Source organism: Amphiura filiformis, chromosome 4 (genome assembly GCF_039555335.1).
Source record: "Amphiura filiformis chromosome 4, Afil_fr2py, whole genome shotgun sequence".
Lineage (NCBI taxonomy): Eukaryota > Metazoa > Echinodermata > Ophiuroidea > Amphilepidida > Amphiuridae > Amphiura > Amphiura filiformis.
The window spans coordinates 50,991,022-51,234,814 of NC_092631.1; the positions used below are offsets into that span (position 1 = coordinate 50,991,022).

Below are 243,793 nucleotides of genomic sequence, written 5' to 3' on the forward strand. Positions count from 1 at the left end.
CCCAGTAAATACCCCAACTGAAAGGCTAGACAATTGGTTATTGTTTAAATATATGTCCTTTAACTCTTTAGTTTCATCAAAAATACCACTTGGAAGAGACACCAGGTAATTATCATTAAGGTGAACATATTCTAACTCTTTAGTTTCATTAAAAATACCACTTGAAAGAGAGACCAGATAATAAACCATTAAGGTGAACATATTTTAACCGAAAAAGTCCACTAAATACACCATCCGTCAAAGTAATTAATTCATTATATTTGAGGTACAGCGTTTTTGTCTGACCAAGTCCTTCAAACACTCCACCCAGAATATTTTGCAATTTATTCTGACGGAGATCTATCGTAATTAAGTTTGCTAATCCACGAAATACAGTCACCGGTAGAAAGGTTAATTTGTTTCTAGCGAAAGAAAGTATAAGTACATTTGAGAAAGTTCAAACGTAGGATCCTGAGTGCTGTTGGTTTAATGTTACTTATCCCTATATCCTGCAACGTCATTTTCGTAATACCGGGTTCATATATCAAAAAAATAACAAATCCTTCATCATACTTTGATGTACACGACCAGATTTGTTCACCAAGCGTACATGTACAAAGTGCAGGACACTTAAGAGCAAAGGATGACGTCCCATATTTTGTTTGCACTTTTTCAACACCATCATATTCATCAAAGTTGCACCTTGGGTTCTGAAAGTTTGCGTCTACTTTTCGTAAGCTACCGTTGCTTAATTCCTGCATACTCAAGTCATAAACTTGCATATTCACAAAACGCAATTTGAAATCATGGACCTTAAAATTAACACAACACATATCGGACTTAAACGAGTAGAGAGACTTGTGTAATACACGAGATAAATTGACTTACCGTTGAATTAACAGTAATGGTGACAGAATTAACTGTAATGTTAAAGTATGGTGTATTGCAAACATCTTGCAATGGCGAAAAAGGTTCCGATATGGAATAGCTATTCCCAGGACCACAAATATTTGAATGGATATGAAATTCATAGTCAATTTATCCCATAGTTTGAAAAGCAAAAAAAAAAAAGACAATTTTTAGTTTATTTTGTCTAGTCTTAACTGGTGCCCAGCACCCACAGTAAAGTGAGTGATTTTTAATAGAAGTTACAAAATGTCAACTTAGCTATTTTACTTGACTGATTGTAGTTTTAAGAGCTTTGCTAATCAGGTTTTTTGGAGAATATTATACCGTTTCCAGTTTTAAATTAAATAAATAATACCTTACACTTAAAGTTCATTGCATTTATTACAAAAAAATGGTATTTCATATTTCCTGGCCTCAAGCATATCAAGAAGCCGATCAGTTGTATTTTTCTGAAAAAACAAACAAGAAGAAGAAAAAAAACCCATAAGAATTGATGTTCACTCTCATCGGGATAATGAAGTACAGACCAGTAGACTGTAACAATAACAATTATACAATTGCAATTTCGCCTTGTAGAAAAGAATAAAAGAGATTATGGCAACAATGGAATTAGCAACATTATCCATTTCACTCATGTGTGACTTCTAACAAAAGGCGCTGGTTCCCGTAGTATTCCTCATTCAAACCAATTCAATGCATGACCTCGGAGTTACCTGCGTGACTTTGGCGGGTTATTTTGAAACAGTCATGGTTGCACATGCAGGTACTTCTTTTGAAAGTCCTAAACAAGGTATAACAGTCGTTGATAGGATATGCAGCTTATAGAACACGGATAACCTCTATTGGCTAACATAATTTGTTTAAATTGTTTTTTTACTAGTTCGGGCTCAAACGCTATGCTCAATTAACTAAATCGTCCAAAAAAACGATTTGGGCCACTTTTAACATTTTTCCGCATATCAAGTTTGCATCGCGTAAAATTGACTTTCATGATTAGTAATTGAATTTTTAGCTTTTCAGAAAAATATAAAAGTAGTCATGGCGTAAATGTGATATGCAGTAGAATAGTAATATCTCACTGTCGATGCGCACATGGTAACTGCGCAGACTAACAAGGATTCTCGAGTCCTAATGAATTACAAGCGTATTGGTTTAAATGACTGTGTACTGACAGATGAGTATATATGTTTCAGATTCTGGTAAACATAATGAGATTTGCAGACATGCTTACCCAAGGTATTTATTTGTGATGCGATCAAGCAAAATCAGCCAAACAAAGGGAATATTTCCTTTTGTTTCCTATTGTTTTGGAAAATCTTTAATTGCTCATATCTTTGGAACTGGTTGTTAAATTTCAATGGGGTTTTCTGCAAAATGCAGCTTGGTAAATGATTTTTACTATCCTATAAGAAACTTAAAATTTATTATTTCCGAGTTCCGACTGATTTTGCTTGATCGCATCACATTTATATTTTGTCACTTGCCATTCATATTATGTCTCTATTGAGAAAATTGAATAGGGTGTTGCTGTAACCATGGTAAACGAGACCACAGAAAAATAATACCAGGACTCAAAACAACACAAACCATGTGAGGTACATGTATTATTTCCAGCAATAATATATATTAACTAGACCCAAACTGTGGTCAAAGTCCACAAACCTAGCCGTGTTGTGCTGGTGTTTTACCCCGAGTTAAAGGCCGATCGGTGTAACTTTAAATTTGACCTGACCTCGGTTGACCTTTGCGGTTTCATACTCCTCAAGGGTCAGGGATCATTTTCCGCAAGTTACATCCCGACCGTAGTAGCTTTAAATTGGACCTGACCTTTGACCTCGGATGACCTTTTTGCGGTTTCACCAAGTGTCGGTGATCATTTTCCCCGAGTTACAGGCCGATCGGAGCAACTTAAAATTTGACCTGACCTTTGACCTCAGATGACCTTTGTGGTTTCATACTCCCAAGTGTCAGGGATCATTATCCCCGAGTTACAGCCCGATCGGAGCAACTTTAAATTTGGGAGCACGGTGGCCTAGCGGAACGGGCACTGACGCATAATCGAAAGGTTGCGGGTTCGAGCCCCGGTGATGCCATCGTGGTGTGCCCTTGAGTAAGGTACTTTATCCCGTTTACTCCTCTCCACCCAGGTGTTTAAATGGGTACCGGCATTCTTAAATGCTGGGAAGGTAACATACTCGCTGTAGAGGAGGTGTAGCGATCCCCCTATTGCAACATTACATGGATGAGTCTGGCCCAATCGCCAATGAAAGAGAGATGGGCACTCCGATCACTGTTTATACAGGATCGTCTCCTTTACCTTTACCTTTATTATAACCAGTGTTCTTGTCTTTGCCGAAAACTCAAATACAGACACGAACAAAAGTATGGAAATTGTTCACCTTAAAAAAAAAACTCCATTATTTTGTCTAAAAGACGTCTTTATCACGACATGTCATACCAAACGGGATCCCCTCTTAACGCATAAAGACCACTTTATTTTGCAGAGCAACCATTCAAAAATTACCTCTCGGGTATAAATACTCGGGATTGTTATCCTAAGGAAAAAGCAGCGTTAACAGCATTAAGAGCAACATACACTCTATGGCTTGCACGCAACAACAGACACTTTGGAAACTGGGAATTGGTGAATCGTCCGTATGTGCCACCACTCGACCTACCTGAAGTTGAATAAATGACCAAGCTTTACTTTCCTACATAGGACCAGGATCCCGTGACCAGCCTAACCTCTAATGGAACTTGCACACATCAAGATGTTCCAGCAGTGCAAGTCCTGCCCTGCAGATCCATGACAAAGGTGATGGCTTGGCACGTTGGTTTCAACACCTTATACCAACAGTTCCTGGTCTGCAAGAAGGGAGTAGCCACAACTGTAATGTGATTCCCTGATGTCAACAGTTGCTGCACTGGAGATGGAGGGTTCCCGGGAACAAAGAGCTCACCGTCCGTCCCAAGTCGGGGGCAGTGCAGCAGAATGTTAGATTGCTAGAACGGGATTCATAATGTCTACCTGGGCTTAATACAGCAAACAACAACTTGCTTCACCCTTAAAAACGTCGATTGCATATCAAGCCAGGAAGCAGCCACTCCACGGCTATGGAATTTCACTCAAAAGGTTAAAAAAATAAAATAATACATGACATAGTTTTTATTACAATCCTGAAATAAAAAGATACAAGCAAATTTCAACAAGCACATGCAAATTATTAACAATCAAATACTTAATTTTAAAGAAATTACAAAGCGTTTGATTTAAACTTTGGTAGCAAGGATAACATGTGATAAGGAAGTTTGTTCCATTGTTTTATGAGATAAAATTACGACTGGTAAATCTCGGAATACTAATGTGGCCAAGATTAAAAACCAAGATTAAACAATAATAATAATAATAATGAATATAAAATTTTATGAAACTGAGTTTTGAATGTATAATAGTAGCCTTGAATGTTCTTTAACTATTAAAACCAAAATGAACTGTTTTGGGGCCAAAAGTCGTTGTAATTATCAAAAGCATAATAAAAAATTATAATAATTAAAAATGCATAGTTAAAAAAGTAAATGAGATATTTCAATTTTTCGATTTTGAAAGCATTAGGAAAATGATTTTTGATGTATAATAGTAGCCTTGAAAGTTCTTTAACTATTAAAACCAAAGGAACTGTTTGGGGCCAAAAGTCGTTGTAATTAATAAAAGCTGTAGCTTCGGAAATGCTCAAAAATGTCATTTTGCCGGATTTAATTAAAAATTCATAATAAATATTAAAAAAGTAAATGAGATAATTTTTAGATTTTGAAAGCATTAGTCAAGTTACGTAAAGTAGTGCAAACAAATGGGCTCAAATTTGATGCAATGGTGATTTCTAGAAAAGGGTAAATTTATATTGTTGCAAAAGCCCTTACATCCACAAAAGGCGCGATATAAAAGAAATAATAAAATTAATAGGAAGGCTTGGAAATTGTACAAAACCTGTTCTTTTAGTTTCTATTCATCAACACTTTATCTAAACCCAAATTGAATCAAATCGAACAAGTAATACTTGCACAATTAAAAAAACTGTTTTTCTCAAAAAGTAAAAAAGTGGATGTAAGGGCTTTTGCAACAAAGCTCTTCATTATCATGATTATATATAAAAAAGAAAACCTTTGGAAAGCAGTACCACCTTGCCTTGTCCTGAGTTTGTGTATGCAGTTGGTTATATCAGGGATATGAGAATTTTACATGGCGCTATTACAATATTGTATGAATTATAAAAGATTGTTTGAAAAAAATGACTTAAAGCTGTAACGCTCCAGGCTACTGTCTTTATGTCACAACTTTGATATAGATTGCCAAGATAAAAATAAGCTTTTAGAGGAAGCTAAAATTTTATAAATACACATTTTGTTTCTGAGCAAAAGAAAAAAAACCTGTGGGTTTTTCATTTTTATTGGATTGATTTCAACATATCAAAATAGCAACAGAATAACAATATTAGTATACACAATAAAAGTTCCATACATTAAAAATTATGAAATGTATATAACATGTTAAATACAAAACACACAAGCATCAAAAAACAAAAAAATACATTACATACAACCCTGAAATAAAAAGATGCAAGCAAATTTCAACCAGCCCATGCAAATTATATACAGTCAAATACTTAATTTGAAAGAAATTTGGTACAGTTGGTATTTTGTGGTGAGGGTAACATAACATGTGATCAACAAGTTATACAAAAATAGTATTTAAACAAGCAAAACAAGCAATCACAAAACATATTCACAGACATATATACATATTAACACACATTCACAAAAACGTGCATTTTCACGATAATGAAATTCAAATTCAATTCAAAACGGACCCTTTCTAATGGACAAATGACATTCAAAACCCACTCATATTATTTCTTGGTCAAAATACTATAAAATGGGTGAGAAATAGCTAATTAAATTCTGCCTCCTAGAGAGTTATAATCGAGACTCGAAATTTAGACCCAATTTCGAGTCTCGTCATTTTACAGAAAACGGACCCTTTCTAATGGACAAATGACATTCAAAACCCACGCATATTATTTCTTGGCCAAAATACTATAAAGTGGGTAAGAAATGGCTAATTAAATTCTGCCTCCTAGAGACTTTTCTAGACCTTTTCTAATGAACAAATGACATTCAAAACCCACTCATAATATTTCTTGGTCACAATACTATAAAATTGGTGAGAAATTGCTAATTAAATTTTACCTCCTAGAGAGTTATAACCGAGACTCGAAATTTAGACCCAATTTCGAGTCTCGTCATTTTACAGAAAACGGACCCTTTCTAATGGACAAATGACATTAAAAACCCACTCATATTTTTTCTTGGTCAAAATACTATGAAAGTGGGTGAGGAAAAGCTAATTAAATTCTGCCTCCTAGACTCTTATAATCAAGACTCGAAATTTAGACCCAATTTCGAATCTCGTCATTTTACAGATATCTGACCTTTTTTATTGGACAAATGACATTCAAAACCCAGTCATATTTTATTTATTGGCCAAAATATTATAAGGCACCAGAAACAAATATGTTCGATCTTTGGATCGACCGTCGCTGCTGCTTCAATGCTTGTTATTAAAGTCTTATTCAGATTTCATTTGACAGCTTAACCATCGCGTATACGCGCGCGACGTCAAGCGTGTGCATTGGACCTTGCCCAGACAAACAAGAACCTAGACCTATGACTTTGGTTCGCGTAGTGAAGCCGACACTGCTTAGCAACGAATTTGACAAGGACGCATACCCGGACGCAAACAAGCAGACATGTTCGCGTCTATGGAACATGTTGCATTTGACGCGCCGATAACGGCGCAGTAATCACGCAAACGAGCGCGTCAAACATGTATGCGATATTTCTCCGCGCCTAGTAACCCCGTCAATCCGTCAATATCACCTTGGATACGGGGCTTCACCTCCCGCTGTGTTAAAGGATGGGCAGTAATAGGTCTAGGTGGTATGTCTATGGGACCTTGTGCAAATAATACGCGCTGGACGGCTAGCAGTACGCTTAATTTGTAAAATGGAATCTGAATAAGACTTTAATGAACTGACAACTAATTAATCAGAATTAATGCTAAATTTTATATAGGTCAATATCAATACAGGCAAAGATTCATAAGTTATCAAAATAAACAATAGTCAAGTCAATTAATTGATTTCATAAATAATCGACTAACCATCGATGGTCGATCCAAAGATCGAACTAATTTGTTTCCATTGCCTAAAGTGGGCGAGAAATAGCTAATTAAACTTTGCCTCCAGAGAGTTATAATCGAGACTCGAAATTTAGACCCAATTTCGAGTGTCGAAGAAAACTGACCTTTTCTGTTGAACACTTAAGACAACTCTAGGCAGTACATTCGGCTCCCTTTTCCTCCTAAAATATCATTTTAGAGCTGACAAAATCAACAGCAATGACAACTGCAAGCGTCTATCTGCATAATAATGTCGCATGAGCTCGTGTGAGGCCTAAATTTATATCACGTCACGTGTCAGATCAGAACAGCATGTAGGCCTAGTACTAAAAGCGCCTTCGGCAACCTTTTCTCTGTCCAAAAATAGGGCCTATGCCTACTATAGCCTTTTATTTAAAATCGAAACTTTAATAGTCCTATAAGCTTTAGAGCGGTAAATGGGTATAGGAATATAACTATACATCTGAGGTAAAATAATGCCTCTAGTATTTTGATCAAGAAATAATAATTATGAGTGGTTTTAAATGTCATTTAGAAAAGGTCCGTTTTTTTTAAATGACAAGACTCAAAATTGGGTCTAAATTTCGTGTCTCGATTATAACCTTCTAGGGGCAAATTTATTTAGTTTTTTCTTTTCCCATTTAATATCATTTTGGCCTAGAAAAAATATGAGTGGCTTTTGAATGTCATCTGTCCATTAGAAAAGGTCCGTTTTCTTTAAAATGACGAGACTCGAAATCGGGTCTAAATTTCGAGTCTCGATTATAACTCTCTAGGAGGCAAAGTCTAAATAGTTTTTTTTCTCTCCCAATTTATAGTACTTTGACCAAGAAATAATATGAGTGGCTTTTGAATGTCATTTGTCCATTAGAAAAGGTCAGTTTTCTTTAGAATAACGAGACTCGAAATTGGGTCAAAATTTCGAGTCTCGATTATAACTCTCTCTAGGAGGCAGAATTTAATTAGCTATTTCTCGCCCACTTAATAATATTTTGGCCTAGAAATAATATGAGTGGCTTTTGAATGTCATTTGTTCATTAGAAAAGGTCAGTTTTCTTTAAAATGACGAGACTCGAAATTGGGTCTAAATTTCGAGTCTCGGTTATAACTCTCTAGGAGGTAAAATTTAATTAGCAATTTCTCACCAATTTTATAGTATTGTGACCAAGAAATATTATGAGTGGGTTTTGAATGTCATTTGTTCATTAGAAAAGGTCAGTTTTCTGTAAAATGACGAGACTCGAAATTGGATCTAAATTTCGAGTCTCAATTATAACTCTCTAGGAGGCAGAATTTAATTAGCTATTTCTCACCCATTTTATAGTATTTTGGCCAAGAAAAAATATGAGTGGCTTTTGAATGTCATTTGTCCATTAGAAAAGGTCAGTTTTCTTTAAAATAACGAGACTCGAAATTGGGTCAAAATTTCGAGTCTCGATTATAACTCTCTAGGAGGCAGAATTTAATTAGCTATTTCTCGCCCACTTAATAATATTTTGGCCTAGAAATAATATGAGTGGCTTTTGAATGTCATTTGTTCATTAGAAAAGGTCAGTTTTCTGTAAAATGACGAGACTCGAAATTGGGTCTAAATTTCGAGTCTCGGTTATAACTCTCTAGGAGGTAAAATTTAATTAGCAATTTCTCACCAATTTTATAGTATTGTGACCAAGAAATATTATGAGTGGGTTTTGAATGTCATTTGTTCATTAGAAAAGGTCAGTTTTCTGTAAAATGACGAGACTCGAAATTGGATCTAAATTTCGAGTCTCAATTATAACTCTCTAGGAGGCAGAATTTAATTAGCTATTTCTCACCCATTTTATTGTATTTTGGCCAAGAAAAAATATGAGTGGGTTTTTAATGTCATTTGTCTATTAGAAATGGTCCGTTTTCTTTAAAACGACGAGACTCGAAATTGGGTCTAAATTTCGAGTCTCGATTATAACTCTCTAGGAGGCAAAGTCGTAATAGTTTTTTCTCGCCCAATTTATAGTACTTCGACCAAGAAATAATATGAGTGGCTGTTGAATGTCATTTGTCCATTAGAAAAGGTCAGTTTTCTTTAAAATAACGAGACTCGAAATTGGGTCTAAATTTTGAGTCTCGATTAAATAATTTAATAATAATGTATACATAACATAGCAAGTATACCTGGTTGAAAGATATCACAATAAAATCAGTTCATAAAATTTGCAAACTGAAATAGTAAAGCCAAGTTTTGATTTACATTGTTTTACTGACATTCAATAATCCAATCACAAAAATATCAATCAGAATTAATTTTACATTTTTGAACCAGATAATGTTGAAAACTAAATCAAGTTGTAAACGTAAACTACTTAAAGTGTTCTTACCTCTTACTGATTGTGTACTCTGAAAGATATATCAGATCCTCAAATTTTGACGATAGTATCTGGATGAAAGCCGAGCAGATCGAACTTTAAATACATTGTAATGAGCCTTTTTTTTTTTAAATGTAATTAAAATTAGCAGCCAATCAGAAAAGTGATTAGAAAATACGCTTATTATGTTTAGTCGCTTTCCTTTTTTCGCTGATACATAATAGGAGTCACATAAGTTACAAGGCTTCGTAGTCTGCGCAGAGTAGGGTGACGTCACACAAACTTAAACTATATTTAGGGTTTGTATTTAGAGTCTGCGGAGACAACATTTAGGACCTGTAGGCTTATCAAAATGACTTATATATAGCAGGTACCTGTCGACAATGTGTAGCGGACCTGAAGCTCAAATCAATATAACGCGCTTCACAACATGAAACAGACATCTTGAATACTAAATTTAAATAATAAAACGATACATGAAGGGGTCGGTCTCCCACCTTTGCATAGTATTATTGGTGGGAACTGAGAGCACATCAGCTCATATTGATAAGTACAATCTTGGTGAAGAATACCAGTCGGCCTATCGCTCTCTGCATAGTACAGAGACAGCGCTTCTCCACGTCAAGACTAACATCATGCAGTACCTTTACAACCAGCAAGCTGTGTTTTTGGTATTACTAGATCTGTCAACTGCATTTGACATGGTAGAGCATAGTGTTTTGGTTCATCGTATGGCTAACGAAATCGGCCTAAGCGGAACTGCACTAGACTGGTACAAGTCATATTTTACTAACAGAACCACCAGAGTTTGTATCAATGATACTTTTTCTGATCTTCATTAGATGTACTATGGCCTTCCACAGGGTTCCATCGTTGGTCCAGCATCTTTCAGAATTTACATCATCCCGGTTGGTCGTATTATCAGGAAGCATCAAATCCATTACCATATGTACGCCGACGACATTCAGCTGTTTTTGAATTTCAATCCTTCTGATCCGAATTCCATTCAAAGTGCTCTGTCAAGACTCTCAACCTGCATTAGCGAAATAAAACTGGATGACTAACAACATGTTGATGCTGAACGATAACAAAACGGAGTTTTTTTTATCGCTGTTTCACCACACAATAGGCACAAGTTACCATCTAATATCCGTCTTCAAATTGATAACAGTGTTATCATTCCCCTGACACTGTTCGCAATCTGGGTGTCCTGTTTGATGGTCAGCTTTCCATGTCAACCTACGTTACCTAAGCTTGTATAGTAATGTCACTTACCATCTTCGTAACATAACACGTATACGCTGGTTCTTAGACAGATGCCACCACATTGTTAGGTCATTAATTCTTTCTCGTCTCGACTATGCCAATGCAGTTCTACTTGGAGCAAACACAACTGACATCGCGAGACTTCAGAGACTGCAAAATTGGGCGGCAAAACTAATTTTCTGTGCAAAGAATCGTGATCATGTAACACCATTCATCAAAGAGCTCCACTGGCTTACTATCAAGAACAGAATAACATTCAAAATCCTTGTCATTTTTTTCAAGTGCCTAAATGGCTTTGCTCCATCATACCTTGCCTGCAACTTGTCTCTGTACACACCTGCACGAACTGGCTTACGATCTTCAACTGACACTACCAGACTCACTGAACAAACTTTCACACCTCGCGCTCTTCAATATGCTGCCGACAGATCATTCACATATGTTGCTCCCCGGTTGTGGAACACTTTACCACCTGCTCTGCGTGATCCTCGGCAAATTGTTGATATGGGAATGAAAGTTGAAACATTTTGAACTTGACATCAAGGCTCAAAAATCAGCTCTTTTGTACGAATGTAGATCAGGCAACAATTGGTATAAGCGTGGTCAAGCTGATCAAACCATCATCAATTTGCAAGGTAACCCAGTGGAAAAATATCAACGTGATAAGTCATATGAGTACCTTGGTTATTCAATCAATATGACGGGTGATTGGACTCATCAAGTGTCAGAATTGTTCCAAAAATTCAAACATTTATTGCAAAAACTCGACATTGCTCCGCTTGCAATCTGCTTTAAACTTGAAGCAATCAATACATTATGCATTCCAACAGTTGAAGGATTTTTCAGCATTCTGCCTGTACCATTTAAAACTTTGACGGCAATGGAGGATTTAACAATCCAGTATGCCAGATCATGGTTAGGCCAACATACTAATTCTAACCGCAAGTATGTTTTTGTCCCAAAATCATCTGGAGGCCTTGGAATCCGAAAACCACCTAGTATTCATTTCGCTAAAAAGGTGTCGTCATATGTACAGATGTTGAATTCAGATGATGAAAAGTCCCTGAAACTGCACATGCAAAAAAGAAAAGTTAAAGAAACTAATGATGAAGGTAAAAACTTTACTGGGTATGAAACTGGTGAAAATGGTATCATCACAAAAAATATTCAGACTTGCTTGAGCAAGTCAGCCTGGGTTGAGTTAAACGAGATCTGCTCAAAACTAGCCATCGATTTGGTTAAATCAAACAACGAAAACTTTGCGTATGCCATAAAGGCAGGTGAAACTATAATGGTTTGTCACAAAGTAATTTATCATTTTATCATAGAGAAACTGAGTGAAACTGAACTAAGCAACTGGAAAAATCTTGAATCACAGGGAAGACGTGCGGACCTCGAGAAAGCAGATTATGCATGTTCGATGGAGCATTTAAAAAATGGTGATTTAAGTGTCGACCTGATTAAGTTTATCACCAAAGCTAGACTCCAAATCGCTGAATCAAATTCATTGCTCCATGTAATGTTTCCTCAGGTCAGCAAGTCGTGCCCTCTTTGCAGAAATCCATATGATACAATCTAGCTTTTCCGTCATCAATTTTTTTTTGTCCGTAATGGAAAATCGAAATAAAGAGTGTATGTTTCGCTCAAATTATTTTGCCCTTTGCAATCAATGCCACTATTTTGCAAAAACAATTTTCTTTGTAACTTGTCATTTTCGCCTATACTTTTGCGTGTGGAATTTGTGTACATCCGGGTACCTTACATCGTTGAACACGGTATGGCGACTTGTAGATGTCACGTGCGCATTTATAAAAGCGCATTTATATATATACCCGAAGTCCACTGATAAGTGAAGATCCTGCCGGAATTGGAGCATTTTTGACCATTTTCCAGCCGGAATATTAAGAAATATGAATGTCTTCTATACGCACATCATGGCCTTTCACAATCCCCAATCTTGTTTTTTGTTAATTTTAGCAGCCGGAATTTCACCTAATCTCAATGTTTTCCATACCCTCCAGCCGGAATCTGTGTTTAAAATGACTGCTAGAATTCTAGACACATCTCAATAATTCCAGCTGGCATTGCATAATACAGTACACATAACTTAAGGGATTGGGTATGAACGTTTGGACAGTATTTATTGTGGGACATTAGAGCACATCAGACAGATCGAATTGCATTCTGAATACGAAAAATGTCCTTCTGATATCAAATAATTTTGATTTTTGAAATTCGCAATGTAATACACATTTTATGGCAAATCATTAAAAATTGATATTTTTGATATTTAACAGTACTCGAAGTAAACTTTATAAATCAAAACAACAAAAAAAATCAGGTCTTTATGGGAAAAAAACCATATCTTCAATATGAAAGGTCAAAATTTTCAATTGATCGTCGGCTTTTCCTCCCTGCCATCAAGAGATTTATAAAATTTACTTCGAGGACTGTTATATATCAGAAACGTGAAAAATATCAAAATTTAATAATTTGTCATAAAATTTGTATTATATCGTGAATTTCAAAAAATTAAAATTATTTGATATCAGAAAGGTATTCTTCGTATTCAGAATGCAATTTGATATGTCTGATGTGCTCTCATGTCCCACAAAAAATACTGTCGAAACGCTTAAAACGCTCATTCCAGATCCCTTAAGATGAATAAAATCACTATATATGTATTTAACTCCTCTATAGTCGTGATGAACAGCAACTGAATGTTTACAATTCTTTTATTATTATTATTATTATTATCAGTTTATCAACAAAATTATCATTTTGACTATCCAATTGGCGTACATGTAATTTACTACTCATCCGGTCACCGTTTTGATTAAAGATATCGTATGTTTGCACATGCAGCATTTCGTAAAGGTCGCCAACGTAACCTTCAACAAATTATATTTCAACGGAAATAAAGCGTAAAGACATGCAAAATTACAAATGACAAATGAACTAAAGGTAGAAAGTAGAATACCTTTTGAAGCATAAAGTAAAATTTTGAGTCAAATTAACTTTTATAAATCGAATTCCTCAATCAAAAATGTCTTGAATTCATTGTATTCATGGACTGATAATATTATGAAAAGCAACCGAAGTGATTTTATTGAATCAAGCTATGTTTACATTAAATACATTTGAACAAAAGTAGCACATTAAACAAATTTGGTATTTTAATTTCATTAAATTTAGTGACGTGCTAATAGAAACGCAAAATTTAATTTAAAAAACAATATTTTCATCGCGTCGTTAAAGCTAATTGCACTCTCTGTTCTTTGTGGCTAAAACTGACAAACATCGTTTCACTGACTTTAAAAACCGTACGACTGGTAGTATGAAATTTTGCACAGCATAAGAAAATAACATTTGATATAATTTACGACGGATAATAATTTGCATTCACATCATTTAAGAATCAAAATAAGGATCAAACACTCCACAAATAGTTTTGCTTTTAAATTTAATTTCAACATCACTAGATAAATTGATTCCATATATTGATTCCAGTTTGTTTATATTTGCAGTTGGCTCAGTTTTCAAATTGTTGGACGAACTTCTCTGCTCTTATTGAGCAATGTTAACCACATTCCATTGATACACATTGTATAGCATTTGTACATCGAAACAAGAATGTCACCAAGCACCAGCTGGTTCCAGTGAATTAATGATATTGACAATACAGGTACACTGATTTTATTAGAAGTCTAGTTTGAAAGATATGGAATACACCCTACCTGCGTCGAAGAAAGCCATTAAGGATATTTCATCGTCAACAACTTCAAGTGATATTCATTTATGTATATATATTGTATTGACTATACATATTATCGAACGTTTATAAATTGAACACTCGTTTTAATGACTTACTGCTACAAGCATCAATTTGTTTCACCAATTGATTTGTTTTTCATTTGTTTCACCAATTGAGCCAACCGATTGGCTTAGCCAAACTAAATTCGTGATTTGTCGCTGATATTTACTGCAATTAACTCTACTACAAGTATACTGTTTGGTTGTGATTCGGATCATTTATAGACTGCTGCATGCTGCTGAATGGAATATGTTGATAACAGCATAGCAAACACATACCTGAGTACTGTTTGCTAGAATCTGAGTGTCATTACAATGAAACATTTTGAAACTACTCTCTGCAACTAGCTGGAAACAAAATCATTCGTCGACAAGATACAATTACATTATACACATCATGACAACGCAATCGATTGAATCTTTTTTTCTCGGGGATATAATAAATACTACTGCAAATGACTCTTCGTTGACATTAGGAGACGTAGTGGCAGATCCTGGTACACTTGCCAAGGCAATCATCTCCATCGTTGGCCTGGCTTTGATTGTCACCATTCTGGGAGGAAACGGTTTGACACTTTTACTCCTCCTCAGATTCCGTCGGTTAAGAACCACTACAAATTACTTCATACTAGGAATGGCAAGTGCTGATTTTACAGTAGGAATTATACTAATCGCATCGCTTATTATCAGGTTGAATCCTCAGATAACCATTACGTCATTTGAATGTCTCCTGTTTTGGTGCAGCACCGTGTTTGCTGCATGCACTAGTTGTTTATCGTTATTATGCGTCAGTTTTGATCGCTATTTTAAAGTACTATTACCACTACGGTATGAAATATTCATGTCTAACACCAAAGCTATATCAATCGTTGTTTGTATATTTATTTATTCGTTTTTTATAACTTTTGGCTTACCAGTTGCTGGTTTTAATCAAACTGACAAAGAATTTAACATGCCGTGCTTTTTTCCAATTATCAAAAGTATTCACACCCGGTTATATGCAATTTATAATCTACTTCAACATAATGCTACCAATTTTGCTGATAATCGTTATGTATGCACATCTCTTTCGCGTAGTGATGGAAAAATTACGCGAGGAGAGAACCCCAGGTAACCCTGCAGCCGTCGGCATGAAATGTTCCCGTTTGTCTTGGCTGAAGAGAGAAATCAAAACTATCAAGACGCTCATCATGTTGCTCGGTTTATGCATCTGTGGCTGGATACCTGTAACCAGTGTTGTTCTTGCTGAAATATACAACCCAGAATACCAAGCTGGTCTTGGTGTACGCACCATCGTAGGATATCTTACATTCTTAAACAGCGCAGTAAATCCCGTTTTTTACAGTTTACGGAGTGAACAATTCAGGAAGTCGGCTAGAAGGATGATTTGTGGTGAAGAAGCTTTTAAGAGATATAAACAAAAAAAACGACAAACAGTTGCTGCTGTGTATCCCATGACTACAGTTTCCATCGATCCGGCAACAATTAAGTTGTCGGATATAGCAGCATAGAAAATACCAAATGATATGAGGTTCATAAATATAAATGAAATAAAGAAGACATTTCACGGTGCTTTTGTTCTGGTATAATATTATTGAAAAATATCGTTTCGCCATGACGTTCACTTCTACGTTTTCATATATTCAACGTTTTGGACTGTAGGGTCTATTGAATAAAATGAAACCACTGTTTGAGCTGGCATCAATCAGTGACTTCAGCATTTGCTATCAATAGAAAGACACGACCGAATCGTCTTCATTATAATTATGTTACCACAAATATACTTCTGATATTACTAACATTGGTTGTGTGGCACCGTTGTACCATAGATCAATTCCTGGATTCGGCAGCAGCTCATTAGCATGTGACCCATTGTTATGTAAATAGCGTATTGTTATTTAAATTTGCACCCTGACTTATAGAGGGCGAAAATCATGTTATGCAGATGGAGACTGGCTCGATGCGCCGGCCATGTCAAATTGCCGCGGTGAATGTGTATAATCCCCTTTCTGTATAGGTATATTTCGTATAACATTTCGTTATTTAAAAAAATGGGTATGGTATTATAATATTATGTACTAGGTGTATATTAACTTTGAAATTTACGTGACTTTGAAGTACAGAGCTCTCCGAAATCTAGCTAAGTTGGTGGTGTAAAATTCTGCTGCGTGACCACCTCTGGGTGTCAGAATTATGTCCATATTAACATTGAATTCTAACGGATCATGTGTAGCAAACCCCGATTTATCAGCATTTAAAAGATGTGTTAATTAACAAAGATAAAAAATCGAGAATACTAATGACAAGTTAACTATGTTAACAAGCCTTAAATCTTAAAATGTTGCCATGTGATTTCCCGTAACACGTGGTATGTGAACATGTGTCCATCAGACGAATACGGCGCCATGATGGAAGGTCAGGTGAGGTGTCAAAGGTTGTCGTGACTTGAAATATACTTGATGATTTCATACCTTGCATCTGTCAAGCATTTCCTTCGTGTTATTGACAACAAGTCCTAATTTCAACATTTTTGTTGCAAAAAGTCATTCCTATATCAAATTAGTAGACTTTCTTTGAAAAACATATCACTGGTGCCTGATGGGAAATACCCGTTCGCCATTTTCATAAACCGGATCGTTTGCGCTCAATTTGCGCCCTGATGTATTGAGGGCGCTCTATACTCTCATTGAACAGGAAAAGTTCGCAAAACTAACGGCGTTGTTATTTGCCAACCTTAATCAACATGATCAGGGGGTCGAATATGAATTATTCATCACAGATCGATAACTGGCCTCATTTTCTAGCTAGCAAACCAGCGGGAATTGTCATTCGGTTTGCGTGCTTCATAGAACAACCGTGAATTTAGTGTTGTTTGTACTTTTAAAGCTTCATTCACTAGTCCAATTAAAGCTTAAGATGCCTTATATGCACTCAATCCTAGGCTCTCCTCACTCCGTCAGTCAAAATAAGAAGTCGGTAAAATATATCTAATAATGATGCATTTTCATTTGGCAAATTGTGCTCACAGATGACTCGCGATAGCTCCAACTTCAAACGAGCACCATCGTGTGATTGGTTTGATCAATTTTCGCCATAGAAGCTGTAAATAAACTTCAATTCTTTCCCTCTATGGTCATTTAAAAATGATTACAATGCGATTTTGGGAAGATTGTTGTCGAGCCCTCCCAAATATGGAGTTCTGACTGCCCGATAGGGAGCTAAAAATGGAAAAACTTTTTCCAAACCGTGTTAAGTCTAAAATCACATGTTTCTCATTTACTTGTGTGATACGATCACAATAACTGTGACAAGTTTGACATGAGTTGTACCATCAACATGGCTGGATAACAATAAGCAGACTATTGTTCTCATTTCGGAAACAAAGGCCACGCTCACTATTGTTACTGTTCGTTTGCTTTGTAATGGTGCATCCAACTGAAATTATAATACCTATTTCATCACAGCACATTGAAATATCGCACAGGTAAATCAGAAACATATGCTTATGGATTTAACCAGGGCTATGAGACACATCCCTGATTTAACATAGTTGAGCTGTTTTCAATGAGGTTTATCTTGGTTTATTGGGGTTTAAGTCCTGCAAAGGTCGTGGTGAATTCTGCTGTGGTCATGACTGCATAATGTTTTTTCGTCATTTTTGATCGGTATTTTAAAGTACTCTTGCCAAGATATGACGTATTCATGTCTAATTCTAAAGCCATATCAATCGTTGTTTCTACTTTTATTTATTCTTTTTTTTATAATGTTTGGCTTACCAGTTGCTGGTTTTAATCAAATTGATAAAGAATTCAATATCCCATGCTTTTTCCAATTATCAAAAGCATTCACACCCGATTATTTGCAATAATAGCCAATAAAACAACCGCGATATCAATGAAATTGCATCGTTCGTTTCAATGTCAAAAGGCAATTACTTCTCTTCAACGGTTGAAATAAACTTACTTAAGTTTGGATTTGGGAAATGTAAATCAAAAAGGTAACGAAAAGTGGCACGAGCGCGTAAAATTCTCCATGCCTGGAACTTTCGCGTAAACATGAACTCTCTTATGTTGGAGGTAGCGTCAGGGCCCTGACACTCATTTCAGAAGTATGTTACTGCGTGGAAGCGGCCATTGACCCTGTAATCGCGTATCCAGGAACTACCGGCCGCGTAGGCGCACTTGAAAGCACCCTATACTCGTTATTATTATTATTATTATTATTATTATTATTATTATTATTATTATTATTATTATTATTATTATTATTATTATTATTATTATTATTATTATTATTATTATTATTATTATTATTATTATTATTATTATTATTATTATCGGTATTTTATTAAATCACATATTGTGGCCAATGGCCAAATTACATGTACAATTACAAAGCAATTATACATATTAAAACATTAAAAAGATTGAACACTTAAAGAATTTTAAAAGGCATCAAAAACAAATTGCAAACAAAATATTAACTTTTACCAAATATTGCACATCTTTTGGAAAACATCAAAATATACTTAATTTCAAACAATTATAATAAATATTGACATTAAAGAATTGCAAATATTATAACAGCTGCACCAGACCATAAAAGCAGCATTCATGGCACTGAAGAATAATCCTAAGAGGAGATTATTGATTTAAAAGATCAACAAAATATGGGATGGGACTCAGCCGAAAGCGCTCGGTCCTGGCACGGAATTTGGAAAAATTGTGGGAATTACGCAAATTGCGACCATGGCTCTGAAGTCTGGTAGGAGAGATTAACGACTGTGTTCGTTCATTGTTAGGCAGACCTTCAGCAAACCTACGACAGTGTTGCACTCTCCTATCAGACAGGGAGTCAAGTTTACATGTGAGCAGCGCATCATGATATGAACTGTAATCTCCTCCCAGAATTGTTCTACAGGCTCTTTTTTGAATAGACTCAAGGTCTTTGGATTGTTTAATTGAAATACTAGAATGCCACACAACACTGGCGTACTCGAGAATCGGTCTAACATAACCACTGTAAACGACACTCAGCTCTTTCTGTAAATTCCTGATCCTATTAGCATGGTAAGACTCCTTGGCCTTTTTTTTATTTCACGTTGAACCTGATTTCTCAGTTTACGCCTCAGCTCATGGTTACCTGATGCAAATGCATCTTGTCGTTGAGAAATCAAGCTTTTAATGCGGCTTGTAAGCCATGGCTTATCATTAGAGTGCATTTGTGACTCCTCGCCACAACTGAGCCCGGATGTCGCCAGTGCCACTATTGAGATATGCTCCATCGAACTTAACAATAAACAATAGGAAAGAAAGGATTTATTGACTGTTTTATTGATTTTCACTACTTAAATGTCAAGTACTATAGACATGATATACATCATTTTAAAGCTAATTTCAAGCAGAATATTTTGTTTGAATATCTCATAAATGATGATTGGCGACATCCGGGCTCAGTTGTGGCGAGGAGTCACATTTTAGATTTAACAAGAGGAAAACACAAGTCAATAGCCTGTTCAAGCATTTCATAAAACACATTGCATTTTTCTTGAGTATCACTAGATTGTAAGATTTCATGCCAATCCTGATCTTGAACGCACACCCCAAATGCTCGTAAACCAGACTCACGTAATGGACGAGAAACACGGATCTCGTTTTTGTGATTCAACCTGTTGTGAACACACAGATGGTCACTCTTGCCAATTGGTAACAAAGGAACAGGTTTTTTGTAGTGAGTCTTGAGCATGTGGTTTGTGAGTAAAAGGTCAAGGATTGCATCTCCTCTAGTTGGAAAGTCAATAAGCTGATATAAGTTATTGCCATTAACAATTTGCTGTATATTCATTCTGTTAAAGTCACCTAAGATAACTATACCAATATCAGGATACTTTGTTCTTAAATAGTCAACAGTCTTTAACAGATGCATCTTAAGTAAATCCTGATAGGGGGAGTCAGTTACAATATAAACTGCACAAATTGCTAAAGAAGATTTTCCACGGGGCATGTCTATTAGGGCGAATGTTGACCCAGAGGCATTCAAGTTCATTAGGAACAGGAACATCAATCTCTTTGGCAGGTAACTCATTTCTCACGTAGATAGCAACTCCGCCGCCACGTCTTCTGTCCCGGCATTGTGAGAACAATTTGTAACCACTTATGCTCAGCTGTTCATCAGGAATGTTTGGAGAAAACCACGATTCAGTTACAACACCAATGTCCACCTCTTGTTGATCAAAGATTATTTCTGCTTCCTCAATGACTGTGCATTTGTTAAAAAGATGGATGGGGGTAATGTTTTGTGTTCAGATGTGACCAGTTGGGATTGGGATTGATTGAGTGTACAGGGTATATGAACAAGTGATGATGGGCGAGTTTCTTCACAACCATAAGCATTATGAGCTAGAAGTGGGGGATGACGATTTCCGCAATCATGTTTCACCGTTGTTCATCACCGATTAACAACTCGCGTCCGGCGCGCCTGTGCGCCTGTTTGCTTTGCTCAACAGTTGAGCTGTGTACCTTTTTAACTCAATAGGGTGGTAAAACCTTACTCAATCCACACGTTGCTCTGTATTTGAGTAAACGTTTTGCTCAACTGTTGAGCAACATGTATTTGATTCAACTGATATATTGAGTAGACTGTTTGCACAACTGTTGAGCAACATAGAGTTGACTCAACTGATTTAGACAAAAATGTTTACTCATCATATAGCTGCAGGTTACGCCTTCTAAAGAATGCAAGATGTAATTGTGCTGTTGTTACCATTTAATTCACATAAAATAACACAACATCTACAAGAACAGAATTTTGCAAACAACACACAATTCTTTTCGTTTCCTAGTTTGTCGAAGAATCCAAGTGATACCACATGTTCAAAAATCAGAAGTCCTCTAATGTCGCTGTCACAGTATAGTTATTATCAAGGGTAGAAAATAAATTGCTCCAAAACTGTCTTACAAATGGCTACAAATTCTTCATCTATATCAGAATTAAACTGCTCAAGAAAAGTGTATTATTAAGTTACCAGAATATTGAGTGACAGTTAACGCAGCGTTGAGCTAGACTTCCTATCACCTTTACTCAACATGATTTTGACGGCTTTGCTCGGGCGAGGGGTTATACGGAAGTTCGTGTTTTGCACTTTGTTGATTAAATCTTTACTCATACTACTTAACACGCTTTACACCCAGCACTGGGTAAAATAATTTTTAAAGTGTATGACTCAGTATGTTGATGAATTGATCGGTTTGTTTATTCTCCTTCTTACACTTTGGATTCAAGAAGTCACTATGGTTACTGTTAAAATCCTGCGACCGGAAATAAGTAGTAGTAAGAGTATGAGCGGCGTACGCCGCGAATATTCTTACAAACTAGTAGCACCCACCAAAATGCTCTTATAAGTAGGAGGTGTGCTCTTATAACCAACTGTCCTGGTCTCAAACTTGTCATCAACTCCAATTTGTTTATAAACCTGTCACCAATTCCAATTCCTTCACCTTTGACAAGAGTTGATCTATATGTAGGGACAAGGCAGATAATTGGGGAAATCATTTCATGGGTCTGAAGGAGCAAGGTAGATGGTCATTGTATGTGTCTGGATTTATAGACTGGTTTTGACATTTGTTAATGTGTGATAGCCTTGATTTCTTCCTATACATTCATTTCCCATTTTTGCCTGCTTTCTTGCCTTCTTCCTTTGTCCTTTCTTCATTATTTTCTTTCATATCTTTCTTTCTTTCTTTCTTTCTTTCTTTCTTTCTTTCTTTCTTTCTTTCTTTCTTTCTTTCTTTCTTTCTTTCTTTCTTTCTTTTTCTTTCCTCAGCTTTAACCATAGCATAGGCCTTCATATTGTGATGTTTCAAACATAAGTCGAATATGGTATATGTCTGTTGTCACTACTATTACGGTAATTGAAAGGTGGTCTCTTAACAAGAATGATCTGGTTTAGTTTTGTATGTGAGGTGAATATTGGGTATTGGTTTTACACCCACCTAGATGTTTACAATATCAATCTGTCTCATAAATCTGTTATCGGTCAAGTATGTCACATATCTGTTATCACTTACTACTATTTAATTGAAAGTGTTCTCCTATAGAAAGTTCTCTTCCAAAAAGACAATGCACAGTTCATATTGCATTGTACAATTTTAATATGGGAAATTATAGCACTGCTGGAAAAGGGTACGGTGTGCTACTATACTTTACGTAGACCACTTAAACATCACATGTCTATATAAAAACCACCGAGAAGGTCTTGTTTGCTTTTTTACTGTTTATGGAAAAGAACATTTTGGCAAATATTCACTCATTAAGCAAATCATTTTTAATTTAGTTAAAAATTGCTCTGTTGTGAATTTTAAAAAGCTCTTCATGGTTCCAATGTCCACACTACAGAATCCGTTTAGGGCAAAATACTTATTTTGACGGGGGGCACTCAACTGAAATTTTGGTAGGGGTGTGCGGCGCGGAGCGCCGAACTTTGGGAACTAAGAACTGATTTTGGAAAAAATAGGTGCTTGATGAATTTATAGGCTTTGGAGCTAAAAAAAAAAGAGCTACAATTGCCAGAGTTTGAGGCTCAAAGAACTGGAGCATGATCCAAATGTGGGCCTTAAGGAACTGCCGGGGAGCCTGAAAAAGGGACCCTTGACCGCCGCACATACCCATACCCCATTTACATGTGAGTACCCCCTCCGGGATTTTGGCCTAAATTGCTTCTAAACACGATGATTAGTTTAGATATTGAGTCTTCTAAATTCCGATACAATTTTTTTAATTGTATTCAGAATAATGTTAAGGGTCGGTCACCCACCTTTGCACATATTTTTTGTGGAACCTGGGAGCACATCAGACACACCAAATTGTATTCTGCATACGAGGAATTCGATATAATACAAATTTCATGGCAAATTATTAAAATATTGACATTTAACTAGTCCTCGAAGTAAACTTTATAAATCTAATGATATGTACTTAAAGTGTATGTAGCTGGGATGAAAAGCCGACCATCAATTGAAAATTTCAACTTTCGTATTGAAGATTTTACAATTCTCAATGAGAAACATAACAACAACAACAAATCGACTTTTATATATAAAAGTGACCTCAGCGCTTTACAAAAATATATCAATGACTTGAATTCATTTTAGTCATGGACTGATAATATTTTTAAAAGCAATCGAAGTGATTTTATTGAATCAAGCTATGTTTACACTAAATACATTTTAATAACAGTCGCACATAAACAAATTTGGTGTCGTTTTAATGTTACATTAAACATGTTAAAGTCAGCAACGTGCTAATACAAACACAAAATGTAATTTCAAATTCAATATTTTCATTTGGACTCCACGTCGTTAAACCAATTCTCGGTATTCGCAATAAGGGCGCCGCCAGCGGTTTGCGATGTAATCGTGATGTATCATGGGAAAAGGTCGACATCCAAGTCCGCGTAATACGAATATTACCATGCTATTACATAGGAACACGTGACAATATTTTTTAGTTTGTCAATATAACGGTGTTACACGCGAATCGATACTCAATAATACTTAATAATGTGATTTGAAATGTGCACAATTAATTTTTTCTCTATCGATTTGCGTGTAATACCGTTATATTGGCAAACTAAAAATATTATCACGTGTTCCTATGTAATAGCATGGTAATATTCGTATTGCGCGGACTTGGATGTCGACCTTTTCCCATGATACATCACGAATACATCGCAAACCGCTGGCGGCGCCCTTATTGCGAATACCGAGAATTGCACTGTATATTCTTTGTGGCTGAAACAGACAAAAATCTATACACTGTCTTATGCCGGCTGGTAGTATGTAATTTTGCACAACGATAAGAAAATAAAATTGGATATTATTTTGGACCGATAATAAGTTGCATCCACAGCATTCAGTTATAGCAGCTTGTAGGCAGTAAGTCTCGAAGTGACTTTCTACATAGCCCGGTAGTCTTCCTATACATTTGAATGCAAAGGCGGTACAACATGAGATTACAGGTACTTTGCAGCAAAATTGCCCATTTTGTTCAAACACTCCAGAAATAGTTTGGCTTTCAATTTAATTTAGAAGATTTCAACATCACTATATTAATGCCAGTTTGTTTATAATTATGTATGATATATTTGCTGTTTGCTTTGTTGTATCATCATTAAATTCTTGTACGAACCTCTGCTCTTATTGAGCAATGTTAATCACCTCCAACACACTATGTAGCCTACATCGAAACAAGAATGTCACAAAGCACCAGCTGGTGCAAACATTAAAGATGTTGACATTTCAGGCATTCTGAAAATATGGAATACACCCGACCTGCGTTGATGAAAGCAATTAAGGATAGTTGATCGTCAACAACTTATTAGGTGATATTTATTTGTGTATTGGATTGACTTCCCTTTCTATATCGAACGCTATACTATAAATTGATCACTTATTACGTTAAACATATATCTATCCCCGCATTCTCCTGTCCTTTTTTAAGTGACGCACTGCCAGAAGCATCAATTTGTTCCACCAATCAAAATTCGAGTGATGTTGACAACTACAATTTGTGATTTGTCGCTGATTGAATTGTTACTGTGATTAACTGCTCCTACAAGTATATGGTTTATTTGTTATTCGGCTACTGTGATTACTACTACAACAAGTATACTGCTTGGTTGTTATTTGGTTTTGCTACATATAGTCTAGCTAGGGACAAAAGTATTCGTCTCTCATATACAATTACATATATACATGATGACAACGCAATCAACTGGTACCTTCTTTCTGGAGGACATAATAGATACTATTGCAAATGACTCTTCTTTGGTATCAGGAGACATAGTGGTAGGTCCTGGAGCACTTGCTAAAGCAATCATTTCCATCACTGGCCTGGCTTTGATTGTCACCATTCTGGGAGGAAACGGTTTGGTACTTTTACTCCTCATCAGGTTCCGTCGGTTACGAACCACTACAAATTACTTCATACTAGGAATGGCAAGTGCTGATTTTACAGTAGGAATTATTGTAATCGCATCTGTCATTATTAGATTGAATCCTCAGATAACCATTACGCCATTTGAATGTCTCCTGTTTTGGTGCAGCACCGTATTTGCTGCATGCACTAGTTGTTTATCGTTATTGTGCGTCAGTTTTGATCGCTATTTTAAAGTGCTATTACCACTACGATATGAAATATTCATGTCTAACACCAAAGCTATGTCAATCGTTGTTTGTACATATATTTATTCGTTTTTTATAATGTTTGGCTTACCAGTTGCTGGTTTTAACCAAACTGACAAAGAATTCGGCATCCCATGCTTTTTCCAATTATCAAAAGTATTTACACCCGGTTATACGCAATTCATAATCTACTTCAACGTAATGCTACCAATTTTGCTGATAATCTTAATGTATGGACATCTCTCTCAGGTAGTGAGGGCAAAATTACGCAAGGAGAGAACCCAAGGTAACCCGGCAGCCGTCGGTATGAAGTGTTCTCGTTTGTCTTGGCTGAAGAGAGAAACCAAAACTATCAAGACGCTCATCATGTTACTCGGTTTATGCATCTGTGGCTGGATACCTGTAACTAGTGTTGTTCTTGCTGAAATATACAACCCCGAATACCAAGCTGGTCTTGGTGTACGCACCATCGTAGGATATCTCACATTCTTAAACAGCGCAGTAAATCCAATTTTATATAGTTTACGGAGTGAACAATTCAGGAAGTCGGCTAGAACGATGCTTTGTGGTGAAGAAGCTTTGAAGAGGTATAAACGTCAAAAACGACAAGCAGTTGCTACTGTTTATCCCATGACCACATTTGCCATCGATCCGATAACAATCAAGTTGTCAGATACAGCAACATAGAAAATACCAAATGATACGAGGTTAATGATATAAATGAAAGGAAGAATATATTTCACGGTGCTTTTGTTCTGGTATCGCTTCGTCATGATATTCACACTACGTTTACATATTCAATGTTTTGGAATAAAGTGGAAACTTAACCACTGTTTGAGCTGGCATCAATCAGTGACGTAAGCATATGCTAGCAATAGAAGCAGTTAGAGGAATTTTATGTTACTGCAAAATTTCTGTTACGTATACATGGTATACTTCTGTGTGTGGCACCGTTAAAGGATCGTTTGCACAGTATTTGTGGGACATGAGAGCACATCAGACACGTCAAATTCTGAGTACGAGGAATGTCCTTCTGATATCAAATAATTTGGATTTGTTGAAAGTCGAAATAATTCAAATTTTATGGCAAATTATTAAAAATTGATACTTTTTGCATTTGTGATGCAATCAAATTTCTTATAGGATAATAATAAGTTCCGAGTTCCGACTGATTTTGCTTGATCGCATCACATTTAACAGTCCCCGAAGTAAACTTTATAAATCTAATGATATGTAAACATCTCAAAAAAAGTAACTAACCCCCCTTGAATAATGGCCATTATTCAAAAAGGGCTATTATATTACAAATCTGTAAAATGCGTTGGAAGCAGAATTTATTTCTGCGCATTTTGACACCTCATTTGATACGATAGCCCAGAAAACAATAAAACACCGGTTAATTTAATGTAGTGAGGTCCAGATTTGAAAGTTGCACTTACATACAAATTTTAACAATACAAAACCACTCAGATATCAATACACAGATTTCCTTCCATTACACTGAATACAAAATCAATACAATTTACTGTAACTTTCAAATCTTGGGTTACATTGATTTAAATGTGATTTAAATGTACGCTGTGACGTCAATATTTAGTCAATTGCTGCAAATGAGGTGTCAAAATGTGCAGAAATAAATTCTGCTTCCAACGCATTTTACAGATTTGTAATACAATCACCCATTTGTGAATAATGGTCATTATTTAAGGGGGGCGTAGTTACTTTTTTCGAGATGTTTATTTAAAGTGTATGTAGCTGCATGGAAGAAAAAGCTGTCCATCATTTGAAAATTTTGACAGTTCGTATTGATTTTTTTTTTCAAAAAGACCAAAAAATTAAGTCTTTTTTGGAAAAAAATGTACTATCTTCAATACGAAAGGTCAAAAATTTTAAATGATAACTTTCAAAGCTTATTTTTAAAAAACTTAATATCAGTGCATACACAATTCTACATATGCACAGAAAACGAAATTATAATTATAGAATATTCTAATGTAATAGTAACTGAAAACCGTTTCAAACATGTTCAGGGTATTGCTTTAAATGGGGAAGTTGATATGATATTGCAATGCATCTTGCGATGATGAATAAAACAATGTTAATTCACGTTAGAAACAATTTAATGTTGTTCATTCGTTTAACTTATGTTGTAATGATGGACAGATTGGTAATTGGATTTTTCCCGCCAAAGGTAACGATTTTTGTTATTTTCCATTTTAATTGTGCTGGTTTGGAGAAATTCTTGTACTCATCAGTGGCCCTGGAAATCAAAGGGGGCGCTCCTTATGAACTGCTCCAAATGCATCGAATATGGAATATTTTGGAAATATGTTCCACATAAGCAGTGGACTTCGGGTATATATATAAATGCGCATTTATAAATGTGCACGTGACATCTACAAGTCGCCATACCGTGTTCAACGATGTAAGGTACCCGAATGTGCACAAATTCCACACGCAAAAGTATAGGCGAAAATGACAGGTTACAAGGAAAATTGTTTTTGCAAAATAGTGGCATTGATTGCAAAGGGCAAAATAATTTGACCCGAAACGTAAACTCTTTATTTGGATTTTCCATTACGGACAAAAAAAATTAATGACGGAAAAGCTAGATATAGCTGATTTAAAAACTTATATTTCATTATTTCCGTGCTAAATGGGCGTGGCAATTGGCCATATTGATGACGAAATGTGATTCTTACTGGCATTAAGGTCAGAACTGAGTAGCTGCCGATGATGTTATTTGATAATTTTTGCGCGTGATGATAGGGAACTTAGGGGGCTGTCATTTTCTTCGGAAGGAATGGGTCATGGATTTATTTATTTGGGAGTCACGATAAATATTTCCCCTCTACCTCCCCCACCCCCACCCCGTAGTGCTGCCACTGAACAATAAATAACACTGACCCTAATTTTAACTCTAATTTTAACGTAAATTGACGAAACTATAACTTTAGCCCTTTTCGGAATAATAATAATGACCCTCTCGAACTAATAAGCTAGATGTCCCCGCCCGACCTCCTCAACCCTAACTTACTCATTCGCTCGCTCACAGATGCTCACTCACATTCAACATTAAGTATAAAAAAGTGACAAAAAAACAAATTCAAAATGTGTTTTTAAGCACCTTTTTGTGTCCCCCATGCTAAATCGGTGATCTGTACACCCTTTGACGTACAATCACGTATTTGTGGTTTATTCAGCTAGTAGGCTATATTAGATCTCGTCATACACATTATTGTCATGGTATTATATTGTAATTGTATACGTCAATTTTGTTCAGTTTGGTTCAAACGGCTTATAAAGTTTTAATTTACACGGAATAGGAAACTTAGCAAAAATACCATGATATTATGAGTGTAAAATGGGGGAGGGTGGTTTGTTTTGCCTAGCCGAAAGGGGGGAACAAATAATATTTATAAAATTATAAGTAAGGCGAGAAAAAAAGAAACCCTGTTCTACGGGCGGACGGACCTTTCAAGTAGGGTCGGTCGGTCGGTCGGTTTGTTTTTTAATTTTTGAAATAACCCAAAAAATCACCAAAATCTGTAAATAAATTTTGAGAAAATACAACAAAAAAATTGTCCTGAAATTTCCGAAATTTGGGTCGGCATTCATTTGTACAGGAACAATTTGTTTCCCAATGTGTTCAAAATAGAACAGGGTTTTCTTTTTTCGTCGTTTAAGGGATCTAAAATGAGCGTTTATTGCGTTTCGACAGGATTTTTTGTGGGACATGAGAGCACCTCAGACCTATCGAATTGCATTCTGAATACGAAGCATGTCTTTCTGATATCAATTAATTTTCATTTTTGAAAATCACAATATAATACAAATTTTATGACAAATTATAAAAATTGATATTTTTCAAATTTTTGATATATAACAGTCCTCGAAGTAAATTATACAAATCTAATGATATATTCTGAAAGTGTATGTAGCAGGGAGGAAAAGCCTATTTTTTTGGTGTTTTATAAAGTTTACTTCAAGTACTGTTAAATATCAAAAATATCAATTTTTAATGATTTGCCATAAAATGTGTATTACATTGCGAATTTCAAAAAATCAAATTATTTGACATCAGAATGACATTCTTCGTATTCAGAATGCAATTCGATATGTCTGATGTGCTCTAATGTCCCAAAATAAATACTGTCCAAACGTTCATACCCCACCCTTAAATAAATAAATAAATAAATAAATAAATAAATAAATAAATAAATAAATAAATAAATAAATAAATAAATAAATAAATAAATAAATAAATATTAGTTATGTTTGTACATTATAGCATCGAACCTCCAGCCAATGTTCCTTGCCAGTGCTAGCCACGAAACAAGGTCACAACTGTAGCCACTCCCTCAATGGTCGCCATTTCAGTGATTGACAGTGATGTAATGCAAATATGGCACTGGCCATCTGGTCACGTGCGCATTTATAAAAGCGCATTTATATATACAACCGAAGTCTACTGATGAGGGGTATGTTTTTCAAATGTAATTGGTCAGGGTTAATCATTTTGAAACTCATGCTCCCTTGTATTATGGCTTTACCGTTAACTAGAGTGAGTATTCCGAATCGAAGCTACACAATTGTCTACTCTATTTGAAACTCATACTCCCTCCGTGGTAGACTTATCTAAATCTTCCACAGGGGTAGTGTAGATTTTAAATGGAATTTTATTGATATCGTTACAATTTCAATTTCCCTCAAAGCTGCCTTATTGACTAGTATTTTGTTGACCAACGCTTGGCAATTTTCTTCTATGATAAATAAATAGCCATTGGGTCAAGAAGTCTTTCACTAGTCAGTGTACTTCGCTTTTATTTATAAATGCGCTTTTATAAATACGCACGTGACCACTTCCGCGCTGCCATAACAACTTGAAGGCAGTACGTCTCGAAGTGATTTTCTACATAGCCCGGGTGGTCTTTCTATACATTTGAATGCAAAGGCGGAATAACACGAGATTACTGTGCAGCAAAATTGTCTATTTTGTTCAACTTTGTGATTTTATTGTTAACGTTTCCGTCGTTGATTTTTTTCCATCATCAAATACATTCAAAATGTTATTTTTGATAACATATTATCCCCCTATATGTGTAATGATATTTATCTACAGAGTTCCTATCCTTTTCTGTATAGTGGTCAATGCATGAGGATTTGGTCATGCTTGCTGGTCTTGGTATGTCGTGCCCATGAATCACGTGCGTATTTATAAAAGCGCATTTATGAATATAAATGAAGTACACTGCTAGTTAGGCTTCATATCGAAATAGTGGAAATTGGGAATTCAAATTGCACCGCATCAACGACAATGGTTCGACCTTCCTTCATGCAGAGAAACGCTTTGCTTTGCTGTTGTTACATCAATTCATAACTGAATATGAATGAAGTAATCAAACTAAACATGTTCAAGTGTACTTTCGAAGCATTATACAATGTATTTATTTTTGCTTATAATTTACAAATACAATAAATGTACTTATCATACTGAGAAATTATGGGCTTTTTTCTTTCTATTATTATACTTAAACGTTGATATCAATACGGTTTTGCACTTTTGTTCAAATGATTTCTAAAATAAATACTGAAAAGAGCCAATTTTCTAGAAGGGAAAGAAGATATATATAATATTACAAAAGCAGCATAAAATTACTTTCAATGGTTGAGAAATTTAAATCAAAAATGAAACACAAATTTGAAAAATACACCAGAATATACAAGCAAGCAGAACGCACCAGGAACACACCATTATTCATATGAATAATTATAAATTAATATTGATTTATAATTGATTATTAATTAATAATTATTAAGTAGCTAATTAATTAATTAATTAATTAATTAATTAATTAATTAATTAATTTATTTATTTATTTATTTATTTATTTATTTATTTATTTATTTATTTATTTATTTATTTATTTATTTATTTAATTATTTATTTTTTTACGTATTTGTTGATTTATTTATTTACATATTTATTTATTTATTTATTTATTTATTCGTTTATTTATTTTAGAAAGAGGGCTGAAACAACAACACTTTTGTAAAACGTACATAATTTTTGTTTGACGTGAGAATAGCGTTAAAATACCTCAAAATAAGTTTCTAGTAATGGTTGAGGCATTTTCTGTTGACGTTGAAACACGTTTCCAGGTGGATTAATACAGCAGTCCCAGCAAACGCAAAATGTTTTTAAAAAGTTTTAAACGGCTATATTTTGAGTTTTGGTTTTAGTAAAATAATTTTAATAACATTAAATATCGGATTCTATAAAGGTCATATTTTAGTACTTTAGTATTAAATAATTGCATTTACATAACTAAACAATCTGAGCGTATCGCGAATAAAATGCTAATAGCATAAATAATAGAATAGAAATCAATAAAGTAGACAGATTGTGCATTGTGTGATGAATGCTGACAAGCAATAGCCTTCCGGAAACTCTCTTGGAATATAATCAACTTAAGGTTATTAACTATTTTAAACGTTGTGATTTGGTCGTTCACAGCATCTTGCGAATGGTAGTGAGCTTTGGCAAAATTGCATTGCTCATTTCATAGCGAACGTGTAGAAAAATTCAAATATTACAGATATATTTGATAGGTCCTGTGGTTCTTGAGTTATGTTGTAAACAGGGCTGAAACAACAACACTTTTGTAAAACGCAAATAACTCATTAACAACAATAAATTAAGCAAGTTGTCAAGGTACAGGATTTGTAGAATGAAGTTTTGCAAAACATCAAGGCGTTATTTTTCAATAATATATGGATCTAGATAATGAAATTTGATTTTTTTGGTTGCTTCGACCAACAATACCTCGTCTACCCTTAATGCATTATCGACATCCACACTCCAAGCATCGCAAAAAAAATAAAAATAAATAAAGAATCGAAATGGAAAACCTACAGTTACTGGCATTACTTTGTTATTGTTGTGCTGTTGTTGTTGTTGTTGCAAAGTAATATACCCTAGTTGACTGACACGACGTATGTAGGGAACCGTTGGCATTTACGTACTAAATGACTTGTTGACTTGCTTATCAAAAGGATTCATTGAATAAAGGAAAACGTCGGGTTTTTGTTTTTTTTTTGCGATAAAAAATACCTCAAAATAAGTCTTTAGTACTGAGAGAGGCATTTTCTTTTAACATGGAAGCACGTCTTTCGGACAAGCTTTTGCAACATTTTACGAAATAATAGTTCCATGTCACTAGAAGATCATAACATTTTTCATTCACCTCGATGAGAATTACTCACTATTACTCACTATTCCAGAAGTGAAACATAGCTACCCAGCAAACACAAAACGTTTTCGACATTATTCACAAAAGGTTATAAAAGGTTGTCAGAAAACGTTTAAATGTCGGGTTATATAAAGGGTACATAAAACGGTTTAATAACATTCCAAAAACATTTTTGTAAACTTGATATAAAAACTTCTGAACATGTTCTTTTGAGGTTGAAAAAATATTTTGTGAAAAATGTTTTGCCCAAAACATTTCCAATAACGTTTTAAAAACGTTGCCATAACCTTAATATAACCCGACATTTAAATGTTATTAAAACGTTTTGAAAAAAAAACATTTTAAGAACATTTCTGTGCTTGCTGGATGCAACTATTTTCACATAATGATATTTAAGTGTTGACAAAATATTTGGCAAAAAATGTTTGCAAAAATAGTTTACAACAGCATTTTGAACACATTTTAAAAATATTGTTGTAGTGTCTTTTCATACAAAACGTTTTAAAAGGTCTTCATGACCTTTATATAACCCGCGCCGACATTTTAATATTATTAAAACGTTTTTACCTAAACCAAAAGCCAAAATATAACTTATTTAAAACGTTTTAAAAACATTTTTGTGTTTGCTGGGATGGTACCAGAAGATCATAACATTTTTCATTCACCTCGATGAGAATTACTCACTATTACTCACTATTCCAGAAGTGAAACATAGCTAAATCCTAATCCTTCAGTTAGTTCTAACTGGCAGAAAAAGCCAATTGTTATTACAATTTGAGGTAAAATAGGTAAACAATATGCTATTTTGCATGTTTTCTTATTGTAGTCACAAAATTCTAAGACTTGGCAAACGTCTAAGCAGTACAGGCTAAGCGTTAATTCATAATGTTAATACTTGTACGTTATCTAACGTGGCTGGACTCCCATCTGCCGATGGCAGAAAGTATTTGGACATTACATGTCTTCGGGCTTGATTGTCACAGCATAACGCCCTAAAACGATACATGTCATGATATAGGACAGAAAAAAATCGGCTTTGATGAAAAAAAAAACACTTTTGAGTGTAAAGTAACCATATTCGAAAAATTGGAGGAGAATAATTGTGTAAATCAGCAGTTGAAATGAGGAAGTCTAGCAAAATGCAATCACTCATGAAGTTTTTGAAGATGATAATTGTGGGAATCAGCAGTTGGATTTTGGAAGAGGATAATTATGGGAATCAGCAGTTGAAATGAGGAAGTGTAGGAAAATGCAATCAGCCATGAAATTATCGACACTGTTCCCGATTTTCAACACCGTTACTATATTGACAAATTAGAAGTAGCTTTTTCAAAATTTACACTTTTCCATGTTTTCTACAATTTTTTGTTTGCATATTACATTTGTAACTTCAAAATCGACACTTTTCCCGATTTCAACACTTTTACTATATCCACACATTAGAATAAGATTATTCAAATTCGACACTTTTCCATGTTTTCAACACTTTTACTATTCCATACAGTTAGAATATATTACATCGCATATCATATACACATATGCATATCACATTTGTAACTTCAAAATCGACACTTTTCCCGATTTTCAACACTGTTAGTATATCCACACATTAGAATAAGATTCTTCAAATTCGACACTTTTCCATGCTTTCAACACTTTTACTATTCCATACAGTTAGAATATATTACATCGCATATCATATGCACATATGCATGTCACATTTGTAACTTCAAAATCGACACTTTTCCCGATTTTCAACACTTTTACTATATCCACACATTAGAATAAGATTCTTCAAATTCGACACTTTTCCATGTTTTCAACACTTTTACTATTCCATACAGTTAGAATATATTACATCGCATATCATATGCACATATGCATATAACATTTGTAACTTCAAAATCGACACTTTTCCCGATTTTCAACACTATTACTATATCCACACATTAGAATAAGATTCTTCAAATTCGACACTTTTCCATGTTTTCAACACTTCTACTATTCCATACAGTTAGAATATATTACATCGCATATCATATGCACATATGCATATCACATTTGTAACTTCAAAATCGACACTTTTCCCGATTTTCAACACTTTTACTATATCCACACATTAGAATAAGATTCTTCAAATTCGACACTTTTCCATGCTTTCAACACTTTTACTATTCCATACAGTTAGAATATATTACATCGCATATCATATGCACATATGGTCGAATCCAACGAAAAGTGTACACGGCATGTTCAGGGCCATAACTTAAAAGTATTAATCAATTGGCATTCATTTTTGTATTGTGTTTATTCGCCTTGATCATACGCTTCGCGCCATATATAATAAGACCCCTTCTGTGAAAAACTTAGACACAGAGACCCCAAAACATGCTATTTTTACCCATTTTTTCAAAATATTTCTTAAAGTATTTTTAAAAACGTCTAAATCAGTTATGAAAAGAAGTCATTGGATTGAATCTAAATTGATTTCCTGAAAGGCGTGTATTCAAAGATTGCCTGTTCAATTTTTCACATATTTGTACATAATTATGAATTTTTTGTGATCATTTTTTTTGAGTGGTATTGTTTTACATTACCTACGAATACAATTTTTCATAGCACTAGATATATCTTTAAAAAATGGAAATCACTAATAAATGCGCAATTGATACAAGCTTTGATATATCCAATACTGAAATTCATTGCATTCGGGCATCTTTATTATTGTGTTTAGCTGCCAGAAATTCTAAATGGCACAAAGGTAGGTTTGGTAAAAATATGCATTACCTCCGAATACATGTTAAAAGCTGTGTCATTTCCACAAAGTGAGAGAATAGTAAACAATAGTTAAGCAATAGGTGCAGGATAATACACTCTTTATTTCTACCAAGTTTCAATAGCCTGCGTTTAAATATTTCTGAGATGTCAACAATAAAAGCAAGTATTCGTAGGTAAATTTCGGTAACCGAATGTTACCTACGAATACAATTTGACATCATGACAGTATTGTGAAACACCGCCATTCATGCCAATGCCCATATTGGTACATAACGAAGGCCTGTATGTTTGCTATCAAATCATATGTCAATGAAAGTTGCGAATTCACATACATGCCCACCATGCAAAACTGAATACGGCTTAATTGTTGAAAAATATGTACTGAAATAGACGACGGTCTGCTCATTTGAAAGAAAAATCAGATTCAAAGAAGATTAGAATTGGATAAATACTTGGATTTGTCAACTGTCATGTGTGCTTCATTTTAAATGTTTACCGACCTTCTGGTGTCTGAGTAATTTGTGTCCAAATTGATTTATTCGAAGGTAACTTTTGACGTTTTCGCTAAGGTTACCTACGAATACCATGGAAAAACGACTGTTCTCATTGTCTCATGATCTAGACAACATAATGATGGACCCTGGTATAAAGCTAATTGTAGTTGCCCTCAAACGAAAGGCCACAAGACGTAACTGACTCCAAGATGGACTTCACAAGTCTGCAATAACGGTTTTAAGCGAGTTGTGTGCAATTAAGCAAATTAAAGTCACTTTAGTGCCTTTGTTTCTTACTTCAATACTCTTTCAACCGCTGTGAACCGACATTATTAATACATGATAGGGTCTAAAGTATCAATAAACGCACATAAAGAAAATGATACATTCAAAGTGCTTTATAAAATGAAGTTTTGATTGGGATATCCACCAAAAGTCTAATTCTTACCTACAAATACTGAAATGTTACTTACGAATACAGCATAATACATGACATGTGTAATGAAGTGTCGCTACCAATGGAAATTAATTGTCAAAAACTTTAAGCGGTACCCCAGAACACTATTATTACCCATATACGGATTCATTCAACAATTATTTATTATGTAAAATTGCTGAATAACTACATGTATATCAAAATGAAGTGGTCAAAATCTTGCTAAAAGCATCAAAACAATTTTGATCTAAGGTAATAGCATTTATTCATTTGGACGTACCATCTGAAAGAGATCTAAAAACTACCATTTTATTAATTCATTACCATAATAGCAAACTTTAAACCTCTAAACTCAATATAGATATTGTTAAATCGCTCATGTTACCTACGAATACCCGGGTTTGTTCACCTTTTCATTGTATAAAGCGTTAGGTGTATGCTTATAATTCCTAATATTCTTGAAAACACATATCCTACTCGTTCTTATACAATGTGTAAATTGATTCATACTCATTTGATAAATAAAATACAGAAACTGACCTAAACTTCATTTTCAAAAATAAACTAGCATAAATTGACTAAGATCATATTGATCGCGTTATAAAATAAAAACAAATATTTTCTGGTTGAGCTAGCATTTTCCTGACACCCTGTGGTTTACATTACACGAAAAAAAGCGTTAATGGGAATATTCCATTTGTTTTAGGTTGATTAGTATTGCGATAGTGAAAGCATCTTAGTGGTATTCGTAGGTAACATTGGGTTTTGATATCACATTTACTATCACACGTCCTGGATTTATTTTTCAAGATTAGTAATGGCACTTTTGGTTCCTATAAGGCCAATATGTCATCAATCAATGGGCAAAAGGAAAAAATTGTGGAGACATTTTTATTTCGGACTTTTATTTTTGGCCCGTGGACACTTTTGGTTGGATTCGACCATATGCATATTACATTTGCAACTTCAAAATCGACACTTTTCCCGATTTTCAACACTTTTACTATATCCACACATTAGAATAAGATTCTTCAAATTCGACACTTTTCCATGCTTTCAACACTTTTACTATTCCATACAGTTAGAATATATTACATCGCATATCATATGCACATATGCAATATAACATTTTGTAACTTCAAAATCGAAACTTGTCGAATTTGAACAATCTTTTCTATATCCACACATTAGAAAAGATTCTTCAAATTGGACACTTTCCATTTTTCAACACTTTCAAATTCCATACAGTTATGCATATATTATGCGATGTAATATATTCTAACTGTATGGAATAGTAACATTTGTAAAAAATCGAAACTTGTCGAATTTCAAGAATCTTATTCTATATCCACATATAGAAAAGATTCTTCAAAATTCGACACTTTCGATTTTGAAGCACTTGTGATATTCATACAGTTAGAATATGATTGCATCAATATATATGCTAACTGTATGGAATAGTAAAAGTGTTGAAAACATGGAAAAGTGTCGAATTTGAAGAATCTTATTCTAATGTGTGGATATAGTAAAAGTGTTGAAAATCGAAAAGTGTCGATTTTGAAGTTACAAATGTGATATGCATATGTGCATATGATATGCGATGTAATATATTCTAACTGTATGGAATAGTAAAAGTGTTGAAAACATGGAAAAGTGTCGAATTTGAAGAATCTTATTCTAATGTGTGGATATAGTAAAAGTGTTGAAAATCGGGAAAAGTGTCGATTTTGAAGTTGCAAATGTAATATGCGATATGCATGTGTGCATATGATATGCGATGTAATATATACTAATTGTATGGAATAGTAAAAGTGTTGAGAACGTGGAAAAGTGTCGAATTTGAAGAATCCTATTCTAATGTGTGGATATAGTAAAAGTGTTGGAAATTGGGAAAAGTGTAGATTTTGAAGTTGCAAATGTAATATGCGATATGCATATATGATATGCGATGTAATATATTCTAACTGTATGGAATAGTAAAAGTGTTGAAAACATGGAAAAGTGTCGAATTTGAAGAATCTTATTCTAATGTGTGGATATAGTAAAAGTGTTGAAAATCGGGAAAAGTGTCGATTTTGAAGTTACAAATGTGATATGCGATATGCATGTGTGCAAATGATATGCGATGGAATATATTCTAACTGTATGGAATAGTAAAAGTGGTGAAAACATGGAAAAGTGTCGAATTTGAAGAAGGTTATTCTAATGTGTGGATATAGTGAAAGTGTTGAAAGTCGGGGTAATTTAGCTTGAATTGTATTTTTACCCAACACTCTCTGTTCTTACTATGGATATGCTGAGAAGATAGTGGGCGGGATTAGCATCGGGAGAGTTAAATTTATATTGGAAGCAAGTGTCGGTAGTGCGCGCTTTTGGGGTGACCAGCGTTTGGGAATTGAAGCAGTGGAATTTGTATATTTTGGGTTGTGAATTTTTTTAGTTCTAATTTGAAGATTTGGTTGTGTATGTTTTTGTTTGACGCGGGTTTGGAATTGAAGCACGTGAATCTGTATATTTCGATTTTTGAATTTTTTGGGTTCTAATTTTAAAGTTGTGGTTTTTGTATTAAGTAAGTCTAAATTTGTCTGTCCTAAATCGTGACATATATGCCTAAAACGCATGTTTTGGCCCTGTTTCAAAATATTTACCAGATATTAAAATTTGACTTTCTTTGCCAGTTAGATCTAACAAAAGGACTAGGAATTAGCTACAGGGTGTCCCAGAAAAAAATACCGGGCGATTGTATCTGGACATAAGTCGAGTAATACACATTGGAATCAAAAAATTTAAAATATGTAGCGTGTAGCTTATTTGTTCGTGCATCATATTCGCAAATTTTATTTGATTTTGATCCCTGGCTGCGAAGAAATAAGAAATTAGCGATTTTATAATGCGCGTATCACTGCAGTTCATTCCAAGTTTGATAAAGAGGCGCTTTTTTTCATACTCGCTCACCCCTTCCTAAAGTTTGTATATCTCATTAAGGGGGTACTACACCCCTCGATAAATTTGTGTCTATTTTTGCATTTTTCTCAAAAACTAATAACACAGTGGTAACAAAAGTTATACATATTATAGGGGCAAGGAATCCAATTACTACACTGGAATTGCAGTGACCCAAGACAAGCGGTTCGTTATTTATGATAAGAAATAAGGTACCGCTAGGATGTACCTCATTTCCTATCATATATACTGAACCGCTTGTCTTGATTCACTGAAATTTCAGTGTAGTAATTGGATTCCTTGCCCCAATAATATACATAACTTTTTTTTACCAGTGTGTTATTATTTTTTGAGAAAAATGCAAAAGTAGTCACAAATTTACCACAGGGGTGTAGTACCCCCTTAAATTTAGTCCCCATTATCTATTTTATATTCCGACGGTGTTATGTTATTCATGCATTCACTGAAGATGAACAACAGTTTGTCCGAGAAAACTTTGATTCCTGCAATTGTAAGCTTCCCAGCTTTTATTCTTTATGTTGTGCAAACATGTTATATTATAACCTTCCAAAGAACATAAGAATGACATTGACAATGATCAAGTGCTTTCAGCTTTACGTGTGAATTTTGATGTAATGAATTATGACATTGAAGTTTTAAAAGATTTTAACTTTGTATTACAATTTCTTGAAATACAGTATTCCAAAAACATTTTGGAAATGTGTGTGAGAAAACTTTTTAACAAGCTGTAATTCTTTATGCGAGAACGCTTTATGCAATAATTATATCAACATAAACAAGTATCATCTTACCGAGCATCATCTTACATGCAAGCTTTCATTTTCAATATCGTGCAGTTTTGAAAATTTATGCAAAACCTAATTTTTTAATTTGCAAGAAACAGCTGGTTAAAAAAAATACTTGTGCGTATTGTGTTGGTTGAATGATCTTTCTTTCAAACTTGGAATGAAATGAATTGATGCATGCGTTAGGTAATCGGTCATTTCTTCGCAATCCATGCGCGTATTTTCTTGGGGGGTTTTGGGGGCGCCAGCCCCCGGGGTAAAAGCAGGGGGCGGCCAAAATGAAGGGGCGGCGGAAACAGGGGCGGCAAAAACGAAGGGGCGGCAAAAAAGTTTAGTAAATAAAAAAGGGCGGAAAAATTTGATAAAGCATAAAAATTGTTCACTTTTTCAAACGACCGAGAAAAATGTTTTGGGTCAACCTTTTCGGGCTGTTGAGGAAGGGGCAGCAAAATTGAATTTTCTTCAGCCCCGGGCGGGTTGGGGCGGCCACGGTACGCCACTGCAATCAGTAACCCGATTCAAGTACAATTAGCGTATAATACATTTTTAGATTCTGATGCCTATTTCTCGACTTATGTCCAAATTAATAGGACACCCTGTATGTTTCCCTTAGCGAAACAGGATAATGTTCATTTAATTACCCCCCCCCCCCCAAAAAAAATAGTGCTGTATTTTTCTGGAATTGTGAATAAGACTTGAACCTTGTTGTGTGGACAACTCTTCAAATATGATGTAAACAATGACATTTCTGTTATAATTCGTCGTTTATTATCATGATCATAAACCTCCTTATTTTGTGAAATTCACTTGACCCTTATTACTAACTTGCGATGCGTGTTGCTTGTTACAATCTATTTCGTCCTAAAATGGTTGATATGTAATGGTGTTAAAACCAATGAACATTGTATCTATTCACCATAAAAAGAAAGATTTTGGAGCTTCACCGTATATCAGGCGGAGTCCACCTGATATAAAAACTATCAAGACGCTCATCATGTTGCTCGGTTTATGCATCTGTGGCTGGATACCTGTAACCAGTGTTGTTCTTGCTGAAGTCAGAGGATGATTTAAGCACTTCCCAGCAAGTCTTGCGGTTAGCACAGCTGTGTGCGTAAACATGATACCACTGCCCGCCCACTGCATACACACGTGCATGGTTAAATTTGAATTTGGACAGATATATTTACAATAAATACACCTTCAAATAGTTGGTCGATTTCACATTTTATGTTATCTACAGAAGGTGTGAATTATCATTCATGCATACATCACTTTAGATCTGAAATCGACCAAATAATGACGACACACGGGCAATTCTAAAACAACATCTTTTGCACAGAGTTCAATGGGATTTGAAAAGTAAAGTGGCAGTTGAAACTCTAGTGATAACACATTTACAATGCATTATGGGGCTTCCTTAAATCATCCTCTGTGCTGAAGTATACGACCTTGAATACCAAGCAGATCTTGGTGTACGCACCATCGTTGGACATCTGACATTCTTGCTGTTGTTACATCAATTCATAACTGGATATGAAAGAAATAATCAAACTAAACACGTTTAAATATCCCTTCGAAGCATTATACAAAGACAGTGTATTTATTTTTACTTATAACTTACAAATACAATATATGTACTTATCATATTGAGAAATTGTGGACTTTCTTTCTATTATTATACTTAAACGTTTATATTGCATGTAGTACGGTTTTGTTCTTTTTTTTTCAAAATGATTTCTAAAATAAATACTGAAAAGAGCTAATTTTCTAGATACAATATTACAAAAGCAGCATAAATTACTTCAATGGTTAAAATAATCTGACTAAAGTGTGGGTTTGAGAAATTTGAATCAAAAATGAAACACAAATTCGAAATATTGCTGGAATCTTCTCCCGGACAAAATATACTACTTTTTTTAAGGCAAAATCTGAAATAAAGGGACAAGATATATAGTGTAATTCTCTTAGATTTCTTACAAATAATTAACGAACAGTTTAAAGTAACACCCATAAACAGCTTCTTTAACAAACCAGTAAGCCAACTTGTTTTACTATTCAAAAGCCTTAGCTTTGATTCGTGTGTAATTATTGTAATACACTAGATATAGGCCTATAGGTTCCCGTATTGTTGGAACTCCAAAATAATACCTACAGAATAGATCCGTTGGGTGCGATTATTGAAATACACTAGGTTACATATCAGAATGGAATAACATTTCCATTTAAGGTTAGCAACTATTTTAAACTGTTGCGATTTGGTAGTTCACAGCATCTTGCGAATGGTAGTGAGCTTTGGCAAAAATTGCATTGGTCATTTCATCGCGAGTGTAGAAGTATTCAAATATCGCAGATATACTTTTGTAAGTCCTGTGGTTCTTGACTTATGTTGTAAATAGGACTGAAACAACAACACTTTTGTAAAACGTACATAAGTCATTAACAACAATAAATCAAGCAAGTTTCAAAGTATATGATTTGTAGAATGAACTTTTGCAAAAAGGCACAAAAAAACAAAAAACATTTTTTTTAAATTAATTTTTAAAAACTAGATAAAAATATCTAGTAGCCGTTTTTTTATTTTTTTGAATTTTGACCAACTTCACCAAAAATATCTGAAATTTAAGCGAAAATCGGGCTTTTTTATTATATTTTTGAAAATTCAGCATTTTTGACCATTTTTGGTGCAAATTTCTCGAAGTTGGTCGAAATTTAAAAAAATGAAAAATGGGTCCTAGATATTTTATCTAGTTTTTAAAATTAATAAAAAACAATTTGGCCCAAGAATGTTTTTTTTTACGTTGCACGAAAAGAAAGTGGGCCAAAAAACCTTTTTTTTTTGGGGGGGGGCCAAAAATGAGCATTTTGAGCAATTTGACCTCACAGATGAACTTATCAAGTCTTTGCCATTCTAAATATGTATACTTTTATATCGTCATCATCATCAGTCGGCTGCGGAGCAGGCGACTACAAGCTTTCTCCAACTAATGCGATCTTGGGCAAGCGAAACAATTTTGTTTGGCTGCAGCATCCCTTCAGTATCTCCCAGGAGGTGCTGGACATACTGTAAGTACAGTGTGCGTGGCCGTCCCGGTTTCCTCTTCCTATATGGTGGAATATAAAGCGCATATTCTTTCACAGGCTCGCCATCTTCAAGACGCCCCAGTATATGTCCGAGAAATTTGAGTTGATGAATCTTGACTCTGGCAACCAGTGGAGTGGTGTTGGTCATGTTGTAGATGGTTTCATTTGGAATCCGATCCACACGCTTGATGTTTAACATGACTCTGTAGCAAGATGTTGCAAATGCATTGATCTTGTTTTCCATGTCCTTGGTAAATACCCATGACTCGCACCCGTACAGAAATACAGTAACACACGTTGTCTGAAACAGCTTGATTGGCAAGAACGGGCTTCTCCAAAGGCGTTCCAGTTTCCAGAAAGCTGCCCAGGCTAGTGCTTTTCTTCTTTTTAGGTCTCCAATACTTTTATATACTTTAGACCAACAATTTAGCAGTTATGAGGCCCGAAAGTTTCCATAATTCCTGGGTTCAGACCAACCTTAAGACTCCAACTTAAATTATAAAAGCTCTTCACTGATAATCTACCTTTACAAAACACTTTCTATTATAAGTCTATATTAACCGTAAACATCGTGTGTAAAATAGACTTAACGACTAGAACTAACTTAATAATCTTAGAATATGCTGTACTCTTTACGATCCATTTCGACCTAAATAGTCTATATATAATGGTATTAAAACCAATCTATATACTCTATTCACAATTACTTGGCTATTAGTGATAATCAAAAGTGACGTAAACTGATTCATTGCGGCTGAAATGGGTTTTCAACAAATACTAATCTATTTTTATGAAAATATTACAATATGGCTTTAAGGAAAAACAATAGTTGCACAAGTACGAGTATGTCACCAAGCATTTGATTTTGAATTTGAATTTGGCAGTGAATTAATGATACTGACAATGCACGCATTCTGGATCATAGGTACCTGAATATTTGAAAAAGGTGGAGAAACACAGAATTAAGCAAATACATTCTTCGCTAACGACTACGGTGACGTTTATAAGTATATTTGATTGATGTATCTTTTGACTCAAAGAAAATCTTATCACAATATACATAACATGAAATATTTATATACATTTATGATATGTTACGTTAAAATCAGCCTATTCCTCCAGTGCAATGCCCCAATACTGCATTTAGAAGCAACAATTTATTTGACCAATCAAACTCAAGTTGTGTGTCTCGTTTCAACTTGAGTTTAGAGTAACGTCATGTTGGATTTCGCAGTGGGGAATTCTAGTCAGTGCGTTTACGGTCAAATCTCCCTTCTACGCGTGTGTTTGGATAAGTACGCGTGATTCGGATCTGCCACTGCGAAATCTAACATGGAGTCACTCTCAACTTGAGGCGAGACACACTACAGTTTTCAGGTCGTAACTAAATGTTCTAGTCTGCAAATACATTGATTTACATTCATCTGTCTGCTCGTGACTTTATGCTTTACTTCACTCTTGACTTGATTATGTTGAAAACATTACCTTGTAGATACATGTGCAATTATTGGGAGAAATTCATTCGCCTCCTAGCTACAAATTAGACGGAATCTGAGATAACAATATCACTTATTCTGGCGTGTATGTTGCTTGCACTACTTGTTGTTTAACATTAATACTCGTCAATTTGTATCGCAATTTTAGAGTACTATTACTAAAGGGTTCACAAAAAATAGCTCTCCCTTTTAAAATTTCAAAACATTTCTTAGCATAACATGACATACGTTTCGTTGATTTGAAAAAAATTAAAAACCTGTGAATAAATTAATCATTTTCCTACCCTCCCAAAGTTCTTTAAAAAAATCTTTTTGTTTTGGCCAAAAATAATCACATTTTTCAAAAATGATGATTTCAGAAAAAGTTGCACTTTTACACATCCTATACTTGTAATGTACAAAAACATTCTCGATATCAATGTTTTGATTGATTTAATGGTGTTTTTGTTTTCTTTAATTTGTTATGTATATGATAACCCAGCCACCCATGCAATCATCTTGCAGTATAAAACAATGATTCATTGACATGTACGGGCTATTTCTAGAAGGTTTTATTGAGCCGCTGTTTCAAAAATGATAAACATAATTTGACATTCGTCTTGTTGATTTGAAACATTTAAAAACCTACGAATAAAAGCATTTTTTTGCTACCCTACCAAAGTTATCCCTTGTCCAAATCTTTTTGTTTTGGTAAAAAAAATAATCACATTTTTCAAGAATGATGTTTTAAATAAAATGCACTTTTCAACATCCCACATATGTAATGTACAAATCTTTCTCGATATCAATGTTATGATTGATTTAATTGTTTTGTGTTCCTTCACCTTTCTGTCTCTGATCCCTTAGTCACCCTTGTAACCATCAAGTAGTGCAAAATAATGATTCGTTGAAGCTAATTTTGACATAAATTTTGGCACCTTTTTCTGAAAGCATCATTTTTGGAAAATGTGAATATTTTTGACCAAAACAAAAAGATTTTTAGAAGAAAGAACTTTGGGAGGGTTATTTTTGTGTGAACCCTTTACTATGGTCTGAGATATTTATGACTAACAGTAAAGCTATACTTCGTTGTTTGCATCTATTAGCTTTTCAGAATAATTATTTGGTTCATCAGTTGCTGTCTATCAACTCATATGAATTCAAGATCCCATTTTCCGCTTGTATTTCAACACATTGCATCGCTTTCACTGATACTAAAGTAATCTTGATGACATTTCTTTCGCGTAGCGATGGCAAAATTACGTGAGGAGACAACGCAAGGTAGCACTGCATTTACAACTATATATGAACACTTCTGCTTCATTAGACGTAGTGGAAAGTCAATGTTATGTCCAGGGACAGGCGATTTGCGCGGAACTTTTTTTCCGCGCAATTCCGCGCAATTTTCTATTTTTTTCCTATGGGCAGGGATACATGATTTGCACTGAAAAAAGAGTTCCGCGCAATTCCGCGCAATTTGCTATCTTTTTCCGCGCAAATCGCCTGTCCCTGGTTATGTCTGATAACATTAAATGTCGGATTTTATGAAGGTCATGAAAACGTTTTCAAAATTATATTGTTAAATATGTTTTTCAAACATTTTTTGTCAAAATATTTGTCAACACTTAAGTAACATTATGTTATAATATTTTTCAAAAAATGTGTTTGAATGTTTTGAAAATTTTTATAGCCGTTATATAACCCGATATGTACACGTGTTCTGGAAACCTTTTCTAACCTTTTGCGAATAATAGAGAGATTGCGAAATTTACGTGAAACGTGATACGGGAACGGCAACCGCATGCTATACTAGTCGAAAATAAGTTAGTATGCCCTCCGTTATATAACCCGATATGTACACGTGTTCTGGAAACCTTTTCTAACCTTTTGCGAATAATAGAGAGATTGCGAAATTTACGTGAAACGTGATACGGGAACGGCAACCGCATGCTATACTAGTCGAAAATAAGTTAGTATGCCCTCCGTTATATAACCCGGTATGTACACGTGTTCTGGAAACCTTTTCTAACCTTTTGCGAATAATAGAGAGATTGCGAAATTTACGTGAAACGTGATACGGGAACGGCAACCGCATGCTATACTAGTCGAAAATAAGTAAGTATGCCCTCTAGAGGGTGAAAGCCATTGTGAATTGGTCAATCATAGAATTCCCGTAAGGCGATCACGTTGAGGTTGGTAGCAAATAATGACATTCCAAAATGACAAAAAAAAAGCATGACAAAATGCAGATAAATGTTATGTTTGTCATGTTTTGAAACAATTCAAAGTATTCAAATTGAACAAGTAGAGTCCGATATGTAATAAAGTCCATTTTGGGGTTACAATTTGACCTAGTATAGATGAGAAGAAGTGAATAGGTTTAGACATTTTTCGACGCGAATTCGACCGGGGAGATTTCCTAATCATTTGTGTCAGAGGAGGCTTAAAGGCATTCCTACAATGCACTTTGATTGGGAAATTTGATCAATATAACCTAATCTTAAAGGCAAAGTCCCCATTATCACACAGACAAAATGGTAATTTTAAAATTGCAACCAACGAGCTACTAGTTGAGACTTATCAAATTAAATTGGATTTTCTTATAGAAAACATTCTTTTAATCCCACTGCATTGATTTTATTCATAAGTCTCAATGTTTTGAATGTTAAATAAAAGGATGAAAACACCAGATATTTACACACAATCCCAATGCAAGGTATGGTCAGCTATGCCACATGTGTACAAAAGCCAGACATACCAAGGTCAGAAACCTCATTGGGTTATGGGAATATCTTTATACATCCTCTGCATTTGTGTGTGGAGAAGGCCGTCCAAAGAACATCTTGCGAAAAGAAGATTTACCGTGTCGTGTATTTTATGTTTGCTGGGGTCTTATAAGGAGGTCCCTAATTGCTAGAACTGCAGTTCTATGTCACCAGAAGATAATTACATTTTCTACTCACCTCGATTCAAGAATTATCACTATTACTCACTATTCCAGAAGTGAAATATAGTTAAATCCTATTAATGTAAATCCTAACTTGCAAAAAAGCTAATTTTTATTGCAATTTGAGGTAAAATAGGTCAAAAACATAAATCACTGCTGTATTTTTCTGGAATTGGGAGTAAGACTTGAACCTAGTTGTAACAACTCTTCACAAGCTTTCACATATGATATAAACAATGACATTTCTGTTATAAATCTCCGTTTATCATCATGATCAAATACATGTGGCCATTATTACTAGCACACGATGCGTTTTGATTCTTACAATCCATTTCGTCCCAAATAGCTCAAAATGGTCGACCTGTGTAATGGTGTTAAAACCAATAAACAATGTACCAACTCACCATATATTGCTATTACTTCTCAGAAAAAGCGACGTTATTGATCAATTGCGGTTGAAAATATGGTTTCAAGGACTTTATATTTATAATGTTTACCCACAAAATCAAGCACAGTGGTTATTTTTAAATATATTCCACGCCATTTAATCTCTCTTGCCGAATGTAACTCTGTTTCAGGGGCGTTGCCAAGGAGTGTTTGGATGTTCAAACACCATTCCTCTGGCTTGATAGGAATCCCCTCTCAGGTTGATTCAAGAACATCTCAGCCAAATTTATTAATATGTTGGGAATTCCCACTTGACTCATGTCATCATAGTATTGCAACAGAATGACCTGTTCTTAGAATGTTTTTTTTCTTCACTTGTACCACTTTGATATAAACGAGAGAAGTGAGTGAGAGCTTCTCGTGGCAGATATGAGTTCGAAAGTTGTTGTACTAGTGTGTGACCTGGGGTTGGGAGGTACCACTTGGGGGGGCAAGGCTGCACTTTTACCATAGGTAGTTGACATTATGGGCTATATTAAAAAAAAGCCTGAAAGCAATTGAACCGGGGTAGCTTTTGGCGGGAAAAGGTCATTGAACTTTACACAGGGTCGAATTTCAAACTTGCTCAAATTTTGTTTAAAACCATTCCAATGTATTCCTCTAGTCACAAGGATTCAGAAAATTAATTTCTTGAGTTATGACCGAAAAAGTCATAGGTCACGTTTTTGGCTTTATGGGGGTCAAAACATCAAAGTGCTCCGATTTTCCCCAAATATTTTTAATAAAGCAATTCAATGAAACAGCACATCTCTTCACTTGTACCACTTTGATATAAACGAGAGAAGTGAGTGAGAGCTTCTCGTGGCAGATATGAGTTCGAAAGTTGTTGTACTAGTGTGTGACCTGGGGTTGGGAGGTACCACTTGGGGGGGGCAAGGCTGCACTTTTACCATAGGTAGTTGACATTATGGGCTATATTAAAAAAGCCTGAAAGCAATTGAACCGGGGTAGCTTTTGGCGGGAAAAGGTCATTGAACTTTACACAGGGTCGAATTTCAAACTTGCTCAAATTTTGTTTAAAACCATTCCAATGTATTCCTCTAGTCACAAGGATTCAGAAAATTAATTTCTTGAGTTATGACCGAAAAAGTCATAGGTCACGTTTTTGGCTTTATGGGGGTCAAAACATCAAAGTGCTCCGATTTTCCCCAAATATTTTTAATAAAGCAATTCAATGAAACAGCACATCTCTCAATGAGTAGGTGAAAAAACCTGTTTCCTACAGGAAGCTAATGATTGGAAAATGTCATCTGTGCAAAGATTTGTACGCAAAGGATATATAAATTCAGGTCTTCAGTAGACTTCGCTTAACAGTGGTCTTCGCTGGACATGTTTGAATCACGGTAAAATGTGTACTTCAGATTTCACAGCACCAAATAGAATTATATGGTTGTGCGCCCTGAATTTTGCTTTTCAGAAAAACCCATGGATTCTCAATTTAAGCATTAAAATGAGCAGAAATTTGCATAATTTTTGCCAAATTTGGATTGGTCATGATTAGTAATATTAATTCCTGCAAGTGTACGTACCACAGATGGGAGAGATCGAATAACTTTTAATGATTTTATGCAGCCTTTTCTTTACAGAAACACTGGCATGGTTTTGCCTGTAAAATAGGCAATTCCTGGACATCGTAGACTTCGAGGTCCAGTCGTAAAAAATAATGACGGTCAACTTATATTTTTTCCCAGCCAGATCAGGCAAGGGCTGATTTCAACCATCATAGCTGTCGCTTAAAACTGAGTCGCTCCTGTGAAAAAAAAAAAATGACGTTTTTAAGGCAAATTTAGCACATATCTCTATGAGACTCTGATTTGGTGGTGTGAGATCATCAGTCGTCCGGAACACTGAGTGCAACAGACCTTTGTAATCAACAATCAGTAGTAATTATTGTTGTGATTATAAAGTATATATTACATTTATGTTTTAACTTAAACAAACAGTGTGTTTTGTTGTGCATTCTGATGTGAAATTGGGCAAATAGATCGTTATTAAATTTTAAGCCTACATTTTCCACTAAAAGATAATTATTTCCAAGGCCATTGCAAGGTCATCAGAGGTCATTTCAACTTCACGGCTAGACTTCGTAGCCTTATGAGGCTGCAATATATCTAGTTTCATTTGATTTTAGGTAAAGGCTAACTTTCAGACCATTTTGGTCTTCCAGCCTTTTCTTCCATACGGTATGTTTGTATATATTATTTATTTATGATGTAAATGCCTCTGATTTTTATGGAAAATAAATATGTAATATGAAAAATATGAAATATGAAACTGCATTTTTACACGGCTCACAAAAATAACCACTGAGTCCTTATTAATGATCACACGCCAGTGATTTTACAGTTGTGGGAGGACAAGATGTTGATTCAGCTAGTAACTAAATACTCGTATGTTGACGAAATACCTCATACTTTTAATAAAGTGGCATTTTTCAAACGTTAACTTTTGATACACCCTGCATAAGTGGCATTACAATAATACGACCAATCGCTTATTAAGGTTATACGATGTATTGTTGGTCGAAGCAGCAGAAAAAAGTAGTTCACAGCATTTTGCGAATGGTAGTGAGCTTTAGCAAAATTGCATTGCTCAATTTATAGCGAGCGTGTAGAAGAATTCAAATATCACACATATACTTTTGTAGGTCCTGTGGTTCTTGAGTTATGTTGTAAAGAGGGCTGAAACAGCAACACTTTTGTAAAACGTATGTAACTCATTAACAACAATAAATTAAGCAAGTTTTCAAAGTATATGACTTGTAGAATGAACTTTTGCAAAACACCAAAGTATTATTTTTCAATAATATATTGATCTAGATAATGAAAATCGATTTTTAGGTTGCTTCGACTAACAATACATCGTCTACCCGTAAGCGTCTGAGCATAAAGTCACCTTTACATTGTACTTGGTATAACAATTACGAAAAATCGCTTATTGTGAGCGACTGAACAATGAAATCACCTGATATATAGTCAATATCACGAGGAAGTTCACTTATTATACTACTTGTAACACGTAACAATAACCAAGTACAGTTCACTGCTTTCGATCCTACTCCTCTTTTCGCCAAACGACAAGTGTTTCTGGAATGCTGCTAAAATAAGAAAACTTTTAATGCTAATTTATTGCACATTCTAGGGAAGCGTAGTTACCTTTTTTAAATAGCCGAGTGAGAGGGTTTTCAATGAAATATTTTTGGTGTCAAAATTGAAGCATCCTATGTATAAAAGAATATATGAATATTTACTGCACATCATATATAACGATTCGTGATACCTAATTGTGGCACATTTGATGTCGTTTAAGAAGCAGAGAATTTTATTTCAATTTTATATACGCCAAAATATCTGTATGTAGAACACGTAGTTAACAACAATTGAGCGATATTAATACACATTAATGTTTTTAAGCAAATAAAATTCCAAAATATGGTACATTTTCTGCCTTTGCTTGTCACGTGGTAGACCTATGTTGAAGTTGCGATTATATGTTCAGATAAGTTTCAAATGGGTACCAACAAGATAAGTGGCCGAGCGGTCTAAGGCGCTAGGCTCATAGAGTATTCAAAGCAGTATCTGCCAAACTCAATTTTACTTTTTTTTAAATTTCATATTGGGGAAATGTGACTGGGAGAATGTATGTATGGCGTGGAGTGGTGTGTTTCGATCCATAGTAACATGCGATATATTTTATGATATTCAGGGGATACATACTGTTTACGCTTTATACTCAGTCAGCTTTGTAAGAAACAATACAATGTCAAGGACGTTTAAAAAAAACGATAAAATAAACAACTCATGGTAACCTCTTGTGTTTTGAGATTGAATTTCACAACCAAAGTATGCTTTTATGATCAAAAATAACTTTGAATCAAAACTGAATGAAATATGGCATAACCAGATTTATACAGAGTGACAATAGCACAGTTGTTGTGTATTTGTAACCAGTGTGCTATTTACCGTAACCAGGTAAGATTGTTAGTTATTTTTAGTGTATGAAATATTGTTAGATTAAAATAGTCCCAAACGTACGGATGTCCCTTCAGAGCTTCCGTATAAACGTACTGATATTAAACTGTAGGAGTTTCAGTGGAGTTTACACCAACACAGTACAGTTTTAATTGTCATTGAATTAAAAGTTATTCAGGGTACATTGTATAACAAAGTTTTTAAATGTAAGCGACCTTTATCGTATTGGATTGGTATAGCCCCGGGGTATGGCCTCCAACGCGCGCTAAAATAACGTATGGGGAAGTGAAATTAGGGAATGGTCTATGTCTAAAAGGTCCCAAATGGCCAATAATCATAATTATTCACTGTTATTGTTATAATCTGTTTTGTTTTAATCATATGGTTCTTGTTTCTATAATTATGGCAAATGTAATCAATAGTTATACTTCCTCGAGACTCGACATGCTGACGTAGACCAAGTCGCAATCGGGGTTGGCTCCAAAAAAATAGCCACTGAGTCCTTATTAATGGTCACACGCCACTACGCCAGTGATTTCACAGTTGTGTGGTGCTTTTGTCATATCGTCACCCTCATAACGAAAGTGCCTGCATAAGTCATTATTACATGTTCTTCGGGGTTGCTTTATAAATTTTTACATTATGAACTCGCTATAGTTCCAAATAGCTTTGTACTGACCATGGAGGTAGTCTACTTCCATGTACTGACTAGGCTACCCAGACCACTGAATTTCCTCCTCTGTACTGCCTCCGCTAGTATCTTATACAAATACGAGACCCATAGTCAAGGTATAGCCCTTTTAAGCAAAGTTCATCAACTATCTGTAAAGGGACTTGGATATTCAAATATAGATAGATAACTTCTATAAATAAATATAAACTGTTGAACTTTGTTTCTTTTCTGTGACTAGGCTGTCACGAGATACAATAGAACGGTTTTCATCACGAGTGACACCGAAGGAGGTGCCTACATGAGGCATTAGGATTAGTTTTCTGTCCAAAAGCCTTTCTCTGTGACGTCCTCCCACTTTCAAATCATCATGAAGGGTTTACTTGTACCATGCGCCATCTTGGTTAGTCTCTGTGCAGTCGTTGTTATTTCGACTCCTCTGGACGACTACGTCAACATGCCGGACACACATTACAGCTACACCGTGTTGAAGAATCAAACAATGCGAATTGCTGGCTCTTATACGGCTTACACGATCAATATGACGTCACAGCAATGGCTGACGGGTATGTTTGTACTTTCGAGATTTGTCAGTTGTATCTGGACAGCACAAGAGCCCATGACACTATTATATATGTCAGGGGAAATAGATCATGTCTATCAATATAGATCCATTATAATCGACTTCAAAATCAGCTGTAAAATATATACAATCACATTTTAGGTATATGAATTAGATTAGTAAGATTATGACGTTATATATACCTATCGTCCATGGGCAGGAAAAACCTCCTATGTGTCTTTAGCCCTTGAACATGCTTAAAACAAAACTGCGAAAAGGCTTACATTGGAGGTTTTGCTTTAAACATGTTCAGGGCCAAAGACTCATAGGAGATTTTTCCTGTCCATGGACGCTATGTTGATATGAATGGAGAGCGGATACCCACATATACGCCTTGTATTGATACCAAAAAGGCATAGGTCAGTCACTTTGGAAAAAGTAGTAAACAATTCCGGGGTAATCCTAGGTAAACCCTTGCAGTAAACCGTGTAGCAGAAATAGTTTTGGTAGGCAATGGTTAAACTAATTTTTTGTTGTTAAACTTATTACTGTATTTATTTCCTTACATACAGAGAATGATTCTGACAGATCAATTTGGTGGCATTATCTAGTCATCACAATCCCTGATGTAATTACACATCCAGACGTATCTTTTATGTGGATCACAGGAGGCAGTAACCATGATGGGTAAATACACAGGTTATTTGTCGCAATGCGCGTATTTGTACACGTGGGATGATATTGGCACACAGGCTTGTTTTGGTTTAGATAAAATGGAAAAGAATTGAAAAAAAAAGTAGCCCACAGAATTAACGGAAATCTCTGGTCCTAGTTTCATTATTACGCATGGTACGCCTGAACCATTATTATGTTATATAAGAAATAACATGGCCCTTAAGTTACAACTTAATGTACATTACTTTGCATTGTGGTACCCACGGATCCGTTTAGTTTGCCAAGTTTACCTTAATGTACCTTTACATCGTGATATTTATATAGGATAGCCTGTTATAGCGGGTTCGCCGTCAGACAAGTTTAGAACTGTCAGCAAAATTGTTCGACAGCAAACACACTAAAAACTTACCAAATACCTTTACATTGTGGCACCCTGAATCCGTCACGATTACCTTAATAATACCTTTGCATTGATGCACCCCTGGATACGTTAAGTTTACTCAACTCTAATGTACCTTCGCATTATGGTACCCCTGGATCCGTTAAGTTAACTCAACTCTAATGTACCTTTACATTATGGCAACCATGGATCCGTTAAGTTAACCCTAATGTACCTTCGCATTGTGGTACCCTTGGATCCGTTAAGTTTACCTTATTAATGTGCCTTTACATTGTGGTACACATGGATCCGTTAAGTTTAACTTGACGGTACATTTGCATTGTGGCGACCGTGGATCCGTCCAATTTGCCCCGGGAATTTTGGCGGAAAGAAGTCAATTTCTAAATATTTTTGTCTTTACTTCCTTGGATAGGTGTTTAATGAATTATTATTTTAAAAGGCTCTTACTGATTAGCAATGTTAATATCAAATTGATCTGTCATAAGTCCTAGGAGTATATATATACTTACCATGTAGATGAAGGGATGAGACAATTACCGATGCCGAAACAAAAACTGATAAATATCTGACGACATGCTACGTATACACCAATCCGAGAAGCGTTTACTGTATTTGGCCCTCTATTGACGGCAACACAGATGTACCAGAGCGGGAGATTTAATTCGTAATTCAATACTCATGATTGTGTATTGAATATCACTGTTGTGTACAATTCCGGGTACAATTCTGTATAGCACACAATAAATAATGGATGGAACCCCCGACCTCGGGACACCGCAGTTTTACATCGGGGACACCGCAGTAATGGCGAAGTCGGATAGGTGTATAAGTAAGAAATTAACAAGAAGCATACTCTTGGATGAAATTGCTATCTTGCATGAAAAGTTATTAACGGCAATTAACTTCTTGTATTAGGCGTACTGTACTTTTGACATGATGTATATTTTAAGTATTAGACTTCATTGTGATAAGAGTGATATTATTCTTTGGAATTACACTTTTTTCTTTAAATCGCTGACTCCCAGCAAGTTAAACAAGAATAATTTGTTAAATGCAATGGAACATTAATGCTTATTAATATTATATCATTACTATTTATTATTATACTAGGCGTACAAAAATAATACATTTTATTTAATATACCCAACCATGCCGACCTTGGGTCGGGCTGAAAAGTGTCATGATAAAATTGAACCCTTTATTTGCTACCTATTTTCGAGTTTGTGTTCTAAATGAGTCAATAATACAGCCATTATATTCAAACAGATGCCATTTCGATAACCGTATAACATGGATTGCGTAGACATGAAATCGAAGGTTTACGGTGTTCAATCAGAGGATGATTTAAGTACTACCCAACACCCAATGCACTGGGCATGTATAGCAGTGAGTAACATGACACCACTGCTGTGCTGCATAGAAGTGCATGATTAAATTTGAATTTGTACAGTTATATTTACATTAAAAACGCTATGAACATGCTAGTCGATTTCACATTTTATGTTATCTACAGAAGGTGTGAATTATCCTTTTCCACAGTATTCAATGGGATTTGAAAAAGTAAAGTGGCAGTTGAAACTCTAGTGATAACACTTTTGCAGTGCATGATGGGGGCTTCCTTAAATCATCATCTGGTGTTCAATCATGGTTTCTTATGTTACTCTTTCTAATCACTTTTAACCCTTGTCGTGTGTCATGCCCTTCCAGACCACCAGATCCACTTGGGGACACAGAAGTCTTGTTTACCTCTCTTGCCGCCGCAAGTACCGGGATGTAAGTAAAACCAACCTGCAGCCAGTTCCAATCCCCAATCACCGCAAGCCATTCAATTTCTTTAGCTATTCCGAAAGATTATTAAGACTAGGGGTCTGTTACCGTCAAGCAAAATTTTAAATATGTGGACAAACTCAAAAAAATAGAAATCCTTGATTCTTTTAGCATGGAAAGGGTTTAGGGGGGACATTTTAAAAATGACATTTAAAAAGTTGCATTTGGCCTGTTGGCATGGTAACAGACAAAACAAATTTTAGTCGAAAATGACCAAAATTTACAATTTTCATATTTGAAAAAGGGCAAAGTTTAGTCGAATGCCACAAATATATAAGATGTGATGTAATTTTTTATTTTTTTTCTTCAGATAAGGGCATGCTTTCGTAGTCCTTGCAAATGAAGAAAGAGCTTGTCACTCTTTTAAAAGATCCTTTAATTTTAAGTAGAAAAACACATTTTTGGGCAAAATTGTAAATGTCATTTTACCCCAACATTGAAGGGGTGTAACTGTAAAGAAGAAGTTGATATTTTGTAATTGTATAGTGGCATAGCTAGAGTGAACCCTTGCTGACAGATATATAGTTTCAAAAATTGGGGTCTCAACTTCTAAAGAAGTTCTGGCTTTTTAAAAGTACCAAGGTTTTGAAAAAAATGTGTATTTTTAAGGGGAATTTATGGCAAAAAAGACAAATTTCGCTTAAAAGGATTGTGTTTAAATAACCGTAATGAAATAATTATTGAATATATTTCTATTGATGAAAAGATTAAGTGACTTCTTAAATTTTAGTCTCAGTTTTAAATGGTGCAAACAAGCTATATTATACATACAAGCCTTATAAGCATGTTAAGCAGATGAGACAGATCGCAGCGCTATTCAAATACAGATAGAGGGCAGCGCTTGGAAGACAGGTCGCTTTTAGCAACCCGGTACAAACAACAGAGTTCACCAACTTTACGAGAACACCAATCAGGGGCTGTGCAACAATGATAAGCCCTGTAGGAAGGGTAAATATGGGGGGGGAGGAGGTGTCCAAGAATCTTTGGTAACTCCCAAAAAGGGGAGAGCAGTTATTGGCAGGTCAAAGGGGTGAAGGGTCTAGTACATGAACCTATACCATGGTTCCTAGGCGTCGCAGAGGAGCTCATAGGGTAGTGTCAATATACCGGTAAACGACATATCTGATTTGCCCAGGTTTTTGTAAGTTTGCCACTGCTTTTAGCATCAGACAGTTAGATACCCGGTACAAACAACAGAGTTCACCAACTCTACGAGAACACCAATCAGGGGCTGTGCAAGAATGATAAGCCCTGTAGGAAGGGTAAATATGGGGGGGTCCAAGAATGTTTGGCAACCCCCCAAAAGGGGGGAGCAATTTTGAAAGGTCAAAGGGGTGAGGGGTCTAGTACATGAACCTATACCATGGATCCTCGCCGTCGCAAAGGAGCTCATAGGGTACTGACAATATACCGGTAAACGACACATCTGATTTGCCCAGGTTTTTGTTTGCCACTGCAAGCTAGGTGGTGGCAATGGATATTGGAGCACATTTACGGGGCAGACTATACTACAGACACGCTCTGATAAGGGCTTAGAAAAACAGTGCAGAAATGTTCAAATATGCAAAATTCTTTGCTCACTACGCTTGCATTATACAAGTACATCTAGACCATTATTATAAGGTTTGCAAATTGGGAACTCAAACATATGTCATGTGCGGGGGGGGGGGGGCCAAGATTTGTTGGCAGGCCGGAAGGGGCAGGCAATTCTTTTTGGCACGCCGTTTGGAAGGTTTAAGCCTAGCCTTCAACATTAGGAAGCATGTAAAGTTTCATCTCCAGCAGATGGATCTTCAGGGAATTCAACATCAGAAAATGTAAACCAAGAAACATTTGAAAATCATCAACATCATGACAACATGTGCTGCTTTTAACATCAGGCAGCTACTAGTACTAACCCAGTACAATCAACAGTGTTCACCAATTCTACGAGAATAGGAAGTATGTGAAACTTTATCTTCAGTAGATGAATCTACTAGCTACGGTGGATTCAAGAGGTATTGCAAACGCTATTCAGTTACCCAAGGAAACATGTACATCGACATACATAAAGCATTGAAGCATTGACGCTAGTAGCTCACATTCAGTCAGGAAAATATGACAAAATTACAAACATCAAAATTAAAAAGCCTTCTAGCCAAGATAAGAGGAAATACAAGCGGACAGCAATGCATTCTTTCTGAATCAGAGATATGATTAGGTCATGAATTGGCCCTAAAGGTTATATACCACTAATAGGCCTGGGCGATACATGGAAATACGACGAGTAACTATTTGTTTGCATGGCATCTGAAAAGACTGCTTTAAAATCGCTGAAATTGACCAAGTAATATAGCCAAAAAAGTACTTTTTAGGGTTTGATATTATATGACATTTTTGTTGTAATAGTACCAAAATTCATACGCACGGGTACGGTTTTTAGTAAATATTCGCCCTACCATATTGTAACTTTCAGCTTCGAGTGCGCACTGCCATTTTGAGATGTTTACGGTTCAGTGCGTTAAGGTTATTAATTATTTTAAACTGTTGTGATTTGGTAGTTCACAGCATCTTACGAATGGTAGTGAGCTTTGGCAAAAACTGCATTGCTCAATTCATAGCGAGCTTGTAGAAGAATTAAAATATCACAGATATAATTTTATAGGTGCTGCGGTTCTTGAGTTACGTTGTAAAGAGGGCTGAAACAACAACACTTTTGTAAAACGTACATAACTCATTAACAACAATAAATTAAGCAAGTTTTCAAAGTATACGATTTGTAGAATTAACTGTTGCAAAACATCAAGGTGTTAATTTTCAATAATATATTGATCTAGATAATGAAAATCGATTTTTAGGTTGCTTCGACCAACAATACCTCGTCTACCCTTAAAACAAGAAAAGTCTCAAGTCAACCTATGTTAAGTTTTTGATCATTTGGCATCTAAATCATATAGTTTCACCTGATATTAGTGGCATTTAACTGTGAGAGTTCTGAATATGAGAAACGTCCACCCGAAATTAGCCATTTTGCCATTGAAACCGTGTAATACATAATTAGTGGTATTTAACCTATAGTCAGCAAGAAACAAACAAACCCAATTTCCAAGAAGCAGAAAGAATTTATTATTGATGGGTATGAGCATGGAGAGGTCACTGGTAATCCGGGCCGGGAATAGAGAGACCCTTCTGCTGTTGCTAAGCAAATGCGTTTTTTGGCGAATGTAAAATAGCAACAAGAGGGCATTTAGCATGTTTAGCAGGCCTACATCTGAGACGAGTATCTGACCCCACAACACACAAGTAGTTTTTTCCGAGAGATCAATAATAAACTTGCAGATCTGCAAATACAATGGTATATCAAGAGTGCCTAAAGCAAGCGGTGCAGAAACTAGAACTATCATCCAATTACTCCTATTACTTTGGAGACAAATAGATTATTGGCGCCCTCTACGGAGGCGCCAAAATATAGGCATGACTTTGTGATTCTTTGTGAAAAGCTTCTAATTTCACTCTTGCTAGATTGACTTCGCAATTGTTTTGCTAAAATTATGCCCAGCTCAGAAATAAAACCACAATTTGCTTGGATTTTATTTTATTATTGTTTTCTGATATGCACAGGATAAAATGGTGAGCGTATATTCTTTGTTTAAAATACAAAATTAGGATTTATAAAAACACCAAATAAATCCTGACCTTTGTATGGGTTCAACCAGTTTACCGTGTGCCTTAGAAACCCGATAGACGGTGACATTTGACCATACACTAGGATCCACAACATGCTCATCTATCATGGGAACAGTTCTTAAGCCCTAATACATTTGTAGGCCTACTTTCATCCTTTGAAAATTTGGGTACACAAACTCATACTCTGCAACTTGAGGCCAAATTTTGCACTATGATTATGTAATTGAGGTTATTGGACTATGCCATTGGGATGAGACTATTGTGGTCCATAGTGATAAGATCAATTAACGAGGACTCTACTGATGGCTTTTGTTTGCTAATTACCATAGAATCTATATAGCGGTTATTGCCAAAGTTGCAATATGGTGGCACAATTGGGCGGAAAACTGTATGCAAACAACACGGCATATTAATTATACATGTTCTACATTGTTGTATTTTAAAACACTGAAGACCAAAATTGACGTTATTGCCATGATTGGATCATGGAGGTAGTAAGCCTACTACAACTCTGGCGGAAATTCGTTGCCACACCAGGGCCACACCAGCACGTTCTGGTGTTAAAAGCACGCAATCGAAGCTAAATATGGGATAGTTCCGTACTATTTTGTATAATAGTTGCAAATGCACATTCAGATTACACTTGCCCCTTCCCCACCCCCCACCCCCCATTTTCCAATGTTGGGAGACTGTAATGTAGAAATGATGACGATTTTGTCCAAATCAACATTGCAATAGGGGAGCGGGGAAGGATGTTGGCCAATTAACGCTCAGGTGTGGCAACATTTTTCACCAAGGTTGTAGCTATACTACCTCCATGATTGGATTAAGTAAATAACTAAATCCTGTTATCTGCCCAGCAATGTTTGCTTATCATAATAATTGTAACAAACTGTAGACAGAAAAGGCAAACAGACAGAACTTGTTATGGATATGATTGGTGTAAGAACGAAAAAGTTGAATGTCAGATCAAAGTCATCCGAGGTAAATTAAGTAATGTCAACCACAAATTGTTACAGGTCATTTGAGGTGGACTAAGTTTATATTTGGATTGTCAGAACACCTTCCCCAATCAGACACATTTCTCTTGTTTGGCTTGACTTTGCAAAGAGCGTCTAATTTCGGTCTTGCTAGATTTACTTCGCAACTGTTTTGCTTAAAAGTATGCCCAGCTTAGAAATAAAACCACAATTTGCTTGGATTTTATTTTATTATTGTTTTCTGATATGTTCGGGATAAAATGTTGTGCGTATATTCTTTGTTTAAAATACAAAATTAATGGACTTCTTTCTATGCTAATATTACATTATTGTTTTAAAGAGCGAAAAAGTATCCAAACAGTTGGGCGCCCATTCCTTTTTTAAAGGAATTTTTATTTAGAGTACAAGATGACAAACTTAGCAGTGTCAGCATCAAAACCCTCACAGACATCTGTCAGGCACTGTTCATGATCTCATTAGAAAATCCCACACATGAGCGACTCCGTTTATAATGCTAACAATCTACACAAAGTAAAGACTTGAGCATCACTTTATTATGGGTTGGCAATGGCTTCACCATGTCCACATTTAACTTTAAAAAAAAAAAAAACAAACAAACAAACAAAAAACTGTGACATAGCATTTTAAAAACAATAATTCAAGTGCATTGTCCATTCCCCCATGTTTTTATAAACATTTTCTATTGTTTTGTACAATGTTTGTTTGATCTTTCTTACATTTGAGATTTGTTTTCAGTATCATGCAGTCTTAGAACTAAATTTATAGATAACATTGTATGAAACAATTGTATAAAAGAAAAATGTTACTTGGTATGTCAGTTGCTGTTGTTGCTATAAACCCCAGATAAGGTAGAAACAACTGGTAAAAAGGACTTTATTCAGGAATGCAAAATACAAAATATAAGCAATGCAAGAATACAAGGAGGAACAAAAACCCAGGACAACATCTGGACAAGATGCCCAAATTAATGCAGGGTGACATATTATAAATCCACGAAATTATCACATTCTCATTATGTTTAAACCATATTTAGATTATTGGTGAGGTATTTCAGATAAAGTCAATCAATGAGTCCATTAGTGAATATAGGCCTAAATAAGAAGTAGAAATGATTATTATACATGGAAAACCCCTAGCCTACTCCAGAGTAGTGACCAACTGAAATATAATGTGTTTTATTTGGTTTCAATAGTTATAATCGATTTATCCATTCTTTAGGAAGAGTAGCGATTGTAAAAGACAGATAACCACCACCAAGAAATTAATGCCCATGGTAACCATTTTGCGCCCAACTTTGCACATTTTTCATGCATTAAATCATATGGCTGGGGAGGGGTCACTGGCAGTTTACTAAGTGAAAATTACTTAAATAAATGATAACCAATGGTTATGATTGGTCAATGAACTATTCTGGGTATGTTATTTGCAAATCACAAGCCAATAAAGGATTTTTTATACTGTGAAAGTTCTATGTAATTAGCTAATTTTTATCGAAAATAGCGAACTTTCTTCAAAGTAAAACTTCGTTATGGGGTAAAGACCCCAATTCTTTTATTGGTTGGTTGATCATCCCCATTCATAGTCATTCTCATCCAACCCCTGACTTTAATCAGCAAACTTCTTCTTGAGAGTTATTGAATTTCAAAGTTATACCACTTTTACTAATGAAAAAAATTGCAAAAAAGAGGGATTTTGAATTGCATATTACACAATATTCTAGGTGGGTGAGAAAACTGGCAATACTATTTTTGTAACGTCTAATACATTTTAGGTATTTATCAGCAGCAATTTAAATTGTTCCATACTTTTTGCAATTTCATTAGTGCTAGCTAGAAAAATGTGTCTTTTTCGAACTGTAAAATTGAAAAAAATGTACTTTCCCTGTGGCAATCTTCAAAGAACCGTTACCATGGCAACAAGGGATTTTCGAATTTTTGATCAAGTTACAAAATCATTAGACCCAAATACCTTTCCTATCACAAGATTTAGGCAAATTCCATGAACCTTTATTTTTGGCTTTGTCCGCACATTGCTGAATTGATCCAGACCCCCAGTCTTAAATTGTCAGAATTTAATATGTATAGTGATGCTCACCAGAATTTCAAATTTGTGTGTAAAACTCAATTAAAACACGCTTTGTATCCGTATTATTCATATATGCTTTGCAACAAGCTTACTGTCAAGTTTATCTCGTGGGAATGTTGAACAAAATGATCAGAAAGTTAGCTCCAGAGCTGCCATATTATCTTTGTAATTTAAAGTTATAAATCAAATATTTATGAAATATTAACATCGACACAGTTCAGAGCCCGACACTTCGCAATTGTTTTTAACGAAACAAATTAAAGATTCCTTCATCCATTGAAGGAGAGTTAAAGCTATGTCCCATGTACAAAGAGCCACACTAAAGAGTAGGGAGTGAACACCACCTGGTGGCCGTCGTTATCCGACCCGGTGCTGTTAAAATATTCACATACCCGAGTAGCCTATACATTAATTTCGCCAAGCTTGCTATCGTGGAGGAAATTATTCTGCCGTCAGTGCACTATTAAATAGACAACAGCCGTATTCAGATTCAGCGCTACACGAATAACATAAATAAGAAATTAAATGATATAGGCAATTTCTATGTAAATTACTTAAGGCCGCTTTAGAACAGGTACGAATTTCTTTTTCAGGCTTTCTTGACAAATTGATTGTATGTTTACAACATGTTTATACTTGATTATTAATTAACTTTCTGATAACCACATTAAGCGTTTACAATATATCTACTTGATTATTAACTTTCAGATAACCACATTAAGCATTTACAATATATCTACTTGATTATTAACTTTCAGATAACCACATTAAGCATTTACAATATATTTACTTGATTATTACCTTTTCGATAACCACATTAAGCATTTACATTATATTTACTTGGTTATTAACCTTACGATAATGATGACTAAAAGAGTTTTAATTTACTCGAATCATTGCAGTAGTTGAGATCCGTATATATGACAGTTCTTAGAAGCCTGTGAGCAATTACTGGTTATATAAAAGGTTCTTGTATAATATAAGTTTACCAAAAATACTTTTTGCTATTTTTATAGGGTGACTGCATGCTTAAAACAAATTCCAAACCAGCCTATTGTATTTAAGGTAAGAATATGTCACTTAAAATTTCATTTTATATCCCAGTGATTTTATATTCTTAAAGGTAGTTGACTGTATACCCTGACCCTATCTACCACAGAGACATCCACAGTGTTGCATGCAACATTGCTGAAAAAAAAGAGTTTGAACTGTTAGTTGAACATTGATCAAATATCCATCTTATCGATTTCACATGACATATGGAAATGTTCTTTGCATGAAATAAGATATAGCCCCCCTCCTCCGTGGACGAATTCTGGAATATCTTCCAGAACATTTTTATTTGAACCATTTTTATTTGAACTCATCCTCCCTCTATGTGAGATTCATGTTTAAAATTCAAATGGAGATGTCTAATGTGTTCATCCAATAGAGGTTATGCGTGTTCTATAAGCTGCATTTCCTATCAACGACTGCTATACCTTGTTTAGAACTTTCAAAAGAAGTACCTGCATGTATAACCATGACTGTTTCAAAATAGCCCGCCAAGAGTCATGCAGGTAACTCCGAGGTCATGAATTGAATTGGTTTGAATAAGGAATACTACGGGAATCAGCGCCTTTTGTTAGAAGTCACACATGAGTAAAGTGGATAACCTCTATTTGAAATCCATGCTAACCCCTGTGGACGATATTTCCAAATTTTACACAGGGGAATGTGGATTTCACCTGGAATCATTCTCTCTTCCCAAGAAATAGCATACGCTGGCGAAGTGATGTAATAATCGGATTAACTATCATAGCAATAGGTGAAAACAATTTTTGAATACATCGCGCTGTGCTGCAAGCAGATTACACTCATCACCTGTGTATGTCTGCAACAAGGAGTTTATATAGGAAGGAGAAGAAATATATTATGTAACGCTTATTGTTCCTTTGTGCCAATTGGAGTTCCCGACACGCTATTCATCGAGAGGTACCTTTTGTTCGAGACAAAGGGCTTCCGCCATTAAATCGGTAACTGACCTGACCAGCGTATTAACGCTATAATAGGTAGGCTACTGTCAATAAGTGATGAAACGAAAGTCACGTAAAAGCGCCTATACGAACGAGAGGTACCTTTTGTACTAGTCCATCCCAAGGGTGTACGTGAGTTGTCGCATGCACACAAAACAGAGGTTCACCTACAATACAAACCTATTGCAGCGCCCAAATTGGTTTGGGCGCTCATTTGATTATACTCAGTGAACACGCTTTGCTGTACCATTTCGCTACGGACAGTTCAGCAGCATAGGCAAAGTGTGCGCTCTGTGTGGCGGATATAAGAATCTACACAAGTAAGTTGTCTACATTGTTTGCCAATAGGTGTACATAAGGATTTGAAGTAATTATGATATCACTCCTACTGTAGTATTTTTAAGGACATTAGCCGCGGTCCACGTCGTGTTTTATTATGTATATGCCTACCATAGTATTTTACATGAGCATCGCGTATATAGGAGTCTACCCTGGGCCTCAAATGTGATATATTTGCTGATAACTCGAGAAGCATATAGCCATACTATTTCTGAATCAATCAATAAAGCAAAGCAAAGCATGCTTGTAGGCCTATAATACTATATTAAATATAATTGCGGACCAACCGATACAGCTCGATACGCCCAATGTATGAATAAAAGCACCTAACAATAAAGTCGCCCAATTGAACAGTTGTAGGTGTCGATCGCACGACTTCATTAATATTGATTGGCAACATTTTCCAATATGTCAGCGCTCAAATCGGACACAATAGAACAATAGACTCTTCAGTGCGTTGGTCTGCAATCATAGATTGAATACAATACCTGATTTTTCAAAGATACTAATATTACAGGTGCGAGTGATCAGCATGATTATGGTTCAATACAGAGGTACCGCGTGAACGTACCAGTGCAACGCGGTATATTAAAAAAAATGTTTTCGCCTATTGCTATGGTAGTTAAGCCGATTATTACATCACTTCGCCAGCGTGTTTGTTTTCCTATTACAACGAGATACTGTCTTTTAAGTCGTGTTCACACAGTTGGATTTAAGTCACTTAATACCGGTAATAAGTCACTAATACCGGTTATAAGTCGCTTATTACCGGTAATAACTCACTTACATCTGACTGTGTGAACACGACTTTAATGAGTGAAGATTGGTTCAACGAACTCACCATGCTGATTCTCAAATAACAAACAATAAAAACACAGTATCTGATTAGGTATTTATTAAATATCCCGAAATCCTTTTCGATTGGACTTTCGATCGCTAACGATGAGTGCATCTACGTGACGTATAACCGGGGCCAACCGCAACGGGTTTCGGGACATACCGTTAATGGTATTATCTGTGACTAATGGATTTTGCTTGAAGCATTGCAGATAAAAAATCATATAAAACAAATAAAGTAAAAGTAATGCAAATGCTTATTGCGAATAACTATACAGTTGATTCTGTTTGAATCATTCGAGAGCATTTCGTATTTGGTAGAAATAAAAGGTCAAATAAAACAAATAAAGAAAAGTAATTCAATATGCTTCTTGTGAATAACTGATAGATTCTGCTTATATTTTGTAGAAAAAATGTCAAATAAAACAAATAAAGAAAAAGTAATGTAATATGTAAAAATTCCTACTCCTCAATGGCTGCCAAAGTTGGGTCCCCGTCGGCTCCATCTCACCTAAAATGTGAAATGATGCGCCCTTGGAGGGTATTTTAAACTGCATTCTATCACCTGTGTTACGCGTAGACAAAAGAATAATGACAGCACAACACAAAAGAATCAAACATCGAATTTTAAGCGGCTTTAATCCACCCAATTGGGCAGTCACAACACCTGTTTGGTGCATGCGGGGGACCCGTCATGGCCGACCAAATCCTGACCATGACTTGGCTCGTTGGATTAGTCTATATAACGCGCACTACTTCTGTACAACTGTCATTTTAACAAAATGTAAAACCATTGTCCGTAAATGGGATTTTGTGATTTATTTTTAAAAGTATGTGTGCAACCGCTTATGGCACGTTTTATATCCCATAATAAAGGTAATTTTGGCCCATTTTAGCAATAATGTATGGGAGTCCAAGTCATTCTGCATCTGGCTCTGGGAGCTAGCGGGACGAATTTAGACTAATTAAAGAATTGGCTATTATAGAAATTACGTGCACACCCCTATAGAGGAGTAACTTTTCAATAAAAGAAATGTATGGATATAAAATCCAAGTTTGCTTTCTGAAAACGACTGCAATTCTAGTTGCCAATGTTACTTGAAATTGAGCTTTAAAATTGAGGATTTCTGATTTTAAACTATTTTTCTGCTGGATATGTTTTCGCTTTTGGACACTTTAAAAGTCTGGATTTTCACCAATCACAACTGGATAAAAACTCCGGAAATCCAACTCTATAGGGGGTCTGCATCTATTTACTGGATATCCCAATGATTTTCTATGAATCACCAATCATACATCCATCATTAGAAAATCATTTTTGCGACTTTAGTCATAAACCTTTGCTAATTTCACGCCAAACATTCAGTTTACAAACACCTTTAAGGTAAAGCCAAGAATTTTCCGCGTTGCGGAAATTCCGCGAAAATCGCGGAATTCGGAGGTAAAGCGGAAAACGCATTTCTGAGAAAAAAATAAAAAAAATAAGCAAAAATGACCTAGAAAAAGGAAAAATACAATTGAAAATAAATAAATAATATAATAAATGAAATGGGTCTTCCAAATTCATCAAAATAAAGTAAAATCCGTCATAGATTTACCGTACAACGCCTGTCCTACCTCCCATTGCAGCCATACCCAATCACCCATCCCAACTTTGCAAATCGCAATGATCGTCACAAGATTCTTGTGAAATTTTATTATGTCAGAAATGTGCTAAAATTACAAAGCGGAGAAAAGCGGAATTTAGCATTTGTAAAGCAGAAAATTCTTGGCTTTACTTTAAGGGATCTGGAATGAGCGTTTTGAGGGTTTCGACAGTATTTTTTGTGGGACATGAGAGCACCTCAGACGTATCGAATTGCATTCTAAATACGAAGCATGTCTTTCTGATATCAAATAATTTACATTTTTTGAAATTCACGATATAATACAAATTTTATGACAAATTATTAAAATTTGATATTTGTCAAATTTTTGATATATAACTGTCCTCGAAGTATATTTTATAAATCTAATGATATATTCTTAAAGTGTATGTAGCTGGGAGGAAAAGCCGACGATCAATTGAAAATTTTGACCTTTCATATTGATGATATGGATTTTTTTCCCAAAAAGACCTAAAGTGGTTTCGGGAATCCTATCTTCAATACGAAAGGTCAAAATTTTCAATTGATCGTCGGCTTTTCATACCACCTACATACATTTTAAGTATAAATTATCAGATTTATAAAGTTTACTTCAAGTACTGGTAAATATCAAAAATATCAATTTTTAATGATTTGCCATAAAATGTGTATTACGTTGCGAATTTCAAAAAATCTAAATTACTTGATATCAGAAGGACATTCTTCGTATTCAGAATGCAATTCGATATGTCTGATGTGCTCTCATGTCCCACAATAAATACTGTCCAAACGTTCATACCCTTCCCTTAACTTTTGATTTAAACTTAATATATACAGGGTGTCCCAAAAAAGAGGCCCCTCATTGCGCCCTCTTTTTGCCTATTTCTGAAAAGTTGATCAAATAATTATATTTTGATATGTAAAGAAACCTTTAATTGTTAGCTTTAATAAACCAAAACAATTATTTCAATCGGTTCACAACTTTTGAAGATATGCCCCTTTAAAGACAAGTACAAGTTTTTCACTCTGTCCACGGATAGCAAACAGAGTGGTTGGGATGGGTCATGCTGTGGAGTGGCATGCAAGATCACCAGACCTCACACCACTTGATTTCTTCATTTGTGGCAAAATCTTAGATCTTTGCAAACGTATTACTGCTATATTCGCAAGTATCCGGCGCACAAGGTTGGTAGGCCTACGCAACGCAGTTGATGCAATGAAGTCTAGGGCTGAAACCTGTATTCGTCAAGGAGGCAACCAGGTAGAGGGCAGAGCAGCAGAGTAAACTCACTTCAAAAGAACCAAAGACAAACTAAACAGCGCTTTTCAGGGCTACATTTTATTCCAATAAAAGGAATGACTTATGTTGTCAATAAAAAGAAAGCAAGAAACAATAAAGTAAGAAACATTAATAAAACAAAAAATGCATAAAATAACCGAGAAAAACATAAGTAATTGCAAGTATAGCAAAAGAAGTCCATCCCACATCAATTTCGCCCAAATTAACAAAATCCATAACCCATAAACCCATAAAGCCCATTCCCTAAAATAAAGTTGTTATTTTATAAATTTATCATCGAGTAATGTTTTATATTCATGCATGGCATATGCACTCTTCAATCTTTGAAGTAGCCAAACCTCCTCCGTGGACAGAGTGAAAAACGGATACATTTCTTTAAAAGGGCATATCTTCAAAAGTTATGAGCCGATTGAAATAATTGTTGCGGTTTATTAAAGCTAACGGGTAAAGGCTTCTTTACATACCAACATATACTTCATCAACTTTTCGGAAATAGGAGAAAAAGAGGGCGCAATGAGGGGCCTCTGTTTTGGGACACCCTGTAGAAGCAACTTTCAAACTCTCTCGATTAGGAGGATCCGCAACATAAGAGCCGTTCAGAAGGTTCTATAACAGCTTACACGTGGAATCACTTCATACAAAATGGTACTGATAAGCCTAATTGGATTTCCTATCTGCCGATGACCAAGGTATTTGCATCAATATTTTTGTCAGTCGTCATCATGGTTTATTGTTTTTTATTCCATTTTAAACTCGTGAATCAGGCGGATCCGAAGCAGAAAAGCAGAACTGAAGACGCGGTCATTGCTTTCACATGGAAACATTTTATTGAAAATGGCACCGATGAACCCTACTGGCTTCTGCGCATGCCTATGACAAAGGTAGATCAAAAACAATTATATTTAGAACATTCTCAGTAAGATCCTACTTTTTCTCTTCGCGTATTGCCAATAAGTCCAGCACAATTTTCTTATAGACCACTTGTGTTCACAAATAATTGGCACAACCTTATTTGCCTGTTTGCACCGGCCCAGGACTAAAAAGATCCTACTTTTTCCCATCGCGTATTGCCAATAAGTCCAGCACAATTTTCTTATAGGCCATGTGTGTTCACAGATAATTGGCACAACCTTATTTGCCTGTTTGCACCGGCCCAGGACTAAAAAGATCCTACTTTTTCCCTTCGCGTATTGCCAATAAGTCCAGCACAATTTTCTTATAGACCATGTGTGTTCACAGATAATTGGCACAACCTTATTTGCCTGTTTGCACCGGCCCAGGACTAAAAAGATCCTACTTTTTCCCTTCGCGTATTGCCAATAAGTCCAGCACAATTTTCTTATAGACCATGTGTGTTCACAGATAATTGGCACAACCTTATTTGCCTGTTTGCACCGGTCCAGGACTAAAAGTAAGCCAGTTTTTAGGTGCCTCATGTAGATGTGAATGGTGAGAGAAATACCGTAAAACCTCGTCTACAAGCATATACGGTGCTTTTGTGAAAGCTAAATTAATCCAGGCGCCATCCATCGACTATAACACTTTTTAGAAAATAAATTACAGATACAAGTATATACAAACAACTTGAACAAGTACTATTGTAAGACCAAGCTACTGTATTGGGATATTTACAGCTGTTTCATATTAATTAATCTTTTATCAAAAATACTCTTTAGACGAAGTTTTACGGTACTTTATTCACTTTATCCTCATTTTGTTTATTGCAGTATATACTTACTTTACTCACAACAACTGGCTCTCCTGATAAATGTAAAATATGTTTCGAATCATTTAAATAAATTTCATTTTATGATCAGTGTATGTTTGTTTAATTCCAGGCAGCCGTTCGTGCTCTGGATACCATCACAGATATGACACATTCAGTCCGTCCAGATGTTAATATAAGTAAATTCATGGTTGCTGGTGCCTCTAAGGTGTGTTTTGTCCACATCATTCTTTTTTATTTGAAAATCTATTTATTACCGCACAGTTAGTTATTGCATAATGTAGACATTCTTTAACAGCTAATAAAAAGTATCCGTTAGCAACAAGAAAAGAACTCATGATACCAATATAGCTCTCGTCATCAGATTAATTAAGTATAACAATAATAACGGATATTTCCCTTATATATATATAATATTCTCCTTAGCGAGGATGGACAACCTGGACCACTGGTGCTGTTGACAAACGTGTCATTGGTATTGCTCCTGTCGTATTAGATGTTTTAAATATGGTTAAGGTATGTATCAAAAGCGTTACTCATTTGATACAAAGTTGTTGTTTTTTCAATCATGTAGCCATCTCGTAATTTTGCAGTAGTTTTTAGTACCATACTGTCAGAGAGAAGCAATTTTGTTTTCAAATATCAACTGCCTTTTTTGATAAAGCTAGCTTCAGTAACATATTAGGGATGCTACGTCATACACCAGGCACAAAAAGAAACTCGTCAGTTACAGTTATCCTTGCTATTCAACAACCTGCTAATTTTGGATTATTCTGAAATATACATTTTGTTAATCGAACGTTGCCTCCTCATTTGACCCATTGTTGGTGAAAATCGAACAAGAATTGACCAGTATATGCGCATCCAAACCCCCAAACCCCAAAATCAAAAGTTGCAATTTCAACTTTTTTCAATGGGAACGCATCGTTGTATTGCACACAAGCACAAGGGACCAATCAATTTAAAGCACACAATTATGTAACAGGCACAATTGAATCGTTAAAATTGCAACTTTTGATTTTGGGGTTTGGGGGTTTGGAGGCGCATATATTGGTCAATTCTTGCTCGATCTTTATGAAGAGGGCATCAAGTGAGAAATCAAAGTCCATTTAACAAAATGCATATTTCAGAATAATCCAAACTTATCAGGTTGTTGAAGAGAAAGGCTGACTATGATAATTGACGAGTTTCTTTTTGTGCCTGGTGTTTATCTTATAACTATTCGGGACTATTCTGCATTATAATCGTAAGTTCGTAACCCTAGTAACCCTGTAATGGCAAGCTGATTCCAACTACAAGATGTGTTAATTTACACCACTAATTCTTTAAAGACACTCAAGGACTCCCGAACATAATAGTCCAAATCGATCAACCTTATCATGAGTTTGGTCAAATCTATGTAATTTCCATGTGTTTTACGAAATTTTACAGAATCTTCATCACTTTTATCGATCGTTGGGTGGTTGGACATTTGCTTTTAGTGATTATTGGGAGGAAAATGTAACCAGAAATTTGGACAATCCTAATACACAGAAAATGGCTGATATCATAGATCCTTTAGGTGAGTACCAATAACATACATAGGTGATAACATCGAACACTTATTCAGGTTTTCTTTTTGTAACTATGATTCATTGAAGCAACTACTACCAATATCCAAACAGTTAGGTATTATATCGGGTATCATATCAAGACAAGATGATATTAATTCTTAAATCTCACTTTCTCGGGAAATGCAAGTACACTGTTCCTTGCTAAATCCCGGCGCCAAATGCAAAACTTATTCAGTAAAGAGTCTCAAACCAATTAAATAATAAGTTCTATAGTCAGTCCGGTCCGACTGCCTGATCAGGAAGTACTGCCGAATCAGGCAGTATGTTGCCGAGTCAGGCAGTATGGTATCCCACAATGCAATGCTCTATTTCAAATAGAGCATCTTTTGATATGCCATTATTTCTTGGTTTAGAGTAAAGAAGTGGGTAAAATGTATAACATTATCAATGAATGTACAATTAGTAGTAATTTTTCATCAATTTTAGTTAAAATAAAGTTAATTTGCATATTTAAATCAAATTTTTTTTAAACCGTTAGAAATTGTTTTTTTATTTACATTATTTTTCTCCCGGTGGAATTGTTTTTCGCCCGGTGAAAAATTGTCAACTTACATGTAGCTCATGTGTGTCAAAGTAAAATTTCCCCCGATCTTTTATAAAATCACTATGAACAATTTAGTCCTTAGTCTGTCGAATTCTGAAGGGTTACCAAAGCCTGTGTTGCCTAACTCGGCAACATGCTGCCTGATTCGGCAGTACTTCCTGATCAGGCAGTCGGACCGGACTGATAGTAGGAATTGAATTCCAATTGAATGAACGCAGCTTTCAACAACTGTATTCCATCCAACAGCGATCGTATATCGCGTATTTCAAACTGCAACGCGAATGCACGACCTTGGATACAATGCTAACCAATCACGAGTACGTTGGCATGGTTGGATTCACTTCCGCGTTACTCACGCACAGTCGCACACGCTGGCGTACATCGCGCAGTGTACGCAAAGAAACGTCACGCTATTGAAAGCTGCGTTCATTCAATTGGCATTCCTACTATACAGTTTGTCTACTCTGAAGTATAAAGTGACAACGCGCGCGTATACAGCGCGTTAACAGTGCTGCGTCTCTGCTGCAGGTATGCGTGCCTTCAAAGTCGGCACAATGTGTGCGTCCGCGTCGGTACTTTGTACTTCAGAGTAGACTGACTATAGTGCAGTCATATCTGTAGATATTCGTCAACATCTGCTTGCAATTTCAGAAAGATGATTTTATGAATTAAACATAATTTCCATCATACCCATTCTCGTTCCAGCATACAAAGACAGGCTTACTATGCCCAAGTATATCATAACTACCTCTGGAGATGAGTTTTTCTTACCTGACGATTCTCACTATTACTTCGATCAAATGAAAGGAAAAACATACATGAGGTAAATCGATTTGCTCAATTGGTGCGTATATTACCGCCATGTTTACTTCCCGTCAACATAGTACGTTTTGTGCATTCACATTATAGATGAGAGAACTTCTCATATCTTCTCTGCTTATATTTAGAAGCGTCGTGCGATATTATCGATCACCCCGTAGCTTTTATAAAAAAACCAAGTGAGAGTAATGTCCTTTTTTGAGCAGTCGGGGATGAGTTTCGTAACTCATTAACTAAACAATGCTTTTAACAGCTATAATCTTCTTATACAAATGTTATAGTAATGGTTTGTTTTTATATAAACGAGAAAAAAAAGACACCCTGTTCAACGGACCCGACCTGCCCAAATTTTTAAAACTTGGCAACAACCTTTTGTCCTGCTCAACTGAATACAGACTCAAATATCTTAATATTTTGAAAACGTTTGATTTTAAGTATCTGATTATTTGGCTCTGTGATTCATACTCATACTTGTTAATAGTGATGTAATTCTCAATTCTTAACCAACTTATAACACGAATAAAGTAATATAACATTAATATTAACCCCAACTCCCTCTCTGCTCTTTGCCTAAGTGGAAGGAAAGAAGGAAGGAAGGGAGAAAGAAGATTAAGACAAAAGTTGTTTTCCCCGCCCGGTACTTGGCCAACCGACCCTTACCAGTAGAACGGGTATAGCAAGCCACGTGTGTGACCGTGGCCCGGATAACAGTCTCGTGCCTATATGTGACCGTCCACGGCGAATGAGCCGTAAATTCCTCCACCGGTCAATTTTGTTTTATTTCGTGTTTAAAAATAAACATCATAAACTTAAAATGGTATATCATTTGACTTCAAACGATATCCAGAAGCGGAGTTATGGTTAGTTAAACTTTGCTCCTTCAACAAAATTATAGCTTTTTCCGTTTCTATGTGTGTCTTTTTTTCCACATTGCTGGCAATAAATATCAAACAGTCATAATTGGCGGTCATTTCAAATCATCCCCAAGTCAACGAGGTTTAAGAAGGTTATCTCATTGTTAATTGTTGGTTATGCATACCTATACAAATAACCCACCACTTGAAAAGGATTTAGCAAAAGCAAACAAAGACCAGAGCTATTAAAAGTTCTATAGCCATCTAAGGTAGAAGCTTATTATCCACTTCAATAATAGGATTATTGATTGGTGTTGTGACTATCAAAATAAGACAGATGTCGCGGCAGCTTAAGTGACCGATGAATACGACCTTCGTACACATTTTACACCATAACTCAGAATACAATTTAGGGAATTTACGGCTCGTTTGTGCTGCCGGGTCACATATGTAGTTTGGCATGATTACGCGATCGAATCACGTCGGATGGATGGTCTTGCAGTCGCTTCGTGCTGTATAGTTTTGTATGATCTACAGTAGTAGAGTTAAGGTTAATATGAGGCATACACACACTAAACGAAGAGAGTAACATGTCGTGGAGTAACATGCCGTGAAGTAACAAAACACAGTTTTTGCCACAACTCATCACCAGAGTAAATTTGACCCAACGAAATATAGTAACTAGAATGTATTTCCGAATAAAATTTAATCAACTATTGCGTGGTTAGTTTTACGTAAATAGGTGACTTGGAACAAATGTTATCAATGGATTGACAAGTAAATTAATGTAAAAATACATTTTAAAAGCTGTATTCCATAACAGGTTTTGAATTATTTTCAACATGTTCAAAGTCTACTACATCTCTTGATTTCTTGAATTATCTTGCTATACTCAATTATAGGCTATTATAGCATAAAATCGAGCCATTCAATTTAATCATATTTTTTCCATTGTGGGTCAGTGACACATTTAATGGCAAAAGACGTCAATTTTAGAGTTACGTTTTGTCCTTGTAGTTTGTCACGTAGTGTCAATGCTGATTTAATGAAGGCCACTAGACAGTAGAAAATATATAATTTTAATAAAGCTACCAGACATATAGTAAACAGGAAACGACGTGGACAGAGTGCACCCCCACCCCCGACTAAAAATGAAAGTGAAAATCGGAAAGGCAAAGGAAAGAAAAGAGGCAAGTAGCCCGTTTCTACCAAAAATTCACCCCGATCATGGGCCAAAATTTTGCGCGCTTGCACACTTTGTACCAATAAAGCCCATTCACCCCAATCATGGGCCAAAATTTTTGCGCGCTCGCGCACATTTGCCCAATAAAGCCTTTTTTGGAAGCTCGAAGACTTTTACAGTCGCTCTCTAAAGGTATTGTATATGTATCCCACCGATGATAGCGGTGCAAAATGATGCAACCGGCAAATTTATTTTCGTCTTTGCATCCAATTTTTTTTTTTGCTCCACCCTACCAAGAAAGCTGGCCACGACCCTGAAACTTGTAATACCTTTTGAAACCAGACCGATCTTAATTTAGACGCGTCTATGTTTCAGATATGACAAGCCCGGGGGGGCACTTGACTTTAGAAGTGACGGGTATGTGCCTACCGGCGTCGCGAAGTAGGGGCATATCGGTAACAAAGCATTATTTTTAAAAAGGAGATCATTGGGAACAAACAAAATAAAAAAGGGGTCATTGGGTATAATAGTTTGAAAAAAGGGGTCATTGAGTTTAAGATTTCAAAAAAGGGTCATCGGGTAGAAAATTTGGAAAGTTTCGGCATAATTTTGAAAAAATGGAGCAAAATTTGAAAGTTTCGGCATTATTTTGGTACATTTTGATGATGCTATTCTAGGAAATCTAGAAAAAAGGGGGTCATTGGGTAGCTGCAACCAAAAAAAGGGGGTCATTGGGTAGCAGCAACTAAAAAAAAAAAGGGGGTCATCGGTAGAGTCGACTTCAAAAGAGGGGCCTATTGACAGGCACATACCGTCACTTCCAAAGGTTGAGTGCCCACCCCGGGATGACAAGAGGAATCAGAATTTAATGTGTCACAGAGGAAAACGCCCTTTCTTCAAATTCGTTGCCAGTATTTTGGATGATGACTCAAAATTTCATCGAATTTATTTTCTATTGCGTCTTAATTTAATGATATTATTATTTCAGAATTACACAAAATGCCGAACATTCATTGACTGGTCATCAAACTGACATTTTCTTGAATATACGCGGGTTTATGCTAGCTGTAGTTGAGGTAAGATGACTTCATCAATTGCAAGTATTCGCAAATATTAATGCTCTGCGTGCTAGCCATGCGCTTCAACGGAAAAAAGTTGAAGTTTTGAAATATTTTCTCAAAATATCAAGAGCTATTTTAAGAACTACTGAACCAATAATAGGCTTGTTTGTACTCATTTTAATGCATCTTTCATACTGATTCCAAATATGATCATGAAAGTTTACATTTATGAAATTTGTGAATTTAAAAAAAAAATTGAAACATGTCGTCTGCAGTCGACACCCGCGTGAAGAGAATTAAAGTTCATCACGATTGTCAGTAAAATATATTGTTCAAAATTCTTCAAAACAAATCCAAATTTTTTGTTACATACCTCGATTAATGACAGTGCCAACACTTAGCACTTTCAATTTGAGAAAGTGCTAAATACGACACTGATCGAGGTATGTAACATCAAGTATGGATTTGTAAGAAGAATTTTGAACTTTATAAACTGCTAGTATTTTGTTTATTGAAGCATAGCCTATATTTCAAGCAGCTACCAATATTAAAATTTCGCAATTTTCGAAAATTATTTTATTAAGTTTAATTATATTTATTTGTTTCAGGTCACTGTAGTTGTTCAGCAATTGAAATATATTGGAAACCGCTTTTTACTGTAAATATCGTTAATTAATCTACGCTCGTGCATTTATTTTTCAGGGTTGGAACTGGCCTGAAATGTCGTGGACCCGTTCAGAGGTAAATTAATTCGTATGTTTAGTTTTTCTACATATTATCATGAAACTATCATATTAAGATTCTTGTTAAGCCTTAGCCACTGGGAAATATATATGTAGTATGTAAATATTCAAGCTTTTTCTTGACATGATGATGTTCTATGCAATATCATATGTTATTGGTTCATACGGATCTGTTTTAACGCAGAACGTGTATTTCCACGAAAACTATATAAATGAAGCATGTGCTATTGATTATTATCATGATCATAATAGTAGATAATTAAATTGACCACAATACACAAATTTATTTGTCGAGCCATGAGTTTTTAAAATATTGGGCGAGGCGACACGACGTCGAGTCGAGCGCAATTAGAATTTTGTATTTTCCATGCAATTTTATATTGTGTTTTCAGACTACACTGTTAAAATACTGTTTAAAATCCTGCTGTTTAAAAAGACGTTGCTTAAAGTGTTGTTGTTTAAAGTATAGTGTTAAACAACATTGTTCAGTTTTTTGTTATAACATGTTGTCTTAAACAAGGTTGAACAAGTTTTAAACAATGTTGTTTATAAGTTTTAACAACTTGCACGATTTTAAGCAACCACTGTTTAAAAGTAAAATTAAACAATTTGTTTGAAAACTTTACAAATGTTACTTGAACTTTTAAACAAGTTGTTTCAAACAAGTTGTTGAATTTTTTAAACAAGGTTGAATGATACACCCGGTAAACAGCGGTTGTTTAAAATGTCAACAACTTGTTTAGTTTTGTTCTAAAAGTGTAGCCTTCTTAAGTATGTGAATAATGATACTGTCCAACTTATTGGTCAGCTGGACAGCTAGGAGATATTAAAAGGTATAGGATACAAGATTCGGAAAACATAATAAAAAATCATAATCGGCCGGCTGCGGTCGCAAGCTGCCTCCAATGACATCTGTCACTAGCTGAATTTCGAATCTTGATTTTCTAAGCTACTCATGTTGATCGTTCAAAAGAGTATCAATTTTGCAATGATTAACGTTTCTCTGTAGAATGGCACACACGGTAGCATTGAATTCCACACAAACGTTAAACCTGAAATTATAAACACATGGATGGCGCAGACTTTGGAGAGTGATGGACGGCGTGATTTCAGATTGGTTGTCGCCAAAGAAAGAGGATCATCAGAACCTGCGCCCCATGCCGTCATTTATGAAGCCTATCAAGTTGAAAATCCAGTAAGTTACCGATAAAAGGTCCCTTATTCATCTTTATGTGTAGTGAATAGTGATATGTTCTTGCTTACTTGCTCATTGTTGAAATGGTAAGAGCCCGCCTAATATCACTTTCACTTTGAATACGTTAAGTAGTAGTCAATAACTCACATATGATGCTATGGAAAAGATTAAAATAACCACCAATTTCCTCAGGAAGTGAAAGTACATAGTGCACTATAGGAGTAATAAGACTGCATAGAATATTAATGATTGTCTTATTCTAATGTATTGGCAGTATAGTCATTATTTACTTCAGCGAATCTTATATCTTCGTTTTGATTATTCCGCCGCTTTATAGATTTTTTTCCACCGCATTCAGCGTATCTTCCATACTTAAATCACATTCATATAAAATGTTATCCGCTACTTGCACATTTTTCGATTTTATTTCATTACATGGTAGCAGAAACTTTCATTTCCTGTTTTCCGTTTCGATGTACACATGTATAATAATTGTTTCTTCATGTTTGTATTATCTAGTCACCGGGTGTATATATTGCAACATTTGAACGACCTAGGGAAGGATGGCTCGGTTTCTTTATAAGAGTAAGTATTAACGGTAAACATCCTGTACCCAAACAGAACACGCAATTCTTGATAGTAGACCATTTAAGTGTTAGGAAAAAATAAAGTTTAAGTTTAAAGTTAAAGAAAAGATAAGGTTTTGAGCTAATTTAGGGTTCGTCTTAGAGTCTAAAATATTTGGGCATTATTTAATGACCTCACCCATCCCCACCCATCTCTACCCCAACTACCAATTTCTTGTGTGAACTGTGGAATGTTTATTGAAATGTTATAAATATTTACATTGGTTCTTTGCATATTCTTCTCCTCTTTCTTTTTTTTTTTTTTTTTTAAGTTTGTGTAATTGTATGTTGTAACTTTAGTAGGGCAGTGTAAGGGGGTGCTCGCTTCAGGCCTTTTGAGCATCTCCTCATTCACATTTTGTGTCTTTTATATATAGTTTGTATGTTGATTTGAATGAAAATAAAATGAGTAAAAAAGAAAGGGGAAAGGGATTCACACTTTTGTATACAGCTTTAAGGGAACCGGAATGAGCGTTTTGAGGGTTTCGACAGCATTTTTTGTGGGACATGAGAGCACATCAGACCTATCGAATTGCATTCTGAATACGAAGAATATCTTTCTGGTATCAAATAATTTTCATTTTATGAAATTCACGATATAATACAAATTTTATGACAAATTATTAAAATTTGATATTTTTCACATTTTGAGATATAACAGTCCTCGAAGTAAATTTTATAAATTTAATGATATAGTCTTAAAGTGTATGTAGCTGGGAGGAAAAGCCGACGATCAATTGAAAATTTTGACCTTTCATATTGAAGATATGGATTTTTTCCCAAAAAGACCTAATTTATTTTGGTGTTTTGATCGTCGGCTTTTCATCCCACCTACATACACTTTAGGTAGAAATCATCAGATTTATAAAGTTTACTTCGAGTACTGTTAAATATCAAAATTATCAATTTTTAATGATTTGCCATAAAATGTGTATTACATTGCGAATTTCAAAAATCAAAATTATTTGATATCCGAAGGCCATTCTTCGTATTCAGAATGCAATTCGATATGTCTGATGTACTCTAATGTCCCACAATAAATACTGTCCAAACGTTCATACCCCTTCCCTTAAGCTGATGCGGGCATTCCCTGGGTAAAGATAACTGAACTGTTCAATAATAATCAACCACTGTCAGGGGGCATTAAGCCTATTTTAGTCATGAATGCATACAACAGTTACAACTAATCTTAAATTTTACTTATCCAGCATTCTTCTTCTTGTTGTTGATTATAAAGTTCTGTTGAATGATCAAATTAAATTACTCAGGACAAGACGAACATGTTTTAGCAGATCCAAAATCTGCTCCCTATTTTGACATGCCGAAAGCCCAATTTCCCAATTCAGTCTGCTAAATAATTGTATTTTATAATAATACTCGTACTCTTCTTGACTTTTGTAGGCTACTTACGCTGGACCAAGAGACAATACATTCCTAGAGTTTACAACAGAAGCTAACATTATACCTGACGGGGTATTTCCAGTACCAGATTGCCACGGAGAAGACTGTTTTGGGACACTAGTCTAAAATATATTTGCAGAAATGCAAATGTTGCAAAATGATTGTGAGACTTTGAAAGGACATTAATCTGTTGAATTAGAGCGGACGTTACTGTAGCCTATAGCTATACTTTAAAGACCGAATTAAAGAGACTAGTTTGCGTCTGACGTCAGGGCCAAGGCGCGGCGTGATTGGTTGCTGACCTGCGCAGTACAGCATTATTTGGTCTAGTTGACAGTACGTCATACGCAAACTAGTCTTTTTTAATTCGGACTTCAATATTATGAGCGGGTCAAATTAGATAAAATTAATGATGTCACAAACCGTGCAATTAAATACATGAAACGAAAGTGATACAAGTGGCAATTTAAATTGCTAAATTGTTATATAACATTTTACCAAAGATGTTTTGTAGTTTTCATTGTTTTGTGGCCTTTTGAAATTAATAATACCGTTGCATATAATACGTTTTCTACATGCAATGAAAACTTATATGACCGCAGGTTATTCTTGGGATATACATTGCAGAATCGATTTGTTATCTACATGAATGTATAAACGAATCCAACGAGCCAAGTGGTGGTCAGAATTCGCCCATTTCCGCACTTAAAGGCCCATTCAGTGATTTGCTCATCCAGACGATCGTAAAAATCATCAAAATTCAGATTTTGGTACCTTTGTATTTGTTTTAGATGTGCTAACATAGCCTGCTAGTGGTTCGGTCGAAAGCCGTGTATTTTAAACAAAATAAAGCATTTACATGAATCTGGACTTTTGATACTGACAGTACAAAAAGTCTGACTCGAGATCGAAAGAAGCTCACTCTCCACCATACCAACACGCGTTGTGTATTGTTTCTACTACTTATTACATCAGTAGCTACTATTTTAAACAAAATACACAATTTTAACTGTTTTTCATATTTGAATTGACCGTTAGTTTGCCTCGGTGACGTTTAATTGCTTATTTTGTTTTCTACTACAAAATTAAGCGTCTGTTACTCTGTTTTAAATCAATTTAGACTCTACTTCCCCCGTGTTAGAAACACTGGACTAGAAAGTTTTTCCAGTCGATTGGTGGCGCACTGTACGAAAATCTCGATTTTCTCGAGTCGATCTGAGTTGAAGTAGAAAACCTTTCTAAAACTTCTGTTTTTGACTAATTTGTCGATGTATTCAGGGAAAAGTGGTTTAATGAAATTCTGTAGACTTATTCTTTATTTCTAAGCAACTCTGACAAATTTCCATTTTTTAAATATTCCTGTGAAATCACTGAAAGGGCCTTTAACTGGTGGATAAAATCCAGTTACAATCAATCTTATATATAGAGGTTATCCACTTTACTCATGCGTGAAAGGCGCTGGTACGAAGTTCCCGTAGTATTCCTCATTTAAACCAATTCAATGCACGACCTCGGAGTTACCTGCATGACTTTGGCGGTCTATTTTGAAACAGTCATGGTTGCACATGCAGGTACAAATGTACTTCTTTTGAAAGTCCTAAACAAGGTATAGGCAGCTTATAGAACACGGATAACCTCTATTGTAATGTGTTTTAAACTTTCATCATTCTTTTGTCTACGTGTACATGGTGTAACACGGGTGATGTAGTTTAAAATCCCCGCCAAAGCTGCATCATTTCACGTTTCAGTATGATGGAACCCAGCAATGTCTGCCATTGAGTTGTAGGAATGAGTGAAACTGGATTCGTCTATAGAGGAATCCAATTTCACGCATTCCTACACCTCAATGGCAGCCATATTTGGGTCCCCGTCGGTTCCATCTCACCTAAAATGTGAAATGATGCGGCCTTGGAGGGTATTTTAAACTGCATTCTATTACCCGTGTTACACGTAGACAAAAGCATGATGACAGTTTACGACACAAAAGAATCTAACATCGAATTTTAAGCGGCTTTAATCCACCCAATTAGGCAGTCATGGCCTACAAAATCCTGACCATGACTTGGCTAGTTATCTGAGGGACCATTTAAAGAAGTAACGTAAATTTCAATTTATAGACGTTGAATCGTCACGGTGTTATTCTAGTGGAGATTTTTATCCTTTTGTAAAACGTTGAAAATAAATTTGATCATATTTTTATTCGTCTAAAAGTGTAAAATGTCATTCTTTTTGGAGTGGTCATACAAATCACTTCAAAATTTCCACTCTTTTTACATTAAGAGAATAGTGTTTATACCACATGTGGCTTTTAACTCAACGAAATGGTCCCTCAGATCACTCCAAAACAATAAAACAAATTTTACATTATTTTATAAAATTGTGTTTATACCACCTTTGTCTCACTCAACATATAAAGTACTATTGATGTTTTCTATCTTGAACTTGTAGAGTGCAATTATATTATATAATTATGTGCCATAATATACACGAATGGATATACCATTTTTAGTTTCGATCTCAGGTATCCTGACTTCAGGTCACCCGGTGCCTTTAATGCAGTAACTAATCCGGGCAAAATGATAATCACATTGTTACCATGGCTACAGTATATGTAATTTTCAATCAAATTAAGAGGAAATGCAGTTTTGCTTGTGGATATTTGAAAACGTAAAAATATAAGATATTTCGAGGGAATGGTAGATTGTTACCGATGCTGATTTTTTTCTTTTTCTTTTATACAAATTGATGTTTAAAAATGCATCAGCATTTAAAAAAGGTGAAATATGGATGGCTGATATCGGATATCTAAACTTAGACAAAATCATCCAATTCATATTTTCCATTTAAGTTTGTGAGTGTGTTAAATACTATTAAAGCTAGTAGTAAAACCGAGAGCGATCTAATAAGGATTACATTTACATCTGACATTTTCGTCACGGTTCTGTCCGTACGGACTAGGAACACGCATTATTAAATGCAGCTTACATAACAAATAGCTAATGAGAATGTTTTAGCCTTTTTCGTCACATTAAAAAATATTTCTACAGATTCCAAAGAATATTTACGGTTTCATGTGGATCCCTAATAACGCCTTCAAATGAAATAAAACAATATTGCATTTTTAGATATGACGTTACTGTCACTCGCTTCATAATTAGTGAAATCGGCCACGAAAATCTCTTGCTTTTCTCTTTAAATCCTCAGCTATTTAAAGCGCATTCTGGCACATTCACTTTAATCATTATAGCCACATGGATTTTCCATTTAACATGATGCAACACAATGATGACACTGAGTCATGTGAGAATCCCTGCGATATTAATAAATCTGACTGAGGGGAGATATAATACAACGGAGATTTAGCAGCCCGTAATTGCCTCGTCGGCGAAAACCTAGGTGTCAAGATTGCTGATTTTGGCCTTGCATTGGACATGTATAGCACCGGCACGAAGAAAGTTCCCAAAAGAAAACAACTGTCGTTTCGGTGGATAAGCTTGGAAACTTTGACTGATGAGACGGTGCACAGACATGTGGGTGCTAACATTTTATGTTCTATAAAAGGTTTTATAAAGTTTAATAAATAAGGTGGCAAATTCTTGCCATGAATGTTTATGAACTATATAAAATTGACCTTTGAATTTGAATATATATCATACGATATGATACTTCAGATGGTTTTTTTTTTGGCGTGTTTCTGTATGAGTATCTTTCTTCACACATTTAATTGGATAACTCCAGGAAACTCGCAAGAGAGCTTAAACGAGGATACCGATTGGAAAAGCCTCAGTGCTGTTCAGATCATATGTAGGTACAGCAAAGGCGCTGACAAAGCATAAGCCATAATCGGACCATGAAGATAGTAGTTACTTCCTGCTCGGGCCAAAGCTCGGGCGTAGCAAGAGCATCAGGGGCCCATGGACAAGGAGCAGTATGGGGGCCCTGGGCTAGGCCAAAATTTGGAGGCGCGAACTCACGTGCCGAGGAAGGCATGTGCACTTAAGTCAGTGGCCAAGTTTTGGTTTACGTATAATACAGGGGAGAACTAACATATTTTATTCCGATGTTACTAGGACATTTGCGCCGCACAAAGCACGCAAAAAAAAAAAATTTTACAAGTTTGCCCTATTTTGGCCAAAAACATGCTGTTATTGGGGTGTAAAGAAAGCTGCACAGGGGAATTTTTGGGCCTCCTAAATTTTTGGGGCCCTGGACCTGGGCCCATCAGGCCTAATTGGTACATCCGGCCCTGCTTTTCCATTATCAGCCCTTATTTAATTTTCGCTTTTGTGCTCGGGGCCCCTGAACCCTTGGGGCCCATGGACTTCGTCCACCCTGTCCCCCCGCTTGCTACGCCCTTGGTAATCGATAGAGACACTAACCCCTTTGTCCTGTAAATTTGACTTTGTAGGGAAGCAGGTTGTCAGTTAATGTGGCTCATGTTTTCCCTATAGATGTGTTATTAAATTATCTTTCTTCACACATTATGAATTACTGTTAGTGCCACAGTGGTGCACCTTTTGATTTAAAGGGGAGATGGGATTTTTTTTAATAAAAAAAAGCTTCGACAATTTTAGTGAGACGAAAAAAGAAATTCACCTCACTGATGAGTAAAAATAGCTGAAATACCGTTGACAGATTTAGGATAAACATTAAGTTTATTTCACGAGTCAAGCAACTATATTATTCATTTCAGCGATATCATGTTAAGCTGTTGGAAGAAAACCCCAGACGACCGTCCTAATTTCACTGGTCTAGTGAATGCATTCAATGATATGCTGAGCAACATGAGAAGACAACACTCAATTGAGTTGCCATATAAATTTATATGTTCCACCAAATGTAAGTTCTCACCAGCACTGATTGAGTCACCAACATACTTAAACACCCGCCCACATACCAACACTACCCACACACCAACACACTTCATTATTCATCTAAACCCCCACCCCAGTTTTAAAGAAAACGTTTTGCAAAAAAAGCTATGTGCTATGCGCTATGCGGTTGCTTTTAGTAAAATAATCTATAAATACTACGCGAGGTTTTTTATTGTATTTTTAGCTCATTTTCCCCCAACGCACCATTTAAAAAAATATTTTTGAGGTCTAATGTGCCACATGGTAATGTATGGCAATGTGCGTTTTATGTAGGTATTTTACATTGTCAAAGCGATAATTGACTGAGGCCATCTTGATGCAATGCTAATACAAGTTCACATAGAAAATTGGGGATATAAACCTGTACCGAAATATTTTTGTCCTTACTCGCTCTACAGGTATAACAAGTAAAACCTCAGCACACAAGAGTTCACGAGACTGGTAATAGTTTACCAATCTGGTTACAGACTTATTATTATTCACCCTGTTTAATCTCAATAATTGGAAAACACAGAGAGCTGTAACCCTAAACACATTTGAGTTTTGACCAGCACACCCTTACCATTTTACATTTTTATGAACATTTTAGACAGTCAGCGGAGAATCTGTTCATGAAGGCGAGTTTGTTCCAGAAGATGATTTAAATCCGAACACCAAGCCTGGCGAATCAGATGTGAGCGGAATAACTTTTCAGGCAGAAGGTTTCTTCCGAGACCTAGATTCAGATTTCAACACACAATCCGAGTCTACCAAGCCTAGCAAATCAGATGTGAGTGGAGCAACTTTTCAGGCAGAAGCTTTCTTGCGAGACCCAGATTCAGATTTCAACACGCAATCTGGATACCAGTGGCCAGATGCAGAGGACAATCCACAACACTACGACATCAAGAGATTTCCTGATGATGATGCCAACACGGACGAAAGTTCTTCAAGTAGCAGCAGTTATCAAATAAAACAAAGTATCGTATCACAAACCTGCGATGAACCGCCAACTGAAGATGGCGATAGTATTGTTGGCAATATCACTTTGTATTGATATATTGCGTATCATTATGCCGGATATTGTAAAGTTATAAATTTAAGAAAGAAAAAAAGCATATAACTTCCGCAGAAATACCTTAAAATTTATCGACAGTAAGATGACTATGATTACTTTTACTGGTTTGGTTTGGGTTTGATAAGCATTTCAGATCGTATTTTATGTACATAATATCGCATAACTAAAGCAAAATTTGAGTTGAAATATTCACTATGGACCACAATGGCCTCATGGCAAAAATAACCTATCCCTATAACACAAGTTATGCAAAATTATGCAACATTACGAACATTTGCCCAAAGCAACTTGACATCCAACGTTGCTAAATTTTGTACAACTTCGAGCAAAGGTAATGCAGCTTTGGGCATATTTGTCAACTTTGTGCAACTTTACACAAAGTTAATGTAGTTTTGTGCAACTTGGTCATTTTGGCCGTATTGGTCAAGTTTGGACATTTTCATAAGTGATGTGGGCCTGTTTATAAGCCATTAGCAAATAATGAGGGGATAAATTAATGACATCATTAATTGAAATTTCGTGAAAACAGAGCCTGAATAAAGATTACGCGACGCAACCTGTGGAAGCACTGATCTCGCAAGAAACTCCTAGTTTTAGCTGATAAAAACGTGGGTTTTTTCCAAGTTCTTTCTTCCGATTGTAATATCAAGATATGAATGGATTGGTATCAAGCTTTTCAAGGGGCTGTAGCTATACCCGAAGTTCACGTAATATGAGGGAGAAAAACGAGAGTTCATTTTCTCGGTGAAATGACGATTTGGGTACACAAAAACTCAATAAACTCAGCATCTATAGGTTAGTAATTATGCTCATTTCTTTTGGTCTATATTTTCAATTTTAGTCATCATCTTGTGCAGATTAGCGTGCGTGAATTTTCAAAAGGTATGAAAAGTTTCATATGTTGCTGAAAATTAAGCCAATATAAAACTAATAATAAAATAGCCGTTCCTGGGTGGAATGGAGTCTCAAGATTAAGGGAAAAAAATGTAATTTGTTTTGTTACATTGTATTAAAAATGATTTTTTTCTCCATAATTGTTGTTTTTACACCAAATCTGTATTTATATTACATTTTTTGATGTCTTACCTTTAAGGAAAGTACATTTTTACGTTTTGTGTCTTGACATGATTAAAAACTTATTTTTACTACATGCATGTCTGAGAGTGCGCAGCCACCTTGAGTAGCAAGTGGGTCTATATGGGACCCAAATATATTTTTGGAGCAGCGCCACCCAGGCGCGCTCCCTATTTAATTTCACCAAAACAACCTACAGACGAATGGTGGTTCTCCGTGACTTTCTTTGATACACCATTGAACAAACACGCGATAAATGAGCTTAAAATGAACCCAAAAATGCAGTTTAGTCTCACCCCGCACTGTATTTGCCACTATCGGAAACAGCACGACATAAACCGACTGATAATGAGACTGTATAATCTCTGTGACAACATTTTTGCGACACCCTTTAGTGAATGTTATTAATAAAAGGGTTCTGTTGAGCTCTGTATCATGATGATTGTTTCCTCACTAAGCAAATGCCTGTTCAGTAGATTCGACATTTGGGTCGTGCTGTGTATAGCATAATTGGGTCAATTAAGATTAAATTCGTTACAGAGAAGATAAGATGTGTTTCATGCAATATGATTCATCTGTCTTTCACATGATTATGGCTAGGCCTATATGTTGAATTGCACCACAAGTGGTATGCAGTGAAGGGTATGCATGATTGCTATATATTAGCCTACTATTCCTTAGCCATATTGCTAAAAGGGAACACTCCTTTGTATCGTTCGAAATATTGACATACAGTTCACTTGTACTGGTCATATAAACACTGCATTTGCCGTGATAAACTGAGGTGTTAGCAAAAACATAGTCATTTTCAAGACGAATAAAACATAGGCAACCTTGGCTCATGGGGCCCAATAAAATTGGATTGGACATTTACTCCTCATTGATATACTTCAAGTTGGATTTTTTCTACAACATAATTAACTACATTTTGCATCTAAACAGAATTCTATATGTTAACCTATAACCCTTATTTTTCTTACTGTTGTGAAATGAATATGCCTATTAGTACGTGTCAATGTTAGTCGGGATCATGGTGTCAACGGTCCACGCCTTTGTTGGTGGGGTGTGTGTAGATGTGGATGCGGAGCGGAGTGTGGGGTGCGTGTTTGGTGTGAGCTGAGGGTATTGGTTTCGTGCAACAGAGATTACTCTAAATTTGTTCCCCATATAGCCAAATGATGAACTTTGTCGCTGCTCATCCCTTTTTAAGGGATTTTTTATTTCTACATAGTGATTATACGCGCAAATTACACGAAACTGCGAAAAAGCATGGACGTCACAGTACCGACCTTAAGGGGAACCAAAGTATAATAATATGTAACCTGTTCCCACGAAATTAGCGTAAAGTTTTGAGATCTTGTAATTGTTGAGTTGCTGTTCTTTGTTAGCTTTTATTTGAAGACCCCTGTATAATCAGTGGTATGTCCTTTGCTGTTCCCGTTTACAAAGGACATATCATTGCCAATACATGTGTCTTCAAACAAAGAACAGCAACAGTTGGAGTTGCAGATTACTTTATAAATAGCAACCGCATAGAACATAGATTTTTTGCAAAATATTTTTTAAACTCTGGTGGGCAGGCACGTATCCAGGGGTGGGGCGAAGGGGGCGCGCGCCCTCCGGGTAAAAAAGGAGAGGGAGAGAAAGACCAAATGGCTTCGATTGGGCCTTCATTTTGGCAGAATTTCGGGCAAAATTTATAAAGCAATAATTTATACAATAACAGTGAAAACTGAACCATGAATTGGAGCCTCATTTCACAAATTTTCGAGTTTTTCAAACTAAAATTTACATAATAATAGTGCCAAAATGGTCCACCAAATGGCTTCAATCAGGTATTCATTTTGTAAAAGTTTCTCACTTCTCAGGGGGGCACATCCCCCTCAGACACCCCCCTACGTCGCGCAAGCGCTCCGAGATGTCCGCTTCGCGGCCATATTGAATTTGACAAAGACCCCGGTCTACAAATTCCTCGATACGCGTCTGGTGGGGGTATGAATAATGAAGTGTGTTGGTGTGTGGTTAGTGTTGGTATGTGGGCGGGTGTATAAATGTGTTGGTGACTCGATCAGTGTTGGTGAGAACTTACATTTGGTGGAACATAAGGCAACTCACAACTTTACGATCATTTCACATATATTGGATATTGGACTGAATTTTACCTCAAAGACAGCCAAAATGAAACATAGTCGTAGATCCATTGTATGACATTTCATAATCACGCATGATAACGTGATATTTAATAAAGTCGTGTTTGGCAAATTAACAATTTTAAAGCTTTTATTGATCATTTTTCATTTTCGTTGAAATAATGTTTGTTTTATTTATGGGTGTGTGGATGTGTTTGAGACCTTTTGATTTGCGTTTGAAACTTTCTCTGTGTGTGAAACCTTTTTGACCTCGATGGCAGCCCATAAAGTAACAATTGGTATAATTTATTAATTTGGTATGAAACCCATTCTCTCGAAGTCTTGATGGTGTATTTTGCCATACGGTCAGACAATTCTTGCATTTATGCTGAAAACTTGGTTGAATAATAAACAATGGATATTTAGAGAGCGAGAACACAATAATATCAATATAAAGGATCATTTACAGCAATTTTAGAGCTATAAAAGACCCTTTAGAACCGGCAACATTCCAATCGAGAAGACTGCCACCACAAACATGTTAACATATTCAAGCCATTTAAGAAAGTAAAATATTTAGATGGCGTATTATGTTCTTGCCAATTGGCACAGACAATGGTGGCCTACGTCATTTCAATGCGGCAACAGCCAATATCGAAAGCAAAACTTTATTTTACGAGGTTCGCACCCGTGCAGTACCGTTCCAGAAAAAGAGCACACAATTATATTTCCCAGTGTAATATGTACATAATCACATGAAAATGAAAAAATTCGGTTAAGAACGGATGAAAAAACCCAGATAATAAGCCATATATATGACATGTTTACTACATGCATGTCTAAGAGTGCATAGCCACTTGAGTAGCCAGTGGGTCTATGGGACCCAAGATATATTTTTTCTATATAGTGAGTAAACGCGCAAATTACACGCAAACGAAATGAGCGCAAGTAGCAAGTTGGTGGTTTTGAGACCTTCTAATTGTTGAGTTTGTGTTCTTTGTTTGCTATTGCTTGAAGACTCCTGTAGTTCTTTGTGAATGAGGACATAATATGATGTACGCTGTCCCCGTTCACAAAGGACATACCACTGCCAATACAAGTGTCGTCAAACAAAGAACAGCACCTCATCAATTGGAACGTCTCAAAACTCACAACTTGGGACTTTACGCTTAATAGTTTCGTCAATTTTTTTCCACAAGTTGCCCCCACCCCTCACGCCTGGCCGAACATCTATAGTTCAAAATTTTAAGTGAGTTTAAATCATCATACAAGTGTCCCATAACAATCTTCTCCATGGCAATCTGGTACTGGGAATACCCCGTCAGGTATGATGTTCGCTTCTGATGTAAACTCTAGGAATGTGTTTTCTTTTGGTCCGGTGTAAGTAGCCTACAATGCATAAGAAAAGGCAATAAAAATAAAGTGAGGTTCAAAATTGTGCAAACATCAAAGAGCAGAGTTAACGATACCCAGGAATAACGGACAATTAGACGATAATGATGTAAATAATATGTGCAGTATCTTAGAGGTATCAGGTTGCCCTTAGGCCTATATGGTGGATCACATTGCCCCCTATCGACGTGAAGTAAAGCAAACCGTCATAGTAAGGTAAAGATAACTTACTCTGATAAAGAAACAGCGCCATCCCTCAAGGGGCCGCTCAAATGTTGCAAAATACACACCAGGTGACTGTACAAAGTAAACAAATAAATAACAAGTAAGTAAATAAATAACAAATAAGTAGGGAAATAACAAATAAAGAAGTAAAAATCACGAGAAATGATAAGACACTTGACGATCTTTACGATACAAAGGCAAACTTCTGCAGTTTAAAACTGATAACTGTATGGATTTTCTGCATCTATAACGGGCCGCAATACGCTAAACCTAACCCTATCAAACCATAATGCGGCCCATTGTGGTTGTAGAAAGAAATTAAGCTTCCTGGCCATGGATGTCGCGATAGACAACGTTTATTTAGTTTGCTATATGTGATGCACTTGAAGTATATGAGGGATGATTACTTCGCAGAAGTGCATTCGTGGAACTAAATGCAATAAATCTACGGTCTTGTGCGATTATCTTGACTAATGCACTCTGCTCAGTGAATTATCGTTATCACAACATACGGTAGACTTTTTCAGGGTCTGTAGTGGGTAATAGTGATAAGTATTATACGAAACGTTAAATTTATTTTGTGACGATCACTTACCGGATTGGAGACATCATATGGTTCATATATAACAGGATGCAAAACGGGCTCGGTTGATCCTGGCTCCTTGGCAGCTACTAATCGGAAATCACGACGCCCATCACTCTCTAAAGTCTGCGCCATCCATGTGTTTATCGATAGTGGTTTTACGTTAGTGTGGAATTCAATTGTTCCGTGAGTAGCATTCTGTAGAATAAATTTATATTTGAAATTTTTTTTTAACTTTATTTGATAAAATCCACGCATTTAATAGACGTTTGATGTTTATAAGAAAATCAGGTCAAAAGAGTCACGTTTTATTGTTGCTCTGTCTGGAAAGACTGCAGTAATTTTAGTACTATTGGTTGATATTTCAATAACCGTCTTGTAGTGTAGATGTATAATTAAGTTTTGCTTACCTCTGATAGGGTCCAGTTCATTACTGGCCAATTCCATCCCTATGTTGATTTAATGCAACAAAATAACACAAAATTATGGATTTATATGATTATAAACATGATAAATGGGCAATAAGAAATATTAAACAAAATATATGACTTCCTCTGGATATGACCAACAGCATTGTTGCCGAGTAAATAACAATATACCTGCTAGGGTGTCTTTACCTTAATTACTTAAATTAGGAAGTCGTGAGATACTATCAACATAATAGACTGGAAGCTTACTTAAATAATACGTTGATATGGTGCATTGCTATTGGGCCGCATAGAGTTTTCTTATAATTGGCCCATTACAGTTTTCTACCGCCAAATTGGAGTTGGCCGAGTCCAAACGCCATCAACGGCTGTAAGGGGCCAATTATAAGAAAATTCTACACATTCGTTCTTGACCATTGAAATAAATTTATAAGCTTCATTCTGCATTTATAATGTTACTATTTATCACATTAAGATATACTGGAGAAAGTAGCGTCGGACGTACCTCAAGGACTGCGAACATGAAGGCTCGAATGTTTAATAAAACATCTAATTGTTTACCCTTCAATTCATGTTCCGTATTCTGTGTTATTCTGTGACGATTGATATGGGAAAAGAAACACCTTTATAACACTCAAAATGAATCAACAATAATAATAACTTTATATTCAATTACACGCATTTATACCAAATCTTTAACTAGCGTTCCAAAGACAGAACTTGTCAAACAGGTACATCCGGAAACACAATTCCTTTAAGTTTTAGACAATTTTGGAAGAAATAATACCTGATATATGTTTTCCCTTTCATTTGATTTAAGTAGTAATGAGAATCATCAGGCAAGAAAAACTCATCTCCAGAGGTTGTGATGATGTACTTTGGCATCGTCAATCGATCTTTATAAACTGAAGTGAGAATTTAAGAACAGAAGAAACAGAAACTATGATAAATTGTCGAGTGGGAGAGAATATCTAATATCTAATAAAATTTGCAGCCATTTCAATACGCCGTAGAAGTGACGTAGTTAATCGGATTAACTACCATAGCGATATATGAATACAATTTTGACTATACCGCCCTGCACTACAACGTTCATGCGGTACCGATGCATTGAACCATAGATGTCAAAGAAAGGCTGATCACTCGCACCTGTAAGATAAGTATCTTTGAAAAGAGCGGTATTGTATTCAATCAATGTTTGCTGACATACACATGTGATTAGTGCAATGTGCTTGTAGTGCAGGGCGGTCTATTCAAAAATTGTATTCATCTATAGCTTTGGTAGTTAATCCGATTATGACGTCACTTCTACGGCGTATAGAGCTTAAAACCAGGACAATTAGTAAAGTTGTGTTAGCTCTGACACATAAACATTTTTGCATATTGTTTGAACCCATTATGGTGAATGTATATATCTATACAGTTTATGAGATCATCCCCACCAGGCCATGAATTTGAAGTATTTTATACCATCAGTGATTACATTTCAAAAACCTTATTTTAAATTCAACAACTGCACTACATACCCAATGGATCAATAATATCCGCCATTTTTTGCGTGTTCGGATTGTCAAGTTCTCTGGTAATGTTCATCACCCAGTAGTCGGCAAATTCTAACGTCCAACCTCCCAATGACCGGTAAAAATGATGCATATTCTGTTGATTTTTTTTTTATTTACATGATAAAAGATATGTGGACAGTTAAATCTGAATTTATGCATCATATATCGCAGTGGCAAATGTATTTTTTTTTCTTAAAAACACATACTCTCATTTGAGATTTGGTTAGGAAATATAAATTTAAATAATTTTGTCCATTTTAATTATTTTGGCCGAGAATATACTATAGCCTCATACCTTGACAAGATTTAGGCAATCCAATACTATCGGAACGATAGCTATGACGCGTTTGTCTACAGCACCGGTAGTCCAGGTTGTCCATCCCCGCTTGATAAGGAAATAAAAATCAACACCAAAAGTGTCTTTAGCTTAATGATTTTCTCTTTCTGTGCCTCCTGACTGAACATTTACTTTGTCTATGTACATTTTACGCAGTATTATGGAAATAGCTTTTGATTTTTATCTTTCTAAAATATACAAAATATTTGAGAAAATATATTTTTATGAATGTTATGCTTACTTGATTCCCGACATTACACGAAATGAAATAAATTAGCGGTCAATAGAGAGGTTTAAAAAAATACAACCGCTGATTACCCAGATTTACTAGTAATGTAGTTCGATTTGCACAAAAAACGATAATTCGGTTATTCAGATTCGGAGTTATCGTTTTTTTTTGATATTTAATGGAACGTTTTTTCCCCTTGACTGGATTACATTATTTTTAGAAACCTTTCTATTCCATAGAAATGGAAAAATAGTGACAAACGATATAAACCTTAGATTTCCCTGCTACTATGAATCTACTGATGTTAAGATCTGGACGAACATGAGATGTGTAGTTACTGATTGTGTCCATGGCTCGTACTGCAGCCTGTTAATAATGCGATAAACATAAAGAACAATTTGTTTAAATTGGAGTTATTATTATCATCAACCAAATATGGGAAGTATTACATTTTAATAATCATGGGATATCACCATCCCAGCTTAGCAATGTCAGATATTGTTTATTCCATAGTGAATAGCGAATATGGGAGATAGAGCCTTTTCAGTGGCAGCTCCACGTTTGTGAAACACTTTAGGGATGAAATCAAAACCCGACCGGCAATTGATAGGTGACAAGTGACGTCAACAGGCAAAGTGCAGAAAAGTGTAGGTGAAGAAAAAGTAACGACCATACCAAACGAAAAACTTAGGGTGCGGGATAAAAACATACTTGCTGTGGTGGTTTACAGGAGTCTTGAGCCAACAGGTACCTTCATCCCCCTCACAGCTGGTAGGGCGGCTTCCTTGAAAGTGGCTAAAGATGGTGCTAATACTGTCGCTGATGGTAGTTGGTTCCACAATCTTACGACTCTAGGATAGTATGCATATTTGTAGCAGTCTATGGTGGCTTCTGGTATGGAATATTTCAATTGATGGTCGTGTCTACCTATGTATGTTGCTGGTTGGATAATGTGCGGCAGTTGTATGTTGACCAGGCCATGTTCCGTCCGGTTGCTATTGTTCTAAACAATGACAACCGGACGGAACCGAACGGAACCACCGGTCAACCGCTGGTCGAGTTTTATAAGTAATATGGTTAACTCCTCTTGCACATATTCTACACATGAGTAGAGACATGAGGATGGCGTAAAAGTCAGATAACATTTATGATTTAAAAGGTTGCCTTTTGTATCGTAAATATCAACAGCTGACTTTTCCCTTCTCGTGATTTGCACTTCTTCATTTGTTTACATGTTTAGAAAAAGTTTTAAAAACAGGAAAAAGGAAGCAATGATATTACGCACAACATGTAAGTTCTAAGAAAACGGTATAGTAGGTCATATTCCCAAATAAAAGCTGGATTTGGATTTGGATCTGCACAAAGTTATGTTATTTTAACTCATTGTAGTGTTCTGTGTCAGTTTCATTGTTTGAAAACATGAATTTGTGTAACCTAAGAAAATATGAAGAGATTTGACCATTTTAATCCTATGTTTCTGAACAATTACTAATGCAATATTCAAAGTATATATTTAGGAATTCTGTGCTTACCTTCGTCATGGGCATGCGCAGAAGCCAATACGGTTCGTCTGTACCGTTGTTGATAAAATGAGCCCAGGTGAAAGCAATTATTGCATCTTCTGTTCGCTTTTCTTGCTTCGGATCTTTCTGAGTAAATCAAAATGAGTAAAAACTAAAATTCCCTCAGTCTATTCGATTATTTTCATGATAAGAATACAGCATGGAATAACTTTAACACATCTTAAATGACATCTTACATAAATAAGTTAAGTTCATATACATTGTAGAATACCGTAGTATTCTGACAATCAAGTTTAATTTGTCTTTAAAATGAAACTCAAAATTATCCCTGCGGTTGAAATGGTCCAATGGTGAGGTTCATTGCTTGGTTTGAGGTCCAATCACATGCGTGGACGTTATACGTCTTCGGCACGTGTTTTGTCGAGGGGTTAATCTCTGTCGTAGAAGCATTGAGAGTGGACGCATGAAAAATTGTTCTCACAATATTTTCAAATCAACGAATAAACCTATATCACTGAGCTTACACTAAAGCTTACTTCACATAAAATAAATGGTAGCTGTACATCGGACGATTTATTTAATTCCAACTTTGTTTGCATAATTTTGTGTAAATACCTTGATAGCATTTGTAGTGGGAAGGAAGGAATCAACCCCAGGTGAAATTTAATCCTACCTACAATTGGTTGGAAACCTAGTATTCTCACCGTGAATACAATAGCTTGGTTAGGAACCTGGCATTCTTATCTTGAATACAATTGGTTGGTTAGAAACCTACTCTTTTTACCTTGAATACAGTTGGTTGGTTAAGAACCTAGTATTCATATCTTGAATACAATTGGTTGGTTAGGAACCTAGTATTCTCATCTTGACAACAATTGGTCGGTTAGGAACCTACTCTTTTTACCTTGAATACAATTGGTTGGTTAGGAACCTAGTATTCTTATCTTGAATACATTGGTTGGTTAGGAACATAGTATTCATATAGAGAATAAAATTGGTTAGTAAGGAACCTAGTCATTCAATCATTTTTTATTAATCACATTATAAAAACATCAAAATTAACAAAAGAATGTACAAACACCCCCAGGATACGCTGAAAACCTGCGTTGGCAGGCCATCAAACAGGCAGGAGGGCCTAAAAAGGCAGCACAAAACATACTTTATACCCACATTGTTTTTCGTATCTTGAATACAATTGGTTGGTTAGGAACCTAGTATCCTCACCTTGGATACAATTGGTTGGTTAGGAACCTAGCATTCTTATCTTGAATTCAATTGGTTGGTTAGGAAGCTAGTGTTCTTATCTTGTATACAAATGGTTGATTGGGAACATGGTATTCTTATCTTCAATACAATTGGTTGGTTAGGAATCTAGTATTCTTATCTTGAATACAATTGGTAGGAACCTAGTATCCTTACCATGAATACAATTGGTTGGCTAGGAACCTAATATTCTTACCTTGAATATAATAGAGGTTATCCGTGTTCTATAAGCTGCATATCCTATCAACGACTGCTATACCTTGTTTAGGACTTTCAAAAGAAGTACCTGCATGTGCAACCATGACTGTTTCAAAATAGCCCGCCAAGAGTCATGCAGGTAACTCCGAGGTCATGCATTGAATTGTTTTGAATAAGGAATACTACGGGAATCAGCGCCTTTTGTTAGAAGTCACACATGAGTAATGTAGATAACCTCTATTGGTTGGTTAAGAAAAGTATTCTCACCTTGAATACAATTAGTTGGTTAGGAATCTAGTTTTCTTACCTTGAATACAATTAGTTGGTTAGGAACCTAGTATTCTTACCTTGAATACAATTGGTTGGTTAAGAACCTAGTATTCTCACCGTGAATACAATTGGTTGATTAGGAACCTAGTATTCTTACCTTGAATACAATTAGTTGGTTAGGAACCTAGTATTCTCACCTTGAATACAATTAGTTGGTTAGGAACCTAGTATTCTTACCTTGAATACAATTGGTTGGTTAAGAACCTAGTATTCTCACCTTGAATACAATTGGTTGGTTAGGAACCTAGTATTCTCACCTTGAATACAATTAGTTGGTTAGGAACCTAGTATTCTCACCTTGAATACAATTAGTTGGTTAGGAACCTAGTATTCTTACCTTGAATGCAATTGGTTGGTTAAGAACCTATTATTCTCACCTTGAATACGATTGGTTGATTAGGAACCTAGTATTCTTACCTTGAATGCAATTGGTTGGCTAGGAACCTAATATTCTTACCTTGAATATAATAGAGGTTATCCGTGTTCTATAAGCTGCATATGCTATCAACGACTGCTATACCTTGTTTAGGACTTTCAAAAGAAGTACCTGCATGTGCAACCATGACTGTTTCAAAATAGCCCGCCAAGAGTCATGCAGGTAACTCCGAGGTCATGCATTGAATTGTTTTGAATAAGGAATACTACGGGAATCAGCGCCTTTTGTTAGAAGTCACACATGAGTAATGTGGATAACCTCTATTGGTTGGTTAAGAAAAGTATTCTCACCTTGAATACAATTAGTTGGTTAGGAATCTAGTTTTCTTACCTTGAATACAATTAGTTGGTTAGGAACCTAGTATTCTTACCTTGAATACAATTGGTTGGTTAAGAACCTAGTATTCTCACCGTGAATACAATTGGTTGATTAGGAACCTAGTATTCTTACCTTGAATACAATTAGTTGGTTAGGAACCTAGTATTCTCACCTTGAATACAATTAGTTGGTTAGGAACCTAGTATTCTTACCTTGAATACAATTGGTTGGTTAAGAACCTAGTATTCTCACCTTGAATACAATTGGTTGGTTAGGAACCTAGTATTCTCACCTTGAATACAATTAGTTGGTTAGGAACCTAGTATTCTCACCTTGAATACAATTAGTTGGTTAGGAACCTAGTATTCTTACCTTGAATGCAATTGGTTGGTTAAGAACCTATTATTCTCACCTTGAATACGATTGGTTGATTAGGAACCTAGTATTCTTACCTTGAATGCAATTGGTTGGCTAGGAACCTAATATTCTTACCTTGAATATAATAGAGGTTATCCGTGTTCTATAAGCTGCATATCCTATCAACGACTGCTATACCTTGTTTAGGACTTTCAAAAGAAGTACCTGCATGTGCAACCATGACTGTTTCAAAATAGCCCGCCAAGAGTCATGCAGGTAACTCCGAGGTCATGCATTGAATTGTTTTGAATAAGGAATACTACGGGAATCAGCGCCTTTTGTTAGAAGTCACACATGAGTAATGTGGATAACCTCTATTGGTTGGTTAAGAAAAGTATTCTCACCTTGAATACAATTAGTTGGTTAGGAATCTAGTTTTCTTACCTTGAATACAATTAGTTGGTTAGGAACCTAGTATTCTTACCTTGAATACAATTGGTTGGTTAAGAACCTAGTATTCTCACCTTGAATACAATTAGTTGGTTAGGAACCTAGTATTCTTACCTTGAATACAATTGGTTGGTTAAGAACCTAGTATTCTCACCTTGAATACAATTGGTTGGTTAGGAACCTAGTATTCTCACCTTGAATACAATTAGTTGGTTAGGAACCTAGTATTCTCACCTTGAATACAATTAGTTGGTTAGGAACCTAGTATTCTTACCTTGAATACAATTGGTTGGTTAAGAACCTATTATTCTCACCTTGAATACGATTGGTTGATTAGGAACCTAGTATTCTTACCTTGAATACAATTGGTTGGTTAGGAACCTAATATTCTTATCTTGAATACAATTGAATATATGAATACAAAACCCACCCAAGTCCATACTTTGGCCAAATTGAGTTAAGCATGGGAAATTGTTGCTATACATAGGCCTGCCATATGTATGAAATCATCCTCTGTGTCTATTGAGCATGTGAAAAATAGCATGTATGAAAGAAACACCCAAAATCCAGGATTTGAGTCTTGTAACACATTGATTGAAATCCAGTATGTATAAAAGTCCACTTGTAACACATTCATTGCTGGAGAGTGACTTTTGAAAAATAAAATGGGTTTAATCAAGGAAAGTGTGTGGTTTATATTACATGGCAGTATGCTTATCAACATTATACATAACTGTGTGCTTTATTTTGTATTATCTTACTAGTGGTAATCTCATTCCAACATTGTTGTCTTTGTATATGATTCAAAAAACCACCCAAGTCCAGCATTTAAAATTTTCCCACGAAGTCCCTGAAATGCTAATCGTCATACCTAATACAGTTTGACCCACTCATTTGCACGTAAAACTTATCATATTGACCAGGTAAATCTAACTGAAGGAATAAAAATGATACACAGGTTTTTTTCTCAAAATCACTTCCCATGGACTTGGGTGGGTTTTGTATTCATGTATTCAATTGGTTGGTTAGGAACCTAGTATTCTTACCTTGAATACAATTGGTTGGTTAGGAACCTAGCATTCTTACCTTGAATACAATTGGTTGGTTAGGAACCTGTTTCAAGCAGGCAGTGACGCTGAAAATGTAATAAAGAAAGATAAATTACAGGAACTTCAACTTGTCAAACTTCAAACTAGAAACTAGCGTTGTAGAAAACAAAGTATCAAACTCAGCCAATATTAGATTTTTCTCTCCATACTGCAGTTACTGTTCATTTTCCTATACACAATGCACAGTACTCTCACCATTGACGCGTGACCTCTACAAACAGTGTATGTTATAGGTATAGGGCATTGCCTAGTTAACGTCACTGTGTGAAAATAACCGGCCAATAATTAAAGTACTCTCTGAAATTCTAGAAAATATAGTTTTGTAACATGTCCTAAATTTTTAGCTAATATAGGGGTTTGGAAATATTTGCACTTTGGTGTTTTAGGAAGGAAGGGCACGGCACGGCCTGCAAAATTGTCTGTGTAAATCGAATGCATTTTTACTGACTATCACTCACTTGTGTACCGCTCTCTTGCGAAGGCCATTAAAGCTAAACCACTTGACGGATATTTTTACAACTTGGATGTCAATCAAGAATAATGAATACATTATATGTAGGCTAAAAACTGAGTAGGTTGGGCATCTGCAAATGGTCGTACCTCCCTGATATGTGAATGACAGATAACACCAAAAAGAATTAAGAAATTATTTCCAAACCGTGTTAAGTCTACAACCATTATGTTTCTCATTTTCAAGAATGGTGGTTAAACAAAGGCCCACACAGTATTGTTACCTTGCGTTTGCTTTATAATCGTTCACCCAACTGAAACTACATGTATAATACCAGCTCATTGCAATACCGCACAGAAACATGTGTAGTGTGGATTTAACCAAAGAAGATCTGATTTAACATAGTTGAGCTGTTTTCAATGAGTGTTATCTTGGTTTAATAGCTTTTAATGGGGTTTAAGTCCTGCAAAGGTCGTGGTGAATTCTACTGTAGAGATAACTGCATCATGTACTGAATATTTATACTACTCTTGGTAACAAACATTCACAAAGAAGCTTAAAACTTGCTTAAAGTAGTATTTCGTGATCCTAGCATCTTCTATTTATGTCATTTTTCATTAGATATCCACGAAAAAACCTATTCCCAAAATTTCAGTTGATTCCGATTTTGCGTTCGCGAGTTATGCATGATTATGTGTATTACACTGCTCCATAGACAATGCGTTGTAATTTCGTTCTGGTGCACCAGAACGAAATTCAAATTTCACGATATCTTTGCTAAACGAATGAATCTGCAAGAAATATTTTGTACATAAACATTATGTAGCTAGAGGTTTCCAGTGATATAAAAATCTCAACTTTTTTTTTTGAAAAGTGGGGGATGAGGCTGTGGATCACGAAATGCCCTTTAATTACTAAAATTGCTAACAAATTTTAATCATAATGAAATATAATAGCATACATTCCCATACTGGCTGCAGTCAACGATGTAAATAATACTTCGTCATCACCGAGTGGGTCCGGAGGTCTGAGAAACGAAAAGTCAAATCAAACTTTATTATTCCAACTTTGTATGGTTTCAATAGTTTATATCATTTATATTAATCACGATTGAGACAATCTGTTTCAAATAGATGAAATTATCGGTTTTCAAATGTAAATGATACAGTTACATTTTACTGCTTGCATTTTACTGCTTGATCAATTGGTTAAGACAATCCCGTTCCGTTTAGGAAAATCAGCAAAGTAAAACTAAAGTTATAAGTGGATGTTTCATTGGCAAACGGATCTATATACTGCCTATAGATACAAAAAGGTAATCTTGACATATTTACCCTCCATTTCCTCCTCCAGTGATATACATATAGGCTGCGTCTGGATACCGTACTTCATCAGGAATAGTTACCATCAAATAATGCCACCATATTGACCGATCAGAATCATTGTCTGAATAAAAGACAAATGTTCAATAAAAGCTATTACATCTTTTGAAAGCGCGTCACATCACTTAAAGCTATAATGTGTGATTTGTTTCACAGCGACGCCCTCAATTTGCCTCGGATTTCTACTTTTTGCATAATTATAATGCCAGTACTAAAATATCACGTAAAAGGCTAAGCCTGAAGTGCTTTAATAACAGTAAAATTTAAGTTTTTATATTAAAACCGGAGATACCGGGTTTTATTCAGAGTTCACCGATCGAGTGCTTGCTAACATTGTCTCGTGGATATCAGCTTATGTGTACACACGTCGAGCATGACGCATGGTAGGTTTTGGAATGAAAACACAATTTTCTTCGTTTTATCTCATTTGTTTGGCTCGAAATTAAAAGGGGATGATGTGATCAGTGAAAACTAGCATTTAAACAGGAATCTATTCTTGATGTAAATCACACATTATGGCTTTAGCTAAACTGCATATAGCAACCTGAGATTATTCATTCAGTATCTGCATTCTGCATTATTCTCGTGGTATAATATTACCTTTTGCAAAGTAGCTACTTTAAATTTGAGTGTAAAATAGGTTGTTGAATACCTTGTCATTGTATTTAAAGTTATTATATTTTTTCTTTCACGTGTACAGGGTACTCAGTTTTTTTTACATGTACAGGGTATTCATAAATTCATTCCTTTTTGTAGCTTACGAGACCTTTTTTATCCCACTGCATTTCAATAATGAACAAATAATTTAATGGTTGTGTGCACTCTTTAGCATAAAACTGCATCGTTACCTGTTGTTTACATTATGTGAATGAACAAAGGAAATGGTGCTTACCTGAATAACAAAACAGCAAAGTCAAGGTTTCTCAAACAGGTTTAAACAGGTTAAAGGTCAAGTTACAATTAAACATAAACGTATAATATTCTTATTTCTACAAGTAAAAAATAACAACAGAGCCTAACAAACAGAGCCATAGCCAGGGGGTGCAGGGGTGCGACGCATCTCCCCCAAATGCCAAAGGCCCAAAGGTCCTCTTTTTGACCCAAAAAGTTCCATTTCTTTCAAAATCAGTCATCCCCCAAAATAATCCTGGCTACGGGCCTGCTGACAATAATTTAGACATACATTTTCCAAATACTCTTCAGTCTTACATGTATATTGCAAGTAATGATTTTTATTGACCTACCTGTAAGCCATTTTTGTGAAGTCATGTTGATTGTATAAACTGTATACGACCCAGCAATACGTACGGTGTGATTTGTTAACACAGTATAGTTATAGTGTGGATCCGGCATATTAACGTAGTCATCTAAGGGTGTTGACACCACAAACACTGCGAAGACACTCCACAAGTTTAACCAGTGCTCATTTTATTGGCTTGGATTCAACCTGCCATGAATGATTGACAGCTTGAAACCCTACACAAAGTTGTTTATCATTAATATTCATGAGCATTGTACTTCCCCTGATCTTCTCTGGTTACTAAGTTGCCAGTTTGAAAACTTATTTACTTTGGGTAGCTCCAAGGGTCCCTGAATTACGTAATCTTATGTAACAGGTTGTGGTACATTGCACACAAACACAATAGGAAATCAATAAGCCTAGGGGAAAGTTAATTGATTTTCATGCACTGGATGGATGCATGCATGTTGTATGTACCACAGTGTACACACACACACAAGGAATTGTTGTTTCATGTTTAGCTGGACAGTAATAATTTTTGCTGGACAGTAATATTTTAGCAGCATCTAAAAAAAGTTGAAACTTTTTCGAACAAATATTCAGATAATAGCCTACACTAAGAAATAGACACATAAAATGAAAAGGCAAGAACAAGTTGTGTTTCTTTTTCATACATTTTGTGATTTATTATTACAATTATCCAAAATAAAATAAATGTTTTGAGTTGGTTTAAAAAATGAAAACAAATAATAAATAAATAAATAAATAAATAAATAAAATTAACTACTGGTACATGTAGTGTATAAAACCATTAATATCACATAGAATGATTTGTACACGAAGATTCTGAATTTTATTTAATGAATGAAACCACCTCATGGGTTTAAAACAGTATGTTAATTCATAAATCGGTAAAATGTAACATTCAGAAATGAATAATAAAATATAAAAAGGATTTGTACATGCAGTTTAAGATTCTCAAGTTATGGCTTAAAACCAGCATAAAATGCAAACTTTAGCTTACTTAATTTTATTTAATTAATGGGTTTAAAACAGTGTGTCAATTCATAATATATAAATAAATTTTAGAAGTTTTTTTGTATACTGGAATTATTGAACTGAACATTCAGAAATAAATAGGCCTAATTAATTAACCAACATCTTCATGGATTTGTTTTGTGATTTTAATTAATATACAAAATTGATACAAATAGCAAATTTGGCAAACTTTTGGTAATTTTTTGGCAAACATATTTTGAAGTTGAAAATGTTTTGAGTTTTTTCACAAATTTTCACTCAAACTCATCAATTTTAGCCCATATATGGCTGATTTTACATAATATTAGCAAAAAAAAACCCCAACATGATTGTTGTTTTTAGTCGCCTGAAGATGTTTTTTTTTTTTTGGTCTTTTTTTACTGTACTAAAGATACCAACCCTTATTTTGGAAATTCCACACTTTTGTTTCTTTCATAAGTTTTGCCCCAGGTCTACACTGTTTTAAAACACATTTAGTAAATGAAGTGATATACAGTTAACAATAGATAAATATAACAATTCACACCTATTTTGGCCATTACTCCCTATTCAAGAAATATACAGCACTAAGTTGTTGTTTTTTTGATTTAAAAAAAAAATCATGTTTTGCTAAAAGAAGAAACAGCAAAACCTTAATCCTTAAACTGGCAATGAAAGTGAAATTTTAATATTCTTGCAATTTGAGGAAAATCAGCCAAAATATACTATTTTGCATGTTTTCTTGCAATTGTAATTGTAAAATCCTACAAGGCTACAATGTAAGAGTTGGATCAAAATTGTAATATTTTTTTTTTTTTTAATAATTGGTTTAAAAGAAAAGATTAGAAAATATGTTTTCCAAATATTAGAATGCATAACTTGAAATTAGTCTTTGTACATAATTGATTGTCACATAATACGAAAAATGCCCTAAAAGTGCATGTTTTTGGCCCTTATTTCCAAAAATTTACCAAAAATTTCAATTTGACTTTCATTGCTAGTTAATTATAATAACTAAAGGAACAGGGAGTACTCCCCATTCCAGAAAAAATACAGCACTAATTTTTGGGATAAAAAAATATTATCCTGTTTTGCCAAATGAAACATAGCTAAATCCTAATCCTTTAGTTAGTCCTAACTGGCAATAAAAGTAAAATTTAATATTTGGCCAATTTTTGAAATAAGGGCCAAAAACATGCTGTTTTAGGTTGTTTTTCGTACACTGTGACAATCAAGCTCAAAGACTTGTACTAAGACTAATTTAAGTTTATGCATTCTAGTTTTTGGAAAAGACATGTTTCATTTTATAACCCATTATTTAATTATAGTAACACAAAAAGTGGGAATTAGAGCAAAATTATGCATCTACTCAAGATTTTGAATGCTTAGACCTGTTCCAAGTCTTTGATTTTTGTGACTCGATTGTCAGAAAACATGACAAAAATGCATGTTTTTGGCTCTTTTTTCAAGAAATTGGCCAAATATTAAAATTTTAGGACTATCTAAAGGATTAGGATTTAGCTATGTTTTATTTTGCAGAACTTGATCATATTTTTTTAATCCCAAAAAATTAGTGCTGTATTTATCTGGAATGGGGAGTAGGCCTATACATTGTACATGTTTTGGCTATGACCTTAAAAAAAAGGATCTATTATAATCACAGAATTAGAGGAGAACTGGGACTACCTATATCGCCATGTTCAATTGTGTCTTGGAACTAGCGTGCAGGTCGCATCAAGTGCATCTCTCAAATGTATCATCCACATCGATCGCGCTTGCATAAAAATCAGGGATAGTGTAAGTAGGCCTGAAGAAAAAATCCTGAAAAAGCGTGTGAATTTGGGCTAAAAAGCCCCAAAACGGGCTGATAATAAATCAAAGTGCGGAAATTTGGACACAAAAAATCCTACATTCAGGATTAATCCTACAAACTTGCATCCCTGAAAAATGAATGCCACACGCACATAAGGGAAACCGAATACCCCAATTTCCGCTTCATGCCTGTATCAAGTTGGCAGCCAAGTCCCGATTCTCCTTCTCTAATTCTGTGATTATAATGGACAATCAAACATTTTTCTGTCATATGTGCATGGATATACTTTTCTTAAAAACTTGAAAATGCACAAATATATTCACTACAACTACTAAAATTACCTGCCAAAAAGGAATCTAAACATAACCCACCACCTGCACCATACACACACATATATCGTAGGCATATGAAAAGGTTTGATTACAAAAACGATTCTCTTGTAAATGCATTTATGCAGTTTCCACCTCGATAAGTACACACGAGCACACACACCTTTCCAAGCACAGCGAGTCTCACAGCTCTTATGATGCTATGCACTCAACCATGTAGTATAAACACAGACTGTTCATATACTAGCTTCATTTTAATGAGCAATGGTCAATTCTCTTTAAATTGCAAATCTTGTGCAAAAAGTTACTATTTTCGCCTGTTTTGTCATACGGTTGTAAAGTCAATGAACTATGACTTTGCTAAAGGTACATTTGTAAGAACGCTTACAAATTTATATGGTGTATTACAACATACACATTATCCCCAGGCATATATCGTAGTGTGTATTACATAATAGTGATGGATGTCAAAACCGGAGTGTTTTACATAGTGGCTGTCTATGAACAAAGTAACATTATTTCAACAAAATCATTATCACGATAGAACACAATTTATGTTACACATAAATGTAGACCATTGAATGGTCTATGCTCTAATTCTGATGATTATACATGTTAACATGTATTAGATATATATTAGCATGCTATTTGGCTTAAAGGTGGGTTGCAAAATGGCAGAAAACTGCAGGGGAAATTCTGTACATTATTTCATTATATACAGGTAATCATGGTATGTTTTGGGTCACCATTTTGTCAATTAAATTTACTCCAGGAATCGGTATTCACACTCTTAGCCATAGTGCCAGGGTGCCTAGCTCCACCTGAACTATCCTCCTTTATAAACATGCAATATACATGATTATGCACCGCTTTGAGAAATATACTCAACCACAAAAATACAGGCTATACATGTATGCCTATATACAAATATTGGATATTAAAGAATACACCATGTTAAACTCATTTATTGCATAATTTTATGCAAACAAAATGTAACGTTTCATGTACTATAGTTATTAATATAACAGTTATTATTTAACGGTTTAAAGGAACAACTTCAAAAATATTGTGCAGATTTGTACCCTTGGTAAACTGTTGAATCAGATGGAAATTACAAGGGCCTACATGTACATGAATTATATAATCCTGTATAAATACATGTTATCATGCACAACTTGCATACGTAAAATCCGAAACAACTGAAATTTTGGATAAGACCAGGCTTGCTGTCAGAACATGGCATTGAAGGCATTTAATTTATATAACTTCAAAACAGTGTCTTGAAATCATAAAATGCACCATTAACATACATCATGATGTTCATGCACACCTTTCCATAAACTTAACAACAATTAGTTCACTTGAATTGTGTGATTACACTTTTGGCACTTTCTTGCTTTTTTGTCTTGAGTCAATTTATAGCGACCTTTGCATCCATCTATGTAACATGTCTTCTTGGCGTTGGCAGTTACTTGAATAGCCGTGTTCAAGTTTGGGTTGTTTGTTGATGGCTTCCAATCACCAGTCGCATTCTTTCTTGGCTATCCCTTACGGTACAATAAATTCTTTCTATTGCATTAATATCCTTATGAATGCTTTCAATACCATGTTCTGACAGCAAGCCTATGGTCTTCCACTTTTGGGCACACTCTGGGATGTGACATATCAGAAAATGTAGCTTGGGTGGTATGGTTTCTTCAGGAAAGTTCTTGGGAAACCATAAACCTAATTCCCAGCACCTCATACAAAGAGCCCTTACCTCCTGTTCCGTCAAAAACTTTGATCTAAAGAACCGAAAGATCGCTCTTAATCGCCCAAAAAGCCCATACATTTTACTCTTGAGTGTTTTCACCTCTTCTGTGTCTGGCAAAACACTTATCAATACATCCGTTACCTTCCAAAATTAAACTTGCAATGATTACCTCACGAAGCATTGGCTATGATAAGCCTGCCGTTTACATGTAATTCATTTTCTAACTTGTCATTAAGCTGCTTTTCAAGGCTTCCTCTACTATTAACCACCTTTTCATACACACTGTCAAGAACCTGTTTTTTGTTTTCATAATCTTCATTTGTTTGTTCTACCTGCTCTTTCTGCTTTGCTACCCTTTCCTCTTGTATTTCAATAACATCATTGGGCCCTGCAACATCACCTGTACATACTGGGCATACAAACCCATCATTTTCTTCACTTGATGCATCCTCCTCAGTCATACCAACACAAAAATCATGAAACCAGCCTTTGGAGTCACCTTCCCCACAGTTAACACACTGTATCCAAGGAATGTCCTTTGGGTTGACACCTTTTGGCTTACTTACATGTAATTTACACAGAGGCATGCTGCAAGGTTGCAAAACCATGCCATTTCTTACTCTACCCCTACAAGCTTTTTGTAACCCATCCAGGATGTCATTTTCTTCCTGCAATGCTTCTCGCGCCTCATGCAAGAGCACCTCAGCTTGCTTGGCATCTTCCGAGGACTTTTGCCATGTGTTTGCCAGTTGTTCATCTCGGCATTGCACACCATCTTGGTCCAATTTCCGACACTCGGTTTCAAGTAGTTTGAAGTACCGGACAACGAGACCAAGAATAATGTGCAAAGACGGAGGAACAATCTGTTTGATATCTGAAGGTAATGGTAATATTGGTCTTTTGCTAATGCTGTGATGGTCACGGCCACTAACCCTTGCACTTGCACCGTCTTCTTCTTCAGCCAGTAGATTTGCAATATCTTGCTGGAATGAATGAAGTGTTCGATTCTCTGGCCAGTCTTCATCTGGAATCCATTTCCCATCTTGACCTTTCTTCATTGGGGAGTGGGCTTTCCCATTGGGATGACGTAACTGTTTTAACTGAACATGGCACCATAGGCAAGGGTAGCTTGAAGAAGCACCCATGTGTCCAAACACTTTGCATAAAAATTCGGTGTCCCCAAAGTAGAACACCAGTAGCGGGTACATCTTCCCACCAACTCTAATTGTTTCACTTTCATCAATTCAGAAATTTGTTCACTTAAATTGCTGAACACCTCTTTCAAGTTGATGTATGTGTCTGTCGCTTCAAACATGGAGATGATATTGGTGGAAGCTGACGAATTTGGGGCATTTTGGTTGACCAGCTGGAAAGCCATCTTAGTTGTTGTGCCACCTTTATCACCCTGAAGAAAGAGAAGAGAGAGAGAGAGATAACATTATTTACATGTACTTACATCACATGTACTAATAATTATAATAAATGGCAAATGGTCATTTTAAAGCCCTGTTGAAAACTGAGAAAAAATTAAAATGGGTTAATACTATGCTACATTTTGGCTTGTAAAATCCATACAAAGAATAAGGGTTTCCACTGATACAAAAATGTCCAATTTGATGGTGAAAAGTGAGAATAATGCTTGGGATATAGAACATGGGCTTTTAAAGGCATGTGATCTGATCGACACCATCATCCCCCCAGTTTACCTCATTGTTGATGAGATTTTGGCATCATATTACATCGATCACATTTTTCACATTACCATTCTGAAACTTGACTTTCCTACTGGATGTATTTCCGAAGAAAACACTCAATTTGTAGTCGACCCATTTTAGCGAAACTGCTACATACCAAGACTAATACTCCTTTATGATTACATGCAGCAATAAATGCTATGTGCACACTTTCTATAACAAGTAAGTGAACTATATATTGGCATCAAATCGCTGTTTCTTCTTGAATGAAGTTTAATACGGTCCGAGAATATGGCATACATTTGCATGTATCACTATAAACATGATGCAGGACCACAATGCAAGTCACACGTACCACCGTTTTGGCTTGCTAATTCATTCACATTGATGCTGAAATGTTCTCGGTTTTTTTACATAGATGCATAGAGATCAATATTTGACATTGTATGTAATTTTGAAGACATTCCATAATCCTAAACCAATAGGGTTACTCCCTTTAAGCAGTGAGTGAAAAATCCAATACAATGTGAAAGATTCTACCTTCTCAATTTTGCAATACAAATAGCACATACCCCAATCTTAAGCCATAATTCTTGGTTGAAATTGTCATCATGCCATGTGTTGTTCATATCCAGTTGTTTCTCTATGTGGCTGGCAATGTAGTCTTTCAAGCACTTTACCCTGAAGTATGCCACTGGTGTATCAGCTAGAGATTGTCCCGTCTTCTGCAGGTTGATGATACCAACTTCAACTGACTCTTCTCCCATGTACTGGCGACCTACATAATACATAAAAAAGTGATGTTATTTTTTATTATCACCATCATCATACCAGAATACAGACATATACATATGTGACACGATCTGGTCCATGAGGGACAAAGGCGACAAATTTGAATTTGAAATTGAGATAAAGGCAAAAATATGGAGTAAGAAAGTAAAGAAACAATAAAATACATAAGAAAATAGACAACTTTTAATTTTCAAAAATGCCTCCTTTGGGATGGCGCCCATCGAGCAAATCATGTCACATAATGTTTTCAAATTTACAATGTACATTTACACTTCAGATTTTCATTGATTGGATATAACTGTTGAAATAAACAGGATGGGTATGCCTAATATACTGTTATATACTCAGAAGCGTAGCTTGAGCCATCGGATGGCCACACAGCGCAACAATAGCCTGATTGAGGGACCACATCAATTGGAGTAGCACCAACATGCAAATCTAGATATGCCACTGTATACTACATGTGTGAGTTTGAAGAAATAAACTTTTAATTTTAATAAATAAAACTTTATCAAATTTTTGTTAAAGTTTTTATTTTTGTAAATAAAACTACTGTTACCATGTGCATGCCTTAAACCATGGAAATATATATGTATACCAAGACCACAGCAAGACTTTCTTAGTTCCAGTTCCAATGTGGAGTCATTAACAGATTGAGGAGTTACTTTTTTTTCTATTTTCCCAACCTAGAAAACATACTGTGAAGCAAAATAATTGCCGAAAAGAAAATAAGTATGCATTCATAATAGAATTAATTTACACTTTTACTTACCAGACATTTCCTTGTACAGATGACGATCTGACGGCAAAAGACGGATCTTTAATCTGCTTAGATATCTTCTTAGATCTCTCATCCTGCTCATTGGCAAGCGTAACAGAACCTTTAGGTCCACAGCATCTTTTGGACTTATATCTGATAAACGTAAAAGAAACAAGAATGGTAGAATGTTACAGACACATGCTTGTATTTCTTCAATTCATATTTATTGTGACTTGAATTGGGACCCATCATGAGTATCATTTGAACGGGTCCTATGCCATGAGTATGGGAACAAGTACTGAAATTGTATGGTATGAGTATTGAGTACAGTAATACAAATCTGTTTATTACTATTTGCAATATCATATGTGTCCTTATTATTAATGACCAGTTTAATTAGATCTCATAAAAAGACTTGATGTATTTGACTGAACTCAATCGTGTTTATTCAATACCAGATTCAATAAAGTTTATTGCATCAACATGCATGTATGGCCAGCCAAAGAATATTCACGCAAGTACTGACTGTACATATACAGTGTGTGTTGATGAAGTATATTAATTAACATAGTTTTTATTCCATATAAAATCAACTTATTTGGGCTGTCTTGCACGCTGGGATGACAATGTCAGGATGACTGATGTAAAAAAGTTGCAAGTGTTTGGATCACATCAGCTTTTATTTTTATTTAATTATTTTTACTCACCAGTCTGGAAACTTATCCTAGCAGTCTTACAGGCAGGTAGGGCAATGTCAGGATATTGGCGCAAAAATTGGGCAAGTGTTTGGACAATATCAGCTTGGGAGGGATCCTTACGTGCAGAAATGATGTGCAGGACCTGAAAAGGGGAAAACAAATAACCAAATACAGGTTTTAAAATAGCAAATCCTACATGTACATGATTCCACAAAGATTACATTGCTTTCTTAACACAGACACTCAACTATCCAACATTTTGAGATCAAATTCCCATGGACCAGGAGGATCGAGCCATCAAATAAGATTTTTCAAGATTCAAATTTCCAACTTAAAATGTCTGAAGTCTGAACATTACATGCATGTATCCAGAGGGATGTGCATGAACATTTTTAATTCGTCAATCGTCATACAGTAACTTAAGTCACAATGTCCCAAACAGACTGTCAACATAACAAATAAAACATATCGATAAATGGCTTGTTTTGAGTTTACTTTGTAAATCCGGAATGTGACAGGCCGTACAATGTACACTGGCAGCGATGGATAACATTTTGAACAAAAAATATAGGTCTCTTTTGCAAAACATATTTAATCTTACCTGATTCAACTGCTCTGCTCGTCTCTTGAGTGTCATTCTGCCTGCTGTACTGCTGGAACTGTTTGCATTTGGGATTGACAGTGGGTAGAAACTTTCAGGCCTTTTGCTGGTAGTCCCAATCTTCCGCACCCTCACAACATTGTCTCCACCAGCAGGTCTTTGTTCATATTTAATGTTCCTCTCCTTCAGGATTTCTTGGAGCCTGCAATTGTCCTGGTGGAGGTTTCTAATTTCTTCTTCTTGCCGTTTATTTTCTTCACGGAGTATTTGAATTGTGGCGTCCAATCTGAGAATTTCAGTTTGCTTCTCCTCCAGGTCCTTCGTATGACGAAGGATGATGTCTTGCAGTGTGGATTGTTCTTGACTTGTGTTTACAGAGTCCAACAATTGTTGTTTGTACTCTTTTACAGTATTCAGCGAGTCATCATACAACTGTTGCAGTTCTGACATCTGACACTTTAGATCACTGTTGTTGTTGCTTTCTTGTTTGAGTTCTGCAAGTACATTGTGATATGTCGATGTTATAGCATTTAGTTCGCTCTGTGTTGCACTAAGCATTAGCCTGATGATGTTAACATCTTCATGGCTGACTGTGATTGAGTCCACATCCTGGTTCAAAATTTGGTTGTCATGTGTTGTCTTGCATATATTGTCAATGTGCACTCGCACACACCCTGTTGAGTGACTGTCATCTGGTTTCACCCACAAATAACTGGTGTCCACAACCTCAACCACCTGTGCCGGTATCACTTCGACAAACCCTGTTACAACTTTCCATGACACAAGGACAGTTGTACCCTTTACCAAATCTACTGGTTTTAATACCAAGTCTTTGACCATCTGTGGATTTTCTTGCCACGATATTGTGTATACCCTCCCATCTTGCACATCTGATGTAACAACACAATTGAAATTATCTATCTTCCTACTGACCCGACCCACATAAAAACTGTGTTTACCAACATCCCCTGACTTAGCCTTAAATATAACATCATCATTGACTTCAAGTTTCAGAGAACGCTTACGCTTCTTACATGAATTTTAAAATATGGCTTGTGCTGACCACTAGTACCTTTCGAATACATACCTCTGATGCTTTGAGCCATGGTGATGATACATTAGCAATTACAAAAATTTCAAGGCATGCAAGTGATTTGATAATGTTTAACTATGGTTTTATGTTGATATATAGAGTACGGTACTGAAGTGCAGCAAAAAAAATGAGACAGGTTACATTGTAAATTTGTTTCTAAAACACGCCTTAGAAATGAATGGAACTACAATGTTTATAACTTGCAACAAATGAAATTCCCTATATCAAAATAATAACCAAATAATTTCAGGACAAAATTTCCTTGAATCAACTTGCACTGCCCATTACAAAAATATATAATACAAAATTAATACATGTACATCACTCTCCTTTAGCAATTAATTACAATTATTGCATGACTTTGTACTACATTTTAGATTCAAGATAAACTACATGTAAATGCACCAGCCAACAGAGGAAGGAATGACATGAACCAATTCAATAGTTGAGCCAATTTGTATTATTTACCACATATTGCCAATTGAATTATTGCATGTGAAACCGCAGGTTTTTAAAAAAAATATACTGTACCAAACTTCAAGACTTTTTCAGGAAAGTTGCACGATTCAGTAACAGTAACTTTTCAATTTTCAGTTCAACATCAATTATTTACAAAAAAGAATTATGTATTTGTAAAACAACAATTTCAAAAGCAGTTAAGGCTACATGTACATGTATGTTGTATCCTAGCTTGTCTTGCTTTAATACACAAGAGCAAGTTACTTTAGACTGACATGTTCAATCAATTCACAATGTACAAAATATAATGCAACAGAATTGCATTTTTTTTTGGGTATACACACAACACAATGTATGATCGGTTTAAAAGCCCAATATTAATTCAATTAATTTATAGCTTAAATTAATGAGTCACTTGGAACCAACTCTTGTCTAAAACATGTCTATGACCAATGTTGTGATGAGGCGATTTGACCAGTTCGCCCTAGCCAGTTCATGCAAATAAACGTAGAATTGTAGACAACAGCAAATCTGAAAACAGATCAACAAATTATAGAAAATGTGTTAGAGATAGAAATACATGTGTACAGAAAATTGGGCACAGGTAACAAAACGCAGAAGGCCTACACATATGCTGTGACAATCAAGCCCAAGGACTTGTACTAAGACTAATTTCAGTTTATGCCCCGGGGTTTATGCATTCTAATTCTGGGAAAAGACATGTTTCATTTTAAAAATCAATCATTTAATTATAGTATGGTACCGGTAACAAAAAAAGTGAAATTTGAGCAAAATTTTGTCAAATACTCAAGATTTTGAGTGCTTAGACTCGCTCCAAGTCTTTGTGACTCGATTGTCAGAAAACATGCCAAAAATGCATGTTATCTAAATCTAAGCATGCATTGGAAATAAGGCCTAAATAAATTGTTTGATTGGCATAAAAAAACATGTAATTCGGTCGGCATTTTAAACACACATTTTAAGCTGTAAATTGCCCAAATTGGAATTTTTGTAAAAAATTTATATATTTTTGTGCTGAACTCTGGCCTATTTTTAGGGTCCGTCTGTTTACGCCAATCAAACAATTTTTTTTAGGCCTAAGGGCCAAAAACATGAGTTTTTATGGTGTTTTTCTTTTAAAAGCTGTGAGTGACAATCAAGCCCAAGGACTTGTACTAAGACTAATTTCAGTTTATGCATTCTAATTCTGGGAAAAGATATGTTTCATTTTAAAAATCAATCATTTAATTATAGTAAAAAAAAAAGTGAAATTTGAGCAAAATTTTGTCAAATACTCAAGATTTTGAGTGCTTAGACTCGTTCCAATTCTTTGATTTTTGTGACTTGATTGTCAGAAAACATGTCAAAAATGCATGTTATATAAGTATGCATTGGAAATAAGGCCTAAATAAATTGTTTGATTGGCGTAAAAAAATATGTAGTTCAGTCAGCATTTTTAACACACATTTTAAGCTGTAAATTATGTAAATTGGAAATTTTGTAAAAAATTTTTTATATTTTTTTGCAAAAATTTTACGAAAAAAAGTCTATAGGGTCTGAACTCTGGCCTATTTTTAGGGTCGGTCTGTTTACGCCAATCAAACTATTTTTTTTTAGGCCGAAGGGCCAAAAACATGAGTTTTTACATGGTGTTTTTCTTTTAAAAGCTGTGAGTGACAATCAAGCCCAAGACTTGTACTAAGACTAATTTCAGTTAAATGCATTCTAATTCTGGGAAAAGACATGTTTCATTTTTCTAATCAATTATTTAATTATAGTAATATAAAAAAAGTGAAATTTGAGCACAATTTTGTCAAATACTCAAGATTTTAAGTGCTTAGACTTGTTCCAAGTCTTTGATGATTATTGTGACTCGATTGTCAGAAAAGCGATAAGCATGCATTGGAAATAAGGCCTACATAAATTGTTTGATTAGCGTAAAAAATATGTAGTTCGGTTGTTCATTTTTAACACACATTTTAAGCAGTAAATTGCGTAAATTGGAATTTTAAAAAAGAAATTATTTTTGTGCAAAAATTTATGAAAAAAAGTCTAGGGTCTGGACTCTGGTCTATTTTTAGGGTCCGTTTGTTTACGCTAATCAAACAATTTTTTTCAGATTTTGTTACTTTCATCACTGTCGATTAGCATGATTGAAGAACTTGAAAAATTGAAAGTTAAAAATGACTTCCGTGTTACAGGCGAACGCAATTGCTAAACGCTTAACAGATCATGCGTGCGACATGCGTTTGATGGTAAATATGCGTCAAACGTTCCCATGCCTAGAATAAATAACTACATACTCTATTTATAACTTACATTACATTACAATGGGACAACACTCTTATTCACAGATAGAATGACAACTATTTTAATGTCGCATGCCTTTTGAAGCACTTGTCATTTGCTTCAATTTGCCCTGAACGACATCGATCATTTCAAACTAATTCTATCTATAAGAGTGGCATCTCTTAGCATCAAACTGATCAAAGCATCAAATTTATGTGACTTTGCATGAACATAGTATTTAAGGCCCTTCACACTTGATTATTAGTTTCCTGTTAAAGATTTTGAAAAAGGGACGCGGTGACTTTTAATTATTAATTATCTTTCAGTTTCATTTTCTTTATTTATTTTGAACTATTACAAGCAACTATTGATTCGTTTTGACTAGAGCGGGCATTTTACAACAATATTTGATTTTATAAATAAGTGAAGGTGGAGTTGTACTCCTTGTTTATTCATCATTATTGTTGATATTATTAAAGTCAGAAAATGGCAAGTAGAAGTAGTTGAAAGTTATTTTAAAGCAGAAAATTAGAAATAAAAATAAAATAATTAATTTTTTGAGATTTTCAATTTTGGACGCGGGCGGTAAACAGGAAACTAATAATCAAGTGCGAAGGGCCTTATCACACTGAAATGATTATATTTATTTATAATAATATTGATGGAGTCATTGACCAAAATTACCATACAAGAAATCCCTAGACTAATAATCAATACAGATCCAACTGTGTCTGTCCATGTGTACCATTATGCATCAGTGCCACACAGGAAATCATACATAAATCAATCAATACAGTGGATGTACTAAATTGGTCAACACACTGGCACAGGGCATAAACACACTGTCACTGACATGAAAAAACTTCATATTTTTATCGTATCTGTGTGCTTCAGTATTAATTAAACACAATGTAATGAATTAAAATGATAACATTGAATGTATAAATACTTGTTTTTCTTAACTCCACGCAAAATAAGTGTATTATTTCAGTAAGCTTAAAAGCTTGGTAACAAACTGTGTACAGAAACATACGTTGCTATGCAAAACTTTTCCAACATGGACTCGACATGACATTTCTAATGAACTTATATTGAAAAAACTACTGAACCAATTTTCACATGTATGGTATCATTTTACTCCTAAATAATTACAGAAGTCTAGTGAATATGTATAATTTCATAAATTTACAAAAAAAAAAAAGAAATATACAGTTTATTTGCATGTTACTTACCAGCCAAAACTTCAGCGGTCTGCCATTTTCCTGTACAGGACTCCACGGTCTTCAAAAACATTCGCTGGACTGGAGCAAGGTCTCCTCTAGCCAAACATGTTATGAAACAAGCTCTGTCATTCGTCAATTTCCTAAAACAATTGCATTAGTGAATGTACCCAAATAGCCAATAACAAACTTTCTACCATATGTTTTTATAAGATCAGATCAGTGGGCGGAGTCAGAACTGGTCAGTCAAGTGGGTCCATTCAATTAGTTGAAGTGGTCAGTTCAGCTGGTTGTGCTGTTCTTTTGTGAATGCAAATTGTAGCTCTCAGAAGGAGCCAATTTTAACAAACAGTACCTGTGGCGGCGCTCTAATAATGAGCAGTATGTTAGTTCTGTTAAACTTGTGACTCACCAACAGGATCGCGGTGATAAGAAACAACTTCATTATGACACCAATAATCTTTTTGATTTTCACTTAATTAACCTGAAAGAGTCCGTTCGATTGGAATCATTTTATTGGTCTCAGTCAACTATGCATGGTCTCACGTAATATCACGTGTTTCAGTTCTAGACGTTCCGTTTGAAAGGTTCCCGGGGAAGGTCACATTGAAAATTAGTATAGATTATCCTTATCGTGTAAATATTGTAAATATTGTCATTTTGATACAGGTGAATGATATCCGCTTCAGTTAAAGTTTGACACTATTTTAAAGTGTTGCGATTTGGTAGTTCACAGCATCTTGCGAATGGTAGTCAACTTTGGCAAAAATCGCATTGCTCATTTCATAGCGAGTGTGTAAAATAATTCAAATATCACAAATATACTTTTGTAGGTCCTGTGGTTCTTGAGTTATGTTGTAGGAGGTCTGAAACACCTGCAACACTTACATAAACGTACATAACTCATTATAAAGCAAGGTTTCAAAGTATGTGGTTTGTAGAATGAACTTTTGCAAAACATCAAAGTGTTATTTTTCAATAATATATTGATTTACATATAGGGACCGTTCACAAACACTTGTTAGGGGGCCTGATGCAAAAGGGGGCCCTTAAAAGTTTTGACCCTCCTAAGGGGGGGGGCCTGAAAAAATTTTCCTGGGAAAAGGGGAGGCCGAATTTTTTTGCATCAGCCCCCCCAACAAGTGTTTGTGAACGGTCCTTAATGGAAAAAAAATTGGCTGCTTCGACCAACAATACCTTGTCTACCCTTAAGCATGGAATGTTAATAAAAAGAACGCTTTAGTAAAGAACAAAACTGACAAGATTGTCGAAAGTATCTTATGATAATAATTATATTTAATTAATTGATTCGTAAAATCAAATGATACTGCATTTGTATGAAAACAGATATGCTTAATATTATTAAAACTATAGTGATTATATCTTATCTGATCGTCCAAAGTGTGACGATCATATGATTTTAAAAGTTTATTAAAAAGGACAAGAAACTTTGATACTTTGATCACCAGTCATTCAGGGGCCCACCCACCTTCAGTAGCTGTATATTTTGATTAATAAAATCGTTACAAAAATTCTGATTTACTGGTATTGATGGTATTATAATAGTAATGATCAACATGGGCAGTTACTTTTGGTATTCGACTTTCATCCTAGAAATTAGTCTCTTAATCACCGGTGTTTCGTCAACGGCATTAGATGATTATGTCAATGCAGCGGATTCTAGTTATGACTATACCATATTAGAAGATTATACGCGACGTATTGATGGACAATATACAACGTATGTTGTGAATATGACATCGCAGACATGGCTTGATAGTAAGATAATTATTGGTTGCAATAACAAGTATTGGACTGTGTGGATATTAAAGAGTGTTGTAATGTGTGTACATTTGATTTTGGAGAAAAGAGGAGCAAATATGTTTTGTCACTTTGACTCAATTATCAGTGTACTTCGGTTATAAACCCGCTTTTATAAATACGCACGTGACCACCTCCGCGCTGCCATAACAGCTTGTAGATAATAAGTTTCGAAGTGACCTTCTACATAGCGGGTGCTTTGAATACAAAGGCGGCACAACGCGAGACTACTTTGTTAACGTTTCCGTCGTTGAATATTTTTTCCGTCGTCAAATACTTTCAAAATGTTGTTTTTGAAGTCACTGTTCTCGCTTTGCAACACTGAGGTTCCTGGTTCGAGCGCTGGTCGTTCACAGACGTGCATTTGGTTTTCAGTCCATATCGCTCTCGCAAGTTTTCTACCAGGCGCTCCGGTTTCTTCCCGCATCTAACATGGGGCTTTTGTTCTCTGATGTAGTGATCTGCCGTGTTGTCCATTTTAATGCTAGATAAAGATTAAAGATATAAAGATATAAAGAGGATGACGCAAGTGTCTGAGTAACCGATAAGCATTCAGCACTTTGGCATGTTGGGGGAGAAAATTGAAATTGCAGCCATCGAGTATATTTTCACGTCTTTTCCATTTATCTTTCTAACAGAAACCCTTGTGAGTCGTTCAATTTGGTGGCATTATCTAGCCATAACGATTCCTGATAATATCAAGTATTCTGACGTCGGTTTACTCTACATTACGGGTAGTAATAACGAAGCCGCGTAAGTATTAAACAATTCATGTTCATTTTTGAAACCATTCAACGAATTGTTCTTCGTTTAAATCATGATGCGTTCGCTGCTCACTAATCTGATTATTTTCTTTTCATAGTCCTCCTGATCCACTGGAAAATGCAGAAATTCTCTTAGCGTCAACTGCCGCAGTGGATGTGGGCATGTAAGTGTAGTAATCTTGATTAAAATTATGTCATATATACAACTTAAACGGTATTATCAGTATGCGGGAGATCATTACTAGCAGTGAGAGTGAGAACAAAGAAAGACAACGAAGGCGCTCAGAAGTGAAGCAAGAAGAACTTTAGTGATGGAACACTATAAAAATAATAAAACAAAGAATTCTTAGAATAAAAATTGAATTAAGATGTGCCAAAATGTTGTGGCCATTGACCACTGATGACCACATTTGTATCTGCTTTATTTACAGAGTTACTGGATGTTTGTTTCAAGTACCAAATCAGCCAATTGTCTTCTCTGTAAGATTATAAGACTAAAACCATGTTAACGCTATCTTGCTTAAGGTTTAAAAATATAATACTTAATACTCGAGATGGCGCTATACCATGTATACTTAAAAAAATAAAATTGACAGCCCTAATTTTCTGAAAAGAAACATTTTCCTATACTACTTAATGTGTATTTCTCTTGCAAACTATTTCAAGTTAGAGCGCTAATTCATGTATATGTTAAATTGTGATTTCAAAATGTTATTATGTTTTATCTTACATGATAGGAGGATCCCAAGAACAAATCCCGGAGTGAAGACTCTATTATTGCTTACACATGGAATCATTTCTTAACAACTGAAGGTGGAACCAACCAACCAGAATATCTGGCGCTATTACCTATGGCAAAGTTAAAGGTATTGTGTGGGACAGTGTGTGGGGTCTGTGTTAGTAGGGATGTGGGGACAGATGGGGTGGGGTGTGTTGTTGGAGGGGGAGGGGATGTGTCTCTTTGTCTGTCTTACTCTTAATTTTCAAAGACCACTGATGCAGCTTTTCCTGACCACGGAACTCTAAAAATATATAAAATACCGACACTTCAACAAACATTCCCATCTTTTCTAAATATCGGAAACCTCTGGCTACATAATGTTTTTGCGCAAAAAAATCTTGTAGATTCATTCGCTTGCCAAAAATATCTTCAAACTTATGTTCTGTTAACAGAACGAAATTACAACGCAATGGCCTATTGAACCTTTCGTAATACACATAATCATGCATGGCTCGTAAACGCAAAAACGGAATCAACTGACATTTTAAAAATAAGCGTTATTCGTGGATATCTACTGAAACCTATAGCCTACCATAAAAGAAGGTCCTATAATCACGAATTACTCATTTGACTATCTTTGCATGTCTTTACCTTCACTGTCTTTATTTTCTCGTGTTTTACTGTCAGGCTGGCGTTCGGGCATTGGATACAATGGCAGATTGGGCTCATAAAATCAGACCAGAGATCTCTCTTACCAGGTTCGCGCCTTGTGGGGGCTCCAAAGTAAGATGCAAAAAAAGTCTTATCATAATAATGTATTAAGAAAAATGAAAATTTACTTGAACGTTAAAGCCATATTATAACATTTACTAAGGAGGATCCACCTAGGTTTCATTATCATTGAGGTATAGGACTTTTTATTTTTTCGGAGGAGAGCAGGTAGGGCAACTACTTGATTTTATTTCTACATGTTCATACTACATACTCTGAAAATTTTAGAAAATTCGCACGAGTCCGTTTTTTTAAATCACATTTTGTTCCTAAAATGGGGTTATAGCGCCCTCAACGGGCACTCTCTCCATAGGGCTACATATAAAGACCAGTTATAGACAAATGGCCCTAAAATAAAACGGACTCGTGCGAATTTCCTCAAATTTTGCATATGATGTAGATTTAACATCTGGAATGTAATGCAAGTGAGGTCGTTGCTGCTCTTCTAAATTCATTTTTAAAATGTCCGCCCCAGACCAAGGTGAGGACGCCATCAATATTTTTCAAAATTCTGTTTTTTACACGATTGTTATCTACTTTAGTAAACTAACATACCCTGCAAAAATCAAGACTTGAGGTGCTGTATTTTTGCCAAAATCCGAGATTGTGAATAAACCGTCTTAATAAGACGGTTTATTATTACGTTGGAAATATTAGTCGAACGCTTATACGATGTGCATAACACAGTTCGTACATAGCGTGCGGGTAGTCGTGACATATCAAGAGAACCGACACGACTCACGTTCGAATGAGTGGCTCGCATTGGCCACATATGCGCTGGTATTAAATAGCGATTTTCTTTGTATTGTCTCGTCTGTTTGGGTCCAAATTAAAAGAGGACATATCTGACAGTGAAAACTAATATTTTATACCAAAAAATACAATTCTATTTCTTATGGAAATGTTATAATATGGCTTTAAAGTTATAGAGTATCTTTGTTTGTTTTTTTATCATTATTTTTATCAATGATTGATATCCCCATTTCTTTGATTGCTAGCGTGGTTGGACAGCTTGGTTGATGGGAGCGGTAGACAAACGTGTATTTGCAATGGCACCTATTGTACTTGATGTACTTAACGCTCTCGAGGTAAGGAAAAGTAACGACCACACTCTACTGCCACAATGTCTCAAATGTGACGTGGCATATCAAAAAAGACACTTTTGGGCAGGTTATCAATTTTGAGTGTTTTACATATCCACAACGCCATTTTCCTCAATGAAATCGGACATTCATAAACCAAGATATTGAGTTCGTAATTTATGGTATTATAAAATTGGAAACTGAGATTTAAAAATATTATTGGCAATGTTGAGAGTAGGAATGACCTTGAAAAATGTCTGAAAAAATATAAGTTGCCAGTTATATTCCTGTCTGATCAGATAATATTTTAAACATTATTAACATCACAAATTCACAACAAACCAAATTGTGAAAAAAATCACCCCGGACAGATTTTTTTGCTATTTCTCCATTTACGATCCTGCCCAAAAGTACCTCCTTTCGATATACCACGTCACAAATGTATTGCCATTGATCTCCTAAATGACCATTGCAAGTCAGAGTAACAGAACAAGAGCATAAGAGAGCTATTGATTAAGATTAAAGAGGAGAATCTGCTTTGGCAAAGAAGGTCATCAACCTGTTTGGAAATAATCAAATGCATCACCAATTTCCCCACTAAGACTACGTAAAGCATTGGATATCAGAGGCAATGAAACTTCCACCATAAACCGGGCGCAAACAGGATGGATGGTAAGAGTGTCCGCCGCTTGAGGAATAATCTCTTGGGTGGCTCTGAAAAGAGCTGTTTTGAAGAGGAGGCCAACTTTTAAGGAAAGTTGCGCAATTTTCAATTCTCTGTACGTGTATTTTATGATACACTTGACTATTATTTTTATCATAATATCGTAGGGTGACTCACGGTTATATAATTGTTTTCCAGAATCTTCGTCACCATTACCGTAGTCTAGGAGGCTGGACGTGGGCTTTTAATCCTTATTACGAAGAAGATATTACTTCTCAACTCGATAATCCTGATGCTCAATTAATCGTAGATATAATTGACCCCCTAGGTAAGTAACTGAAACAAAACGTATTAATTTTATTTAGAGTTAATCCAAGAAAAATTGTGTCATAAATTCCGACTAATCAGCAACTTTATTTTCGCGCTAGTTCGAACATGTTGGTGAAATTAAAAACTAAGATCTCGGACGTATTGATAACGATATAAAACATCGATGAAAAGTGAAATTACAATAAGACCGCAATACTCGTAAGGTTGAGATAATACGCGCCTCCGAGTCTACCAGTCTGGTCCACGACGATGATACATTAAATTTAGATGGCGCCAGACAAAGCGATCGACGACATAGCGTTGATTTGTGGAAACGTTGATTCGTTGAAGACAAATGACAAACCATCAATACGGTAAAGCATTGTCTGAAATTTTTGGGATAAACTTTTATCGTATATATCTATTGAAAAATATCACAAACAGAGGATGCTTGGATCACGAAATACTCCTTGATTATAAAACATGTTATTTTGTTTTGATTTGCAGCATACAAGGATCGTTTAACCATGCCTAAATACATAATCACAGCATCAAATGACGAATTTTTTCTTGTTGATGATTCCCACTACTATTTTGACCAAATGATCGGACCCACTTATATGAGGTAGGTCTCTGAAAGACAAAACAATCAATACTATGACCATACTTTTTACCACAGACATATTAAATATTTTTAAAATCTAAATAACGTTTAAGTACTTGCTTTTAGAGATGACTTCAAAACCCAACAGCCGGTGTCCTAATAGAACCGGTAATATAACCGCGTTCTATTGTTCTTTCCTTTCAGAATTGTTGCCAACGCAGAGCACGCCTTGATAGGACATCGCGAGGACATATGGAACGGCATTGCTTCTTTTGTTGTTTCAGTATTAGAGGTGACTACAAAATATCGATCTTACCCTTAAAGATTGTTTCTTACTGATGACGTTTCTTTTTCACAAGATCATTCCAGATCACGAAGAATTTGTTGTTAGCCTAGTCCCATGTTTAACTTAATTTGCCCCGTGTACATGCAATACGCGGATTTAGGGTTTCTCTACCGGAGTCAATTTGTGCCGAAATTCCTTCCCACAATGCAATATGTGTATTGCACAACAAAGGAGATGGATTAACCTCCGAACTGTATCTATTGTTATGCAAAACGCTTATTGTATTGTGAGAAGGAATTTCGGCACAAATTGACTTCCGATAGAGAAACCTAGAGAATTTGTGACCCTCAGGGTCGACATCGCCGTACTAGCCACCATTGAATTTTCACGCAAGTTTGAAAATAATAGTGTTGAAAACAGCTCAACGAAGAATTTTCTTGCCAATAAACCAGCAGGATTTGTAATATATATTGCGTTGCTATTTTGAATAACCGTGAATTTAGTGTTACCCGGTTGGTTGTATTCGTATTATTGAGTTCCCATGATGCACTGTGTATTTTGGCCTCTACCAAGCAACCGCTAGCAACGTATTGTGGAACGAACTAACGTGAATTATGTTCTCACTCCTGCTCATTTAAATGATTTAGCGTTTCATTAGTAAACATTACACAAGAAACATATCCGAATATTCGTTTTCTTCATAAAAGCGATATAATTTTGTCGAATAATTATATTAAAATGCATGCATTCAAATCAATAATTATTAACAATAATTGTTAGTTAATTGTCATTTTTGTTATTTTTCCAGAACCATACAATGCCGACATTGAGCTGGGAACGATATGAGGTAAGCCTTTACTGTTTTTATATACAATTCGTGGCTATATGTATAACTTGTTTTACTTATGTATTGTTTTACTGTAGTCCCCTTTCTCAGAATGGCAACGAAGTAATATATTTCATATTTTCCACAGAATGCTACTCACGCAGTCATTATTCTTAAGACGGACACCACTCCAACGAGTATTAATGTATGGCATTCCAATAGCTTGGGTGATGGCAGGTAGGTATTCAATTCTAATGTTAGGAGTATAATTTATTATTCATGTTAAATTGGACCAAAGTCGGCAATGATGCAAACATAAGGAAATTGGGATAAAGAAAGTTTAACTTTGCTACCAAGCATGCATGGACGTTAATTTAATTTCATGTCTTCATTTGGTCAAAGTGGGTCAGATCATGGCACTTATAGTCACTATAAATTAAGGTGTAAGGCAGCCTTTTCACGGGCGTATATTTGTACGCCAGCGATTTAATTAAACACTAACGATTTGAAGCTGCGCCAAATGAAATGCGAACTGACATCATTGCCACGTCAGTTATAGCGCTGCGGGGCCCTTCTAAATTGGACCTACATCTTATGCAAGTCTTTACTATGGAAGTTTCCGCACTTGTCGCTGTCACTTCCTCAAGCTTGATTGAAATAAAGCACAAACGTTTTACAGGATGTTTGAAAATAATTACTCAAGAAAAAGTCTACCATTTATTCTATTAAGGGCTCGGATAGCGACGTTTTCAATCATTTTTTGTGGGTCCTGAGTGCACATCAGGCATATCGAATTGCATTTTGAATACGAGGAGTGTCCTTCTGATATCAAATAATGTTTTGAAATTCGCAATATAAGGCACAAAGGGCTACACAGAATTCCTCGCAGTACCCCAAAGATTGTTTCAGGAATGAAAAGACTACCATAAAAACTGTAACGACTTATTTCCTGCAGGAGAGATTGGCGTTTATTAGCGGCTTCCGAACCAGGATCTTCTTCACCCGTTCCTCATCTAGCTTTCTACCGATCCTTTCCTGTGCGCAACCCTGTAAGTAACACAAATGAAATAATAATATTACTACTAATATTCTTACATAACATGCTCAAGTAGGGCTATTGATGCTACGATTTATTCCGTATTGTGTTGATGAGCATTACGCATGCGCGTCAATGTATTATGTCATAGCCTGAGGAAACCTTAGGGGCATTTCGTGATCCACAGCATCATTCCCCCCAACCCCCACTTTTCTCAAAAAAAGTTGAGATTTTTATATCACTGGAAACCTCTAGCTAAATAATGTTTATGTACAAAAAAATTCTTGCAGATTAATTCGTTTAGCAAAGATATCGTGAAATTTGAATTTCGTTCTGGTATACCACATTGTCTATAATCATGCATAACTCGCAAACGCAAAATCGGAATCAACTGAAATTTTGGGAATACGCTTTTTTCGTGGATATCTACTGAAAAATGTCATAAAAAGAGGATGCTAGGATCATGAAATACTCCTTTAACCTCATTGTAGAGAGATTGGTAATAGCTAAAATTCATTGTCTTGTATTACCTAGTTGAGGGCAATATGTTGCGTCAATACAGATACGCTCACGGAATCTGCATAAAAATCAAAATAGTTAATGTTTAGACTGACGTTTTGTGAGTTTGATCTATGTCATGTTCCGGCTCCAAGAAACACACACAACGCTGGTTATATTCAGTTGATTACGACTATATAGATAATCAATCAGTTAAACGTCAGCGTCAGTAATGTGAGCATACTTAAGGGTAGACGCGGTATTGTTGGTCGAAACAGCCAAAATATCGATTTTCATTAGTTAATATATTATTGAAATATAACACTTTGATGTTTTGCAAAAGTTCATACTACAAATCCTATACTTTGAAAACTTGCTTGATTTATTGTTGTGAATGAGTTATGTACGTTTTACAAAAATAATGTTGTTTCAGACCTCTTTACAACATAACTCAAGAACCACAGGACCTACAAAAGTATATCTGTGATATTTGAATTCTTCTACACACTCGCTATGAAAAGATCGATGCAGTTTTTGCCAAAGCTCATTACCATTCGCAAGATGCTGTGAACTACCAAATCGCAACAGTTTAAAATAGTTGCTGACCTAATACAAACTACGTCTGTTCAAAACTAAACTCTGTTTCTTAACCTTTGACAGGTCGCTGGAGAATATTGGGCTGAATTCAGGCGACCCTATGAATTATGGGAAGTTTTCTATATCGAGGTAAAGCTCTTAAATCTAAGACAGGATTACAATGACAACATTAGGCAGCCGTACAGGTCCATGAACGTGTTCACAAATTCTTCTTGAAAGCTTTGGTTTTTCTTTTACTAAGTCTATCCCCACCCTGAAATGAACAGCAATATTTGATACAATCCAGATGGAGCTAAATAGGGAATCAATTACACCAGGTGACAATGTTCCGTCCAGCTTTCCAGGAAGTGACCTTCGCCTGAGGCAACTGGCTCTCAGATCTTGACACTTGGTAACATTTGCCATGTAGGAAGCGTGATTTAACCATAGCTTGGTTAAATGATATGTCACATCCTTTTTCGGCTAAAACCTTCGTAAACTCATAGAATTGTTTTGTTCAAGGAGTCTACATGTATAGCCTAATTTTGTTAGAGATGGTAACAAGTCATTTTATGCGGTCAAGTCCAAGTCCTTTTGCCCATGTCACAAGTAAGTCAAGTCATTTTGAAAAAGTTGCAAGTCAAGTCACAAGTCATCAAGTCACATGTCAAATCAAAGGGTCAAGTCACAAGTCACTTGTCTATTCAGCAATATTATATTGTATATTTATTGTTAGTCTATTAAAGTTCGCTGCTCTTTCAATTAAGTATACTTAATGATTTAACTAAAGCGTTCTTAATTGTGTCTTGCGATAAGCACGTAAGTGCATCGCTGAAAATATAATCATTATTCATCGTCATTAATATTGTCATTAAATTTTATCAAAAAATATTTATAAAAAAAACATTTATCCGCAAAAGTTGCACAAGATGGTATATCATGACTAAAATTGATGTCTTTTACACAAAAATCAGGCAGTTTCTTAATATTCTATTTGTACTTGGTATTCCACAGGCATCGTTTTCAGGACCCGATGGTCGTGAGCTAAAGTTTACAACAGAAGCCAACATTACACCTGATGGAAGTTATGCAGCGCCAAATTGCTATGGTGCCGAGTGCATAGGTGACCTGATTTAGAGGATCAGAAGAATTTGACAACGTTCATAATGTGAACACATCCAATATCGAGTGATAGTTGCCGTATATTAATCGTCTAAGATGGTGTTAAAAGTGAAATGAAAGTGACTATATTCAATACATAATTAAAAGATGTTCTTAATCTTGTATCTTATAGGCTGTTACTTTTATGCACATTATTAGAGTAACTTTCTATGAGTTAAATAAACAAATATTTCTTTGTGATGAAAATCATTATATTATGGATCCGAACTTTTAGCTACTTTTACTTTTATCAACTGATTTGATTTCTTATTTTTTGCATTACCTTGGGGTTTTTTTTTTTAAAACTACGACATCCCAAAAAGCTGTAGATAATAAACAACTTTATGGAGTATCCATATCTACCATATCTGTATACAATTAAGTTCTGTGACCAATGTCTAGAATGGTGTAACCCCAGATGAAATAAGGCACAAGTTTAACTCAAAGGTTTTGCGGCATATCCGTTAGGAGTATCTCCATTTATTTGTATTCCAGAATTGGATTTAACTTCAGCTTGCCCAGTAAACTACGGACCCAAAAAGGTACCGTACTAATGCTTCAAATGTGGCCTAACTTCTCAAGAAAAGTTTACAAATATTTATTGAGTCAATCCTGTAATATAAATTCCTTAGAAAAGTGGATATACCTTAATCCTACTTTCCTGAAGCCGGGAACATTCAGGAAAGTAATCTGAATATTTTACATAATTTCGTTCAACTTCTCTTGCACTATTTCTCCGATTTATTAGCAACAAATTATTACTATTTGTAAACACTTAATGCATTTACCTATGGTGATCAAATTACTTTCATATAATTGGATTTTAGATTAAATTTGTGGCCATGTCCCTTTTTTACCGCCATCGTTTTTGACATAGATAGTCTCCAACTTGCCCCACAAATACACAGTCCTCTTCCCGAGCCCGTTCCCATCTACACAGTGTGCCCGATCACCCGTAAGATACGGGGCTCTCCCGGGAATTCCCTGAGCCCTTTCCCACACACAAGTGTGGCCCAACTTCTCTTCTCACAGAGAGCCCCTAAATCCATCTCCAAGAGAAGAGAAGTTAATATGAACTTATTGAATCCACTCCCTTGTACAGCTAAAGCCATCTCGTCCTGGTAATTTGCCCATGCCCAGAAGTTATCATTAAAAACGCATATTGCAATCCACTTTTGCTCTATATTCCTCTTTACCCCGTAGGATATAGGGGCCTTCCCAATAAACTACCCACGAAGGTATTGAATACTGGGATATGACCTAAAATTTTGGGTGTGGTGGGTGGGGAAAATTTTCTTCATCAAATTGAAGAACCAAACTAGTCCTCCCGTGACAAACTGGGCGGCGCTGGAATGTTATTGATGCCTTCTCATTGGCTACCAAAAACAATAGACCCTACCCTTACTGGTCCTTAAAGCTGTAACTAAGCACTGGTCTGGGCAAAGCTGTTTCACAGGAGGTAAATCTGTTTATTGTATAGATACAATAAACTTTATTATATTTAAGGGCTCAGTGACCCACTATTTCACATTTTTGTGGGCGGCTCTGAGGGCACTTCAGAAAAACCAAATTGCATTATGAATACGAGCATGTCCTGATGATATCAAATAATTTGAATTGTTTTAAATACGCTATATAATACAAATTTTATGGCGAATGATTACAAATTAACATTTTTGACATTTAACATTCCTCGAAGTAAACTTTATAAATCTAATATCTAAATCTGATATGTACTTAAAGTGTATGTAGCTGGGATGAAAAACTGGAAGTTTTAGGTATTTTAATCTTCACCACTAGCTTTCTGCTTAGTCTTCATATTTACGTATCTTGTTAGGTGTAAGAATATGGCTTTTATCGTTATAGAAGTAAAGTAATGCAACTGGATCTTGAAGTCGTGACTGAAAATCAGTTGTGTCCTACGGAACAATCATACAGCACTATTAAAGTTGGTGTTCTTTTCCACATGGAAACTCATGATTGTTAACGACAGTGTTTTCCGAAGTATGATCAATACACCTCTTTAAAAATCAATGTCTCAGCATATAAGTGTATGCGCTTCTTGGCAACATACCTTCTGCCCTCAACGTCAGCTATAATTTCCCTACGACGTCCGCAAAGAGGTAATAAAAGTAGCAGCATTCTGTCGATAGGCATCATTTCTTGAAATTACAAGAACGCATCATGTCTGGACGTGGTAAAGGAGGCAAAGGACTCGGAAAGGGAGGCGCCAAGCGTCACCGTAAGGTGTTGCGTGATAACATCCAGGGTATTACCAAGCCCGCCATCCGCCGTTTGGCTCGCCGTGGTGGTGTCAAACGCATCTCTGGTCTCATCTACGAAGAGACCCGTGGTGTCTTGAAGGTGTTCCTCGAGAACGTCATCCGTGATGCCGTTACATACTGCGAGCACGCCAAGAGAAAGACCGTCACTGCTATGGACGTAGTCTACGCTCTGAAACGCCAGGGACGTACTCTGTACGGCTTCGGCGGTTAGATTGTTTGTTTTGAACGAACAACTAAACAAAAACCGGCTCTTTTAAGAGCCACCCTATCTTCTAAAAAGAGAATCGACTGTAATGTCATGGTATTTGCCTTTGCTTACGAGTAATGCATCATACAGCCTATATTTAAACTATATAAACTAAATAAATTCTTCATCAGGTGACCGTTAAGGCTTCATTCGCATTAATTTTAATAGTAGAATATCATTTTAACACACACGTTCGTTTGAGAAACATCCGCCTCATATTGTGTTGTTATTCAAATGACTCAACGTATCAGACTCAATTAACAATCTTGTATCTGTATTATAAGTGATATATATTTCTTCTCAACATATTTGTGCTCATTGAGTATTATAATACTTAGACAAAACTAAATAAGGAACCATGTATAAATAAAATAAACGTGTTTTGCCACTGCAATTAATCTTTTGATCAATAATGGGGAACAGGTCAATACCAATGGTCGCTCAATACAATCGGTCTTTTTTTTGTCTAAGTTTCACCAAAATATAATGATTAAAAAATAACGTTATTCAATTATACGTGTGTTATTTTCATTCTACCTCTAACCAATAAAGAGCAATGTAATATATAAATTTACCTCTTAATAATTGTGGTTACCATTAAGGCAATTGAGCCATATTTTCAACCATTTAACTAAATAGAACAGTGCATTTCTTAATATCAAACAGTGACCTAATAGGAATGAGTCAATGAAGCTAATAATAGCCGTGTCGTGGGTCTTGCAAGACTTGAGTTAAAATTAATGATATAAAGGAAAGTTTATTGCGTTTCCCCCCTCCGGAGAAAATTTGTGCACATCCCCTTATATCACGCCTTCGGATCTCCTTTATAGTGCAAACAGCGCTAGATCATGTTTCTCTCCGGCCTGACTTTAGAAAGATGTCTACTTATAGTCTCAAAAGACCGCCATTTCATTAGAGTGCAAAATGTGGCGCTAATGTAATCAATAATGAACCAACATTATGTTCAATAAAGCCTTTTATAAATGCTGATATTGATTGCAAAAAACCACAATAACCGTCCTACATGTATAGGAACCTGATCGACATGAATATTTTAGCTCATTTTGATATTACTCTTGGGCAGTGTTTCTTTATTCGCAAAGTTAAGATCTTTTATCCCAACTTTGAATAAATTATATTTAACAGATGCAAATATATGGAGACATGAAAGAATGAGAACTTTAAAAGAACCCATGGTACAATCAATGATAGTGCTTTTTACCTTAGGCTGGCGGTAGCTCTTAGATCAATATTATACCAATGTGTTCAATAACATTGAAACAGGTTTGTTTCTGATTGGTCATTTTACACTGACGAATGTTGATCAATTGCATCCTTCGTAAATGTATTTAAGGGCATGGTCCATCGTATGGTCATTCATTTTGTATCAGCAGTGAACAAAATAACAATTCATCATGTCTGGACGTGGTAAAGGAGGAAAGTCAAAGGCCAAGGCAAAGAGCCGTTCAGCACGCGCTGGACTTCAATTCCCAGTCGGTCGTGTGCACCGCTTCTTGAGGAAGGGCAACTATGCCAACCGTGTTGGTGCTGGTGCCCCAGTCTACCTTGCAGCCGTCATGGAATACTTGGCCGCTGAGATTCTTGAGTTGGCTGGCAATGCTGCCCGTGACAACAAGAAAACCAGAATTAACCCACGCCACTTGCAGTTGGCTGTCCGCAACGACGAAGAGTTGAACAAGCTTCTCGGAGGTGTGACCATCGCCCAAGGTGGTGTGCTGCCAAACATCCAGGCTGTACTTCTGCCAAAGAAGAAATAAGCTGATTTGCAGTTTGCCATACCCCAACGGCTCTTTTGAGAGCCACCCAATATTCCAAAAAGAGATGTGATTATGTCATTTGTATCATCGGGTCTGTAAAGTAGGGTTAAATTAACATGTAAGGTAAATATAATACAAATGTTAAAATATCTCTATTACAGCCTTAAAAAGAAAATGCCAATCCCAATGGGTAATGATAAACTGAAAACATTATTTCTTTTCCTTTACAAACGTAAACATGGCCTGGGTTTGTATAATAAAGGAATAATTAACGTTCAAAATTGTAATGGAACTACAGCCACATTATATACCAGCGCCAAAACTGCTGTAAATCAATTATGATATGGGGACTATATTCAAGACCAATGTTTGATCAATAAATGGGACGGTTGTCAATATGAAACAAACCTTCTCCCTAAAGCATCAGTGTGATGTATGTGAATTCAACTTTCAATTTCATTTCAACTTTGCAATGTATAGGTATAGCAGATGTGTAAGCTGATAGTACAGGTAAAAATAGAATAAAACCCACTTTTATAAAAACAATTATAACAGTTTAGCGGTCACAAAGCATGAGCGTATGAAGATCGGCGTTCAAATTTATTCTGACCAAACCAATATAAAATCAATAAAGAAACCAATCGGTTCAATTCAACCACCCATATAATTTTCCAAAAGGATTTGTCAGCAAAAATTATGCGAGGTAATGAAACAAAACACCTATATCATCATTACTTTTCAAAATTATCAACGAAACACCACACAAAGCGCACGACGCCAACGTTTTTGTATCTGAACCTAATTTGGTTATGATACTATCATGACTATTGAACCAAGACAATTGGGCGCTCCTGTAGTTAGCCCACACCATTGACAGGGACATGGAGCTTATTTTATTCTATTTATCTCAAAGACTCGTGTTTAATCCTACTACATGTATTAGACGACTACACCCCGGGGGCACTCAACTTTGAAGTGACGATATGTGCCTGTCAATAGGCCCCCCTCTTTTGAAGACGACTATACCCGATGACCCCCTTTTTTTAAAAGCTTTTTTTTTTTTGTTGCGGCTACCCAATGCCCCCTTTTTGGTTGCGGCTACCCAATGACCCCCTTTTTCTAGAATAGCATCATCAAAATGCAACAAAAAAATGCCGAAACTGTCAAATTTTGCTCCATTTTTTCAAAATTATGCCGAAATTTTCAAAATTTTGCTCCATTTTTTCAAAATTTTCTACCCGATGACCCTTTTTTTAAATCTTATACTCGATGACCCCCTTTTTTCAAAATATTGTACCCAATGACAACCTGTTTTATTTTGTTTGTACCTAATGACCCCCTTTTTTAAAATAACGCTTTGTACCCGATAGGCCCCTACTTCACGACTCCGGTAGGCACATACCCGTCACTTCCAAAGTTGAGTGCCCCCCCCTGGGGACTACACATTTCTCAAAACATTCTGTAATAAGCCTTTCAATTATCGAGTAAATGTTTATGTTATAAATTCTTAACATAGACCTACACTGTTAAGTGTCATATGACTGAAAACCATCGAATAGTATAGAATAATTGATTTATATACAAATGTGCGCCTAAGTCATCGAATAAGTCAGTACGATTATGTTCACAGCAAATCTCCCATACTCAAATTTTATATGATAACATTATCAGCCAGGAAGTTTTGAAAATATGAACTAGAATAATAAGTAACTTACAATAAAAGATTCAATTATTGGATAATAGAGTCTGGACTGAATTGCGAATACTTCAATTTGTTAAACGCGCCTATGTAACAAATTTATTATTTATGTATATAAAATCATATGGCTTTAATAGAAAACGATGCATATCGATTGTAATTAGGCGTATCGACTGGAAGATTATCTAACAGAAAATCGCGCCAAAATTGAGAATACTCTTCTGTAAAAAGACAAGTTTTGTTAACATCATTTTATGAAAGATCTTCGCTTTCGAGCAGTATATATTTATTAGTGTTTATCGGTTAAACGTTTAAAAACGTTTTCATGGCCTTTATATAACCCGACATTTAAATGATGTCAAAACATTTTAACCAAAACACAAACATGTTTATAATATAGAATTCCAGATTCATACGTAGTGGTAATAACAATGAAAATTATTAATTTAGACTTCAACACTACTTGTTTATTTCGCTTACCAGGAGCGCTTTCGAGGATACTCTTCTATAAAAAGACAAGACGGTAAGCGAAATAAACAAGTAGTGTTGAAGTCTAAATTAATAATTTTCATGTTTATAATACGTTTATAACTGTTTAAAAACATTTTTGTGTTTGCAAGGTTTTCAATGTTTCCTATGCACATTCCATCGTTCATATGTGACGATGTGTTATGTTTAATTCTAAACAAGCAATTGTAGACGTGAATTATTTTGAAACATCTTAAGCATTATTATAAATAAATATTTTAAATATTAAACATTTGTCTGCCGTATTTACCAACAATTAAACGTCGACTTCAATATTCAAACTAAAATCAACCGACAAAATCACGAGGCTCCATCTGTTATACAATATAAAAAGTTTTACGACATTTTTCAAGCTCACAATGTGAATTACGAATAGTAATATCTTTTAAAATTAAGAGTACTTGCTTGTCCCCTTAATTTATAGAAAAGGTTATAGACTACCGTATACTCTAATTCATATCTTATTGAAGTTTTATCATTATGAATGTTATTTGAAAGAATATTCTGCACATGTTATAATATGCACACATGACGAAACTATGACATTTGTCATGATCTCTTTTGGAAGATGAAATGGCTCTTAAAAGAGCCGGTTGTTTGAAGGTGTGAAGTCACAGCTTAAGCACGCTCACCACGGATGCGACGTGCAAGTTGGATGTCTTTGGGCATGATGGTTACACGCTTGGCGTGGATGGCGCACAAGTTGGTGTCTTCGAAGAGACCTACCAAGTAGGCTTCGCTAGCCTCCTGGAGGGCCATGACGGCAGAGCTCTGGAAACGCAGCTCAGTCTTGAAGTCCTGGGCGATTTCACGGACCAGACGTTGGAAGGGGAGCTTGCGGATGAGGAGCTCGGTGCTTTTCTGGTAGCGACGGATCTCACGGAGAGCCACGGTACCAGGCCTGTAACGGTGAGGCTTCTTGACGCCACCGGTAGCTGGGGCGGATTTGCGAGCTGCCTTGGTGGCCAGCTGCTTACGTGGAGCCTTACCTCCAGTAGATTTACGTGCTGTTTGCTTGGTACGTGCCATTTTTATGCTCGTTTTCACGAATGATATGAATTCCGATTATGTTTGGCTTTTATAGAATTTCCAAACAAAGATAACGAGTCAAACGTTCGCGCTAAAGCAATATAAGGAACCTGATTGGCTGCTTAGACAAGCAATGTTATTGGTCAATGAAAATGAAAATTTGATTGGTGAAAATAAGTTGGCGCGCTCAATTGGTAGGGAACGGGTCGATTGCAAAGTCGAGTCGATACTCGATAGAGCTAGGCCGTCTCAGGCCGTTGAATATTTATTGACTTTATTTGAGACAGGTATGCTGAATTTTGACAAATGTTAAAAATTAAACAATATTGAGTCTTTTTTTATTTTTCTCGAAAAGACATGAAATTAGATATCTAAATAACATTTTCATATTAATTTTTACTGACATTTTGCATTATGTGACGGTCTTTGGATCGTGAAAAGTCAACAATGCTTTGAGAATATGTTTTTAAGTGATCACATGCGCGTGTCTGAATTGTTTCTTTTCATCTGATAATATAAATCTAAAGCTGAAATCTAAATACATACTAAAATAAGATCTTAAAAGTATAGTTCACGTGTGAGCCTGTAAAAAGTGATTGAAACGTCAAAGCAAAATGTATGAATGACACTGAAGCAAATAGATCACTCACTTTCGACTGAAACAGTGTTAAATATCTTAATGATGAATATTAATTTTGTATAGTCATATTTTGACCATGCATGCTATAATGCCTTCACGTACGAGCCCAACAATTAAACACAAAAATATTCTAAATCGTTTTGAATAACAAAAATGTCGGGCTATATAAAGATCATGAATACGGTTTTAAAACATTATTGGATAATATTTTGTCAACAGTTAAATGACATTGTGTTGGAATATTTTGCTTCACGTTTTCAAAAATGTTTTATGAATGTTATTAAAATGTTTTATACCCTTTGTATAACCTTCCTTCCTTCCTTTTTCTGTAAAACGTTATGTGTTTGCTGGGTTTCATTGGACATGTTGGATAAACACATTTCTGGTGTCATGAAAACACAAATAGAATATACTTGCGTAGAATATGTGAGTAAGTTGTTGTACACTTTATATGAAAAAACAAAATGATATCAGATTTTTTTTAAATATTTAATTCCGAGACAAGTTTAGTTTCAACTTGTACTGTGTAATGGGTTTGAAGATATAACAAATACAATGAAACTGATCTGATATTTCTCTAAATGAGTTAGATTAGACAAAATCATGGATATGGGTTTTTTTTTCACTTTTCTTTCGGAAATATGCAAATAAGGGTAACTTATAAAACGCCGGTATATTTGGTGAACGTTGCAACTATTATAATGCGATGTTGAGTTCTAATGTACTTTCAAGCTTAAAGTATTTCAGAACTAAATAGGATCAATATATGACTTTGCGTATCAATATTTATTATTATTCGTCAGCAGGGCTTTTGGAGCATGGGCAGTGTTGAATAAGTCTAGATTGTGTGTACTGCTTCCAACGACAAACATAATTTCTCTACGACGTCCGGAAGAAGGATATAAAAGGAGCAAATTTTTGGAAATAATTATCATTTCTTGAATTGACAAGAACGCATCATGTCTGGACGTGGTAAAGGAGGCAAAGGACTCGGAAAGGGAGGCGCCAAGCGTCACCGTAAGGTGCTGCGTGATAACATCCAGGGTATTACCAAGCCCGCCATTCGCCGTTTGGCTCGCCGTGGTGGTGTCAAACGCATCTCTGGTCTTATCTACGAAGAGACCCGTGGTGTCTTAAAGGTGTTCCTCGAGAACGTCATCCGTGATGCCGTTACATACTGCGAGCACGCCAAGAGAAAGACCGTCACTGCTATGGATGTTGTCTATGCTTTGAAACGCCAGGGACGTACTCTGTACGGATTCGGCGGTTAGATTGTTGTCTTCTGTACAACATCACAAACTTCGGCCTTTTTAAAGGCCACCATATAATCTAAAAAGAGATTTCGATCTTTGTCAAACTTTGCTTTTAAGTAATAAAAATCAGGCTTTGATTTGATTAAGAGCTCAAGATAGCACGTAGAGAAACAATATGAAGGCTGATATTGTATGAATTTAATCTGATACATTAAGCTATGAAGAAAATGAAACATATCTATCACGAAGTCCTACTTAAAGGAATTATTACTCGTATTCAAAATCAATTATCAAGTTTATTATTATAATGTAACTGATTTAGCGTTTTGAAATGGGACACTTTTTGATGGCGCTATCACACCCTGAATTATCTGTTAAAATATAAGTCATCTAGTTGGTAGGCTCAAATGTACTCGTATTTAACGCAATGTTTTGGAATAATAAATCAATAAATAACTCGTATTGTTTTTGGACATTTCCATCAAAAGAAGGATTTGCTTGTGTCAAGTTCATGCTTAATAGATAGACGAGACAAGGAAATGAAGGAATACTTAGTAAGATGTAAAACAAGATAAATGACACCTTTACCTATCTATTATGAATTAAGACTGAATTAACAGCACGAAACATACGGTGTATTTCGAAAACTAGCTTAAATAATCGTCACCATCGTCACACACCTCGTACTTATAATATATTTGAACCAATGTGTAAAATACGGGAGGAAACAGAACTGCGACTGTAAACCGTGTAATTATTGTGATTTGCACATTTTCTGTGACATCAATCAAAAAGTGACTTAAGCATACTCTCTTTTTAGAAAACCTGATATAATCGTAATATTATCAGTTGAGTTTGCGCCAAAATTTAAACAATCTGCAGCCATAACGTTGTTAGTGATCAATGTTTTCAATTGAATCAATAAACCGTTTACACAAAGGTATAATTCAGGATTCCTCAAATCAATGATTACCGATACCCTAATCATACCGTAGGATCCTTCATTAGCATATCCGACAGGATAAATAGGGCTCGAATTAACAGCAGGTCATTCTGTGTTGAAGAAACTTATCGACAACATGCCTGCCACACCAAGCGGAAAGGGACAAAAGAAGGCCGGTAAGGCCAAGGGCCGTCAAGTAGTCAAGAGACGTAGACGCCGAAAGGAAAGCTACGGCATCTACATCTACAAGGTGCTCAAACAAGTGCACCCAGACACTGGCATCTCCAGCAAAGCCATGAGCATCATGAACAGCTTTGTCAACGATATCTTCGAGCGCATCGCTGGCGAGGCTTCCCGTTTGGCCAACTACAACAAGAAGTCAACTCTCAGCAGCCGCGAGGTCCAGACTGCTGTCCGTCTTATTCTGCCTGGTGAACTGGCTAAACACGCCGTGAGCGAGGGCACCAAGGCTGTCACCAAGTACACTACATCCAAGTAAATGGTGTATTGACAACCAAACCCAACGGCTCTTTTAAGAGCCAACAATACTTCCAAAAAGAGTTTTGACTTTGTCATGATTCGTGCAATGTGAAATTACGTTTAAAACTCAATAGCTATTATATAATAAGCTTTAAGATGTTAGTATTTTATGAATATGTTTGATGTACTTTTGAATAAATACATGTAGTATGTCATAACTACCTCCATCGAGGAACTATAAGAAAAGCTTAGATATTTTGGACAATTATTCAAAACATTTCCATAGAAAAAGGCGCATTTCTATACTATGAACCAAGTTATTGACATGGAATGACTTCGCCTCTGAATTAATCATTAATTTTTCGAAACTTGTCGATCCGTGAATCGTTATAATGGCACAAAAATGTCGATATTTTAGTTTAGTTAATACGTTAACCTTTATTTGAATTGCATTATGAACGAAAATCAAATAAATATTTGTTGTGTTATGTGTTTGCGCTTAAAAGTAAAGTTAATCAAACAATTAAAATGTTATGCGACATATAAACAAAATCGCATGAGATTTTAATGAAATAAGTAAAATCTAGCGACACAATTTCACATGAAATTAAAGTTGACATGCTGAATATTTTTTTTATGAAATTATGTGTTAATAGTACTACTCTATTTACACTGTTATTTTAGCCCAGCTCATAGATTAATTGACACAATCCAAATCTCTTTTTGGAATATTGGATGGCTCTCAAAAGAGCCTTTGGGTTTGGTAAACTGGGTAAGCAGTTTATTTCTTGGCGGTCTTCTTGGGTAGAAGTACAGCTTGGATGTTTGGCAGCACACCACCTTGGGCGATGGTCACACCTCCGAGAAGCCTGTTCAACTCTTCGTCGTTACGGACAGCCAACTGCAAGTGGCGTGGGTTGATTCTGGTCTTCTTGTTGTCACGGGCAGCATTGCCAGCCAACTCAAGAACCTCAGCGGCCAAGTATTCCATGACGGCTGCAAGGTAGACTGGGGCACCAGCACCAACACGGTTGGCATAGTTGCCTTTCCTCAAGAAGCGGTGCACACGACCGACTGGGAATTGAAGTCCAGCGCGTGCTGAACGGCTCTTTGCCTTGGCCTTTGATTTTCCTCCTTTACCACGTCCAGACATGATGAATTACTATTTTGTTCGCTGCGGATACAAAATTAATGTCTTAGTGCGAGAAGAACCTTGCTTATATGCGTTTTGGAAGGATCCTAAAAGCATACGAAAGTAATTTTATGTAGCCAATCACAAACGAGTATGCAAAACTTATCGAGCAAAAGTTGGTGATGTTATTGATCTTATTATTAGGTTTCTTATGGATTGAAGTTACGCGCTATACGATAACTGCATAATGTCGATAATAACTCTCTCCAAGCTGGTGTCGACTGCAGACGACAAGTTAAAAAAAAATTAAAAATTAAAAAAATTTCAGAATTGTAAGTTTTCATGACCATATTTGGAATCAGCTTGAAAAATGCATCAAAATTAGTACAAACAAGCATAGTATTGGGTCAGTGGTCTTATATGATAGCTCTTGATATTTTGACAAAAAATCTCAAAACTTGGACTTTTTATGTTGAGGCCTATGGCTAGCACGCATAGCATTAAGGTTCACGCACATGCAATGAGTTGGAATTAACAATCGTATCATATCAGCTATTTTAATGATTCCGTAATTATATACGGTTCTTATCTTACTACGAAATTTAGCAGGTCCAGGGCAATATGTACCACAAAATCATCAACCTTAAATGATAACATTATTGAAAATATTGTCTAGATCCTCTGGTTTTGTTACAATTGAATTTTCTTTCTTCGATTATTATATATAATTTTGTGAGTGTCCGACTGGAGAGTAATTTGAGCTTTATTCTCAATCGAGTTTTATTGTTGCTATAATATTTCTAATGTCAGGGAATTTACTTAATGTCTTTTTTAAATATGCTCAGGTTGATGCCAAAAATAAACTACTAATACAATTCGTTGGACTCAAAGTTTTTTAGAGCAAATTTGTCTTCTAAAAACACAATTTTGAACATGTTATTTTAAGATTTGCTTCATTATTACAAGAGTATGACATATATATGCCCAACATTACGCCTAATTTATAAGCAAAAAGTTTGTTTGGTGGGGTGTTTCCGCCACAATCGAGTGTCAAGTTCATTTGGACAAAATTACAACTGTGTGTTTGACGCTTACAAGAAATCAATGTCATTGTCATTGAAAAATTGTCTTGCCTAAATCATATTAATACAGAACATGATGATGATTCAACTTTCAGAGAAATGTATATTATTTTGTTGAATCAATCACTTTAATACAGCCTTTTATACTCGTACTAATCGAGTATCCTTTATCTTACATACATAAAATACATATCAAGAGAAGTTTTTAAAGCTACATAATTATAATAAGCCTATATTGCCTAAAGAAAGAAATTCACGTTACTTCTAAAACAAACCAATGGTCAATTTTCTTAGTATTTGCGACTTTGGCGCCGAATTCACAAAATTGGTGATTTACCTTTAGCGGAATATTCCCGTCATGATGACAGAGTCAATGCGAGCCTCCCTCTTAGATCAATTGCATTCAATACAAAGTGAGGAAAATCGATAGATCATACAAAATATATTTTCACTTAACAGATATTGAACACAATTTCTACCGTAAGTATTACTTTTAGAACAACAACTATATTAAAGAAAATAATTAAAACTTAATATTAGGGAAGTTAGATTAAGGAACCTTTTTTTCGTGAACATACAATCATTATGAGTAAGACTACAAGCCGCCCCAAAAAGGCGCAAAATATATTTCCCTGAAAAGTCAGAACTTGTTTACTGTTAATTAACAAATTGATTTATATCAGAAATTGATTATCTATAAAACAAATTATGCAAATTGTTTATGGTTTTTGACGGCACGAAGAGCTAAAACAGGTTTAGGGTGGAACTTCGAAGAGCACGAAGAGCTAAAAACAATACATGCACCAACTAAGGCTTAAAAATTGTCTCTCAATAATTCCACCTAATTTTCAAAAGTAAAATAAAACATAACGAATTATTAAAAGTAAACTTAGAATTAGACTCATTTAACAAGGATTAGATACACAGGCCCATTTTACAGCACAATATATCGACAAGCAAGCTTTGCAATGTAGTTGTTTAGGGCCGGGGTTAAAACATCTATATAAGAAAGCTAAAAAAAAAAGCTTTATTTTCCCCCCATTTATTTGATGGTGAGTCGAATAGGATACAGATGGTGTTCCGATCAAGCACGGTAATGACGCGCCATATCGAATAATCGAAAGTGCAGAGCAGATCGATGACACTGCCTACGTGGTGTTTGACGATAGTTCAATTTGAATATAATAATATAATGATCATATAACGGTCATATTTTATTGTTTGTTCATTCATTTATTCATTTATTCATTCATTCATTCATTCATTCATTCATTCATTCATTATATTATTAAAACTCGTTAAAATGTTTTGTCTGATTTATATTCACATTTAAAATCATACATAAAAACAAATATGCACAGTGAAATGTACCTAAAACGTTTGAAATTACATTATTTATATATTGTATAGGCTAATTGAAAAGTTAATCAAATGTCATCAAGTAACATTAAGGGCCATTATACATGTAGTATTGTTTGTTCCAATTTGTAAAGGCATAGTGCCGCTTTACTTTCATTCAAGAATGATGCGCTATAACGACAAAATTGAAAAAATCATGATACTATTTGGGTAAAATAATGATTGCTTCCTTATTTGACTTTCATAACACGGTCAAAACTCTTTTTAGACGAAATGTTGGCTCTTAAAAGAGCCTTTGTGTTTGGTAATCAGTACACCATTTACTTGGATGTAGTGTACTTGGTGACAGCCTTGGTGCCCTCGCTCACGGCGTGTTTAGCCAGTTCACCAGGTAGAATAAGACGGACAGCAGTCTGGGCCTCGCGGCTGCTGATGGTTGACTTCTTGTTGTAGTTAGCCAAGCGGGAAGACTCACCAGCGATGCGCTCGAAGATATCGTTGACAAAGCTGTTCATGATGCTCATGGCTTTGCTGGAGATACCAGTATCTGGGTGCACTTGTTTGAGCACCTTGTAGATGTAGATGCCGTAGCTTTCCTTTCGGCGTCTACGCCTCTTGCCAGCTACTGAACTACCCTTGGCCTTACCGGCCTTCTTTGCTCCTTTTCCGCTAGTCTTGGCAGGCATATTGTCGATGAGTTTCTTCAATACAGAATGATTTGTCTTCGTGATGCGCGTCAGTTTTTATGTCATTCAATATGCAAATGAAGGATCCCAGTAGATTCTAATAGCCGAATTAACCATCGATACTAAAACTACAACATTGATGATTGAAAATATAAGTTGAATACATTATTATCTTCAAAGTAATGTCTTGTTATGTTACCATCAATTTTATATCACATTATTCATTAAAAAATATGCTTGTAGTTAAACCAAAATAAATCTTACTTCGTCTCTATTAGTATCAATAAAAAATATTTGTAAATAAATAAATATATTTAAAATAGAGAATAGCCTTTAAACTATTATACTGTAATTATTTCTTAATAATTATACATGTAAGAAGCCTTTTGCTATAATAATGGTGCTAGTTTAGTTATATTCATGTGAACATGGTGAAAGATAAACTGATGTTTACCTTTTTAAACAGAAGACTAAATAATTTATGTTTGGACAACTTTCTTAAAACATAAAACTTTCAAATGTCAAGTAAATGTTTTACATTCTCAACATATGACTGAAATCCATCGATTTCGATAGAAGCATCGATTATTAATACGCAAATGCGCGCCTAAGTCAACAAATTATTATGTGCAAATCATCCGCTCCTTTGTATATTCATTTTTTTAAGTATTATCACAACATTATCAGCCAGTATTTATATATTTTGCAAAATATAAAAAACAATAATAAGAAACTTACAATAAAAGATTGCAATTGTTAGCTTTAGTACACTGTAAAAAATATTTCGCTCAACACTGAGTAAAAAGGTCACAGCTCAACAGTTGAGTAAAAATTTTTTTTTACTCAACAGTTGAGTTGTGACCTATAATGAGCTCAATGTTGAGTAATTTTTTACTCAACTGTTGAGCTGTGACCTTTTTACTCAGTGTTGAGTAAAATATTTTTTACAGTGTATTGATAGTCTGGATTTTTCAATTTGTCATAGGCCTTCGTAACAAATTTATTATGTGTATACATAATCATATAAAACAGAAAAGGGTGCATATTGATTGTTAAAGGTGTATCGACTTGGAAAGTATCAAACAGAAAATGTGCCCCCAAATAATCTAGTAATATGAAAACTTGTTAACATTTACAAAAGAACTTTTCTTTCGAATATGGAGTTCAGGGCTTGGCGTTTAACATTAGTACTCTCATGTTGCAGTATTTTTTCAATGTTTACCTGTTTACTATGTACATTGATCGGGTCATAATTAAGTAACGAACTCGTTTAATTTGGAATAAACCGCCATATCAATTTGAAAAATAAATCGTAAGGTTGCATAAGTTACCACCAAAAATAACCTTCTCTGATTAAGACACTTTTCAAGATACAATGCCAGACATTGTAATGATAATTATATAACTTTAACACATTCCATGCTTGTTCCTCTTAATTTATAGCCAAATATCGATATTAAATACACTCGAAATATTATGCACTGCTATTATGCATAAACTGTGACATGTGTCATGATCTCTTTTTGGAAGATTAAATGGCTCTTAAAAGAGCCGGTTGTTTAAAGGTGTGAAGTCACAGCTTAAGCACGCTCACCACGGATGCGACGTGCAAGTTGGATGTCTTTGGGCATGATGGTCACACGCTTGGCGTGGATGGCGCACAAGTTGGTGTCCTCGAAGAGACCGACCAAGTAAGCTTCGCTAGCCTCCTGAAGGGCCATGACGGCAGAGCTCTGGAAACGCAGCTCAGTTTTGAAGTCCTGGGCGATTTCACGAACCAGACGTTGGAATGGGAGCTTGCGGATGAGAAGCTCGGTGCTCTTCTGGTAGCGACGGATCTCACGGAGAGCCACGGTACCGGGCCTGTAACGGTGAGGCTTCTTGACGCCACCGGTAGCTGGGGCGGATTTGCGAGCTGCCTTGGTGGCCAGCTGCTTACGTGGAGCCTTACCTCCAGTAGATTTACGTGCGGTTTGCTTGGTACGTGCCATTTTTTATGATCGTTTTCACGAATGATATCAATTCCGAATACGTTTGGCTTTTATAGAGTTTTCGAACAAAGGATAATGGGTCAAATTATCGCGCTAAAACAAGATAAGAAATCTGATTGGCTGATTAAAGAAGCAATCTGATTGGTTAATGAAAGAGAAAATTTGATTGGTGAACAAGATTTGGCGCACATATTGTGAGGGAACGGGTCGATCACAAAGTTGAGTCGATATAGGTAGGCCGTTGAATATTGACTTGGTTTCATTTCGAACTTTCAAAGTAACAGTCCACATGATCCAGCGTGTTATTTAATTTTTTTAATCATCAGGTAATCTGGTAATATTAATGGAGAGCCAACTATGCCTCGTGAATATTATGCTCTTTTCAAAGTAAGCTCATCTGCTCGTGCGCTCATCTGATTTCTTTCGTTTGATAAGGTTGAAATCTTAAGTGCATGCCAACATAAGATGTCCAAAACAATATCCAAAGTTTGCCACCAAAAACAGTTGGCCGAATATAGACTTTGGAAAGTGCATAATTTGACAATTGAGTACCAGGCTACTAACACGTGGTAGGCTATTATTGAAATGGCGCTTTGTAACCTTGGGCAAAGGCGCTTTATTAAGCTCCTATAATAATAATAATAATAATAATAATAATAATAATAATAATAATAATAATAATAATAATAATAATAATAATAATAATAATAATAATAATAATAATAAATACGTCAAATGGCAAAATGGGCGAATGACACTGCATTAATCAGTTCATTTGTCATTTTCCATTGAAGGTAATGTCAAGTTAAATATAAGCACGATGCAGTATTTGTATGGGTCTATTGTTTACGATGCATGTTATCGTTGCTTTACCAAGAATGTTCCTTAATACCCCAAAATGAAGATAAAATGTTTTTTTAATATTTGAACTTGTACTGTAAAAACATTTTTAAAGATATACTTAACATTGAATTGTCTGAAATTGCCATAAATAATTATAATTTGGATGTCCTAGCCTGGTTTTTTTCCACATTTCTTTGTGAATTATTCAGATCAATATAGTTATTCTAAAAGGCCGGAACATTTGGTAAAAGTTGCAACTTACTTTGTATAATGTGGCGTTGAGTATTTTTGTTCTTGTAATTTTGAGCTCAAAAATGTTTCAAACCAAATTGGATCAATAGCCGACTTCGCTTCAGTAATCAATAATTCTTACATGTCAGCATTGTCTAATTGAGCATGCCCAGTGCTTCATAAATCTAGATGTGTGTACTGCCTCCAACGATGAACATAATTTCTCTACGACGTCCGCAAGAAGGGCATAAAAGGAACAGGTTTGTGACAATTATCATCATTTCTTGAAATAACAAGAACTCATCATGTCTGGACGTGGTAAAGGAGGCAAAGGACTCGGAAAGGGAGGCGCCAAGCGTCACCGTAAGGTGTTGCGTGATAACATCCAGGGTATCACCAAGCCCGCTATCCGCCGTTTGGCTCGCCGTGGTGGCGTCAAACGCATCTCTGGTCTTATCTACGAAGAGACCCGTGGTGTCTTGAAGGTGTTCCTCGAGAACGTCATCCGTGATGCCGTTACATACTGCGAGCACGCCAAGAGAAAGACCGTCACTGCTATGGACGTTGTCTACGCTCTGAAACGCCAGGGACGTACTCTGTACGGCTTCGGCGGTTAGATTGTTGTATCTGTACAATATCACAAAACGGCCTTTTTAAAGGCCACCATTTGATCTAAAAAGAGATTTGTCTTTTTGTCAAACTTTGCTCTTGGGTAATAATAAGGTCACCTTTACGATTGGTTCGATTAAATAAATTGCTTGATCGCATCACATATTATTAAGAATGTAAATACTAGCAATCTAGTCGGGCATTAGAATGACCACTGTAAAACAGTTAAACAGCTAGTGTCACCATCTCAATGAACTAAAGAAGGATTTGGAAATTGTGCCATGTTGCATAGGAGAATAAAGAAAACACAGACGCGTAGGCCTACCCAGCAAACAAACAACGTTTTGCAGAAAAATTATAAATGTCGGGTTTTATAAAGGGTATAAAAACTTTTTAATAACATTCATATAACATTTTTGAAAAGGTGATGTAAAACATTCTAACAGAATGTTATTTAATTGGTGACAAAATATTGTCAGGAGTGCAAAAATGTTCGCCCAAAATATTTTACAATAACGTTTCCCGGGTAACGTTTTCAAAACGTATTCATGATCTTTATTATCCTGACATTTAAATGTTATCAAAATGTTTCGAATAAAGATTTTAAGAACATTTTTGTTTTGCTGGGTACTTAGTGCAATGGAAGAAGGTACTAAAGCAACAAGAAAGTTATGAAAGAAACATAAAGTGCGAATGGGGCGGAAAGATGCAAACATAAGATACTCCGTGTTTAAGCTCAAGTAAGTCGTAGTATTCTGATACAAATTTATGTTCTGCTCACAAATTTGATAAATTTTAAGAGAAAGGACAGGACATTATAACATGACAAAGTTACTTGCAAAAATGCTTTTAATATCTTAAAAAAGGCTTAATCTGAGTGACTACCACATGTTAACCATAAAAATGGGGATTAATAATTTCTTGTATTGACTTGTGAAAGTTAATCGATTTTTTCTCTACCGTTTTGGAAAACGCGCCAACTCTGACAAGCAAAAGGCGAACTATTGAATTTTAATAAAATTCAACTCCGTAATTCAGTATTTTGAGCTGTATGCATGACGATACTAATATAATATATAAAGGCAGTTATGGTAGTTGAAGTTTAGTAAAATACATTTGAACCAATGAGAGAAATAGAGCAGCAAAACTTACATTATCATACTCTATGGATATTTTGTGACATCGATAAAAAAGTGACTTATGTATACTCCTTTTTTTGGAAAATCTATAAAATAATGACAATCGTATTTTAACCATAGATCGACCTGGATTATTTTAACTTCTTGTCATTTCAGATTGCGCCAAGATTTTATTTGAAAAATTCTGCCACCATACTGTTGAGGGATATCCCTGGTGTGATTGATGTTCTCAATTCGAATCAATAAACCGTTGATATTAATTGAATAAATATTTTATCATTACTACCTCAATTAACGAAATATAAGAAAAGCAAAGATATTTTGAACAATTATTCCCACAAAAATATCCCACAGAGGAGAAAAGGCGCAATTCCAAGGCGTCAATCGTTATAATAATGGATTTTCGATATTTCAGTTCAGTTAATAAGTGAATCTTTAACTGAATGAATGCAAATCAAATAATACTTATTGTAGTATGTGTTAGCCCTTAAAAGTAAAGTTAATTAAACAATTAAACATCTATGATATTAAAAAACTGCATGAGATTTTATTGAAACAAGTAACATCTATCGACCCTATTTCATAAGTTACATGTTGGATAGTTTTTATGAAATAATTAGATCTTATCTTATGTTCGTTTTTGAATGGTCTCACAATTTACTGTTATTTTAGCCCAACTCGTACGACAATGATTAATTGACACAATCCACATCTCTCTTTGGAATATTGGGTGGCTCTGAAAAGAGCCGGTGGGTTTAGTAAACTGGTTAAGCAGTTTATTTCTTGGCGGTCTTCTTAGGCAGAAGTACGGCCTGGATGTTTGGCAGCACACCACCTTGGGCGATGGTCACACCTCCGAGAAGCCTGTTCAACTCTTCGTCGTTGCGGACAGCCAACTGCAAGTGACGTGGGTTGATTCTTGTCTTCTTGTTGTCACGGGCAGCATTACCAGCCAACTCAAGAATCTCAGCGGCCAAGTATTCCATGACGGCTGCAAGGTAGACTGGGGCACCAGCACCAACACGGTTGGCATAGTTGCCTTTCCTCAAGAAGCGGTGCACACGACCGACTGGGAATTGAAGTCCAGCGCGTGCTGAACGGCTCTTTGCCTTAGCCTTTGATTTTCCTCCTTTACCACGTCCAGACATGATGAATTACTATTTTGTTCACTGCTGATACAAAATGAATGTCTTAGTGCGAGACGAACCTTGCTTATATGCGTTTTGGAAGGATCCTGAAAGAGTATGAAAGTTATTTTATGTGGCCAATCACAAACGAGTATGCAAAACATATCGAGCAAAAGTTGGTGATGTTATTGATATCATATTGGTTTTTTATGGATGGAAGTTACGCGCCATAGGATAAGTGCCATAAAGTCGATACGATAAGGCACTTCCCTGGATAAGGTGCATGCATGCGATATATTGAAATCTAAAACGACTGTAATGATAAATCCGTAATCATTTATCTTGTTACAATTGTGCCAGAGGCCATGGGCCAATACCATAATATCAACCTTAAGTAAAAATTTCAATCTCTCTCTCTGTGTCAGGTGGCGCTGTGTAGCGCTGCTGTGGTCTTCACAAGAGTACGCCATCTCACTCGATCCGATGCCAAGTGTGTTGCACCTTGCATTCCCTGGTTAGAAACCAGCTTCACGTCATTAGTCCAAGATGTTGGTGGACGTCCTCTTCCTCGTTTGCCTTCCATGGCCCCTTGCAAAATCTGTTTTCTACACCTCCATGTTTCCTGACAATATGGCCAAAGTACTTCAGCTTTCTCTCCATTATGCCGCTTCTGATGGTTAGACTTGTACCAATCTTGTCAAGGATCCAGGAATTTGTTCTCCTGTCTTTCCATGTCACTCGTAGAAGCCTCCTGTAACACCACATCTCAAAAGCATCTACTCTTTTCCTATCATTCTTGGTCATAGCCCAAGACTCGCATCCATAAGTGGCAATGGAAAACACAGTTGCACGAAGTAGGCGTACCTTGAGGTCAATGGATAGGCCTCTGCTTTTCCATATGCTTGACATGCCCTGCACAGTTGTCCTTGCAATAGCCAGTCTTCTCTTAATTTCAGTTGTGCTGTCACCACTGTTGTTAATCATTGAACCCAGATATTCAAATTGCTTCACCTCCTCAATCTGTTGTCCATCTATCACAAACTCATCAATTTCAATAGCGATCTTAATTTGCTAGTTTATTTAACATTGCTTTTGATATATATCATGCCTGGGTGGCGATTCATTTGACAAATATTTGTTTTCAGTAAACCATACTAATATATAATTATATTGAAGTAAAAACAGATTGCTGTAATAATATTCCTGATGCATGTGCTTTTACTAAATGTTTTTAATTAGTTCAATTGGGGCTTTATTAAGGGCTACTGGATAAAGAATAATGGCAGCACCTGCATATATAAATCCGTATGTATTCTGAATATGACAGAGATCGCTCCTAACAAATTCAACATTCAAATCTTGTTTGGTACATCATGTTACAGTATGAATAGTTAAGCCTAATATTGCTACTAAATAAATACATTACCTTTTTTATTGTTTGTGGCAAAGCTTTATGTTCGTTTATATCAATAACATTGGATCTTTTCGGTTCTTAAAAATTTCCAAAACTACCTAATGCATGGTTTTTAGCAGTGTCAGAAAATATTTATTTATTTCTGTTATTTTTTGGCGCGAGATTGAAGAACTTGTTTTGTTATTCCTACAAATCAATTTGATTTTCATTTGATCAATTTTGAGTAAGCGTTGTGCCCCTAGTCATTGATTCACATAATTTAAAACAATTTGATCTTCAGTAAGACAAAATATGATATATTGGAGTAGGACCAATAACTGCAATTTAATAATTATGTGTCTACATTTTCCAAAGAAATTTCCAGAGAAATCTTTTTTCACGCAACTTCTTAAACAGACCAAGAGTATATTTGTTTACTATTTGAGATTTTGGCGCCTAATTCAAAGATTTTGATGGAAATTTTTGGGCGCTTTTTTTCTCGTCACATTCACAGATCAATGTGAGACGCCCTTCAAGATCAATAATAATCAATTTAAGTTAGGAAAAACGATTTTCACATACTGTAAGTTAGATTGAATTGTTTGAATGACTCAATATAAACTCTTGTGTATAAATAGCTACAAATATCTATTATGATCAACATACAATTTAGAAAATAGTTGGTCTCTAGTCTCTGTGACAAAATATTATATATGCCCATGTTTTCCTATATTTTGAAAAGTTCCAAATTGGACAATCGTTGTTTTTGCCGGAGTTTCTAAACGAATAAACACATAAACAGTAACACCAAGGTTTGACTAAGTCAATACAAGCAAGCACATGATCAATATGGTCACATTATACAATCGATTATGTGAGCCGTTACTAGTACCCCGTAGGATCCTTCATTTACATACCAAAATGTATAAATATGGGGTTCTATCATCAAGACTGGTCATTCTGTGTTGAAGAAACTTATCGACAACATGCCTGTCACACCAAGCGGAAAGGGACAAAAGAAGGCCGGTAAGGCCAAGGGCCGTCAAGTAGTCAAGAGACGTAGACGCCGAAAGGAAAGCTACGGCATCTACATCTACAAGGTGCTCAAACAAGTGCACCCAGACACTGGCATCTCCAGCAAAGCCATGAGCATCATGAACAGCTTTGTCAATGATATCTTCGAGCGCATCGCTGGCGAGGCTTCCCGTTTGGCCAACTACAACAAGAAGTCAACCCTCAGCAGCCGCGAGATCCAGACTGCTGTCCGTCTTATTCTGCCTGGTGAACTGGCTAAGCACGCCGTGAGCGAGGGCACCAAGGCTGTCACCAAGTACACTACATCCAAGTAAAGCGAGTACTGATTACTAAACCCAACGGCTCTTTTAAGAGCCACCATTTCTTCCAAAAAGAGTAATGAATGTGTTGTAAAATTGTAAGGTAAAGATTAATATCCACGACTTAGCGTTTACATGGTTTACGATTTGGAAATAGGCATATTTTCTGTGAAGCCATAACAAATGATCATTTAAAACACTAATGAATATATTCCGTAAACGCTCCCTTGACATAACTGGAATTTTAGACACAAGGTAAAAGCGCCCTCCTATAAAAATCCCACCAGCAAATAAAGGCACATAACCTCAATTCTTGTTGGGATTTTTAGAGGAGAGAGCTCTCTATTAATTTTGTACATGAAATTTACCCCAAGGAGCCCAGGTGCGTCATTAGGCGAACGTTTACGGTCTTTTTATCACACATATTCTTGCATAAATTGTAAATAGAAGAACTTTTAAGTGTAGTTGTAATTTAATAATCTACTACTCAAACAGAACGAACATGATACTGTCAGGTGGTTTGCATTGGTGCAGAGCTGTGCTGCTGCAATCGATTACTGGAGCAGACGTTATCGATTTACAGAGCAAGCACACTATTTTGACAAGCTTGTTTCGCGCCAAAATTGTAGAATCCATGTCAATACGCATTATATGCCAATTTTAAACAAATTGTGGCAACAAGCAATGTCATTTAAAGCTATGTCATTTAACAAAACGCTCTGTTAACTTCAGTCATATACAAACTGCAATATTGCAGTCAAACATCTTCAGTATTATGCCTAAGCAAACTAACACAATCGAAACAGAAAAAGAGTTGTAACTCAAAGTTCGTAGGTTTCTGTAAGTGAGCACAAATTGAGTACATGACGTCGTCAAGGTTTTATGACAGTATGTGTATTTCACCAATGTTTTGTTCTCATAAAGGTTTTAGTTGAGGAGATATTGTAGAATGAGTTGGTGTTGATTGTTCTCCACTACCTGTAATATTGAGAGAAGAATAAATAAAATAATTTATACTAAATCCCTACCCATATTTCAATATGAAAATCACATAAACGTTTGTTAAAGAGTTTGGATTTCAACGTATCATAATATATACAACTGTTATAATAACATTAACAAATTTTATAGAAAACTCACCACGAACCACAAAGACAGAAGATGATGGTAATTGGGCTCCTTCGTAAGGACTCTGGTTGTGAAAGTAAAACAAGATATTTTATTTATTTTTAAACCGATAGCGATCCTGTTACAGGGGCGTAGCCAGAGGGCCGGGGCCTACCTGTCCCAAGCAGAAAATTCTAAGGGCTGGGAAAATGGGGACGGCAAAAAGTAAAGCGTCCTTAAAATGACTAAAAATGGGACAAATAATTAAGAAATAGGGACGAAAATTTGGCTTATTAGTTTTCACAAGCTGTAAATTGCGTTTAATTTGTTTTATTCGCAAAAAAAAAAAAAAAAAAAAAAAAAAAACAAGTCTAGAAAAACAAGATGGTTCTTTGACGTTGTTGAGTGTTTCATTGCCGAGTAGTTTGTGATTCAGAAATCGGACATTTATAATTGTAGGGTTTTAAACACATGTGAAAAAAGGGTTTTTTCTATCAAGATAGTTAACATATTTTACAAACCTTTTTTGTACTGCAACTTCCACAAACAACGTCTGACACAAGTACAATACTCCAAACGGCGAGACATATTTCTACAAAGCTAGTGATGACCAAAGCTATGTCAAAGAATATCAGAGCTGCCATTGGCGCCTAAAAATGTAAAATGGACGGAATGAAAAGTTTTTGAAATATTTTCTCAAAATATCAAGAGCTATCATAAGAACTACTGAACCAATACTAGGCTTGTTTGTACTCATTTTAATGCATTTTCATGCTGGCTTCAAATATGGTCATGGAAATTTACATTTTTGAATTTTTACATTTTTTTAACTTGTCGTCTGCAGTAGACACCCGCGTGAACAGAGTTAAAGGACAATTATAGATTTTATGAACACAATATTTTACAACTGTTACACTAAATGAACAATATACATAGGCCTAACTATTAATTTTCATCATAATAACTGCTTACTTCATAAAACGCTACAAATTAATCACTCTGTAAAATGTTGGGGTTACCTCATATTCACTTGTGTGTCTGATGTACTCTCAGGTCCCACTATAATGTGCATCGTTACTATCCGATCCCTTAAGGCTTTACTTATTTATTATGAATACCAATTGCACAAACCTTTTCTTTTTTCAGTGCACCTTCTTTGGATGCAGCAATTACTGCGAGTGAAAAAAGACCCACTGCGTAAATTGTACATAAGGCGCAAAACACTGTGTAAACGATGAGCTGAAATAAACATCATAATGATAGAAAACTCTAAAGTTAAAGTACATTAATTTAAACACGTTGAAGGAAAATCATTTTTTAATGTCTTAAGAAATTTCTTTTCGACCTGATGTCCTCATTGAAGGCAGTTTTAAATGAAAGATATTCTTGTATATTTTGGAAGGAAAAAAAAGTCATTTTGAAGAAGATTTTTGCCTATACCATAAAAACTGGATAGTTAGCAATCATGTGCTTACTATCGAGCGCTTTTGAAAGCATGAAATTGTACCAACGTCCGGCGCTTTACCAATTGAGCTAATGGGGTTGAGACACACATTTGCAGGTTTACTTGTTCGTTTATAACTATGGGTATCGATGATTTGCTCAACACCCTGTACACTTTTGTGGATGGGGCTCTTCATGTCTGCATGTTTTAAAAACGCTCGATAGCAAGCACACATGCTAATTATCGAGTTTTTACGGTATCTCAGAAAATTTCATTATTGGCGACTTTGGTCTGATTGGATTAGATCTTCGCATATATAGAGGAATCGTACAAGGTAACATTTAAATTCCATCCCCTATTAGCTATTAGCTATGTTCAGCTGACTAACTCACTCCTACACCACATACTTCCAAGATCAACTTCCCCGTTTATTTAAAAACATTCTATCCGGTTTGAAAGTTATTTTTCATATACTTTAAGGATATTATAAACGTGTTGTAATGGCATAAACAAAATGCTTACCAAGCATGTATTGTAAGGCTTCTTTGTGGCATAATAACCAAGGCAACCGGTCAGAACAAACTATGATATGTAATAAATAAAAACAAAAATATAAAATCAGCTATTGTGTTTTGCATGCTACACCAACATACCTCCAAACTAACTGACTGGCTATGCTTAGTTATTCTTCTATTATCGTCATATAATTGCCTAAGTCATCTTTTGTAATTTTGTACAAAGTGCAAACTATGGTTCAAGCAAGCACACGAACAAATGATAATGAGACAAATTAATAAAGGGAATAATCAGATATAATTAGGGTGATTACGTAACTGATGCATGCTTGAACCACATTTTGTACTTTGTCCTCAAATTACAAAAAATAACTTAGGCAATTATCGTAGCAGAGTGACGATATAATTTTTATACTTCACATACGCATATCGAAACGCACAAATCAGATCAGTTTGACCAATCTTTAGTGAAATTGAACAACAGATCCAGCTTATACGGTGACTATGACTACGACGACGACAACAACTATCGGACAACAACGACGATGATTTGACGATTATGACGACGACGATGATGATGCGACAGATGATTCTGCAGGTACTGCTCTTGCTGTTGTTGTTGTTGCTGCTGCTGATGATGATGTTGTTTGTGCTGATGTGATGTTGTTGATGATTATAATGATGATGATGATGATGATGATGATGATGATGATGATGATGATGATGATGATGATGATGATGATGATGATGATGATGATGTGGTGGTGGTGGTGGTGATGATGATGATGATGATGATGATGATGGTGGATGGTGATGATGATGATGATGATGATGGTGGTGGTGGTGGTGGTGGTGGTGATGATGATGATGTTGATGCTGTTCGTGCTGATGTGATGTTGTTGTTGATGATGATGACGATGATGGTGACGACGATGATGATGATGATGGTGATGATGATGATGATGATGATGATGATGATGATGATGATGATGATGATGTTGATGATAATGACGATGATGTTTCACTTACAAAAACACCCGAGAAGATAGCCGTGCTCGTTTCACTATAAGTACAATGTAATGCCATTGAAATCATCCCAAACACAAGACAGCTTATACCACAAACCAATTGTCCAAGACAGCTGAACTTGCAATGAATCTCATTTAGTGGCAGAAATACTTTGTAGATCTTTTCTGAATTACTGTTACTTCTCGTATCCATAAGAACTGAAATGAACAAATAATGGATTCATTAGGAAATGAATTTGGAGAAAACCTTCTGACAATAAAATACTATGCTGAGCCATCAACCTGGGTGGCTCACGCTCCAGTAATTTCAGATGATTGAGCCCAGTAATACATCAAAGAATGTCTTCCAATTCATGAAAACAAATAGATAATCAGCTTATCGGATTAAAAGCTTACAGGGAAGGTCTTGCTGCTCAGCGAGTGTTTGTAATTATCAGAAGGTTTTCTCCAAATTCGTTCTCTAATGTATTGTATTGCTTTATACAAATGTGTATGATTAGAAATTGATACAAATTAAACTATTATGCCTCAAGTTAAAAATTAAGTTATTTAATATTTAATACGCTTAAAGATTAGTTGTAAAAGCTCACATTTGAGTATTACTTGATTATTATCATACCTACCTGATAGATAAGATCCGTCCGAACTCTTCATTTCCTAAAACAAAATGTGAAACAACTATTTAATGCCTTCACTGAGTATTGAATACCATTAATTAGACCTGGGCGGTGTATGAAAATAACATGAGGGACTATTTTTGTACGCCATCTGAAAAGGGTCAGGGGGCTTTAAAATTCAGTATAAATACCAATATGCTTTCTTTCGTTATTTCACATTTTGATGAAAATTAAAATTCATCCGCTTGACACCGATTTTCCATTTCCCTCTATTGCGTAAATCTTGAGATTCTAAGAATGGAGGGCGCACAACACTAAACTATAATATTATTCTACTGCGAATACCTGGGAATAATCATGGAATAATGTGTAATACAGGTAGTACATGTAGTACGTTTGTTTAAACACGTGCTCGTCTCATAATATTATTTACACGTGCTCGTCTCATTACACGTATTTACAGCCTCAACCAGTGGGAGACAAAATGGCATTTTTAGAGGAATTGGCAAATAAATAAAATGGTATTAGACTAGTTATTAGACCATACGGTTATTATACCAAACGGGTATTAATTGTTAATAAGAATATTAGACCAAATATGGTTATTGGACTATTATGGTAATTAGTCTTTCTGGTAATAGACCAATTGTAGGCCTATATAGGCTAAATGGGCATTGGACGAAATGGTATTAGATCAAATGGCAATAGATCCTAGAATTTAGGGTATACATACTCGGTGCTATAAAACTAAGAAAGGTCATTGGTTAAGATTTTGGTCATAGTTAGTTTGGGGATTCAACCTTCTATGAACTGATAATGATGTTTTTCACAGTGTAAGAGTTCTGAACTGCTGAATATGAGATAATTGTCCGGAATTGCAATTACCATTTCCCCATTAAAAACCGTGTAATATGGAATTGGTATGAGCTAGAATCAAGTATTTGAATCCAGTGGATAGAATGGACGTTCCTTCCAAAGTTAATTTTTAACAATAATCACACATCATTTACACGGTTAAACATCTTGTTTTGTATTAAAAGGTAATAAAATTATAGATAACTGGTGAAGTCGGTGGTTGATAAATTAAATGATACCTTTTGAGGCTAATATTTACACGGCTTTTAATAAGGTACAATAACAATAATTTGAAATTACTTGGTACTCTAGGTCGGTAAACATGAGTAAGATTTAATATTTCCCTTGAGAAGACCTTTTCAGAGGGCTGGGCTTTCGGAACTAGTGTCAATTTCGGCTCTGAAGATGGCACTTCTTCCAAAAGCTCAGCCCTCTGAAAAGGATTTCTCTAGGGAAAGATTAAATATTACTAGCTCAATAACAATAATTGCCAATATAATACAAGAGGTTCGTAATTGCAAAAAAACTTACTTTGTCAATGAGACAACTTCTGCAAACAATATTTGACCACAGCAGTATACATGCCATTGCTACCAGACATCCAGTGAAGCCCAGTAACACCAACATTGCATCAATTGTAACTCGTAGCACATATAAATCGTACATATCCTAAAATGAAACATAATAATAAGATTAGAACAATTTATATATCTTAAACTAGGAAAGGGGCAACTATTTAAAACGACTCTTTTCAAAGCCACCATCTCTTAAGTCAGAAGTATTCTTGACAAAAGCTTGAGAGTTTTATACTTGACTAACGTTGAACCTGTTTTCTCTTCCTATACCTTTGTATGAATCCACAGTCCAGTATAATAAAATGAATATTAAATCTGTTCATCTGGACTTACTATTTTTGATAGCGACAGTATCGCGTGTCATCCAAGACGCATCATCAGGATAACTGATCAGGTGGTGAGCTATTGACCTGTGACACACTTGATGGTATGACGTCACAGGAGAGTCGCCGGGGTAGTTTCCTGATTGCTGCGTCGTAGGTCCTTGACAGGTTGTGGCGAAGTGCCCCCCCCCTCCTCTGTTGAGCGAAGGTTCCTGCCTCCTTGACTCCTCTTTCAAAACACCTATGTTCTCTGTCGAGACAGAAACTGGTGCATCCCAAGGACACCCCCCACGTAATAAACAAAGTAATATTGTTTATGCCTTCCAGTGCAAAGACTTTGACTGTGAGGACTCATATATATAGGGGAGACTAAACAACCCTTGTACAAGCGCATGTATCAGCACCGTAGACCCAGTTCTACAGGTTTACGATTCTGCAGTTCAAATTTGCCAATCATTCATTTGAGGATAAGGATGTGCTAGTAAGTCTAGATGAACAGATTTAATATTCATTTTATTATGTTTATCTACCTGGCTGACTGAGAATATGCACAAATTCACAGTCCAGTTGCGTATACGCGAACGCAAGGCTACGTGTACGCGAGAACGTGTAAAATTCGTCATGTCATGCATGTCTGGCACTGGCACCCACAGAATTCTGTGGTAAACACTGTCTTATGTTGGAAGTATCAGGTAATAAACATTACCGCTTTATTCTTTAGTTTTATTGCTGATATTATTAACAGAGAAATCATCGAACTTCTTGTAAGATTGAGTGGCAATGACAATTGGACATTACCGATGAAAGAATCGTGTAGATTAAACGATCTTTAGCTAAAGCTGCCCTCACGAAGTAAACCACGCAAACGACGCAGACGCATCGTTGTTAATCGGGGATGAACAACGGTGAAACAAGATTTAATCCCTAAGAAACTCTCAATCAGCATAAATGCAAGTAGTAAAAATCTTTCGAGTACTAAGTTACAAAAAGTATTTAAAAGTTTTCTATCATCAGCATTAAAATGTCAGGATTTATGGCGCGCTTTTAAATCTGTGTCATTTGGGCGTGCTATAATTTCATAATCGTTTTTGATATTTTTGGCCATATAAGCCAATTTAGGACCTACCTACAACGTGCTTAGTTTCAATCTTTCTGGCATAGAATTAATAATATGTCTATTTACGTACCGGTTCTGTAGCTGCTGCAATTCCACCGATGACAACAACATTGAAACCAAAAATGATGTCAATACCCAAAAATACGGTGTACGTTTTCATCTGCGAAATATAATTTTTTTAAATAGGACGTTTTAAAATGTTTTGAACATTGTACTTTTGTGTGCATTACTTATGCATGGTGAAGTAATAAGGAGCAGGCCTACATGTAGCCGAAATTCTTTGATGGTGACCCTTCCGTTTTTGTTGCCTGCTGACGTTGCCACATTAACTGATTGAAAAAGGATACATTTACAAGTTGTGCCCCCCGGTTCAGAAAACCTAGAGCTGCGTCAATGTGTTTAATGCTGGTTTCGTACTTTCCTGCCGCTTGCTGCTTTGCCGCTCTGAAAATGATTTTGCTTCACTGCGCAGTCGCACCAGAAACGCTAGCGGTGACCAGCGGCAAGCCGATATATCGATTATTCCACCGCTTTGCCGCGGCGGCAGTACCGCTGTGAGTTGAATTCAAATCAACTCGGAGCGGTGCCGCTCTGACGTATGAGAACAAAATACAATTTTGGAGCGGCGCTGGGCGGCAAGACTGGCTTTCAGAGTCATGCCGCTGCCGATCAGCGGTGTGCCGCTCCGCTTGCAGTGCAAGTGGCATGATGAAACGTCACGCCGCTCAGCGGCAAGCGGCAGAAAGTATGAAACCAGCATTAGTAAACTCGTACGACTACTCCATCTAATATATATATAGACCCTAATTTGAACAATATGGGATATTATTTAGTAAACTAAAGCTCAGACAATAACTGGTGTTTTACAATAAATAGACTTTTGAAACATATTTTGATCATTAAATTTATATCTATAAATTTGACCGAAATATGGCCATACCTATTGTACGGGTGCGTAGGTACTGTTTTCTATACTTATTTTCTAATCATCCTAGAATTCATCAGGGTCGACTTACCAAACATATACTATCCAGTGTCCGCAATGACGCCAAACCTATAATGCCAGATGCTAAGAACTGTATGGAATTAAACCAGCATAAACGATCATTAACGCAAGTTAATTATTTGAAATTCTATTTAAAATTTTTGAGCTTTGGCACAAATTGCATTGATCATTTCATAGCGAGTGTATAGAAGAATTCAAATATCACAGATATACTTTTGTAGGTCCTGTTGTTCTTGAATTATGTTGTAAAGAGGGCTGAAACAGCAACACTTTTGTAAAACGTACAGAACTCATTAACAACAATAAATCAAGAAAGTTTTCAAAGTGTATGATTTGTAAAATGAACTGTTGAAATACATCAATGTGCTATTTTCAATAATAATATATTTAGATATTGAAAATCAATTTTTTTTGCTACTTCGACCAACAAATGAGGCGCCTAAATTAAGATGGGTAGTAAATAATTGTACGTCGAAGGTAAAGTGTGCTTTTGTGTACATGTGACAACTCAAGCACATCCTTGGGTTGTATTAGAACAAAATGTACCTCTCGCTTGTGTAACCGCTTTCACGTGACTTTCGTTTGACCACTTATTGACAGTAGCCTGTCTATTATAGCGTTAATACGCTGTCAGGTCAGTTACCGATCTAATGCCGGAAGCCCTATGTCTGGAACAAAAAGTACCTCTCGATGAATAACGTGTCGGTAAATCAAATCGGCACAAAGGAACAATGCGTTATGTAATCTATTGCCACTCTATGTTTATAAAGGCTCTTTGGTTGTTATATAATACTTATTGCGGATGACGATACCAAGGTTTGAACAGGGAACGAAATGTATAACTTGTTCATACACTGCTCAAACTTACCCATATTCCCGCCCAAACTGGTACTCCGGATTCGCTCATTTTACACTTAACATTCATCCAGCCGATGCCAAAGATGATAGCCAGAATGCCATTGACCATCTGTGCCACAGCACCCACCACATATTTCTTTCGGTTCTCCATGCGATGGTGGTCAGTCTCGCAACTTCCATGAAGAGAGTCCCCAGAAGTGGTTGAAACGCAATGAATTTGGCTGGTGTGGTTTCCAAACGGTGTCAAATGTTTATCCATGATGCCTGTGATAACCAAAGCATAATGAAAATCCTTAAGCTTCATTTGCAACAGAATTACGTTGCAAACAAGTTATGCTCCATGAGCACGACCGTAAAAAGCCCATGTGTTGATATCAGATATGAGAATCATGTTGCTTGCTATATATAATCTGAGACCGAATTAAAAAAGACTATTTTACTCCTGACGTCACTGTCAATCAAACCCCCACCGCCATTGATTGGTTAGTAGCGTAAATGGAACTTTGCCTCAGCTGGTGCCGTCATCGGAAGAAAGAACAAGAACAGAAAATGTCAAAAAGGCAGAAAGCAACTTTAATAGGCATTGTTGACTTTTCAGACGGTTTGTATGTTTGCAGGTGAATTTGACAATGCGAAATACTGTTTACCGCCGCGTTCTGAGTTTCATTCACAACGACAACTCGTAAATAAATTATTTCCGAGTTTGATTGACAAGTGACGTCAGACGCGAAATAGTATTTTTATCTCTGCCTCAGATTATAAGCAGACTGTGCCAGTGTCGGTGTTATGACTTTTATGGTGCACAGTAATATGTGTAATACTGGTTACATAGTGGTGACTTTCCTTTAAAAAGAAATTTATACTCTCTGTATTATTTGTTATTAATTTTTATTGCAGTCTGTCCACTTTGAAGTACAAACCAAATCTGTGGAATCGGGGGTCGATGCTTTGCGTCACACGCACTGCATGTTTAAAAAAATCACGCAGCACTTGGCGCGCCAAAGAAGCGCAGCATAACACACGCATTGCACTGAAATAATTATTCTCATACCTCCAGTTTCCGAGGTCTATTTACTTTGCACTTCTAGGTGGACAGACTGTAGTAGAGAGGGGTTATTTTTTGGTTAAACATTTTACGTTAAACATTTAGTTACCAATGAATAGATAAATTACCAAATTATCATTATAGATTCAAATGCCAATAAACACATATACGTATTAGAACATTTTATTTCCTGTATACTTTAAGATAAAACTAAAGTACTCACCGATCATTCGTCTTCACATTGACAATAACTGGCAGTGATATACCTTAATGTTGAATAGTATTTTATGTTGCTACGTGTATCTATTATCAATACGTATTGGATCCTAATACAAAATTATTTATTTTATTTCACGTGCCTCACGTGCATTATGAACTTTATACCATATTGACGTATTACAATTATTCATATTTGATTTCCATTATCTTCAAACAATAATCACATGTGAGTGGACACCACAAATCAGCCGTAAAGTCGGCCCGGTCAATTTTGTTTTATTTCGTGTTTAGAAAATATATATCATAAGCTTTAAAATGGTATATCATTTGACTTCAAATGATATCCAGAAGCGGGGTTATGGTTTGTTGAACTCTGTTCCTTCAACAAAATTGTACCTTTTTTCAGTTCTACGTGTGTCTCTTTTTCCACATTTCTGGTAATAAATATCAAACAATCATAATTGACGGTCATTTCAAATCATCCCCAAGTCAACGAGGATCAGGAATGTCCTCTCATTGTTAATTGTTTGTTATACATACCAAGACAAAATACAATGTTTTGTTATCCACCACTTGAACAGGATTTAGCCAAAGCAAACAAAGACAAGAACTATTTAAAGATTATATAGCTTATTATCCTCTTCAGCAATAGGATTATTGATTGGTTTAAACAATGTTTGATGAGATACTTGTCGCAACGAATTGAGATACCAATGAATACGACCTTCACGCACATTTTACACTGTAACTCAGAATACAATTTGCCGAGTTTACGGCTCATTCGTAGTGTCCAGTCACATATTATTATCAGTGCAACGAGACACATAGGAATTTAAAATAAAATATATTGGAAGATGAAACTTATGCAAACATATTCCAGTGAAAACTAAATTTATTATTTTGTTAATTAACGACATCACATTCTTTAAGCAAACAATATATCAAGTTTGGATATATATTTATCAACAATTGTTTTTAAAACTAATATACATGATATTGTATTGAAATCGACCCTATAAAACCTACAAATGTATTTGTTCATATGGTATAATATCATTCTCGTCAGTGTCAGATGAAGGACTAAACTAAATCATCTCCATAAATTACTTGAAAAACTGCAACATCTCTATAATATTTTTAAACTTATAATTTTTCATAAGGTCATATCTTAAAATCTTTTCCATCAAAATGCACCAAATCACTTTTTTGTGAAATACAGTAAGAGTGCCCAATCTTGCATTTAAAAGCAAGAAGTATAGCAATAAATAATTTTGCCAAACTAGGGACTAAAACACAAGCTTTCAGTCTTTAACTTGTTAATTATAATCCTGGAGAGAGATATTTTTTATTTTTAACACTTTATTGCTGGAAATTTCAACACGGTATATAAATTCCAAAATGATTTTTGAGAAAAAGATGGTTCATATTCAAGATAATTATTTAAAATATCAGTGCGGTTTTTTTTTGTGTGTGTGTATTTCAGAAATTCAACTACCCTTTTACTTAAGAGAGCGAAAAGTAGAAAAAACATGGTTCAGGCATGCATTTAAATATATTTATTCACAATCTTTGCACAAGATAATGAGACAAATTAAAGGGAATAGTCAGAAATTATTCGGCTGGTTACGTAACTGATGCATGCTTGAACCATATTTTGTACTTTGTTTTCAAAATTACTTAGGCAATTATCGTAGCAGGGTAACAATAATTAGTTTCAAACATTAATAAGAACAATTTTCTATGTTTCTAAGAAGAATTTTGTTATGTTGTCCAAACAATGCGAGTCAAAATCATGCTTTTTTATGAATTTCCCCGAACTAGAGCATTTGTACATAAATCTGAACATGAGTTACATTCTTCAAACAATAATAATTATTATTATTATATAAAAGGATTCTCTATCATATTAATTGCAGAAAGTGATATGTCTACGCTCAATTACTAGAAATACTTTGACCAACTTTTAACTGTATTGTTTCGATATGCCGTAAAGATTTGCCTAATGGCGTTAGGGCTCCTTTGGCAATAAGTCCAATTTTAAGTATAACTCAAAAATGCGCTCCCGTAAAATTCCAACCAGCAAAATAAGGACACGGAACCTTAATTCAGGCGGCGGATGACATGATCGAGCCGGCAACTTGTGAAACCTCCCGGCCGTATGGCATTTTTCAATACAGTCGGTTAATTTTGTGGGGATCATTATCAAACCCCAACGGTTTTAGCTTGTATTTATATTATTTATCAACATAGGCCTATTTGTTTGTGATATTTCAAGCGTTTTAAAATTTCAAAATAATCCCATTCAATTACACGGTTGACGATGAAAATTTACTGAATTTAGAGAATGCAATGCGGCCACCACCTGCCTTAATTCTTGTTTGGATTTCAGAATAGGGACTTTCTATTTGCACATGATATTTACTCCTAGGCAAAGGAGCCCAAGTGCGCAATTAGGCGAATCTTTACGGTATACCATTAAAAAATAAGAATATACTTTCTGTGGTGTTAAAGTCCTGGTCAGTGTATTGTCAAGCACAGATTATGGTATGTTGTGTTCTATTTGAAGCTTTAATTTCGTTTAGTTATGTGTTTACTGAACCCAAATAAATCCCAACTTCATTCAGAAAAATTGAGCTTCTGTTGATTAAAAGCTCAAAATATTGTGAATATAATAGACGAGGTAATAAGGATTCTAAGAAATATAAATATACAATGTAATATGGGCACTACAGGGTTGACCATATTATTAATTTCTTGTTATGATCAAAGCATGTTGTTAAAATCCCATGTGGATCCATACACATTTTCCCATCGCCGTTGCCGTCTTTGTTGTCTCATCGTGGTCTCATCCATTTGATTCTCTTCACCATTAACATCGTACCCGTTATTTGTAAAATATTTACTACAGCAGTATCGCATGAGTAAAACTCCGACTGCCAAATATTCCATTATCGTAATTAATGAATAGCCAATGTAGAGTCCAGCAGTTCCACCGATGTCACTGAATAAACTTTCCTCCTGCATGGATAGACATGGCAAATAATTAAGTTTTAATGTTAACTTCTGAAATATATCAATCTGTTTTATCTGCTCAAGCAGTGAGCTTTGGTTGGTAACAACATACTGATACTCCTTTACGATTAAATGCGTCGATATTGCTTTAACGTGGACGCTTTCTGTTACATGTAAGTGTACTATATACTATATTGGCATAAAATCACTGTTTGAAAAAAAAGTAGTAATATGGCATACCTTCGCATGTTCCGCAGTTTACAATATCGGGACCAAATGCAATTTGCGCGAACCAACGTATTGGCTTGCTAATTGTGATAATCATTCACATTTGCGCTGAAAATGTTCTATATTTTTAGATGGATGTATAGGGCTAAAGGGGACGACATTTGACATCAGAAAATCAATACAAACCAAAAAGCCAAATGACTTATACAATGCGTTGACTTTGTATGTCATGTTTGATGACACATGCCATTGGCTATAATATCAAAAGTTCAGCCGCCTGATAAAAGTTTACTTTTTTGGGTAATTATTTAAGAGCTTCGTTTATGTGGAGTATTGACTTTCCAGCCCCTTTCGCCATAATAGTATTGTTTGTTAACATGTAATCAGTTTTGATGATACTTGACGTTTTCGTTAGTATGTATTTTTTAATAAACATGATAAAGGAAACATCAACATGAATATTACCTCATAGGCAGGTACTTCTTTCGTGACAGCATAGTTCAATTCCTCAAAGAAAACTTCCAATCGAACAAGGTTACGTTCAACCGATTCTATGTCGTTGATATCGAATGTCTTATCAGATATAGAGTGTATAGTTCGAAGCAAATGTTGCTACAAATAAAAATAATTGTCACAAAGGTTTAGACACGGCGGTTAAACTACACTAAGCACTAAGCCAAAAAAAATCTTTTCCATCAAAATGAACCAAAATTTCACACAAGATTACTTCAATACTCTACTCTAAACACTTGTCAGTAACTAAGCAGTTGTCCAACTGACACAACAGCAAAATGCACTGACGTGGAACAGCTTTCTGGACCACATTTACAGTCCAATCATTGGCATCCAGCACAAGAAATCTGCCAGCTATCGATTCAACTGTTGGGGGTAACAATATTGCATTAAGATTAGCACAAGGTAATTTAAATAACAGTTGAGTTGTCTCTAAACCACTTCCCGCTTTTTTCCCATCATTTCTCCACATTTCCAAATTCATTTTGAAGAATTTTCCCAACTCTGAGGGGGCACATCCATTTCGGACACCGCCTGCGGAAGCTGACGCGCCCAATTTCAATTTAAAAAACGCCCTAAACCCGTCGTGCATGGTTGGAGCAAACAATAATTCAGGGGTTACAATGGAAAGACCCAATGTTGACTAGATGAGGAGGCGTACTTACTAAGTAGACCTCTGATGGCCATGCCGATTGAGACACAGTTTTCGTAAAATATCTGGTGCTGTGAAAATCAAAGAAACATCACTCGTGTCAAAATTCTTGTCCACGATCTTAATATGTATGTGTATTCATACAGTGCATGGATGATAATTCTAATATTATGGTCTTAGCTGAGAGCAAATAAAACGGACTAAATCCGGATTAGAATAGGACAAATATTAACATTGTCATAATAAACTTATATTTCTAAACGATACACACACAAGAAGTTCAGAAAGTTTGAGAAACATGGCGAGTGTAAATAAGCAAATGAATCCAAAATCAACAATAAAACACAACTTTCGCTTCGACTAGTACTAGCTTACTTGCATTGCTGTCCACAGTCACATCCAAGTGCATTGTTGTCGTGAAGGTAAGTCATGTATTGACGGCAAACATCTGGTTTTAAAATAGGAGCATTGTACAAAATAAACAAAATGTATTTTCTCATGATCCTCTTTAATAAGAGTCGTAACACAAATTGCGTTCAAATACCACAGAACAGTAAAACGAAGGGTCTTCAACCTTAGATGGTTGATCAACCATGATGTTCAACAGCTAATGACAATGACAGCTAGAGACCTATGTGCTTCAGACAGTCAGTCAGTGGCGTAGCGTGGATAATCATACTGGGGGCCGACCATGATTGGGGGGGCACCGGGTCTGATTGGGATTTTTTGAAACTTCCGATCGATTGGTGGACACGTGCCCCCTCCCCCCCCTCGACACAGTGCTTGGAACAGAAAGTACGCATTAATTGATAACAATGCGACAAGAAAGAGTCTCCAATCCACTTGATTGGAGGATGTTATTCACCTCACCTTCTGAAGTATTTGATATCCTGCATCTTGGCCCATCAAGTTCAATTGTATCAGAACAGCCACACGCTTCTAATATGTTACCATGAAGGCAAGCTCTTAGGCAACGCTGTATTAAATGGCAAAAATATTGAATATTTAGTGACACAGTAACATAATAGCCACCTGCTCACTACTAACCTATAAGCCCTTTCGCCATTTCGGAAAATTGCAACTGCGCATGCTCAGACATCGTCACACAGTTCTTCAACGAGAGATAAACACGAGGAGGCTGCAGTGCGTTTCCAATGCAGTGAACTGTGCCGTTTGCATAAAAACATCTTGTACTGGAATTATGCCGATTATTTTGTCTTTATTTCTTCTTATTTGATTAAATATATTGATATCATGAAGAAATAAAGACAAAATAATTGGCAAAATCCCAGTACAAGATGTTTTATGCAAACGGCACAGTTCACCGCATTGAAATGTACAGTAACCTCATCGTGTTTATCTCAATTTCATCGGCAAATATTACCCATGATGCACCATGATCTGAAATTGCGAATGGGCTTATTGACGATAATTATTGCAGAGATGGTAATATATTGGAATTTGGAATACAAAGACTGCATGACCTCTTAGTACTTGCTCATAACAACAAACGCGTGTAATTCCAATAGTATGAAAGAGCGTGATCATGGCCGGATCATGGTGCTACAAGTCATTCATGAATTTAGAGTAGGTCTGCCCTGTATCCCAACCTTCGCCACTCCCCATCAATGTTGCAGGGTCTCACACGGACCTGTTGCAGGGTCTCACACGGACCTGTTGCAGAGTCTCACACGGACCTGTAGCTGTTGACAACATGGCTTGTCCAACATGAGATATTCACCATCAGACAGTTAGAGTGTGACAACATATTTTCCATGATTGTGGTTGCTCATATTTTTATACATCCCATCATACACTAGATCTATTGTCATTCCTACTGATACGTGCCCGTACTTTTCGTTGGAATGTCTATAATATACCGTTACACAGGTGTGACGTTTTCAAACTCACGAGAGCAGGAATAATTCCCGTAAGCTTACTATTGATACGCGCTAATATTTCCTGTATGGTGGAACATCATGAAAATAGCTTATACCTTTCTGTCGTAACGTTCGCCCTCTATTGTCGTAACTTTGCCTTGTCGCAAATCGTGCCAAACAGTATTATCGGGGATACAATCACTATACTTCCCTCCAAGACGAGAAACGTTCTCCTGATAAAAGAACAAAATCATGGTATGAGTTAGTTTTATTTGGGTATGAATTCATGATATTTTAATATTCAAATTGCCTTTGACAACTATATATGATTAAAAACTACAAGCAATCAAGATATTTATATCCCTAGCCATCTTATTTCTACGTCTTTCTAATCCATTATTATCATGTCATGAAATACGGTCGATTCGCAATACGATGCACCTCCGGCGCTTGCTGAAGAGAGGCCAAATTACGCAATGCATCATGGGAAAATATCGATATCAACCTACTGATCACACTGAATCCTTCGTGAAACTGTTTTCAACATTTAATATCATTATCACACTTCACAAAATCCAATGGGGGCTAGACCGGCGATATCGAACCAAAAATGGTGGAATATGGTGCAAAAGTGGAATAAACACGCGCAAATGGTGCCAAAAATGTCACTTTTAAGGCTAAAATGGCAGAATGCGAGGGTAATATAGTCAGAAACCCACATACAGGAATGTGGGTACATAATTGTATGGACCAACCCCTCCTCCTCATCAAAATGTTCGGGATTCACTCCCACAACCCCTCCCGGGATTTACGCCTATGACCCTAGAGGTGAAAAAGCAACCGTTGGCGGCGCATCTTAGGCCTATATTGTGAATGGCAAGAGTTGAAGATGAAGAATGAGATGGTGTATAATAAGCAAATTATACTTTACATAAACCACACTGTGAAAAACAATAAGTGAAGAATAACCCTAAGCTATTAAAGTGCAGATATTATATTTCATTTAATGAAGTAAGCTACCCTTTCTCCAGCTTTTTAGACCGTCAGTACAAACTCCCCCGCTTGCAATCGGAGGTCAATGATTCAATCATCACTAAATTCCACAAATTGATTGCTCTTTCAAACTCTTTTACGTATCATGTCTTTCTTAACCCATGAAGACAAATCTGACCTTTTCTATTGACATTTGTTTTGTTATATTCAATGAATATGCATAACGGCAGCATTTGATTTCTTTCTTCTGTGAACGTGGGAGTGGCCTGCGTTGTTATTTTCCTTAACTTCTATCCCGGGCATTTTTATTTCTTTAAACGTAATAAAAGTAAGTTTATACATTTTCTACACATTCGTATTTTGATATTAAGTTTCATTTTGCCCCCCCCCCCCCAAAACAACTGACATTTGACTAGTTTTAAGGACACGTGCTCAAATTTAAACATGATATTAAATTAATCAAAACTCACTAAAAACCGTATTTGTTAACTTTTTAGCTCTTTTTCATCACTTTCATGAACTTTAACAATCCGAATTAAGAAAATTAAATCATACTTTCACTTTAAAGAGCTTTAAAATCATTAAGTGATTTCTTAAGACTTAATTCAGACCATAAAATCGGAATTTTACACATATCTATCCTGTTTTTGACCTGATTTCTATGACAGGCCTAATTCCGGCCAATATGCCTTATAAGGGCGCACACCACCAATACAGCGTCCCATTGAAACACACGTGAAAACACACCTTTTCCGTGCGCGATTTTAGGCCTTTTCGGCAACAAATTGACTATAAAATACTACCAATCGATTGCAAATCGATGAAAATTTAATATATGTTTCAATGTACGGGTAGTCTTGTGATTAATTTTCGAGATATGGGCGCTTAAACAGCACCATGACCATTTTCGACCCTTCTATACCCTGAAAACCCGTTTCTGGCCATTTTTTCAATCCGCGGGCCTACTTTATTCAAAAATTGTGTTTTGCACCTTTTGGGCGATCCAAGTTCATGTATAGGTCTCAATGTTTTATTTAAGCTATAACATGCTTCTCCTTTTCCTTACAAGTCCGCAGAAAGACCCAAAATACCTCTAAAAAGATTTCGATTTTACCGGAACTCATCCACATTACATCGCTCGCGGAGTGATTTGGTGGTGTGCGCCCTTATAAAAGACATTGTTTCAAAATCGGTTCTTTTTTTCATAGATTTAGAAACTTTCTTAACTTTTGAGTTGAATCCTCAAGTTTTATTACTCTAGGACATATAGATTTAGAAAAAATGACCTTTGTAGTCATGCGTCCAATACAGAAAATATACAGTTTTTGTGATTTTGACCATTCTAGCAGGGATGACCATTTTCTTCAAAAATGTCACTCGCATCAGCGTCTTTTGAATGGTATATTTGCATTTTTATTTCTTTAAACGTAATAAAAGTAAGTTTATACATTTTCTACACATTCGTATTTCATCAAAATGCAACAAAAAAATGCCGAAACTGTCAAATTTTGCTCCATTTTTTCAAAATTATGCCAAAATTTTCAAAATTTTGCTCCATTTTTTCAAAATTTTCTACCCGATGACCCTTTTTTTAAAATCTTATACTCGAGGACCCCCTTTTTTCAAAATATTGTACCCAATGACCCCTTTTTTATTTTGTTTGTACCCAATGACCCCTTTTTTAAATAACGCATTGTACCCGATAGGCCCCTACTTCGCGACTCCGGTAGGCACATACCCGTCACTTCCAAAGTTGAGTGCCCCCCGGGACTTCTATGCATCTGTGAATATGCCTGATACTTGTCACAGCCGATCGCAGCCGATAACGAGAAATGTTATAAGGATAAACCATAAACACGGATATTGGAATTTCGACCCTAGCCGTTTGTAGCCAGTTTGGTTTAGGTTTGGTTACCATGGTTACAGTGACTGAAATGAATATCTTGATATTTGTCAATTGGGTAATATTCAAAGTATCAAAGCTTATGAAGACCCTTCTCCCCTCGAACCATCGTCTGCTATAGGGCAGTGTCATCGCCCCGATATCTTCATGGCAGAAATCGTCATGGTAGGTTGAATCCACAGCCACACATGGCCATTTTTTTCCGACCTTTGAGACGCATAATGAGCCTAGGGACATCCCGACTAAGGCTACTGACCATGCTGACAATCATGACAATAGCCGGGTAATTGATTTTTCTGTGTGTAAGTGAGCTTGTATACGCCATGTGAGGGGGTGCTCACACTACGCTGTGTGTGACATCTGTGTGTGAGTGAACATGTATACGCCATGTGAGTGACTGCTCACATCAGAAAATCAGAATATTTTTGTCAATTTTTGAGTTCCAGACGCAAGCTAACGACTATCATATCCGTTGAACATATATATTCAAGTGCAAGGAACCACATCTGGTTTATTTAGACGAAATCATTTACGAGATATATTCATCATTTTCTACCCCGGTATCCAAAGATTTATCGTCTGAATATCAATCGTGCATAGCACATTCACGTGTATCGATCCCGGGTATTCATTTCAGTGTCTCTGGCTGTATAATGTAATTATTAACCGGGCGATGTCGGTGTGTAGGGGATGTATAATAATAGGTACTCTATGTTTACAGCTTACATATCTGAGTCCAATTGATGTAATTGTGCCTGGTCTTATAGTGATACCGTCATCAACTGGTAAAGCAACAGTGTCTGCAGGATTGATAGAAACGCGAATACCAGCTTCACGGCCAAATATACTCAGGTACTCATTTTGTTCCAGAAATAGCGTCATTTTCAGGCCTGAAAATAAACAAGAATCATTCCCAATCATTATTTTATCAACTACGAAAAAAAGATACTTTAGAGATTATTTTTAGCTAATCATCATTGGTGTGCGCGTCAAATGTATAGTATTAATAAAGAATTCACATCGTTTCCGTTGACACCAATGAGCCCAATGTCAAGAACATTGTCACTTATCACTGATTTTGTTACTTAGTTTGAAGAAACAAATAAATTTGAAGCCATTTTGAACTAGAAAGTCGATTTTCGAGGTTTCTGTGGTGCTGTATCGGCTCTCACCCAAAGATTCCATTTAAAAAAGGTTATGCTCTCACCGAATGCCCCTTAGTGCGAAAGTGTCAGTCCTACACCTGTATGCTATCCATTTCATATTGAAGTGCCCCCCCCCCCCGGGCTCACTCCAATTTAATAAAGATATATAAATTTATACTGGCGTTGTTAAGCTATTGAAGATCGACAATATTGGCATCGCATAATGGAGGCCCGTGACAAAAATGTGCTGGTAAATATTTGTACAGTTTTTGATATTTTCAACATACCCTTTAAATGCACAATATGTCTATAGTCAAATTTGTTAAATGTACACAAAGACCACAGATGGAAATTGTCTTGAGCTTTCACCAGCGTGATCATCAGTTGATTGCCTGTCTTGGGGAGTTTCGGCCCTCTTATAATCAAGACTACCTCGAGGTGGGGGGACGGCAGTTAAAAAACACCACCTCCCGCTGGTGAGTTACTAATAAAACTCTAAGGCTAAGTAAATAACCTGCTTCTCAGAAAATGTGGATTGCGATGTTTGTTAAGCTGCGCGGAGCTCCAAGCCATTTCTTGACCAAATTGTTGATCTTCCGCTTCATTGCCTTATTACATGAGTTATTGCTACCTCATAGACCATGGCCATAATCCGTGTCATGAGACCATATTGCAAGCACCACAGTTTCAACTTCCCGGGCAAGCCTACTCACCATAATTTGAACTAGCTCGTGTAGACTGAACTGGCGTCTGATCACTGCCATTTCCAGCATAGTTGAAGGTAAAACAGTTACCATATGTATCATCGAGTAATCGTGCAAATTTGCTGTTAAAGAAGAAGATGAAAGAAACGTCAATACCACCAAATTTCAAATCGCGCGCTTTATTTAAGTTAAAATATCTCTTTATTGTCATTAAATCGTAAATTCTGTTGGTCTATTTTGTATTACATACAGTACACCTAATTTATTACCTTATATTTTTGCATTGTTGTTCATTATAGGTGCACTGCAGGATAAGATCTTCACCTTGATGACCATACTTTGCAATTTCATCACCCGTCAGTTGTAACACATCTTCAAGATCACTGAAATCCGCAGTAGAACTGAATGATACAAACGTATTCCAATCCGGGGGGTTTTCACCTTTTACACGATGAAACCCACGTGATTTGTAGTTACTCTCTTCAAATTTGGTCGCCAATTCTTCATAGTCGATGTTAGTGGGAAACGATTCCAGTATGTAACGTGAATACCAGTCGTCAACAAAAGGAGACTCCTCAGTAGCTACCGTACGTCATTTGGTAAAAAGATATAGACGAATGGTGTAAAAAAGCAGGACGCTTTACATTACTGGTCGATCACGATATGATTTCGGTTTTTAGTATTTTAGAAACTTTTCTGATGATCGTTTGATCCTGTTTGAGCCCTCTCTCGCTAGCTTTTGATTCATCAAGCTACTGGGGTCCAACCTTTATGTAATTATTTTGTATAAGCTAATCCTAACCCTAACCCTAAACTTATTCATAACCCTAATCCTAACCCTAACCCTAACGCTAATCCTAACCCTTAACTAACCCTACCCAATCAATGACAGTGCCTGTTTCAAGCCTATAAGTCTCCATGCATGATCGCCTGCCGAATTCGACTACCTCTTTGGAAAGGAACTAAGTTTAGACCCCAGTCATATTGGGTAGCTGTGTTAACGTGTCTATGACTGAAATCTTATTGTATTCGACAAGTAATGAAATACTGCTAATACTTAAGGGCTGGGGTATGAACGTTTGGACAGTATTTATTTTGGGACATTAGAGCACATCAGACATATCGAATTGCATTCTGAATATGAAGAATGTCATTCTAATATCAAATAATTTTGATTTTTTGAAATTCACAATTTAATACACATTTTATGGCAAATCATTAAAAATTGATATTTTTGATATTTAACAGTACTTGAAGTAAACTTTATAAATCTGATGATTTATACTTCAAGTGTATGTAGGTGGGATGAAAAGCCGACGATCAATTGAAAATTTTGACCTTTCGTATTGAAGATATGGATTTTTTTTCCCAAAACACCAAAAAAATTAGGTCTTTTTGGGAAAAAATCCATATCTTCAATATGAAAGGTCAAAATTTTCAATTGACTGTCGGCTTTTCCTCCCTGCTACATACACTTTAAGAATATATCATTAGATTTATATAATTTACTTCGAGGACTGTTATATATCAACAAATTTGAAAAATATCAAATTTTTATAATTTGTCATAAAATTTGTATTATATTGTGATTTTAAAAAATGAAAATTATTTGATATCAGAAAGACATGCTTCGTATTCAGAATGCAATTCGATAGGTCTGAGGTGCTCTCATGTCCCACAAAAAATACTGTCGAAACGCAATAAACGCTCATTTTGGATCCCTTAAGGTCAACAGGCTTCAATGGTACTTGACCTATTTTGCTGTGTTACCTAGGTAACAAAACATCCTATAGTGGGAATTCCAATTGAATGAACGCAGCTTTCAATAGCATGACGAATATTTGCGTACACTCCGCGATATACGCCAGCGTGTGCAACTGTGCGTGAGCAACGAGGAAGTGAATCTAACCATGCCAACGCACTCGTGATTGGTTAGCATTGTCAGGTCGTGCGTTCGCGTTGTAGTTTGAAATGCGCGATATATGATCGCGGTTGGATCGAGTACAGCTATTGAAAGCTGCGTTCATTCAATTGGAATTCCCACTATAGATCATAATTATAGATGGCACAATCCTATTCTTGTTTGAATTGTTTGATCAAAACGAACAATTCGACACCTCTTTTGTCGAAAACTCAAGAACGGTACGTTCTAGATAGATCTAACTATATATTTTCCGAATCCTTGTGACTAGTGAAATACTTTGGAAAATTGTGTAACACAATTTGAGCAAGTTTGAAATTTGACCCTGTGTAAAGTTCGATGACCTTTCCCTGCCAAAAGGTACTCTGGTTCAATTGCTATCATACATTTATGTATAGCCCATAATGTCAACTATCTCTGGTAGTAGTGCAGTTTTGTCCTCTCCCTCTCCCGAACTGGTACCAAACACCCCATCTGAGGGTGGCCAGGCTCATACACTTAAATATTCTATACACACCTGATGATCAGGTGAATGTATGTTGGTATTGGAAGGATAATTTTGTAGTGTAATATTTCACCTTGGTTTTCGCAATCTATTTCATCTAATCCACCATAGCAGTCCACCTTCCCATTACAAAGAAGGTATACATGAAGACATACGCGGGATAAAGGGCATTGAAAGTAATCATTTCCGCAGTCTGAAAAATGTAAAAAAGTCTTTTATTATGGATGGCAATAGGCAATCGAAATGTTTCCCGATACATTATTGTGCACTGAACTACCGGTGTCACCTTGGTTTGAATGAAACGAGATTAAAAGCCATGGATCATACTGCAGTTACTGTCCGTTTTCCTATACACAATACACAGTTCTCTCAACATTGACGCGTGACCTCTAAAAATGATGTACGTTGGAAGAATGGGCACTTGCCTAGTTAACATCACTGTGTGAAAAATAACCAGCCAATATTTTAGCTATTCTCCAAACTTCTAGCAAATATATTTTTCTAACATGACCTAAAATTACAGCTAGGTTAGATGTTCAGAAATAGTCGCACTTTTGTAAAATATGGGTGAGGGCAAGGCATAGCTAGCCAACTCCCCGTGTTAATTGAATGGAGATTTGACCACAAATATTGGTATCGGACCGCTCACTTCTGAAGGATGCCACAAAAAAACGGTACAAGCTACATTTTAACTATTCTAAATAGGTTCTAGAAAATATAGTTTTGTAACATGTCCTAAATTTTTAGCTAATTTAGATGTTTGGAGAGGGTCGCACTTTTGTGTTTTAGGAAGGATATGTAAACGACAGATAAAACCAAAAATATGAAGAAATTATTTCCAAACCGTGTTAAGTCAACAATCATTATGTTGCTCATTTTGAAGAATGCTGGTTAACAAAAAGCAGGTCTTTGTCTCATTTCGTGAACAAAGCTACACATACCATTGTTTCCTTTCGTTTCCTTTATAATCGGTTACCCAACTGAAGCTATAATATCAGCTTTATTGCGATGTCGCACATTGAAAACAGACACTTGTGCACAACCAGAGAAGATCTGATTTAATCAGTTGAGCTGCTTCAATGAGTGTTATCTTGGTTTAATAGCTTTTAATGGGGTTTAAGTCCTGCAAAGGTCGAGATGAATTCTACTGTAGACATGACTGCACCATGTGGATATGACCTGGTTTGATATGCAATGAGTGGTGTCATTTCAATAAATTCAGTCGTTAAACAAAGGTGTGCTTGATAAATCTTTATTTTTTTTCGTTTTTGTGCCTCTAGTAATGAATGTAGCGATTTATACATCATATTTAGGCAATCATATTTCAGGTATCCGGAACACCATCAATGATTCAACTTCAATTGATTTGCTGCCACAATCTTCAAATCCAAACATTTCTAGTGGCTCAGTTTTCAGAGCCCAAACTGCCTTGCCTTGTGAGTGCCCTGTTGGCTTTATGCCAATGTAAATATTTAAGCTTTACATGTAAATATATTTTACGAAACAATGTGACAATATCAAAAATCGTACCGTCAGGGAAGTCACAGTACATCTCATCCGTACCATCTGGGCAATCTCTGGTGAAGTCACATTCGGCTGTATTAACTATACATTGTCTTGAAGATGGAGAACCACGGCATGGCCGATGGTCTACGCTGCAAATAACTTTATTAAAGGATATTTGATGAATGAGTTTCCTTTACATGTTAGTTAATTAATATGGTATCTTTAGATATGTAAATCTATTTGATGGTCAAGGGAAGCAGGTAAAATAAAATTAAAACTGCGTCGGACAATCGCCGTATCCTTATTTATCCTTATTAATTAAATTTACAACTACTGTCAATCTAGGGCATAGAAAATACCTTCTTGAGAGCCGCATACAAGTTCATCCATTCCGGTAGTACAGTCAGGAACAGTATTACAGGTTTTCCACTTAGGAATGTGAATGCCATCACCGCAATCGAACATTTCCACCTGTTCATCTTGGTCTGTAAGCAATATTTACGCCAGGAGGAATGGGAGTGTTAGAAGAAGAATCGACACAAAATTTCACGTTCCAGCCTCGCGTTTGCTCAAAATTTTCAGAATACTCCCTTGTTTTTCCAATTTTATCCATTTAAAACTTTACATTCCGCCCTCATGGCTCGAATAAAAAAGTTCAAATTCCCCACCAAGACCCCCAAACAAATTCGTATTCCACCTCAAAACTCAAACCCCGGCGTAAATATTGAACAATGTAAGCAAGGTCACTAAACGGTTTATTTTGATGCAAGTTATTGGCTTCAACAAAAGCAGATAAACATTTTGTTAATATCTGAAAAATATTCGTCACGATGTCGACGTAATAATCACCATTGCCCTTTTACAATGTACATGTACAATATACATGTTCAATATTACAAGTCCAACCCCGGGGTCCAACCGTTCTACTTACTTTCAGAAAGAGAGATATCGAATTCACAAAATCCTGGGTTACCAGCCCAATCCTGATAGTCATATCTTACACGTGTTTGCCCAAGAGGAAAGAAAAGTCCTGGTCCGTGACTCTGTGCTATCGTGATTATTTCTTCCCCACTTCTGGTAGATAAATCAGTTACTACAGGTTCTTCCCATCTGATAATTCGTCCTGTGATACCGGCTGGAACCGATTGCTCTATATTGTTAGGACATATCACTCTAGGTGCTACATCGTCGACTGTGTAAGAGATAATACATTGATCATGTTAATTCGAAGTTACAATTTTAGTACTATGTGCGGAAACACACCTCGGTTTCCATCAGATCGTGCGCTATATATTTGATTAATGAAGCTATTTAAAATATCAAAACGTGTTGCATTTCCGGCATATTTCTTTTCGTGGTATTTGAACTGAACACTGTACTAGAAAAATGTTCAAGGGTTAATGTCGGTAAGGGACGCATCATTTGATATTCAAGGGGCACGGCAAAAATTCAGAGTTGGGTGGGGGAAATGTGTTCCTATGTCATTGTATGTTCCAATGCCTCCCTCTCCTGGAAATCAAATAGTGTGCCCCTAACGCAAATAGTGCGCCCCTAAGTTATGTGACCCATGTTCATACTGCAGTTACTGTCCGTTTTCCTATACATAATACACAGTGCTCTTTCCCATTGACGCGTGACCTCTACAAATAGCCTACATTAAAAGAATGGGGATATGCCTAGTTAACGTCGCTGTGTGAAAAATAACCGGCCAATATTAAAAGTACTCTTCTAAAGTTCTAGAAAATATAGTTTTGTAACATGTCCTAAATTTTAGCTAATTTAGATGTTTGGAAATATTCGTACTTTGGTGTTTTAGTTAATGTTATAGGTAATAGTACATTGCCTAGTTAACGTCGCTGTGTGAAAAATAACCGGCCAATATTAAAAGTACTCTTCTAAAATTCTAGACAATATAGTTTTGTAACATGTCCTAAATTTTTAGCTAATTTAGATGTTTGGAAATATTCGTACTTTGGTGTTTTAGGAATGATATGTAAACGACAGATAACACCAAAAAATATGAAGAAATTATTTCCAAACCGTGTTAAGTCTGCAAACCACCATGTTTCTCATTTTCAAGAACGCTGGTTAACAATAAGCAGAGTTTTGTCTCATTTCGTAAACAAAAGCCCACACAGAATTGTTCTCTAGCGCTCGCTTTATAATCGTTCACCCAACTAAAACTATAATCCCAGCCATTGCTCCATTGTACGTGTAAAAGCAGAAACATATGATGTGTGTATTTAACCAGAGAAGATATGATTTAATCAGTTGAGCTGCTTTCAATGAGTGTTATCTTGGTTTAATAGCTTTTAATGGGGTTTAAGTCCTGCAAAGGTCGAATTGAATTCTACTGTAGACATGACTGCATCATGTACAGTTCCAATGTGTTCGGACTAATAATGGGTGTATAAAGCGTTGTAACTCATTATGAGTCAATGAGAAAGTATAAGATGATTGCCATATAGTAAATATAATTTATTTATTTTTTGTTTGCTTATATATTTTGACCAATCCTGATTCACTGTAACAATACTAAGTCAGAAATCAGCGTATTCGCTTCATTCAAGAATGGAAACAAAGAAAGTCTCTTGAAATCCTGTATACAGCCTTGTCCGGAGTCGTAGTTATAATAACCCCACATCCCGTGATTGGTGCTTAAAACGGGAGGTGTTCATCTGGTTTCTTTTCTTTTGGAAAATTGCAGAAAATGGCGAACGATGTCAGTACATTTGTAAGGCAAAAAGCAACGTTTCTGGGCATTGTTGACATGGCGCCTGAGGAAAGAAAGTGTCCTATTACTGAGACCTAACTAATCCTAGGGCACGTTTTTTTTTTTTATCTCAAACAAACTGTAACTGAGTTGGGCTGACATATTGTAGTTTAAGTAATATGATACCATGTTACTGTTGCATAACAGCTTACTTTGTCTTTTTTTAAATGTTTTCACTTCATTATGTCTTTTTTACGCCGTAATATTTTGTACTTACGAACTGTAATAATGAAATTACATGCTGCTGTGTTCCATGCAACGTATGAGTCGATAAATACAAAACTGACTACAGTATTTCCAGGATAAAATAAATTGTCGCCCTCTTCTCTTGTTTGGGTAATTAAAATCGTATATCCAGAATTATCTGTAGCGGTTGGTAACATCCACGAATATGTAAATGACCCATTTTCATTAAGGGTCTCGTCCACATTGTGAGACGAGGTGAAATCTCTGAGATCGATGCCACTATCGCAATCATGAATAACTGGTGGAATGGTATCAACTGATGACATTGGGGAAAAAATTAAAAGTTGGATTATGAACAGATCAACGTACCATCGGATTCTCTAATAGTCCGGTTGCAAACTAGTATTGTTTGTCAGGTTAGATTTGTTTTGTTTTGGTTTTTTCCTCCACTAATTATTGTTTTTATGGTGGGTACAAAACACCCCTAGCAAATCAAGATTTCAAGGTGAAAATCATAAAGGGGCCAAAAGAAGCAGCCTCGCTGTTTCAAGATATTTTTTATGATTTCTCGGCTTATTTAAAAACCATTATCTCGTTCTTGACCAGTTGTACAAAACATGGTATTGTCCACCGTCTAAAGGGGCCTTGTCCTCCGAACAGATTCAGTCACGTTGCGTTATTAAAAAACGTTCATTTACTTTGGTTAATGTAAGTTCATCCTTCCAGTCAATGGCCAATGCTCAGTCTATTGAAAGTCTATTGATGTCTACTGTATAATAGGGATGACGCCAACCTTGCTCACTTTGAACACTAAAATGTTAGCTTGATATAGGTTTAAAGAAAATTATTTTTAGGACAGCAATAGATGAATACGAATTTTAAATAGATCGCCCTGCACTACAACATTCACGCGGTACTTATGCATTGAACCATAGATGTCAAAGAGATGCTAATCTGATGAAAACTACATATATCCAAGCACAAATTTTGACCAAAAAGTAGGTTTTGAAAGTCAAAACCTCAAGTGTCCTTACAATATTTTCCAAATTTTATGTCATTAGATGAAAGAGCACACTTATATTGTTCATATACTAGCTTCATTTCAATGAGCAATGTCCAATTCTCCTTAAATTGCAAATCTTGTGCAAAACATTACTATTTTCGCCTGTTTTTCCATACGGTTGTATATTCAATGAACTATGACTTTGCTAAAACAAATTGATATGATTTAAAAATTGTCCCTCATTGGCCCCATTTACTAGTAAGATCCTCATTAGAACTGTACATTATACATATATTGAGCGGAAAAGTAAATAAAACGATACTCAGTTACATAATTATATACCTCGCAAGTTCTTGCTTACCTATGACCACAAGGACGTTAAAGGAACACGATGCGTGAGCTTCAGTCGACACATACAAATATTGGACAGTCGTCTCTCCGAGTTGAAAATGATCTCCAGGTTCATGAGTGGGTGAGGCACTAGATGAGGTGGCGGGTTCTTCTCCATTGACTGTAGTTTTTACTGCAGTAGGTGGTGTCCAAAAGACTTGTACATCATTAACATTTGCTTCGGCCACTGCTCTTATATCATCTGGACATCCATTTACTGTGATTATTTCCTGAACTAAAAAGTAAAAAAAATGAATGGCGTTATTTGTATGGTAATCGCCGATAATTCACACGTTTTGACTCGTACTTTTTTAGTACTGCAGCCGAATCCAGTAGAAAGAGATTGTTATTGAAGAACAAAATTAATGAAAGAGAAAAATGCAAGTTGTAAAATTAGAAAGGCATCTTTGATCTTACGAAACGCGTTCTACACTCTTGTCAAGCGTCATCGCCGATATTGATCATACTGTATCATCATCATTTATTGTATTCTTTTTTTCATCAAATTTAGAAATTTTTGCTCCATTTTGTGAACAGATTACAGCGCCCCTGTAGGTTAAATATCACCAATTAATGCTGGGCAGTGCGTGAAAATAAGAGAGGGACTTTTTTCTTGCATGGCATTCTTAAAAGGTGCTTAAAAATCACTGAAAAATACCAAGCTGTATAGTAAAAAAAGTGCAAATTTCAGAGTAACATGCAGGAAAGGCATGTTTTCTACCATTATTTTACAGTTTTGATGAAAAGTTCCCTGAAATTCATCCGCAGCATATCGATTTTTCCCCCAACCAGTTGGCCAAAATCTGTTCACAAAAAAGTAGGGCGCACTGTAAAATTGTGGTCTTTCCACTTCAGTGCTTTAAAACAAAAAAAGTCTCAGGTCATCATATGTTGAAATTTTGGTCATTTAGGGATTCATCCTTCTACTCTTGATTGAGAATAATGTCATTTCACTGTGAGAGTTCCTTATATGAGAAAATCATGCTTGAAATCACCTATTTTTCCATTGAAACCTGTGTTATAGAGGAATTAGTGGTATTTAACCTGTATGTGCCACATGTCGGTAGTCCGCTCATTGTCTAGCTAGCTACTTCGCGCCTTTTTTTATTCCATGAAAAAAGAAATTTACAAGAAATCAAAACATGTTTTCACATGGGAAAATAAATTTTAAAGAAAAAATCATGGGAAAAAATACGTTTGTGAAGATTATCATTCATCCAGGTAGTAAACTATATTAATATTGAACTATAATCTAGTCAACTGGACTTACTGTTTTTGAGTGGGAAATTTTCACGTCCAATCCTGAACGCATCATCAGCCCTATCATCTGGCGGCAAAAGTTCATTGACCTGTGAAACGGATGTTGTAGTATCACAGGTCACCGCAGTTGACTCAGCATCGCAAGTCTAAATCGAGACAACAAGAAAAGTTTGCAAGGTTGCAGAATTCGGCGCGTGCATCACGATCGGATTCGGATAGAAATTGGAGGAATAGCGAAGGATTTGAACTGGACAGTGAGCTAAAAGATAAATGGGTTAAGAATTTATCTAGTCGTCCTTTGACTGAGAGCGAAAGGGATGTTTTAGCGAGAGGATTGAACTTCTCTGTGGCACGTACCAAATCGGATACCACATGTTGATCTGATCACTGCTACTGAATCTGCCATCAAACACAACAACTTATGCACATCGGACGCGGAGGATTTAAGGTCAAAAGTATCATCTTGCCTTGTTAACGCGAAGACTCCGAACTCGAATTTGAACAAACAGCAACGAGAAGCAATCAAAACCCTTGGTGAAGATAATGACATCACTATTTTACCAGCGGACAAGGGTAGGTGCACTGTTGTGTTAGATAAGACTGAATATCATAGCAAGGTATGTGCGCTGCTAAATGATACCAAGACTTACGAGCCACTGAAGCGTGACCCCACTAGTGGATATCGTAAGAAAGTCATTGACTGTCTCCAAAACCTTGAAAAATCGGAGGTTATTGATCGCAACTTGTATCACAAACTGTACCCGGGCGAGTCGATACCCAAGTTCTACGGTCTGCCGAAGATCCATAAACCGCATGCTCCGTTGAGACCAATTGTAAGCTGCGTGGACTCGGTGACTTATAATGTAGCAAAACACATCGCTTATATTATTGGACCGCTGATTGGGAAATCTAAACATCACATTGTCAACTCCCAGGATTTTGTCAACAAAGTTTGTGACATTCAATTGGATGACAACGAGACCATAACTTCTTATGACGTTTCAGCGTTGTTTACATGCGTACCACCTAAGGAAGCGGTGAACTGTGTTCGCGAATTCTTAAGGAAGGATAATACCCTAAAGGAGCGCACAGACCTCAGTCCTGACCAAGTTTGTGAAATTCTTGAATTATGTCTGAACACGACCTACTTTGTCTACGATGGCAAGTTCTACAGACAATGCCATGGTTGCGCAATGGGATCAGCGATTGTCGTAAACTTGTTTATGGAACAGTTTGAACAGTTGGCCCTCACATCGTATGCTGGTACCCCCCCCCACTTTGCACTGGTATCGTTATGTTGATGACACTTGGGTGAAGCTACGCAAAGATCAACTAGCCCCTTTCTACGATCATATCAATAATGTCAACGAACATATCAAGTTCACTCAGGAAGAACTGAAAGACAACAAACTTGCATTTCTAGACTGCTTGGTCACCGTGCAAAGCAATGGCAGCCTAGAAACATCTGTATACCGCAAGGACACGCACACAGATCAGTATCTGTTGTTTGAATCACACCACCAATTGGTTCACAAACTGGGTGTAATACGCACTTTATTTCACAGAGCGAACACTATTCCCTCTAGTGAGGACGCGAAGGAACAGGAACGGGAACATCTACAAAAAGCCCTGAACCTTTGTGGTTATCGTAATTGGACCTTTCACAAAGCACTCGCTCAGACCAAATTTACCGACAAAGGTGCCGCTGCTCCCGCACATAAGACTCAAGATGACGGTGAGGTAACTCGCGGTAGGAACATCACTATCCCCTACGTCTCCGGACTTTCAGAGAAACTCCGTCGGATTTTTCGTGACAAAGGGGTCCCGCACATAAGACTCAAGATGACGGTGAGGTAACTCGCGGTAGGAACATCACTATCCCCTACGTCTCCGGACTTTCAGAGAAACTCCGTCGGATTTTTCGTGACAAAGGGGTACCGGTATCTTTCAAACCCAAGAATACTTTACGCCAAGCGCTAGTCCACCCCAAAGATAAACAACCTAAAGACTCGCAAGCAAAGCAACATCGTCTACGCGATTCAGTGTCAAGACAGTGGATGCGAGGAGCTTTATATTGGGTATGGGGAGACTAAACAAACACTTGCCAAACGCATGTAACAGCATAGACGAGCCAGCACTGGTTGCGGTGACTCGGCCGTCTACACGCATTTGGACATTACAAAACATTCCTTTGACAACAAGGACGTTAAAATCTTGGACAGAGACAGCAGATGGTTTGAGAGAGGGGTCAAAGAAGCGATTTACGTGAAACGGGAGGAGCCTTCACTTAACAGGGGAGGCGGCTTACGTCACAACTTGGCCGGGGCCTACAGTTCAGCGATCAGGAAGATACCTCTCAGGTTGAATTCAAAGGTGGTGACCTGTGATACTACAACATCCGTTTCACAGGTCAATGAACTTTTGCCGCCAGATGATCAGTAGGGCTGATGATGCGTTCAGGATTGGACGTGAAAATTTCCCACTCAAAAACAGTAAGTCCAGTTGACTAGATTATAGTTCAATATTAATATGGGAAAAAATCTGTTGAATTCTGCACCTTGAAAATGATTTTTTTAGCAAAAATAAAATGACATCATAGAGGTATTTTATTGTATCCAAAATGTGTAGAAGCATTACAAATGAAGTAAAACAGTCAATTCACTGACTAAGTTTATTTAAAGGGGCATTTCGTGATCCACAGCCTCATCCCCCCTCTTTTCTCAAAAAAAGTTGAGATTTTTATATCACTGGAAACCTCTGGCTACATAATGTTTATGTACAAAATATTTCTTGCAGATTAATTCGTTTTGCAAAGATATCGTGAAATTTGAATTTCGTTCTGGTGCACCAGAACGAAATTACAACGCATTGTCTATGGAGCAGTGTAATACACATAATCATGCATAACTCGCGAACGCAAAATCGGAATCAACTGAAATTTTGGGAATAGGCTTTTTTCGTGGATATGTACTGAAAAATGTCATAAAAAGAGGATGCTAGGATCACGAAACACTCCTTTAAATCAGTGATTTGTTACAAAAAAATCATTTGATTTAATCAATTGATATAAATCGTGCCAACCCTGTTGCTTGCCCAACCCCGATTTCACTCTTTTGGAGCGCATAATTATGTTGCATTGTATCATTTCGTGTCTCTTTTTCTTCTTTAAATTAGGTATATTAAAATCCCATCACAGTAGTACACCCCTACCTATATCCCCCTTGGGTCAACTACCTGTATTTTCATTATGATAACTATAGACGAATCCAATTTCACGTATTCCTACACCTCAATGGCAGCCATATTTGGGTCCCCGTCGGCTCCATCTCACCTAAAATGTGAAATGATGCGGCCTTGGAGGGTATTTTTTTAAAACTGCATTCTATCACCCGTGTTACACGTAGACAAAAGAATGATGACAGTTTACAACACAAAAGAATCCAACATCGAATTTTAAGCGGCTTTAATCCACCCAATTGGGCAGTCACAACACCAGTTTGGTGCTGCGGGGACCCAATCAATGGCCGACCAAATCCTGACCATGACTTGGCTCGTTGGATTCGTCTATACTAACCTTCCTGTACATAGATATCTATCAACCTCTCAGCAAAATTCCCAGCTGCATCTGAAACTCTTTGGTCAATCCAATACTCGCCTTCTCCGAAAAAGTCTCCGTTTTTCAAATTGCTGGTTTGGGGTAAGTCGGTGTCAAACTCGACAAATTTGATATCTAATAAATATAATGACAACAACACAAATATTCAAGCCTTGATCTCTAAAGAAGTTTCGGTTCAATACACAAGATGTCTGGTTGACTATACTGATGTTATTTGACATTCTAATAATCTCCACAATGTCCACCACCAAGCAAGAAAAGAGTACCCCGACGTGTAATCTTGATAAGCTGTCTGCTCGTTCATTATTCAAGTCTGATCGGAACTCCGGAAATTATCGGAAGAAACAGTGGCAATTTTACCATATTCATCCAACTTATACTGCGGGCATGCACCATCATGTTTACTAGGAGTCCAATCGGGTTATAGTAACCATCATGTTTACTAGGAGTCCAATCGGGTTATAGTAACCAACCCTAAAAATTCTACCTTTTCTTCGGCATTTCCTTGCTATGAGTTTGATTGATTGATTGATTGATTGATTTTATTTGGTTCCATAATACAAAATACATAAAAATATTATATTGCACAGTTTAAAATACATTACATAAATATAACACTTGACAAAATAAGAAATTAAAAGATATACAATGTGAAGATAAAAATACACTAGGAACCGGGATAACCCATAAAGCCAATGTTTCAGGCATATTTCCAATGGGGTCCTTGAAAGAAAGATTTTGGCAAAAAAGGCAAGAGTATAAACAAAAGAAGAAAGAAAGCACACAATGGACAACAGACCCCACTGGAAATTAGCCATTACTGAAAAGTTGCCTGATTGCACTCTTGAAATGATTAAGATTGGGGATATTTTTGATGTCATTTGTCATGTTCCAATCCCGAATTGCACTGTAATAAAAAGTAGTGCCAGCTGAACTTTTGATTTTAGGCACATGGAAATTAAAAAGCCGCCTTCTAGTATTATAATTGTGAATTTCTGAGGTTTTGGTAAAAAACTGACACAGGTAGGGGGCACTTGACCCATAATAAATTTTGTGCACATGACATAATTTTAAAAATTTTACTCGACACTCTACATTTAAAAAATTCAGACTGTTAAGTTCGGTTTGACCAATATGTGACCGGGGTTCTAGATGTAAAATATAGCGCACCATTTTATTTTGAGTGATTTGAAGTTTGTTTTTAAGCCGTTGACTGAGACCGGAATACCATGAAGAAGATGAATAATCAAAGTGGCATTGAATTAAAGCCGAACACAGAATTTTGCGACAGTTTTGGTTGAGACAGCTGCCATTGCGATACATAAATTTCATCCTGGAATTTGCCTTTTGAATAATATTGTTTGCAATTGCCATGCGCGGATTTAGAGGGGGCACAGCCGGCCCGTGCCCCCCCTTTTGGCGGATCCCAAAAAATAAAAAAAGAAGAAAAGAAAGAGAAGGAAAGGAGGGAAAGAAAAGAGGAAAAAAGAAAGGGAAAAAAGAAAGAAAACGGATCAACGTGAAAATCCTCGGGCCTATAGCCTAATAAATCTGTAGTGAGTATCATACACCGGGTGACACTCTCCAGGCGCGGATTCAGGGGGCGGCCCTTCCTCCCTCCCAAAAAAAAAAGAGAAAAGAGAGAAGAGAAAAGGAGAAGGGGAAAGTTAAATTGCACGTAATTAGTAGGCCCATGCCAAATAAACCGCACAGTAGCTCACAGTCTGGTCTATCAAAAGTAGGCCCTATAATACTAGTATATAGGCCGGATTCTTTTAGGCAGTACTTGTTGATTTCTGCTGGCCCGCCGATGATGCAAGGCCAGGGCCCGTCACATTTGTCACCAAAGTCAGTATTTTGAGTACGGACTCCATGCTGACTTCGATCCATGCATGCTTTAAATTGCGAATCTCCGAGTCTTAGGCTATTAAAGTGTCAGTGTAACATTTTACAAATGTGACACGATCTGGTCCATGGGGGTCAAAGGCGGCAAATTTGAAACTGAGATAAAGGTAAAAATATGGAATAAAAAAAACAATAACATACATAAGAAAATAGACATCAAAAAACTTCATAACTTTAGAACCAAGTATGCTAGACCTTTGGCGTTTTCAGTACATGGTAGCCTATTGTATGTGTAATGTAAAAATTACAGTAACTCAATTTTCAAAATGCCTCCTTTGGCCCCCATGGAGCAGATCGTGTCACAAATTGAGTTCGGCCCTGTTATGTTTTAAAAAGCGATGATATACTCTCGTATAGTGTAAAACAGATGCACCAAATGGCTTCAATTGGACCTTCAAAATTTCCAAATTTCGGAGGGGGAACATCAGACACCCCTGTCTATATAAACAACTGCCCGTTTTCGCTTCTGTTTATATTTCACACCCAGCACTCTGAATTTATACAATAACAGTGAAAAAGGTGGCTTCAATTGCATATTGGCCTGTCATTTCACAAATTTTATATTTTCGGCTTTTTCAAACTCAAATTTTACACCATAATAGTGCCAAAATAGTCCACCAAATGGCTTCAATTAGGTTTTTATTTTGCAAATGTTTCTCATTTCTCAGGGGGCATCCCCCTCAGACACCCCCCCATGTCGCGCAATGTTATGGTACATAAAGCAATAATTTTACACAAAAGAGGTCAAAACTTGTCCACGAATGGCTTCAATTGGGCCGTTTTTTGGCAAATTTTAGGCTTTTTCAAACTTAAATTTTACACAAGAATGTTAACAAAATGGTCCACCAAATGGCTTCAATTGGGTCTTCATTTTCCAAAAGTTTCTCACTTCTGAGGGGGGCACATCCCCCTCAGACACCTCTGCGTCGCGCAAGCGTTTGAGATGAGCCGCTTCGCGGCCATTTTTTTTTTTTCAGGAGTGTGCCCCCTTTCTCGAAATCCTGTATCCGCCCCTGGCAATTGCTTCCCCAGACACAGATTGGTCAATGTTAATACCCAGATATTTCACAGACTCCTGGCCTTTGATAATCTGGCCAGAGCATTCAACAGAAAAATTGTCAACATTTTTTATTTTCCTTTTGGATCCGAAGATAATGCTTTCAGTCTTGCCGAGATGTAAAGACAATTTGTTGTCTACCAGCCAATTGCTGGAAGACTCAAGAACTTGGCCTAATTTTTGTGATATGACACTAGGATCTGTATGAGAAAATAGGATTGTACTGTCGTCTGCATACAACATCAATTTACAGTCTGGGTCTATACTAATGATCATATCATTAATGTAACATAAAAATAAGAGTGGCCCCAGTACGGTTTCTTTTTGTTTATACCATTGGTCCTTAAGGGCTGGGGTATGAACGTTTGGACAGTATTTATTTTGGGACATCAGAGCACATCAGACATATCGAATTGCACTCTGAATACGAAGAATGTCATTCTGATATCAAATAATTTTGATTTTTTGAAATTCCCAATTTAATACACATTTTATAGCAAATCATTAAAAATTGATATTTTTGATATTTAACAGTACTTGAAGTAAACTTTATAAATCAGATGATTTATACTTAAAGTGTATGTAGGTGGGATGAAAAGCCGACGATCAATTGAAAATGTTGACCTTTCGTATTGAAGATATGGACTTTTTTTCACCAAAAACAATTAGGTCTTTTGGGGAAAAAAATCCATATCTTCAATATGAAAGGTCAAAATTTTCAATTGACCGTCGGCTTTTCCTTCCTGCTACATACACTTTAAGAATATATCATTAGATTTATATAATTTACTTCGAGGACTGTTATATATCAAACATTTGAAAAATATCAAATTTTTATAATTTGTCATAAAATTTGTATTATATTGTGATTTTCAAAAATGAAAATTATTTGATATCAGAAAGACATGCTTCGTATTCAGAATGCAATTCGATAGGTCTAAGGTGCTCTCATGTCCCACAAAAAATACTGTCGAAACCCAATAAACGCTCATTTTAGATCCCTTAACTCACTTGTTTATATTTATATGTTATACTTATACAATGCATTTGCGTTGTTTTGTTCTTTACTAATTTTGTGTGCAATGTAATTTGGCCCCTGAGCTGCGATTTTGTTCGAATAAAAGCATATCACATCATAACAGGCGATGTGAAGCCCGCCATTTTGTCATGAATATATGAATAATAATCAATCGTCAAATAATGTCTCATAAAAACACGAGTATGTTAATTGAAGAAAAATGACGCTCCCGCCTACGTCAACTGTGACGTCTATGCAGTCAGATTCAGATGACATGTAAAACGTCGGACCAGTGGCGTAACTAGACATTTTCATTGGAGGCGGGGAAAGCGGGGGCAAACATAATAAACTAGATTTCGCGGTTCTCGGGTTAGGCGGTTCTCGTGATAGGCCTATCTCTAATTACCCAACGCCCGTTACCTATAATACTTGTCCTGACCTTTCAAACTACTATACCATATACGTCTCTCAATGATTAAGACACAACTATCAACTCTGTTTTGTAGCTGTGACGCTTACTTCGGAACCTATAATCTGAAAACCCATCGTTCGCTTCTTCCAAACCCTGTCCTGCAACCACATCGGAGGACCCAAAAATACCCCAAAATTTTAGTAGTGTCTGGATGTAGGCCGTCAATTCAATCGGGAGAAATGTGAACGCAAACGGGTTACATAGGCCTTACCATAACTGATGATTTTTATGTTAATCATGTCTTTAAAATAGGCCTATTGGTCCGATGAGATGCACCTGTTAGTCACTGTAATGTTTTCCGATGCTCGCACTGCGCCCGTCGGTACTCCGCGCACTATGCGATAGCGCGATACGCACCGCGAGCTGGCGTTATACGCACCGCGAGCACGCGTTAGCGAGCCATGCGCACGCGATAGCGCGCGGACAGAGAGACGGACGGACACGCCATAATTAGTATTAAGATGAGGGGGCAGGCATCGGTCATGATGTTTGGGTTTGTAAGCGCGTCAACATCCTCCCCAGCAAACACAAAACGTTTTCGACATAATTCGCAAAAGGTTATAAAAAGGTTGTCAGAAAACGTTTAAATGTCGGGTTATATAAAGGGTATATTAAGGTTATAAAACGTTTTCACAACATTGAAAAACATTTTTTGATAATCTACTGCCGAGCAAACACAAAATGTTTTACAGAAAACGTTTCAATTTCGGGTTATAAAAAGGGTATAAAAACGTTTTAATAACATTCCATAAACATTTTTGAAAACTCGAAAAATGTTTGCCCAAAATATTTGCAATAACGTTTTAAAAACGTTTTCATGACCTTTATATAACCCGGCATTTAAATGTTATTAAAATGTTTTGAAAAAAAAAACATTTAAAGAACATTTCTGTGTTTGCTGGGTGCAAATATTTTAACATAATGTTATTTAATTGTTGACAAAATATTTGGCAAAAAATGTTTGCAAAAATAGTTTACAATAACATTTTGATAACATTTTAAAAATATTGTTGTAGTGTGTTTTCATACAAAACGTTTTAAAACGGTTTTTTTCATGACCTTTATAACCCGACATTTAAATGTTATTAAAAGGTTTTGAAAAAACATTTTAAGAACATTTTTGTGTTAGCTGGGCGCAAATATTTATATTTATTAAAACGTTTTTACCTAAACCAAAAGCCAAAATATAACTTATTTAAAATGTTTTTAAAACGTTTGTGTGTTTGCTGGGTGGTCGCACTGAGCGACACGGGAGGAAGGTCTTGCTTTTGATATTGGGAGGGATGGGGTTGGAAAAATAGTTTTGAAGTGTACTTGAATCCAGCACCTTTTGGCGACAAAAGAAGTTTATGCTCCCGCAGCACCCACCTCCCCCTACCCCACCCCAGTTACGCCACTGCGTCGGACTACATATTATTAGATATTAACATTTAGATATTTCTGCCTTAGATTCAGCGTATTCGATTAATTAACATTAACAACTCCTTATACTTTAACACCTAAATGAAGATACCACCTTCCGTGTACAGTAAACACAAATACCTTCTTCAAATGTGAGTTGATCGGCTCCAAAATTATCAATTGCCATAAGAGGTTCCCACGTTACAACTGCGCCTCTTGGTTCGGTTCCTCCGATAAATCCAAATTCGATTAGTTCAGCATGCCCATCAAAGTCACCATTATTTGCGTTTGTAATCTCCGGACTTATTTTGTCAACTAATTTGAAAATATGAAAGAAAATATAAATAGTATAAGGAATTATACAATTTTGTTATGTACACGAGTGACAGCGGTTCTTGGTCTGTGGCATGGTGTGTGTGTTGCATGGGTATATAAAGGGAATGTGCGGCAGACTCGGACGGGTAGCATTTTAGTCCATCAAGCTTTAGCTATAATGTGACACAAAATTACAGCGTTTTTCTATCGGAGTAAAAAGCCGGTTTTTATCCAGTTTATGGATTAAAAATTACCAGTAGAAAATGCCGTCCTCCGGTATTTGGCTGCGAATCCTTCTAAAACTAGGATTTTTCCGGAGAGGTGAGCCGGCTTTCGTCAATGGAAAACATAGGCTCTGTATTCCTGTTCGCCACAGGAAGTGATCATGCATTGCGCGATGACCTACAACCGGCAAATATGCATATGACATCAGCGGCATCGGGTATTTACCCGGTATTTAGCACAGTAGAAAATCACAGTGAGCAGGAATATTGCGGTTTAATCTCTAACCGCACTGATTCTGATAGACAAGTTAGGATGGGATTTTTTTCAGTCAAATTTTTCCGACAAATCTAGAAATAATAATTACTGATTTTGTTGAAAAATTTGCATATCAATTTGTAAGCGCTATTTTTAAAAGTCATAGTTCATTTCATTTACAACCGTATGACAAAACAGGCGAAAATAGTAACCTATTGCACAAGATTTGCAATTTAAAGAGAATTGACCATTGCTCATTCTAGTGACTCTAGTATATGGACAACATAAGTGTGCTTTCTCATTTATTGACATAAAATTTGATAAATATTGTAAGGAACACTTGAGGTTTTGTCTTTTAAAACCTACATTTCGGTCAAAAAATGTGCTTGGATAGGTAGTTTTCAACAGATTTTCCACATTCGCCTTGCTATAACATTGAATTGTGTCATCTGTTGCCCAAGTGACTAAAAGTGTTTTTTGGGGGAAGTGTTAGCTTTCGTTTGATATAAAAAAAATTCTGATTGGATGAAGTAAACACTTGAGGTTTTGACAAAAACCAATCAAAGAGGCCCATTTTTAGCTAGAAGCTTCACAGCTTGTACATTGCTATGCACTCAACCGTGTAGTGTAATCAAAGACTGTGGTGGAGACATTTGCTGCTTAATGTTCTTTGCTTGGAAGCTCTTGGGACGAAAATGTGTGCTCAGGTGTATCGAGGTTTATAAGAGAATCGTTTTTGTATAGAAACCTTTCCATGGGGTACACAATTACAAGTTAGGGTGGGGATTATATTTTTCAAATTTTTCCGACAAATCTGGAATGAGTTTATACTCATTTTGTTGCAAATTTTTTTTTTTTTAATTTGCCTAATCAATGCATCAACAGCCAGCCATTGTTTGTACTGAGCACAAAAAGTATCCTTACACTTAAAACAAAGCCATTTCTACACTAAAGCTAAATTACAAAATAATACGACTTTATTTTCCCAACTTATAGCAATTTGAATAAAAAGAGAGCTTTTTAAAAATGATAAAATTGACATTGACCTTTCATTTGAAGTACGCTCGTAATGAACTCGTAACAAATTGCAGCGGAAATTTGCCTTGAAGGAGGAAATGTTAAAATATATCACTTTTAAAACTCTACCTTGAGTCATTTAAAATAGCTTAGTGGAATAAAGTTGCACTGTACGGAATGAGGTATCAAAGTACGCAGAACTAAATACTCCATCTACCTGCCACTTCATATATGTTTTTTAATTGTGTCTCATTGTTATAAGTGTACGGACACCGGATAGTTTTTGTACGCTAGCATAGTACTACACATCTACCAAAAAGTAATTACCCCCTATAATTAATAGCCATTATTCCTAAACGGTCAATCGTTTGTCAAATTTGGAATATGCAGTCAAAGCAGAATTTATTTCTGCGGATTTTGACACATCATTTGTTGCAATGGTCCCATTGATTAAATAATAAATAAATTCATTTATAATAATTTTGGACGAAATTGTAATGGTCGAAATAGTTATTAGACTATATTATTATTAGACCAACTGGTTATTAGACTTAATGATTATTAGAAAATATTAGACCAAGTGGTCATCATTATACATGGGTTTTAAACTTAATTGTCATAGGACCAAATGATATTAAACCAAGTGGATATTGGACTAAATGGTTATAAGTGGTTGTTATCATTCCTGGTATTAAAGGAAGATTTTATTTCAAACTCTAATGGTGACCCGCAGGTCAAATTGCTAGAATTGTACATTAAACACACCTAAACAGACACAATGTTCCATTCCACTTTCACCTCGTGATTATATTTCGACCATCACACTCATAGACAGTTAATATTTGTATAACATTACATTACATTACATTACATTACATTACATTACATTACATTACATTACATTACATTACATTACATAATCACGTCAATTTAAATTACTTCATATCGCATGACATTTGTAATGTTGCATTTATGATTCAAAAACGCAGCAGCTGAAATAATTTACCTTCGCAATACTCATTGCTTTCGTCACTCATATCTGGGCAGTCACTGAATTGATCACAAATGTAGGAATTTGGAAAGCATCTAAACTGTGTAATCTCATAACCGTTGATCTCATCAAAGAAATAATCTTGACAACCAAATTCGCCTTCTCCGCACATATTATCATCTAATAAAAACGGAACATAAATTCGATTCGATTAAATTAGATTAGAATAGATTAGATTAGGTTAGGTTATATTATATTATATTATATTATATTATATTATATTATATTATATTATATTCAGATTAGATTAGATTAGATTTAGATTAGATTGGATTAGATTAGATTAGATTTAGATTAGATTAGATTAGATTTAGATTAGATTAGATTAGGTTAGATTTAGATTAGATTAGATTAGATTAGGTTAGGTTAGATTTAGATTAGATTAGATTAGATTAGATTAGATTTAGATTAGATTAGATTGGATTTAGATTAGATTTAGATTAGTTTAGATTAGGTTAGATTTAGATTAGATTAGATTAGATATAGATTAGATTAGATTAGATTAAATTTAGATTAGATTAGAATAGATTTAGATTAGATTAGATTAGATTAGGTTAGATTTAGATTAGATTAGATTAGATTAGATTAGATTAGATTAGATTTAGATTATATTAGGTCAGATTTAGATTAGATTAGGTTAGATTTAGATTATATTAGGTTAGATTTTAGATTAGGTTAGATTTAGATTAGATTAGATTTAGATTAGATTAGATTAGATTAGATTTAAATTAGATTAGATTAGATTAGATCAGATTAGATTTAGATTTAGATTAGATTATATTAGATTAGATTAAATTTAGATTAGATTAGATTAGACTTAGATTAGATTAGATTTAGATTCGATTCGATTAGATTAGCTTTAGATTAGATTAGATTAGATTAGATTTAGATTAGATTAGATTAGATTAGATTACTAGTGGATTATAATAAAATTCTCATTATATAGCAAATATAAAAGAATGCAGAACGTGCGCAACGGTCCTGGCGGTCTGAGGGGCATCACCTTTTTACTTTGAAACAAAATGTTTTAAGCATTACATAGGTATAACAATATAAATTACATTACACATAAAATATATGAACAAGGTAATTCATTGCATACAATATAACATGCAGATGTACGTGATTACTCATCATTTATTATCTTAAGGGTGTTCTCGATTCAATTCCATTGATATGGACCGGTAATTCTGACACTTTTTAAGAAAATGTAGTTTTAGTATGGGTACAAATATCTCTGAAAATAAGCAATATCATCAGATAAAATGACGACTAGAAACTAATAAAATTGTCAACTAATTTGCCAAAGTATTTCAGAAATATCAGTTTTGTGATTATAATGGCTTAAAGTAATATGGATATTCACAAGAAGAGACCAAACCCACTAAACCCACATAAACATGATTAGTACATCATGAGGTCAGATGAGTTCTGTTTCGAACCATTGTAATTGTATGCATCATTACAAGCAGCGGCGTAGCTGGGATTTTTTTCCAGGGGGGGGGGGGAAGCCTGTATATGGGGCCCAAATCCACCAAATTTCCCTGCACTTGGGGGGGTGAGAGGGGCGGGGCCCAAATAGACAATTTTGCCAGGCTTATTGATAATAATCGTACGGTATTGCATATCGTATGGATTCCCATCTCTCTGCCCCTCCTCTCCCTCTCTTTCCTCTCTTTTTTCCTCTTTCTCCCTCCTTTTCCCTCTTTTTTCCTTGCACTAGGGGGCGGGGGCCCAAATAGCTAATGCAACATACCCATTCCTTGACAGGCTTCATCCTTCTCGTCACTGCCGTCAGCACAGTCTTTATGCCCGTCACATACGAAAAGTTGAGGTACATACTTTGTAGTAAAACCACACTTCCAGCCAGAATATTTTAGTTCAACAGGGTCTAAATTGAGAGTAGTCAATATAATAGTTAAGGTGGTACTACGTACACCCCTTGATAAATTTGTATTTTTGCATTTTCTCAAAAAATAATAACACACTGGTAACAAAAGTTATGTATATATATTATAGGGGCAAGGAATACAGTTACTACACTGGAATTTCAGTGACTCAAGACAAGCGGTACGTTATTTATAAGAAAAGAGGTACCGCTTGAATGTACCTCATTTCTTAACACATATAATGAACCATTTGTCTTGTCAGTCAAGTAACTGGATTCCTTGCACCAATAAAATACATAACCTTTGTTACCAATGTGTTATTATTTTTTGAGAAAAATGCAAAAATAGTCACAAATTTATCAAGAAATAGTGGTAATTGTTGTTATTGGATGTAAAATGTTTCTTTTCATTTTTTTGAACTGGTTTTTTTTAGTTGTTAGTATTGATTGTTAGTGTAGTATTCTCATAATGCGTCTAATTAATCTGCTTAGTACAGGGTGGGCCAAAAACTTTACCCAACCAAAAAGTTTCATATGTCAACATTGAAAAGTCTGCTTCTAATGTTTTTACATATTCGTAAAGAACATCTTCTTAAGAGTATTTGGTGAAAAACTATTCAAAATGTATTAAATCAAAAACGTTACGCTAGTTTTAAATCAAAGGGTCAAATCCCAGCAAACACAAAAACGTTTTTTTTTTTAAAAACGTTTTAAATAAGTTATATTTTGGCTTTTGGTTTAGGTAAAGTAAAGTTCATGATAACGTTTTAAAACGTTTTGTATGAAAACACACTACAGCAATATTTTTAAATGTTTTCAAAAATTGTATTGTAAACTATTTTTGTAAACATTTTTGCCAAATATTTTGTCAATACTTAAATAACATTATGTTTAAATATTTGAACCCAGCAAACACAGAAATGTTCTTAAAATGTTTTTTTTAAAACATTTTAATAACATTTAGATGTCGGGTTATATAAAGGTCATGAAAACGTTTTTAAAAGGTTATTGCAAATATTTAAGGCAAACATTTTTCGCAAAATATTTTATCAACACCAAAATAACATTCTGTTTAGAATGTTTTGTATCAAGTTTTCAAGAATGTTTTTGGAATGTTATCTAAACGTTATTTAAACGTTTTCTGTAAAACATTTTTGTTTGCTGAGCAGTAGATTATCAAAAAATGTTTTTTAAGGTTATGAACCCGTTTTATACTCTTAATATACCCTTTAGATAACCCGACATTTAAACGTTTTCTGACAAATAACCTTTTGCGAATGATGTCGAAAACGTTTTGTGTTTGCTGGGAAATTAACTTTGTCCACGCGAAGGCCTAGTGGCTGTCGCTTCGCATCACTTGCAATAGCGACTTCGATAGATAATGAGAACCACTTAGTATACGCACACATTTGTTCAGCAATTTTATATAACACAATCAAATAAACCAAATACAAACAAAAATGTCAAGCTACGATATTTCGTCATGATATGCAGCTTTCATGCTGCACAGATATTAAAAAAATCTCTTCAAATATGCGTAAAGCAAATGGAACCTCAGACCTCATTTTTGTCATTACGAAATGTTTATCTAAAACAAGTTTGAAGTTATTGCACTTATTGTGTTCGTGGTATGTTCGGCAAATTGTTTCGTCGAGAACTGACTCTGGGGTTAGCTGCAAGTTCCCTTTGAACCGCTGCAACATTTGCAGCTGAGCGGCCAGTTCTTGGACGTCCGCTTCGTGCTTTGCATCTATTCACCACACTTCCGAAGTTGTGAAAGTTGTTGTAGAGTTATGGTAGGTTTCAACGGGACTCTTACGTTCAGGAAACGAATCCGAAATTGACGCTGCACTTCCAAAAAGCGTTTTGTTCTTTAAAAGGCCTATACCTCTGCCACAAAAGTCCTCTCTTGTGTTGTGAATTGCTCCAGGTGAATCCTTTGTAATTGTGTAATTGTTGATCAATGAGAGGAGTGAAGTTCGAGTACATGACAAGTAAGTGGGGATTAAAATCGATTGAATTTCGTTCATGCATGTAAAGTAATTATCACTTTTCAAATACAAGCCAAACGTGTTTACTAATTGAATACATGAATCCAAAACCCACCCAAGTCCATGGGAAGTGATTTTGAGAAAAAAACCTGTGTATCATTTTCATTCCTTCAGTTAGATTTACCTGGTCAATATGGTAAGCTGTACGTGCAAATGGGTGAGTTAAACTGTATTAGGTATGACGATTAGCATTTCAGGGACTTCGTGGGGTTCATTTTAAATTCTGGACTTGGGTGGTTTTTTGAATCATATACAAAGACAATAATGTTGGAATGAGATTACCAGTAGTAAGATAATACAAAATAAAGCACACAGTTATGTATAATGTTGATAAGCATTCTGCCATGTAATATAAACCACACACTTTCCTTGATTAAACCCATTTTTTTTTTCAAAAGTCATTCTCCAGCAATGAATGTGTTACAAGTGGACTTTTATACATACTGGATTTCAATCAATGTGTTACAAGACTCAAATCATGGACTTGGGTTGATTCTTTCATACATGCTATTTTTCACATGCTCAATAGACACAGAGGATGAATTTGAGTTGTTCTTTCATACATATGACAGGCCTATGTATAGCAACACTTTCCCATGCTCAACTCAATTTGGCCAAAGTATGGACTTGGGTGGCTTTTGTATTCATATATTCAATTACATGTATGCCTAACGCATATGTTTACCTTACTCTTAGGAATTCGACAGATCCCATTGATTTAAACCAGCTGCTCTACGTGCCCTAGGCTGACTAAGCAGAGTCTTATCGGAAGAAGATCTCAATCCTTCTCTTCCGAGAGCATAGGTTGAAAGAAGCTCATAAAGATAATTAGGGGCACGGCCCTGAGAGCACTTGAAAACATAAAGCAGAAGTTTAAAAAGATTTCGGTCCTTTATTGGCTTGGAAGCCAATGCAATTGAATGAGAAGGTTGGAGGTACCAGTTGAGCGAGGGACAGAGAATATCAAACGTACAGCACGATTTTGCAGCTTCTGCAGTCTATTTCTTTCACCTTGAGTGATACCATAGATTGCATTGCCATAATCAAGTCGGGACAGTATGAGAGAACGAACAGCATGGTGACAGGTATCCTGGTCAATGAATTTACGGATGCGGTAAAGATTACGAAGATGGAAATTGTTAGACTTTGCGAGGGTGGTAATGTGGTCACGCATAGACATGGTAGGATCAAATATGATTCCCAGATTCCGGATGGAATTGGAGGGCTCGATGACGACTGAGCTGCTTAAATGGAGCGTAACATTGGAAATGGAGTTAATGGCACGAGGGGATGCTGCAGCAAAGAATTCAGTTTTTTAATCATTCAATTTAGTTTTGATTGTCATCCACTTCTTTTACATCACATACTTTTAGGAAGACATACATTTAGAATATGTAACAATATCATGAATAGCTCTTCCACAATTCGAGCAACCACCCTCTGAAATTGGGTAAAGTTGTTTGTGGCCCACATTGTACTAGAGGAAAACAACAAATTAGGAACAACATATTATTCTTACCACACAAGGAACTTTGTTCGTCACTCTCGAGATAGCTACTACTAAAACAATCTATGTTTCCATCGCAAACTTTCGTCTTCGCAATACAGCCGCCAATCTTGCATTTATATTCATTTTTTTTGCACTCTAGAAACAATCGTAAATTGTGCATTAATAACAGGAAGATGACCTGGTAGAATGACATTGACCACCAGGCACTCCATACCTGTGGATTTTCATGCCGATATTCCAATAACTCTTTAATGCGAGAGCCAAAAGGGGGCATTTGAGGGTCCTAAGCTGGTAAACATGTCAATTTTTCCAGTTTTATGAATATGTTTTTTTATTCCTTCATTTCCGTTTTTTTGGCAAGTCAATATGGGGAAAAGCGATTTCTGGAACACATTTACGAGGCACCGTTTGAAACTTCTTAAAAGGCTTAGAAAAAACAGCGCAGATATGTTCAAATATTCAAACTTTACCTGTTCGATACCCGCGCATTAATTTGCAGAACAATTATGGTTTGCAAATTGGCTTCCCATGTGCAAATGAGGGCAAAGATCGTTTTAGAAGGCCGAGTGGGGCAAGCAATTTTGGCAGGCCGAGAGAAGTGCAACCAATTTGTTGTCAAGCCTAGAGGGGACAAGCAATGCCAAGCATGTCTAAAGTTTTTCTAAAGAGTTCCAGTAAATGAACAACAAATGTCAATTTCTAAAATGTGTGTATATGATACCTTGATTTGCTTGTATTTAAAGTGAATCTTACCACAATCGTTTTCGTCTTCTGCCATATAGCATTGTATAATTTTGTCACACACAAAGTTCTTACTAATACAGATGCCCATATCTCCGCCACTGGTACACATGAATTGGTCCTTGCCACATGCCCCTGTGTACACGATGAAATTATTTATATGAAAATTAAAGCAATTTTTAGAAGCATAAATAATATCATTATTACTATTATTATTAATTTTTATCATCATCATCATTGTCATCGTTATTATGTCAACGGCCGAAACTACAAACATTCGCGTACATGATAGCCAATAGCTGACATAACTCCCCACACAGTAGCATAACTATATGTCATATATAAGTATAAACTGGAATGTGAGGACGATGCAAAAAGACAGTCAATGGGAAATCTTCTTGGAGGAAGCCAGAAGATTCAAAAACCCGTCTGACTAAAAAAGAGATCTTCATTCATAAAGAGGAAGAAGAAGGTGAATTATGATATGATTATGAATTCATACATCAACACATAAAGAGGAATATACTATACACTACGATCTAATAGAAAAGATGGCATCTGTAGAGCGGGATTGGGATCATGCATCTGAAACACATCCCCATTGTCTCTCAAGCTACGAAGCTGTCTCACCAAGAATAATAACATTATTGCCAATTAAACACCTAGGTCCGTATGCACAAAAGAGTTAGACCGGGTCTAAAGTTAGACCTGGTCTAAGTGGAATTTAGTTTCATCAGGAATGGTCATTTATTCTTATTTCCTTCCTAGAGTAGCTAGCAAATTTTAAAGATTTAGATGCAAAGTTCAAAATTCCGAATTTGTAATATGTTATCAAAAGCAACATTTTGAAAGTAATTTGACGACGGAAAAAGATATTCAACGACGGAAACGTTTACAATATAATCACAAAGTTGAACAAAATAGACAATTTTGCTGCACCGTAGTCTCATATTGTTCCGCATTTGCATTCAAATGTATAGAAAGACCACTCGCTATGTAGAAGGTCACTTCGAGACTTGCTGTCTAAAAGCTGTTATGGCAGCACGGAGGTGGTCACGTGCGCATTTATAAAAGCGCATTTATATATATAACCGAAGTACACTGTACTACATAGCACATAAATCACATTTATGTTACTAAAATGGGGGTTATAGCGCCCTAAACGGGCACTCTCTCCATAGGGCTACATGTAAAGACCAGTTAAAGAAAAACGGCCCTAAAATATTTTTTTTTAAATTGCATATGAAGTAGATTTAACACCTGGAATGTAATGTAAGTGGTGTCGTTGCTGCTCTTCTAAATTCATTTACATATTGTCCGCCCCAGACCAAGCTGCCAAATTCACGTAGTTAATATCATCCAAATCTATCACCCAACAAAGTTGTACACAAAGTGATTAGTTCTATGATACCCCAGAGCTCCAATAGCAAAGAATCTCCAAGAAAGAACGCTTTATACTGATTAGAGATACCAATGCTAATCAGTGTCGGGACACACAACTACATATGTATGCATGGATACTCACACTGTGTAGATTTGGATTAGAACAAAAACCTCCTGAAATTATATTCACTCCACAAAATAGTTGCATGCAACACTAGCTTCCAACACAAATAGTGTAAAAAGGCAACATTGATATCTCCTATTATGTCAAAACTCAACAGGACAACTTGAAAACCTTCCAGAATTGTAGATCATACTGTCCAGTTGTTGTCTGTTCAGACCACATCCTGGTGTCAAAGGCAGGGAGGTAAATAACATGTTAACTGGGTGGGCAAATGCCCACCCAGTAAATTATTTTGCCCACCCAGTAAATTCAACTTGCCCATTGCCCAAAAGTGCCCACCCAGTAAATTATTTTGCCCACAAAATATTGGGCACTGTAGGAATAATTATCACACAGTACAAAATAGTATAGGAAGCCAAAAATTAATATTATTTTGAGCAATTTCCGCACAAAATTTGAAAGAATTCTTATGAGTTTATATAAATTTAGATATTCTTGAATAAGGCATGTTTTTAATAGACTTGAAACATTATATTTCAAACTTAATCCATATATACATTGCTCATTTCATTTATTCATGTTATAAGAATTATAAGAATTGGCAAAATAAATATTTTAATTAGGCTATAGTTGGGAAATAGGTCAATATAATTCAATGTTATCCATAAATTGCCAAATTCTAGTAAATTCATTTACCCGGCTTGGGTGGAAAATATCGGGGAATACCAACATGTACCGCAAGGATGCAACTTTGGACCACTCAAAAACCCTGAAACCCTGAAACTTTGTAAAAAAACGCCTGTAAAATTGTGTTAATTTGGATAAAAAGTCCCCAAAATGGGCTGAAGATGATTAAAAGTGCGGACATTTTGACTTAATAAAAGAAGGAATTCAGGCATGAGAAGGAAAAGTTACTGGGAAATACTTTTTTAAAATAAATTTTAAAAATATTTTAAACACTTTTTCACATTTTTTTTATCAAATAATTTCAATACATCTTAGAAAATTCCACTTGTCCAAAACAGGTATAATTAAATTTATATTTCTTTAATCTGAGTGATGTGCGTCTGTGACAAGAAGTTACAGAGTAAATGTCAAAACATTATTTTCATGTAATACCAAATAAAAACAATACCCTTCCCATCTAACTTTACTGCTTTTTCCCTACCTAGGAGTAATGATGAGTGATAATTAGTGTAAGATTTTTAAATGTCAAACGTAAAATATAATACAAACATACAATTTTTCTTGAAAGTTGCAACATAAATATGCTAATATCTATTACATGATGCATTTAGGGGGAGGGTTAAAGTCCACTTTTTACATCAAAGACAACTTCCACCCAAAACCAGGTCTATATTTTCGAAAATCCAAACGCCTGGATGCCATTAATTATCGCTGCCCACCCAGTAAATTATTTTCCCAAATTTGAGGGCAAAAATAAATTAAATTGTCCACCCAGTAAATTATCCTTATTTACATCCCTGGTCAAAGGTTAATCTCGTTCCTACGAAAGTCTGTATACCTTCCTCGAGACAGTAATTTATTGTTTTTATTGTGTCTCTAAATGTAATGATGAGAAGTATATAAAAGTATACAGGAAATGACGCAAGGACTCAACTAGTATAACAGATTCTTGCAAAACTTAACAGGTTTTTGAGAAAATGACAAAATTTTATTTTATTTTATGAACTATAATATAATTCCAAATATAAGGGCACAGTACCCAAGAAGTATGATGTCATTCGATTAAACGACACTACAATTGCAGACGAGTTCAGTGCAAAGATATGTGGTGCCTAAACTAGAAGAGAAGGGCTAAGGACCAGCTTAAGAGAAGCAACCAGCAAAATGACAGCAGGAGACAGCTGGTGTGAAGGGGGTTCGGCCCGGGGGGGGGGGTCGGCAGACTCCTTGAAGAAATACGAAAGGCATATCATCAGAGAAGATTTAGCAATGATCCTAAATTAGGACAGTGCAGGTCCAGCTACTCCAAAATGAACAAGTGAGTCAAGTATGGAGTCAAATACTGTAAGAGGAAGTTCTTTGAAAAGGAAGTTCAAGAGATAGACGACGCTCATTCCCGAATAAAACATCAGTTACACCACTCTATATATCATAGAGTTCGAAAATTAGCTGGTGAAAGAGCGCAACTACAAGCAGACAGCCGCCAAAAATCCATGGCTCACTTTTAAAACTGCTTCAGATGAAGTATTAAAAAAGTGCTGGGAATACCACTTCAGCAAAAACCTGAATACTTGATTCTCCCGACATGAGGAAGTACTGCACTCCATCCTGGAACCTACCAATCCAAACTCAACAATAGAGGAAGAAGAGGAGCAATGGCAGCAATGAGATTAAAATCCGTGCAGTGACAATCCGTTTATTAGTAGTGCCTTTCTTTCTTACGATCACTTTAATTTATAAATTTCCAAAATTCCGAACTTTGACCGCATTCAATACATCAGCATCCCATTTCATAAAAACGTCATTACATAGAGCCCGGTGCCTATAGAAGTATTTCGGGAAGCGCTACCTTAGAGAAGGCATGTACACAGGGGACGCCTCGGTCATCCATAATTTTAGGACTGTGTCCAAGTCAGCTACATTGCCCTTTTGTGTTATGGATGACAAAAAAGTGTCCGTTTTGGCCTCTGGTTTGGAAACCCGTACATTTTTTAAAACTTTAATTGGGCCTAAATGGCTATGGCCGATTCGTGGCCATGTTTACACATTTGATGATCCTTATGCAGTTACCCCAACCCTTCTGACAGAGCTAGATCCGCCAACCACACCACACCCACCCCACCCCACCCCACCCCAACGCTTTGCTTAAACGAGGACGTTTACAATGTGTATCCAAACGGTGAAGTGCCGGCGTGCAGGGACTTCCCCCCTATACAATAGCCCCTGTGTGGCGTCATTAAGTCACCAGTTGCTGACAGGGAGGCCCTGACCGATGATAGGGGGTTATAAAACTGTCATATTCATAACATCCCCCTTCCAAAGGATTAAATTACAGCCCCTTAGTTATACATAATATAAAATTGCCATTTTGAAATTAATTAAACTTGTAATATGAAGTAAATGATAATTAATAATTATACCAACATATTTTGTATAAAATCATCAATATAATGGAGTTGCGTGCATTACCATGATTAGTGAAGCTATATGATTATGGCAACAATTATTATAACCAATGACATGGCAACCATCATATTAAAGTTCTTTTAATATTGTCTAAATTAGATAAATGAACTCATATAAAATCATTAACAGTTAAATGCGAACCTTTTTAGTATAATATGACAGATTAAAAACACCAATCAGTCATGCGATCAGTCATGAGATGGCATGAGCACCGGTACTATGGGATCTGTTTTTCATAACAAACTGTCAAATTTATGTTGTTGTTTGGTTTTTTTGGGTTTTTTTTTTGGTTTTTTTGTTTGTTTGTTTTTTTGTTGTTGTTTTTTTGGCGTAAAAAGCTAATTATTTGCCTCCTCTTTACCATGTCTTTACTTGCTTCCATTTTATTTGCCTTTCCGAATTTTTAGATGATGAGGTGACATTCTATGCTCTATGCCCTGCAGCCCCCCTCCCCCCTCCACATCACACACTCACACACAAGACTTTTGGGCAGGTTATCAATTTTTTTTTTTTTTTTACATATCTTAAATATAGACATATTTTGCTCCACAACGCCATTTTCCCCTATGAAATCAGACATTCCTAAGCGAAGATATTGAGTTCGTAAGTTATGGTATTACAAGATTGGAAATTGAGATATCGGCCTTTAAAAATATTATTGCCAATGTTGAGAATAGGAATTTCCTTGAACAATGGCTCAAAAAATACAAGATGGCAGTTATATTCCGGTCTGAAACTATCAGACAATATTTTTAACATTGACAACATCACAAATTCTCAACAAACACAAATTGTGAAAAAATTACCCCCGGGCAGATTTTTGGCTATTTCTCCATTTACGATCCCGCCCAAAAGTGTCTGCTTTTGACATGACATGTCACAAATGTCCATTAAAACCTTGAAAGCTACCTGAGCGAAAAGAGAAATACAGAAACTGGTGCAATAGCAGAGTAACCCCAATATTCAAGAAAGGTGACGAACTGGATCCTTCCAAATATGGTAAGTACCCTAAAGTATTTTGCAGGATGGCTCTGAACCGTATCAGGTATCCTGAAATGTCATCATAGATGATCACCTTGGAGAGGAATAAAATGTGGCTTCAGAAGCTCCAGAGACACATTGTTCGCAAAGTAATAAGAGACTATAAGAGTAGGCCAAGGAAAGACGCATTCCAATACTGGCACTTCGTTGATTTCAAGGCACATTTAACATGTTTAACACCATCTGGCGGTAAGCACCTTGGAAACGCTTAAGAATAATTGGAGTTGACGGTCAACGCCTTTACATCGGGGCTTCAGATTGGAATTCCAATTTCCTTTCTCACGAAGCCAAGTCTTACAAGTTTGTGACTACAATTGTAAGAAATTTGGTCCATATTCCCTCAAATTTCAAAGTATTCAAATTGGACTTTTATTGCCAATTAGGACTAACCAAAGGATTGGGATTTAGCTATGTTTCATTTAGCAAAACAGGATAATATTTTTTTAATCCCAAAAAAATAGTTCTGTATTTTTCTGGAATAGGGAGTAGCTCTTACTTCCTGGAATTTGTAATGGGTGGAGTACAAAACCTTGGCTTTGGAAACCAAATGGGAAAATAAATATTAACAACATCCGATATGCTGATTACAATTGCTACCAATGGAACGGTAATACGAATCAGAAATGATGAAATTAGACAGTGACTTAGCATGACAAACACTATCACCGAAATGGTTTCCAGGAAACGGCCGAAGTGTGCATGTTGTCAGCATACCAAACAACCAGCAAGTCACTATCTGTGGCTTGTCAGTAGCGGATATCATTGCGAAATTATTAACCAATTCAGTATTATAATGAAAAACAGAGATAAAAAGAATTTATCGCGTCTGATGTCACTGTCAATTACGATCCTTGATTGGTTTACACAGGTTAATAGCGTGTAAAAGGAAGGCAGATTTATCTGGTGCCGATCAGAGAAAAGGAATAGCAGAAAATGGCGAAAAATTACATACTTTTACAAGGCAACTTTTCTAGGCATTGTTGACATGGTGCCTTCACGAATGAAAGTTTCCTACTATAAAGCTTTTGAGATGGTTTGTATGTTTGAAGGTGCAAAATTAACAATAAGGCGCCCGGTTATATACCGCCGCGTTCAGCATGTCATCATCACGATATTTGTAAACAAACCTTGCTCGAGTTTGACTAACAGTGACATTAGACGCGATAAATTATTTTTATCTCTGTCTCTCATTATAGGACTGCGTGCAACTCTAGCATTGACAACTATGAATAGCAAACACTTTATACAGAGAAACTGACCAGGTAATAATATTAAATGAATAAGGGGAGCAATGAATATTTTGAACAGCCATACATTACCATATATACAGCCATCATGTTCATCACTGAAATCTGAGCAATGTCGTATTCCATCGCAGACCAAATAACTTTTAACACACTGTATTTCATTTGTGCACATGAAATCTCCTGGTGAACAAGGAACTATATGTGCCAGCCAGAGGAGTGTAAGGAAGTATAAAGAAACAGAATCAAAATTGTTGTTACATTTTGGAAAGGTAAATATCTGCACACTATATATGGATACATGGAAAACAAAATGAATATAAAATATAACGTTGAGAGGTGTCATATTTAGTGTTTTTAGTGGGAGACTACTAAATCATGATCATTGTGAAAACGGTAACTTCGGTTTCAATCATAGAATTAAGATAGTTCGCAATGAGTGGTTGCCCTACGTTATGAGTCCTTTTACCTTTCATGCAGTTTAAAACATTTAAAACCACCCCGAGTGTTAATGAACTCTCTCTAAGGAGAAATAACACCAGTTTACATTAAAATTACAAAAAAAAATGAGCCATTACTATAGATATGTCATTATACTACAACTTAAATCGTTAAATCAAAGAAGACTCTTTGGTCCGATTTCGTGAAGCTTGGCTAGTGGTCAGGCTTCAAAAGCCAGTTGGCTAGCCCTACCAATGTGGATCCATTTGATTGATTTATCTTTCTAGGTGATGTATCTTGTGAAATATTGTAAGCAGTGGTTTATAGGACTAATTTGACTTAAGCCTGATGGCTTAGGAAGCCTGACCACTAGCCATGCTTCGAGAAACCAGCCATTTGAGTCTTCTTTGACCAGTGTGGTCTTTATAAATAACTTTGATTTTTGGGTTCGAAATTTGCAGTTGGAAGGTCGAAAATTTTGCTTGCATTTGAGGTCGTCTCGTCGGACAGAATCGCTTTAATATTGCTGTCAATTAACCCGTCTAATGTTGGGGGCACCGCCCAGAGAACCCTTCATAAATACTACCACTCTGGATGTTAACTGAATATATTGTGAGGTATATTACCTAAGTAAGCGGTAGGCGTGTTATCATCCACCGTTAGAACTTGTCTGTGTTTTGATTCACTGATCGCAGATCGTCTCACTTTGTTAGTGTTGCAAACGGTTACCGCAGGGAAATCCAAAAACGTTTTTGATACCACTTGTAACTGCAAAAAAGATACGATACACATGTATCATTTAAAGCAATATTGTAACATATCATATATGTGACCCGGCAGCACAAACGAGCCGTAAATTCCCTAAATTGTATTCTGTGTTACGGTGTAAAATGTGTACGAAGGTCGTATTCATCGATAACTTGCTGGCCCGACATCCGTCTTATTTTGATAGTCAAAAACTAATCAATAATCCTATTGTTGAAGTGGATAATAAGCTTCTACCTTAGATGGCCGGCTATAGAACTTTTAATAGCTCTGGTCTTTGTTTGCTTTTGCTAAATCCTGTTCAAGTGGTGGGTTACCAGGCATTGTATTTTGTACAGGTATGCATAACCACCATTAACAATGAGAGAACTTTCTTAAACCTCGTTGACTTGGGGATGATTTGAAATGACCGCCAATTATGACTGTTTGATATATATTGCCAGCAATGTGGAAAAAGAGACACATGTAAAAACGTAAAAAGCTATAATTTTGTTGAAGGAGCAAAGTTTAACAAACCATAACCCCGCTTCTGGATATCGTTTGAAGTCAAATGATATACCATTTTAAGTTTATGATGTTTATTTTTAAACACGAAATAAAACAAAAATGACCGGGGGAGGAATTTACGGCTCATTCGCCGTGGACGGTCACATATGTATTTCTTTTTTACAAAAGCGTTTGTTATCACTGTCAGGTAATATCCATATCGCCAATGCGTGCCACTCCGTCGGTCATGACTGAGGTCGGTCGTCTTGATATGTTATGACCATCCGTTGTGAACATCGCATACGCGTTCAACTATTATTGTTATAATCGTATAGACGAATCCAACGGCCAAGTGATGGTCAAAATTCAGTCGAGCATTACTAGGTCCCGCCTACACCAAACTGGTGTTGTTACTGCCCGATTGGGTGGACTAAATCCGCTTAAAAATCGATGTTGAATTGTAATGTGTTGTAAACTTTCATCATTCTTTTGTCTATGTGTAACACGGGTGATGGAATGCAGTTTAATATCCCGCCAAGGCCACATCATTTCACATTTTAGGTGGGGGATCCAGCTATGGCTGTCATTGAATGCGTGAACATGGATTCGTCTATAGCTATATGAATTAAACGACGTACCCTTTCGTTTTATTTAAAATCTCAGAATTTGTCACAAATACGACACTTTGATTTTTGAAGAATATGTTAGTTTGTTAAAGTACATTTAAAAACATTGAGTGCGTCCTCCCCAGCAAATGTTATTTTTGCTTTAAAGCATATGAAAGCAGTAAAATATTGAAAGTGGATTTTTAACCAGAACTAATAGTAATACGTTGTGTCTACTTATGCCGTTTTCACAGGATCTCCCCTATAATGAAGAAAGTAATTGTGTTCGCTTAAAAGCAAATAATATTTTGCACATAAAGTAATTTAAATCCTTGGACCTTCATGAAGTCTCCCAGCATGCTTAGCAATCGAGTTTTGATGGGAGGTCTGATCTCGGGATCAAGTGTTGGTTGGAGTAATCTTTTCAGGGCGATGAAATAGCATAAAGGGTGGTAGTACAATTAGCTAAAGTCGCTTTTTAATTGACCAGTCAAAAGTGGTTGCAACAGAGCCGGGCAAGAGATTTGGCCGGGAAACTGGTAAATGTCAGGTTTGGGACAAGGCGATCAGGAAATACTGCACTGGGAGAAATGACTGGGCGAAAGCAAAAAAAAAAATATTATCCTTTTCAAAGCTTGAAAATACTTTACTCTGAAATATCAGATATTCAGTAAATTTTGCATTATGTAGTTAAACTCGTAAACTGTATTCAAGCTATGGGCTGATGTTGCTTCCCACTGTGCTTCCTAAAAAAAATAATTATATTTCAAGTAAGATCAGTGGTTACAATTAAAACATGAGATTGAAATCACTTGGTGACTTGGACGTCCAATTTTTAACCTTTGTTTATATTTGTTTGTTTTGCTTCATTTTACATGTAGTGTTTTGCAAATGACACGATCACAAACAATGTATTTATCTCTACCTATTTTTCCAATTTTATTCCGAATGTGATATTTTGAAAGATGCACAAATCGCACAGTAGAGTTTTGCGAAAATATGACGGTAACTTTATTGGTGGCACACTATGGGCAATTCAAAGCTCAAATGAATCTGTTTACACACGAATTTCCTTAAAACTCACCTCAACAGTCACTGGAGCATCAATGTATCTGTCAAACAGTATCACAGCCTGACGCAGAAAGGCACCGATTGCTGCCAGTAATATCAAAGTCCAAAACAATCTGCCATACCATCTTTTAGATTTGAATATAATTGGATAGCCATGAGCAGTGGATATCTCTAAAGCTTGGTTGCTAACAATACCGAAACAGGTCTTGTCGGAATCAACGTCATCACCATCGGCGTTAGCATCTTCATTTGTACCTGGATATTTATTCGTTGAATCTCCATATTTTGGTCCTTGTTGAGTGGTATTAGCGAAGTAGGGATAACGAACCGGGACTGAAGTGTCCATGTAATTGTTTCTTGATATCGAGGATATTGGGTTTAAACTGAAAAAAGAACTTAATCGTAAAATGAAAAAAAAGATGTAATTTTGATATTGATATTATTATTATAGTGCAACCTATAATTATGAGATTAATATTATTGTGCAAATATAATTGTTTGATTAATAATATTGTTATAAGTTCTGAATGAGTTCCTCTCAATGCTGGTAATATACCGTAAAATTCCGTCTTCACTAAACGAGGTTTTTTGGACACAAGAGACAAGAGGCAGACACTCTCAGCAAAAACGTTATTTGGAGTTTGAACAACTATATTACTGATAAAGGCGGCTGTACAAACATGTATATTTGTAAGACCAATCTATTGCAATGTTTTTGAGAAGGGTATTGGCCATTCATATCTTTCGTTAAAAAAAACCCTCGTTTTTAGAGGCATATATGTTTCTAGACGGAATTCTACGGTACTTGAACGTGACCTTGTATATTGTCACCCTCATAAAAACAATTGCCTATAGTCATATTGAACAATGTGAAATATTATTATTGTTTGTATTACTACCATTATCAGTATACTTTGGTTATATATATATAAATGCGCTTTTATAAATACACACGTGACCACCTACGCGCTGCCATAACAGCTTATAGACAGTGAGTAAGTCTCGAAGTGACCTTCTACATAGCGAATGATCTTTCTATACATTTGAATGCAAAGACGGAACGACATGAGACTGCTGTGCAGCAAAATTGTCTATTTTGTTCAACTTTGTGATAATATTGTAAACGTTTCCGTCGTTACATATTACAAATTCGGAATTGCAAAATGTGTAATAATTTTGCAATTCAATTAATACTTAAAATTTGATGATATTTATCTACAGAGTTCCTATCCTTTCTGTATAGTGGTCAATGCATGAGGATTTGGTCACGCTTACTGGTCTTGGTATGTCGTGCCCATGGGTCACGTACGCATTTGTAAAAGCGCATTATTTTATAGATATAACTGAAGTACACTGATTATTATCCTTTCCATTGTCATTACTATTATTATCAGTATTATTATTAATTATTACAATTATTATTACTTTTATTACCTCATTATTATTGTTAATATTTATTATTGTTGTTATAAACAGTAATGGTAGTGGTGCTTGTTGTATGTTATTTTTTATTAAACTTATCAATTAATAATCATTAATATCATAATGCAATCATCGTATAAACCTTATTCCTGCAGATAAATTCGTTTAGCAAAAATATCGCCAAATTTGAATTACGTTCAGATGTACCAGAACGTAATTCAAAATCGGAACCCACTGATATTTTGGGAATAACCTTTTTTCGTGGATATCTATTGAAAAAATGTTATAAAAAGAACATGATAGGATCACGAAATACTGCTTCAAACAGGTTTTTTTTTTTTTTTTTTTTTTTTGAGAAAGAGAGAGAGAGAGAGTTTTGCCTATATCTGCTCTGCGGTAAAAATGCCAAATTCAAACAAGCTGGTTTTTTTTTTTTTTTAAAAAATGACTTTATTATGCTATGAGGTGACGATAATATAATACATGTAGCAGCTTATAAAGAAGTAGACTTCTCCGTAGTCCACTTGCTAATTGTGCATACTCTGGCTATTGCATTTAAGCTTAAAACTCTGATTCAATTAATTTGTGCACAATTGATAGATTTTCACATCTGATCTTTTCAGTCACCGTACTCCCTCTGTTTGTTAGCTTCCCAAGATTTTTAACTCGGGCTATCGTGATTAATAAACTGGCAGATTCTAAAATTAGAATTGTTCAGTATTGAGCTACCATTATAGTTATGCCATTATGATATGTTGCATTAAATAATATAAGTATACTTTACTTTTACTGTCACAAATATAATTATATAAACTTTTTCATAACCATTTTTTACTAGTATTGTGATGTAAGAAATATCAGTATAATTGCGAGTTCAACTGAATGTGTTCATCATAAATAATAACATATTTTTTATTTATCAAAAATCGACTATGGTATAGTCTAATAATAGTGTGAATTTGGATATCAACATGCTCTCTGTATGAAGAAATACGTATTTCCAGCATTTGCTTACCTTTTTTGTTCCGAATCATCAAAAATTGGATTTTGAACCGCCCATCCCGAACGCTCTCCTCTGATACCACTTCCTCTGTTGGAAAACATGCTGCAATCCTAAGATATATTGTTGTTGTTGTTGTTTTTGTTGTTGTTGTTGTTTACAGCCGCATCTGCAATATCCTTTTGTTCTGTTTAGTATATAATTAAAAACACAGATTCATATTGTCCGCTTAATTCTTCCTTATATTTTGTTGTAATAAAGTATTAAGCCACAGCATATTTGAGGCGAATCTGTTAAATTTTGACCCTTCCTCCCATGATTACTGGGTTGATTATGTGCCTTGAACAGTAGAATAAAAAAATGTATAATTACAAACTCTGTCAAAGTGGTGGATTACCATTTTCATCGGAAGCTTTGGTCATCACAAATTTATCTAATGTTAGCTTTTAAGGTAAATTACCTTTTTAATTGTTATACAGTGTATTCTAAAAAAAAGATCCGGAAAAATAAAACACAAACTAATACCAGCACCAGCGGGATACCTTTTATTAATTTTAGATGTGTTCAAATATGGATTAATTTTTGGCCAATAAAAGCACTTACAAACGGAAATGTGATACAGCTTGTCAGTAATATGTTGACTAACCCCCAAAAGAGATTCTCAAGAAAAGACCTGATTAAAATAAAACTCTTATTCTCGTATCGCTACATTTATACCAGGAGGTGTGCAGAGAGACATAGAAATCATCGTTTGAATAAGAAATTTGTATTCAATGTTTTCCCGTTCATTTGAGGCTGAGATTATCCATAAAAATTTGTCATACCAATGTGTGAAAATACGTAATCGATTGTGATGAAAATAATCCCAAAAGGGAGAGCGTATAAAAATTCAAAGAACAGACCTTCCAGAATAGGTAGTCGTTACTCTGAGTTTCATGCTTAAAAGGCAATCGTCAGACGACGCGATGAAATGCTTTGGGTGGACTACCATCTCTTAGGACTGTGAAAGAATATGCATTCCATGGTGTCAACACAGCCAAAGTCTATCCCAGAGTCAGTCTGTCTATCGGAGATAGTCAGAAAGTGCTCAACTGCAAAAACAGGAGCGTAATAACAACATTTTACTCATAGACTATCTTTTGAATAAAGTGCTCAACCCAAAAGGGAGAGCGTATAAAAATTCAAAGAACAGACCTTTCAGAATAGGTAGCCGTTACTCTGAGTTTAATGCCTAAAAGGCAATCGTCATACGACACGATGAAATGCTTTGGGTGGACTACCATCTCTTAGGAATGTGAAAGAATATACATTCCATGGTGTCATTACGCTCATGTTTTTCACGCAATAAACAACAATACAATCAGAAATACATATGACAGCAAAAACATTTGATTACACAATGAGAATGTTTAAAGATTAAAATAAATAGGTTTAAAACCAGCATAGAAATAAACATTAATATGCTTAAAATGTTCTGAGAAAATGAGAATGAAGTCAGCAAATATCTAAAAACAAAGCGGAGCTTATTTGATCAATTTGGTCTTGAAACTTCTTTACTTGACATATAATTTCAAAACATTTAAAAAAAAAACATTTTGATGGCTGGCTGGTGATAAATGACTTTGAATGGGACAAATAGCACTACCAGTAAGCCGAAACGGACATTTTGTATTGGGACACCTTATAACTAACCTAATTTGTTGTACATGTATATTTAAAAGCAACAAGATAATCATTTGCCATAATAATAGTTCAGTGAACCGCGATTTAGTGTAAGTATATCATGTATTATCGAAGTGGTTTTTAATTAATGGAAAAACAGTAACTGCATTGAATAACGATAATACTTAGATTGAAAACCAAAACATTTTAGTCTATAATGTATGCATGTAATTAGGTCAAAAAAATAGTTTGCTTGCCCTCCACCGACCGACCCAAAATTGGCCAAAATCAAGGTCGGCCCTTTAATTTTTTTATAATTTTTTTGAGTTTATAATTTTAATGGTTTTTTATTACTTTTTCTGTGTCTAAATTTCATTTCAAAACTAAATTTGACCAAAATCATTACTGTGAACTCATTATCATTGTTGTCTGTGTTCGTGTTGTTCTGTCTTTTCTGGTGTTAAAAAATGTTATATTATAAAATCAGCCATCATTTATATTTTTTAATTTTTTAAATAAATCATAGACAGTAACACTATGGCTGTCGAAAGATAAAAAAAACCATTTATAATTGCCCATTCCTGTGTATTAGGTTTTTTGTTATAAAAACACCGAGTCAAAATCATGAAAATTTTAAAAATATCCAATTCTAATTCCGGATTTTGGCAAATATTAAAAAGCTTTCATGAATAATGATTGAATCTATTTCAAAATATCCAACTAGTTTTAGCAAGTTTGTTCATTATTGGTTTCTAGTTTAATAGCACTTTGCAGTCAAAAGTAATTAGGCTTACTGGTATAATAATATTCAAAATGGACATAAAGTTGTAATTCAAGTATAATGGATTAGGGGATAATTATAATTCAAATAAAAGTGAAGTTAATTTTACAAGAAACATTTACTCAACGTGATTTGATACTTTACAGTGTTTCTAGATATTAAAGTAATATTTCTATAATAATACTAAAAGAACTAATTCAGGTTGCTTGGATATTTTGACACTACGCAAGCTGATCCGACAAGAGCCATGATGTGAGGAAATTATGATTTTCGAATGAAGTTAATTACATTTTTGAAGAATGAGTTAGAATCTAGATGTGCCCGGATTGGGGGGTCTTATAGGCTGGAGCCCGGACATTTGCGCAGATGTTGAATTGTTTAATTGCTAGTACATTATGTGCAAAGTTACTAGCAAGCCTGTTTTGTCATACGGTTGTAAATTCAATGAACTATGACTTTGCTTAAGAGCGCTTACAAATTGATATGTGTCTATTTTGTTCAACTTTGTGATTATATTGTAAACGATTCCGTCGATAAATATTTTTTCCGTCGGCAAATACATCAAAATGTATCAATCGTAAGATTCCCGCAGAATCTGAACTGGGAAAAAATATCAACCAACATTTAGCTACTGTCAGGGAGACTACGTATGTAAACACTAAACATTGTCACCTACAGAAGCTACAGAAGTTAGTGGAAAAACAGACTACAGGAAGGAAAAAGTCACCAAATTCTACGCTTGATTTATCGGGTACCCAGTTGAAAAAATGGGTGGTAAACCTTTCAAAATACAAGTTAAATCCAGAGCAGACCAGTGTGTTAGCAAGATGACTCAATTTCGCCGTTTCGCCACCAGAGATATGTGCGGAAGAATTTGTCTTGGCTACCGAGTTGGCATGTAAACATTTAGCTCAGGATGATAGAATCCAACTAAGAGCGAAAGTAGCGAGCACGTTGAAGTCTTCAACAGTACCAGAGCAAAACATTACCAAAGAAGAAAGGAAGGCCATAAAAGAACTGAAACAAGCGGAAGATATTATAATCTTGCCGGCGGACAAGGGAAAATCCACTGTCGTGTTAGACAAGGATAAATATGACGAGCAAGTAACATCCATGTTAAGCGATAAGAAAACATATGAAGAGCTACCAGGTGACCCGACGCCAAAATACAAACGCAAACTTGTGTCCATCCTTTCCGATTTGAAGAAGGAAGGCAAGATCACAGAAAGAAAATATAACGATCTTTACCCGACGGCCGAGAATGTGCCCCCAAAATACATAAGCCTAACACCCCGCTGCGTCCTATTGTGGATTATACGGCGACCATTGGGTACAGCACTTCTAGATGGCTGGCTGATATCTTGGGTGGTTTGGTTGGAAATACACAGCATCATGTGAAAAATTCTAAGCATCTAGCAGAAGAACTGGCTGAGTTGGTCATTGAAGAAGACGAGATACTCAATTCTTATGATGTTGTCAGTTTGTTTACAAACACTCCTATCGATCAGGTTCTGGACATAGTGAAACACAGACTGGAAAAAGAAAGCTTGTTGAGAGTATACAACAAAGAAACAGGTTTCAACTTGACTAGTGAGGATGTGGTGAAACTTCTGGATTCTATTCTGACCACCACCTATTTCACCTTCAGAGGGAAGATTTACCGTCAGTTGTTTGGGACCGCGATGGGAAGCCCAGTATCACCGATTGCGACTAATATCTTTATGGAAGCTCTAGAACAACAAGCTATTACTACGGCTCCCCTGGAGTGTAAGCCAAAATTGTGGCTAAGATATGTCGATGACATCCTCGAGGTGGTGAAGAGAAACACGGTACAACAGCTAACAGACCACATCAACAAAACTGATAAATCAGACTCCATAAAGTTCACCTATGAGGAAGAGTCGTAAGGAACCATCCCATTTCTGGATACCCTCATAGTCAGAAAGGAAGACGGCACGGTTAAGCTTCTCGTTTACCGCAAGCCAACACATACTTACCAGTACCTGAGTTTCCAGTCCCACCACCCACTGCACCAAAAAATGGGTGTCATAAGAACTCTGTTTGACACATCAAAATGTTGTTTTTGATAACATATTACATATTCGGAATACCACCATGTGTAATAATTTTGCTATTCAATTAATACTTAAATTTGATGATATAATATATAGTTAATCTGATGATATTTATCTAAAGAGTTCCTATCCTTTTCAATGACACGGGGATTTGGTCACGCTTGCTGGTCTTGGTATGTCGTGACCATGGATCACGTGCGTATTTATAAATACGTATTTATAAATATAGCCGAAGGTAGCTGTTTATGATCATGATGATGAGAAAAGTCAACCACCTCGGATTTTGGGAACAGGCTAGATCCAAAACAACACTCACTGTTATCACAACACTCAGTATGATCACAATAAACACTATACAACAACACCCAGTATTATCACATCAAATTTGATGTTGAATCTGAACTCAAATGGTGGAAGACAAAACCGTCACTGATGGACAGACCGGTGTTAATTTTCATTATATAAATTAAATGAAGATATATCATGTGTTTCAATTGTGTTTCGTTTGGAAGCAATATGGTCTTCGTCTTCTGGGGCTTCAAGTGGTATCACCATCTCAGTCAATGAAATTATACTGTATTAAAAAGTGACTTATGTCAAAATATCTCAATTAATAGGATTTATTTTTCCAGCTTTTCTCCTGCTTCTAAACTTGGACCTCTTCCCATATCCATGTCACGTCATATTCGGTCGGTATCACTACTGCTAAAACTGGGAAGAGGTAAAGCGATAGGGAAAATGAGAGGGCAAATTATGTCACACGTCTAATTGGAGACATACAGGTGTTTTGTATTCAATAACGGAAGCAGATGTCGGGTCGATCGGTTAAAACAATGCAATGCTAAACTTAAGATTGTCTTGGTCCCAGCCGGTTTGTGTTCCTCCGTCGCTAAACAAACCGTCTGGCGCGGCGACAACCCGTGAAATGACGATCGCTGATTGGTAATGAATTTCCAAATATAAAACTGTTTTCAATTGGCTAAAGGACGTGACTTGAATAAGTGACACTAGACATCATAGCCCCCCACAATTTGTAGATATGGCAAACGCATAATATACGCTAGCTAACTGCTTAGCAGCCACTGAGGCACCAATCGTTTGATATCGCCTTTCATGTCAGCGACTCGCAGCGCGTACTCACGAACGTTGTGCGGATTTATGTAACTGCATAGCTGTCCATCAACAGCTGCATGCGCTGAAGCCCAGCGCTGATTGGCAGCCAATTTTCATCTTAACATTTTATGATGATGATGATGATTGGCCAATTCGAAAAGACGTACTACGCATGCGTGTTCGTCAACTATAGCTTTAGCTATTTGGTTTTCTCTCACTATGTGGAGTGACGGGTGATCACACTGACGGCGGAAGAGAATACTAGCTAGTTTACGGTCTAATTCTGTCAATCAAATAATTTGATACCTCAACAATCACCGTCATATTGCATCCCACTGCAGAATATACAGGGTGTCCCAAAACAAGAGGCCCCTCATTGCGCCCTCTTTTTCGCCTATTTCTGAAAAGTTGATCAAATATATTTTGGTATGTAAAGAAACCTTTATTTGTTAGCTTTAATAAACCAAAACAATTCTTTTAATCGGCTCACAACTTTTGAAGATATGCCCTTTTAAAGACAAGTACCCGTTTTTTTTTTTGTCCACGGATAGCAAACAGAGTGGTTGGGATGGGTCATGCTGTGGAGTGGCCTGCAAGATCACCATACCTCACACCACTTGATTTCTTCACTTGTGGCAAAATCCAAGATCTTTGCAAACGCATTACTGCTATATTCGCAAGTATCTGGCACACACGGTTGGTACGCAACGCAATTGATGCAATGAGGACTAAGGCTGAAACCTGTATTCGTCAAGGAGGCAACCAGGTAGAGGGCAGAGCAGCACAGTAAACTCACTTCAAAAGAGCCACAGACAAACTAAACATGCTAAACAGCCCTTTTCAGGGCTACCTTTTATTCCAAAAAGAGAAATGACTCATGTTGTCAATAAAAAGAAAGCCAGAAACAATAAAGTAAGAAAGTAAGAAACATAATAAAACAAAAAGGCATAAAATAACCGAGAAAAACACAAGTAATTGCAAGTATAGCAAACGAAGTCTCATCCCACATCAATTTCGCCCAAATTAATGACACTTAACAAATCCATAACCCATAAGCCCACCGGTAAAGCCCATTCCCTAAAATAAAGTTGTTATTTTATAAAGTTATCATCGAGGAATGTTTTATATTCATGCATAGTATATGCACTTTTCAATCTTTGAAGTAGCCAAACCTCTTCCGTGGACAGAGTGAAAAACGGATACATTTCTTTAAAAGGGCATATCTTCAAAAGTTATGAGCCGATTGAAATAATTGTTTCGGTTTATTAAAGCTAACGGGTAAAGGCTTCTTTACATACCAACATGTACTTGATCAACTTTTCTGAAATAGGAGAAAAAGAGGGCGCAATGAGGGGCCACTTTTTTGGGACACCCTGTAATTGTATACTCAACTTATAAACTAAAACTGTGAAAATGTTAACTAGTGTATTTTTGTATAGCACTACTTTCGGGCTGTATTAAAATTGACTTCATTTATACGCGATGTTCACACGGTCCAATGAAATTTGTGTGATACTTTCCGTATTAAAAATGACAGGCTATTTCACATTTTGGACACATACGTCGTATAAAACCCACGTGTTACGTGGATATATATTGATTTTACGACATGTCGAAGTTCATGCAACGCACCTAATTTTCAGCACGAAAAAGTCTCATTTTGAAAGAAACGTCATGATATATGGATGTAGTGGTCCTTAATCTACCAAAAACTTTTCAAAGTTGGGCAACTATAATATTTGGCGAGCATAAAAAGTTTAAGCAGCATGTTATATAACCTTGGTGTTTAGTCAAAATCAAAAGCATGTGGTATTGAATTGTGTCTACTCCGTCGTTTTTATTCATGTTTTGTTATTTGTATGTTTTAATTTTGATGGAAATAAATATGATTGTTGATTGATGATGATTGAATTAGGCAGAGATTCGGTAACCATTAAATTTTCAATCACATTGCCCTCTATCGACCAGATCAGATAAGCTCAGATATTTTCTGTGTTCCAACCGCCTTGTTCTCCTTCGTGACGAATGAGCACAATCCAGATTAGTTGGAACCGAGACTAGCAATATTTAATACCGTTTTCAACGTCGTATAAACGCACGTGCCAACGTACGTGCCACGCACCACGTATGTAACATCGCAATCCCTCTACTCTATAATCCGAGAACTGTTAAAACCCAGTGATCGCTCTACTGGGTTTTTTAGCAGTTCTCGGAATAATAGTGTCTCGGAGTAGCGTGGTTAAAAATTGCCCTGTGTTAGGACTATATACAGTGCAGGGTTCAAAAATCTTGGACATGCAGCATACAATATTTTATCAAAGGTCATTTTGAGGTCGTCTGATAGACCCATGGGACGCGCAATATAAAAGGCAACCACTCGACTCCATATTGCGTATATTGTCGCGTGCGGCTTGCAAATGTTTGCACATTATTTATCTAGGGAAGCCTCTTCAAATATCACCGCGCTGCCAAGCTGCGTTGATTGGTCGGATGCAATGTCGTTGTTGTAGTCGCTTACACAAATGTTAAGGCAGTACGGTGAGAACACGGACGTGATATATAGAAAGCTCGCCTGACCCAAGATTGGTAACATTGAACTCACACAAACTACTGAGAAGCGGAAGGCAAATTGCCTACAGAATCGGATTTTTAATGTTATATATATATATATAGTCTACATTACCAGTCGTTATCCATGTATATGGCTACATCTAGGATATTAGATTAGAAATAGAATACACGCGATTTACGTTTTAAAGACAATTCTTGTTTAGAAGTGTAGAAGTTGATTATAGCAGGATCCGTGATAATAGGCAAGTATGTCACTGCAACATTAGATTTTTTTTTCATTTTCCATTAAAAGCAGAGAGTAGCTCGATTATAGCAGCTTTCGTCCTCATTATGCATTGTGGCTACGTATATCTAGCTTTAATAGCGTGATGTTTAACTGTGTATTTCATCCCCCGGATTTCATCTTGCATTAAGTGTGTTATATTATTCGGGTTTCTTTTTATGATCGCTATAAAGTATAACAATTGTGGGGTTGATGCTGGCTCTCATTACTGATTTGGAATCGGTCTGGTAAGTTGCGTGTCTGTCGGTTCATGAAGTGAAGTTTCGAAACGCCAAGACTTGCCAAGTTGTTGCTTCTTTACTTCCATTGGATAACTTCAAATGTGTACTTTATTCCTATTATGAGAGGGTGATCAAATCTTAAACGTTGTTAAAAGAACTCTATTATTAAGGGAGAGGAAAACGAGAAACAAGCGGGAACAGGAGGACAAATTCTCAGCCAATACTTCAGGACCAGTCGTTTTTACTTCTTCCCCTCAGAACTTGTTGTATTTGTATACATCTGTTGGTTCATGAAGAGAAGTTCCGATATGCCAAGACTTGCCCAGTGTTGTTTTTGCTTCTTTGCTTCCATTGGACACATTGGATGTTGAAAAACATTAAATACTCAAATTACTCAAGCGTTTACTTTATTCCCATTATCAAAAGGTGATCAAATGCCATAGCAACGCGACAGAAGTGGGAATAGAAAGGCTAATTCTTAGCTGAGGAGTTTATATTAGTGTAAATTTCAAACTAAAACTTAATTTCCTGTTGTTATGTTTTAGTACATTATATAAAACTTTGAAAACTGGAACAAACCCGAAGAGAAGCAGAAAGAAAAGATAGTCGGTAAGTTTACTATATTTTCATTAATCTTTATAATAATTCTGTTATCTAGTAGTGAATCGTACTCCAGTAATATATGTATTAAAATATTAACAGATATCCCGTACATTCAAATGAATCAAAACTGTGGGGATAATGCAAAAATCCCAAATTAAAGCAATAATGTACGATTTACATCAAATTGTGTTATTTTACCATTACTCAAAATACTGCAATAATATCGAACTGCGAGGAAAGGTTTCTGTACATTTTAAGGGGTACTACACCTGTGGTAAATTTGTGACTATTTTTGCATTTTTCTCAAAAATAATAACACACTGGTAACAAAAGTTATGTATATTATTGGGGCAAGGAATCCAATTACTACACTGAAATTTCAGTGACTCAAGACAAGCGGTTCAGTATATATGATCGGAAATGAGGTACATCCTAGCGGTACCTTATTTCTTATCATAAATAACGAACTGCTTGTCTTGGGTCACTGAAATTCCAGTGTAGTAATTGATTCCTTGCCCTATAATATACATAACTTTTGTTACCACTGTGTTTTTAGTTTTTGAGAAAAATGCAAAAATAGACACAAATTTATCGAGGGGTGTAGTACCCCCTTAAGCCGAAATAAATAGGTAATGAGTAAAATAAATTTCACTGGTTAATCTGGCCGTTTATCATGCAGTTTGAGTGTTTGAGTGGCTTAGACAGGGGAGCCGAGGGGAGGCAATTTGAATTGAAACGTCAAAGAGTAAAGTGTCATTAGAATTGCTAACAATGGGACGAAAAATTGACAAATGGTGACGAAAATTTGGCTTTGCTCCCTCATCCATGTCAACGAATTTGGGTCCAAACGTGATTGGGTTTCGCATAATAGGATTCAGATAAGTAATGACTAGAAATGTAATACTCAGTATATCATTAAGTAATCATAGTACTTGCAAATTTATATTGCATCATTTCAACAAATTTGTTGTCATACCAACAGGGCTTCCTGACGCATGTTACTCCATTATGTTGATGCTCTTATACGTTATTTGCTTTATAAGTATAATAAACATCTCGAAAAAATAACTTCCCCTTAAATAATGGCCATTATTTAAAAACGGGCTATTGTATTACAAATCTGTAAAATGCGTTGAAAGCAGAATTTATTTCTGCGCATCTTGACACCTCATTTGATGCGATAGCTCAGAAAACAATAAAATACCGGTCAATTTAATGTAGTGAGGTCCAGATTTACAACAATACAAAACTCAGATATCATTACACAGATTTCCTTCCATTATACTGAATACAAATCAATAGAATTTACTGCAACTTTGATTTAGACAATTGCTACAAATGAGGTTCCAACGCATTTTACAGATTTGTAATACAATCGCCCGTTTTTGATTAATGGCCATTATTCAAGGGGGGTTAGTTACTTTTTTTGAGATGTTTATATTATTATTTATGACATGATGGCTACCATCACATGCATTAGAGTTCCATAATGTCGAAATTAGGTACAATATAATATATAAAACCATTGGTAGTAAAACGCAAGCATAAAAAATATCCAGATTTTTATAACTTTTTTGAACAATATTTATTACATATTGAAATTCAGCAGCTATGGAGAAGTAATTTTGGGTCATTTTTCTTTCAATAATATATTTTAGTATTGATGCAAGCTGCCGCGGTACCCAGCAAACACAAAAACGTTTTAAAAACGTTTTAAATAAGTTATATTTTGGCTTTTGGTTTAGGTAAAAATAATATTAAAATGTCGGGTTATATAAAGGTCATGAAAACGTTTTAAAATGTTTTGTACGAAAACACACTACAGCAATATTTTAAAATGTTTTCAAACTGTTATTGTAAATTATTTTTGCAATGATATTTTGCCAAATATTTTGTCAACACTTAAATAACATGATGTTAAAATATTTGCATCCAGCAAACACAGAAATGTTCTTAATTTTTTTTTCTACACGTTTTAATAACATTTAAATGTCGGGTTATACAAAGGTCATGAAAACGTTTTAAAAACGTCACTGCAAATATTTTGGGCAATATCATTTTTCACAAAATATTTTTTCAACTCCATTTTGTATCAAGTTTTCAAAAATGTTTTTGGAATGTTTGGAATGTTTTTGGAATGTTATTAAAACGTTTTTATACCCTTTATATAACCCGACATTTAAACGTTTTTTTGTAAAACATTTTCTGTTTGCTGAGCAGTAGATTATCAAAAAATTAGAGAATAAAAGATAGGATTTTGTCTTGTGCCTATCCAATATCGTGTCATAATGGATGGGCTGGCCAATATTTTGAGTAGTGGATGCCGGCGCAGCCACTACGAGTTCTCGCATATGGATGGAGGATACCTTCAAAATACGCCTAAGATAATACGCCTAACCTTAGGCGTCTAAGATGCAATCTTAGACGTTTAAGATGCATTCTTAGGCGTCTAAGATGCAATCTTAGGCGTCTAAGAATTTCTTAGGCGTCTAAGATGCAATCTTAGACGCCTAAGGTTAGGCGTATTATTTTAGGCGTATTTTGAAGGTATCCGCCATCCATATGCGAGAACTCGTAGTGGCTGCGCCGGCATCCACTACTCAAAATATTGGCCAATTTTAGGCGTCTAAGAATTTCGCGGTAGACTTAAATCAACGAATCACAGGACCAGAAATCCCAAACAACCAATCATCTTAGGCGTATTCAATTATTGACCAATGAAATCTTAGACGCCTAAGATTTTACACGCCTAAGATTTTTCTTAGACGTCCAAGATTGACCATTTGACCGTGACTAGTGATGGACGGTATCGCAAATTCGATCAAAACGTACGACGGACGCTGTGCGTTAGAGAATATTTCGAACAATGGCTGGGTGGTGTGTTTTTAATGAACTCATTTTCTCTCCATAGCCTTCAATCCCAGAGAGAAATGGGTGATGGGGTGGGAGGGGGGACATGTTCTCCCACCGTTCGGCACAATGGCCCATTGTTTTGTTCTTTTCAGCCACTTTTTGACAATTCAGGCTGATTCTCTACCCACATTTCAAGCAAGATTGGCGCCAATGTCCATAGCAATGGAGGGTTATAATTTTCCCCAAAGACGCTCCCCCAGCATTGCCATTGATTTTAGAGCATGTTATGGTTATTTAAAAGATGCCCTGTAAAAATTGCTTTTGTCTCTTTTCGACCTGTCAATATTGCTTGCAGACTTGAACCCACCCTGAACAATATTTCTTTTCAAAATATATTTTTTAATAGTCTATTTTTTTCATTTCAGCTTAATTTAGCAGTTGCCATGGTTGTGTGTAAATTGCAATTAGATACGTTGTAATAAAACATGATTTTAAATATTTGTTCTCTAAGGACTTGCAGCAAAATTATGATTTTATTTTCGTTAGTATGGGTTTGTGGCTAGTAGTTAGGTAATGATAATGGTGATGATGATGATATGATGATGATGACGACGACGATGATGATGATGATGATGATGATGATAATGATGACGAAGACGATGATGATGATGATGATAATGACGATGATAATTAATACACAAACGACAAAGAGGAACAAACATGCCTAGCATATAAAGAAATCTTAGGCGTGTAAAATCTTAGGCGTCTAAGATTTCATTGGTCAATAATTGAATACGCGTAAGATGATTGGCTGTTTGGGATTTCTGGTCCTGTGATTCGTTGATTTAAGTCTACCGCGAAATTCTTAGACGCCTAAGATTGCATCTTAGACGTCTAAGCAGGGTTCGCAGGTTTTTGCCGCAGGTGGAAAAAACCGCGGTTTTAACCACGGTTTTAACCGCTTGGCAAAAACAGTTTTTGCCGGCAAAAATGGCAAAAACTAAAAAGGTGATTTAAAGTTCAGATTTTTGATCTCAAAATGAATTATTAAATTAAAAAATTATTTTCCGGAGTGTAACAAGGCCAGATTTTGTAATTAAAAATAACATATTAAGAAATTAAAGGCATGCATTTTCATTGCTCACTTAGTGCATTTAACTGAAATCTGGCATATCAAATTCAAAACTTTTTCATTTTAAGGACTTGATGAAACAAAAAATATGTTGAATGATTCATTAAAAGTTGTATATTTACTGTTTATGAGCTTTCTGTGTACTTGTTAACATTTGAGTGACTATACATAAGTTTTTGCCAGTTTTTGCCATTTTTGCCGGTTTAAACCAGGCAAAGACTGGCAAAAACAGGTTTTTGCCAGTTATTGCCACTTTGTCGGCAAAAACAGGTTTTTGCCGGCAAAAACCGAACCCTGCGTCTAAGATTAGACGTATTATCTTAGGCGTATTTAGAAGGTTTCCGCCATGATGGCGAAAACCTTCTAAATACGCCTAAGATAAAACGCCTAACCTTACACGTTAGACGTCTAAGGTTAGGCGTATAATCTTAGGCGTATTTAGAAGGTTTCAGCCATCCATACTCGTACGTGTATTACGCGAACGCATTATCGCGCGATCATTGAGGAGCAACAAGCGTGCCGCCGTTGCGTGTCGGCGCGCGCCCTGACTAAATATATCACTATCAACTATTGTGAGATATTATACACCAGAAAACCAATCGAATTACGTGAATCCTTTACAAGACGCACCCATTGAATAAGAATTAGAGAATAAAAGATAGGATTTTGTCTTTTGCCTATCCAATATCGTGTCATAATGGATGGGCTGGCCAATATTTTGAGTAGTGGACGACGGCGCAGCCGGCATCCACTACGATAAAAATATTGGCCAGCCCATCCATTATGACACGATATTGTATAGGCAAAAGACAAAATCCTATCTTTTATTCTCATTCTTATTCAGTTTTAATGTAATTTTTGCGAGAAAAACTGCCTTTTTTTAGAAAAAAAAATAATCCCCGTTGTTTTAAATGAACGAAACCATCACGAACATCTAGGCCGCCAAATCGCCTTCTTAGTTCTTGCGCGTGTATTACGCGAACGCATTATCGCGAGATCATTGAGGAGCAACAAGCGTGCCGCCGTTGCGTGGCGGCGCGCGCCCTGACTAATATCACTATCAACTATTGTGAGATATTATACACCCGAAAACCAATCAAATTACGTGAATTCTTTACAAGACGCACCCATTGAATAAGAATGTTTTTTAATGTTATGAAAACGTTTTATACCCTTAGTATACCCTTTATATAACCCGACATTTAAAGGTTTTCTGACAACCTTTTATAACCTTTTGCGAATGATGTCGAAAACGTTTTGTGTTTGCTGGGATAACTTTAACCTATTCTGAGAGCAGATCATGCAGCAATGCCCTTGGAAATTCCTTGCTTTTTCCTTTCTCGAACTTGGTAAAAAGAGAGTTATAATACCATCCTTTCTATTATGTAAATCATAAATAATTATGAGTGCTGGGGCAGCTCCCCTGATGCCTAGAAAAAGTCTAAAACTCGTGAGCAATACCGGGACTAAATCTTCCTTTAGCACAATTGTGTTAATTTTAGCATTGAAATCACAAATTTGTCGCGCTCTTTTCGCGTATTTGCCCTCATAATGTACTTTGAGTATCAGTGGGACGATTTGGAAATTTGCCCCTCTTGCTCGGTGCTACATCCCTGGATCCCACCGTGAAGGGACCATGACGGACCCAGCTCACAATGTCCAGGGGTAGTCCGCCTGCCAAACGCAATTTTGCCCCAGAAACTTGTTTTTGGTGATGGCGGGTCATACTTCACACAGTGGTCAAAATTCAAACTGCCTCAATGCTGTTGAAAAGTTCTCCAAATTATTCCTCTTGTCAATGGCGATCCAGAAAAAGTATACTTTTACATATATGTGACATACCCTTCTAGAGAGAAAAAGGTCAAAGGTCACGATTTGACCTCCACATGTGTCAAAACCTGAAAAATACTCCGATCTTTACCAAAATAGTCTCAAATTGTTCATCATAGAAAATCCATGCAGAAATATAATAGTTAGTTTGTATTGTGTATGATGTTTCCTTACATGGGTAACCAGGACAGCTTGGAAAGAACTTCAGTTACAGTTGTGGGGGAGGGTGTAAGACCTCGATCCGAAGAGCCAAGGGTAGCAATCATGTTGCCGTGCTCCCCCCCCCTGAGAAAATGGTCTAGTGATGGTCCTGGTGATCAGCACTATTAAAACACAGGCTATTGTTGTATTTCATACCCGACTAAAAAATCCCGTGATTTTTGGTTTTCACTCTCTAGGAGTGTATGAATACTATTGAAAGTTTTATCTTTTCATAACATTTGCCATATAATTCATTTCATTGAAGTTCAATTATAACTTCAGAGCAGGGATACATTATCACACAGTACACAGTGGTTTAGGAGGTTAAAATTCCCGCTAAAATTATCAAAATTATTTTGAGCAATTTCCAAAACCTCAAAACCTTGAGAATTCATGGAGCGCATCAATTTTGCTCTATTTTATAAGGCCAGTTCAGAGTACATCCCACGACACATGCCACATGTAACTACAAGATCAAATATAAATTTTGCTTTTGTTATATTGGGCGTAGTAAAAGCTTCTGTAACGTTTGAATCCTTATGTTTTGCGGGATGTTTTGCTTTATATTTATCAGAAATTAAGTCCAATTTAAAGAACGCAGATAGCTACAAAATTAAATATAACTTTGACTACTATTATAGATAAAAGCTTTGAGAGTTTGATTCCTTTAAAAGCAAGCGGAAAAATTAACCTAAATTTTGCCTTATCTAAAATTAAGTCCAATTCGGCACACATCTTACGGCTCCCCGGGTAGCTATAAGATTTAATATAATTTGGCTATTGTTACCAAACAGATAAAGCTTTTAAGGCTTGGTTCCTTCTTCAGTGAAAAACGTGCTAAATTCGATAGTCCTACCCTACACGTAGATATAAACATGATTTCTATATCTTAAATATTTATTTCATAAGGCTGTAAGCTAAAATGAAGAATCATGCTCAAAATTTAGGTGCATAAAAATATTATGTACAAAATAGAACTCAATATGAAAGTTGCTATTTTATATCACAACAATAAATTATATTATGATATGTTCATGATTCATCTATTATACTTTACCGGTACTAGATCATCTGCATGATATTGCACAGAAATTTCCATCAAGCGTTCAAAACTCCAATTTATGTAGACCTTGGATCAATTTACAGAGATCTTGATTTATAGAAATTGAACATCTAATTCATCGGATAGTTTTACAAATTTTAATCAGACGAAAGTGTCGCAACGAAATATTATACATTTTTAGATTTTTAATTAGTTGGGTGTGCATTGAATTTTAAAGGTTAAACATTTGATAATGTAACACTTTGAACTGTACATTATATGAATATATCAGACAATTTTTGTTTTAATAGCTGAGACTAAATTTACATTTACATTTACATTTACAGGCATTTATGGCGCCATTCAACAAGACACCATGGCGCTTACAAAATATACACAAAAAGTCAAATAACAAGAGAAACAGTTCAAGAAAACAAATGAGTCTTTAGCCATGTTAGCCATGTTCCCAGCTAACAATTTTTCGTTGTTACAACGTTGTCTAAAAGTTATATAAAGTCGTAAAACGTAATATATGGACGTTGTAAGTACGTAAATCTTCACGCCTAAAGGCGATCGTCAGACGACACGATGGAGACATTTTGGCTGGACAACAATCTCCTTGGAATGGAAGAATTTACATTCCATGGTGTCAACATCTAAACTATTTTTCAGATACGTATTTGTGTAACGTTTTCTGATAGTATTATTCAAACGTTGTCACCAGGTCTGGTCAAACATTGCATCAACGTCGAAACAACGTCATTACAACGTCATAATGATGTTATATCAACGTCCAAAAATCAACTTCGGAAATAACGTTGTCACTACACGAATACGAGTTCCAAATTTAAATGTTTACAACGTAAATGACAACCTAAGTCCAACGTAAGCGAACGTCGTGAATACGTAGTGTGTTAGCTGGGATTGGCATAGACTTGAACACGGATGGTGGTTGTAGCAGATTTTATGTCCACAGGTAGTGAATTCTATGCCGTGGCAGCTGCAATATGAAATCTGTTTTCACCAGTCATTCTGTGGCTGCGTCTTGGAATAGCGAGCCGGTTACTGTCAGAAGACGATCGCAAGGTACGAGGAGGAACATAAACGGTAAAGTAGTCCGAGATGTAGTTGGGACTCTGGTGCTGCATAGACTTATAGACGTACAGAAGGATTTTGAACAGTACTCGTTGGCGAATTGGAAGCCAGTGCAAGGTCTCTAGGAGATTGGAAGCGTCAGTTCTACGACCAACCATGCAAAAACCAGTCTCGCAGCATTATTCTGTAGGCGTTGCAGTCTTGTAAGATCTTTGCTGAATAATGAAGTGAAGAGTCCGTTGCAATAGTCTAGACGAGATGAAATGAGCGCACGAAACTGCGAGGTGGCAAGTGTCCTGGTCAATGAATTGACGAATACGCCAGAGATTTCGTAATTGGAAATTGATGGTTCTGCGGAGGAAGTTCACACGGCCGGAAAGGGTCATAGTGGGATTGAACATGACGCCGGGGTTTCGAACAGTCTCAGATGGCTTGATTTTAGCTGTGCCAATGGCGCTCCATATTTATTCTGAATATTAATTTTTGTTACCCCCTTGTCAAAGGTATTGCCTCCTCTTCATTTTATGTCACAGCAATAAAAGACTGGAATAACCTTCTTGACAACATTAACGACATTGCCTTTTTCCTGTTTTGGGGAAACCATATGACTTGATATTCAAGTGTGTTTGAAGTATGGTGTATTCAGTTTAAATATTTTTATTTACATACAAATTGTGCAATAATTTATCTGTGCTGGTAAATTTTGTATCTGTGTTGTATAAATATAATTATTCTGAATCAAATCAAATCAAATGACGAAAATCAATTTTGATTAAATTGTAATTACCGATATTTAAATCTCGCCCTATTGCCCAAAACGATGTTTTTATGATATTTCTCTTTTTCATATGGATTCAAGGAAAAATTCATGCATTGCCGTTCTATGTTCTGAAAGGGCAACTTATGCATTACCCATTTGCCAGAGGATGATTTAAGCACTTCCCACCACGCCACTGTGTTGACTTGCGGTTAGCACAGCTGTGTGAGTGAACATGACACCACTGCTCGCACATTGCATTGACGGGCATGGTTAAATTTGAATTTGGACTGATATATTTACAATAAAAACGCATTCAAAATGCTAGTCGATTTCACATTTTATGTTACCTACAGAAGGTGTGAATTATCCTTTATGCATACATCACTTTTGTTCTGAAATCGACCAAGTAATAATGACACAAACAAAATTCTTAAACAACATCTTTTGCACAGAATTCAATGGGATTTGAAAAGTAAAGTGGCAGTTGAAACTCTAGTGATAACACGTTTGCAGTGCATGATGGGGCTTCCTTAAATCATCCTCTGCCCATTTGCATTAACCTTCGATATTTGAAAACTGTTTATTATGTTACCTTTGAAAACATGGGAGGTAAATATAAAATGAAGCAGTATGCAGATTTTTTATTAGACGTACAATATTGTATGTAACATATCTACGTTATTTAATCTATTGCCATTCTATTTCCAGTAATGTTTAAGTTCTAACGAATGTTTGATGACGTAAAATCGATAATATATATCTACCAGATACTATACGTAACATATTATCGATTTTACGTCATCAAACATTCGTTAGAACTTAAACATTATGTTACATACAATATTGTACGTCTAATACTCTGCATACTGCTTTATTGGGAAATATTTCAAAAACTACTTTGAATCAAAATAATTATTTGACTGAAGAGAAATTACTTTTACAGTTTACTTAAAACCATTTTTAGTAATTCTTTAATATCTTTTTCATTAAATCTCAGATTCTATTCTCCCATGATGTCCAGGATAATGTGAATGAACAGCTGTTGGTAATATACATCTGCTCCACAACACAAATACGGTACGTGATGAAGAAAGCTGATAATTGTTAAATTATTTGCCTCGACCGCCTGTAATCAACACTAGGTCTCTTGTACCAGAGTCAAAGAAATACTGTACCATGTTACTCACTGATTTGTTTATCCTCTTATTTTTTGCGCATTTTCCGCCAGATTTCATCCAGGGCTTTGCTTGAAAGAAAAGTCACTATGATCAACGACATCTGTAAAAAAGTTTTGTAACTTGTTTACATTCATAATAGAATGATCTTTGTATGTTTGATGCAAAAACATGGCCACATGGGGCACTAAAACGTTGATGATCTAAGAACATTGGACTAAGAACAGTTGAACAGTGTCATTCAAAGGTGGGATTTGGACTCAAAGTGAGTGATGCAATTTGCTTAACAATGCAATATGAACATGATAAATAGCAAGAAACGACAAAGCCAGTAAGTCAAAAACGGGCATTCTAGTGCAGATAAACGATAACTGTCACAGCTTATAAGCGTGTAAATTATTGTTGGGGATTAATTGTTCCTAAATGTTGTACACCATATGATGCAGATTGACATTTACCATTTTTGTGTACCATTTATGTGTACCTAAAGTGAGATCGAATGCCAAAGTCAAGCATGTTTGACCGTTGTTACACTCTGGAGTAAACCACTGTATCCGTAAAGTAGATAAATGCTGGAGACACTTTTAAATATACATTTGTTCATATTGTAAATTCCTAGCAGTATTTTTAATAGATGAACTGGGTCACGTGTAAATATAAGTGTGTGTAACATGTATTCATAATGATTGTCATGTATTCATAATGATTGTCATAAATTTACGAACAATTTAACTCGAAAAATTGAAAGGCCAACAAACAATGGAAATCAATCATTGCATTTCTAAACTTGCTGCTATTGTTTTGGTATTTTCACTAATCCCCTGTAACCTGGAATTGTATGCCAGCGCAGAATTAGAGGTCGTTCCTCTTTGGAATGTTACTACTAGTAGCTCAAACGCGTGCGCTCTAATCCAAGGCATTGATGAGTATAACTCGTCCACTCTAACAGGGAACCCAGGTGGTGAAACTTGCAGTGTCAAATTAACAACATCTCTCGGAGCAGGAACTAAAATACACATTCCAAACGCAATATCTCCTGACACATTCTTGTACGTAGAAAAACGAGGCAATCTCCTTTATTGTCAAAATAGATACGTGGTTATTGCAACAGACAAGCCTTGCTTCACTGCATTTTCGCACACAAATCTCCAACTATTTCTGCAAGGTAATACCAGTATCTTCATCAGCGATACTTCAATAAATCGCTCTCTATCTGTATGCCATAATGAACAAGCGCAAGCAAATTCTGCAATACGTGAAATAAATTATTGTCCCATGACTCAATTCAACCATACAATTTCCTGTAATCCATCCTCTCGTCAAATATGTTCATTTGACATGTTTGAGAAGTTTCCATTCAATTGTACGACCACGCTTGGGAAAGGATATGTAGATTATAAGTGTCATGATGGCAGTGTCCATTCCAACCACACATCTCTTATCATCTACCCCAATGATGTCATTACATTGGATTTACGTCGGCAGAATATAGCAGAGATTACAGAAAATGCCTTTGGTTACCTGCACTTCTTAGTAGAGGTTGATATTAGTTACAACATATTATCTAGAGCACATTCCAAAGCCTTTACAGGTTTGCAATCCCTCAAAGAACTGCACTTGGATCATAATCAGTTAAACACAATGGACTCGTATGTGTTTGATGATTTAATTAGTTTAACTTATTTAGATCTAAGTCTCAACAACTTGGCAAATTTGCCAAATGGCTTGTTCAGCAGCTTGGTAAACCTTCAACGTCTGTATATTAATGGCAACCAGCTAACTTTATTGGATACAAATCTATTGAAGGGAACACGAGAGCTGACTCGCCTGTATCTGCATAACAACCAGCTTACTTCATTAGATGCGAATTTGCTGAAGGAAACGAGTGAACTGACTAGACTCACTCTGGAGAATAATTTACTTACTTCGTTAGATGGGAATTTATTGAAGGAAACCAGTAAGCTGACTACCCTGCAACTGGATAACAACCAGCTTACTTCATTAGATAAGAATTTGTTGAACGCAACCAGTAAACTGACTAAACTGACTCTGGAGAATAACCTGCTTACTTCGTTAGATGAGAATTTATTGAAGAAAACCAGTAAGTTGAAACTCCTGTATCTGCATAACAACCAGCTTACTTCACTAAATGAGAATTTGTTGAAGAGTACCAGTAAGCTGACTCACCTGCTTCTGAGTTACAATCAGCTTACTTCATTAAATGCGAACCTGTTGAAGGAAACCAGTAACCTGAGACGCCTGAGTCTGGATAACAACAAGCTTACTTCATTGGATAAGAATTTGTTGAGTGAAACCAGCAAGCTGGACATCCTGCATCTGCATAACAACCAGCTGACTTCATTAGACGAGAATTTGTTGAAGGAACCAGTGAGTTGGAGTACCTGACTTTGTATAACAACCAGCTTACTTCAATAGATGCGAATTTGTTGAAGAAAACCAGGGAGTTGACTTTGTTGCGTTTGGACGGCAACCTGCTTACTTCATTAGATGCAAATTTGTTGAATAAAACCAGTAAGCTGACTCACCTATACCTGGATAGAAACATGTTGCCACATCTGCCAAATCAGTTTTTTCATGTACTGACTAATTTACAGCAACTCGTGGTGGCCGGAAATAAGTGGAGGGAAGTGAGTTACGATTTATTCTGGAAAATGAGGGATTTGATATTTCTTCATTTAGGTTACAACTATCTTACCCAATTGCATTCCAGAGTATTTGAGGGATTGCAAAAGCTGGAATTGTTGTATCTGGACTTTAATCACATTTACACCTTAGATCTTCACATTTTTAAAGATACAATAAACCTCCGTTTACTAGAATTATCTGGAAATCAGTTAACAAACATTCCAAATATCAACAATTTGAATCAACTTACCCTTATTGGTTTACGAGAAAACAAATTGAATATGGTAGATAAGCGTTCATTTATTGGCCTCCCAAATCACCCTGAAATTGTTGTAAGCCAAACAGAAATTTGTGAATGTTATCTACCAAGTGATGTTAATTGTAGTGCTCTAGATGTGCGATCTCCATATCTGACATGCGATAGATTGTTGTCAGATAGAGTACTAATGGTCATGATGTGGCTTATTGGTTTGAATGCTTTGGGTGGCAACTTGTTCGTGCTGATCCGTACGAAAACAAACAATGAAAAGAACAATGTTCAAACTCTCTTGCTTAACAACCTCGCAATGTCTGATTTACTAATGGGCGTCTATATGCTAATAATTGCATCTGCTGATATTTATTTTGGAGAATATTTTCCGATGCAAGCCGAAACCTGGAGATCTGGTATTACCTGCATAATTGCTGGTGCACTGTCAATACTATCGAGTGAAGCGTCTGTGTTCTTCGTGACTTTGATCAGTATGAACAGATTCATTAACATTCGATTTCCTTATTCACATCGCAAGTTGACAAAAAGAGCATCCGTTAAAATAGTTGCATTAATATGGCTGCTTTCCCTCTTACTAGCGGCCATCCCTCTGTTTTAGTTAGAGCAAGTTTTGAATTTTATGACAACTCTCACGTGTGTATTGGCCTTCCTCTAGCTCGAGTTGAGCGTTTCTATAAGAATATTTCTGTGGAAAATATTACTATGAAGGATGGCTACCTTGAGTGGAAATATCAGAGGTATGTGGTCACGTCTAAATCTCTCGGTCATTTCCCCGGGTTGTATTATTCATCAGCAGTGTTTCTAGGTCTTAACGGCATCTGCTACCTTGTCATACTATTTTGTTATGGGGAAATTGTAAGATTTGTTTACAAGTCATCGAAACGCGCCGGACTTAACAAAGATGCCAAAGAACAGATCAGATTGACCACCAAAGTTGCAGCTATTGTTTTGACAGATTTCTTTTGCTGGGCGCCGGTTATCTTGCTCGGGATCTTGGTTCAGGCTGGTGTACTGACCTTACCTCCCTCTGTATTTGCTTGGACTGTGACTGTTATTTTACCCATAAATTCTGCAATCAACCCGTATCTTTACACTGTCGCAGCTCTCATTAGTAACCATCGTAAACAGGCACATATTTCAGCGGTTGAAAATCAGGAAAGGTCACAAAGGCCTACACGAAGTCAGACATCTAATACTCAAAGAACCCAACTACACACCATCTCTAGCATTCAGCACAGCAATGTCCAGCAAGAGGCAAGCATTCCCGGTACGGTAAACGTAACTGAATCTAACGTATAAACAGGTGCATCACTTCAAGTGCTTTGAATCAACATCACGCTTCGAACAACGCACAAGCCTAAGCGCACTTTATCACAATAATCCATCGCATCCAGGATCAGCTCCCCGGGTTTCCGTTTGGGAACCGAGGCAATAAACAGTTATTAATAGTTCAAGTTAGCTACAATATTTCACGAGAACAAACAGGGACTGTGCCGGAGTTCGAACTCGCATCGCGATTAACACCAATGAACTGGAGTCTAACGCATTGAGCTAATTTGCTAATAGAAGATGTGCATACATACCGTAAAGATTCGCCTATACTCTGATCAGCTCTAAATAGGCGGGACTCATAACATCGTGGATTGATATAGAATGGCGTCACACAGCAAGGGTGCAGCACCTACGCGAACTGCGCTTTGCCTTTTGCGTGAATGACGCGTGCTTTTGTGAATTTATGCGTGCGTAAGTTGGAACTTGATTGACTCGCGCAGTAACAAAAACCGAATAATTCCCGCCTATTAGGAGCTGGGTTCCCTTGACATAACTGGAATTTAGGCACAAACTAAAAGTGCCCTCCCGTAACTTGAAAATCTCACCAGCAAATAAGGACACGGAGAGGTTTTTTGCAATAAAGATGTGGGCAAAAGCAGTCCAATAAATGAAGAATGGGATGGTGTAGTTGTCGAGGCACTCGCCTCTTACCACTGCGGCCCAGATTCGATTCCCCACCGTAGTGCCGTGTGTTACAGACTTGACATTTAGTATGGAATATTTTTTCGCAACATTCCAAGACTGGTCTGGAAGGGGTCTGCATAAACCGCACGGGCTAAATATTAATTGGAGTGTGTCGGGAGATGGTTTAAAGTAATGTGAATATAGAAAATGTGCTTTCCATGAGTTTACATTATGGCGCTGATAATGTAGTTAATTATCTTTTAAGATAATCTTAAATCTTTTAAGTCACTTGTGATCAAGCCATCAGCCGTGATGGCGAAAGCTCACGTCGTGAGTACTCAGATTTAATGGATTTGTCAAGCAAACAATTATCTACAATCCTACAAATGCATCTATTTTAATACTGAATCACAGAGTTGACCTAAATGAAGTCCACCTGATTACCATGGAGGTTTTTCTAAAGAGGGTATTTTCAATTATGCTTGTTCTTTGGCTGTGGTTTTTGTAACGTGTTAAATATACGAACATTAGAAAATACGCTTGTAAACATGGTAAAGTTTCTTTAGACTCACTTCATCTTAAGCAGGGCCGGGTTTTACTTTTTTGGGGGCCCTGGGCCAGGCCAAAATTTGGAGGCTCCAAACTCTCCATGAGGACGGTGTACTCAAGAGGCCAAGTTTTGGTCTACTAAAGATCGACAGTGGCAGCGGGAGTATTGCAATTTAGAGGGAAACGAGGATATTTTGTTCCGATTTTACTACATGTAGGACAGTTTACGCGCATGTAGCGCACGACAAAATGTCACTAATCTCAGACAATTATTTAGCCTAAAATGAAGGTACATTTTGGTATATAAAGGGCCAGCACCATATTTTGGTTCAACTTCAAAACATGGTGTTTTCGGGCTAAAAAGGAGCATACACAAGGCAATTTTGGGGGCCCTGGCCCATCTGACCCAATGGTAAATCCGGCCCTGAACTTAAGTAATATACAATTAAGATAAGACCACTTTATATTATTTATCTCAAACAAAAGTAGAGTTGCAATTAAAAGGTGTATCATCATAATCGTATTGTATGTCTTGTTTTCTGATATACATCGTACTGCAAAATATTTTGGTTGGTAGCAAAAAGTTATCTTAGCTGATATTTATACCCTGAAATAATAGAATAAAACCTTTGTAACGTTTTAACGTAAATCAAATTCACCTTACCTTTAGTGACTGCCGATAAAGGTATATCACTCTAAGTTAATTTGCACCATAGGGGCCTATTACTATAATTATGTGCAAGTAATTGTATTGTAATAATATCATTTCTAAGAAAATACGTTTCTAAGATAATATGTGTCACATCGGTCGTGTAGTATATACAATTTGTTTTCTGAGATACTGTGATATCATGAAATCATTGTTAACAAAAAAGTCAACTTAATATCTGTAGGCCTACTCTGATGTACATAATTCCACGTTAGTAGCCTTATTCACTCGTAGAAGAAAAAAGGGCACACTCAGGAAATAAATGTTCTTTATACATAGCTATACATTCAAGAAACCAAACAAGGTTCCTTATAACCAATAGGGGTTCTAGAGATCCTTTGGAGAATCTTCAATGGCTCTTTGAAGAACTCTTTTAGGGCCTCTGTTTCGAAGAGTGTTGAGTATTTCGTTGGTGGTCCTGTGGTAGTATGAAGTATTCATGTAATGGACGTTACCATCCTATGTAGATACGTATTATATGTCATGATTTTTCAACACAAGCTATCGTTATTCGCGATTTTCACTTAGTAAAAAAACTGCTGCAAAAATAAGATTAGGGAAACATAAACGTAAATATATTATGACGAACTCATTTTAGAAAAAGTTCATGTTTTTTATTTGGCAAAATACAACATATTTTGAGCGACAAGTTACTCTGGTCAATTGTCTTGCCATTGAAAATGCTGGAAGACCACCCATCATGCTAGGGGGTCATTGTTCCCTATCCAGAGATACTGGCGCTCTGCATAATGGCAGCATCCAGCTGCATCCAGTGGTGTTTCTCACGAATTTATAAATCTAGACTGTACATGGCTGTGATCATGGTCAACTGGTGAAAAGTCACTGCACGCCGCCAACGTGAAAATCTCCGGATGAACATTGTAATAGCTTATTAACGTTCTCGTTAGCAAAGTCTTGGGGCGGGGTGGGGGTGGGAGGCAGTGGTGGCAGGGGTGGATCTATATATCATTTATATTGTCCATGTTCTAGCTTCATTTTAATGAGCAATGGCCAATTCTCTTTAAATTGCAAATCTTGTGCAAAAAGTTACTATTTTCGCCTGTTTTTGTCATACGGTTGTAAATTCAATGAACTATGACTAATAAGGAGCGCTTACGACGTACAATTTGATATGAAACAATAATGAGCAATAGCAATGCCATTCACACCGAATAAAATTGAACTTTCCCGGTATAGATACTTCTGGGTTGTCCTGTATCTTGACGTATTGACATATTTGAGGCCCTACTAGGCCAGTAGCCGGGGTGGGGGTTGTGGGGTTCGATCGAACTCTCTAAAATCATTGTAACAAAAAAATCTTGATTGAGGTGTGTTTTAACAATTACACTTTTGCTGATTTCAAGTCTTTGAGCATGCAATACATAGTATGAAGATTATTATTACCTGTAATCAATCTACACTTTTAATGTTGGAAAAAATAAAACATTTTTTGCGCAATCGTATGTATATATAAATTATATATATATTTTTACTTTAATAAAGGAATTGGAAAAATAATTATTATAGTTTGAAAATAGGTCAACATAACTTCCAAGCATCCCTCGTACATTTGAGTTATCTGATTTGTTATTATATTGTATCTTTACTTTTAATCAAAACCCATGCAGTAGGCTATGTAATATATTTTAAGCATCGAAGTATATAGATACAAGTTGTTTTGATACAGCGTTGCCATATAGTTACTTAATTCACATTTATCATGTTTATTGTGACAGTTTCAGACGGAAACTTTATTCTCTTAGAATAAGAAGCTGTTTTGATCTTTATGCCAATATTTCGTTTCACTTTATTTGTTCGAGGTTTTGTGTGACATATCTCTCAGATATTGTCAAAAGGCAACATCAACTACCGATAAAAAGATTGTGATAACATAACACATTACAATAATGATTTATACGATGTAGGCACTTAGCAAGCAAACTATACAACAATCTTGCAGATACAACTTATACAAATATCAGAGTCGAAAAAATATGATGAGAACAAATAATAGATCTAGAATTAATTACGTGAAATAACAGATCTATCGTGAAGATGGTTTATTGTCATGTTACTTATTGTACCAGCAAAGTATAAAAACAGATGAATCATGAACATCTCGTTAAGTAATTTATGTTATGATATGAAATGAGAAACATTCATGCCTTATGTTAGCTTCTATTGGGTATGCAATTTGTATGCATATAA

The 243,793-nt window shown here is 35.9% G+C and overlaps 17 protein-coding genes and 1 long non-coding RNA gene across 18 annotated transcripts; 10 read left to right on the top strand and 8 right to left on the bottom strand.

Moving 5' to 3' along the window:
- The first annotated feature begins 52,113 nt into the window (after positions 1-52,113).
- On the top strand, positions 52,114-81,835 carry LOC140151029 (autocrine proliferation repressor protein A-like). The gene is made up of 15 exons (XM_072173218.1): positions 52,114-52,358; positions 53,270-53,594; positions 54,163-54,277; positions 56,373-56,438; positions 64,261-64,309; positions 70,125-70,241; positions 71,199-71,294; positions 71,513-71,602; positions 72,518-72,647; positions 73,949-74,066; positions 77,088-77,175; positions 77,863-77,901; positions 78,913-79,098; positions 79,618-79,683; positions 81,126-81,835. The coding sequence occupies exons 2-15, from the start codon at positions 53,399-53,401 to the stop codon at positions 81,249-81,251; spliced, it is 1,482 nt and encodes a 493-aa protein (XP_072029319.1). The 5' UTR covers positions 52,114-52,358; positions 53,270-53,398; the 3' UTR covers positions 81,252-81,835.
- An 8,501-nt stretch (positions 81,836-90,336) lies between these two features.
- LOC140149562 (autocrine proliferation repressor protein A-like) lies at positions 90,337-110,042 on the bottom strand. Its single transcript, XM_072171641.1, has 15 exons — positions 109,191-110,042; positions 104,077-104,254; positions 102,785-102,896; positions 102,412-102,477; positions 100,977-101,025; positions 96,548-96,664; positions 95,286-95,381; positions 94,745-94,834; positions 94,414-94,543; positions 93,675-93,792; positions 93,393-93,480; positions 92,870-92,908; positions 92,472-92,657; positions 91,883-91,948; positions 90,337-91,648 (listed from the first exon to the last, which is right to left on the bottom strand). Exons 1-15 carry the CDS (start codon positions 110,040-110,042, stop codon positions 91,523-91,525), a joined length of 2,313 nt encoding a protein of 770 aa, XP_072027742.1. The 3' UTR covers positions 90,337-91,522.
- A 38-nt stretch (positions 110,043-110,080) lies between these two features.
- Positions 110,081-114,715, bottom strand: LOC140149563 (uncharacterized). Its single transcript, XM_072171642.1, has 5 exons — positions 113,530-114,715; positions 112,938-113,070; positions 112,243-112,383; positions 111,251-111,456; positions 110,081-110,389 (listed from the first exon to the last, which is right to left on the bottom strand). The coding sequence occupies exons 1-5, from the start codon at positions 114,367-114,369 to the stop codon at positions 110,081-110,083; spliced, it is 1,629 nt and encodes a 542-aa protein (XP_072027743.1). The 5' UTR covers positions 114,370-114,715.
- Positions 114,716-120,167: 5,452 nt separating this feature from the next.
- LOC140149564 (autocrine proliferation repressor protein A-like) lies at positions 120,168-125,648 on the top strand. Its single transcript, XM_072171643.1, has 9 exons — positions 120,168-120,369; positions 121,050-121,164; positions 121,607-121,655; positions 121,913-122,041; positions 122,584-122,679; positions 123,666-123,755; positions 124,612-124,741; positions 125,230-125,347; positions 125,531-125,648. The coding sequence occupies exons 1-9, from the start codon at positions 120,168-120,170 to the stop codon at positions 125,646-125,648; spliced, it is 1,047 nt and encodes a 348-aa protein (XP_072027744.1).
- Positions 125,649-127,389: 1,741 nt separating this feature from the next.
- Positions 127,390-129,768, top strand: LOC140149851 (uncharacterized). Its single transcript, XR_011858753.1, has 3 exons — positions 127,390-127,487; positions 128,633-128,698; positions 129,563-129,768. It is a non-coding gene; the product is annotated as an uncharacterized lncRNA (long non-coding RNA).
- A 2,125-nt stretch (positions 129,769-131,893) lies between these two features.
- LOC140149852 (histone H4) lies at positions 131,894-132,205 on the top strand. Its single transcript, XM_072171881.1, has one exon. The coding sequence runs from the start codon at positions 131,894-131,896 to the stop codon at positions 132,203-132,205; it is 312 nt and encodes a 103-aa protein (XP_072027982.1).
- Positions 132,206-133,656: 1,451 nt separating this feature from the next.
- Positions 133,657-134,019, top strand: LOC140149853 (late histone H2A.2.2-like). The gene has a single exon (XM_072171882.1). The coding sequence runs from the start codon at positions 133,657-133,659 to the stop codon at positions 134,017-134,019; it is 363 nt and encodes a 120-aa protein (XP_072027983.1).
- Positions 134,020-136,864: 2,845 nt separating this feature from the next.
- Positions 136,865-137,275, bottom strand: LOC140149854 (histone H3, embryonic). Its single transcript, XM_072171884.1, has one exon. The coding sequence runs from the start codon at positions 137,273-137,275 to the stop codon at positions 136,865-136,867; it is 411 nt and encodes a 136-aa protein (XP_072027985.1).
- A 1,599-nt stretch (positions 137,276-138,874) lies between these two features.
- On the top strand, positions 138,875-139,186 carry LOC140149855 (histone H4). The gene has a single exon (XM_072171885.1). It carries the CDS (start codon positions 138,875-138,877, stop codon positions 139,184-139,186), a length of 312 nt encoding a protein of 103 aa, XP_072027986.1.
- Positions 139,187-140,247: 1,061 nt separating this feature from the next.
- On the top strand, positions 140,248-140,610 carry LOC140149856 (histone H2B, gonadal-like). Its single transcript, XM_072171886.1, has one exon. The coding sequence runs from the start codon at positions 140,248-140,250 to the stop codon at positions 140,608-140,610; it is 363 nt and encodes a 120-aa protein (XP_072027987.1).
- Positions 140,611-141,372: 762 nt separating this feature from the next.
- LOC140149857 (histone H2A-like) lies at positions 141,373-141,744 on the bottom strand. The gene has a single exon (XM_072171887.1). The coding sequence runs from the start codon at positions 141,742-141,744 to the stop codon at positions 141,373-141,375; it is 372 nt and encodes a 123-aa protein (XP_072027988.1).
- A 2,740-nt stretch (positions 141,745-144,484) lies between these two features.
- On the bottom strand, positions 144,485-144,850 carry LOC140149858 (late histone H2B.2.1-like). Its single transcript, XM_072171888.1, has one exon. It carries the CDS (start codon positions 144,848-144,850, stop codon positions 144,485-144,487), a length of 366 nt encoding a protein of 121 aa, XP_072027989.1.
- A 1,580-nt stretch (positions 144,851-146,430) lies between these two features.
- LOC140149859 (histone H3, embryonic) lies at positions 146,431-146,841 on the bottom strand. The gene has a single exon (XM_072171889.1). It carries the CDS (start codon positions 146,839-146,841, stop codon positions 146,431-146,433), a length of 411 nt encoding a protein of 136 aa, XP_072027990.1.
- A 1,379-nt stretch (positions 146,842-148,220) lies between these two features.
- Positions 148,221-148,532, top strand: LOC140149860 (histone H4). Its single transcript, XM_072171890.1, has one exon. It carries the CDS (start codon positions 148,221-148,223, stop codon positions 148,530-148,532), a length of 312 nt encoding a protein of 103 aa, XP_072027991.1.
- A 1,907-nt stretch (positions 148,533-150,439) lies between these two features.
- On the bottom strand, positions 150,440-151,004 carry LOC140149862 (histone H2A-like). The gene has a single exon (XM_072171891.1). The coding sequence runs from the start codon at positions 150,809-150,811 to the stop codon at positions 150,440-150,442; it is 372 nt and encodes a 123-aa protein (XP_072027992.1). The 5' UTR covers positions 150,812-151,004.
- A 2,165-nt stretch (positions 151,005-153,169) lies between these two features.
- Positions 153,170-153,532, top strand: LOC140149863 (histone H2B, gonadal-like). The gene has a single exon (XM_072171892.1). It carries the CDS (start codon positions 153,170-153,172, stop codon positions 153,530-153,532), a length of 363 nt encoding a protein of 120 aa, XP_072027993.1.
- Positions 153,533-165,982: 12,450 nt separating this feature from the next.
- Positions 165,983-216,391, bottom strand: LOC140151030 (uncharacterized). Its single transcript, XM_072173220.1, has 25 exons — positions 216,073-216,391; positions 213,649-214,030; positions 211,335-211,476; positions 210,343-210,465; positions 203,335-203,457; positions 202,591-202,716; positions 198,889-199,023; positions 197,088-197,252; positions 194,411-194,584; positions 188,375-188,530; positions 183,512-183,775; positions 182,179-182,463; positions 180,120-180,380; positions 179,548-179,673; positions 179,213-179,347; positions 177,756-177,875; positions 175,526-175,838; positions 175,266-175,378; positions 174,134-174,297; positions 170,628-170,744; positions 169,502-169,607; positions 169,007-169,079; positions 168,645-168,702; positions 167,932-168,078; positions 165,983-167,244 (listed from the first exon to the last, which is right to left on the bottom strand). The coding sequence occupies exons 1-25, from the start codon at positions 216,159-216,161 to the stop codon at positions 166,990-166,992; spliced, it is 4,152 nt and encodes a 1,383-aa protein (XP_072029321.1). The 5' UTR covers positions 216,162-216,391; the 3' UTR covers positions 165,983-166,989.
- A 1,282-nt stretch (positions 216,392-217,673) lies between these two features.
- On the top strand, positions 217,674-220,407 carry LOC140150245 (uncharacterized). The gene is made up of 3 exons (XM_072172248.1): positions 217,674-217,704; positions 219,357-219,604; positions 219,889-220,407. The coding sequence occupies exons 1-3, from the start codon at positions 217,674-217,676 to the stop codon at positions 220,405-220,407; spliced, it is 798 nt and encodes a 265-aa protein (XP_072028349.1).
- The last annotated feature ends 23,386 nt before the right edge of the window (positions 220,408-243,793 follow it).

Bases quoted from the DNA above. Each gene is read 5' to 3' on its own strand.
- LOC140151029 (XM_072173218.1), top strand. From the start codon at position 53,399: ATGAAGGGTTTACTTGTACCATGCGCCATCTTGGTTAGTCTCTGTGCA. The intron at 71,603-72,517 runs GTATGTATCAAA...GAAATTTTACAG, and splicing joins ATGTTTTAAATATGGTTAAG to AATCTTCATCACTTTTATCG. The intron at 77,176-77,862 runs GTAAGATGACTT...TTTATTTTTCAG, and splicing joins TTATGCTAGCTGTAGTTGAG to GGTTGGAACTGGCCTGAAAT.
- LOC140149562 (XM_072171641.1), bottom strand. From the start codon at position 110,042: ATGAAGAAAGGTCAAGATGGGAAATGGATTCCAGATGAAGACTGGCCA. The intron at 102,478-102,784 runs GTAAATATGTCA...TTCGTTTCTCAG, and splicing joins ACTGGAGGAGGAAATGGAGG to ACCTCCGGACCCACTCGGTG. The intron at 93,793-94,413 runs GTATGTAGTGCA...TTCTCACTTCAG, and splicing joins GGATATTATTGATCCATTGG to TTTATAAAGATCGATTGACG.
- LOC140149563 (XM_072171642.1), bottom strand. From the start codon at position 114,369: ATGGTCAAAGACTTGGTATTAAAACCAGTAGATTTGGTAAAGGGTACA. The intron at 113,071-113,529 runs GTAAGATTAAAT...TCCCCTTTTCAG, and splicing joins GAGCAGAGCAGTTGAATCAG to GTCCTGCACATCATTTCTGC. The intron at 112,384-112,937 runs GTGAGTAAAAAT...TACGTTTATCAG, and splicing joins TAGGATAAGTTTCCAGACTG to ATATAAGTCCAAAAGATGCT.
- LOC140149564 (XM_072171643.1), top strand. From the start codon at position 120,168: ATGGGCAGTTACTTTTGGTATTCGACTTTCATCCTAGAAATTAGTCTC. The intron at 122,042-122,583 runs GTATTGTGTGGG...TTTTACTGTCAG, and splicing joins TACCTATGGCAAAGTTAAAG to GCTGGCGTTCGGGCATTGGA. The intron at 122,680-123,665 runs GTAAGATGCAAA...TTTGATTGCTAG, and splicing joins CGCCTTGTGGGGGCTCCAAA to CGTGGTTGGACAGCTTGGTT.
- LOC140149852 (XM_072171881.1), top strand. From the start codon at position 131,894: ATGTCTGGACGTGGTAAAGGAGGCAAAGGACTCGGAAAGGGAGGCGCC.
- LOC140149853 (XM_072171882.1), top strand. From the start codon at position 133,657: ATGTCTGGACGTGGTAAAGGAGGAAAGTCAAAGGCCAAGGCAAAGAGC.
- LOC140149854 (XM_072171884.1), bottom strand. From the start codon at position 137,275: ATGGCACGTACCAAGCAAACAGCACGTAAATCTACTGGAGGTAAGGCT.
- LOC140149855 (XM_072171885.1), top strand. From the start codon at position 138,875: ATGTCTGGACGTGGTAAAGGAGGCAAAGGACTCGGAAAGGGAGGCGCC.
- LOC140149856 (XM_072171886.1), top strand. From the start codon at position 140,248: ATGCCTGCCACACCAAGCGGAAAGGGACAAAAGAAGGCCGGTAAGGCC.
- LOC140149857 (XM_072171887.1), bottom strand. From the start codon at position 141,744: ATGTCTGGACGTGGTAAAGGAGGAAAATCAAAGGCCAAGGCAAAGAGC.
- LOC140149858 (XM_072171888.1), bottom strand. From the start codon at position 144,850: ATGCCTGCCAAGACTAGCGGAAAAGGAGCAAAGAAGGCCGGTAAGGCC.
- LOC140149859 (XM_072171889.1), bottom strand. From the start codon at position 146,841: ATGGCACGTACCAAGCAAACCGCACGTAAATCTACTGGAGGTAAGGCT.
- LOC140149860 (XM_072171890.1), top strand. From the start codon at position 148,221: ATGTCTGGACGTGGTAAAGGAGGCAAAGGACTCGGAAAGGGAGGCGCC.
- LOC140149862 (XM_072171891.1), bottom strand. From the start codon at position 150,811: ATGTCTGGACGTGGTAAAGGAGGAAAATCAAAGGCTAAGGCAAAGAGC.
- LOC140149863 (XM_072171892.1), top strand. From the start codon at position 153,170: ATGCCTGTCACACCAAGCGGAAAGGGACAAAAGAAGGCCGGTAAGGCC.
- LOC140151030 (XM_072173220.1), bottom strand. From the start codon at position 216,161: ATGTTTTCCAACAGAGGAAGTGGTATCAGAGGAGAGCGTTCGGGATGG. The intron at 170,745-174,133 runs GTAAGCTGTAAA...TTCTTTTATCAG, and splicing joins CATCAATTGGACTCAGATAT to GAGAACGTTTCTCGTCTTGG. The intron at 169,080-169,501 runs GTGAGGTGAATA...TTTTAAAACCAG, and splicing joins GATATCAAATACTTCAGAAG to ATGTTTGCCGTCAATACATG.
- LOC140150245 (XM_072172248.1), top strand. From the start codon at position 217,674: ATGACTTTGAATGGGACAAATAGCACTACCA. The intron at 217,705-219,356 runs GTAAGCCGAAAC...TTTCGCCACCAG, and splicing joins TGGGACAAATAGCACTACCA to AGATATGTGCGGAAGAATTT. The intron at 219,605-219,888 runs GTAACATCCATG...GGAAATACACAG, and splicing joins AGGATAAATATGACGAGCAA to CATCATGTGAAAAATTCTAA.